The sequence below is a fragment of the Taudactylus pleione genome, unplaced genomic scaffold, assembly GCF_031769625.1.
Source record: "Taudactylus pleione unplaced genomic scaffold, aTauple2 ptg000064l, whole genome shotgun sequence".
Classification (NCBI taxonomy): Eukaryota; Metazoa; Chordata; class Amphibia; order Anura; family Myobatrachidae; genus Taudactylus; species Taudactylus pleione.
The window spans coordinates 532,969-821,326 of record NW_028284466.1 but is presented as its reverse complement, the minus strand read 5'-3'; the positions used below and the strand labels follow the sequence as shown (position 1 = coordinate 821,326).

General features: G+C 44.4%; 1 protein-coding gene across 6 annotated transcripts; it reads left to right on the top strand.

The window, feature by feature from the left end:
- Window positions 1-118,376: 118,376 nt before the first annotated feature.
- MBNL3 (muscleblind like splicing regulator 3) lies at window positions 118,377-281,865 on the top strand. 6 transcript variants are annotated; one of them, XM_088465741.1, is made up of 11 exons: window positions 118,377-118,508; window positions 185,748-186,673; window positions 234,769-234,933; window positions 241,578-241,697; window positions 251,360-251,578; window positions 257,257-257,493; window positions 263,626-263,679; window positions 270,643-270,793; window positions 276,707-276,801; window positions 277,714-277,781; window positions 281,773-281,865. In XM_088465741.1, exons 2-11 carry the CDS (start codon window positions 186,500-186,502, stop codon window positions 281,783-281,785), a joined length of 1,296 nt encoding a protein of 431 aa, XP_088321867.1. In that variant the 5' UTR covers window positions 118,377-118,508; window positions 185,748-186,499; the 3' UTR covers window positions 281,786-281,865. The 6 variants fall into 6 exon arrangements, with proteins under 6 accessions (XP_088321867.1, XP_088321868.1, XP_088321865.1 ...); XM_088465742.1 differs by lacking the exon at window positions 118,377-118,508 and adding an exon at window positions 146,027-146,075 and having other exon boundaries at window positions 251,378-251,578; XM_088465739.1 differs by lacking the exon at window positions 118,377-118,508 and adding an exon at window positions 146,027-146,075.
- The last annotated feature ends 6,493 nt before the right edge of the window (window positions 281,866-288,358 follow it).

The window sequence follows — 288,358 nt, the reverse complement described above, 5'->3', positions numbered from 1 at the left end:
AGCTTGGCAGCTGATATCTGTCATGCGACAAGCGCTAGGTACTGTACGTGTGTGATGCTGTGTTTGTGAATAAGAAAATACAGCCAAACCGGAAGATGATCATGCAGAGAGAATTGTATCAGTAGAATCCAAAGTAAATGGCAGATAGCAATCTGCTCTATCTAATCTGCTTATTCAAACCACCAAGGCCCGTATTCAATTTGGAGCGAAAAGCCGGGAATCGGCGAAAAAGTTTCGACAATGACGTCATTTCGCCAGGTGGAAAAGTATCGCCGTATTCAATTTGAAAGACTTTCCACCTAGGCGGAAAGTCAATGCAATGTAATAGGCGTAAAAGTTTCGCCTATGAATACCAGGTGGAAAAAAGTGTAGAATTAGAGTTTTGGGGTGCAATGTTGTGGGAACCTCCGTGCAGCCTTCAGATAGTCCCCCAAAGGTAAACTGTGTCAACATTTAAAAAAAAAAAAAAAGACTTAAGAACACCCCAAAAAAATCAATTTAATTTTGGGGGCAAAAAAAAATGTTGGGGGAAAATGTTAAAAACTAGCAAACTAGACTTCAGTATGCCCCAGGTGTTTTTTTCATTGCAGGTGCTTGCGGCAGGTGGATTTTTCACGATTTTTGAAACTTAACTTTAGCAACTTTAAAATATGATGGCCCCATTTTCAAGTACCCCCCTGAATAGAATTCTTCACCTCTTGTACAAAAATGCTATTTAGCAGCTATTGGGCCCGTTTCAAAAACACCAAATACCTTCAGCAAGCCAAATCGGAGGTAACAATAGCTAACCCCCATGTCAGAGCATCTTTTGGGGGGTGTCAGGCTGATTTCCCCAAATCTGACAGGACTTTCTGCTTGTTTCAGTTTCGCCGGGTCCCGTTTTCGCGTACTTTCAAACTGAATACAGGGATACGCGGGCACGCTCGTGATACTTTTCCGCATGCAAAACATATCGCGGGTGCGAATCAAATTGAATATGGGTCTTAGTGTGCTTTAGTCTTGTCTTTAAATGGCTTTATGTATTTATACTACTAACATCAATCCTAAATATCCTAAGACATACTTGCCAATTCTACCTGATTGTCTGGGAGACTCCCAGAAATAGTAGCAATCTCCCTGACTCCCTGATTGCACCTTACCCCCATTATGTAGCTGTTATATGTAAAAAAACAAAGAGATGTATACATTCAAATGGGATCATTGGTATCATTTCCCTGCATTGGTTGTAAGGCACAATGATCCCTATGGCTAAATTCATTTTCTGAAAGGTATCAGTGTGCTTTCATCAACAAGTAGATCTCACTAACTGCTTTTGGGCTCGTTTATATTTGGATGTAAATCAAGTTTATGGCACACCTCTCAGACGTAGCAGTACAGTCCACTTTACCTCCGCGCTCATAGGTGCTGCTTTCACAGTCTCCCTGAAATGCTTTTCCAAAAGTAGGTAGGGAGGGGTGTGCAAGCGGTGCCATCGCCCAGGGCCCTGGGGGAGTCACCATTGCTGACCTACAGCCACTGCATCTATCTAGCAGAGGGCATGGAATGGCATCCTCCGACCAGCAGCGCACGTGCAGTGCTGCTCAGAGTACAAAGGATGCTCCAGGCACACACCCCGCAGAATGTAGAGCCATCTGTCGGTGGTCCCACCACCTTGTGTGATGTCATGTGTCGGGGGTGGCAAAGGGCGCAAGTGAGCCCTACTCTGGCTTATTGTTGGCAGATTACTATAAAAACGTTGCATACTGGGATTTTATTATACCACTAGTGACTGTTCCTGCCTTGCTTTGTTTGGATATATACATGTGTCCCCTATTAAACTGAACATTCACTTTTATTGGCCTGGAACCACTTTATTGAGGAATACAATACAACATATGATAGTCCTTTTTTGCTATTACATAACATAAAGCATTCTAAAGAATGTATTATACTGTATTATGCATTAATGCTTTGGCTTTTTAATTATTATTAGATTTGTTTTTAATGTCTATAATACTTAAACATTTATTATTGTTTTCGTGCAACGTTCTCATTCCAGGAGCTGTGTCTTTTCATTTATATGTTTTTGGGATAATAATTTAAGAATATTATATATACTGGTCACTAATACTTATGTTATTACTATAAACATCTAGCACCACATATCCGGCAATTTTCGGCCTTTGGGGACTTGTACACCCCATCCTTGTTGGCTGCTTTAGAAGTCATAGCCCCATTTGTCTAAGCACATGAATACCAAGTTTTTTGTTTGACATAAATGTATGGTGCCTGTTTATTGTTTTGCCCATTATCTTCATTATCAAAATCATCAAAGTTTATTTGTAAGGCACCACCAGTTCTGCAGTGATGGACAGGCAAGGACACAGTTAAACTGATTAAAACACATTTTCAAAAAAGTGACAAGAAGGGACAGGTCATGTCCATCAGTATAGCATGTGTGTAAATTCTCATGGCAGGTATTAATATACGAATCATGTAATGATCAGAGAATGGGTAGACTCTGGAGGTACAGGCGTGAGACATAAGAATGAGAGGATCCTGCTCATTAGTCTGGAGGGAGCATGCAGAGGGAAACCTAGAGGAGCTGGTGGGACAAGGGGAGCTAGGATGAGTAGTAGTAGAAGCATATGGTGTAGAGGGGGGGACACTGATAAAGAGGTGGGTATTGAGAGACAATTTGAAGAAATGGAGATTGGAGGAGCCTGGTCATCTGGGGTAGGGAGTTCAATAGGGAGGAGTATTCAATGCGGGAGTGTAAGGTGGTTACAAGGGGCGAGAGGTGTAGGTGTGGTTCGAGGAAGATCGGAGACAACAAGAGGGGGTGTATATCAAGGGCCGATCTGCATTGGCGAAGAGGGCGGGTAGACGCTGGTGAGCAGGGGTGTATCTACTCGTGGGCCAGGATAGCATTCGCCAGGGGCGCTGGCCAACGAAGGTCACCACCCGGCTGTGCCACCTGCGGCAGAGGGTAATGAACCCACCAGCGCCCCGTCCAGTAAGGGGAGCGACATCAACAAGCTGCTGCTGCCGAATCCTCGCCTGCCCTGTTATAGACAGAGCAGTGTGCTATGCTCTCTGACAGCGCTCCTGTCCAGCAGTGACTGGATGTGCAGGGGTTGTGCGGTCACAGCGTAATGGGCATGGAGGAGCCTGTGCACAAGGAAAGGAAAGCCACCCCCCTGCAGTCTGCCAACTTCTGCTCCAAACTCTGGTAAGGAATGGGGTGTCCTGTGTTACTGCTCTGTCTGCGCTGACTGGTACACAGGGGAAACCTATCAGCGCTGTTTGTAACACACCTCATACTGGTATTAAACTTAGCCTTAGCGTGAATGCTATGTTACCTGTGCCCTCTGACTGTCACACACTTTCCCCAAGTGACAGGGCTGCAGTTTAATAATCACTCTGTTCTCTCCTATCCCTGGGTATTGATGTGTGATGTATGCCCAGATCCTTCTCATCACACACTGCCTGTCTTATCAGTGCCAGTCTGTACTACTTCACCAAATCGTCTTCATTATCCCTATTTAGGGGGTCACCAGACCATTATTTTGCCAGGGGAGCTCAGACCCCTGTTGGTGAGATCGTTGAAGGTGAGGGTGAGGAGCTTCAATTGGATCTTGGCAGAGATTGGAAATCAGTGGAGGGATATTGCACAGATTCATCTTGGCACACACTTTGTATAACACACCCATAGCTAGGAAACGTTCTCAGACACCCCCATATTGGTTAGATCCCAATGCCAGCCAGGCAGCATAGAGCCCTATATACAGTCAGGTGCATAAATATTGGGACATTGACAGAATTTTCATATTTTGGCCTCTATTCACCACCACAATAGCTTTGAAATGAAACAAACAAGATGTGCTTTAACTGCAGACTTTCAGATTTAATTTGAGGGTAATTACATCCAAATCAGGTGAACGGTGTAGGAATTACATCGGTTTCTATATGTGCCTCCTACTTTTTAAGGGGCCAAAAGTAATGGGACAAACTAAACAATCCTAAATCTAACTTTCACATTTTAATACTTTGTTGCAAATCCTTTGCAGGCAATTACAGCCTGAAGTCTGGAATGCATAGACATCACCAGATGCTGGGTTTCATCCCTGGTGATGCTCTGCCAGGCCTCTACTGCAAATGTCTTCAGTTCCTGCTTGTTCTTGGGGCATTTTCCCTTCAGTTTTGTCTTCATCAAGTGAAATGCATACTCAACAGGATTCAGGTCAGGGGATTGACTTGGCCATTGCATAACATTCCACTTTTTAGCCTTAAAAAACTCTTTGGTTGCTTTTGCAGTATGCTTCGGGTCATTGTCCATCTGCACTGTGAAGCACCGTCCAATGAGTTCTGAAGCATTTGACTGAATATGAGTATATAATATTGCCCGAAACACTTCAGAATTCATTCTGCTGCTTTTGTCAGCAGTCACATCATCAATAAATACAAGGGAACCAGTTCCATTGGCAGCCATATATGCCCACGCCATGACACTACCACCACCATGCTTCACTGATGAGGTAGTATGTTTTGGATCATGAGCAGTCCCTTTCCTTCTCCATACTCTCCTCTTGCCATCAATCTGGTACAAGTTGATCTTTGTCTCATCTGTCCATAGGATGAGGTTCCAGAACTGTAATGGCTTTTATAGATGTTGTTTGGCAAACTCTAATCTGGTCTTCCTGTTTTTGTGGCTCACCAATGGTTTATAGCTTGTGGTGAATCCTCTGTATTCACTCTTGTGAAGTCTTCTCTTGATTGTTGACTTTGACACATATACACCTACCTTCTGGAGAGTGTTCTTGATTTGGCCAACTGTTGTGAAGGGGTTTTTACTTCACCAGGGAAATAATTCCTCTGTCATCCACCAGAGTTGTTTCCGTGGTCTTCCGGGTCTTTTGGTGTTGCTGAGCTCTCCGGTGCGTTCTTTCTTTTTAAGAATGTTCTAAACAGTTGATTTGGCCACACCTAATGTTTTTGCTATCTCTCTGATGGGTTTGTTTTGATTTTTCAGCCTAATGATGGCTTGCTTCACTGATAGTGACAGCTCTTTGGATCTCATATTGAGAGTCGACAGCAACTGATTCCAAATGCAAATGTCACACCTAGTATCAACTCCAGACCTTTTACCTGCTTAATTGATAATGAAATAATGAGGGAATAGCCCACACCTGTCCATGAAATAGCTTTTGAGTTGATAGTCCCATTACTTTTGGCCCCTTAAAAAGTGGGAGGCACATATAGAAACTGTTGTAATTCCGATACCGTTTACCTGATTTGGATGTAATTACCCTCAAATTAAATCTGAAAGTCTGCAGTTAAATCACATCTTGTTTGTTTCATTTCAAAGCCATTGTGGTGGTGAATAGAGGCCAAAATATGAACATTCTGTCAATGTCCCAATATTTATGCACCTGACTGTAGCTGACCTAGCATCGTCTAACTGGACTGAACATCTTGATTTGATTTCCACATAATGTACAGAGATACACATAATACTGGATGACTCCTGTAGTGTTATACACTGTTTTACGTCAATATTAGGACACTTACTGTACCTTGGTGATAATATGGGTCAGGCCTGATATCACTGCTCTGTGTTCTACTGTGATAAATGGTGCTAATTACTGGTATGTGACCTGGGAATATGTAATGGATATTAAAGTGCATGTACTTTATAATTTAGATGTCAGATAGCATTTTCTTTAGTAATAGCAAATTTATCTTTGACATTTTACATTTTGTGAGGCACAACAAAATATATTGTATGTCCCAGGTAGCACACTGTTTCTCTAGCTCCCCGTTGTGCGCGTTATTACTGTTACTGTTCAAATGATTTATTTGTACAGTATATTCCTCCTGTACTTATGGCACTGATCCATAGGTGGCGCTGTTGTCTTTGTTGTGAGCTGATGCAGCATCCTGAATCACTAGCAGTAATGTCGTAAAATGTCATTTGATTTCCAAGGTTTTTTCCTTTTGTAATCAAAGTTCAAGGTTATGAGTGGGCTAAAGTGTAAGCTTGAGTTTTGAAGCCTTATATAAGGCTTTTATACTTGACAGTCTTTGTGGCTAAATGATTTCAATACAGTGCTTACGAGTGCAATTGTATATTATAATATTAATTTCTTATATATCCCTTTTGGTTATATGTTACAATGTTATGTTTCGAGGTGCTGTGACTAATACTTCCACTGTCACACATAATTACTGTGTTTAATTCAATACAGGCATATCCAGGGCTAAATTTGTGTCAGAATGCAGTGCATAAAGGGTGCTCACTCTGAATCAGGGACCTCCTCCATGAAAATGGAGTGTCCTCCTGGACGCTCGCATAGCTGTGGGTGACCACCCACAGCTTATGCGAGCGTCCATGATGATGGTCGCGATGGTCAAGACCATCGCGACCATCGGGCTTGCGACGGAGACCCTGCAGTAGGGTCTCGCTGCCGCAAGCCCTGGAGTGATTTTGGCTCTATCAAAGTCAAAATTACTCCCACTGACATCACTAGTGATGTCAGTGGGGCCGGCTTCAGACGGTAGGCGTTCCCATGGGAACACCTCCGTCTGGCAGCCAGGCCCCCGGCACGCCCACCAAAGGGGGCGTGCTGTCAATCAACATCGACAGCACGCCCCCTTTGGTGCGAGACCCGGAGCGACGGAGAGCCCGTCGCTATCCGGGTCTCGCGCATGCACACGACGGAGCTCCCTCCGTCGTGCACATGCGCAGTGGGGCAACATCGACCCGCTTGCGAGCGTCCTGCGCTCGCGAGCGGGTCTGAATGACCCCCAAAGTTCCTATAGCCCTAATTCTGTCAGCACCAATATTAGGGGGTAGCTGGGGGCTGGGGCCTACTTTCCTGCACTAGACAGGTCCTGGCTCCCCCTTGGAGTAAATGGATAAGGTAGTACAGGTTTTCATATTTCTGGCCCACTTGGCCTGATTCAGACCCAGACGCTAAGCTGCGGACGCATGATATGGGCGATTTTCGCCGGTCTGCACATGCATCGCAGTGCACGTGCGCAAACCAGTCACTGCGATCGGGAATCGTGCGCTCTTAGCACAAAGACTGAGCGACAGATAGTGCCGTTTGTGGGTGGTAACAGGGGAAGGTGCTTGTGAACGGGGGACTGGTGCTGCGAACGCAGGCGTGTGAAAGCAGAGTTTTATGGGTGTGCATAATTAGCATGGAAGAGTCTTTGTACACGTCACTTGGTTGTATTTCAGCCTGCAGTGATCGCAGTGCTTGCGGTGGAGTAGGGTCTATCTCAAGCGCTGCATGCAGCTCCGATGGCTCTCGATGGTTCCGATTATACACTTCCTGGAGATGACATGTGCTAAGAAAGAAAAGTGGGTGACTTTATACCGGCGTGCGCTCACTCTGCCGTCACTCTCTAAAACATAGAGGGTGTCCTTACACCAGACAGTGCGATCGCAGAATTTGCATACCTGGACCCTTTTGGCAGTGAGAGAGCGCAGCTTAGCGTCCGGGTCTGAATCGACCCCACTGTGCGTGAGAGTGTCACAAGACAATTATAACTACAATATGCTTTCTTAAACAAATTCAAACCGTTATGATGGGATCAATTAATGAAATAGGGACACTAACAGAAAAACACTCATCTTAATATAAGATGGGACAGCTACAATTGCTCCTACTTAGAGAAGCTTGGCTACTAACATTAATTGTGTATCTGAACTATTTAACCTTTATATATAGACTGCTGAATTGTGAAAAAAATCGGAGCTTGATAGTCATTCTAGTTGTTATTTATTGAAGCTGTGGTTCATGTAATCACTTTTATGTAGGTGTGTATCTCACCGGCCGAGTGAAAATGTATTGATGTAATGTGTACTTATTTATATAATATTGTCTGACAGGCAGGACTTTTGCATTTTGGTTTTCAATAGGATTGCTGTTTATTATTTAAACACAAAAATAGTTTGGTTAATCCACAAGCTGCACCTCTGCTCTGTGCCACCTATATACTCTTACTCAGAGGGGGAGAGAGTACAGGACAGTTTTGTGGTATCTGTCTCCCATGCTCTGCGCTTGGGGCCTGATTCAGCAAGGATCGCAATTGCGCAATTGTGATCCTTGCAATAATGCAAATGCAGCAGGAGGTGTATGACACCATTTGCGATCCCAGCACTGCGACGGAGGTCACAGGCTGGGATCATAATCGTGACCATCGATGGTCGATGGTCGCAATGGTGGACAGCGCCGGGCCTATGGCCGGCTGAGTAAGCCTCTGCTTACTCAGGCTGGCTGGCTTGTGAGCCCAGGACACTGCTTTGATCAACGCAGATCCTGGGCTAGCCACTCCCAGAAAATGGGGCATACACCCCCCCATTTTCTGGGAACGCCGGCCGACCCCGCCCCACACCGCCCCTTAAATGCCTCTGCCTGTCAATCAGGCAGAGGCTTTCAAGTTTTTGCGTGCATCTACGCAGGATCCATTCTGCACACACGCAGAATGGGTCGATAATTGGGAATCTGCGATTAGAAGTGAACTTGTGTTCACTGCTTAATCAGGCCCTTGGTCTCTACATGCTATTTTACTATGACTCTACTGTGGCAGTGATAGTAGATGGACAGTAGATAGACACAATGGTGAATGGTGAAGTCTCTGTGATATCATTATTCTATGGCAAAGCGTTTTCAGCTTCTGAGCTAAACTTTTTTCCATTAATTCACACTCTGGTCCTCCTGAATTTGCAGAACTTGTACATACTGGATTTATTTTTTTATTCTCCTTTATATGGTGCCATAAGGGCTCCTCAGCGTCTTGCAAAGTACAGAAACAGTATGAACAACACAAGTGGGCCACATCTCACAAGGGGTGTGCCCACGAAAAATGGGGGCGGGTTGACATGACACCACCGTTTATTGTCACTCTGGGAACTTTCATTTCCATTCGATATGCACCTTAATGCCCCCAGTAGTAGTGCCCCTCATGCAGTGCCCACTGTAGCTGTGCCCCTTATGCAATGCTCCCTGCAGTAGTGCACCTTGCTCTTATGCAGTGCCCCCAGTAGTGCCCATTATACAGTTCCTCCAGTAGTGCCCCTTATACAGTGCCCCCAGTAGTAGAGCCTCTTACATATAGAACACACAGACAAAATGACACTTACCAGAATCCCTGTTCCTGCTGCGCCTGTTTCTCTAGTCCCGCACGGCACTATGGGAGAGCCGTCATGACGTCTCTCCCTTCACCCACTGCGGGATCCGGAAGGCGGAGCTCATGAGTGAGCTCTAGCCCGGCTCCGGCCTTGGGTGCAGCAGCCAATAAGAGTCTGTCTATTATTGGCTGCAGTGTTAAAACAAACACACCGCCGGCAGTGTTGTGTTTGTTTTAGTGTGTAGTGCCACGAATCGCACTGCCCTGGACTGTCCGACGGCACCCAGAGCACATGCCCCGCTAGAGCCTTCCACATTACGCCACTGCTGTTCCTAATTACTTCTGAATCATCTGCCTGGCCCACGTGCAGGGCCGTAACTAGGGTGGTTTTGTTATCATTCACTTGTAGCTTTTTCTTCTTTTATTCCTGGTATCTCCTGGCTTCCCCTATCTCTTCCCTGGCCCTTCCCAATGAGGCCATGGCCCTTTTTCAGGTGCACTATCCTTTGTCCCTATTTAGAAAATGAGGGGTAGGTGGGTGCCAATGCTCTCTCTGGCACAGGGCACCAAAAAGTCTAGTTACAGATCTGTCCATATGTTCTCTTTACGACCTTCCCGGGCCCCTCTCCTTGTATGTCTTGTCATAGCGTGACAACATCAATTGGGACGGATCACGCATGTGTCACTTACTACTCTTCAATGATGATGCTATTTTAATCTTCAGACAACCCAAAGATCAGTGTAACAAAGTGGTCTCCAACCTGTAGCTTGCGAGCTATGATGTAAAATAATGGCTGCCTTTCACATTGCAATATTCAAATACATCTCTAAACTTTATCAAATGTCAGGTGTTGGGACAGAGCTCAATTCTGGCCGCATCCTGCTTTCACATTTTCAAGGTCTGCACACACACCGGCAGTAGGTCAATATCAGTGTCCAGCCCCAGCATCAGCATGCACTCGCAGACTGAGGAGAGCAACGATAGCGGCGTGACAGGCTCCATCAAAGAAAAGTAATATTTATTTTTTATATCTAGTAAACAAACTGTTAAATATAAGGCACATGCAGCAACATGCTCCATGGTAAACATAAAAATCAAAGTTTAAAAATGAAAATAAATTATTACCTCTACAACATAAATATCCCAGGATGTGTTCTGTGAGGGATGGGTGAGCTGCTGCCTGGATCGCTCAGTGCGGGTTACTCATCACGGACGTCAGCTCGGTTGTATTGTGACCTAGGGATGGCCATTAATCATTGATGGTTAACGAACATCAATGGTTAACTACCGATGGCCAATGGTTTTGCCATTGAGATCCAATGGTTCACCACCATTGATGGCACAGAGCCAAGCAATGTATTATTTTATCTTCATGTGCCGGACATGGAACTTAGGGCCTGATTCAGACCCGGACGCTATTTGCGGCCGCTCGCTTGCTAAAAGGGGCCGGCTATTTAAATCATGTGCTCGCACTGCGTCACGTAAAGCTGCCCACTAAGTTATAGCGAGCGGCCGCACTATGCGCTCGCGCCTGTATAAAGATGCCACTTGCAACACACATCATCTCCGGCAGTTGTAGAATTAATCGGGAGCATCGAGAGCCATCGGAGCTGCTCGCAGCGCTTGTGATAACCTTTTCCCACCACAACATTGCGAGCGAGCAGTTCTGGCTAAAATACAACCCAGTCACGTGTGTAATGACGCTACTTTGCTAATTATGCACACCCATTAAACGCCATTCTGACAGTCTGGCACGCCTGCGTTCGCACATCTACACCCCCATTCACAAGCACCTTCCCCTGTTACCACCCACAAATGGCACGGTCACTCAAAATAGTGGCCCAACTGCAGACTACGGGCGAGCAGTTTCCCATCGCAATGACTGGTTCGCGCACGCGCATTGCGACTCATACGCATGCGCAGATTGTGAAAAATCGCTCAATGCGAGCGAGCGCAGCATAGCATCCAGGTCTGAATCAGGCCCTTAGCTCCGCCCTCGACGCAGCCTGCAAAGCCGTGCCCCCACTCCCTAATTAGTATTAAAACAGGGATGACCATCCGGGGACTAAACCATCAATGGTTCACAGCCGATGATTTCATACCATCGATGTCAACCACCTATGGAACAAACAATGGCAACCATCTATGGTTAACCCACCGATGGCCATCCCTATTGTGACCTGGGAGGCAGAGGAGCAAAAAGGGGTAGGGATCTACAAAGAACCTGCTCCTCAGGTAAAAAAACGGAGGAAATCCGCTGCCAACGCCATTTGAGCTTTGTAAATCCGGACTGATGGAATCAGAAATATGGGAAATTAGATCAGTAATCGGGACGGATGCGATTTTTAGGCATGGACATTTTTGCAAAAGACTTTTGAGAAATTCTAGAGATACTACATTTTTATAAAAACTGCAAAACATCTGTTTTCACACATTAACAGTAATGACATGATTGCTAAATATACTCCTAACAATTTAAAGGTCTCTGCCTACCCTCCAACATGACTCATTCCACTAGGTACAAAATGCTCTGCTCCTGGAATTTCCACCTAATGTATGATTGCAGTCACCTGTGTTGCACTAGGACAGGTGTATCACCACAGGAGCAGAGCATTTTGTACCTAATGGAACGGGTCATGTTGGAGGGTCTGCACCCTTTACATAAAATCAACTTAATGTTCATCTACTAAAGTATTACTCATCTTAGTCTCCTTTATGGCTTCAGTCAGTATTTTGCATGGGTCAGACACTATAGCAAGCAATCTGCAATACAGGCTCCTCCTGAGTATGTTTGAAAGTGAGCTCCTCTTACAATTGTTTTTACAAGGGTATGCATATACAATATATATTGTGTATGAGGGCGGCGACAGTACTGTGATTTCAAGCTTAGCTGACCAATGATCCAGTTTGCTCAGTGCTGTGTCTTGGTGAACTAAAAAGCGCAGTCTTTTAAACTGTACATGTCAAGGGGAGATAAAGGATATACACTATGGGGCATATCTAATTGGCCGCGAGGTGTTGACTGCAAAAAAATCACGCGGACCTCGCAACCAATTTTGGATTACCGCAGGTATGGACGCTCCCGATACTGACTGTAGCTAATAAAAAAATAATGCAGCTTTGAAAACCCAGCGGTGCGTGAAAAAAATAAGAAAAAAAGAACTCACCTGCTCCGGACATCTGCTACCATCTGAGCCCAGCTGCTGCATCCTCCGAAGGCTGGACCGGCTCATGTGCTCCTCTGCAGAAGAATGAAGCCGGCAAGGGAAAGTAGGTGTAGTGTAGTGTGTGCAGGGAGGGGGTGCAGGGTAGCCGGGGGTAGTTTAGTGTGTTTGGGGAGGTAGGTGCAGGAAAGTGGGAGTAATGCAGTGTGTACTGGGAAGGGTGCAGACTAGTGGGGTTAGTGTAGTGTGTGTGAGGGGGTGCAGGGTAGCGGGGATAGTGTAGTGTGTGTGAGGGGGGGCAGGGTAGCAGGGATAGTGTAGTGCGTGGGGGGGGTGCCGGGTAGCGGGGGTAGTGTTATGTGTGTGGTAGGGGATGCAGGATAGCGGGGATAGTGAAGGGTGTGCGAGGAGGGGGTGCAGTGTAGTGGGGGTAGTGTACTGTGGACCTCATTCAGAGCCATTTGCAAAATGCGAGCGCTCTCTCTGAATGAGGGCGGCCACTTCTATGTTCAGATCCGGCCTCCTGGCCGCTCGCTAGGCTGTGGGTGACCACCCGCAACTTTAGCGAGCGGCCAGGCTGATGGTCGCGATGGGGCTTGCGACGAGACCCTTGTGGTAGGGTTTCATTCCCGCAAGCCCCAGTGAGCTTCCTGCTCTAATAGAGCAGGAAGCTCACTACTGACATCACTGGTGATGTCAGTAGGGCCGCCCACAAAGGGAAGCAATCGGGAAGCCGACTGCCTAAATACCAGCAGCTGGCTTGACTGTCTTATCCCGGCATGGGTGAAATGCCGGGCGTCTAGATGTAGACACCCGCATTTCCCCGACGCCGGGAGACCAGCGCCCGGCATCATGATCGTAGTGATGCCGGGCGCCGCCAGCGGGCCACGCGGGGGGGTAGGTTTAGAGCTCCCGGGTGGACTTAGGGTTAGGCACCCCCCCGGGGGACTTAGGTTTAGGCAGCGGGGAAGGGGGTGGTTAGGGTTAGGTACTTATAGGGGGGATTAGGGTTAGGCACTTGGGGGGGGAAGTTAGGGTTAGGCACCCCTAAGGAGGGTTAGGTTAGCAGATACTTACCTAGCCACGATCGGGATTTCCAGCGCTGTCGGGCTTCCGCTGCTTCGCACTCTGCTCCTGTCGGGCTGCCGCTGACGGGAACCGTACCCATTCGCCCACAAATGGCAGCCGTTCCTTCAGGAACGCCTCCGTTTGTCCGGCCACCCACCCACCCCGCCTACAAAACGGGGCGAGCTGTCGATCACCATTGACAGCCACCCCTTTTGTAGTGAGCCCCGGAGCAAGAGAATTTCTCTCTCGCTCCGGGGCTTACACACATGCAGTGTGGCCACTGTGCGTGCGCAGGGCCATAACATCAACCCGCTTGCGAGCGCATAGGCGCTTGTGAGTGGGTCTGAATGAGACCCTGTATGCGGGGAGGGGGGTGCAGGGTAGAGGGGGTAGTATAATGTGTGGTGAGGGTGGTGAAGGGGTAGTACATACCTGTCCTGTGCTTGGTCAGTCCCTGGAAGCTGTCTGCATCTAATAAAATAGCAAAAATCCCGCACCTGCAGGAAAAACCCTGCAGGTGCAGAATTTTTCCTATTCTAGTACTTAATTGAATATGCCCTTATAGCTAGCAATCTGTACAGGCTCCTGTTTGTGTATGAGTCTGAACTGCACTTACTGTGTACACATTTGAAGGGTATATACTTAAGAAAAAAAAAATGTAGTGTTCCCTATACAGGGAGTCCTAAATTGTTATATGATTGGTGATGCTTCCTAGAGATGTATAACTGTATAGACGTGGAGAGAGGAAAGAAGACTCTTTTTTTTTTCTGGGGCACAGCTGACCAAAAAATACTGTGCTGCACCCTAAAGAAGACTACGTATCTCCCATCCAGGTACTAGTGCGGACTACTCCACCAGACCATCAGTAGCTGGTACTCTCACACTGGCCAACTCCCATCCAGATTGACTACTCCACAAGACCATCAGTAGCTGGTACTCTCACACTGGCCTGCTCCCATCCAGATACTAGTGCGGACTATGTCACCGGACTATCAGTAGCTGGAACTTTCACACTGGCCTCCTACCATCCAGATACTAGTGTGGACTACTCCACCGGACCATCAGTAGCTGGTACTCTCACACTGGCCTCCGACCATCCAGATACTAGTGCGGACTACTCCACCAGACCAACAGTGGCTGTAACTCTCACACTGGCCTGCTTCCATCCAGATACTAGTGCAGACTACTCCACCAGACTATCAGTGGCTGTAACTCTCTCACTGGCCTGCTTCCATCCAGATACTAGTGTGGACTACTCCACCGGACCATCAGTAGCTGGTACTCTCACACTGAAAAGGAAAGTATAAAGGTAGTGCTTGTATCTCACGGTCACATGGGATGCTGCCTGCGAGGAAAAAATTAGGGGCTCACCTTCCCTAAAACAATAGATCTATACACAACAATACCTCTGGCGCTTCCCATAGTCACTCTATGATGTATAGGTATATATAGACACAATGCAATATTTGAAAAGATGAAAAAAGATTTTATATATATAACCATGGCATTCCATGTAACAATAATAAAACTGGTTAGTATCGGTACACAACATACATATACACTAACATTTAACAAAAGACAGTGCAAATCCTATATATATCGAGTGTAACAGATACGCCACTCAGCGTTTTACTCTGTACTCCTCTTGTTGTCACTTAAAAACAATAAATGATAGTCCAGAAAAATAGCTGGGTATTAAATAATGTGACTCAGCTGAAGAGTAATCCACAACTGATGCCGCTGAATAATCAAATATAAACAGAACAGTGTCAATAGATCTCACCGTTCTGAGCTGAATCCTGTGACTCTGTCGATGGAGGTAGTTTGCCGGCAAACTCGGGGAAACTGACGTACTGCAAGCGTATATGGATCCCCTCTCACTAAACATCTACGCGTTTCATCTATATGAATAGGCTTCCTCAGGATGGTATGCAGTACCGCCATCTCTTATATACCTCTGGGTCCACTGTCTTAGCTGCCATCTGGCCGGACACGTGTTGCTTCCGCTTCCGGTAGCGGGCGCATAGGTGCACGTCACATCCGTCCATCTTCGTAATGACCATTTCCGCCCCACTTCTGGTATGGGCAAACTGTTAGTTCTGCTTCCGGTAGCGGGCACGTGAATGCGTGTCATCACCACTCGTCTTCATAGTAACCATATCCGCCCTTCCTTATGCCCGTTTCCAATGTCACTTCTGGTATGGGCGGGCGGTGTTTATTACAAAGGTGCAGCACTTTTGTTCTAATAGGTGTGCAGACACATTTTCATCAAAATACAATTTTTACAGAATATAAATAGTATCAAAATCTGTTATTATTATAATAAATAGAAAAAAATTAAAAAATGATAAATAATGGACCTTCACTTGTTTGAATAAAAATAATAAATATAATCTAAGTGGTGCCAACACACAAATGACATGAACATATAACAGAATAAAATAACTAATATTAAAATTAAAATAAAGGTATATGAATATATGATCATACTCTAAGGAAAGGTGCCAATTCGAAATCGATGTTAAGTCCTCTTGGTTGTAATGTTCTTAATTCGAATATCATTTTGGTTTCTTCCTTTAATAGATTATCCTCAAGGCTCCCTCCTCTCCAAGACACCTTTACTTGTTTCAATCCTACAAAGGATAGTTTAGATGGATCACTTTTGTGTTTCTCCTGAAAGTGTTTGGGTACACTGTGATTTTGTTTATTATTCTTGATGTTATTCAGATGTTCATTAATACGTGTGGATAGTTTCCGTATGGTTTTTCCTACGTATTGGTATCCACAAGGACAGGAAAGCATATAAACAATTCCTTTAGAATTGCATATTATTTTTTGTCTTATTTTGAAAATTTTCTTGGTAGTAAATGACGTGATACTAAGGGTAGGCTTAGTCGTATGGCTATTGGTCTTCTTGCAGGCAGTACATCCACCACAATTATAAAAACCTGGATTGCCATCCTATAGCCATGTATTCATTCCTTTTTCTTTCCCAGAGAAATGGCTCCGCACCAAAGTGCTGGCCCGCTCCCATCCAGATACTAGTGCGGACTATGCCACCGGACCATCAGTAGCTGGTACTCTCACACTGGCCTGCTCCCATCCAGATACTAGTGTGGACTATGCCACCGGACCATCAGTAGCTGGTACTCTCACACTGGCCTGCTCCCATCCAGATACTAGTGTGGACTATGCCACCGGACCATCAGTAGCTGGTACTCTCACACTGGCCTGCTCCCATCCAGATACTAGTGTGGACTATGCCACCGGACCATCAGTAGCTGGTACTCTCACACTGGCCTGCTCCCATCCAGATACTAGTGTGGACTATGCCACCGGACCATCAGTAGCTGGTACTCTCACACTGGCCTGCTCTCATCCAGATACTAGTGTGGACTATGCCACCGGACCATCAGTAACTGGAACTCTCACACTGGCCCTCTCCTATTGAAATACCAGTGCATATTACGCCATTGGACCAGCCTCACGGGGCTTTTCCTTTTCCAGGATATCAACCCAGTGTGCCTGACTGTACAATTGTGTGGTTAGCCACCATGGCTGCCTGTACCTGGTAATTATAACAGCTTCTATTTATCCCAATATAATTTATTTTTGTTCACAGCATCCTTTATATACACTGGAGCGACAGTGCTTATGCTAATATGCCATCAGACTTTTATTGTGTTTTTATTGAAGTTGGTTTTCAAGTGAAAGTTAGATAAAACCTGTATGATATTAGAATTTTATAAATATGTTTAGATGGCTTCATATGCTTGCATTTGTATTGCACCAAAGCAATGAGTATGAATATGAGTCTAACATATTCTGAGTACAGTATCACATGATTAATATAACTTTTTTGTATTTATGTTTTTTGCTTATTTTTTCAGTCAGATACTTTTTGTACATTATTGCATGTGACTGGCCCCTCTTGATTTTTTTCTCCTCAGTTCACTTAAAACATTTTGTAAAGGAAAATAATGGATGAAAGCATTTATAGAGTAAGACCATATTCCTCATTCTGTAAGCTGCAGAACTGTTTATGCAGTGAGTATCCTGTTAGTCGCTTTTCATTTTACCCTTGTATGTCTTATTTTCAAGTATTGCTAATCACACATTGTAACCTATGAATTATGGAGTGCACCCAAGATGGCTGCCTTGCCTGGTGCTCTCTTGGTGTAGAATAAACAATGCATGGTTCTGGTGATTTAGCAAGGATCTCTCCTAGTATTTTCCCCAAATATGTGTCATCTCTTGACTTGCATTAATCTCTTACCTACAATTATTGATCACTTATTACTCAGAGGCATTGATCCAATCTCATCATGTCTCCGTAAACTCCTGTCATTTGCATTATCACCTCAGTGTTTAGGCTCTAAGCCTGCAGATCTCACACCTTTACCTATACTTTATCTAAGCTGAGCTTTCATCCTATCAGCCTCCCCACCACATTATTACTTCCATTACCAACTCTGCTCTCATTTACCTCGCCAGGCCTCACTTCAGCCTTTTCAGAGCATTTATTCATAAAAATAAAGACAACTTCAAACAGAAATATATATTTTTAAAAAATATTTAAGCTTTTATTTCAAGTAATATATAAACTTTTGTTTTATTTACTCTGCATTACAAAATAGAGAAATCTGGACCAAGATTGATTCAGAATTCTTACACTCTTGTTCTATAAGAGGAACAAGATGGCGGAAACCTCATGACTCATCACAAAGAAACATCCTTCAGCACTCAGGAGAGGAAAACCCCCTGTGGAGGAAACCTCTGGGGACCCATGGCTGAAGGACTGCCCATCCCTCTAGGCATTAAGAGGCTATCTTCAAGCAAAATATATTTAAAAAATAAATGTAAGCTTTTATTTCAAGTAAATGTAACTTTTTTATTTACTCTGCATTAAAAAATAGGTAATTCTGGACCAAGATTGGTCCTCAATTCTTACACTCTTGTCCTATAAGAGGAACAAGAAGGTGCAGAGTGACAGATAGAGAGTACTAAGTTAGACAGTCAATAGATAAGACACCAGAAGGTAGACAGTAAATAGGTCGACAGGTAAATGGTCAACAGTGCTTTGGGTCGATAGTGTTAAAAGGTCGACATGGTCAAAAGGGTGACATGCAAATGGTGTTTATCTATTGACTATTTAGTTACTGTCTATCTACCATCCAGATACTGAACAAGATGGAGGAAACCTCATGACTCACGAAGAATCATCCTTCAGCACTCAGGAGAGGAAAAACCCCCTGTGGAGGAAACCTCTGGGGACCCATGGCTGAAGGACTGCCCGTCCCTCTAGGCATTAAGAGGCTATGCAGAGTTTTCCCAAATCACCCACCCACCACTAACCGTGCATAACCAGTCATCCCTTCTGTCACCTCAATCTGCTATTTTGACCTATTACCCGGCCGGTGATAAATGCATATGCACGTCGATGGCGAGCGCATGTCCACGGTGAGAGATAGAAAAGAGTGTGACAGAGAGGGGAGTGGGCATGGGAGGGGGAGAGACAAAACAGAGAGGGGAAGCAGGGGGTTGGAATAAAAAACCCTAGCACCCCCTTAGTATTTATAGATCCATGTAAGAAAGAGTTACGACCCCTTCAGTACTCATTTCTGGTGCTAAAAGGGGTGATGACTGCAATGTGATATTCAGGAAACAGCTCTAACGCTGTTTCTAAAGTCCCCACAGGGTTTGAGCTCTATGCGCTTACACAGAAGGTCATCACATATGTACATTAGTCAGGGACTCATTGCCGGCAGCATTAGGCTGCCAGCAACACACTAGGGGATGTAGCGGAGGAGGAGGACACCGCTGGACCTCCCTGCGGTGGTAAATACTAGCAGCATATTCGTATGTATCACAGTGACACAAAACAAAATATGTCACCGGCATTTAGTATCACTCTTACATGGAGCACAAACTGTGATCCAGATGTAACATTTACTAATGACAGTATTGGATAAAAACAAATGACTAAAGCACAATATGCAGGAATTTGCTCACACCTCTGCACATTAATAACTATGGAACAGGCAGGAATACTGGCATACCAGGCTTAGGAGACAGAGGGCCTGATTCAGACCCGGTCGCAAGCGCTGAGCGCTCGCAACCGGGTCGATGGTGGCCCAGAGCGCATGCGCACGACGGAGCCGGTGCTCCGGGTCTCGAACCAAAGGGGGCGTGCTGTCGATGTTGAGCGACAGCACGCCCCCTTTGGTGGGCGGGCCGGGGGGGTGGCTGCCCAGACGGAGGCGTTCCCATCAGAACGCCTACCGTCTGGGGGCGGCCCCACTGACATCACAAGTGATGTCAGTGGGAGAGCTTTCGGCTCTCTTTGAGCCAAAAGCTCTCTGGGGCTTGCGGCAACGAGACCCTACCACAAGGGTCTTGTCGCAAGCCCGATGTTGTTGACCATCGCGACCATCTTCCTGGCCACTCGCTATAGCTGTGGCCAGGAGGACGTTCTAAAAAAAAAAAAAAGACCGGCCCTGATTCAGAGCAAGCACTCTGTCAGACCGGCTCTGAATCAGGGCCAGAGTGTAAAGGAAGTAAATAGGAACAGTAACACCTATAAGAGATGTCCCAGATGCAGCAGCTTTGGGCTGTAATGACACTGTCCCACTAGGTGTGAGATTCTGTTTTTAACCAATACTGCCCTGTCCCCGTGGTCTTAAGTCATATTACAGTAGTCACGCTGTCTGCCGACGCATGGAACTAAGCTGCCATTATCTTTGTCCAGTCACTAACCTTATGCGAGTATCTCCTGCTGGTGTGTGCTGCAGTGTCAGTGACCTGGTAGTGTATGAGGGAGGCAGCAACAGCAAAGCCCTGATACAGGCAGTTACCCTTATGACATCACAGCATGACCTCACAGACTCCAACAGACAGGCCAAGACTGGCTATTTCTGGTTTGAGGCCCCTGGTGTCTTTTGTATGACTGACCTAAGGGAAATGTGATGTCACTTCTTATTTACAACTATTACATTCACATCAGATTATTATTATTTTTATGGCAGGGTTTCCCTTTTAATGTTTGGCTATGTGCTGCTTTGTATGAACCCAATTTCACTGGTTATGGTTTTAAAAAAATAAATTTCAGCATAAACAACATTATCAATACAGGTATGTAAAATATCAGTGTATCATTTACATTCCTTTGGGGAGCATTACATTTGTAAATCAAATCACATTCATATATAAACCCATGCTTATATAAACCCCAAAAATTATATAAACAAACTGAAATCAATAGCACCTAAAGAAGTAAAACTTTGTTGTTTTTTAATGTTAAACTGGCCACACATCTAAAGATTATCTGTCCAACCAGCCAACTAGTTGGCTGGTTGGAATGAAAATCTGGTAACGTAAAGTCTTTTAACGTAGGTTCGAAAAGTCTTTGAAAAAAACGGGGATAACTTTTCACCACTGAATAGTTGGCGAAAAAAAGTGCAGAATTGGGGTTTAGGGGTGCAGGCTTAAAAAAATAGCCTGCATCCCTGGGAATGACATTTTAAAAATAAACTGTGTCAAAAAAAGTTGAAAAAAAATAGGGACACCCCAAAAAATTAATTAAAAAATTGGGGTGAAAAAAAAAAGAAAAGAAAAAAAGTGTTTAACAATAGGGAGATAGGTTCAGGGCTATTCTTCAAGTGTGCGGCAGGTGTTTTCTAGAATAGGCTATTAGCGGCAGGTGCATAGTTGCAGAATTTAAAAAAAATTACTTTAGGGACATAAAAATATGCTAGTACCCATTTTCATGTACCCCAAATTTGATGGGACCACTTAAAAAAACAAAAAAAATAACCTAAGTGCTCTTCTGCATCACTTCTTCAATGTCGGGAAAAAACACCTGCAGCCGCTATTTAAATTCCAGAGTTTCATTTGCAGGCTAAAACGGGGGTTTTATATTGAATCTGTGGATAAAGCTGGCGCGCACCCGATACTTTATCCCAGGAAAATCTCTGATGTGGAGCGAAAAGTCCAGCACGGACTTTTGGCTCCCATATTGAATACCCCTGTAAGTGCACCAATCACACCAGGGTATATCTGTGGGATGTATTATTCATATATACATACGGTACATAGATGCTAAGTACCACATTCTATTAGGAGAATGTTGCTGAGAAAGGGTCCCAGGCTGACAACCAACTTTATTTAATCACAACATTAACACAACAGGCTACAGCCCTGGGGTCCAGGCAGCTCACCTCCATTTGCTATTGCCATGTTATGACTATGACTGATTGCCTCTCCAGCTTCTTTCCAGGTGAGAAGATTTAGGTCCCCTTCTGGATGAGCATTGGGAAACTATTCTTTGCATCCTGCGATGTGCTACTATGTCGGCGCTGTCTCTACAGATTAGCTTTATATATTACATTTATTACTCCCTGCAGGGTGGCTACATTCGGAGGTGCCTTGTGCAGTAGTGTCAAACCCTCCAACATGGCCCCTTCCACCAGGTACAAAATGCTCTGCTCCTGGACTTCCCACGTAATTTATTATTCCGTTCACCTGTGTTGAACTGGTTGATTGATGAGAAGGTTTCAACACAGGTGACTGCAATCATAAATGAGGTAGGAAGTACAGAAGCAGAGCACTTTGTACCTGGTGGAAGGAGTCATGCTGGAGGGTCTGTATTGTATCTATAATGGGTGCACATGGACCCCTGGGTCCAGGGGGGCCCACACCCCACTCTCATTAACAACTTACCCTGAGTGGAGCCTGAGGCCAGCTGAGAGGAATCCTCCAGGAAAATAGTGCCGACACCATTCTCTGTGTGATATGTACCTGGGGGGGTAGACTCTAGCACAGTGCGCATGCGCCAGCGCAAAGGGGGGTACTCGGATATTGCAGACCAGACCCACAACTGATATAAGATGTAAAAGTAGAAACATCTAAATGCATTTATACACCACCCTTCCTACCCTCCAACATGACCCGTTCCATTAGGTATAAAATGCTCTGCTCCTGGACTTCTCACCTAATGTATGATTGCAGTCACCTGTGTTGAACTAGGTTATTGATGAGACAGGTGTTTCATCACAGGTGGCTGCAATCATCAATTAAGAGGGAAGTCCAGGAGTAGAGAATATTGTATCTAATGGGTCATGTTGGAGGGTCTGCAATTCACCTCCTTCGCACCTTACCTCAGACTCCTTACCTATTCCAGCTCAATTAAGTTACTGCTTTGAATTCCCATGTAGTGACAGCAGCAGCTGGGAAGAGCTCTATAGAAGACTTCCCAGTGTGCACAGTTGTTTCTGCATGTGCGGTGGAGGTGAGAATATGCCTTTCTCAGTCTCCCATGCACAGCAACACTGTAAACCTCCTAAACATCCCAATGTTAGCGGGACAGTCCCGCTTTTCAGACCTTGTCCCTCTGTTCTACCCACTGGCCACAGTATTCCGCGGGCGGGGCAAAAGTTGGGAGAAAATTTGAACACTGAGTAGGTGCCGTGCACTGTGGGGAGCAGATCCTGTGGGCAGTCTAGCCACTCGGGGAACGAGGGCACACCCCCCAGAGTGACAAAAATGGGAGACGTGCCGTGGGGCTGCACCGCTTCTTCCGAGACCATACCCCCTTTTCGGGCGAGGCACACGCATAGTCCCAAATTGAGAATTCCAATTGTGGGGAGGTAAGAAACAGTACTGCCCAGTAACCCCTGCAATGCCGGGTTACTAGCAGATTAATTACAGACCCTCCAACATAACCCGTTCCACCAGGTACAAAATGCTCTGCTCCTGGACTTCCCACCTAATATATGATTGCAGTCACCTGTGTTGATACATCTGTATCATCAATTAACTAGTTAACACAGGTGACTGTAATCATAAATTAGGTGGAAGTCCAGGAGCAGAGCATTTTGTACTTAGTGGAACGAGTCATGTTGGAGGGTAGGGAATTAGGACTAACCTTGATAGATATTTTTGCCTGCTTGGGGTTACACAGCCGCTTGCCTCAGGCTCTTCTTCATTCAGATTCTCCTTCTGACTGCCCCCACCCTACTCCATCTGATTACTGCGACAGCAGTCCCTCTCAGAGTCATTCCGACCCCTGATGTCAGTCACTGAAGTCAGACTCCTGCTCCATTCATTTCCTTGACGGCACAGACCAGTGCCAGTTTTCTTGGTCACTGGCACTTCAATCATTTATGGACAGTTGGACACTGCACTGGTAGAAAGCAAAGTTCTAAAGCACAGGACTTGTCTCCTTCGAGCAGTTTGCCCAGTTAGGACGGGATTACTCCAGTTTCTCCTGTTACTAGGCGATCGACATGCCCCAGGAAGTCACGTGTCATCCACAGTGCAGCGTGATTGGTGCTCCCTTCTATTTGTACACAGTGGTGGACGCAGTGTCGATATTGGTCACAAGCGGGCACTGTTTTCAGTCTGCGCATGTGTTCGAGCTTCACTACGCATGTGCCCCTAAGGCGAGCTCAGGGAGGACAGAAACTTCCCGTGAAGCAGAAGGGCGCCTCCGCCCCCTCCTTGCTGCACTAGGACGGTTACCGGAAGTGGGCACAGAAAGAATTTGAATGCAGAGGGAAACAATGTCAGTGAGTGTTCTTTGGTGGTAACAGGGGAGAGGCTAGCTAGATTCAGACGTGTCACGGCCAGCAACTGCGTCTTTTACCATAGTCAGATGGACATTCTGAGCAGCCATAGGGCTGTTCTAATGTCTGATGATGCAACTGATGTGCGTCCAGTGGTGCCACTTATTACACAAAGCGTCATATACGAGCCACAGCCGGTTGGCGTCTCTGTACAAATCCTAACAGTTGCGATATTAGCATAAAAATAGTCGCGCTGCGTACAGAGATGCAGCCACAGCTGCATTACTATACACCTCGGAGATCAGCGTGCTTTACCTCTCCCCTCCCCTGTACATTGAGCAGCAGCTGGGACAATCCAGTTACAAACACTGAGGGCTCCATCCAAATAGATGGGAGTTCCTCTCACCCGCTAGTAAGTGTGACTGTATGCCGCACCTATGGTACCTCCAGACTCACACATCTCTGTTCCCAGTCCCATAACACTGGGACTGGGAACTAGGACTGGGAATAGCAAGTAAAATGTACAGATCGGGTGACAGCAATTCCCTACCCTCCATGACCCGTTCCATTAGGAACAAAATGCTCTGCTCCTGGACTTCCCAACTAATGTATGATTGCAGTCACCTGTGTTGAACTAGGTAATTAATCAGACAGGTGTTTTACCACAGTTGCAATCATACATTTAGAGGGAAGTCCAGGAGTAGAGCATTTTGTACCTCATGGAACGGGTCATGTTGGAGGGTGGGTCACTGATGCACAGGGACAGCGCCCCTCTTCTTGCTGCACATGGACAGTGACCAGAAAGCTCCGCCCCTCTTCTTGCTGCACAGAAACGGTGATCAGAAGGTTCCGCTCCCTCCTTGCTGCACATGACGAAAGTGACCCGAAGGCTCCGCCCGCTCCTTTCTGCATTGGAACGGTGGCCTTAGGCTCCGCCCCCTCATTTCTGCGCACGAAGTGACCCAATAGTTCCGCCCCCCTCTTGCAGCCAAGGAAAGTGACCGGAGGCTCCGCCCCCTCCTTGCTGCACACGAAGTGACCCGAAAGTCCAGCCCCCTCTTTTTGCTACCAGGGACTGTGACCGAAGGCTCCGCCCCCTCCTTGCTGCACTAGGACAGTGACCGGAGGCTCCGCCCCCTCCTTGCTGCACTAGGACAGTGACCGGAGGCTCCGCCCCCTCCTTGCTGCACTAGGACAGTGACCGGAGGCTCCGCCCCCTCCTTGCTGCACTAGGACAGTGACCGGAGGCTCCGCCCCCTCCTTGCTGCACTAGGACAGTGACCGGAGGCTCCGCCCCCTCCTTGCTGCACTAGCACGGTGACCGGAGGCTCCGACCGTCTCATCATTGATATCGTTCAACTTCAGCTGCATCAGCCTAGAATGAGTAACAACATGGGTGACTGGTACAATCTCCCTCCAAGCCCTCACAGGCCTTCCTACTGCTGTCTTCATGGGAGGAACCAATTCGGAAACTATGGATGACGATAATCCCCGGCAGGAACTGGGAAATTGGTTCTGCCAGACAGGTAAGTACCACAGGGACAGGTACTAATTTACAACAACTAAAGAAATAAAATACTTATCACAATACTAATGTTGTAACCCTAATACTAGATGCTGAGAGACACCAAACCTAAATCATGTAGTGATGTCTTCTGCTAGGGCAGGGTCAGGGCTATGCTGTTTGTTTATGGGTTTACAAAACCTACTGGACTGTCCAGCAGGTAAAGAACCACATGTCCCAGCATGTAAGTAGCAGTTATGGCATGCTGGGACATGAGCTGGGAAGGGACTGGACTGCAGTTAGCACATATTGTAGGGTCCAAATGACAGTGTTGGTCTCATATGGTAGAAATTCAATCGTTTTTTTGGGCACTGCCCTGAGGTGGTTGAGCAGAAATTTGCGTAAAGTCTGCCGTTTGCGTAAACTGCTGTTTGGGCATCCTACATATTACTTTCAAGGTTGAAGATATATTATCTTCTATTAACAATTGGATATTAGGGGCTAATAAAGTAATGGATTAAAGTGGCTCCAGTCTCACGAACCGGTTGTAGCCCCTCTTACATACAGATAAGCCAGTTACATCTTTGCCGCTTGCGCAGCAAATCACGCCGCGTGCCCACGAACAGTTACCCGTGCTGCGTTTGCACCCGCAACCCCATAGGATTGAATGGTGCGATCGCAGTGCGCGCCATAGCGTACCGAAGCATATGCAGCCACAGGTAACCACATGGCACAATGCGTGCGCACGTTTGTAGTGCCATCAGCAACAATGTAACAGGACGCGTCTGTATATCATTATAAAGTGCTGCTTTATTTACTGGTGACTGATATTTTCATGGCACTAAAAGACTTTCATAGCAGCAGACATTGGGGTTCATTTATCAACGAGTTTTATCATTCACAACGTGTGATAAAACTCTTTGCGTATGATAATGGTGCTCCAGCCAATCAGCTTCCAACTGTTAAGCTGCGTACACACTTGCCATCGTTATCGTTCACTCGTTCACAATATTGGCCAGTGTGTATGGGGTAAACGACCAATGATGCGCACTCCCGCTGGTCGTTTATCCCCAGTCGGCTGTACATGCAGCCCAATCTGGTGATATCGTGAGCGATGCCACCCCGCCGTTATCCATTGCTGGTTGGCATCGGCAAGTTGGTATACACTTGCCGGTGCTGGCAACCCCGCTGGGCCCGCCGATGATGATATCGCCGCATACACACATCGTCTAGTGTGTTTCCGGCTTTATCTGTTATAAAAATGACGGTTGGGAGCTGATTGGCTTAATCACCATTTATCATACACAAGGAGTTTTATCACTTGTTGAATGATAAAACTTGTTGATAAATGAGGCCCATTGACTGAGCCACCTTTATATATTTTATTCTATTTTAAACTACACTATATGGACAAAAGTATTCGGACGCTGACCATTACAGCAACAGGGACTGTAATAACATTGTATTTAAATATAATATGGAGTTTGTTCCCCTTTTGCAGCTATAGCAGCTTCCACTCTTCTTTGAATACTTTAGACAAGATTTTGGAGTGTTTCTGGGGGAATTTGTGCCCATTCATTCTGTAGAGCAGTAGTTCTCACAGTCTGGGGTCGATTCAGACCCTGACGCAACGCAGCGCACTTTTGCAGCCGTCAGGGGACAGATATGCAAATTCCAGGATCGCACGGCCAGGCTTAAGGACGCCCTCTATGTCTTAAGGTGCCTACACACTTAGTGATTTTTTTACACGATCTGCCCGATTCTGAAGCATCGGAACAACAGATCGTGAAAAATATGTCCTAGTCGTGATGGTGCCTACAAACTTGGCGATGTGCTCACGATCCGACATTGTGTACGATTCCCTTGAACTTCTCCCCGGCAGTCCTGCACACGATTTGGTGTAAAAATGTTTCCAATGTGACAAACGATCTATCGTACATCCTTCTTTTTCCAGTGCATCGTGTCCCAGATTGGCAGATCTTCCCTACAGCACGGCAGATCTGAAGATGCAATGTACGACCAGCGGGGACGCGCATTGGCATCGTGATCGTGAGTGGAGACTCACGATTAGGACATATTTTACACGATCTGTTGTTCCGATGCGTCGGATTCAGGCAGATCGTGTAAAAAATCGCTAAGTGTGTAGGCACTTTGAGTCTCCACTCACGATGCCGATGCGCGTCCCTGCTGGTCATACATTGCATCTTCAGATCTGCCGTGCTATAGGGCAGGTCTGCCAATCTGGGACACGATTCACTGGAAAAAGAAGGATGCACGATAGATCGTTTGTCACATTGGACACATTTTTACACCAAATCGTGTGCAGGACTGCCGGGGAGCTGCCGGAGAGAACTTCAAGGGAACTCGTACACAATGTCGGATCATGAGCACATCTCCAAGTGTGTAGGCACCATTAGAGAGAGACGGCAGAGTGATCGCACGCTAGACGCATGCTCAGATGGGCGACTATCAGCCATAGCGTGCGATCGCGGCTTAGCGACCGGGTCTGAATCAGGCCCTCTGTCCTCAGGACCCCTCACAGATCACATTTTGCAGGTCACCCAGGAGGTACACTGGTGTATTCGTTGCTCACTGACACATTTTAACAGATCCACAGGTGGAGATAATTATTTAATTTGTGATCCTGTGAGGAGACCTGTAAAACTTGCACTGTTTGGGGTCCTGAGGACCGAGTTTGAGAACCTGTGCTGTAGAGCATTTATGAGGTCAGGCACTGATGTTGGACGAGAAAGCCTGGCTACAATCTCCGTTCCAGTTCATCCCAAGAAAGCTCTGTGGAAGTTTGGAACTCTTCAGCTATGGAATCAGCAGAGCGTTGGTGACTTTTACGCACCTGCGCCTTAGCAGTCGTTGAACCTGCTCTGTGATTTTACGCGGTCTTCCACTTTGTGGTTGAGTAGCTGTTGTTCCTAAACGCTTCCACTTTCTAATAATGAACAGGTTGACCGTGGAATATCCAGCAGGGATTAAATATCACAAACCGTCTTATTGCAAAGGTGGCATCCTATCACAATACCACGCTTGAAGTCGCTGAGCTCTTCAGAACAACCCATATCACAAATGTTTGTAAATGGTGACTGCATGGCTAGGTGTTTGATTTTATACACCTATTTGTAACGGGTCTGATTGAAACACCTCAATTAAATAATTAACAGGTGTGGCCAAATACATTTGTCCATATAGTGTATGTATACTGTGTATTTTAAGTGGTTTGTATGGTTATTAAATTGTATAAAATATTATAAAAAAAAAATCTTGAGTGCACTACAGTTTTAATATTTATTGGTATGAACACTGTTCATTTTAGTATTTAATTGGGAATTTGCGCTGTCTACTGTATTTAGTGAATGTATCTTTATATGTTTAAACTGGTTTCATTTTAATATGTTAATATCATCTTTTAATCCCAATTAAATATATGACTTATTACATATAAGTGAGTCTGTTATATTTATTCACATTCATATTTCATGTTTGACCTATGATTATGAATATTATATATTATGATATACTTTTTGTTGTTTTGTTTGGTATGTTTGTATCAGTTCTATAATTATAATATTTTAAGATACACTATTGGAATATATGCTCTACATTTAAGTGATGATTTATTTTGTTGGTTTTCTATGAGAAATTAAACACCTGTCACATCTGTATAGTGACAGCTGACTACACCACTCAGACACGTCACCCGCAGCTGTAAACAGCAGGCATGTTAAAAATACTCTTGATGTTCAACAAACATATAGTTGGTGGCAATTTGTATGCGAAGAGGAATGGGCGAAACTGCCCAAAGATAGGTGTGCCAAGCTTGTGGCATCATATTCAAAAAGACTTGAGGCTGTAATTGCTGCCAAAGGTGCATCAACAAAGTATTGAGCAAAGGCTGTGAATACTTATGTACATGTGATTTCTTAGTTTTTTATTTTAATTAAATTTGCAAAAATCTAAAAAAAACTTTTTACACGTTGTCATTATGGGATATTGGGCCTGATTCAGAGCCGTTCGCTATTTGTGGTCGTTCGTTCAAAAACAAGGGGTGGCTATTCAAATGATCCGTTCGCAAATTGCAGTCTGTTCACACCTCTAAGTCTGAACGAGCGAGCAAAACATACGCTCGTTTATTTGATAAAAACGCCCCCTGACCGCACGCACCATACGTCATGTCCACTATTTATTAGATTAATCGAGTACATCGTACAGCGTATGAACTGCTCGCTATTCTTGTGGTTGGTGTTTTCAACCGCTATTTTGCGAGCAGTTCTGAGTTAAAAAAAACCAAGTGACGTGGTCAATGACGCTGCTGTATTAATTATGCACTCCCTTAAAACGCCCGTTTTGACCTTTAAGCACGCCTGCGTTCGGATCTCCACTCCCCGTTTTCAAGCACCTTCCCCTGTTACCACCCACATACGCCTCATTCTGTCACTCAAAATAGCAGGCCCTCGCTATATTGCGTACCAACGATTTTCGGCCGCACTGACTGGTTCGCGCATGCGTACTAAAAACCGTACGCATGCGCAGATGTGCGAACATCGCTCGGAACGAGCGTACTGCCGCTAGCGAGTGGCTCTGAATGAGGGCCATTGTGTGTAGAATTTTGAGGACAAAAATGAATTTATCCATTTTGGAATAAGGCTGTAACATAACAAAATGTGGAGAAAGTGAAGTGCTCTGAATACTTTACTGATGCACTGTATGAGAAATGCGGTCAAATCCCCCGTAAACGGCATTTTCAGGGATTTGACCGCATTTCTGACATCTCTTCATCCTGCCGAGTATATCATATCATTGAGATACATGATCCACTAGTGTAAAGTACTGTTTTGTATGTGCAACAGAAAATTGTATGTGTTGTAAATAACTTTTATCCACTAAAATAACGTGTTAGACCTGGAGCCACTTATTCAGATGATGTACCTTGTTACAACTAGCGACTTTATAGAAAATCTTTTGGTGGTGTATAATGTTTTTTTCCACAGTGGCAACAATAAAAATATGACGCCAGAGTTTAAATTACTACTACTGTAGAGTCAGCCCGTATTATTCATTTCGGCTTTTTGCTTAAACCTAATATAAGCAACGCTCCACTGCAACGGACAGATAAATGTAATTACTGACATGTTACTCATCATTTCCATATTATGTACTATGGGCCATTACCACAGGCATCATACAGACCATTATTATTTGCACATTACTCTAGTGGGCAGCATTTTGAGAGATTCAAATAGACTGGGTATTCTTACAGGCATAGTACATTCTACTAGACATTATGGAAACTATTACTGGCATATTACATCCTATTGGGGATTATTACTGACATTTTACATCCTACTGGACATTATTACTGGCATATTATACCCTACTAGGAATTATTTCTTCCTAATTAACAGGGCCAGATTAAGTGCCACATAGGGGCTGAGAATGATGAAGGTCCTATTGTGAGAAGCCAAGGAGGTGTGGCCAGCATCATGTGGGTGTGGTCAGTACCATGTGGGCGTGTACATTCCCAACACTATCAGCCCCAGCGTCTCCCTAAATACATAAAAGTAGAAAAATGTCATCATTTGGTGAGGAAAATAGGAAGGCAATTTTAATATTTATAGCCAACCATGTGGTCACCTGGAGGCTGGTCATCATCATACTGTCATAATGAAGGAAGAATGGAGCTGCAGTCCTATCCATCCCATTGTTAATTTGGCCCTGCTAATTGACGTTATTAATGGCACTCTAGATCTTACTGAGAATTTTCACTTTCATATTTCACCTTGCCGGTCATTATATCTTCCATATTACAACTTGATAGTCATTAAACTGTATTTTTCATATTACACTTTGTTACTTATTACTAGCTGGAAATTAAGGGCTTGATTATGAGTTGGGAGTAAAGCAAAGAAGAGCAGTAATTGTGCACCTTGGGCATGACTGAGAGATGTTATTCCGATTATCGGTCAGTTGCGCATGCGGTTGCACTGCGCATGCGCCAAGGTATCTTAGCAATGCGGCTTGCTGTGAGAATTACTACACAGAATGATTGACAGTCAGGTACCGTTTGTGGAGATAACGGGGAGTGTCGGCAAAAACGCTCTTATATCCTGGGCGCTTTCATGGCGTGGCGTAGCCTGCAGTAGCGATTCCATTCGCAGATAAAGTGGTTTCCGACGTCTCAGTTAAGGTGGGCATTCTATGTGACCACAGGGCTGCTCAGATGGCCCATTATCGAATGATCTGCGACGGTGGCTGCGTATTTGTTCGCACTTGCTTGGCAAGTTGCGTGTGGGATCGCAGCTGCGAATGCATTAGCGTAAATCTCTGGATTAGGCCCCTTGGCAAAACCATGTTGCACTGCAGGCAGCAGCCAGAATTTACCCTGCATGCCAAAAAAAAAGCACCCTTGGATTGCAACATGGTTTGTCCAGATGCATAATTATATCCCTTTTCTACCAAAAACTTGTCTCCAACGCGGGATGCTACACACAGAGTGAGCAAAGGTTGGAGCCGGGTCTTACCCCTTTTACACCGGCAACTTTACCCGGGTTATTTCCCAGGTCCAGACGTTCACACCGGACCCAGGTCGTCTGGAGTTACAGTGGACACTTCTGGATAACGTCATCATTCCAAGCGCTACTGAAGCCAGCCAATCCACTGGTTTAAGTCATCGTGACCCAGGTCATGCCGTATACACCGGACCATTACCCAGGTCCCTCCCGGGTCCAAATCTTGTCGTGATCATGGTTGGATTCCGGGTCACTTGTTTTGTCAGGGACCCTTTTCCACTGAGCCGCAATCCAGGTAGCCCCGGCAATAACCACGGTTATTGCGGCAGTGGAAAAGCGGCATTACTTGCTCTTTCTTGCTTTACTCCCATCTCAGAATCGGGCCCAAAGTTACATGTCACTCTTTGCTGGGCATTATTAAATGACAGTGTGGCATCTGACTAGGCATTACTTCTAATCATGTGACTTCTGGCTAGGCAATATTAATGGCCATGTTATATCTTGGTGGGCATATTGTCACACTTAGATGCACCTATCCAACTGAATAGTGTCTCTGGAAATTGCATTAAAATGCTGGCAGTTGGAGAGTTGATAATTATATAAGGAGATGATAATTGGGTTGATTCAATTAGCCTCAGCATGGAACACAGACAATGGCACCTCATCACTCCTCCCCTTGTGGCCCGATTCTGCGTGGTATCGCAAATTGTTGTACCCTATGAGGCTATAAACAAATATCAGTGAGTCCAGAGTTACCATATGTGCAGCATATAGAGGGTGATTCAGACCCGGTCGTTAGCGCCGATGCGCTCGTACCGGGTCGATGGCCCCCCACAGAGCATGCGCACGATGGCGCCGTCGCCGTCGTGCGCATGTGTGAGACCCGCTACGACTGACAGAAGCTCTCCGGGGCTTATGACAAGGGAGACACTACCCTCGGGTCTTGTCGTAAGCCCCGATGGTCGCGATGGTCTCTGACCATCGCGACCATCATCGGAGCGGTCGTTAGAGCTGTGGGTGTTAACCCACAGCCTAACGACCGCAACAGAGGCGGGCGGTCACGATGCAAGTGGCCGCCCAGTTTCTGAGCGACTGCTTGCATCCTCCGACCGCCTCTGAATGAGGCCCACAGCCCCAATGAGTAGCCATTCCAGCTATTTCTTTGCTTATAATGCACATCACAGTACAGTAGTTCATAGATAAATGTGATTATGATAATAATAATTGTACTACTAGCATCATGTAGTAGTGCTCCTTCAAGAATTGCAGGATAAATTGGTGTATAATCTCTAATTCAATATAAGCAACCACCCAGCACTCAAATCGCTATATTCCATTATATAAAGGAGGCTAGCAGGTTTGAAGGAAAGGATACTGAATAAACTTAGTTTAAAATAGTATGTATGGATGTAATAATAGTGGCATCTGATGCTCAGGGCGGTATTCAACTCGCCCCGCACATTGTTCAGGCGCTAATTGATCCCTGCGATCGGTGAAAAACTGGGATTTTCACCGATTATCCCCATTTTTTGCCGATGTTTTTTTCACCCTATCCTATTATTTCTAACAAAATAATAGGATATATCTCACGAAAACACATAGGTTCCGCGATAAGCTTGCAGACCTATTTGTTTTAGCTTTTTTTGCGATGAAAAAAAAGCACTTATCGTGGATTATTTTTTGGGACACATCAGGTCCCGAAAAATATCCACAATAAGTGGCGGCATCGGGCGGCACTGAGGGGCTAATAGGATAGTCCTGCAGCGATCAATTACCAGCGCTACTTGGATACCCACCTCAGACTGCTGTCACGGGGGTCTGATGAAGAGTTGGTTGGAAATCAGGCGTATGTGCTCCCACATTGCATGCATGGAAAAGATGCACATATGCAACCGTATGCAGAGTTGTACCCATCTTGGCGTGCATTTGTCCACTATCTGTATGCTTGGTTGTATAATATTCTTCATCCTCAGTGTGTAATTGCATGGGCCCTATACTAGGTGCAGAAGATACAACAGGAAACAGGTATTTATCCTTAAGTTTACCTCTGCACAACCCACAGTTCCATGAACATGCCCTCAGTGAACTTTACCTTTGCAAGAATGCCCTGTTACAACTTAAGGTGCCCATACACCTGCACGATTTCAGGCCGATTGCCCGATTTTCAATGAGTCATAAGATGGATCTTGTGAAAATCGTGTATTATTTTAGTAAGATAAGATACGATGCGCGCTCTCACAGCTCCTATAATCGGATGGTATGATTAGATGTGCAGCACATCTTGTCCATCGTATCGTGTGGAGATCGTGCCATTTATTTTGTTCATGCGATTCATCGTGCAGCAATTCAAGTCATTTCAATGACTGCTTCCCTATTGAGCCTGTGAGACACAGGATCGATCTTACGACAGATCCTGTGCTAAAGAAAAACAACAAACATGCTGCCGGGACTGCCAGGGGGCTCCGGGGAATCGTAGGGAAATCGTATATGAATCGGATCTTATGCTGGTCGTGTAGGTGTATGGGCAGCATTAGCTGTGTTGTATCCAAGCATTTCACGTGGTTATGGCTTTCCCAGAATGTATGTACCTACTGAGGAAGCCATATACACGGTGAAATGTGCTAAGGTTTCTTTCTACGAGTTGACACATTCGTAGTTCATTGGAACCTGCAGCACCCAAATACGGATTTTCTCCTTGTTCAGCAATCACCCGGTTAGCGTATGTCCAACATCTCAGCCTGTTCAGCTTACATTGAGCGTCTCTATATGCTACAGCAATGATATAAAACCTTTTTTCACCTCGCGGCCCCCTGAACAAGATTTTAAAATTGCTAAGGCACACCATCAGTCCCTCATGGGAGAAAATCACACATATTGGCCCCCATGGGAAAAAATACTTACAAATTGTCCCCCACAGGAAAAAGGACAGGCAATGGCCCCCACAGAAAAAAATAATACACAATGGCCCCACAGAACACAAACACATTGGGCCCCACAGAAAAGAATAAATAAAACAAAATGGTCCCCACAAAAAGAAAACAAACACACACATTTCTCCTCACAGAACAAAAAATCACATTGTCTCCCAAAGAAAAAATAAAATAACCAGCGGATAAGGCTCACTGTTGTCCCTGTGCTGTCCCTCATCGGCTGGGGTAGCTCAGTCACACTCAGTGACTGAGCACACAGGGTCTCATTCAGACCCACTCGCGAGCGCAGGATGCTCGCAAGCGGGTCGATGGTACCAAAATATGCATGCGCACGATGGAGGGAGCTCCTTCGTGCGCATGCGCGAGACCCGCTTAGCGACAGCCAAGCTGTCGCTCCGGGTCTTGCACCAAAGGGGGCGCGCTGTCGATGATGGGTGACAGCACGCCCCCTTTGGTGGGCGTGGCTGCCAGACGGAGGCGTTTCCATGGGAACGCCTACCGTCTGGGTCCGGCCCCACTGACATCACTAGTGCCAAAATCACTCCAGGGCTTGCAGCAGCGAGACCCTACCGCAGGCTCTTGTCGCAAGCCCGATGGTCGTGATGGTCTTAACCCACAGCTATGCGAGCGTCCAGGAGGACGCTCCAAATTTAACTAGGACGGCCCTGATTTAGAGCGAGCGCTCTGGTCACAGCGTCCGGCTCTGAATCAGGGCCACAGTGCAGAGCTGGGAGCAGTGTGCAGACAGGTGTGGAACACGGCATGCGTGACCTATGTCACGCTGTTGCGTCTCCAAAGGACAGGACCTGGGTACTGCCTGAGCCTCCCTGAAGAGCCCAACACTGCCTGGGCCAGCAGTACAAGTAAAGTCAGCTCTGACTGCACTGACCTCGCGGCGGCCACGGCACAGTGGTTGAAAAACGCTGTGCTACAGCATCACTGCTCATTACCATTTGTGAGTTCCAGGCTGCCCAATGTTTGGTAGAAAGGTACAGAGAACATTCCCTTGTTAATCGGCGAGATTTCTTGCTTTTAGCTATCATTGGGTACCATCTCTTTCAATACTGACTATTACTCATATGCTAGTTACATATTCTGCCATATCTTTTCGGAGCACTGGGCAAGCCCCCAGCTTGACGAGAACAGGCGTGTGATACTCAGTCACTCCCTTGAAATGGCACAAATCAGAGGGCTTCACCCCGCAGGAACGAGGCCATGCCCCCTTTTGGTATGCACGCCTTTGGCATGCGTGAGGGGTCTGTGGGGTACCACGCTGGGTGTCACCACCTGTTATAACACCTCTGCACCTATACTAAAAATCTATGTGTCTGCACGTGGCTGTCCTGTCACAAACCGTCATCATTTATATCGGGACCTGCATCACAACCCGGGCTGGCTGCAAAATATCCATCTGAAACAGGTGTACAATTTCCATCCACACGTTACGACCGAGTGCAGAAGCCGGCACACACCCAAGGCACTCCCACAAGAATGAACAGTTCTGTGTGTTCACATAGTTGTCTCCCAGTTACCACCCAGAAAAGCCCATTTTACGGATAGTGTGCTCCGCCAATGGCGGCGCACTAGCAAACAACGCGTGTTACCTGATCCGTGGAATGTGAAGATTTCTTTGGTGCATTTGCAGTATGCTGAAATCTGCAAGATCCGTGCGCATTTCCAGTTGTGTCCGACTCAGAATAAGGCTGGTAGTGTCCTGTGGAATGTATTATGGGTTATTAATTGTGTACGTAAGTCTTGAAGTATAGTCTGATATGAACACATTATGTGCATATAGAGCCACAATCTCATTGCTAACAAATTATCTGTATTGACTTGTTACAAGCGTCAGTAATAAAGGCTGAAATAATTGCACTGTTTAACTTATCTAACTTGGGACGGAAGCAGAAAATTGTAATTACTTCCAATAGAGATTTTGAACGACACTGATTCAAAATATAATTGTGTCAGAAAAAAAAACCATAACAAGTTTGCTTAATAAATTATGGGCTGACATTGAAGCTTAGATGTGAAAGTCATTGCCAAACAACTCACTACAATATTAGGCAGACGAATTCAGATTCTCAGGGGTATATTTACTAAAGTGAGAGTTTTTAGAAGTGGAGATGTTGCCCAATCAGATTCTACTTATTTATCTAGCACCTTCTAGAAGATAATAGCTAGACTCTGATTGGTTTCTATGGGAAACATCTCCACTTCTAAAAACCCACACTTTAGTAAATATACCCCTCAGTCTACTGAGAACAGGCAACAGGCTTTTCCAGTCCCCTCAAAGTGACCTGTATAATATGACAGGGACTGGACAGGGTTTTGTAGGGGAGTTTACAGATATGATCTCTCCTAGCACAGGGAGAATGGAAGTAGCACAGGGAGATTTTTATGGGCACCATTCTTCTCTAATAATTGTCAAATAATTTTTACATACTGTATATGCATAGCATACAACCAAGGGCTATCAATTGTTGCCCGCCATAGCATCATTGGGAATTTGTATTCAGCAGTGCACGCAGCAGTGCACACTAGTGCACTGCTGAACGCAGATTCCCGATGTTTGGGAATCTGCGCAGGCACAGGACAGGGCTGGCTCCAGGGGTCAGAGCACCCTGTGCCGGCACATCATATGGCGCCTTCTCATCGCGTGCGGCTTCGAATTTGGGGGCGTGGCCTAATTACCATAGGCCACACCCCCTATGTGACGTTATTTGGAGGCGTGCCCGCATGGCATGCCTCCAAATAACGTCAGGCTGGGGGTAAAGCCCAGCAATCCGTCACTGGCTGGGCTTCCCCCAGCCCTCTTCCGTCAGTGAATGGATGCTGCGCGCATGCGCGGCATCCATTCACACTCCGGGGGTCCGGCACCGCCGCACAGCTGCGACGGTGGGGGTCCCCAACCTCCCAATTAGACCACCCACGGGCCACTTCGGCCCGCGGATGGAGCAGCGGGACAGTACTGTCCCGCTGAAATCGGGATGCTGGGGAAGGGTGCCGCCCTCTAGGGGTGGCGCCCTTGTGCGACCGCACTGGTCGAACACCCCTAAAGCCGGCCCTGACAGGACTCATCCTGCGAGTGTGCAGAATGGGTCCTGCTAACTCGCTCACAGACTGGCAGCAGACTGTCAGTGTCACCGCAGCCGGCCGATGGTACGCAGATTAACCGATGCTACGTTGAACAATGCAGCTCGGTTAAGTAATGCACAGGAGGCATGATGCCTCCTGCTGCATTACCATATCTGCAAGGGTCGCAATTGCAAAGCTGCCTGCATGCATACATCTTACATCTACAGCCTGTGTGCAGCTTTGCAATTACGATGCTTGCAGAATCAGGCCCTGAGTTCGCACATGTGCACAAGCCAAGCAGTGATGTCATCCCTCCGGCGTGTCACAATAGGGGAGGAGACAACTCAGGAACGCACTCCCCTCTAACACGCCATCCTCGCTCAGAGCTGTCTCCGGTTACATAAAACATTACACTTTACTTGAGCATGTCAGAAAAGTCTACCTGGAGTTATACAATAAACAATGAATAGTGAAACATATCAGCACTTCAGAGCATAATAGCCAACTTTTGAAAACTAGTTTCAGGGAGATTATATTTGTTAGTAGAATGTGCTACTCGCTGCGCGGTGCGCCATTGAGGGGGCGTGTCATGCTCCACCTATGGGCATATCTATTGCTACTCGGGTGTGTCCTGCAGTGGCAGGTGAAAACTGTAGTACTAAGAGCAGCATGGGCAATGTAGAGGGGTATGGAGGAGCAGTAGAATGCTGGTAGCTGACCACAGTAGTATTGTGGTGTATTGTAACATTGGCACCAGTAGGGCGATAATCACAGTGCCAGCAATGCCTCTTGCTGGGTAAAGTGACCCCTGCCATTGGTGGGGGGGGCTATAGCGGGTGTTGGAGGGAGCTGGCAGCTGACCTCAGTATATTAGGCTGTAATAGTGTAACATTGGCACAAGCAGGATAATAATCACAACTGCCAGCACTGCCTACTGCTGGGTGAGGTGGCCCCGGCATGTGTGTGTTTGTGGGGGGGTAGAGGGGGGGTTGTACGTAGGTTTCTGGCTCTCAGTGGTATTAGGGTGTAATAGTGTGACATGGGCACCAGCAGGGCAATAATTTCAGCTGCCAGCAGTGCCTCCTGCAGTGTGGTGTGGTGAGGTGAATCCTGTTTTTCTTTTTAAGGGGGGGGGAGAGACATACGTATACATAAAGTCACACACTTCTGCACACACATACACACTGTCAAACACAGATAAACATACTTATGTACTGTACAGGCACACACAGCATATATAAAAAAATTATATATATATATATATATATATATATACTGTCACAAATATATGTACACATGCATAGATATAGTCACACGCTTATGCACAGTGTCCCCCCTCCCTGTTACTACCTTACACTGTGTATACTGGGCCTCATTCAGCAAGGATTGTTATTGCTAAATCGTACGCAGACGGCCGATCATACTGCATAAATTAGCCTTTGCGATTGCATACGCAGTTGGAGAAACTCAATGCGTGAAACGAGGTTAACAATTTAGAGGTAGGGTCAGGGCTACTGTAATTCTGCATGAGGGGTCGATGTTTCCGATGTTTGAGGAGGTTTGCAAGGTATTAGATGTGAGAGAGGGGAAGTGGGAGTCTGCATGTTGTCCGTGCGAGCGATTTGCGATTGCATGCATTAGCATACTTTCACAGCACACCTGCGTGCGTGATTGCAGCTGTGATCGCATCAGTGATCCTTGCTGAATGAGACCCACTGTCTGCAGTGCTCTTCCCCCTCATGCTGCTCGTATCCTGCTGCCCCCCCCCTTCTCAGACACTTCTGCACTGCAGCTTTATAATCAAAGGCTGGTGACCCCCGATAGAGGGGGGCCCAGGGCACTTACCTCCTGTCCCCCCCTTAATCCGGCTCTGTTATTGCTGCAATACTGCTCTCCTGCCCTCCTCCCCATCCCTCCCCTCCCGGTTATGTCTGCCGACTCTGCAGCTCCCTCCACAGGGCACACCCCCCCTGTGAGCACTACTACGATGAACTGTTAATTACTTGTTTGTATAGGGGGGAGAAGGAGAAGATGCCGCTGCTGTAGCTGCTGCCCCTGCTGATGCAGGAGAGAACTGTAGGCTCTGCCTGCACAGACAACTTACATAGGCTCTGCTTGCTGGGCGAGGCGACGCTACCCACTACCCCACTGTGCATGTCCAGCCTATTTTGCATACTGCTGTCAGGTCCCCTGTCAGCATCACAAAAAGATGTCAACATAGAATTTTCAGACTTTGAAGGCTTTCATTTCTTGGAAGTTGTACCATTCAAGTACTTTAAGATTCTTTTAACTGCAGTCCAGTGTTGTTTCCCAGGGTTAATAGCAAATTGGCTTTCCCGGCTCACTGAATGTGTGATTTTCTGGATGAGTCCCAATGCTTGCATACATTAAACTTTCAACAGCACTCTGATAAGGAACTTTCCTAATTTCTTCTATCTCTGCCTCACTTGTTGGTGACATGGCTATTGTTATGAATGTAGGTCCGATGGGTGATGTCACTGGGTGATGTCACTGACGATGTGCAGGAGCGCGCATCGTCAGTGACATTGAGGGCACACACTACTCCGGATTGGACAACATATCGTCTAGTGCACAGGTTCTCAAATTCGGTCCTCAGGATCCCAAACAGTGCATGTTTTCCAGGTCTCCTTACAGAATCACAAATTACATAATTAGCTCCACCTGTGGATCTTTTAAAATGTGTCAGTGAGTAATGAGTACACCTGCACTCCTGCTGGGTGACCTGGAAAATGTGACCTGTGTGGGGTCCTGAGGACTGAGTTTGAGAACCACTGGTGTAGTGTGTACCCGACATAACACTAGGTGGAGGTGTTTCATGGAACACCATGTCTCTGGATTTTGTAAGATTTTTGTTTGTAATCTCCCATAGTCTGTATCCTTTACTTTCCTGGGAGTATCCAAGCATGATTTGACGTACTTCGAATTCAGTTTACGTGTCTTCTCTTTAGAGATGTGTGCTTATGCTATGCACCCTTAAGACTCTGAGATGATTGATGTTTGGGTTTCTTCCAAACCACGCCTCTAGTGGTATTTTGCCTTTTGCAGCTACTGTGGGCACACAGTTTTCAGATACACTGCGAGAGACACTGCTTCTGCCCAAAAACTTTTATAGGCTAGTTATCTATGCTATATATCTTCAAGATGGCTACACTTGTATTCTCATATTCCTCGCCATTGTTAGATCTCAATATCTTCAATTTCTTATGTGTTTATGTCTCCACAAAAATTTTGTTTTCATGAAGTAAACCTGTGTCATTTTTGTGAAGTCATTGATGAATGTCAGGAAATATTAGTATCCACTTATCAAACTCCATCCGACCACACATCTGTGTGCACCAATGCTAGCAGTGCCTCAGGTCTGGTTGCTGGCTTCAGGTAGTGACACCGGGTTTGCTTAGCCTTTATACAAAAAAAAAACAATAAAACCTCTGTGCTAATGAAATATGTGAGATGGCAGACAACAAAAAATAGGAATTGTCAGGACTCGATCAAGAATGCATAAATAAGAATTTTTCATTGAATAATAATATATAAAACATTTGACCTTAAAAATAGCACACTATATATATTAATGATGTCATAATACCTCTAATTATCATTCATCAATCAGCTGGGATGAGTGAGAAAATATAAGACACAATGTCAATGTATAAATTGAGTTATAGATCTCTCAACTCCTTAATACTGATGTCAAATCCAGGTTAGCTTGATCTAGTCCACAGATATTAATGTATATGTCCCGCATGTAGTATATACTGCATATACTGGAATTAATCATGCAAATAGCCAGACGGTTACCCTCTTCAAAAGAATACAGTTAAAGTCCCATGAGGGTAAAAGATTATAAATGGCCTGGGATGTGACAGAGTCTAGAGTAATGCTCACCCCGCAGGTTTGATCTGTATCCTGGAGGCACCTTGCCGTGACTCGGCTGCGGGTGCCTTAAGTGTGTAGATTAGCACCAGCCGTCAGTCCGCTGAGGCTAGGTCTCACAGCAGTATATCAGCAGTGGTCGCCACGTGAACGGCACATCAGCATCCTGGAGGTTCAGTAAGTGGACGTCTTAACCATAAAGGTAACAGCTGGGGGATCCCTCAGCTGTTACCTTTATGGTTAAGACGTCCACTTACTGAACCTCGATTATCCAGGACGCTGATGTGCCTTCCCCAAATGCTCCCTGACTGTGAATCACACTGCAAATAAATAGTCACTGCGAGCAACTATGGTAATGTACCTTGCACACGGTGCACAGAGGAGCAGTGGCAGCTGTGACACAAGGTTTTAGAAATGTCTTGGATGTGTGCTGGGCGTTCCTGGGTGGTGACTGGGAGGTGACTAAACAGACGCACAGAGATGGTCCGTTTTATGGGCGTGTTATGGGACTGTGACGGGGGTGTCGCTGAAGTATGGTCTCCAAAGTGACCGCTCAATCATTCACTTTGGAGGCCACAATCAGCCGGAATATCTGCTCCTGCCATAGGGCTGGTGCAAGTTTCGATGGTGCGACCGATGGTGGTGTCTAAAGCCGCACAGATTGGTATTTCATCGTCTGCGGATCCTGACAGTGAGTGTCTCAGTCCTTGCACATTCATAGGCATGGATGTACACCAAGGAAGGACTTTGTAGCAGCATTTGCATAAAGTCGGAGGCAGGTGGCCGCCAGAAGACATGGCCGTGCCTGCGTCCACCTCTAAATCGGTCCCTACATGAGGTTGTTGTGGAGCCACACTCTTAATTAAATCTACCCCCCATGAATTGAATGGTAGAGTGGAAAAGCAGCAAGGCTTTTATTTTATTTTTCATCTTTCTCAGCTTTGAAGGCATTCCAGACACATGTAACTAGGCTTGCCAGATCATTCCTTTAATAAGGGACACTTGTGAATTACACCGATTCTGTGGCTGATTAAAACCAGGTGAAATAGAGATTAGAAGTCAGCCAGCCCAGAGTGCGTGTAATTCATGTCTGTCCCTTATTAGGGGACGATCTGGGATCTGATGAAACCCTCCTCAGTATTTTGGTCAAAAGCAGTGTTTCTCAAATCCAGTCCTCAGGAACCGCTGACAGTGCATGTTTTCCAGGTTTCCTTGGAGACCACAATGAAAATAATTAGTATCAGTAGTACCTTTTTGTTAAACTTTTTTTATTTGCGGACGCAGAAAACCTATAACAATTGTAAAAGATTCAACCATGTAGAAGGCTAAGTAGAAAAATAGTCGAAATAGGTGAAAAAGGTGATAACTGGTTCAGGGTTAGACGTATTGTACAACATGGGAATCAAAAAGGACTGCTTGGTTTTTGCATTTTCTAGTGTGGTAGGTGAGGTGGCTGCTCCCATGCATTTCACCATGAATACTAACAAACAAGAATTAAAAAAGGGTAGGGGGGCAATGAACAATTACAAAAGAGCCAGGTGGGTGCCTGTTATTGTGAAAATACAGTTGTGGATATTTACAATTGTGTTTAGTAATTACTACTGTATCCCGTGCTCCAGTTATTAGGTAAAGAAATCACACAGTTAGTGGCCCCTAGCGTCCTATCTCCTTCACAGACACATGATATGTGTTTCTTTTTGCAACGAGGACAGAGTAGATAAGACTTTCCATTTAAAACACATTTAGTGCAGTACTATTTTTTGCATTAAAGTAAATTGTGCCCCAGTATTCTGCTACTGTCTTTCAAAGCGTGATTAAAAATGTTAGTGGTCTGGGCAGAATTTGTTTTTGAAGGTGTATTTTTAACTTTATTTAAATCTTATTTGATTGTATTGCAAAGTCAGTGAGAATAACAGGAGCAGGACATTGTGTCCTAGGGAAATGCTGTAAGGATTGCACCAGCTCATTTCTGCAGTATCTTGTTTGCTTCAAGGTTTCCAAGTCTTTTCCTCAAGTAACCCTAGCAGGCTATGCTTTCAACATATATTTAATCAAGCACATGTGATTTATAGAAATCAACTTGGCTGATTAATATCCCATATGCTGTAAAACATAAGTTGCATATTATACAGTACTTATATAATGGACTCGTCAGTTGCCGAGTCGCTATCTCCCTCCTTTTTATATCTATCTCTCTCCCTCTTTCCCTGTCTCTCACTTCGTCTTACCTTTGGGCATCCGGCCCACCCCTGACAGGATGTCAGTCTGCAGCTGCAGTGACCAATGAGAGAGGGAGGTTAGCGAGGGTGGGTAACTGTGTGCGGTATTGGTGGCAGCTGTGGCCATGCACACGTCAGGGACAGATGTTTTAGAAGATTTTATAATAGACTATAAAAGGGACCGACCAGGCTTATGCTGGGTCACCTCGGTCTGCCTCCTGCTCCTCCCTCTGCTCCACTTAGCTCGTTCACATCGACCGGAAATTGGTCCTCCATCCTCTAAGGTCTGTCCCGTCGCTGTTGGCTCCTGGGGAACACTCCCCAGCTCCCAATGCGCATGTCAAGGTTGGAAAAGACCTTAGCGGATGAGTATATAGATATATAGGTCAGGAAGCCGTGTGTTCTTTCTATGTCTGCATACACATACGGCTGTACATTATCTGTGGAACATTTATCTTGAGCTCTGTTCAGATGCTAGTTGAACCACTCTTTTAAGATTAGATCAGTGCCATCGTCCCTGCGATGTCTCCGGAGAGCTGCTGGCCAGTGCAAGGGGTGGCGTGCATGCGCAGTCCCGTGGACTACACATGCACATCTGTCAATGCCGGGGAGGGTTTGGCGGATCCCTCCGCCGGTTAATAGTTTGTGGTGTAGCCCACATAGGGCTAGAGCGGCTAACGCCATCTTTATATGGCGTTAGCTGCGGGGGCCGATATCTGGAATGCATCGCATTCCGGATATTGGTAAATTTGGCAACATCGCAGCGGTAATGGAGGGATCACAGCAGGTATCGGATCCTCCTTAATACATACGGGGGATTCTTAATATTTGAGGTAAACCCCCGAAAATGGGCGTTTTCGGGGATTATACCTCAGATACACTTTGATAAATGGGCCCCCCAGAATCAGACCCAGTATAAGTGAGTATGAATTGGGAGGATGATAAAACGTGACAAATGCCCTTATAGTCCATGCATTTATATATAAGTGTTTCTTGGTAAGTAGCAGCCCTGTAACAGGGTCCAGCTACACCCTTTGCTGCACCCGCCCCCTAAGTGTTGCCCAGGCCATCATAATTAAGCGCCCAAGGGGTGGGGGGTTGAGAGCGCCTTCTCCAGCGCATTAGCATGCTGCTTATGGACCGAGCGGCAGAACAGATCCCACAACACTGTGGAAGAAGACATAGGGCCTGATTCAGACCCGGACGCTATGCTGCGCTCGCTCGCATTGAGCGATTTTTCGCAATCTGCGCATGCGTATGAGTCGCAATGCATGTGTGCGAACCAGTCATTGCGATGGGAAAGTGGTCACCCGTAGCCCACAGTCGGGACGCTATTTTGAGTGACAGATAGTGCCATTTGTGGGTGGTAACGGGGGAAGGTGCTTGAAAATGCGGGTGTGGATGTGCGAACGCAGGCGTGCCCGACCGTCAGAACGCTGTTTAATGGGCGTGCATAATTAGCAAAGTAGCGTCATTACACACGTGACTAGGTTGTATTTTAGCCTGAACTGCTGGCAATGTTGTGGTGGGAAAAGGTTATCACAAGCACTGCGAGCAGCTCCGATGGCTCTCGATGTTCCCGATGAATCCTACAAATGCCGGAGATGACGTGTGTTGCGAGTGGCAAAGGGGCGTCTTATCCAGGTGCGAGCGCATAGTGCGGCCTCTCACTATTACTTAGTGGGCGGCTTTATGCGACGCAGTGCGAGCACATGATTTAAATAGCAGGCCCCTTTTAGCCAGCGAGTGGACGCAAATAGCGTCTGGGTCTGAATCAGGCCCACAGTGCGGGAGCCATGAGCCAGAGCAGGGCGCTGGTTGCAGCATAGTGTGAGTGCGGCTGGTACCGCCTCCGGCACATCCTGCCCCTTTCGACACCACTGGCTGCACCGCCTTCCTTATGGCCCTGGTAAGTACTGCAAGATATTACCAAATTTCAATAGCAGACCACCTATAAAGATGGCACATTTATATATATATATATTTTTTTATAGCTGAAGATCTGTATATCGAGTCCTAAAATAAAATAGTCTGTACATTCCTAAACTGACTTGGCCCTGACTATAAAGCAGAACAGGATATGCACAAAGTCTGACATCTGTTGTGAGACAAATAATTTTTTTTAAAAAAGCAATGGCTCATAGGATAGAATAGAATAAGTCTGGACAGGAAGCCAGAGTATGATCTTAACTCTTTTATTACAAAAAAATAAAACAAGAAGAATTAAAGCATCTGTACATGGAAACTACTCTCTATAAAAGTCTGTGGCACTGGCTCACCAATACTGAATATTTGTTACTGAGCAATGTCTATAAAGTTACTGACACACTGCAAAGTTGTATCAATGTCTGTGCGCAACTGAACATCATGAGACAAAGAAGACTCCGGGATTGCCAGTGGTTCACATGCTATAAAATCTCTAATCGGGATTCGTTCAGTATCCTGGCACGAGGGATGTGCGTGCTTAAAATGCCGGTGCATGAATCCCAACACCTGTCAGAATCCCAGCACCGGCATCCCGAAGGTAAGTAGCGGGGTTGTGGGGAGGGTTAGGGGTTAGCGTTAGGCACTAGGAGGTGGGTTAGGTTTTGGGTGCGGGGAGGGGGAGGTTAGGTTTAGGCACTAGGGAGGAGGTTGGGTTCAGGCATCGGAGAGGAGGAGGGTTAGGATACCTACCAACAGGTGTCGGTATCCTAACCCTGTTGGGATGCTGGCGTCGGGATTTTGACTGCCGGAATCCCGAGCGCCGGATTCCCGAACCCAACTCCTCTAATCATTTGCATCATCTTTCTGTATTTCATTGCAGTGTCAGAATAGAGTCTAATTTTTACTGACTGGTGATATGGGATGTAGTTACGAGACCGGTCTAAATCCCGACGGGGGAAGCCCGATAAGGGACTTAAGATAGGTGTCGAAATACCGATGCCTATCTTAATCCCGATGCCGGAATCCAGAAGGAGGGCTGCCCGAATGAGGTAAGTCCGGGGTGCTCTTAGTGTTAGCCGCGCGGGGGAAGGGTTGGGTTTAGGTAGCATAGCAAAGTTAGTGTTAGGTTTTGGGGGGGTAGTTAGGGATAGGCACCCCTAGGGGGGAGGGTTAAGATAAGGCACCACTGGGGGAGGTAGGCACTAAGGGGGGAGGGTTAGTTTTAGGCACGAAGGGGGGATAATTAGGTTTGGGCACTAACGGGGAGGGTTAGGGTGCGGGGTGGGGAGGGTTACGGTTAGGCTACAAGAAGGGATTGTTAGGGAGAGAAGGGGGAGGGTAAGTATACTTACCCGACCCCTGTCGGGATACCTACCATCGGGATGCCCCTGTTGGTATTTTGACAGCAGGCATCTCGACAGCCAGCATTACATACCGATTCCTTCATATATATGGACTGTCATTACATTTACTGAACATGGGCAAATCTGTGTTAGGATTTTAAATACCCTTAGACTTCTACTGTAGCTATTATTCATAAGGTTTTGGATTGCCATATCCAGTGCCAAACCAGCTCACCAAGATACTGGGGAAATCATTGGTGGATCCCAGGGCTGGACTGGAAAGCTCGCCACTGAACCGATGGGATGGCTGGGCCCTCGTTCCATTTCAAAGTGTGTGTTGCTTCATGAGCCCATTATAATTCTAGAGTGCATAGAGGTAATATGGCTGTCATGCTCTGCATTACAATACTATAGTAGGCTGTAAGGGATTCCTGGAGAAATGTGAATGTCAGTGGTGACGGAGCCTAGCCTGGCATCAGGATCATGTGATGGCGTTGCCACTGAAGCCTACGAGGAGAAGCAGCAGGATAATCTAGATGCATGGTATGAGATACTGACTTTATTTGTATTGGTTTGTTAGTGAGCTGTGTATTTCTACAACGGGGCTGGGCATTGTGGGGGAGGAGGACTGTGTAAAACAGAGACAATATTGCTGGACATTAGTCAGAGCTAGTGTTTCTCAACTCCAGTCCTTCTGGAACCCTAATAGGGCATGTATTCCATACTCTGTGCTGGAGGTGTATTCATTACTGACTAATTTTTAAAAAAACCCACAGGTTCAGCTAATTATTTCACTTGTGATTCTGTTGCTGATTGAGGAGACCTGTAAAACATGCATTGCAAGGGTTCACTGATGGCTGTTGGAAACCCTGGTTTATACTATATAAAATGGGGAATATATGGATGAACATGGGAGGTAGTTTGATAAAATGGATGAACACGGCAGCACAATTATGATGGTGGGTAAGCAAATGTATTTGAATGGTCTTTAGTGAATGTAAAGTCCTATATGAAATACAATATAAAGAATGATACTTGCCCAACCATTTGGTGCACCATGGCTTATGCTGGGCATACACTCTACAATTATCTGTCAGATATTGGTCAAATCTGTCTGGTGGAAAGGAAAATCTGGTCCGTTTTATAGTGTTTGGGAGCAAATTTCTATTGTCATTTGCTCCCATACATTACCAGGTTTTCATTCCAACCAGCCAGATTGGACAGATATCTGGCAGCTAATTGTAGAGTGTATGCCCAGCATTACATGTACAGATTGAGTCTCCCATATACAAAATGCTTGGGACCAGGGGTATTTTGGATAACGGAATATTCCGTATTTTAGAATAATTGCATACAATAATGAGATATCTTGGGAATGGGACCCAAATATACACACATAGGGGGTCATTCAGACCCGGTCGTTAGAGCCGATGCGCTCGGACCGGGTCGATGGCCCCCCACAGAGCATGCGCACGACGGCGCCGGCGCCATCGTGCGCATGCGTGAGACCCGCTACGACCGACAGTGCCGGTCGTAGCGGGTCTCGATCCAAAGGGGGCGAGCTGTCGATGTTGATTGACAGCTCGCCCCGTTTGGAAGGCGGGCCGGGAGTGGCAGCCCAAACGGAGGCGTTCCCATGGGAACGCCTACCGTTTGGGGGAGGCCCCACTGACATCACTAGTGATGTTAGTGGAGAGCTTCCGGCTCAGACAGAGCCAGAAGCTCTACGGGGCTTACGACAAGGGAGACCCTACCCTAGGGTCTCGTCGTAAGCCCCGATGGTCGCGATGGTCTGTGACCATCGCGACCATCACCGGAGCGGTCGTTAGAGCTGTGGGTGTTAACCCACAGCCTAACGACCGCAACAGAGGCGGTCGGTCAGGATGCAAGCGGCCGCCCAGTTTCTGAGCGACCTCTTGCATCTTCCGACCGCCTCTGAATGAGGGCCATAATGTATTTATGTGTTATATACACCTTATACACACAGCCTGCAGGTCATTTTATACTATATTTTCAATAATTTTGTGGCTCAAGCAAAGTTTGTGCACACAAATGAAATTAATTTATGCTTCATATATACCTTATACACACAGCCTGAAGGTAATTTTATACATTTTTAATAAATTGTGCCTTAGACAAAGTTTGTGTACAGTGAATCATCAAAAATTAAAGGTTTCATTATCTCAGTCATGCCAAAATTATTCCGTATTTCTGAATATTTGGATATGGGAGACTCAACCTGTATGTATCATTACGTCCTGGTGTAATTTGGGCGGCATGCTGCTGGTTCCTGTGTAACAAGAGTTTCCCAGCTATTATTAGACATCTCTACTTCCTGCACAGTGTTTAGTATAGAACATCCCGGAAGATCGATCGATCGATCGATCGATCGATCGATCTATCTATCTATCTATCTATCTATCTATCTATCTATCTATCTATCTATCTATCTATCTATCTATCTATCTATCGCTGCATCTATCTATGTGCTGCACCCCAGTGGTTTGAAGATCATTTACATATATATATATCAGGAAGGGCTTTAGCCTTTGTGAAGCTCAGGGCGAAAGTTTCCTTTGGTGTCCTGAGCTCAGGGGGCATGGCCTGATCGGGGGTGGCCAAGGCCGCAAATATAAATAAAAGAAAAGGCTACTTGTGAGGCCGCAAGGCGGCTCTGCACGGGGAGGGGGGGGCGCTCTTTTCCATGGGGGAGGCCATTTGCCATGGGGGGAGGCCATTTACCAAGGGAGGGAGCACCGTTTGCCTAATTCTGGTGGGTCCCTCCTCCTTGCTGCTGCTGTCTCATCCTCTCTTCTGCAGCTGCTCCTAGAATCCCATGAGTGATGACGTCACACGCCGGGACGTCACGCCTGGTACCGGCATCCTGGGAGACTGGGACTCCCAGTGGGAGAGAACAAATGGCACAGCCGCAGCTTGTAAATATGGACTAAAAATAGGCCCTGGAATGTAAAGCACACGGGCCCACTTTGGCTTCAGCATCTAGCTCCTGACATAGACCTCTCCCCTTACTATTGCTTACTCCTCCTACTTTTTAGTCTATGCTCTTACAAATACAATTAATATTAGAACAACATACAAGTGTACATCATTCTCTGTATTAATATACACACAACAGAGCTCATCCTGCAATGGATCCAAACATGAGCCATAGTAAGACATTTTGTATTTGGTTGGTTCTGTTCATACTTTAAGTAGGGAGAACGTGTGCCGAAGGGTGTGGTCTCTCTGGGAAGGGGTGTGACTACACAAAAGAACCCCCAATTCAAATTAGTAGTGCCCCTTATTCCTGTTATGCCACCCAGTAGAGCCCTTTTATGTTATGTCACGCAATAGTAGTGCTCCTTACACCACGTTATGCAATGCAGTAGTAGTGCTCCTTACACCACGTTGTCACACAGTAGTAGTGACCATTACACCACGTTATGCCACATACAGTAATACCCATTGCATCACGTTATGCCACACACACAGTGATGCCCACTGCACCACATTGTGCCCCACACAGTAATGTCCACTGCACCACATTAAGCCCCACATAGTAATGCCCACTGCACCACATTATGCCCCACACAGTTATGCCCACTGCACCACATTATGCCCCACACAGCAATGCTCACACAACACCAACCTTCAAACTAGTTGCCACAGATGCTGTCCATGTCTAGGGAGTCCGGTGCCTGCATCTAAAGCTGGCATCCATCCAGGGTCCCGATTCCTCATCACCAGCCACTTAAGCGCCCCCTGCATGCTCTCATTTTATAGAAAATGCGGCTGCGTTGTGACGTCACCCCGCACATTTCTGAAACTCCACCTGCACTGTGCTCTATGCGTATGTATTGCAGTGCGCGTGCGCAAACTAGCCACTGCGATCGGGACAGCGATCGCAGAGGATACGCAGACCCATGGCAGAATGATTGACAGGAAGTGAAGTTTGTGGGTGGTGAAGGGGGTGGTTGGGCTAACGCAGACGTGCCAGTGCGTTTCAATGCCGTTGCATGGGCGTGCATAAATTGGCCACTGTGATACCAGAGGCCACCTGAGGACTCATAGCGTGCACTGAAGTATATTAGTACTGAGTATGGTCTGAGCTTCATAAACTGTGCCTATGGGTCTGATGTCACTCGATGTTACCGATTGTTTCTCTATGTTGGCCAAGTATATGGATGTGAGTATGGGGAAGTGAGCGTCCTTATGTCAGGCTGCGATCGCAATGTGAATGCAAGCATTTAAATATCACCGCTGATATTAGCAGCTGTGTTGCGTGCGCATAAGCAGAAAAGGGATCCATAGTGAATCATGCCCAGAGACAGTAACAACAATGGAAAGATGGGAGCCAATCAGAGAACCAGGTCAAATCAGAGTGTCAACTAGCATCACGACGTCAATACGGTACTCCGTCCATGATGCAGTTTTTACGCTGTGTTCTATCTATAGTGTCACAGTGTACACATCTATAGGCTCTCCAGAATGGTCACATGTTGCAGTCCACACTGGAGCGCAAACAAAGAGGTAACGATTGTCTGGTGTGACAGTGAGTAACTGCCTGATTGGCGTGCGTTCCTGTACAGTTTCACATGCTACATATTTAATTGATAAATTGAACCTGATGGATTGATTGCACGTGCTATAATATTATAATCCAACACTGACTGGTCACTTTTATGCTGACTCCTCCACGCTCTCGGGCTACTGTGGTGCTGTTAACCTTGGGACCGACACGTCACGCTACTCTTTTTAACACTGGCGGTATGTGAATAAAACACCGTATATTTAGATTAAATCGGTGAGTGCTTATTTTTTCAATTTTATATATATACAAAACCTGGGGAGAAGTGTAAATACCCCTTAACACGTTCTTCTAGATTTGTGGTATATCTTCTATCTTGCCCATGTGGGTTAAACTACGTGGGCAAGACAGATAGACAATTTAAGTAGAGGATGGCACAACACAGGGCAGCCATACGGGCGGCGTTATTGTCTGGCACGAGTGAACAAGTAGCCAGACATTTCGCAGAGGCCAGACATAGTATGGCTATGCTACGACATCGGATCATTGATCAGGTGCCATCCACATTACTTAGGGGGGATAGGTCGCATAAACTTCTACAGCTAGACTGTAAGTGGATTTTTTTGTTGGATACGGTGAGTCAGAAGGGCCTAAATGAAGGTTTGAGTCTTAGCTGCTTTCTAGAAGGGGGAACAGTGGTGCACAAGGAATTGAGCTTGTGAGGGGGTTTACCCTGTTTCCGGGGGTCCCGTTTAATATTGGTCATACATTCTGGTGTGATCATATGGTATAAGTGTTTGTCTAGTGCATTAGTAACATATGGATGTTCGGGTAGGCTTCAGTGATGTACGGACCCTTTAACTAGTGTTACATGGTTTAAAATAGATACAGAGGAAATACGCAGAGTTCAATCTCTTTTTGTACAGAGAGTTTTGAAATGGAAATTTGTAGAGATACTTTGCAACAGAGGTCATTAAGTCTGTGGTGGTATAGATAAAAAATATATATATTTCTACTTCAGGGTCCATAGGGTATCCACAGGATACCTTGGGGTATAGGTGTGACGTCAGTCGCAGGGCACCAAAGAGTTAAGCTTTCAGCCTCCCAGGATGCACTAGGTCCCCCTCCTATACCCCGCCCCCGGGCCAAGGCACCCCAGTTTAGTTTGGTGCCCGGCCGGAGTCGGGTGCACCTGTTGGAGTGGGGGCTAGAAGAGCCCCTGAAGCTTATTCTTCATGCAGCTGTGGCTGCACATCTGGATGAACAGCATGGACAGTCAGTCCTGACGTCCATGCTGTCTTCCCTACACCCCGCCGGTACCAGAACGCCGGTACTGATCCGGGGATGCTGGTGGGCGTCTGGGGTCACAGCTAGCGGTGACCCCAGATGCTCCGGACCATGGCCGGATTCAAGGGGGACAGAGGTAAGCAGCGGGGTCCCGCGGTGGGTCCCCGCTGATCACATGGTCCTTAGTCCCCAGGCAGGGGGCTCCCTGGGGACTGGCTGCAGCGTGGAGCCAGGCGTCCAACCTGCGCTTCCACTACCCCCTGGGACAGCGGACCGCAGCAGAGCGGTAGCGCTGCGGCGTCCCAGGGGTTAAATGCATGCCAGGGGAGCGCGCCTTCCCTGTCTCACAGCCGGCGCCTCCCCCGCTGCACACAGCCCTCTCTGCATGCTGCCGACTGGTCCTGTGGCAGCGCTCCTCCCCCAGGCCAGCCTCCTCTCTGTTCCTCGGCGGCCATCTTCTCCAGAACACATGGTGAACGCTGCTGGAAGCGCTGGACGGAAGCATCGTGGTCTGGGTCCCCCCGCATACCTCTCCTCCGCTGTGGTCAGGTCTGTGTATGCAGCGCTGTGTCCTACCAGGCCCTGTGTCTGTGTAGTTGAGTGATCAGCGCTGTTAGTGCAGGAATTGTTATTTCTCTGCATTGTATGTGACTGTGCTAGCGCTGCTGCCTGTAACTTTTCTTCTCTAAACTGTCAGCTTTATTACTGTCCCTGTTCTTCTGCTAAAGCCCTTGCGGTGCGGTGCTGCAGGGTGGTCTCTCGCCTATTTAAATACTTAATTGGTGAGAGAGGTCACATACGTGGTGCCATCATGTCTGAAAGTGATTTTCCCCTCCGGCTACAGTGTACCACGTGCAAAGTACCGTTAGCGGACGGGGAGGGTAGCGCGGAGGGCCTTTGCCGGCAGTGTTTGTCCATGGCGCGGCCTATTATGGTTACAGCACCGGTACAGGAGCCGCCCTGGGCTTGTTTCGCTCAGGCGTTAACAGCTTTAGTGGGCCAGTTAGCTCCGCAGCCCGCGTTTACTCCGAGGGGTTTGTCCCAGCAGTCTGTGGTGTCGTCACCCATGCAGGGGTTCCCACGACAATTGGTGGTACCCCACAGTCTCCCTATTTCCCCGCTCCCGGGTTCTCAGGAGCCAGCGTGGGTTAACTCCCTGACGAGTTCTGTACAGCACTTGTCGGATGTGTTGCAAGGGGAGTCTGTGATGCGGCCTCATAAAAGGCCGGTGGCGTCTCTGTCCGCTCCTTATGAGGATGACGAAGGGACGTCTGATGATGGGGAGATTCTTGATCCTTACGATCAGGAACCTCTCCATACTAAGGACGCTGATGCTAAGTCCAAAGTATATATTCCTGGACTTATTCGGGCGGTCCGCACAGCCTTGGTGATTGAGGACGAAGTTCCCCCAGCGGCTAAATCTAAGTATGCCTTTTTCAAAGATGTGAAGGGCGATGCCACAGTCTTTCCTCTTTCGGGTCAGTTGGTGGACCATTTAGAGGAGGCGTGGAAACAACCTGGCAAAAGATACCAGCCGCAGAGACGCCTGGCGGTGGCTTATCCGTTCGCGGATAATTATTTTGCTAAGTGGGAATCCCCTCCACAGGTGGATTCTCACGTGACCCGTCTTGTCCGTAGTGCCACATTGCCGATGCCATCCATGTCCTCCCTTAAGGATGCTACGGACCGCAAGGTAGAAATCTGCCTGAAGTCCGCTTATTCCCTTGCAGGGGGGGCAGCACGGCCGGCTATGGCCATTTGCTGGGTTGCCAGAGCGATGGAGCGCTGGGCGGATTCATTAGAGGCTTCTTTTGAATCCGACTGTCCGGCCGAACAGGCGGAGTTGATTGGCAATCTCCGTGATTCGGCCACCTACATCAACGAGGCGGCTCTAGACATTAGTACTCTGGTGTCTAGAATTTCTTCAGCAGCGGTGGCTGCTCGTCGCACCTTGTGGCTGCGATCCTGGAAGGCGGACGCAGATTCCAAGAAAGGTCTGGAAGCGTTGCCGTTTACCGGAGAAGTTCTCTTCGGTCCGGATCTGGATAAGATTGTGGCCACGCTGGCGGCAGCCAAATCTGCTTGTCTCCCGTCGGCCGCTGCTCCTTCTGGTTCGGGACCATCGTCCTTTCGGTCATCTAGGGCCCAGGGCAGGCCCAAACCACAGTCGTTTCCTCGACAGGCTGGCCCTAAGAAATCGGTCAAGCCCCGGAAGCAGGCATGGAGTACCAGACGTCCGGCCCCCAAGCCAGATGACAAGCCTGCGGCCTGACGGTCCGGGCCTCCCTTTGGGGGATCCCAGGGTGGGAGGCCGCCTGCTACAGTTCGCCCAGTGTTGGTCGACCACTACGACAGACACTTGGGTTCTGGAGGTGGTTTCCCACGGATACGCCCTCTCCTTCTGGCACAGACCCCCGGCTCGCTTCTTCACCACGGGTCTCCCATCAGACCGGAACAAGGCTACGGAGCTGCGGAAGGTATTGCACACTATGCTCCAGGCTGGAGTTATAGTGGCGGTTCCATTCTCCCAGAGGGGCCAGGGTTTCTATTCAAATCTATTTTTGGTACAGAAACCCAATGGGTCATATCGTCCGATTCTCAACCTCAAAGCACTCAACAAGTCTTTGCGGGTCCCGAAGTTTCGGATGGAGACCCTACGGTCCATCATTCTGGCGCTGGAACCTGGGGACTACATGGTGTCATTGGACATACAGGACGCTTACCTGCATGTCCCTATTCTTTTGCGCCATCAAGAGTTCCTCAGGTTTGCAATCCGCAGCGACCACTTCCAGTTTCGGGCGTTACCTTTTTGCCTGGCGACAGCACCACGTGTTTTCACCAAGGTGATGGCGGTCATGGCGGCTTCTCTGCGGCTGCAAGGAGTCCGCATGTTGCCGTACTTGGACGACCTGTTATTGGTGGCAGGATCTCCAGAGCTCCTGTTACGCCACTTGGACCTGACCATTGCACTGCTGCAACGGCACGGCTGGCTAATCAACTGGCAGAAGTCCACTCTAATCCCGTCTCGGAGGATTCTGCATCTTGGAGCCTTATTGGACTCGGGACAGCAAAGGATCTTCGTGACGGAGGACAAGATCTCTGCTTTACAGTCAAGGGTGCGCAGTTGTCTGCACAGCCGCCGGGTGTCCTTACACTCGGCGATGAGGTTACTGGGCTCCATGGTGTCGGTGTTCGACATGGTGGAATACGCCCAGTTTCACTCCAGACCTCTGCAGCACCTGATCCTGTTCAAGTGGAACGGGCTGACTCAGTCTCTGAAGTCCCAGACGATTGTGCTCACCCAGGAGGTTCGCCTGTCCCTTACGTGGTGGTTACAGACGACCCACCTCAACAAGGGACGTCCGTTCTGGGTTCCAAATTGGGTCCTGTTGACAACGGACGCCAGTCTTCGGGGCTGGGGAGCAGTTTCGGGTCCACACTTGTTCCAGGGCAGGTGGACGCCGACAGAAGCGGAGCTTCCAATAAATATCTTGGAACTCCGTGCGGTCTTCAATGCTCTCCAGCAGGCACAGCGGTTTCTCCAGGGTCGCCCGGTGCAGGTCCAGTCGGACAACGCTACCACCGTGGCCTACATAAACAGGCAAGGAGGAACTCGCAGTCGGGCGGCTCTCGTAGAGGTCTCTCGGATCCTGGTTTGGGCGGAGCGCAATCTTCCGGCCATATCAGCGGTCTTCATCCCGGGAGTGCTCAATTGGGAGGCGGACTTTCTAAGTCGCCAGGACGTTCATCCGGGGGAATGGTCCCTGCACCCGGACGTTTTTCAACTACTGGTGGACAGGTGGGGTCTTCCAGAAATCGACCTCATGGCGTCCCGGCACAACAACAAGTTGCCGGTGTACGGGTCTCGCACAAGAGACGAAGGGGCGTCTCTGGTGGATGCTCTGTCCGTCCGGTGGACGTTCCGGTTCGCATACCTGTTCCCTCCGGTCTCCCTTCTTCCACGGGTAATCCGGAAATTCAAACAGGAAGGAGGGACGCTCCTGTTGATAGCTCCCGCGTGGCCCAGACGGCACTGGTTCTCAGACCTTCAGGGTCTGTCCGTGGACATTCCTCTGCGGTTGCCGCTACGACCGGACCTTCTGTCTCAGGGTCCTTGCCTTCACCCGGACCTGACTCGGCTGTCTTTGACGGCGTGGCTGTTGAGACGGCCATGCTGAGGTCCCGGGGGTTTTCCAGCTCTGTGGTGCGTACCATGTTACGAGCTCGGAAACCGTCTTCCGCGAGGATATACCATCGCGTGTGGCATACGTTCTTCCAGTGGTGTCGACCGAGAGGTTATGCACCGCGGGAGTTTCGTCTGTCTCGGATTCTCGCCTTCCTGCAAGCGGGACTAGATCATGGGCTTCGCCTTGCTTCTTTGAAGGTACAGGTTTCGGCCCTATCTGTCTGGTTTCACCGTAGGATTGCTACAATCCCGGATGTGCGCACCTTTATGCAGGGTGTTCTCCGCATTCAGCCGCCCTTTGTTCCACCTGTGGCGCCTTGGGATTTGGCTGTGGTCCTGAGGGCTCTCCAAGGACCGCCGTTTGAACCACTGGGCTCAGTGGATCTTAAATGGCTAACAGCTAAGACTGTTTTCCTTCTGACCATTGCTTCGGCCAGACGTGTTTCTGAGTTAGGGGCTCTTTCTTGTAGACCCCCTTTCTTGGTTTTTTATGGGAACAGGGCAGTGCTCCGCACTCGGCCCGAGTTTCTTCCCAAAGTTGTTTCCCAGTTTCATATTAACGAGGAAATAGTTGTTCCGGCCTTTAACTCACCGGGTCTTTCCGTGGGTGAGGCCTCTTTGGATGTTGTGCGGGCCTTAAGGACTTATGTTGACCGCACTTCTTCGTTTAGGAAGTCGGACGCTTTGTTTGTCCTCTATGGCTTCCGTAAAAAGGGTTGGCCTGCTTCAAAGCAAACTTTGGCAGCCTGGATCCGTATGGCTATTTCTGAAGCTTATCTTCATGAAGGCCTACCGGTCCCTCCTTCTCTGAAGGCTCATTCCACTAGGTCTGTGGGTCCTTCGTGGGCAGCTCGACGTGGTGCCTCGGCAGTTCAGATCTGCAAGGCTGCTACGTGGTCTTCTGTCCATACCTTCGTGAGGTATTACAGGTTTGACACCTTCGCCTCTCAGGATGCTTCCTTCGGGCGGCGGATTCTCCTTTCTGCACAGGAGCGTCCCCACCCTTAAAGGATACTGCTTTGGGACATCCCCAAGGTATCCTGTGGATACCCTATGGACCCTGAAGTAGAAAATATGAGATATGGTAAGAACTTACCCTTGTTATCTCTATTTCTACGAAGTCCATAGGGTTCCACAGGACTCCCGCCCTGTCGCACCTGTGTCCAGATCTTTGTTCTCTCTCTTCCTTCTCGTCCTCCGGCCTATGGCTTGGTAACTAACTGAGGTGCCTTGGCCCGGGGGCGGGGTATAGGAGGGGGACCTAGTGCATCCTGGGAGGCTGAAAGCTTAACTCTTTGGTGCCCTGCGACTGACGTCACACCTATACCCCAAGGTATCCTGTGGAACCCTATGGACTTCGTAGAAATAGAGATAACAAGGGTAAGTTCTTACCATATCTCATATTATTTTCTATTTACAAGTTTTGCACTATTTTTTCACCAAAGATACCCGACTTGGAGCGCCGCCTTTTGTTTGTTGGTTTTACATATACATCCTAATGTAATATATGAAGTCTGTACTGTAGATGAGTCATTCAACACTTTCTCAATGTTTCTTGGAACTCTCAATTGGTTTTAGTTAAGACTGTTGACACTAGATAAGTGGCTTACTGTTATTATTGATGTACGCACATTCTATACTACTTAGTATAATAACATACATTTGTAAAAACATGCTATGTACATGTATTTTCACCTTCATGGTCTCAACTGAAAACTTTAATTTGAAGTTCTGACCTATTTTATACTCCTTGTACACTGACTTAAAAATCCTGGGTTGATTTTTGTTAGTGTAAATGGATCGACCCGGGGATCCGACCCGGCTAGCTTGCAGGGTTGAGCACGGGCCGTTCCCGTCTCAACCTGCAGTGTAAACGGCGCGACCCGGGTCACGATGCATGCTACCTGATTGGCCGGCTTCAGCAGCTCGTCATCTCCAAGCATCAACTGCAACCAGCACCGGCCAAACAGCACTGAGCAACGCACACCACCCGCCCTCCCTGCCCCCGGATCGTGCGGAGTAAAGTAAGAGGGCCGCAGAGGGGAAAGGAGGGGAAGAAGCGCTGCTCACCTGCAGCGGAGAGACGGGTCAGTGCTGACCTGGCTCCAGTGTGAACGGTGCCAACCCAGGCTATGCCCGGGTCGGCACCAAATTGTAAAAGGGGGGCTGTCCCGGGTCTGATCCGGGTTGGAAACGTGTTCCAAATGCCGGGTCAGACCCGGGACTTTGGTATAAAAGGGATATCTAAGGGAGGTTGTAAAAATCACAGTTGTTGATGAGTGTAAATCTCTGTTGTTTATAGTTGAGGTCGCTGTTTACACCTGTTGGTATTTTTATATTAGTTGATTTGCCATGTTTTGAACATACTCTACTATATTTTGTGGATTAATATTCATTGTTATTTTCCCTAAAGTGTGGTTGATTGATTGATAAATAAAGAAAATAATAATTATAATAATAAAAAAGCGTGTAACAATATGGACGATAATGATATTGTTCAACGGTATATTGTTCAGTATGTATGCAGTGAACGACCAACAATGCATGCTCTCGCGAGTCGTTAATGATGTCTTTTGGCATCCGTACATGCAGGCCAATCTGACAATATCGTCAAAAATTGCCTGTTCAATGGCAGGATGATTTCACTGAAAGATATCTTTCATTGTGTACACCCAATATCGTTTATCCTGCACTACAGAAAGTTCAAGGGAAATCTTTCACCAATATCGTTCATACAGCACATCGTCTAGTGCAAGGGTGGCCAACCAGTCGGCGGCAAAAAGCCAAAACATATATGTAGTCAATCAAAAGAGCCGATAGCATGCAAAAAAAGGGCGTGGCTTATCTGTCACAAGGCCACGCCCCATTTTTGTGCGCATGCCTTTGGTATGACATTTGCAGGAGCATGACCTTGTGTCACACCCCCGTTTTTAGTCATGCTGGGGGCGAGCCCAGGACATTAAAAATAAACATTTTACATAATCTTCCCAATATACATATTTCACTGTTGAAATGAAAGAAAAAGGCAGAGCAACATAGAAAACATTGAAATAGCCACTTTCACATAAAATACATATTGAAATCCAGAACCACATAAAATACATTGAGAATGCCAGTGCCCATTATGCTGTGCCCCCTGTAGTTGTGCCCCATATGCAATGCCCCCAGTAGTTGTGGCCCTTATGCAATGACCCCTGTAGATGTGCCCATTATGCAATGCCCTCTGTAGTTGTGCCCCTTCTGCAATGCCTCCTGTAGTTGTGCCCATTAATCCATGCCCCCAGTAGTTGTGTCCCTTATGCAATGCCCCCTGTAGCTGTGCCCATTATGCAATGCCCCAATAGTTGTGCCCCTTCTGCAATGCCCCCTGTAACTGTGCCCCTTCTGCAATGCCCATTGTAACTGTGCCCATTAAGCAATGCTCCCAGTAGTTGTGGCCCTTATGCAATGCCCCTGTAGCTGTGCCAATTATGCAGTGCCCTCTGCAGTTGTGCCTCTTCTGCAATCCCCCCTGTAGCTGTGCACATTAAGCAATGCCCCATTAGTTGTGGCCCTTATGCAATGCCCCCTATACTGTGCCCATTAAGCAATGCCCCACAGTAGTTGCCCCTTCTGCAATGCCCCCTGTAGCTGTGCCATTAAGCATTGCCCCCCAATAGTTGTGCCCCTTCTGCACCGTCCCCTGTAGCTGTGCCCATTAAGCAATGCCCCCTGTAGCAGTTCCCCTCCTGCAATGCTCCCTGTAGTCATGCCCCCAGCACTAGCCCCCCCCATGAAGAAATGTACCTTTGTGCTGGCACAACTCCACGACATCAGGGCTCCCGAGTCCCGCTGCACCATCGCTGCTGCTGCTTCTGCTTCTGCTGTCGCTTCTGCTTCTTCTTTTGCTGCCTGATGAATCTAACTGGATCCAGCGGACGCGCGGGCTCCTCACATCGCGGATAACGTCATGACGTCACCCGCGCACTGCATTACTGGGAACGCTGGCCCCTGAAGCGATCAGAGGCTTCTTTAGCTCGCAGGACCCAACTTGCACTTAACAGAATTGATGCTGATGGTCGCGATGGTGATCCCAGCCTGTGACCTCGGTCGCAGTGCTGGGATCGCAAACCAGCAGGCGGTGTCATACACCTCCTGCTGCATTTGCACGTTAGCAAGGACGGAATTGCAAAGCTGCCTGTCGGGTGTATCTAGGGATCTGAGCGTCCCTGGCAATGTAATGGACTGGCGCCCCCCCCTATGCAGTGCCCCCAGTAGGAACCCTCCAGTAGCAATCCCCCTATGCTGCATTGCCCCCATTAGTAGCCCCCCTATACAGTGCCCCCAGTAGTAGTCCCCCCTATAAAGTGTCACCAGTAGTGGCCACCCCCCTAAATTACCCCCAGTAGTGGCCACCCCCTAAATTACCCCCAGTAGTGCCCACCCCTATACAGTGCCCCCAGTAGTGACCACCCCCCTAATTTGTCCCCAGCAGTGGCCACCCATATACAGAGCCCCCAGTAGCAGGCACCCCCCCAAAAAAGTGCCCCCTGTGCGGCCACCCCCGATTTCAGTGCCCCCAGTAGTGGCCAACCCTAAAGAGTGGCCCCAGTAGTGGCCACCCCCCTAAATTGTCCCCAGTAGTGGCCACCCATATACAGAGCCCCCAGTAGCAGGCACCCCCCATAAAGTGCCCCAGTAGCGGCCACCCCCTATTTCAGTGCCCCCAGTAGTGGCCAACCCTATAGAGTGGCCCCAGTAGTGGCCACCCCGCTAAATTGTCCCCAGTAGTGGCCACCCATATACAGAGCCCCCAGTAGCAGGCACCCCCCCATAAAGTGCCCCCAGTAGCGGCCACCCCTTATTTCAGTGCCCCCAGTAGTGGCCTCCCCTATATAGTGCCCCCAGTTGTGGCCACCCCTATACAGAGCCCCCTGTAGTGGGCACCACCCCATAAATTGCCCCCAGTAGCGGCCAACCCTATAGAGTGCCCACAGTAGTGGCCACCCCCCTAAATTGTCCCCAGTAGTGGCCACCCATATACAGAGCCCCCAGTAGCAGGCACCCCCCCATAAAGTGCCCCCAGTAGCGGCCACCCCTTATTTCAGTGCCCCCAGTAGTGGCCTCCCCTATATAGTGCCCCCAGTAGTGGCCACCCCTATACAGAGCCCCCTGTAATGGGCACCCCACCATAAATTGCCCCCAGTAGCGGCCACTCCCTATTTCAGTGCCCCCCCCTACACACACACACACACAAAGAAAAAAAACAACAACTTACCTGATCCTCGCTCCTGACGCAACCGCCGCTGGCTGCATGTTTGTAAACTGTGTAGGGCAGACCGCTATCACTGCAGTCTGCCTTACACTTGTGGGGCCGAGGGACTTGTCCACCCCTTGGCTACTGGTGGCACTGCCGGGTGGCGCCCCCCCTTTGGTCGGCGCCCCTGGCGAGTGCCATCCTGGCCAATGGGTAGATATGCCCCTGCTGCCTGTGTGCATACATCCTATCTTCGAACGAGCGAGAAAATATAAATTCAAGCGCTCGCTCGTAAGTTCGCTCGTAGCTAATCTTCCGCCCCAAAGTTTCCCAACCCCTCCTCTAGCTAACGAGCGAGCAAAATTGCGACCGTTCATCTCCAAATTTGGTTGCAGGGAACGCTCGCACAAGTCCAAACTGGAAGTGGGCCTGTCAGATTTCGATTACCTGCTCGTTCATTCTGCATGCATACTTTAATCGTATCATGCCAATCAATATATTAATTATCTTAATTGCTCTTCACATGTTTGCCATCCGTTTTTTTTTTCATTTTCAATAAACTTTATTGTTGTCCGTGTGTGTCATTTTTCCCGCAGAATACGTACGGTTTCAACAATGGTTTACTTTATCAAAAAAACATGTTGTAACCAATTATCCTATTGTTTTCCTGTGTTTAGGATATTCCTATTTTCAGGTTTAAATTTCTTTATTTAAATTAGCTTACGCATGTCACTGCATGAAGCCTATCATAACTCACATTATATTTTGGAGCTTGTAGGACACATGACTCATACAATAACCAATACAATGGTTCCTGTTAATTACCAAAGTACATTAGCCAATCAAATTTTTTCTATGACCTTTATTAAAACTGTTTGTTCTTAAAAAAATCATTGCCATCATGAGAACCTCCGCATTTACCACACGGGAGATGTTGGTCCTCACCGAGGTCATGGACCGGAGGATCACCAGCCAGCCTCCCCCCATCACCAACCGGGCCAAGCGATCGCCCTATGCGGAGGTTCGCCACCACCTGCGCTCCTTCGGCTCACGCCGTAATATCAGCCAATTAGAGCGCAGGTGGTCGGATCTGCGGTGCCGCCCCCCCAGCTTGCTGGCATGTTTTCGGCAGCGGATCGCTGCAAGTAAGTGTTTTTTTTTTATTGTAGGATTTGTTTTCGGCCCTATCTGCGTGTGCTTGTTTCCAGTATAGCCCTGTTTGTTTGTTGCGGCCCTATCTGCGTGTGCATGTTTGTTTCCAGTATAGCCCTGTTTGTTTGTTGCGGCCCTATCTGCGTGTGCATATTTGTTTCCAGTATAGCCCTGTTTGTTTGTTGCGGCCCTATCTGCGTGTGCATGTTTGTTTCCAGTATAGACCTGTTTGTTTGTTGCGGCCCTATCTGCGTGTGCATGTTTGTTTCCAGTATAGCCCTGTTTGTTTGTTTGTGGCCCTATCTGTGTGTGCATGTTTGTTTCCAGTATAGCCCTGTTTTTTGTTTTTTGACATGTCTGTATGTGCATGTTTGTTTGCAGTATAGCCCTGTTTTTTATTCTTTGAGATGTCTGTGTGTGCATGTTTATTTCCAGTATAGCCCTGTTTTTTGTTTTTTGACATGTCTGTGTGTGCATGTTTTCCTTTTTTAGAATGTTTGGGTTTTTTTTGTGTTGTAAATTTGGGTTCCACCCCCCCTCCCAAAAAAATTAAAAACATTTTTCCTTAATCATTTAGGGGCTGAACGCAGAATCCGGATTCGCCGCAGAGTTTGTCGCCGGGCTCGGCCCCTGACGCCGACGCCCAGTCCAAGCCCATCTCTCCAACCTTCCCCCAATTCCCCCTCCTCTCCACCCCCCCTCTCTTTTCTTCCCCCTCCCCTCCACCCCCCCCCTCTCTTTTCTTCACCCTCCCCTCCACCACCCCCTCGATTTTCCGGCCCGTCAACCATTTCCGCCCTCTCCCCTCCCTCAACCCACCAGCACTGGCCCACCTCCGAGGAGGAGGAGGATGGAGGGCCTCCAAGACCATCCAGGGCAATGACTGGTATGTTTAACTTTCTTTTGTTGTAAAAATACATTTTGAATTGGATATACAATGTCTGGGTTATTTTCCACTAATACATATCACACATGTGAAAACACTCATTCTTGGGTTTTTTTGATTTACCCTAACAAGGGTACTTCGTCCTTTTTGTGTCGCCTTTTTGTGTGTTCATTTATAATTTAGTATTGATACCATCTTAGCATTTGCCAGTACTTGTTTTTTACCATCAAAACTGGATCTTGTTTTCAACTAGATTTATTTGTTTAGTTTGTTTTTTCAACTTATAATGTAAGGTGTCATTTCATTAAGGATCCCTTTTTTTTTATACCAACAGAGGACCAGAGGCGGATGCATGGTATGCAGGAGGGCTTGGCCGCCTTTGCGTGGCCACGTCATTGCCATGCTAGTGGTCCTGGACCACATGGCGGCGCTCTTTCGGAGCTGATTTTTTTTTTTTTTGTAATTTGGTTTTGTATATTTTTTACAATAAAATAGCGTTGTATGTTAACGAGTCTCATTTCTTGACTGAAAATAATACATTGTCCCCAGTAGTGGCCACCCATATACAGAGCCCCCAGTAGCAGGCACCCCCCCATAAAGTGCCCCCAGTAGCGGCCACCCCTTATTTCAGTGCCCCCAGTAGTGGCCACCCCTATACAGAGCCCCCTGTAGTGGGCACCCCCCCATAAATTGCCCCCAGTAGCGGCCACTCCCTATTTCAGTGCCCCCCCCTACACACACACACAAAGAAAAAAAAAAACAACTTACCTGATCCTCGCTCCTGACGCAACCGCCGCTGACATGCAGCCGCTGGCTGCATGTTTGTAAACTGTGTAGGGCAGACCGCTATCACTGCAGTCTGCCTTACACTTGTGGGGCCAAGGGACTTGTCCACCCCTTGGCTACTGGTGGCACTGCCGGGTGGCGCCCCCCCTTTGGTCGGCGCCCCTGGTGAGTGCCATCCTGGCCAATGGGTAGATATGCCCCTGCTGCCTGTGTGCATACATCCTATCTATAGCCTGCGTGCAGACATCCACCCCCCCTCTCTTTTCTTCCCCCTCCCCTCCACCCCCCCCTCTTTTCTTCACCCTCCCCTCCACCACCCCCTCGATTTTCCGGCCCGTCAACCATTTCCGCCCTTTCCCCTCCCTGAACCCACAAGCACTGGCCCACCTCGGAGGAGGATGGAGGGCCTCCAAGACCATCCAGGCCAATGACTGGTATGTTTACCTTTCTTTTGTTGTAAAAATACATTTTGAATTGGATATACAATGTCTGGGTTATTTTCCACTAATACATATCACACATGTGAAAACACTCATTCTTGGGGTTTTTTGATTTACCCTAACAAGGGTACTTCGTCCTTTTTGTGTCGCCTTTTTGTGTGTTCATTTATAATTTAGTATTGATACCATCTTAGCATTTGCCAGTACTTGTTTTTTACCATCAAAACTGGATCTTGTTTTCAACTAGATTTATTTGTTTACATTGTTTAACCTTCCATAAGTCCACGATTTGGTCATGTTCTTTAAAGTAAGGTAAATTAGATTGTACAAAGCGGTAGAAAGTATGTAAGCTGACACATTAAACACCTCTCCATACCAATAGGTTTGTGGAAAAACCAACAGTTTGTCGTTTTTCTTGTGGTGGGTAATGTAATTAGAAACTGAAACCTGCTTAGGCCTATTTTGAACAAACTACTGATTCATCCTAATACCTTTGTTGTTTTTTCTAAGCCACAAAGCATGTTCAAAGACTTAACAATTTCACACATTACAGGATTCGGCATTATGAAAGGTGGCATTTTTTGAGCCAGGTTACACGTGATTGTAATGTGTAAATAAACAGTCTTTTTAACAGAAAAGAAAACTTTAATACACACCAAACACAAACAGAAAGTGAATTGTGACAAGTAATTCACAGAGTGAAAACACACTACAAAAAACAACCTACACCAAACGCAAAAAAACCAAACAACACTCAAGAACTGTTGAAATAAGTAGCAGGCCAACATGAATCCACAAATGAGGCAATGAAATAATTTATCCACAAGTTAGTTCCAATGTGGCCACATGTAGACAATTTAGTGGGTCAGGTAGTAGGCATCGTTTTTACATGGTTTGAAAAGGAAGACAAGAATAAAAAATGAAAAACAAGATTAAAAAGGCACATTACAATCGTACATGTAGACATTGGGACAATTAAGTAAATGTTTGTCAATAATTACCTGAAAAAACGGGCCACCACATCATCGCGTATGGCCCCCCCACATACTGACCTCTGACCAACCTCGGGGGGCCATCCTCAGGTAAGGCATCCTCTGGCTGCATTGGGACACCACTCCTTATGGCGATGTTGTGAAATATCCCACACAGGACCACAATTTTCGAAACCATAGCCAGCAAATACATGAGTTCGCCACCAGAGTGGTGGAGGCATCTGAATCGGCCTTTTAAAAGGCCGATACAGCGCTCCACCACCTGCCTGGTGGCTGTAAGTGCGGAATTATACTCACTTTGTGGCCCTGGTGTGGGAGCCAAATGAGTGAGCAGCCAGGGCGTGCAAGGGTAGCCACTGTCTCCTGTGAAAAAACAAAAACAACAATCAGGATCACTATGTATCAAACTTTGCATTGGTTTCAACTAAAGGGCTCCACTTACCCAGAAGCCACGCATCACCAGCTTGTAGGTTATTTAATTTATGCCAAATCCCTGATTGCCGGATGACGAATGAGTCATGTGCACTCCCTGGTAATTTTGCATTCAGGGACAGGATCTGGAGGGAGGCATCACATACCACCATTACATTCTGTGAGTGATAGTGCTTGCGGTTCCTAAAAATGGCCTCCGGCCGTGCTGGAGGCTGAAGTGGTATGTGAGTTCCATCCACAACCCCTATGAAGTGTGGGAAGCCAGCTATTTGGTAAAAATTGGCCTTCGCCACACTAAGGGAACCCATATCCAATGGCATGTTAATAAAATGATGGAGGTGCTTGAAAAGGGCCTCCATCACTGCCCTCAGGATCCTTGAAAATGAGGATTGGGAGATTCTGGCCACTATTCCCACCGTGGTTTGAAAGGATCCTGAGGCACAGAAATGTAACACCGCCATTAATTGCGGAAGTGGTGGTATTGCTGTAGGACTGTCAATTTGCCTCTCCAGATCACTCTCTATTAATGAGAGAGTGTCTATGATGATTTGTGGAGGAAGACGGTATCGTCTTAAAACCTCATCATCGGGCATTCCAAAAGGGTGACACGTGTTCTATATATCTTGGGCCTTGCACGCCTATGATGCCTACGCCTGGGATGAGGTTGAGGTTGGTCGGGTTCCGGAAGCATGGCCAAAACAATACGACCAACATCAACCTGAAATGGTAAGCCAGGTAGTTAATGTTTGTTGAAAATGTAAATTCAAAAATATACTTATCTTTTGCGAAAAATCCAAAGATGCTTACATGCCGGGGTATTGTCATGAGTGCACCAACCTACATTTCCAAATTTGAAATTCAGGTTAGATTTTTTGGGGGCCATATTTGATTCTTAAAAATTATAAAAAATGCGTTAAAAGATAGGGGGGAGCACACATTATTTAGAAAATGCACCCTACATTGAGTGGACAAACAAGAATGGCCAAATTTATACCAAAAAAAACAGTGCGCTAAATAGTTCGCATTTTTACATGGAGAATAAGAAAACATTAGTGCGCTAAATAGTTTGCATCTTTACATGGAGAATTAGAAAACATTAGTGCGCTAAATAGTTCGCATTTTTACATGGAGAATAAGAAAACATTAGTGCGCTAAATAGTTTGCATTTTTACATGGAGAATAAGGAAACATTAGTGCGCTAAATAGTTCGCATTTTTACATGGCGAATAAGGAAACATTAGTGTGCTAAATAGTTCGCATTTTTACATGGAGAATAAGGAAACATTAGTGCGCTAAATAGTTCGCATTTTTACATGGAAAAACCAAGGAAATATATTTGCCGAAACCTTACGCTATATTTAGTGTTAATACATGATAGATAAAAATATAAATAAGACATTAATGGTCAAAATATATGCGAAGACCAACACATCAAATTCTGAAAATAATGAAAAAATACAAACTTACCAAAAGTCGATCAATAAGTCACAGTCCAAAAACTTCAATGGGGCCCAGCCAAAATAACTGTAAAAAAAAAAAAAAAAATTAGGTTTGTAGATCCCTTTTTTTTTTAAAGGACTTGTAAAAAATACTTACTCAAAGAAAACCCAACAAACACAATAACCGCAAGAAAAAAAAGCGAACGGAAAATACCCCAAAAAATCCAATCACCAACTCATCCTCCAACAATCCGCCTCAAACCACTAATCCCGCCAACAATACACTACTACACACGATACCTCCAACAATCAACACCCGCCACCTAGACTCGAGTCGCCCATAGCCATAAATAGTCTTTATTTTCCCGCTCAAATTAAGGACGGATCATAGGAGCGCACAATCAATGATGCGTACCAAAAATAAGGACGCATGTATAAATACGTCACGGAAAATCTAAAACGGCCTGGTGTAGTTCAAGTTGTTTTGCTCAAAATAGCTACAGACAAGCAAAACGATGGCCAAGAGGCGCCCGGTAAGTACTTGTCTCTTTAGGATTAAAGGATTATTTAGAACCCGAATTTAGAGAAAGTTGGACATCTAAATGTAAGCCAACAAAAGAAACCAAAAAAAAAAGGCAGCCACAATTCACAAGAAAGGAGATGGAGGTTTTGGTACAAATGTGTGTTGACACCCTGCCACAGACAGTTCGGAATATGGGTGCAAGCCAGAAGTGGAAAATGTGGTCGGAGATAGCCAGTGCTGTCAATAGGGTGGGTGAGTTTGAACGTCTACCCCGGGATGTCAAACGCTGGTACGTAAAAACTACATTTTTAATAAAAGTGGTTACAGGCCCAAATACTGCAGGAATAATGCAAATTTTTTTGCCCACAGATGGACCGATTATAAATATCGGCTGAAACAAAAACTGGCAGAGAGGGCTAGGCATGCAAGGGGGACAGGTGGGGGTCCCACCCCTGTGTCATTGGAGCTAAATGACTTGGAAGAGTTGGCACAGGGGTGTGTGCAGTACGAGGAGGTGTTTGGCGTGTCCAACATGGATACGGACATGCCAGACTTTGCGGCTCCTCATGTTGTCCCAGGTAAATGTTGTTATGTTAACAACTCAGAAATGTGTTTGTGACAATATGTAGATTGTAATGTTCCTCTTTTCTCATTTTTCTCACAGAGACACAGGCGGATGAGTCTGCTCCAGAGGGGAGCCTTGGCCGCAGAATTTCTGCTGGCTCTGCAGGGGAGGAAGCAGTAGATCCGGCTGGGGACCCTGCAGAAGCCAGTCCAGGGCAATCCCCCTCACAGGCAGTGGCCCTCCTCACGGATCTCAATTTTAAATCGGATCACCACACGGAGATTCTGCAGAGGATGGACGCCAGTCTGCTACGGGTGGCGGAGGCCATGGAGCAAAATGCTGCGGCCAACATGACCATTGGTCAGGCCCTGGCGGAAAATACCAGGGCCAACATCCGAATTGCCAATGCCCTGGAGCAGTTCGTGCGCCAGCACATGGTGGAGCCGACCTCCCTTCCTGCCGGAACATCAGTATCCTCCACCTCTGGCACAACAACAGCCATCCCTCCAAATGTGCCTAGCCCTCTGCCTAGTCCAGAGGCCACAACATCTGCCTCTGGGGAGGCCAGCCAAAGGACATCCCGGACCCGGTTAGGCTCCCACCCTACCCCAGCCAAACGGGGCAAAAAGCGATGACAGCACTTGCTAATTTTCCAACAATCCTTCTGTGCTTGCCCCATATTCCTTAAGGGCCAAAACTTCTTTCTCCTTTCTTGTGAATTGTTTTTAATGTGTGTTATTTTATTTGGGCCAAATGTCACTATTGTTTTTCTTTTTAATTTTGACAAATTTTTTGATGTTAGCCAGAACTGCAAACTGGCAAATGCACATGAAAATATAAAAATGTGTGTAAAAAATAAAAACAATTCAAAATCTTCTTCATTGTATTGTGACATTATTCTAAAAATGGTTTTTAGGTAATCCCATCCCCAAAAAACACAATAAAAAAAAAATAATTTTAATTCAGATTCCAAAGGGTTAAAAACCATTTAGGAGTTTAAAGGAACACTTTCCCTAACAAAATGGATGAGAAATTTCCGGTACCATTAAAAATGTGGCAAAAACACAAACATGATGACAATATTGTTGCAATAACAGAAAACCAAAATTAAAATTCCCAAAAAAAACACAAATGGTACGCTAATTGATTGTCTAATCCAGAAATTAGCAGCTGAGTATTTCACCTGCGTACGGTTTTGTGCTACAAAAAAAAACTAGTTGCTAAACACATTACAAGCAAGTTTTCTAATCAAATTTGATTGCTTTTCAGGCAAAAATTGATAAATCGAAACATCGAAGAGGCACGGGGAGGAGGACGAGACCATCGACATTGTGGTAGAGTATACCAGACCACAAGCTGTGCGAGCAGTTTGAACGGAAAGTGGATCAGACAGTGACGTGTGACTCGTTCTGATCACATTTGCCGTTCGCATGAGATAATTTAGGGACGCCCACAAAATGCCTCGACACGCCTGCGTTTTCCCATCTCCACCCCCATCACCGAGCAAAAACGGCCTGTTCTGTCAATCACATTTTACATGTCACTTCCTGTTCGCTATTCGACGAACGACTTAAAAAAAGATCGCAATCAGCCGTACGCACATGCACAGTGTAACACCGGCGCATGCGTGGTTTCACAACATCGGAACGCTACGAGCGTACTGCTGCTTACGAGCGGCTCTGAATGAGGGCCTTAATGCCGATTTCTAATTAAATAACAAAAAGTAGCAACCACGAGTTTAACTTGCATTAAATAAATGTATTTGGCCCTAAATGATGTGACATCTGCTCAGTAGTTACACAAGTTAGAGTTGTAATTTGTGGGGGTGAGCAAAATAGTCTCAAGGATGTGTAATTGTGTTTGTTGGCCACAGCAAACAACTCATACGGTACCTTATTTCTCCATACCGAGTCATATTCACTTAATTATTAACCTCCTAAAAAAAATTTTTTTAAGGCTTGCCATACTCTTGCCGGATTTATAAGGGCAATAGTAATACACATAAATAGTAATACACATAAATAGTAATACACATAAGATCAGGCTTCTTTTTCATGTATTACTACTGCCCTTTTAAAGGATTTGAAAAAAAGTTTTTTGGTAAATATACCCCTTATGTTTTATGTTCAGTCACGGAAGTCAACTTATCAGACATACTGCATGAATAACTTGAATTGCTTTTATTTGGTCTATAGGGAGTTAGTGCTTGTACAGTATTATAACTTTGTATTCCCTCACCAGAGGTCTGTAAACAAACATGCCTCCAAGGCTTTCTCAGTACATAAACTACAGAGCTACAGTCTTATTACACCAGCCACATCCTGCTGCTCAGGCAACAGGACCAGAGTACAGTTTGCTACAGACGCAAGTGGGCAAATTACAGGGCCTGATTCAGAGCCGCTTGTAAGCGGCCGCTCGTTCGCTCCGAGCGATGTTCACACAACTGCGCATGCGTATGGGTCGTAATGCGCATGCGCCAACCAGTCATTGCAGTCGGAAATCGAGCGCTCGCAAAATAGCGAGTGCCTGCTAATTTGAGTGACAGGATGAGGCGTTTGTGGGTGGTAACAGGGGAAGGTGCTTGAAAACGGGGAGTGGAGATACGAACGCAGGCGTGCCAAACGGTCAAAACGGGCGTTTTAAGGGTGTGCATAATTAACAAAGCAGTGTCATCGACCACGTCACTTGGTTGTTTCTTAGCCTGAACTGTTCGCATGATTGCGGTAGGAAAATCCAACCACAAGCACTGCGAGCAGTTCAGATGCCTTTCGATGTACTCGATTAATCTAATAAATAGCGGCGATGACGTAGGATGCGAGCAGCCAGGGGGCGTCTTTACAAAATAGCGAGCGCATGTTTTGTTCGCTCACTCAGACATAGAGGCGTCAACAGACCGCAAAGAGCGAGCGCTCAATTTAAATAGCCGGCCCCTTTTTCTGAACGAGCGAGCGCAAATAGCGTCCGGCTCTGGATCAGGCCCACAGTACATAAGATCTGTCCGATTTGCAGTCAGATCCTTTCCAGCTCCCCCAAAGCCTGTTAGTGTGCATTTTTCATTATGTCCGATAATAATCTGATTGAGGGGCCGATTCAGACCCGGACGCTAAGCCGCGGACGCACGCTATGGATGATTGTCGCCCGTCTGCGCATGTGTATGCAGTGCGCATGCGCGAACCAGTCATTGCGATCGGGAATCGTGCGCTCTTAACACAAAGACTGAGCGCTACTTTGAGTGACAGATAGTGCCATTTGTGGGTGGTAACAGGGGAAGGTGTTTGTGAATGGGGGAGTGGTGCGAACGCAGGCGTGTCTGGGCGTCAAAATGGAGTTTTATGGGTGTGCATAATTAGCATGGAGGCGTCATTGTACAAGTCACTTGATTGTATCTCAGCCTGCAGTGATCGCAGTGCTTGCAGTGGGGTAGAGTCTGCCTCAAGCGCTGCGTGCAGCTCCGATGGCTCTCGATGGTTCCGATTATACACTTCCTGGAGATAACGTGTGTTAAGAAAGAAAAGTGGGCTTCTTTATACTGGCTTTCGCTCACTCTGCCGTCGCTCTCTAAAACATAGAGGGTGTCCTTACACCAGACAGTGCGATCGCGGAATTCGCATACCCGGCCCCTTTTGACAGCGAGAGAGAGCGCAGCTTAGCGTCCATGTCTGAATCGACCCCTGAGTCTGATAGGATTATTTTCAGGTGTCGGGGAGTTTTAAAATTACACATGCTGCGTTATTGGGTTGGGTACGGGATCCTGGTGGTTAGCATCCCGACAGGGTTAGGATACCGACACCTGTCGGTCAGTATCCTAAGCCTCTCCCTAACCGTAACCCTTCCTCCCCGCTGCCTAAATCTAACCCTCCCCCCTAGTGCCTAAACCTAACCTTCCCCCCACTCCTAAACCTAACCCGCCCCCCTTAGTGCCTATCCCTAACCCTCTCCCTAGTGCCTAACCCTCCCCATAACCCCAGTACTTACTGTCGGGATGCCAGCGCCGGAATTCTAACAGGTGTCAGGATTCCCGTACCGGCATTCTAATGGTGCCTATACACGGTACGATTTTTTATCTGATATGGACAGTTTCGTCAGGTTGTACAGACCAATCGTATGAAAATAGGTGATTTTTGTGTGTTCTGCGACCCCCATGCACGTCCCCGCCGTCCTCTAGTTGGATCGCAGATCAGATGGTTTTTCAGAGAGATCTACGATCTTTTGAGTACAATGTGATACACTTCTATGCATTTTATCCTGTGATCGTAACGATAAATCATACACCATGTGACCACATTGTAGGGAAGAATTTCAAGGGCAATTGTACAACACATCTTACCAACTTTGAATTGCACCGTGTGTGGGGCCTTAAGTCACACCATCCCGACTGTCGGTATTATGACCGCGTCTAGTGTTCACTCTAGCTCCGGCGGTAGGCAGGGCGCCGGAGCTAGAGAGGGCACTTCCGCGTGCACCCGAAAAGGGGGCGTGGTAATTGAAAAGGGGGCGTGTCTATTAGACACGCCCGCTTTTAGTTACTGCTGGGGGCGTGCCCGGCACTTACGGACACCCCGGGCAGCCCCCAAGCGCTGCTGACAGGTAGAATAGATGCCGGGCGCATGCACCCAGCGTCTATTCACTGGGGGTGACCGGGTCACCGCACATTTCCCCACCCGCGGGACACTGCGACCCGTGGGTGAAGACGGCACCCGCAGGCTGTCTTAGCTGGGCGCTGCGCGGTGAGGACAGGGCGCTTTTTGGCGCTCCAGAAGTAGGGCAGGGCGCAGCGCCTCTCTAAAACAGCCTAGCGGAACATTGTTATCTGGCCAGTAGCCTGATATTGCAGTGTGATCAAATGTTATCTTTGATGCAAAGCTTGTTAGCTAACCATAGATGAAAAACAAGACTGATCATAATATTCTTATATTAGTGTATTCATAAATTATTGCCAGTACAACCTGACTTTTAATTGTCTTTTGAGTGTTTATTTGTAACTTGGTGCCAGATTGTCTGCTGAAGGAGCCCTCGTCCTTGAGAATCACCTCTGCATGTAAATAGAAACAAATGCAGACATATGAAGTTATGCAGCGGGGAGAGTAGGTAAAGAACAAAGAATGAGAGAAATCACAGTTGTAATTGCAATAACAAACAAAAATCGGCATAGGGAAATATGTATCATAATATGTAATATTGTTAATAAGAAAATTATAGACTAGCCATGATTTGCTATTATCTGATTAGACCTGCCAACATTACAGATTGACTATTCAGGACACAATATACCAAGCTCCTTTTCTGTAAGATACTTCCATTTCATGTCATGAACCTATTGCCATCATAGTGGTAAGATCCTTATAGGGGTGTGGTAAGATGCTTTAGGGGTATGATAAGATGCTTATAGGGGAGTGGTAAGATGCATATAGGGTAGTGGTAAGATGCATATAGGGGAGTGGTAAGATGCATATAGGGGAGTGGTAAGATGCTTATAGGGGTGTGGTAAGATGCATATAGGAGTATGGTAAGATGCTTATAGGGGTGTGGTAAGATGCTTATAGGGGAGTGGTAAGATGCTTGTAGGGGAGTGGTAAGATGCTTATAGGGGAGTGGTAAGATGCATATAGGGGTATGGTAAGATGCTTATAGGGGTGTGGTAAGATGCTTATAGGGGAGTGGTAAGATGCTTGTAGGGGAGTGGTAAGATGCATATAGGGTAGTGGTAAGATGCATATAGGGGAGTGGTAAGATGCATATGGGGGATTGGTAAGATACTTATAGGGGAGTGGTAAGATGCATATAGGGGAGTGGTAAGATGCTGTTAGGGGAGTGGTAAGATGCATATAGGAGAGTGGTAAGATGCTTATAGGGGAGTGGTAAGATGCATATAGGGGAGTGGTAAGATGCTGTTAGGGGAGTGGTAAGATGCATATTAGTGGTAAGATGCATATAGGGGAGTGGTAAGATGCATATAGGGTAGTGGTAAGATGCATATAGGGGTGTGGTAAAATACTTATAGGGGTGTGGTAAGATGCATATAGGGTAGTGGTAAGATGCTTATAGGGGAGTGGTAAGATGCTGTTAGGGGAGTGGTAAGATGCATATTGGGGAGTGGTAAGATGCTTATAGGGGAGTGGTAAGATGCATATTGGGGAGTGGTAAGATGCTTATAGGGGAGTGGTAAGATGCTGTTAGGGGAGTGGTAAGATGCTGTTAGGGGAGTGGTAAGATGCATATAGGGGAGTGGTAAGATGCTTATAGGGGAGTGGTAAGATGCATATTGGGGAGTGGTAAGATGCTGATAGGGGAGTGGTAAGATGCATATAGGGAAGTGGTAAGATGCTGATAGGGGAGTGGTAAGATGCATATAGGGGAGTGGTAAGATGCATATAGGGGTGTGGTAAAATGCTTATAGGGGAGTGGTAAGATGCTTATAGGGGAGTGGTTAGATACTTATAGGAGAGTGGTAAGATGCATATAGGGTAGTGGTAAGATGCTTTTAGGGGAGTGGTAAAATACTTATAGGGGAGTGGTAAGATGCATATAGGGGAGTGGTTAGATACTTATAGGAGAGTGGTAAGATGCATATAGGGTAGTGGTAAGATGCATATAGGAGAGTGGTAAGATGCATATAGGGTAATGGTAAAATGCATATAGGGTAGTGGTAAGATGCATATAGGAGAGTGGTAAGATACTTATAGGGGAGTGGTAAGATGCATATAGGGGAGTGGTAAGATGTTTATAGGGGAGTGGTAAGATGCTATAGGGGTGTGGTAAGATTCATATAGGGGAGTGGTAAGATGCATATAGGGGAGTGGTAAGATGCTTATAGGGATGTGGTTAGATGCTTATAGGGGAGTGGTAAGATACTTATAGGGGAGTGGTAAGATGCATATAGGGGAGTGGTAAGATGCTTATAAGGGTGTGGTTAGATGCTTATAGGGGTGTGGTTAGATGCTTATAGGGGAGTGGTAAGATGCTATAGGGGTGTGGTAAGATTCATATAGGGGAGTGGTAAGATTCATATAGGGGAGTGGTAAGATGCATATAGGGGAGTGGTAAGATGCTTATAGGGGTGTGGTTAGATGCTTATAGGGGAGTGGTAAGATGTTTATAGGGGAGTGGTAAGATGCTATAGGGGTGTGGTAAGATTCATATAGGGGAGTGGTAAGATTCATATAGGGGAGTGGTAAGATGCATATAGGGGAGTGGTAAGATCCTTATAGGGGTGTGGTAAGATGCTGTTAGGGGAGTGGTAAGATGCATATATTGGCGGTGTGGTAAGATGCTTATAGGGGTGTGGTAAGATTCATATAGGGGAGTGGTAAGATGCTTATAGGGGTGTGGTAAGATGCATATAGAGGAGTGGTAAGATGCTGTTAGGGGAGTGGTAAGATGCTTATAGGGGAGTGGTAAGATGCTTATAGGGTAGTGGTAAGATGGGTAAGATGCTTATAGGGGTATGGTAAGATGCTTATGGGAGTGTTAAGATCCTTATAGGGGTATGGTAAGATGCTTATAGGGGAGTGTAGTGTTCACTCTAGGTCCGGCAGCAGGCAGGGCGCCGGACTTAGAGCTAGGGCACTTCTGCACGTGTCCGAATAGGGGGCATGGCCCAAAAAAAGGAGCGTGTCTTTATGACGCGTCCCCTTTTTGTCACTCCTGGGAGAGTGCCCGGCATTTACCGACATGCCAGGCATCCCCAAGTGCTGCGGTCTCAGTGAAGATGCTTATAGGGGGGTGGTAAGATGCTTATAGGGGGGTGGTAAGATGCTTATGGGGGTGGTAAGATGCTTATAAGGGAGTGGAGATAGCATTCACAACACCAAAAGTGGGTGCAGGGGGAAGGCGGGCCCCGGAAGCGCTGCAGGCCGCATAGCAATCCACGGTAGCTACTCCCCTGCCAAACAAATATTATACATATGCAATACAGATAGGGCCCTGGTCAGAATCTAACCCATGACCCCAGAGTTCTACTAACCACCGTGCTGCCCTATCAATGTCCATACATAAATCTCATTCAGAATCCATAATTTGACAATTGCTGGTTACAAAGGTCCCAAAAACAAACTTCAGCAATATTGCAAATATGGATGGGTGAAAACAGCAGTTTCGAGATGTGCGATGCTGGTAGCGTCTTACACAAATACACTCAGAGCTGTAATTGCAAATCAAAGTGCTGCTGCCAAGTACTAAAACAAGGGTTGTGGTTAATACTTATCTAATCAGTTGTTGTTGTTGTTGTTTTTTGTAATTTGGAAAAAGCTTTAATAATTTTAGATTCATAATAAAGACTATTTTGTGTTGATCAGTGATAAGGATTCCAGAATAAATCAGTGTTCGCGCTGAGCGAAAAAAAATGGAACCCCTCACTTTCTGTCCTACTCCACAGTTTCTGGGTCCCCATCCCTCACATCCCCTACACATACTGTACACTATGGAAAGTCAGTCACCAAACAACCCATAATCTTCCCCATCCCTATTAGTGTCATCATTGGGATATCCCCCCCAGCCCCCATGGCCATAACAGCACCCAAATCAATAAAACATATGAAATGAGCACAGACTATGGGGCCTATGTATCAAGCTGGTTTTTTTTACATAAAATTATACAGAAACTGCAGTTCTGCATAGTTTCATGTATTGATCCTATGTACTAATAGCACAATGCAGGAGATTTCAGAGATCTCCAGCAAAGTGCTAATTGGCACTGTAGATCGCAGTCCCCATTATTATCAATGGGGACTATGATCTGACCCCTATGTACTAAACTCCAAAATTATAAGCTTTTCGGAGTTTAACCCTGGCAGTTTACACCATCTCCAGATCTTCTCCCCACTCTGCTCTTCTGAGTATGCGCAGTGCTGCCATATTTGGACCATATTCAATCACTGTTTCAACAATGATAGATGAAAAGAGAACAGTGGGGGGGGGGGGTGTCCAAAGTGGATGGAGTGTATCACCGGATCCCACACCATAGTAGTCGCTGTGGTTATTACACCCACCTGTATGTGCTCAATAACCCAGGATCATATGATTTACTGATCAATTATATTCCGCCAGCTAATCCTAGGATGCTGTTGTCTTAAGGGGCACATCCACTAGACGATCTACTCCCTGTCCAATCTTTAAACGATTTTCCCTTGATTTTTTCCCTTGAAATTTTATCTTTCAGTCTGAACGATTTGCAAACTATCTTTAATAGATCGAGTGAAATTGTCCTGCATGTTCAGTCGACTGATGAGACGATCAACCGACCAGCGGGAGCGCGCATCGTTGATCGTTAACTACCAAATACTGCACGATTTATAAACTATTTTTGAACGATAACGACGTCGTTATCGTTCAATCGCCTGCTAAAATCGTGTAGTGGATGCCCCCCTTTAGTGCAATGACCAGTCTGGAGATTCTGCGTTTGTTCCTTGTGACCTTGAACACGTCATCTTTTTGCTATGTGTATTGCGTTCTATAAATAGAGGATAATGGATTCAGTGTACCTGCATTATTCTAGACTGCAGAGTGCAGTATGCCCTGGCAGACACAATGTTAAACAAATAGAAAGTAAAACCATAGCGAGACACAGAATTATGCTGGTAAGTTTGGTTTTAATACTGAGAGTGACAGGATTTGTTACTGCACTGTAAAAAATCTGCTGGTCTAGCAACTGTTTATTGCACATGTGTCTAAAGCAAGGTGACTGCAGTGCACATTAGATCCCATATTCAGATTAATCCAATTACTGCAATGCTTTCTCTTCAAATAGTGGGCCTGATGCACACGCAATGCGATTACGCTCATACAGAGGAACCACGTGCAAAGTGAATGGCAGGTAGTCAGCGATTAAGAGGTGGTAAAGGGTTAGAAGAACGCAGGTACGTCTAACCATTTTAACTCCATTTCGTGGGTGCGCATAAATTAGACTTTGCGTGAGAGCTCTCTGTGCCAGGAGAGCCGCAGTGTTTGAGGCAGGTCAGACTTGATTTATATACTGCGTGACTGCCCGATGTGCTTTGATGGTACCGATATTTACGTCATCAAACTGATATGAGAAGGCAGCAGTGGGCGTCCCTATGCTTGGGCTGTGCTTTGTAAGGCATTAGCATATTTTAGCAACTGCGATCCGTGAGAGAATGCAGCTGCGATTACATTACTGTCTGTCTCTGAATCAGGCCCAGTGTACATATGTAGTATATGCATATACTGTTAAAAAAGGATCTTTTAATAGAGTAGAATATTAATGGAGAACTCCACCCATAACTTATTTTTTAAAGCTTAATGTGTGATTTATGACAAAAACCATACAACTGTATTGAGTCTTTCCTGCAACCTCTCACTGTCTGGAGAGTAGTGGGCCTGATTCTGAGATTTACGCAATGCTGATATTTATGCAGATCGAGTAATTATTAGCCATTGTGCATGCGCCAACGCCACACTGCACACGTGTATTGCAATTACGCTCACCCAGAGGATCCACTCGCAAAGTGAGTGACAGGTAGTCGGTGTTTGGGGGAGGTAACGTGGGGTGGTTAGGAAAGCGCAGGCGTGTCAGGACCATTAAAACGCTCTTTCATGGGTGTACATAAATTAGCCATTGCAATCTCCTTCGCAGCATGAGGGCTCTCTGCATGTCAGGAGAGCCGCAGTGTTTGAGGCAGGTCAGACTTGACTTACAAGCTGCGTGGCTGCCCGATCTGCGTCGATGGTACAGATGTTTACGTTGTTGCACATCGGTGGATGGATATTTTAGCAACTACGATCCGTAAAAGAACCCAGTTGCGATTACATTAGCGTAAATCTCGGAATTAGGTCCAGTTTTCACTGTCGTCACACTCAGCTTGAATGATATCCAGTAACTAGCTAAGTCCTAAAACATCAAACACATTATCAAAGCATAATGGGACAAATAGTTCTTTGGGTGAAAACAGCCTCCAGAGCCAATGAATGAAAGCAGCTGTATATAAACATCACCCTCCCAGTCTAAGGGGGGTATTTGCTAAAGTGCGGGTTTTTAGAAGTGGAGATGTTGCCCATAGCAACCAATCAGAATCTAGCTATTATCTTCTAGAAGGTGCTAGATAAGTGATAAGTACAGTCTGATTGGTTGCTATGGGCAACACCTCCACTTCTAAAATCTTGCACTTTCTTCTTCAGGGTCCATAAGGATCCACAAGGCTACCATATACCTCCCTACATGTCTCTCTCCGGGAGGGACACAATGCTCTGGTTCTGGACTTCCCTGGTAAGAGGTGGGGCTGCAGCGGAGTTCAAAATTCAAATAGGGGAGTCACACCAACTGTCATTTCACACGCTGACAAACATCACTGGCTGGGACTCACTGGCAGTTGGTGTGACTCCCCTATTTGAATTTTGGACTGTGCTGCAGCCCCACCTATGGAGCCTCCACCAATCATAAATTACCAGGGAAGTCCAGGCCCAGAGCATTGTGTCCCTCCTGGAGAGGGTGATGTTGGGAGGTATGCTACCATAGGGTGTAGGTGGTGGATAAGGGCCGGACACCAAACAATTAAGCTTTCAACTGCCAGGATGCAATGGTCCCTCCCCCCTAAACCCCGCCCCTGTGCCTGAGGCAAATCAGTTTGCTTGGTGTCCTGCAGGAGCTTGATCACCTTTATAACAGTGGCTGCCTTATGCAGCCCAAAGCTTTATTTTTATGATTTCCCTTTCCTCTCACTATAACACTATCATACCGGTGTATTCAAGGTCTACTATACTTCACTTTTACTTTTAAATGTGAAGGCTGTCACATACTGCACCTACATTGCTCTCATGCAAATCCTGTGCAGCAAGCTTGAATGAGGAGGATGTTGTCCAGGATGGACTATGTACAACATTTTATATTACACCAGGTATGTCTTCTGCCCTTGCCCAGGAAGCTCCTTGGGCGTCCCTGACTCAGGTGCTAGCTACTATTGCAGACCGTCTGACAGTCCCAGCAGTAATTCTTCCTATGGGGTTGCCTCAAAAGGTACAGGCAGTACCGGAACCTCTATGGGTAGATGGGGATCGGTATGATTTACCGCCGGCCACAGTTCAAATCCCGACAGTGGAAGCCCGGCAGTGAAGATCCCGACAGGCAAGTATATTTTCTATTTACTAACCTAACCCCTCTAACCCTCCCTTAGGAGTGCCTAACCCTAACCTCCCCCCAAGTGCCTAACCCTAACCCCCCTCTAAGTGCCTAAACTTAACCCCCCCTTCACCAGTGCCTTAACCTAAGTCTCCCAGGGGGGTGCCTAACCCCCCTTTCCCCTTGCCTAACCCTAAGTCCCCCCCCCCCGTGAGCACCTAACCCTCCCTCCCCCCCGCGGCTGTCCGCGCCCGGCCTAACTTCGATCGGTAAGCCGGGTGTCGGGCTCCCGGCGTAGGTCTAATGACAGGCGTTGGGATTGCGGCGCTGTCATCAGACACTTGCCGGGATTAGACAGTCGGGAAGCTTGCGGTCGGGATTTCGTCTGTCGGTACAGAGTCTAACAGCTTCCTCTACAGCCTTTCAAAATATGTTGCAAGGTGAGAAGCCCCTAACCAGTAAACAAACCAAGCGTACTGTGTTGTCTTCACAGTCTATGCAACTTTCAGAATCTGAGATATCATCTGAGGCAGAAGACACTGACAATCTCTCTGATACTGAGGACCTCATTCAGAGCCGGTCGCACAGAGCGTGCGGTCGGTCTGAATGAGGGGAGGACGTCTTGAATTTTGCAAGACGTCCTCCTTTGCGGTGGTAAGGCTGTGGGTTAACACCCACAGCCTTACGACCGCCTAAGGTGATGGTCCATCGGGGCTTACGACGAGACCCTAGGGTAGGGTCTCCCTTGTCGTAAGCCCCGGAGAGCTTTCGGATCTGTCTGAGCCGGAAGCTCTCCACTGACATCACTAGTGCTGTCAGTGGGGCCGCCCCCAAACGGTAGGCGTTCCCATGGGAACGCCCCCGTTTGGGCTGCCACCCCCCCGGCCCGCCTTCCAAACGGGGCGAGTTGTCAATCAACATCGACAGCTCGCCCCCTTTGGATCGAGACCCGCTACAACCGGCGCTGTTGGTCGTAGCGGGTCTTACGCATGCGCGCGCCGGCGCCGTCGTGCGCATGCTCTGTGGGGGGCCATCGAGTGCATCGGCGCTAACGACCGGGTCTGAATGACCCCCTGAATCTCCCACAGGGGAAGGAGAGCATCAATCTAAAATGAATATACCTGCTTTGGTGCGAGCTGTCAGATCTATCCTCCAAATAGAAGACGATGAGCCGGCCCCCAAATCAAAGCACCCACTATTTAAACAAGAAAAAGTGGCTTCAGCAGAGTTTCCTCTGTGATCAGCTAGCCGAACACATGGCAGCAGCTTGGCTGATGCCCGGTAAGAGGTTTCAGCTCCAAAAACGCCTGACCTATTGTTATTCTTTTCCTGCAGCTCATTGCACAAAACGGGAAGCTCCCCCAGCAGTAGATTCCCATGTTACGCGATTGATTGAAAGCTCCACATCACCTATCCCTACAGCTTCCTCATAAAGGACACTATGGATAGAAAGATTGAAACTGGCCTTAAATCTGTGTATTCCCTTTCAGGAGCCATTGCTCGTCCAACCATGGCTATTGCCTGGGTGGCGAAAACAACTGAGAGCTTGGCATATGCCCTAGAATAGTCTTTCTCCCTAGAGGCCTCTAGGGATCAGATGTCATTTATACAGTAGCTCACATAAGAGATGCAGCTTCCTATATCAGAGAAGCAGCCTTGGATGCAAGTCTCCTGGCCTCTAGAGCATCGGCTACGTCAGTGCCTGCCCCCCGCACTCTTTTGGTGCGCCCTCTCATTCCTAAGATGGCCAATCCACCATTGTTTCTACACAGGCCCTCCATCAAACCCGAGCAGGACCTTGTTTATCCGAAAGCCATTCAGTCCTTGCTGCAAGCGGGAGTAATAGTTCCAGTACCGCTATCGCAGTGAGGGGACATTTATTATTCTACTGTTTCTGGTGCAGAAACCAAATGGGTGTTAATGGCCTAACCTCAACCTCAAATCCCTGAACGAATTCATCAGGGTGCCCATATTGCAGATGGAAACCCTACGCTCTATTGTACTAGCTATGGAGCCAGAGGACTTTATGGTATTTCTGGATATTCAGAACGCTTACCTACATGTACCTATAATGTCCTCTCATCAGCATTATCTCCGGTTTGATGTACTACAGCAACATTTCTAATTTCAGGCTCTACCCTTTGGACTTTATACAGCACCACGGGTCTTAACCAAAAGTATGGCAGTAATGGCAGCCCACATGCGTTGTCAGGGAGTCAGGCTGCTACCATACCTGGATGATCTCTTGTTCTTAGCGTGCTCCCCAGAGGTTCTTCAATGCCATCTTCAGAAAACCATTGCCTTCCTACAGAGACACAGCCGGTTAATCAAATGGAAAAATTATTCCCTGAACCCAAAAGATGGTCCATCTGGGGACTCTTTTGGATTCTCAAGCTCAGACAATCTTCCTGACAACGGAAAAGATCTCCACACTTCAACAATGAGTGCGCAGATTACTCCGCAGTCGCCGAGTCTCAGTTCACTCAGCGAAGCAGATTCTGAGATCCATGGTATCCACCTTCGACATGGTTGAGTACGTTCAGGTCCATTCCAGGCCTCTGCAACACCTAATGCTCTCCAGATGGAACGGGTTACCCCATCGGATCAGATCCCAAACAAAGATTCTCTCTCCAGAGGTTCGTCTGTCCCTCTCCTGGTGGTTACAGATATCCAACCTAGCCAAGGGTCGCCCCTTTTGGATCCCATAGTGGGTACTACTTACAATGGGTGCAATGACCGGTCAACACTACTTCAAGGGCCGTTGGACATCGGTCGAGTTGACCCTGACAATCAATATATTGGAACTCCGACCCATCTACAGACCCCTCACTCTGGCTTAGGACATTCTTCAGGACAAGCCTGTACAAGGGCAATCCGACAATGCCCCAGCACTGGCCTACATCAATCACCAAGTAGGCACTCGAAGTCCGTCAGCAATGTCAGAAGTGTCACGCATTCTCGCATGGGCCGAAGGTCACCTCCCGGCCATCTTCGCGGTGTTCATTCTGGGAGTTCTCAACTGGGAAGCGGACTTCCTCAGCCGTCATGACGTGCATGCCAAAGAATGGTCTCTCCACTCAGAGATCTTTTAACTCCTAGTGGACAAGTGGGGCCTGCCAGAGGTGGACCTCATGGCCTCCCGACACAATCGCAAGCTGCCAGTGTACAGGTCCAGAACAAGGGACGCCAGAGCAGCCTTCTTAGACGCCTTGTCGGTGAAGTGGACCTTACATCTGGCGTACCTATTCCCTCCAGTCTCCCTTATTCCTCGAGTCAAGCAAGACGGAGGCACTGTCCTGCTGGTGGCTCAGACGACATTGGTATGCAGATCTTCACAGCCTCTCCATAGGCGCTCCTCTCACTTCCTCAACATCCGGACCTGTTGTCTCAAGGCCCATGTCCACATCTGGAGCTGGCCCGTCTGTCTTTTACGGCGTGGATCTTGAGACATCCCTCTTAAGGTCCAAAGGATTTTCTAGCTCGGTGGACCAGACTATGGCCCTCATTCAGAGCCGCTCGCTATTTGCGGTCGTTCGTTCTAAAACAAGGGGTGGCTATTCAAATGAACCGTTCGCTAATTGCGGTCTGTTCACGCCTCTAAGTCTGAACGAGCGAGCAAAACTTGCAGTTGTAATTTTGAAAAATACGCCCCCTTGCCGCTCGCACCATACGTCATGTCCGCTATTTATTAGATTAATCGAGTACATCGAACAGCATATGAACTGCTCGGTATTCTTGTGGTTGGTTTTTTCAACCGCTATTTTGCGAGCAGTTCTGAGTAAAAAAAAAACAAGTGACGTGGTCAATGACGCTGCTGTATTAATTATGCACTCCCTTAAAACGCCCGTTTTGACCTTTAAGCACGCCTGCGATCTAATTCCACACCCCCGTTTTCAAGCACCTTCCCCTTTTACCACCCACATACGCCTCCTTCTGTCACTCAAAATAGCACGCATTCGCTATATAGAAAACAAACGATTTTCGGCCGCACTGACTGGTTCGCGCATGTGTATTAAAATCCGTACGCATGCGCAGATGTGCGAACATCGGTCATAACGAACGAGCAGCCGCTTACGATCGGCTCTGAATCAGGGCCTATGTTCAGAGTGTTTAAGCCGACCTCTGTCCTGATCTATCACAGAGTGTGGCAAATATACTTCCAGTGGTGTGCTACCAGAAGTTTTGACCCTCAAGTTTTTAGGGTCTCTAGAGTCCTGGCCCTCCTTCAAGCAGGATTGGACCTTGGACTCCGCCTGGCCTCGCTGAAAGTGCATGTCTCTGCTCTGTCCATTTGGTTCCAGAGCAGAATTGCTCCAATGCCGGATGCTTACATCTTCCTCCAGGATATCCTCCGTATTTAACCTCCCTTCGTCCCTCCAGTGGCGCCGTGGGATGTGTCAGTGATTCTCCGAGCTCTTCAGGAATCAATCGTTCTCAGTCGTTGTCAGTCGCTGTATGTTAATTTTCTTCTGATGGTTGCGGCTGCTTGTGTTGTGTTGATGCCCACAAAAAAAAAAAAGAACACATAGAAAAAGCCATCCCCATGAAATGTATTTATTCTTATTATTCGCTAATGCAAACGCAGCTGAATCAATTACAAGCCAATTAGCAGTGTTATTAGCTTCAACAAACGATTATTGGCTGCTTGCATTGTGTGGCTCAAAATAGAAACATGAATCCTAACATCAATAACATTCGATAGTATCGATTGTACTCTCGGGCTTGCGAGAGCCCGTACCCAACCTCAAGCTGGACGATCAACCAGGCCTTGAACCTGCTCGCAGAGTGACGTTTTGCTACTTCCGGCCTTCTATGTCGGTCGTAGCAGGTAATTTAGGTACGCCCCTAAAACGCCCTCAAAACGCAGAGGCGCGCCTACGTTTTCAGACCACCACCCTCGTCACCACCCACAAACGGCCTTTCATGTCAATCAACTCCTGGAAGCCACTTCCTGCTCATAAGCCGTACGATCTTCAGCATTTTGGATCGGAAATCCTCGTACGCACATGCGCACAACTAACCGGGCGCATGCGTGGTTTGGAAACATCGGATGCGTATATCCGAGCGGCCGCTTACGACCGACTCTGAATGAGGTCCATAATCCCTAGTCGACTGCCTCTCTCGCACAGCCCTAGTTACAGCTCTGCTGCTATAGGCATCTGACAAGCTTTGTTGTGTTCTTCCTGTGTTCCTTACTGGCTGCCCGGTATCCAGTAGGGCTACAATGCTTCCGGGGTGGGTACTGTGAAATAAAGTGCATCTGATGCAACTGTGGTATAGTGGCTTAGAGACATTTTCCTGGTGCACTCACATGACTGTCTAGAATCTTTTTTATTGGTACTCTGCCTCTATTTTACTGAGATTGTCTCATTCATTACTTACTTAATATACTTTCAGTGACTTAGATGTGTTCTTGCTGACTTTCTTGCATGTAGTGACCCGGGTTGCTAATGACCTTGTCCTGTAGTCGGCATATGAGTACCCTGACATTTTGCATGGACAAGGCTTTGATCCTAGCATTTCTGACTACAGTTGTCTGTCACCTTCTCTGACCTCTTGTCTCCATATGTTTCTGTCCTTGCTAATGGCCATGACTTTCCTCACCGAGCTTACACTTTACTTTGTGTATGATTCTTTTTTCATTGTGTCCTTCCTTTATCTTTTGCTTTATATTGGTATCCACTATATTATTATCCTACCCTGGACCTGTGCTGTTTCCTGTCTCCATCTTGTTTCCATCTCCTTATTAGTGCCTATAACAGGCCTGCTGATAAACACCTTAAAACGATGTAGGGAAGTCCTGGGGCAACAGAGTACTGGTGAGTGTTACCAGCTCTTATGGGAAAAGAGCTGGTAACCAGTACCTGGGCTTTAGGGGTTTGTCCTAGAGTTCCTGCAGGTCAGATACCTTTATTTTCTGTGCTCTATAATTGATTTCACAGAATGTAGCTGTGAATTCATTGTGAATAGGATTCATGCTCTTATTGAACTAGAGAGGAATATATAAATGTGGAAACTTGTATAGTAGATATATCTGATAAACAAAATAGCTCTAACCACTAAGACGGGTATTCAATATGAAACGTTAACTTCACTGTCGATAAGCTCCCGCTTATCCCCGTATTCAATATAAAATTAACGAAAACGGGAAACTCCGAAGTTGGATTTGCGTAAAGTTACGAATTTTTCCTTAAAAACATTGTAAGACACCCCTAAAGTTGTAAGAACATGGGGGATCACTATGGGTACCCCCATTTTAGCCTTTAATTGAAAGTCGGGGATTTAAATAGCCGCAGCAGGTGTTTTTTTCCCGACAGTGATGCAGAAGAGCACTTAGGTGATTTTTTTCATTTTTTTAAGTGGTCCCATCAAATTTGGGGTACATGAAAATGGGTACTAGAATATTTTTATGTCCCTAAAGTAAGTTTTTAAAAAATTCTGCATTTGTGCACCTGCCGCTATAATTCTACTCTTCAAAACACCTGCCGCATACTTGCAGAATAGCCCTGAACCTATTTCCCTATTATTTAACAATTAACAATTTTTTCCCAATTTTTTTTTTTCACCCCAATTTTTACATAATTTTTTGGAGTGTCCCTATTTTTTTTTTTTTTTGACACAGTTCTTTTTTAAATGTCATTCCCAGGGGTGCAGGCTATTTTTTTTAAACCTGCACCCCTAAACCCCAATTCTGCACTTTTTTTCAACACCTATTCAATGGTGAAAAGTTATCCCCGTTTTTTATCAAAGACTTTTCAAAACTGCGATAAGTCTTTGATATTGAATACAGTGTAAATCTAAAGCCTGCGATAATGACGTCATAGTTCCGATATTAACGCAAAAACGATGTTATCGCACCCATATTGAATACCCCTGTAAGCATCAAGGTTAATCTTACCCTGAATTTGGTGAAAGGGTGACACCATTATCGATGTACAGTGACAGTTTTAGAGTTGGAGATGTTGAATCATTATGAACGTTGAGTAATGAAACTAGCAAAAAGCATTGTTACAATTATTGCAACTATAACTCCGCTTTTAGAAAACATTTTTTCTACTATCATCCTTTATCTGAGAATAGCCATTTGTAACGTGTTGCAAGTTAAGGTCTGAACGACTAGCGTTCAGACCTTCAAGTCGCCGGGTGCTGAGCGACACTGAAAGACGTTCACTGAACGTCTTTTCAGTGCTGCCGCTGCTGCACGTCCGGCTTCCTATCTCCTAACATGCCGAACCTGATGACTGTCGTCAGGTTGTCCGGCATGTTGGAGAGATAGTCGAGGTCGGCAAGGACCCAGCATGCACGCGCATCGCTGGTCCTTGCCGGCTATCCACTAGCAGACTTTCTGCACGTTCCGATAAAAAACCTCCTGGTTTTGGTCGCATCGTGCAGAAAGTCGGCAAATGGATAGGCCCCTTTATCCTAATGTAATGTACCCTCAGAGAACGCACTATGCTAGGTTGCAGAGTATAGGTCTCATCCATGATTATAATACATCCCAGCTTGACTACTGTTCTGAAATGAATTACTGTACCCCTTGCTTATCTAGCCAATTGTCTGTGTTACCATTCTGATAACGTGACCTTGTGGAGCTTAAATATTCATGAAACCCAGCATGAGGCTCAGAGCACCAGCCTCTGACTATATTACAGCAAGCAGCACAAGCTTCCTCACAGCTCTCAGTTTGTGATCTCGGTACGGCAATGGGTGACACGGGGCCTGGTGCTGAGGTGGAAAATACACCGCTGCAAAAACATGTTCACACAAACACAAGCCATTACCAGTAAATGCTGAGTAAGTACATACAATGAGTTGCCTGTGAGTGCTTAAAACATGATGAGCTGCTCATGATGTTGAGACATCAATCGTCATCATCATCTTGATGATCATGGCTGGTGTTTGAATAAATAAACATAAGTAACCCCCCGCTCCTCCAAAACAAAAGTGTTGTGAGCACCAGTGCTCATAGCCTAGGCTGGTAGCAGCAGACACGGCTATGACAAGCTGAACTAGTGAGACTGTACTGGAAAATTCCACAGTGTGGAGTCCTCTGTGTCAATACCACTCAGACATTTCAGCACAGACAATTTGAAATAAAGATGTTATTTAAAAAAATATACAAACAAAAAATCCCCCTACACGACGCCTTTAAGGTGCGTGCACACTAGACAATATTTTGCACGATTTGCCCGCATCGGAACGACAAATCGTGTAAAATATGTCCAAATTGTGAGTGTTCACTCACTATCATGCTGTCGATGTGCGTACCCGAGGGTCGTACATTGCGTCTACAAATATTGACTACAGCAGGCAAAATATTCCAATCTCGTACACAATCCAGCAGCATATAGTTCAGTGTTTATGCCTGAACGATATGTCGTTCAGATCCGTAAATGATGCTCTGTTAAAAAAAATTAATACAAACTGAACAAAAAACAAAAACCCCCCTCTAGCAAGCACAACCAGCCCCGGTCTTTTGTATGTTTTAATAAAGTTTTACTTTGTACGGTGTGTGCATTCTGTGTTTTTTTAAATATTGCTTTTGCTGTGGAACTACAGGTACCAGCAGGCCCATAATGCCCAGCATGCTGGTACTTGTGGTTCTCTAAGTACCAGCATGCGGGGGAGGCTTGCTGGGACCTGTAGTTCCACAGCAAAATACAATATTTTTTACTATTTCAAATGCATTATCCCCCCCCGCGCTAGAAAAGTTTGGTGCTGGTTCTGAAATTTACAGGGGAGATACGCATTTTTTCCCCTGTATTTCCAGAACAAGGTCCGGTTCAGAGTGCTGGTTGTGCTAAATACAGGTGACCGCTACTTCTTTTGTCCCCTGTGTTTTGGCAACCAACATCGACAGCTCGCCCCCTTTGGTGCGAGACCCGAAGCGACGGAGTCGGCTGCATCGTGCGCATGCGCTCTGGTCCACCATCGAAGTACACTATCAGAAGTAACACTCCAGCTCTGTAAGCCAATGACCAAGACTTTTATAATAATTTGGTATAACAGGGACAGAATCATTGGGGCCAAAGAAATCAAGGGTGCGGGTCTAAGAAGTACATACTGTATATTATACATTTAAAATGATTAGCTTAATTGTTGTCTTTATTTAGTTTATTCCTGAAATCCTAGGCGAAACGTGCCAGTCTCTGTCTTCATTTTAACAATTTGATGAGAATTTACACAGTTGTAAACATACAGGATGAATATCTAACCTCTGCTCTGATAGTATAATGCCAAGCTGTACACACTGGTCCTGCTAACTGAATAATATTCATATAATGTAATGAAAATAGTAGTATGGAGAGAGTTAAAACTAATGTGGCTCCTGCTGTTTCATACATAGTTGGCTAAATACATCAGCATGAGTTTTTCATCAAAACAGCTCTTGTAAATTTTTAAATAATATAAATGTTATTGTACAGAATTACGAAACACTGCATGCAGCAGATGGCAGTTAGAATTGATTACTTTGAAGGTTTTTTGTTATAGTTAATGGTTAGACGTAAAGGATTTTGGATATGATGCATAATGTGAAACTTAGAATAACTAACTGTAAAAGTGGAGCAATCCTACAGTAAATGTGATTATATAATAATCCAGCTATTGCCCCCAGCTTCGCCCACAATGAAGTCGCTTCTGTTAACATTCTTTTTATTTGAGGTGTTCTAGTTGTATTGCTTTGCATAGGGACCCTGTCACGGGAGTGACCCACGTGACCAGCAGTGCTATACAGACTGGTGGCATCAGCATCTTCACCCAGCACTCACACCAATGTCACTGTGTGCCCTGTGCACAGACTGCTATGTAGCCGATCCTATTCACCCACCACTCACACCAATGTCACTGTGTGCCCTGTGCACAGACTGCTATGTAGCCTATCCTATTCATCCACTACTCACGCCAATGTCACTGTGTGCCCTGTGCACAGAATGCTATGTAGCCTCTCCTATTCACCCACCTCTCACACCAATGTCACTGTGTGCCCTGTGCACAGAATGCTATGTAGCCTATCCTATTCACCCACCTCTCACACCAATGTCACTGTGTGCCCTGTGCACAGACTGCTATGTAGCCTATCCTATTCACCCACCTCTCACACCAATGTCACTGTGTGCCCTGTGCACAGACTGCTATGTAGCCTCTCCTATTCACCCACCTCTCACACCAATGTCACTGTGTGCCCTGTGCACAGACTATGTAGCCTATCCTATTCACCCACCTCTCACACCAATGTCACTGTGTGCCCTGTGCACACTCTGCAATGTAGCCTATCCTATTCACCCACCACTCACACCAATGTCACTGTGTGCTCTGTGCACAGACTGCTATGTAGCCTATCCTATTCACCCACCTCTCACACCAATGTCACTGTGTGCCCTGTGCACAGACTATGTAGCCTATCCTATTCACCCACCACTCACACCAATGTCACTGTGTGCCCTGTGCACAGACTGCTATGTAGCCTATTCCATTTAAGTAAACGCGGGCCCAAAGCACCTCTCCCCCCATCCCTTACGCCTATCTTTTGCATTGATGATGTCAATAAATTTTGTTTATTTTATTGCTTTGCTTTAACTTGACGGATCGAGATGAAACAAAGTGCAGGTTATTTCTATGAGCTTTCACTATAAAATGATGCAGTTTTCATGAAAATCAGTTCTGTAGTTTTTGCACCAACTTGGAACAGACAGACACAACGTTCTTATTATATTAGTACACTGAGAAAGGGAAATACAGGCCTCATGGCTAGGAGAGAGAGTTTACAAACAAGAGTTTTTAGCAGTGTCTGCCTGAGAGGTGATCACAGATGGCAGAGGTGTGTTAATGAATAAGCAGCGCAATGAATTGTTGGTGGGTAAATGTTGCTGGTTGAGATCACTGAGCTATACAGAGAGGTTGTATGGAGCCTTGGTATGTACAACGCAATTTGAAATAGTTAATTCCAGTTTGTGATTGCCATGACTGGGGATCATGAATAAACCAGAAGGTTTTACTGCAAGGATCCATTGGGTGACCAATAATTTGAGTACCTCTTGCCGTGTGGTGTGCTTCAGGAAGCCTGTTTACGCTTTTCCGCCCAGGCGTCTAGAAAGCAGGGTGGTGCACAAAGCTGCTGACTGCTATTTGTTTTAAAAGAGACAAGATAAGGACCAGTTTGTTTTTCTTTTTCTGTGGATGTAAAATCCCTGATGAAAATTTGAGGATTTGAATTGTGTAAAGCTGCTGAACAAAAGTGTTCAAAAAAATGTTTTGCTTGAAGGCGAAAAAGGTGTTAAGTACTGGTGAGGTGTTAGTGCAAAGCTGCATTTCACTAATGTGAGTGTTATACGGAAACATGAGCAAGAAAGAAAACGAAAAACTGTCAAAAAAGCAAATGTGTTGCATGTAAGTGATTTTTTAATTTTTGGAGCACCTCTGCACAATATAATCCTGTGCACTGTGCAGAGATGCAGAATGAAGGATACAACAGTGTTAATCATAAGGAATCAACATATATATTATACAATTGTTTCAAGAGGTCAGAGGGTATGAAGATGAAGTTTCTGCAGTCCCCTCCATATTTGTTCGCCCCCGTAGACTTCTAAATTATGAAATGTACCAAAATCGAAAAAGCTATGCTTTCTGGAGCTTGGCCCCAATAGCTTACGCCATCTTTAGATGGCTATAGCAATTGTAGCCAATGAGCTACATAACCGAGCATGGAACAAGCACCTATTCCTCCTCTGTGATTGTAGCAATGCAAAAGCAAGGAACTGATGTTTTGAATGAAAACATAATAGTAATTCAGCATCAACAAGAGTCACTGGGACCGATGCACAATGAACCCCTTTGCAGAGCATATCTTCTTATGTTCACACTATTCATTCTCCGGAACTAAGCATATGCAAGTATGGGTGATGCAGAGTCGTGCACGTTTCGGTTGCAACATCATGTGCGACTGCAGAGGTGTAACGGGGCATTCTCACATTGGCAAAGTTCTGAGAGGCGTCAGGCTGTACTTTAACATTGACTCGTTGGACTGAATACATCAGATGGTTTTCAGTAAATTAAACCTTCCAGCCAATGTGTTGGTGTCCATCAGACTTCCTGGTTAGTTCCTTAACTGGGGAGGCAAGAATATTTGTATTCCCGATGTGGTGCTAAAAGTACTCCCATTCCTAGGAAGCTGGTAATAATTTTCATCTAATGTGATTCAGGTGCCTATTTCTGAATAGGTACTGTACATCATTTAGGAAACTAAAGTATTTAAGGGAATTTGCGCTCTTTGTGATTGCTCTACATGGCGGGAGCTGCTGGCCCTTGAAATTGCCAATCTGCAGAATAGTATGTAATGAGCGGGGTTGTGTGGGGAAAAATGAATTTATTATACGGCTAACAAACATGATCGTTTCACCGCGATTCGGCTCAGTGGAACTTTTGACAAGCAATTCCTTGACAAAGGCTCTATTGAGTCGAAAAGCATTGAGCAACGAGAAGATGCTACAACTCACACTGCAACCAGCGATCTGCAGAACATAAGAAACTATCAAACTCCTATTACATCAGATCTCTGACTCGTAAGCTTTGTCTGGGTGAGAGACAGCTGGGGCAGTGATCCCCTGTACGCTATGGGGTCATAGGCTGCCCTAGCAACAGATTGCTCTCACCTCCTAGTAAGATGATTGATCACCACCGTGGGAGAACTGTCATACTAACTAGTAAGATCTTGTGGATGCTGCTACTATCACTGCAACACCTTTTGTGCTTAAACATACCTGATGCGTACAGCTGGACAACAGAGAGTTTGACTGTACACGAGCAACCACCAAATTAGAAGTATAGCATATTACCATATGCAGTGGCGTAAATTCATCCCAGAAGCAAGTCATAATTTGGTGCCCCTCGTCACAGCCGCTGATACTGCAATTTAGCAATTCTCGTGCAGACAGGCTATAGATAGACTGAGGCAGCAGTTGATGGTCTGACATTGAGCTCTCCACTAGTGTATGGTGGCTTCTCAGGTGCCGGGAAGGGGTGCCATGTACAGGGGCGCCGAGAGGGGGGGGGGGGCGGGTACAGTTTACCCGGGCCCGGGCTTCCAGAGGGGCCCGGCGGGGGCCCGGGTCTGGCGCCGCCCCCCCCCCTCACTTCCTCCCTCCCTCCCTCTGCAGCAGCCCAGCACACAGCGTGTGCTGGACTGCAGCGGGAGATTGCTTGCGGCTGCTAAGTAGCAGCTACAGCAATCTCCTATGCCTGAAGGGGGGAGCGATCACACTGATCGCGCCCCCCACTGGCTCTGCGCCGGGCTGAGGGGCTCACAGCGCCCCCTCCCCGGCGCGCAGCGCCGCTTAGCGGCGCTGCCGAAATCTTTTTTTTTCAAGGGGACGTGGCCACACCTCCTGAAATTAGGCCACGCCCCCTTTACCGGGGCCCCCCCGTGGCTCTCTACGCCCCTGGCCATGTATTGGGCGACTCTGACGGTACACTCCGAGTACATAGTTACAGCCCTAAGTGGGGTGAATATGTTGTGGACAATGGAGGAAGTGCCCCTTCAGAGCTGGAGCCCGGCGGCAGGCGCCTCCATTGTCTCCCATAGTTCTGCCCCTGACCATATGTCATAAAGTGCTTCCTGTAGTAGTTGCCTGAATATTCACAAGCCATCATACTGCAGCAGAGTAAGGAGTATAGCAGTCTCCTACTGCTATACTGCTATACCAATAAAGCATGCTCCCTGAAAGAATACATTCAATATTTTAGGATAGAAAGTAGCATTAAATACTGCTTTGTTAGCCATATAATTAATGGGTGTAGCGTGTTAGGTCGACAGTTCTCATGTTGATATGCTCCAGATCAACAGTAGAATGTGGACATGGTCAAAATTACGACATGCTTAGCATTTCGATGGTGACCATGTTGACAGTAATCATGTCATAATGTCTACACGGATGACATGTCAGCAGTCACTTACTTGGTCCTGGTGGTAGCGACATCTCCAGCGGCGAATTCCGGGTCGCAGCAGTCATGTGACCAGCATTTTTGACTGTCGAACATGAATTTGTGTGTCATAGATGGGGAATATTTTGTATGATCAGATAGGCTGATCTGGATTCCAGTTTATGCGAAGACACCACCATTCCTTCAGTATGATTGAATACAAACTCAGAATGCGATCCAACGCTCTGTGACTTTGGTCAGTTGTTATTGATCTGTTCTGTATTGATATATAGTGACATTCAACAAGTGTTTGGGTACGGGATGCCGACGACAGAATCCCGGTGGTCTAAGTCCCGATGCCAGCATCCCGATAGGGTTAAGATACCGACGCCTGTCGGGTAAGTATCCTAACCCTCCCTCCCCGCACCCTATACCTACCCCCCCCCCAGTGCCTAGACCTAACCCTCCTCCTAGTGCCTAACCACTATCCCTAACCCTCTGCCTATCCCTGCTACTTACCATCGGGATGCCGGCGCTGGGATTGTGACTGTTGTCTGGATTCCAGCACCGGCAACCCACACGCTGGTATTTCAACTGAATCCTTTCCACGAGTACTATGTTTTTTTAATGTGTCTTCTAATGGTGTTTTTAGTAAAAGTGGATAGTTTTTTTAATGATATATTAAAAATAAAAATTTTTGGTCTATTCTGTTTGTCTAAGACCCCGGGAAGTGCAAGCTGAAATACTGACTTCGGCAGCTAATAGGTCCCAACAGGAGCATCATTTGAATAGCTCCGTCAGGGGCGAAGAGGGGTTGAGACTATTGAATTCTGCCCCTTGTCTCAATGTCAAATTGACAACAGGCCATAGTGTAAAACTTTTTAAAAAACATATTTTTTTTGTTCGCCTGGCTATGTCGGCTGAACCCCAAAGATCTAGTTACACTCCTGGCTAGAACATTGATAAAAATGTTCCATACTATATAGTTAAGAATTTGTGTAGTGAGCGGTACATTTTCAGGGGTGTGGAGGCCATATAGGGAGGATAAACTGCATGAGTGTATATTTTGGAGGGGTATTTTTGCCAGGTGTGTGATTGAGCATTACTGCAGTGCATGTCTGCTTTACAAAAGATTGCATCCTAAGCCATTGTTTGGAACACCACTTATGTGCCTGCTTATCAGTGTCCTCTTAAGGAAAAAATAATTGTTCCTAAGGAGACACAAGTTTAAAGATAAGGCAGAATAGTAAAGTATCAATGAAGATTACCGCGGCATACCAATATACAGTGAGATTACACACAGCTGTGCCATGATGGATGGACACTGGTACCCAGATTACCACTAGTTAAGTGAGTTATTCCGCAGCCAGGACCGCATTGTCTACTCACAGTTCTCCCACCAAAATATAGCCACCTATAACATAGACATCTGTGTAGAGAAGAGGAAGGGGTCAGCACATGAGGTAGAAGAGTGCAGATCTAACAGCAAAATCAGAGGGTTGCCACACACATAATTTGCGGAGAACCGAGAACATCTGAGAGGTGAGTAGCAGTGGAGTGGTCTAAACATGGATAAACCGGCACTGTAGGGGATGTGAGGACCAAGTTTAGGAAACTTTGATTTAGCGAAATTGTAAAATTAAAAGCAGTAGTTGTTATTGGCAGATGCCAACAAGATGCACCACACAACTGATGGTCTCAAACACATTAAGAAGGCAAGTAATTCCACAGATTGACTCTTGACAAGGCACACCTGTTAATTCAAAACCATTCCAGGAGACTACCTCATCAAGCTGACTGAGAAAATGCCAGAAGTGTGCAAAGCTGTCATCCAAGCAAAAGGGGGCTACTTTGAGGAATCTAAAATATAAAACATATTTTTTGTTTACAACATAATTCCATATGTGTTCTTTCGTAGTTTTGATGTCTTCAGTATTAATCTACTATGTTCAAAATAATTTAAACCATTGAATGAGAAGGTGTGTCCAAACTTTTGACTGGTACTGTATAAAAAAATAAAATAATATATATATATATATATATATATATATATATATATACATACGTATCCACAACAGGGAAGACCAACACACCAATTAAATGCCAAAAAATGTTTATATAGAAAGCATGTCAAACAATGCTATAGCATTGTTTGACATGCTTTCTATATAAACATTTTTTGGCATTTAATTGGTGTGCTGGTCTTCCCTGTTGTGGATACGTATGTGCTAATATTTTATGATCAAGCACCCAGCTCTACACTGTTTTGCAAAGAGTGTGCAATGCTCCCTTTTTTACTTTATATATATATATATATATATATATATATAAATATATATATATATACGGATGCACATCCAGAGACCAAAGCTGACCCCTTTACACAAGCGCAGCACTCCATGGACTTCAAGGAGATAACCACACCACAATACATATTACCAACATTAAGCCTTGTGCTGTGGTTAGTTCCTTGAAGTCCACAGACTGCTGCCACTCTTCTGCATTTGAGATTATAGATATGTATACATGACACAGCTGCTCAGACCCCCTCTCTGCTCACAGTGCCTACCTGCCTGAGCAGGTTCACCTACTTTTCGATGCAGCAAATGCTGCTGCTTTTGACGCCTGGTCCAAGGGCTGGGCGCTGGGCACTGCAGTGGCGGGCAGTGGCCTGGCGGCTTATCTGGAAGCAGAGCCATGAGGTCATTCACGGCTCTGCTCCGCAAAGGCCCATGGGAGGAGTGGCCGCGGCTGGGCATGCGCAGCATGCCCTCCCGCGGCCATCTTGTTTCCTACTGTAGCCAATAGTCAGAATGAGCTTCTGTGCAGAAGCTCATTCTGACCTGGCTCACAGGTAGTCAGTGCGTCACCTGACCGGCTGACTGCTGTACTGCCCGATTGGAGCTGAGCTCCGATCGCGGCAGCATCGGGAGGGGAGGAGGGGACAGCGGCGTGAAGGGGAGCAGTGTCGCAGAGGGGGCGGGGGCGGTGTCAGAGCCCTGGAATGCCCCAAGGCATTCCAGTCGCCTCTAGGCATTTGCTTAGAATGCCTATGCCTATTGCCAGCTATGTGTGTCTTGGAACGCTTTCTTTTGCTTTTAAGAAGCCACAAAAAAGAGAATACAATAGTTTAGTGAAATGAAACACAGCACAGAACGATTTATAAATATATGTCACCATTTATAAATCCACATTGCTATAAAGTGCATGGTACACTGGGCATGTGATTTTAAAAACAGGAGGGAGGTAGTATACTTTGTTTTGGACTTGCACAGCCTCTATCAAAGGGCCTGATTCAGCATGGATCACTATTGCGTTCGCAGCTGCGATTGCGCACGGAGGTCTGCTGTGAAAATATGCTAAAGAATGGAATCACAAAGCCGTCGCACAGCCAGCATAGAGACGCCCATTACCGCTATCTCACATCCGTAACAGCTTGCAGTCTTGGGAATACATCGGGAACATCAAGTAACATCAGCCCCTCGCACGATTACAGCAGGTCTGACCTGCCGCAGAAACTGCAAGTCTTGTTGCACGCAGTGAATACTCAGGCTGCGTTTGCCGTCTCAGTGGCTAATTTATGCACGCGCAGGCAATGCACGCCCATGCAATGCACGCCTGTGTTTCACTGACCACTCTCTCCCATGTCACCACCCTCAAACGCTTGAGTGATCGCAAAGCCATCGTAATGCTAACTCACGCACGCGCGCATGCACCATCGATCGATCTGCGTACGCTGTTGCAATAGCAATCCATGCTGAATCAGGCTCATAGTTTCCTTCTCTTGTGGATGCTTGTGTGGCCAGGGAGGATATGATGTAGGGAAAAAGCCACCTGAGATGACATGACTCAGTCCTGATGGATGATGCCAGAAGATTTTGTTGTTTGAACACCAGCGTACAGTAGTACATGATTAACTTTGTAGAAAGGGATTTTTACAAAGGGTACACATGCTGCCTGCAGTCAGTGGAGGCAACTATCAGCTATTTTGACGATTGAATTAATATTTATGAAAATGCAGCCTATCAGTCCGTTATAGTGTGAAGTTGTCTGTTGAGCCATTTTACCCTTTTCTGGGTTGCCTGGAGATTTTCATTAAGTTCCAATAAATATATGTTTCATTGAATAAACACTTGATTTTATTTATCTGTCTGGAGGCCTGTCTGGTATTTTGATGTTAACCGAAAATTGTCACGTTTAGCTATTGAAATTCATTCAGATCAGAGGTCACGTGACAGAGAATCGTGCATCCAATCTTTCCCTTGTGGCCTGTTCAGCCTTTTCCATGTGGCCAAACTGATAGCAGGTGCAGTTGTTGAATTGGATCGTCCCATTTGTGGTCAGCTTTAGAGCCCTGAAACACCTGCAAAACACCTCAAACCAGACCTCCCAACCATCTGGATTTTGCGGGGACACTCATGGTTTTTGGACCCTGTCCCACCGTAACACCCATGGGCTGCAGTGTACCGCAGGAGGCAAGTTTGGGAAGTCTCCTTCTCAACTGCTGCTCTGCATAAAAGAGCAGCTGTGATCCATACACTAGAGAGAGGGTCTGCCCATTGGCTCGGGAAACGTGACAAAAACAGGGGGCATGATGCACAGCCATAACTTGTACCGCGAGAATACGCCATGTGCCGTTAGGGTCTGTCCCTTTTTTCTGCACGCACTGAAGGCAGGCGCGCACAATTTCCCGCTCCCCTCCTCCATCAGTGTTGGGAGGTATGCCTCAGGCTGTGGCCTTTTGACGGTATGTGCTTATTAGGCTTTGGAACAATTGGTTGGTGGTACCAAAGTTTAGGGTGCTTAACTTGCCTAAATAGGTTACTATACTATATATACTGCATGTTAAAAATCCTTTATCATTATATTATTTCCATATACAGTATATGAATAAATGTGTTTAGCAGTATCTTTGCTTAAGGATTCATTAAAAATTCTTACATAAATAAAAGAAATAGCATATTCACAATATTAGATAAACTCCTCTGTGACTAGTTTCCATTTATAACTGTATAAGGTACATTGTCTATTGCAGAATAGTTGCATATTGAAGAATTAATGTCTATAGAGACTTTACTATTGATGTACTTTTATTTCCATGCTGTACTGCAGAGCTTCCTAACCTGTGGCGCAGGTTATAACCAGTAATATGGTTTTGTGATCAGGATTTCCTCACCCATATGTGGAGCCTCTTTTGGAACTTTTTGGTCTGGTTATATTGCAACTTGTAAATTAGTAACTTGTTTATGCAGTACAATGCTAAAGAAGACTCTGAATAATCACAAATACCCTTTGTCTGCTTTAACCTCTTGACAATGTATTTGTATTGATTTATTAAATTTGCAAAAAAAAAAGTGTACAAAAAGCAGAAGTGTGTATAGTTGTTTTATGCTGCATACACACGTAAAGATTTTCTGTCCAACCATCCAACTAGTTGATTGGTTGGAATGAAAATCTGGTAACGTAAGGGAGTAAATGATGATCAGCAATTTGCTCCTAAATGCCAGAAAACAGATGAAAATGGTCGTCAGACAAGTTTGTTAAATGTTTGATCTAAACAATTTGTTCAAACAACAGTTTTTGTCCATTTCCGGCATTTGGGAGCAAATTGCTCATTGTCATTTGCTTTATACCTTACCAGATTTTCATTCCAACCAATCAACTAGTTGGATGGTTGGACAGAAAATCTTTATGTGTGTACCCAGCTTTACTTATGATTATGATTTTGTGGGGAGCGGTCTATGGATTGTGACCGAAACGTTGACCAATATGATCATTGTTAAAAGCCATTTGTTGGAACTACACTGAGGTGCTGTGGATACCGCTACTGGTCTCAATGGACACGCTGTTTTGGATGGTAAAATAAATGTATCTATTTTTCGTATTTTGCATGGTGAGTGCAAATTTTTGAATTTTTATTATTGAAGTCACAATCCTGGATCAGGGCCAATACAATTTTAGACAGTGCTGATTAGGCTTACATGGTTCCACATTTGAACATGGACAATTCACCCTTAGGTTTAAAGCATATATTCATAGTGGTGTAGTACATGCTTTAAACCTAAGGGTGAATCGTCCATGTTCAAATGTGGAACCCTGTAGACCTAATCAGCACTGTCTAAAATTGTATTGGTACTGTATAAAATGTTTTTTTATTGTAATAAATTGTATTAAGCTTTTATAAGCTTCTTATAGACAAACTCTACTAGGTTTTTATATGTGAATGTTTTTATACTCCATTAGTTGTATTTTGACATTTTAATTCGGAACAGCCTTTTTTATTAATTCCCGGCTGTAAACTGTAAAGTTACTGAAGTGCTCTCTCACAGACCTTTTTCCATTTCTATTATCCAGTCCCACTAACATGGGACTTTGTATGAGTAGCTGCTAGGTTTAGTTCTCTGTATATGCGCAGGATAAGAGTGGTGATTGGACACCCCCTGCGCAGGCGAAATGGTGTGCTCCTGCAGCAGACACGTGTTCGGAAATGTATAGCAACCAATCAACATCAAAGGTAGCATTTATCAAGTACATTCAAGAAAATGATAGGTAGAAGCTAATTGGTTGCTATGGGCAACTTCCTAACTTGTCCATTTCTCCACCCTATATAAGCTTTGATATATTTCCCCGAAAATGAGGGTACCAGTGAGCTTGTAGATGCCAGGATGTGGGAGCTCTGGGCATTAAAACCCACCTTCTCTGAACAGGATGTAGTTAGATTACCGGTGCCCGGGATGCCGACTGTCGGAATCCTGATGTCATGGGTCGCTCTAGATAATCGCCAGGGTCCGGGACTTACCTGTCTGGGTGCTCTGGCATGGTCCATCTGGCGGGGGTGCAGGCTGCTGGTGATTAGCGTGGTGTGCGGGGGGCAGGTCCATGAGGAGCAGCACTGGGTCTATGGCATGTTGTAGCTGCTGTGGCTGGGAGTCTGTGGAAACACTGCCGGGTGCTGGGCGTCACCATCTTGGAATTGGTTACATGTTAGGAAGAGGCCAATCCAGTCTGAATTAATCACATGAGCTCTGACAGCCAATCCAGTTTCAGCCTTGGGTACTTAAGGGCTTCCTGGGAGTGCTCAGGTTGCCAGTGCAACATCTTTCACAGCTTGTGCTAGTTCTCTGTACTCCTTGTTTCGTTTACCTCCAGTGTCCCAGTTGCAGTGCTCAGTTGGTGCATTCATTTGCTGCCAGCTTCACTTCATAGTGCCACTGCCAGTGCCTGCTCTTCTTTGTTCTGGTAATCTGCCGCTACCTGTGTTACGTTACAGGGCCTCCTCCACCAGCATTCCCAGTCAGCACCGGTACCAGGTTCCCATACCTCAGCATCTCCGGATCCGCGCTCTGCATACCCGGTGGGGTTTAGTTCCCTTTTCCCTGTGATCTCCATCCTCTGCATCATCCAGCAAAGCAGAAACATTCATGAACAAGTACCCCTTGTGTCCAGCCTCGTTCCAATATCAGGAAACTGCTCACAAGGACTTACCTGAACCCAGTCCGGAACCACTTCCCACTTGGGATTTGACAATCGACAGTGAAAGCCCGACCCGGGACTAAAGATAGGTCGTCGAAATCCCGACTCCTATCTTTAGCCCCACGCTGAAATTCTGACATTCAGCATCCCGAACGGTAAGCAGGGCTTCTTAGGTCTTAGCCTCGGGGGGAGGGAGAGTTAGGTTTAGGCACCCCCAGGAGGGACTTAGATTTAGGCACCCCCCTGGGTGGGTTAGGGTAGGCTACAATGTAAATAGACCTTTTTTTGATGCCTCTTCTAAAGCAGTAGGGGCAGTTCTGTCGCAAAAATTTGAGGATAATAAATTTCACCTGTGCGGATACTTCTCGAAAAAGTTTTTGCCCGCAGAAAAGAATTATGCAATAGGGGACCAAGATTTTCTTGCAGTCAAACTAGCATTGGAGGAGTGGCATGATCTCCTTGAAGGAGCAAATTTTCCAGTTACCATCTACACAGACCACCGGAATCTATTATTTCTACGGCAGGGTCCATAGAGCTCCACAGGAAACCTTGGGCCCCACAGGAGACCTTCAGTATAGGTTGATGACGTCAGTCGTCGGGCACCTCGACAGTTGATTTTGTGCTCCCAGGATGCACCAGGCCCCTCTCCTATACCCCACCCCCTGGCCAAGGCACCTCAGTTTTGTAGGTGCTCGGCCGGAGTTGGGTCACTTCAAGAGGGGCTGCGTTGACAGCCCCAGAAAATAGATTTCCTGCAGAGTGGTAAGCATGGGCAGTCCAGGGGACACCCATGCTGCCATTCCAACACCCCGCAGGCACCGAGACGCTGGCACTGCGCTGGGGATCGTGGCGGGTGTCTGGGGGTTTTGGCTAGCAAAAACCCCCAGACGCCCAGGACTGTGGCCGGACTTCACGGGGGACATTCAGGCAAGCAGCGGGCGTCCGCAGCAGGCGCCCACTGACAGCACAGTCCATTTACTTCCCAGGGCTGGGGGGGTCCCTGGGAAGAGGCTGCATGTGACATCAGGCACTGCGCTGGGGTTAGTTTACTTCACAGTTCAGTTGTTATTGAGCTGAGGAGTGTGACACATACATCCATTATGTCTCGAAGTGATTCTGGACAGGCTGATATCCCCCTCACACACTCCTGCACTAGGTGTTTTGCAGGACCAAAGGAGGGGGAGATTATTGTGGGAGGAGTGTGTACCCTGTGTGCCAGGAATGCAGGGTTACCTGCTGGGCCCAGCTCTTCTCAAGAGCCGCCCTGGGCTTGTTTTGCACAACATTAACTACCCTGATGGGTCAACTTGCTGCACCTCCGGTGGCCCCACAATACGGGTACGCTCCGCAGGTTGCTATGCCATCTACTTCACAGGGAACTCCCCGACAGCTGGTTTTGGCTCATAATATGCCTTTACAACCTACCCCCTACCAGGCGTCACATGAATCTGTTTGGGTTAATACTCTCTCCAACACGGTGCAAAATCTGACGGAGATTTTACAGGGTCCAGCTAGAAAGGAGGTGCTGTCTTCTCAGTCCGCTTACTATCAAGATGATATGGGGAAATTCAGGACTTATCTGAATCAGAGCTCCCTCAAAAAGAGGCGGAGCCTAAATCCAAACTTTATGTACACTGCCTCATTCAGGTAGTCCGTGTGGCCATGGATATTGGGGATGAGGATACCCCGGCCGCCAAATCCAAACATGCTTTCTTTAAGGAAGTTTAAAGTTCAGCGATGGCTTTTCCTCTGTCGGATCAGCTAGTTGAACATTTGGAAGAAGCCTGGAAAACTCCCAAGCAGGAGATTTCAACCACAGAGATGGTTGGAGGCCACTTATCCGTTCGAGGAGAAGTATTTCGCTACATGGGAAACTCCTCCTCAGGTGGATTCTCATATTACACGCCTTGTCAAAAGTGCTACCCTCCCTATGCTGTCCATGTCATCATTAAAGGATGTTATGGACAGAAAAGTGGAGATGTGCTTAAAGTCCATTTATTCCCTCTCTGGGGGGTCGCTAGACGAGCTATTGCTATATGCTGGGTGGCCAGCGCCATGGAACATTGGGCTAATGCCTTCGAAGCGTCCTTGCCTTTGGAAGCTACCAGTGAACAAATTGAACTGGTAGGTTACCTGAGACTCAGCTACATATGTGAATGAGGCTGCTTTGGATGTAAGTCTCTTAACATCTCGCATTTCATTGGCTGTGGTGTCAGCCAGACGCTCTCTTTGGTTGCAATCTTGGAGACCAGAGTCCAAGAAAGGGTTAGAGAGTTTACCCTTTAATGGCCTGGTCTTGTTCGTGCCAGATTTGGACAAATTGTGGACACTTTGGCGGCTGCCAAATCGTCCTGTTTACCCTCGGCCCCAATGCTGTCGGGATCTGGAACTCCGTCCTTTCGGACCTTCCGTCCTCAGGGTAAGTCCAAGGTTCAGTTCTTTCCCAGACTGTCTGGAACTAAGATGGTCGCAAAGCCCAAGAAGCAGAGCGGGTTTCTCCTTGGGGGACCCCAAGGTGGGAAGCTGACTTCTTCAGCTCACCCAGTGTTGGTGTCATACCACAACAGACGCTTGGGTAAGGGAAGTGGTCTCTCAAGGGTACGCCCTCTCCTTCCGCTACAGATCTCCTCATCAGTTCTTCCCTAGGGGACTTCAGATGGATCAGGAAAAGGCATTGGAACTTCAGAAAGTGATACGTTCTATGGTCCTGCATGGAGTTATAGTTCCGGTACCTACTTCCCAGAGGGGAATGGGGTATTATTCCACCCTCTTTTTGGTTCCAAAACCGAAAGGTGCATACAATCCTATCCTAAACCTCAAGTCCCTGAACAAGTTTCTCTGAGTGCCTCGGTTCAAAATGGAAACCCTGCGGTCAATTATACTGGCTTTGGAACCTGGGGATTTTATGGTGTCTCTGGACATTCAGGATGCATACCTGCATGTCCCGATAGCTGCGGCTCACCAGAAGTACCTCAGGTTCGCAGTGTTAAAACACCATTTCCAGTTTCAGGCCCTGCCGTTTGGACTGTCCACGGCACCCAGGGTGTTCACCAAACTTATGGAAGTGATGGCGGCCCAACTGCGGCTGCAGGGGGTCCTTCTGTTGCCTTACCTGGACGACCTGCTATTGCTAGCCAGGTCTCCGGAATTGCTTATTCTCATCTACAGCTGACAATCACAGTGCTACAAAGCCACGGCTGGTTGATCAACTGGAAGAAATCCTCTCTGACGCCCTCACAGAGGATGCTGCATCTTGGGGCATTGTTGGATTCTCAACAACAGAGGATTTTCTTGACCAGAAACAAAATATCCACACTGCATCAGCGGGTTCGCAGCTGCCTGGGGTGTCGATTCACTTGGCAATGCAGTTACTGGGCTCCATGGTATTGACATTCGACATGGTGGAGTATGGCCAGTTTCATTCCCGGCCTCTACAGACTCTGATCCTTTCCAGATGGGACGGATCTCTATGCCAGATACGAACCCAGACATTGGTACTGTCTCCGGAGGTACGTCTGTCTCTGACTTGGTGGCTTCACACAAGTCACCTTACCAAGGGCCGCCCCTTTTGGATCCCGGAGTGGGTTCTTCTGACAACAAACGCCTGTCCTCGGGGTTGGGGTGCAGTGACGGACTCACACCTCTTCCAGGGAAGGTGGACAATAGAGGAATCCATTCTTCCAATAAACAAATTGGAACTCATGGCAGTTCTAAGGTCTCTTTAGCAAGCAAAACTCATGCTTCACGGAAAACCCGTGCAAGTCCAGTCAGACAACACCACCACAGTGGCCTACAGAAACTGCCAAGGAGGCACTCGAAGTCAGGCGGCACTAGTTGAAGTGTCCCGCATCCTAACTTGGGTGGAGGGCAATCTCCCAGCCATCTCGGCAGTGTTCATTCCGGGAATGCTCAACTGGGAAGCGGACTTCCTAAGCCGTCACGACATAGACCCAGGGGAATGGTCCCTTCACCAGGAAGTATTTCAGCTCCTAGTGGACAAGTGGGGCCTTCCAGAAATAGATCTAATGGCATCTCGGCACAACCACAAGTTGCCAGTGTACGGCTCAAGGGCAAGAGATGTGGGGGCTCTTCTGGTATACACTTTGTTGGTCAGATGGACCTTCCAGTTCGCGTACCTGTTCCCTTCATTCTCCCTTCTTCCTCGGGTGACTCAAAAGTTCAAGCAAGAAGGCGGCATGCTGCTGCTAGTGGCTCCAGCATGGCCCAGACGTCACTGGTATGCAGATCTTCGGAGTCTCTCCATATACACTCCGATGCTGTTGCCTCTACATCCGGACCTATTGTCCCAAGGTCCTTGCCTCTACCTGGACCTGAGTCGTCTGTCTTTGACGGCGTGGCTCTTGAGGCTGCCCTCTTGAGGTCCATGGGTTATTCCAGCTCGGTAGTTAACACCATGCTCAGAGCTCGAAAGCCTGCTTCTGCGAGGATTTATTACAGAGTGTGGCACACCTTTTTTGAATGGTGTCGCCCCAGAGGTTAAAATCCTCAGATATTTGGAATATCCAGGGTTTTGGCTTTCCTACAGGCAGGCTTAGATCGCGGTCTTCGCCTTGCTTCTCTGAAGGTGCAGGTTTCTGCCCTGTCAGTACTGTTTCACCGTAGGATTGCTACTCTTCCTGATGTAAACAACATTATGCAGGGTGTGCTTTGCATCCAGCCTCCCTTTGTCCCACCTGTGGCTCCTTGGGATGTGGCTGTTGTCCTTAGGGCTCTACAAGGGCCGCCATTTGAACCACTGGGCTCAGTGGATTTAAAATGGCTTACAGCTAAGACTGTTTTCTTCAGGCCATTGCTTCGGTCAGAAGGGTGTCAGATTTTGGGGCTCTTTCTTGTCGCCCTCCCTTTCTCATTTTTCATACGGACAGGGCGGTACTTCGGACTTGCCCTGATTTTCTACCTATGGTGGTATCTAGTTTCCACATTAATGAGGAAATTATAGTGCCGACCTTTAATTCCCCAGACCTCTCAGCTGGTGAGGCCTCCTTGGATGTGGTACGTGCTCTAAGGACTTATGTTGACCGTACCAATTTATTTGGAAGTTGGACTCGTTTGTCCTTTATGGTTTCCGTAAGAAGGGATGGCCTGCCACTAAGCAGACTTTGGCAGGCTGGATTCGCTTGGCAATTTCAGAGGCTTACATTCATGAGGGCCTTCCTGTACTGTCCTCTGTTAAGGCTCATTCTACTCTGTCTGTGAGTCCTTCGTAGGCAGCTCACCGTGGTCCCTCGGCTGTTCAGCTGTGTAAAGCGGCTTCTTGGTCTTCTGTCCATACCTTTTTAAGGTATTATGCATTTGATACCTTTGTCTCTCAGGATGCTTCCTTCGGGCGACGGATTCTCCTTTCTGCACAGGAGCGTCCCCACCCTTAAGGAGACTGCTTTGGGATATCCCCAAGGTCTCCTGTGGAGCCCTATGGACCCTGCAGTAGAAAATAAGAGATATGGTAAGACCTTACCTTTGTTATCTCTATTTCTACGAAGTCCATAGGGATCCACAGGACTGTCGCACCTGTGCTGCAGATGGGCTGTGTTCTGGTCACCGTTTTTTCCGTCTCCTTCTAAATGTGAGAATGTGATACTTGTGTGTTCCAGAATTTCTTTCTTCTCTCTTCTCCTCCGGCCATTGGCTTGTTACGTAACGGAGGTGCCTTGGCCTGGGGGCCAGGTATAGGAGAGGGACCCGGTGCATCCTGGGAGCACAAAATTAACTGTTGAGGTGCCCGAAGACTTACGTTATCAACCTATACCCAAGGTCTCCTGTGGATCCCTATGGACTTCGTAGAAATAGAGAAAACAAAGGCAAGGTCTTACCATAGCTCTTATTTTCTGAAGAATATCCAATGTCTAAATACCAGATTGGCTCGATGAGCTATGTTTTTTTGCACGATTTAATTTCACCTTGACCTTTCATCCAGGATCCCAGAATCAGAAGGCTGATGCTCTGTCTCACTCGATCATCCCAGAAAATCCTACTGAAACCCAAAGAGAACTTCCTGTCCTAGAACCCAGAGTTTTTACTGACACAAAAATTACTCCGCATCTTGATAAAACCTTTGTTGCTCCAGAACTATGTAAGCAATTATTGGTATGGGCGCATGCATCCCTCTTCATCGGACACACTGGTATCCATAAAACTGCAGAATTCTTACAACGTTCTTATTGGTGACCACCTATGAAGTGTGACATAGCGGAATTCATATCATCTTGCACTAAATGTGCAAAGCATAAAACCTCCAGGCAAACTCCAGCTGGGAACCTTGTACCTTTATCAATTCCTACCCGTCCATTTAGCGATGGACTTCGTAACAGACCTTCCGGCTTCCAGAGGAAGAAATTGCCCTCCGCTCCTTAATTGGCTCAGCATTTTATTTCTGAAATCTTTCGTTTACATGGACTACCCTCTGAAATAATCTCCGATCGTGGAGTTCAATTTGTAGCGAAATTTTGGAGAGCTCTGTGTTCAGCATTACAAATTAAGTTGAACTTCTCAACCGCTTATCATCCTCAGACGAACAGAGTTTCGGAACGTGTTAACCAGGATCTGGACACGTTTCTTCGTATTCGTCTATCCTCCTCGCAAGATAACTGGTTGGATCTTCTGCCTTGGGCAGAATTCGCACACAATAGTTCTTACTTCTTTTTATTGGCACGTTTCTAGTTGGAAGGAGTTATCAACCCGGTTGCTTATAAGCTCAAACTTCCTTCTTACCTAAAGATTCCCTAAAGATTCCCAATTCTTTCACATCTCATTACTAAAGTTCTGAATCGGTTTCTCAAAACTCTTCCTCATTCTCCTAAGGTACTCACCGAAAGAGGAATTGAATTTGAAATTAAAAAGATCCTTGATTCCCGTCTTCGTTATGGTCACCTTCAGTATGTTGTAGACTAGAAGGGTTACGGTCCAGGGGAACGTTGCTGGGTGAACTCTTCTGATGTCCATGCTCCCTTATTGTTCCGCAGGTTTCACTCTAAGAACCCAAAGAAACCAAAGAGGGTCCAGAGGCCACCCCAAATGGAGGGGTAATGTCATGGGCTAATCTAGAGGACCTTGGGGGGTCCAGGACTTACCTGTCTGGGCGATCTGGCACGGTCCATCTAGTGGGGGTGCAGGCTGCTGGCGGTTGGCACGGTGTGCAGGCAGGTCCCTAAGAAGCAGCACTAGGTCTCTGGCATGTTGTAGCTGCTGTGGCTGGCAGTCTGTGCAAACACTGCCGGGTGCTGGGCGTCACCATCTTGGATTTGGTCACATGACACGTGCGACCCGCTCCGGGGACAGTGGTAGGTGGGAAGTTTGACTGGGGCGGTACACCTGTCAAACCGTAACGCAGGTGTCCTAAGGCGAGCTCAGCGAGGACAGAAACCTCCCGTGGAGCAGAAGGGGAGCATGCATGGGTCGCACAATCCAATCTGAATGATTAACATGGGCTCTGACAGCCAATCCAGCTCCAGCCTTGGGTACTTAAGGGCTTTCTGGGAGTTGTCAGTGTCACAGTGCACCGAACATGGCTATTACTTACCGGGTCCGGCAGCACTGGAACCACCGTCGGCGGCGGGCAGCGGGCAGAGAGTCTAAGGCGCCCGCTGCTGTAATGTCAGCTCCGGGTCCCTCTCACAAGTACAGGCGGCCCTGGCTCTCCTAGAAGCGCTCATGCCGACCTGCAAGAAATTTCAAGGGACAGGACTTCTCCCTATAAGAGGGAGTCTCTGGCACCAGACAGGTGCCAGAGTATAGGCTCATTACTATACTCCAGCGTTCCGTGCATATCCTGATTATTTGATCCTGACCTTGGCTTCGTTCGTGACACTGATTCTGTCTGACCCCTGGTTCTGCGTTGATATCTGGTTCTGACCGTGGCTATTTCCTGTGACCCGTTTACGCCTGCTCCTTGGTACCGTCTCGTCTGTGTGATTTTGACCCGGCTTGCTGACTACGCTAAAGCCTTCTGTACTCCATCCAAGTCACCAGCACCTGTATAGGGAAACCTAACCTGAGGGCCGCGACCTGTGTGTCGGATGTAGCCAAGTCCATACCTTCTTGCGAGGGTCCCTGGTGAATACCGCTGGCACATTAGACTCCGTGTCTCAGGAATAGGTCTAGCCAATTCCCTGCATACGGGTTGCATCCATAATCCATCTGAGAGTTGTGACACTCAGGTTCCCAGTGCAACGTCTTACACAGTTAATCTGTGTGCTAGTTCTCTGTGTTCCGTGTCTCGTTTACCTCCAGTGTCCCAGTTGCAGTGCTCAGTTGGTGAATTCGTTTGCTGCCAGCTCCAGTTCATAGTGCCACTGCCATTGCTCTGCTCTTCTCAGTTCCTGTAATCTGCCACTACCTGCCCTACGTTACCGAGCCTCCTCCACCAGCATTCCCAGTGAGTACCAGTGCCAGGTTCCCATACCTCAGCGTCTCCAGATCCGTGCTCTACATACCCGGTGGGGTTTAGTTCCCTTTGCCCTGTGATCTCCATACTCCGCCTCATCCAGCAAAGGCAGAGACATTCATGAACAAGTACCCCCTGTGTCCAGCCTCGTACCCCCTGTGTCCAGCCTCGTTCCAATATCAGAAAACTGCTCACAAGGACTTACCTGAACCCAGTCCGGATCCACTTCCCACTTCGGATTTGACCACCGACAGTGGAAGCCCGATCCGGGACTAAAGATAGGCGTTGAAATCCTCCACGCTGAAATCCCGACAGTCGGCATCCCGAACGGTAAGCGGGGCTTCTTAGGTCTTAGCCGCAAGGGGAGGGAGGGTTAGGTTTAGGCACCCCTGGGGGGGACTTTGGTTTAGGCACTCCCCTGGGTGGGTTAGGCTATGGGGGGGGGGTCAGGGTTAGGCACCACTGGGGGGTGGAGGGTTAGGGTTAGACACCACCCCCTCCCCCCCGGGAGGGTTAGGTATAGGGTGCAGGAAGGGGGGGTTAGGGTTAGACACCACCGGGGGAGGTTAGGGTTAGGCACTAGGGAGGGAGGTTAGGGGTAGGCACAACTAAGGGAGAGATAGGGCTGTTGGGATCTTCAGATATCGGGATTTGAACCAGCGGCTATTGAGATGCTGGTATTTCATACCAATTCCCTCTGAACTGCTCCTAATGCTTTCTGTAGAATAGGGTGTTATTACCTGGTGTTCACCAGGCAAGAGCTACTAAGGGAGCACATTTAAAAGAAGGGACTGTCCAATTACAAATTAAGGGTCCCTATTGTTTCTTAGCGCTAGGATTGGGGAGTTGTGGGCACTTTTACACCCATCTCCCATTTGTAAATGTTCTATCGTACAATTGGTTATTGTCTGATAGTCAGCGGGACTCCCTTCTTTCAAAAATAGGTGCCCCTGCGTTTATTAAATTTATGATTTGGAAGAACTCTGCCTCCTCCAGCATCCCTGCACTCCTTATTTTTTTCTGTAGTGTAGGGGGTTTAATGTTTTTTTTTAAATCACACATGATCACCAGACACTTATTTCTATGGGGCCATATCCCTTGAAAGAGAGAAGACTTTTCAAATCATAGTGCTCGTAGGTGTCTCGGTGCCAGAATGGCGTGTGGGTGGTGGATGGGAGTGAGTGCCTTCGCAGCCCTCCCCATCCACAAGCAGAATAAATTATTGGAGAGCGATGGAGCTTTATGAATTCATTGTGTACCACTGCAATGATGTAATCAAGCTCTGTCTCTCTCTTTCGTACAAATGTGTCCACATACATCTATCCTCCGTGCGCTACAAGTCGAGAACTGTGTGACTCGGTAACAGCGAGAGTCTTTTCATGCTACTTTTTACTGAATAGGTTGCACAAGCAGCTTCTGCGTATTCAAATTAAGTGCAGCATGCCTATATTCGCCAGCAGCTACACCCGCGACTGCGGGTGTAGCTGCATGTGGAGCGATACGTTAGTTTCTTAGCTGCTGACACTGTAACATAGCATTTTCATATGCAGATACACCCGCAGTCACACACAGAATAATTGACATTCTGCGGGTGTGCGGGAGCGGTGTTGGGGACCGTTTTACAAAAGGGTTATTTATGACCATTAAAGTATATATTATAGTGATTTATGCTTTAAAGTGTTCAAAGATTTAAAAATGTAAGGGTTCTGGGGAGAATAGAAATGTACTATGGATGATACCAGAGTTGGAAAAAAATTATATTAAAGCTCTTCAGAGTATATGTTTTACTTCATATGTTATAATTTGCATAATGGACAATTAATTATATTATATAAATAGCATACAACATACTGTATATGTATGTGACAAAGTATACAATGAAAGGAAAGTTTATGTGGCATGTGTTGGAGTGTGGAACATATCTCTGGGTAGCAAGGTAGGAATTAAAATATGAAAAGTACGAGACAAAAATAACACAATATGTAATAACAGCTCTAGATTAACAAATAAATTAGTTATTAATAACCAATTTTACATTTAAATAAAATAAAAAAATAGTCTCAGAAAATTAATGAATACCATAAATGTATAATGACATATGCATATAAAATGACCACCACAGACTCCCAACCCCTAAATTGGATTTTCTCTAAGTGAGCCAAATATTGTGGATACTTAAATAAAAATGTCCACTTTAGGATAGTCTCCTCGCTTAATTAGGCATCCGCCATGGTTAGTAAGAGAAATAGTGCAGCTAATTTATTTGTACAATTACCAGTCAATGCGGGTTAATCCGGGGCACAAATGGAATGATCCCGTCCGGTAGAAAGTGCTGGTGTTTCAAAGTACTGGATTGTTCATTTTTGTTGAACTGTAGAAAGTTCTGGTGCTCCCAAGTGCTAACCAAAGGTGAGTATAAGGCCACAATAGGTCCACAGACTCTCTGGAATTGGGATGGAAGTGTCAGGATGCCTACATAACGCGTTTCGCTGTATAACCTGCAGCTCTATCAAAGGTATGTTGGGCTCTGTGAGGGCACACTTTATATACCCTCACCAATGTGGCTGCTGTTCATAATTAACATTGTATATATACAAATTCATATAAAAATAATATATATACATATAGATGGCAAACCTCCGTATACTTAAATATATAAGAGGGACATTCTTATTTGAATTCAATAATAATAATAGAAACATAAGTTTAGAATGAGACTCTCACTGCCGATTCCACTGGTCATGTGACTGCAGCTAACAACATGCATATTGTGACGATCGGTGGGAATGACTGCATGGGAGCAGAATACAACTACTCCCAGTGTTTTGCATGCCTGAAAAGTATGAGTGAATGAATGATGTGCAAATGTATCTGAGTGTGGTACAAAAGATCGACAATGTAAAGGTCAACAGTCAATGGGCATGGACGACATGGACAAAGGGTCGACGGGTTCAAATGGCCGACACTAAAAATGGTTGCCTTTTATTTTTTGAATTTATCCCTAATCCTTTCCCTTACCACCCCCCTGATGCCTGACCCGAAATTTTCCCCAAGTGCCTAACCCTAGCCTAACCCTAACTCTACCCCTAGTGCCTAACCCTAACTGTCCCTTCCGGCAACCTAATCCTCCCCCAAGTGCCTCATCCTAATCCCTAACCTTAAAAGTGTTGAAATACCATAAAAAGTGTTGACAATTTTTGTGCCTACCATATGTGTATTGACCATTTGAACCTGACGACCTTCTGCAGTGTCTACCTTTTGTCAGTCAACCTTTTGTACGTGTCGACCTATTGCATGTCGACTATCTGATATCGACCCATTGACTGTCAACTTTTACATTTTCGATCTTCTATCCGGATACCATGTATCTATAAAGCATCATATTGAAATTATATAATGAAATAAAATAGAAGAAAAGCATTCAAATATATACATTGCGTATTATAAACGAGTACATAAATATAGCAGTAAGGTATAGTGAGCAAAAATAAAAAAGGAGGATGCATTGAAAATTTTACATCATAAAAGAATGCATGTATTAAAATTGTCTGATAACATTTTTTAGGAAAAAACCTTTTTGGTCAGGTATTCAAAGATAGGCTGCTAAGTCGATGTTTATATTTAGTCCAAGGGAGAATAGGGTCTTCAATTGGTATATCAAATGTTTCTCTTTGTGATAACTTTTTGTATCTATCTCAACTTTTTGCATCTATCTCCTCCTCTTGGACCTGTGAATACGCTTTATATGCCAATGACTTTTAGTCCATCTGGATTGCACATGTGTTTATCCTAAAAAAGGTTTGGAAACATTGTGTTGTGAGGCATTTTTATAACCTACTCTCAAGTCCTTCTTACCCATCAGTACAAAACTTTTATACAATTGCTTAGCACTATGTTTGTTTGTCTCCCCCGCATATGTGATAGACAAACATCTAAAAAAAACCCCTGAAGGACGACATGATACCCTTACAGATGTCTTGGGACACAGGATTCCTTATAGATTCCTTGGGACACAGGATTTCCACCTCTAATCCAGACCTCCTCGTTGCTTATGCAACCACCATTTAGTGTAAATATTGTCCTACGTCTACTATCATTTTACACAGATTGAGTTCACAACTATATTTTATCACCCTACTATGTATTTTTTATTTATTTTTTATTTCAGAAAAGAACTTTGGAAAATGACACAAAAAATGTTATACTTTCTCAACAGTATCACAATTAACATTGTATAATCGAAACATAAAATAAAACAAATAATATATATGTGTACATACATACAGTATATAATTAAGACCAACAGCATTTCTCAAAGCAGAAAAAGAGTGAGAGAGACATAATAAAACGGGGGCTGATTCAGACCCGTTCGCTATGATGCGGACGCTCGTAGCTGGCCGATAGTCGCTACCTGCGCATGTGTACGCATCGCAATGCGCGTGTGCGAACCAGTCACTGCGATTGGGAATCATACGCTCGTAGCACACAGACTAGCCGCTACTTTGAGTGACATAGTGCCGTTTGTGGGTGGTAATGGGAAGGTGCTTGTGAATGGGGGGTGGTGCTGTGAACGCAGGCGTGTCTAGCCGTCAAAATGGCTTCTTATGGGTGTGCATAATTAGCAAAGTAGCGTCATTGTACACGTCACTTGGTTGTATTTCAGCCTGCAGTGTTCGCAGTGCTTGCAGCAGGGTAAGGTCTACCTCAAGCACTATGTGCAGCTCCGATGGCTCTCAATGGTTCCGACGAATCATACACTTCCTGCAGATGACGTGTGTTAAGTGAGAAAAGTGGGCGTCTTTATACCGGCGTGCGTTCGCTCTGCCGTCGCTCTGTAAGACATAGAGGGCGTCTTTACACCAGACAGTGCGATCGCATAATTTGCATACCCGACCCCTTTTAGCTGCGAGAGAGTGCAGCTTAGCGACTGGGTCTGAATGAGCTCCAGAGATCGTAGTCAAAATCAATAGGCGCGGCCGGCACATCACCCAAGTTCTAAGGAACCGTTGTTTGCATATTAATTGGTGCACCGCCCAGTGACAATCTGGTTTCATACCAACTTGTGGAGTAAAACCATTTATGTAATTGATTTTTAAGGTCCCCTGATAAAGAATCAATGAACCCCTCCCAGATGTGAAAAAAAATGTCAGTACGCTCTTCCTTGTGTAGTGAGGCCTCTAACCAGTCCATGTGGAATACGTGGAACATTTTCACCTTGAACAATTGTATGGATGGGGGTTCCCTGTGAATCCACTGGTGCAATATACTCTTACGGGCTACTGCAGATATTATAAGCATCAATACTATGTTTTTTATTACCAGTGCACACTATTTTTTCCTTTCTTTCATTGTTTTACATTGGGACAATCCTATTGGACACCTTTCATTGATGGTTAAGAAGCGTGAGAACCACCTGTTCAGTATTTGTTTAAGCATCCATATTACTTCCTGATTCCTGAAAGACATGGGGTTATGACGAAAGGCCAGCAAAGCGCTAATGACTGAAAGGGTGTTGCGGCTTTTCACCAAAGAGCCCGATTATCATCTCTAGCGCTGTATTGGCTCTTCAAGCGCTCAGCAGTTATTACAGAGGCTGACCAGCAGAGGTCTCCAGTAGTTGTAAGAAACAGGACCCTGCGGAATTGAACAGAAGGCATTGGTTTTGTGGGGAAGTTTTAAAGTAAGTTATTGTGGAATACTCCATTTGCAGAAAATAATACATTTATCTTGTGTGTAATAAAGTGGAGCAATTGAAATGAAATTGAGCGTTAGCTTAAAACTAACCTTTTTTTCTTGCGTTAACCAGTGCACTTAGCTTGGATTCAGGGCCGTTAAAAGTTAAGATCCATTGCTTTAGTGTTCGCTGTTTTCTCCTCTTACAGTGTTGCTCTGTATTCTGGTTCTGCGGGAGTCAATGTTCTCTCCGTGTCGGACATTAGAAACTATACTCTATTAAAGGTCATACAGCTTGTCCTATGTATTTATTCAGTTTGCTCACTCTTGGCGGGTAATGTGAGGACAATGTGACACAGCATGATTGCGTACCCCTTCCTGCATGGCAAGGATATTTGCCAATAATGTGACTTTTTTTTTTCAGCTGTGTTGCATCTTGCAGATAGTATGATATCTGCTGTTAGTGTGCACTAAGGAAAGGAAGTGTTTGTGTCCTTTTTTTTCCCAGTCATTTTTCATACAGCAGTGTAGCACGTGCAGTTTCACATTAACTAGTGAGTTTTCTTGCACTAATTGGTTTCAGCCACCTTTTATTGTACTGCTGGATTTATTGTGCAGATCTAGTGTAGGTTTTAGCTATGTTGCTATGGCAGCAGCCAGCCTGAGCTACAGAATACGACACAGCTCCCAAAGGCCATTAGGTGCTCTGTTTTGCGGAATGTACCAAGTCAGCAAAGAAGAGGGAGACAGGAAATAGCTTATAATAGCAGTGTGCAGATTTCGCTGCAGCAAAGCGTTTTAGAAAAACACAGCACAGCGCGCCTTTAAATATTCAGAAGTTAAGATGATCCACCGACTCTCTATAATCCGAAATGTACCTTGTCTTCCGTTTGCTGCTTATGAATGAGATTTTCTCCCTGCCTGGTTGACATTTCACACCCCACAGCTGCATAGTTTCATCCCAGATGCACGTCCCAGCAATGAAGTTATGTACGTGGGGCGTGCTTTAATTTCGTTATGCCTAGTGATTTCAAGAGCCAGGCTTTAAAATGGCGGCATTCATTATACACCCATGCTAAAGCCTCACCCAGCACTCTGCCTGTCTTGCTTAATGCTGCTTCTGCTTTTTCCATATGGCATTCTGCAGCTGAGGATTGGGTATTCTGGGGTCGCTGGATCAGCATATAAGAGTAAGGTAAGCGGGTCCCCAATTTCGTACAACAAGCACGACTCCAGCATCTGAAGGAAAAGCATAATTGCAGTGCGGACGTACCTCGGATTTTCCAGAGGTTCCCTTAGATGTACAGGGTGTGTGAGCAGCGTGTGGCATGTGCTGGGAGACAGAGCCTGCTTTACTGTAACATGCTGACTGAGACGAGGAATGGATCGCTCTCTGCAGCATTTGGAAAGTGGCTGATCTGCCTTTTAGTCCTAAAATACAGTTTCACTAGATTTCTGTTGATCTGTTAACTGATTTATTGCCACTGTTTCTGCATGAAAGCTAAACAGGCTCCATATTATTTCAAGCTAAATATTTACGTGTCAATAAATAAAATGGGAGTATAGTGTTTGCTTTCAGGGAATATTTTCGAGTGCAGTTTCACATATTTGCTGCCATAATGTGTTTTTCTGCACGCAAATCTTATTTTTGTTTATTATGACCCTTGATGCATTGCGGTATTTGCTAAGTCAGACCTATACGTTCTATCTCGTTAATAATAGCAGTGTTACTCTACTTAATTCTACCAATAGAATAAGGATATAATATATATATATATATATTATTATTATTATTATATTAGCATGTATAAATTTATATGTGTGTACGATATGGAATATAGTCCATATGGTATTTGTCCGTTCTGACACTGTTTTAAACTTATTAACTCTTTCAATAGTTTACCTGCCAGATATTACAAAAGAAAGCATTGTGGAATATTGAGTAATATTAGCGCTCACATGACTTTAAAATGATTTGGGGAAAGTACATAACTGATTACTTTTGGGAGGTATTTTTTTTTTCCCCCCCTGAATTTTATGCATAGTTTCAGTGTGCATGCGCAGTGTGGCAGGACTCACATCTGCACTGTAGTCTGCCTGGAAACAAAGAATGGGATCATGGCTAAGGTGAAGCTTGAATTGATTTAACCCTTGTAGCTGATTAGTCCTGTGCTGTGTATTGCAGAGCCTGGCTGGTGCAGACCTCTGCAGGTGTGGAGGAATCATGTCACTCACTGCCAATCACATTTGTTTTTTTAGAAGTCATTAGCTCGTCTTCAGATCATTAGAGAACTACCGAAAGCATCACCATTTACCATGTGCTTTACTATAGCATAGTATATAAAGCTGATTTAGCTTGTTAGATGTGTCAGAGATTAATCATGGCTAAAAAGTGTTTTTTTTTTTTCTCTCGTTTCAAGAACACATAATATTTCAATAGATCTCTGTAGAAACAAACTACAAGTAACTTCATTTGTAGATTATATAGTATAGAGACCTTCAATGCTCTGACTTTCATATTTGCAGTTTCAGCTAGATCGGAATAGATGAATGATATCCTTAATAAATGTGGATAAGTGTGGATTTATTTCGCTAAATGTGCAGGCGTGGACAGAGTTCAGCCAGCACTTTTATTTCTACAGAAAAGAGTTTGAGGTGCCATTAACCCGTTGTGTGACATCCATATGGTAAATACATTCGCGGATGACTCTATTAACGATTTATTATATATTATTCAAATTTTGAATGGAAACGCCCAAAACGCTAATTCTTGAAACCGTAATGGTGTCTTCCTCCTTGCTGAATCATTCTGGGCTTGTGGTTTTCTGCCCATTTTAACAAGTAACCCATATTATTTGCAATATCTGGAGTGATTTTTTTATTATTGCATTATAGCATTTTATGTTGGTGTTTTATATAATTCTTTTTGTTTTATCAATATTTCTTCAGTGTATATGACATGCATGCTGTAGTGACTGCATTCACAAATCTAGCACGATTATTATTTATTTATTATTTATTAACAGTTTCTTATATAGCGCAGCATATTCCGTTGCGCTTTACAATTGGAACATTAACAGAAGAAAACTGGGTAATAACAAACAGATATATAGGTAGGAAGGCCCTGCTTGCAAGCTTACAATCTATAGGGAATCTATACATGTTCCTTTTTTATATTAAATACTTTGAATGTTCATATATGATATACCAGCTAAAGAACTGCATAAGTCCTGAGTAAAAGCAAATGTTATTGCATTTATAGTCTATACTTTACACACGTGAAATTCTAGGTAACCTGCCGCACCTCTTTTCCACGATGCTGTATAATATGAGGGCACTGTCTATAATATATCTAATTGTCTCTGTCTATAGTTGGCAACAGTCAGTACAATACAGTTGGTAATATTTTGCACTTTATACCACATTTAATGCCTAATGCAGGGGCCCTTTAAATATAATGGTTAGCGGATATTATAATATTGCTAGAAATACCACATGATCAGAAGCGTCGCCTTTCTTTGTCAGTCACTGTGCTTGTCAGTATCACATTTGGCATGACATGCTCAAGGTAAGACCTTACCCCTTCTTTTGATCCCAGCTCTGGATATCACATACTGTATACCCTGCATTGACAATTCACAGTAAATGAGCCGGTAACCATTTGGCAAAACCTTGTTGTCTTGGATCCAGATATCCAAATTTCTCACGCTCCAAAGATAAATCTCCCTACCTGGAAACATCAAGTCTCAGCTTGAAAGTTAACATGTTTGAGACTCCTCCTAAGATGCTACTGTAGTGTTCTGCAAGTAGTGCAGAGATAAAAGACACTCTCTGTTTACCCGAGTAAGTCTATCCCTTATGGAAATACGAAACATTGTTAGTCTGCAATATGTGGGACTTTGCAAGCCGCAGTATTCTCACATGTAAGTGTGATGCGGGACTGTTGAACAGTTCTTTTCTCTATGTAAAGTCACTTCCTGATTGCACGCTCACATTGTGTAAAATGTGAAGGTATTGGATGCTTTTCTGCTTTGTAAAGTAATGGGACGCTTGCTGGTTTTTAGAGCCTATAAAATGTAGCAATTGGCATAAGTACATTTTGCAGAATTTGCGATCGCCTTTCTGTAAATTTCATAGATAACAGAATTTGTATATAATTTTCGGGGGAAATTGCTGCTAGTGGTTACATTTACATATGTCCTTTGCAGACGTAACACCATCCTCAACATAACCACGTACCGAAAACATGATGTTATTGATTTATGTGAATTCTATATTTATTAGATTATACTCATACAATGTAGAAGGCCATGTACTGAGGATTGACAATGAGTGGTGATTGTGCAGTGTGAAACAGGCAAATTGTCAAGGTCTAAAAAAAAAAAAACTTCCAAGGACAACTGTTTACAATCCAATATTGTCCCTGGCAATTCTGTTACCACTATCTACTGTATATACAGCTGGGCCGAATAGCCAGTAGTAGGAATTTTCTGTAGACTGGTTGTTCCTTAAGTATTTCTGTACTAGACTGAGTCAGGTTTTCTGCATAGTCAGACAGTGGTTTCTATGAGCACAATACCAGGAATCTGTTGTTGTAAGTGGTCAGAAATGTCTCTTAAATGTGAAATCCTTATAGTTGGTATTTTCTTCTTCTGGGTACACACTAGACTATTTTGTGCATGATTTGGCCGATTCTGACGCATTGGAACCACAAATTGTGCAGTGTCCACAGACGATAATGATGTCGTATCCTCAGATCTTCCCTACATGCAGTAAGATCTGGCAATCTCGTTAATTGATTTGATGCAGATCGTTAGGTCGTTGGTCAGATTGCACAATTTTATGCACGATATCGTTTGTCCGGGATTGCCGGGGGGTTCAAGGGATATCGTTGACGAAATTGCATTGTTTGCGAGTCGTCTAGTGTATAGACATCTAAAGCTGGGCATCCACTATACAATTTTCTGTCAGATATCTGTCCAATCTGGCTGGTTGGAATGAAAACCTGGTAATGTATGGGAGCAAATGACAATCATCCATTTGATCACAAACATTGGAAAATAGCCAAAAATGGTGGTTCAGACAAATTGGTTACACACAAATTTAACCAATATCAACAATTTTTTTGTGCTTTTTTCAGTGTTTAAAACCAGATGATCGACTGTCATTTGCTCCCATACATTACCAGGATTTCATTCCAACCAGCCAGATTGGACAGATATCTGACAGAAAATTGTATAGTGGATGCCCGGCTTGTCCCATTAAACTGGACGTAGTTTATCTTTTGCCTGCAGCACTAAGGGGTAACGGTTTTACAGACTGCATCAACATTGTTTCAATAAAGCATAAAAGCAAGCAGTCTCCTGATTGGGGAATGGTATGATTTGTCGACTATGATGGTAAAGCATTAGGTTTAAAGCTATAACATTGACATGGCTAAAATGCTTGAATTAGGATTAGAACCGCGTGCAGTTTACATTATGCAGTTTACATTGTAACCATCGACATGTAACCACTTCCTCCTGCAATAAACTTAATAAAACAGGAGGTAAGTCTTATTTCACCATATCTACACCAAACAGACACCTGCTCGTAACTAAACAGTACACCTAAAGAGTAAAGCTGTGTACACACCATGCAATGGTGCAACCAAGCAACTGTCCGATATGATGTAATTATACATTGTGCACGCTGTACACACTGCACGATCTGTTGTACAACAGTGCGATGTGTCATTACATGCCGCATGTAACAAGACAGTGTTCATTGCATCGTCCCATCTGATGTGTAACGATGAAAGACCGTTAATGACGGATTAGACATACACACTATACGATGTGTATGATATATCGTTCCTATCCATGTCGGAACGATTTATCGTACTTTATATTGTATAGTGGGCCTAATTCAGACCCGCTCGTGAGCGCTGAGTGCTCACAAGCGGGTCGATGTTGGCCCAGTGCGCATGCGCACGACGGACCCGGCTCCGTCATGCGCATGCGCGAGACCCGGATAGCGACAGGCAAGCCGTCGCTATGGGTCTCGCTACAAAGGGGGCGTGCTGTCGATGGTGAGTGACAGCACACACCCTTTGCTGGGCGTGCCGGGGGCGTGGCTGGCCAGATGGAGGCGTTCCCATGGGAACGCCTACCGTCTGGGGCCGGCCCCACTGACATCACAAGTGATGTCAGTGGGAGTGCTTTTGGCTCTGACAGAGCCAAAAGCACTCCAGGGCTTGCGGCAACGAGACCCTACCTCAAGGGTCTTGTCGCAAGCCCGATGGTCGCGATGGTCTTGACCATCGTGAACATCTTCCTGGCCACTCGCTATAGCTGTGGGTGGTCACCCACAGCTATACGAGCGGCCAGGAGGCAGCTCTAAAAATTCAGAAGGATGGCCTTGAGTCAGAGCGAGCGCTCTGTCAGAGCGTCCGGCTCTGAATCAGGGCCAGTGTGCACCCAGCTTAACAAATAGTTTATTTTATTATTGTTATTTGACATTGAAAATAAATAGACATATATTTTGTTTAAGGAGGAATTCATTTTAATGCAGTTGTGCTGCCAGTGATGCTAATTATCATATTATGCTAAAGTATAAAAAAACATCTGTAGTACCAAGGCCATCATCTTTCTAACCCTGATAACACAAAAAAACTCTTTATGTTGTGCTTCGTTCCTCCTCCCCGTCTTCCTATACTACAATCACTGTACTTTGGGCCTGATTCACCAAGGATCGCTGATGCGATCGCAGCTGCAATCGCGCATGCAGTTCTGCTGCGAAAGTGTGCTAACCCCCCCCAAACGGTACTTCCTGTCAATCACTCTTCGATGGGTCTGCGTACTCACTGCGATCGCAGTCCCGATCTCAGGGAGGCATTCGCGCACTGCGATGCATGCGCAGTATGCCACAATCGACCGACTGCGTGCGCTTTAGCAGTTGCGATCCTTGCTGAATCAGGCCCTTTGTTTTGAGTTTTATTACAAACTTATAATTTGTTTTAAAGCTAATTCTGTTTGTGGGTTTACTTACTGCTGCATTTTTTTTAATAGCAATCATAAAGGCTCTGTTATGATGACTGAATTTAAAAGAAAGTGGTAATTAAGAGCAAAAAAAAAGTTTTGCGCATCGACCACACTTGCCATCAATTCCCCTGACAGCGGCTTCCATAAATATGGACAAACTTCATCTGGCCACACAGCTGCTGCAGAAATGTTCTCTACCTGAGTGACAGGGCAGGATTGCAGAGGATGCTCTGACACAGCTCTAGAACTGTAACAGTCAGCAGCTACGCCCTGTCTGGTGGGAAGAGCTGACGGGACTCCTAGGCCATTATGTCCTGCAGTGGCAGGACAGATTACAACTCTCCATGGGGAAAGAGATTAGACTGGGCAGATTGTAAAGATAACAATTCAGATCTCCCATTTTGTTCAGGTAACATGTTGATAACATGTACATAGCTTTAGGAAGATTTAGTTGATTGACAAATAATGGGCAAGGTGAGATGTGTTGGCCACAGAACATGTTTATCCCATGGTTGTTCAATCGATTATAGTCCCGAAGGTGGGTGTAATGTAATAAGGAGGTTTATGTGAAGAGCACAGGAGCAGGACACCTCTCCCAGAAAGAGAGGACTGACTGCTGAGTGATTATCTTATTGTCCTATACCCTGGAGGAATAACAATGCAATCAACAAGCACTTCAATAGGTGACATGTTTGACGCACGCAGCACTTGACTTTTGACATTGGCTGATTGTTCTCTTTAAGCTTCTTTGATACAGATTGTATTCTCCAATATTCTACCAGTCTCCATGTGCTTTGTAACGTGGTCACAGTTTATTAAGTATTGCACATCATATAATGCTGTGATTCCAAGTGATGTAGTGAGCCCCTACGTAGATGTGTTTTTGTTTTTAAAACAGAAGCAACAAATAAATGCTATACCAAGAAGATTAGCATGATGCTGCTTGCAATTATAATGTGTCCACATAAAACAGAAATTAGAAGGGGGATGAGGTGTGGAGGGGGATAAGAAACATAAACATTGAGGATTAAATACTGTGTGTGTGAGCGTGCAATGTCGCCAAGATGGGGGGGGGGGTGGCTACTAATTACCTGAGGCCCGGGCTTGTTGGAGGGGCCCAGACCCACATCCCCTCCCCCCTTGGTCCCTAGCCGAGTACAAACTATTATTAATGTTTTTTGTTTTCTTTTAATAAGGGGGCGTGGCCACCCCTTCATGATTATGTCATGACCCCCCTGAATTACCAGGGCCCGGACAAGCCTTTACGGCCCTGTATGTGTGTCCTAAACAACATATGTCCCAAATGAACTTTTGTTTTAAAGTCTCCTAGTGAATTGGTAGACCACATCCTCATTACACGACACACTTCAAAAGGGGCACATCTAACCGTCCATCCTGTGAGATACCTGTTTAATCTAGAAGTATGGTTAGCTGTTTGGTGGAAATAGTTGTGTGCCCATCTGCATATCAAGAAACAAAATGCCTCGTCCATCCCTTTATCTCCTTTCACCAATCTCTCACAGCAAAGAAAATCTAGTTTTGCACTAAAACTGCAGTAGGCATGCATTTCTGAAGAATGCGCCCCACCAGGCTCCTTCCCCAAGCCAGCGTAAACTCCTGCTCCCACGCAAATAAACCCATGCGCTTTACCAGAAATTACTACTTGCTCAAATCAAAGTGTATGGTGGGTCCAATGCTGTGTAGCAGATATTTAGCATTTCGTACATGGCATCCATCCACTGTGTCATACCAGCTAATTAATTCCTAATCATGTTTTAATATTATTTTTCAGCCCCAAATGTCTATTTTTTAAATCCTATTTGTTTTAAACAAAATGCATGATTCATAGGAACACTTAATGGAAAATTGGCCAAGACAATGAATCTCGAAGCTGATTCAGACATACTGTAGGCAAAAATTAAATTAGGGGAGAGTTAGCCCGCATATGTGGCATTTACAGTAGCCCCGGACTTGCTGAGTTTTGTTTGTAGCCCCACAGGGTTGCATTCAAAGATCTGCAAGAATGAGTCGTGCAATCCTCTATGCCAGGGCTTCCCAACCACGGTTCTCAAGGCACACGAACAGTCCAAGTTTTAAGGATAGCCATACTTGAGCACAGGTGTCTTAATTAGTACCTCAGTTATTTTGATCTAACAATCTGTGCTCAATCATGGATATCACTAAAACCTGGACTGTAGTGTGCCTTGAGGACCGAGGGTGGGAAACACTGCTCGTTATAGTAGCATACAAGGTTTTGTGGGAAACTCACGGCTAACTGATTCTCCCCCATAATCTGGATCCAAACTGAAAACAGCTAGTAACTCTCCTCTAATACCAACAGATGAATCATTCTGGGGACAGATACCAGCAGTGCCCACCAATTGCATTTCAAAGTGCATGCCCAATTCAATGCCATGAAACCTCCATAAAAGCATTCCAACCTCAGTTTTGCTGTTTGGTGGATAAACCTGAAAAAGTGCAGTTGTGCGTCACCTTGCCAGCTTACTACCACCTGCTATATTCACCATTTTATTCATTTCATCTCCTCAGAATGTCTTCAAAATACTGTTTACTTTTTGGCCTAAATAAGTCCTGAGCAGGATTATTGTTACACCTCATGTTAGTGTGTTTTAAAGAATTTTTCTTATTAATATTACATTCCAGCACATCTGGAAATGTGCTTCCCGGCAGCTGTGCAAGTGGAAAGTACAAAGTGTATCCCATTCTACATATAGGGTAGACCCCATCTCTAGACCGTTCAGGAGCTTTTGTAGACCATGTACGTCTGCCTTTTACAACCTTATTTGGAGCCTAGAAAGGAAGACCTTATATCACCTAACCCCTCCCAGTGCAAACGACTTTGCATGCTTCAGATATATGCATTTCCCTCCTAAATGGGTACAGTTGCACAGAAGTAGAGTGTGATGTCACAAAGGGGTATTGGCTCTGCACTTTTGTGCTTCCTAAATGACTTTTATGGGATAAAGAAAAGTGAAGGCTTGATACTAGTACTGTGCACATTGCAGTTGGTTACGAGAGGAAAACCTTGCTCGCATCTCTATGGTTTGTGAGCATAAACAGGCAAGGTTATCTTATACGGATAACCCGCATAGTATTAGCATGCCAGGTTCTGATGGAACCCTGGCAGCTGATTGATTCCTCCCCTAAGTAGTGACTTTATGACTGTGAACATAAAATCTTCCTTTCAGTTGTTCTAATCTTTGCTGCTACTAAGGGAAGCAAGAAGTCATTACACAAAAAGTCATATTAGCATCACTCATCTTCTACCTGGTGACAAGGGAGGAGTGTTCCAGATTTTCTGTAGTGTTAAATTGTAATTTAGTAATGGTTACGTATCAGTTTACATATCAAGCAAGAGTCAATTACACTGCATGTTGAACCTGCAATTTGATCCTGTAATTAGAGTGAATCAGTCAGTCTTATTCACACTATTGAATGTCTTGTAGTTCTTGGCAGGGTTTGCCTAAACCTGTCTGAAATGCACATAGCAGGAACATGACCTTGATACCAAATTTGGTAATTATATATGTGTATGTATGAAGCATCCTATATTATTGTGTACGTGTGTGTGTATATACATATATATATATATATATATACATATTTTTATATATATATATATATATCACACACACACACAGAGACACACACACACACACACACACACACACACACACACACACACACACACACACACACACACACACACACACACACACTCCAGCAGATAATACAAACACCTGAGTGTCCAAGACAAATATACAGCGACGTTTCGGTCAACCAAGTGCCCTTCCTCCTCATTCCTATATTTCTCTATCTTGGCACCCTAAGTTGCTGCTATTGTTTTGGAGTGCCCATTTCCTCGATTACTATATATATATATATATATATATATATACACACTTACCTTGACCGAGGGGCACGGTGCCCCGAGACGTTGGTGATATGTGTTTGGGTACACATTAAACAACTTTCTTAAATCTCCAAGTGCCGCTGATTTTTTCCGGTATATTTATTTATATTCTTGTGAAACTAATTCATCATCCACTTTTTAGTTCTTTTCAGAAGACCTAATTTTTAAACACATTACATAATGGTTTAGTACATACTGTAATCCTTTTCAGGTCAGTGATATCCATCTGTTCTTCTTCTTGAACTGTTCATGTACTGAGAATCATACTTTTGAATTCTAGGGCAGTAAGTCAGGTCCTATAACATGCTTATATGTTAAACAAGGTTCATAAATCCAACTTGTTTTACTTTTCTTCTAGCACCTCCAGATATGTGCTCTGATCTAACACCTTCCTGTCAGACATCTGCACATTTATTCTCCATAGCATTGCACTTAAAAAACAGGATTGCTCCACACCTTAACTCATTTTACTCATACTTTTACCCCTGAATATCTGCAAATCCTCACCCTACCCCATTCCTGCTTACAGGCTTCTTTTGCATTACTACCGCACTGCAAGATCTTTCAGGAACTGGTACTATGGGCCTGATTCAGCATGGATCGCAAGTCTGCAATCGCACACACCCGCTCACTGCGAAAATATGCAAATGAATGCGATTGCAGTGCAATCGCAACACTATACCAAGACGCCATCAGCTTATAAAGCTGCCCACTTCCCATTAAATACATCCGCAAGTCAGCGAAATCATCGGTAACATAGAGAAACACCGGACCCTTACGCAGCATTGTGGTTGAGCATGACATGCCTCACAACCTGCGAAGCATCCTGTCGCCATGTAGTGCTCTGGCTGCGTATGCCGTCGCTGGGGCTTAATTATGCACGCCCCTGTAACATCGTTCAAATGCACAGGAGCGCCTGCGTTCCTTCGACCACCCTCTCTCTACCCCCAAACGGTGCTTCCTGTTATTCATTTCTCTGTGCCCGCATACCCGATTGCAGTGGCCAGCATACGCACGCGCACTGCGATGCATATGCTTGCGCAGAACTCAAACATCGAACGGTTGCGTGCGTCCGCAGCCTTGCGATCCAACCTGAATCAGGCCCTAGGCTCCATACACATGGCAACACCCCAGTATGAACATTGCTGAAAGGGGGAATGGATGCAATTCCCTAGCATGGGTGTGCATAAATTAGCCACTGCGATTGCCTACGCAGCCTGAGTACGCACTGTGTGCAATGAGACTTGCAATTTCTGAGACCGGTTAGACCTGCTGTAATTGTGCTTGATGTGCCGATGTTTTCCCATGTTACCGATGTATACTCAGGACTGCGAGGTGTTACGGATGTGAGAAGGCAGTAGTGGGTGTCTCTATGCTGGCTGAGTAGTGGCAGACATTTCACAACTTCTTTGCGTGCAATTACACAGCTGCGATCGCAATTGCGATCCGTGCTGAATCAGGCCCTCAGTCCGCAAGGTGCAGAGCAATACTGGTAGAAAAGTAGTGAGCCTCAAAGTAGAGGTTAAAGCAGGTGACATTAAATCTGAATCAAAGTAAAAGTACTTTCCAGGTACAGGACTAACAACATGATATAGTTTATGGAGAAGCAAAAAATTACCTGTGACTGTATAACTTCAGTGACAGTATATTAAACATTTGTTGGGCTGGATATTTTAGTTTATATGGTCATATACTGTAATTCCCATTAGCTACAGAGTATAAAGCACCCTCCTGAAAAGTTGTGTTTCTGGACCATGGTGTTACAGTAACATATATAGGTCTTAAATCATTTTCTAAAGCCAGTTCTACAGAGGTCGCTTATTGATTGGGAACTGCTGTGACTGACTGCACCCACCTAAAGCTACCCATACACGTTGCGATATGCACCGTGGGACGCGACGGCCGATCCGATGGCCAACATATCGGGCGGTCCCCACACATGGAGCCTGACATGCCGGCACCCCCCACATGCATAGTGCTGCATGGGATCGTACATCGCATCCCCAGATCAAGTGAACAGGCAGTAAGATCTAGAGGTGCGATGTATGACCCCACGGAAGCGCGCACTGGCCGATATCATGCCCACACACTGCACGATAGAGCAGCAATATCGTACCAATCCGTTGGATCGGCTGCTATATCGGACCATGTATGGGCGCCTAAAAAAGGCAGTACTATACTTTGAATATCGGGTGGCATTTGTGGCATCAGAAACTAACTTCTATAGGCTTACAAATAAAATAAGCTTCCACTATTTATTGATATATGTATGTGTGCAGCAGAGAAAGCAGGTTCTGTGTGATGAATAATGTATATGTTTTACTGAACACAGAGATAACTATGATGATACACATTTGTCAGCTGGGTAAGAATACACACATGTACGAGACTGCAGAGTAATAGAAGGCTTAACTCTCGATTTGCATGAATCCTGTTATATCCCCATGAATATCCCATGCTGTAGCCAGATAAAACTAATATGATGGAAGAAGGTTTTAAGACATTCTTATTTAAAATGTAATTTCTGTCTATATAATGACAAATAAACTCAGTAATTGAAATCTTTATACATGAAACACAGATAAAATCATTGTTAATTCTAAACCTGGTGTTATAGCTAGAGACATTACCAGAACTCTTGGAAGTGGCTAAAGAAAAATCTTATATAGGACAAAAAGCTCAACTGGTAAAGCTTACCATTATGTTTGCCATGACATAACATAACTTGCAATAGCTTTGTATTTGACTTGAAGTCTCCGCCTCCCCCTGAGCTCCCAGAGATAAAGGACCTCATTCAGAGTCGGTCGTTGCGGCCACACGGTCGTACGCCACCGATGTTTGCTATACTGCGCATGCGTAAAGTTCGCAATGCGTGTGCGCAAACTAACCGCTACGATCAGAAATTTCTCTCTCCTTGAACACAGCCAGGTCGGTAGTTTGATTGACAGATTGAGGCGTTTGTGGGTGGTAACAGGGGAAGGTGCTTGGAAACGGGGGAGTGGAGATCCGAACGCAGGCGTGCCTAATTATGCGAACGGCGTTTTATGGGAGTGCATACGGTTTATGGGAGTGCATAATTAACAAAGTAGCGTCATGGCACATGTGACATGGGAGGTTTTTACACTGACATGATCGTAGAGCTTAAGAGAGGGTATGGTCAACCTTAAGCTCTACGACCAGTTTCGATGGTTCCCGATGGTCTCGATTAATCCTTATATGCCCGGAGATGACGTGCAATGCGTACGAGAAGGGGGCGTATTTTTTATAATTCCGACCGCTTCCTCCCCTTGGTCGGCCAGCTACCGATCCGAACTTAGGGACGCAACTTGCGAGGGAATCATTTGAATATCCGGCCCCTTTTCCCGTACGACCGACTCTGAATGAGGTCCCAAGACTCATCCCTGTCTTAATACTGGTACACAATTTGTTCTTTCTAATGGCACTTCTTGGTAAAGCTAATTTCTGAGCATACAACTACTGCTGCATACACGGGATGATTTTCCTGAACGATAACGATATCTTTGAACGATATATCGTTCATATCGTTCATTTTTAGGCAGTAAACAATCGAACAACGATGCACGTTCCCGCATGGACGATAAAGATATCTTTCATCGTCCATGCATGCCGGCCAACTTGGACGATATCGTAAATTTTCCCTGTTCAGAGATGTGGAAGGATGACTCACTGACAGATATCTTTGAAAGATATTTGAACGATCTATGAACGATATCTATGATCGATATCTTTCAAGTCGTTGGTGGTACAGATTGTACCGTGTGTATGCACCTTAAAGCTGCATACAAACGTAAAGATTTTCTGTCCAACCATTCAACTAGTTGATTGGTTGGAATGAAAATCTGGTAACATATGGAGTAAATGATGATCAGCAATTTGCTCCTAAATGCCAGAAAACATGAAAATGGTAGTCAGACAAGAAGTTTGTTAAATGTTTGATCTAAATAATTTGTTCAAACAGTTTTTGTCCATTTTCCAGCATTTGGGAGCAAATTGCTGATTGTCATTGGCTTTCATACCTTACCAGATTTTCATTCCAACCAATCAACTAGTTGGATGGTTGGACAGAAAATCTTTACGTGTGTATGCACCATAAGTTTTGTAAAAAGTTGCAAATTACACATGTTATAACCAATCCAGGTCCCTCACTCACATGTTTAATGACTGGGGTGGTCCTAAACTTGCGATAGGTTGGAGTTTGACTTTTTTACTATTTTGATCATGTAAATTATCCACTGTATTTACTGTATTCAGGTGCAGATTGATTTTACTTGGGTATAAAGACCTTGCCGCAGGCGTGCAACTTAAAATCTACTTGACAGACAAGAAGACACATATATTCATAAATATGAGCATTATTGAGCATTGTTATTATTACTGTCTGGCAGAATTATGGGTTCAGAATTTTTACACAAAGTTAAGTACACGTTACTGCTTTCAAAACAATAGTGGCTGCAGGCTCTGCTTACAGGTGTCCACATCACAACAGCCTCATGCCATGCTTAGTACTTTATTTTCTGCTGGGGAAAATTGTCAAATCATTGGCTGCATTGCCCAGAGGCAATGAAATGTATTTGCTGGGGCAACCATTCTGCACAACACTAATAACAGCAACAGAGACTACTCAGTTTTTTTTTTTTTTCTGTTCCATACACTGGTTATATTGACATAAATTATTGTAAATGTTACGTACAATACAACACAGATTCTCAATTGCTGTCCTCAGGACCCCCTTACAATGCATGTTTTCCAGGTCTCCTCACAGAATCACAAGTGAAATAATTAGTTCCACCTATGGATCTTTTAAAATGTGTCAATGAGTAATGAATACACCATTGCACCTGCTGGGTGACCTGGAAAACATGAACTGTGTAGGGCCTTGAGGACCAAGTTTGAGAACCACTGCAATAGAACAAACTAACTGGTATTATCTTACTGTAGAACTTAGTGCATTTTTCACCTATACACCGTGCAGGTAGCTACTGTGCCACTAATCTAACATAATGAAGTCAGAATTCTATAGCATTCACTGCTGCTCTGCCACTAGTACGCATGGCGATGATTGGGTATTGGGAGGGAGGTAAGGGGCAATCTATCACCGTAGAAACACTAAGGAGTATATTTACGAAAGTGCAGGTTTTTAGAAGGAGTTGTTGCACACAGCAACCAATCAGATTGTATTTATCATTTATCTAGCACATTCTAGGAGATAATAGCTAGACTTTGATTGGTTGCTATGAGCAACAACTCCACTTCTAAAAACCTGCACTTTAGTAAATATACACCTAGGGGTTGTCCCTAATAGTGTGACTATGCCCCTAACATGAAGTGGCAATGACAGGCTTCCACCAACTGTCTTGATTCAAGGACTGTCAAACTTGGGAACTTGGCGTAGTCAGGAGATAAACTTTAAGTTGTCATCCGCAGTGAAGTGCCCCAATTAAAAAAACAATCACATACCTCCTCCACACCATTACAAATCACCAGTGGGGAATTGCGAGAAGCCATTGGCACACCAACGGTTTAAATAAAATAAAGTAATACCAGGAAATGGGGGCAGAACCGTAAGTCCCTATATGTTCCCCACCTGGTACCTATAGAGATCGGGCTACCCTCATTTAAAAGAAGGGAGTCTTCTTTTTCAAACACGGTGCTGCAACAAAAGTTGCAAAAATATCTGGTAATCAGTATAATCACCAGACAGTAGCCCCTACGTTGCAGAAAAAAAATATGGAATCCAGGAACTGGGAAAGACCTCCCACGACCTGACATAAAAAAACAACTTACTTTCAAAATAATGGGATCCCCTCTTCCAAATGATGGGGCAACTTAGTATTTTTGTATGGTGATCACCTATGATAAGTGATTACCTGTGTTAAGCTTTCCACAGATGGGGTAGGGTACCAAATGTGCCCCATCAATACCATACAGGCAAAACAAATTGTGGGTTTAGCCTTGTTTGAAAGAGAGGAGTCTTTCAACGATATACCCACTTAGCCGTTCTTGTTTGTGATCACCAGACAATATTACCCTGGACTATGGAAACTACAACATTTTTGCATAGATGAGCTAGGGCACTATAATGCCCTCACCCCATCAGCCCCATAATGGCATCTTCACACGTGGGAGCCGCCACATTTGAAAGAGGGGAGTCAACTATTTCAAACAATGTGCCCCCATTAGTAGTTATTGTCTGATGATCACCAGACAATCATTTAAAAGTGTACACAAAATTAAAATAGATGTAGGTGGATCTAAAGCACAGATCTCCATTTTGTGTCAAATAAACAAGAGGTGCACTTATTCAATGTAGTAGGTTTTCTAAAAATGGTCTTGTTAGGCTACCATAGTATTCCTATGCATATCAAGCAGGAGAGGTTAGGTAGGTTAGGGAGGGTTAGGGTAGAGGTTAGGGTTAGTGGTAGTATACTTACTAACCACTGTCGGGATTTCCATTGTCGGGATGCTTTTGTTGGTATTCTGACCAGCAGCATCCCGACCGCTGGGAACTCATACCCAACCCATGAGCACATATGTTAATAAATGGGCTCAACATAGGACTGAGAAAACCCTCAGCAGTGAAGGGGTTAAGCTTGAGGGCCGCTTTCTGTTAATGAAAAAGGTACAAGCACTTGTTACACAGTGGAGATGTATTTACCATGTGCTGAGTCTTTGAGTTATGACAAGGTTTAATGTTTACCACTGAAGAATTCACACATCTGCCCCTTTTCTATCCTTCTAAAGGAAACTGTTTGACAGGCTCTCAAGCCTAGCAAATTATCCTTAGATCTACACTTTTTTATGCCAACTTATACTTGCATAGTAGATGAGGATACATTTTGTAGTCATTTAGTAACAAGAAATGCATGTGTCAAGCAGCATCAGGGTGTTTGAGCTATTGCTTTGATCAGGGCACATACATATTTTATTGAATTTATTTTGACGAGTGAGCCTATAAAACAGGCTTAGCAAATCTGTAGCTCTCCAGCTGTTACTGAACCAGAACTCCCAGCTTGCTCGGCAATCCGTGGCTGCTGTAAAGCTGTATATCTGTGTCACAAAGAGTTAAAATATAAAGACTATATCAAATACTTAACAAGGTTTCCATGACGACGATTTTCACTCATCAAAGCAGATACCTCTGTAGACCTTGTGTAATAAAGAATTTCTCTGTTTGTTGTCAAGCAAGTCATTTGATCAGTGATGTAATGTGTGCTAGAAAGACGTATTGTTTTTATGTTTGTTTTAGGAAGGAAAATTACACTTGAGGCTGATGAATGCCAGGTCTTCACTTATAACATTACATAATTTTATCATGCTCACTAAATATCTCATAACTGCAAGATGCCATCAGATTTGTATTGATTTCATAATCTAGTGTACATATTGAATGGAGACTGCAAACAGATATTCTGTAGATCAGTAGATGAAAGCTTTAGAATAATATATGGTTTGGTGGAATTGTTCTGGCCAAATGCAACAACAGTACCTGCCTGTGTGAAGGATTTTTTGTTCTAAAGCTGTTACTTGGCAAAGCCAAGGACATAACCGGTTTACCTGTAAAAGGAGTTGCCCAGTTTTGTAGAACTCTCCTTCCCCTCCTTCTTTATAGTCCTTTGGGAAGGTCAAACCATTAGATGTCCACTACTGAATGTGTCTTTGTAGTGAGTGAGGCATCTGGTTGGACAGGACCCAAGGTCAGTTCAATCGTGTCACACATAATGCACACACTCCTGTCCTAGGCCAATACAGTCTGCCACTGCTTGTAGCTCCTTTCTTCCCATCAGTCTAAACTACACAATATTTGACTAAACTAGTCAGTGAATGGTAAAATAGCCACATATTGTTATTTAAAGATGTCAACACAAGATTAATGGTGATCTCATAGACGACTGTTCAACCATACTTATCAGCTGTCATGGTCACCATCTGAATCATCCCACTTACAGTAGTTGCTGTTGTGATTGGGAATCTTTTTGGTACTAATTCACACTACAGCTTTTGGCCATTTAGGTCTAAACTACCTAATTGACTGGCATAATTTCTGAGCATATACACTTAAAAGTGAAGTAATTGACACAAATTAATTTTAAGGGATGGTGGATAGCTTTTAAAATGAATGCACCATCTTTCACATACATATTGGATTGTCAATGGTTTTAAAAATGCCATGGTTTGTAAAATGTACTGTATATAGTGAGTTTCCCTTCACTCTAAGGGCCGTATTCAATTAACGGCGAAAAGCCGTAATCTGCGAAAAAGTATCGAGGATGACGCCATTTCGCCAGGCGGAAACTTTTCACCGTATTCATTCGCAAAGACTTTTCGCATATGCGGAAAGTAAATGCAATGTAATAGATGAAAAAGTTTCGTCTATGAATAGGAGGCGCGAAAAAGTGCAGAATTGCAGTTTTGGGGTGCAAAGGTGCGGAAACCACTCTGCAAAAAAAATAAGAACACCCCAAAAAATGACTTTGAAAATGGGGGTGAAATAGTACAAAGTGGGGGTACACACATAAAAAGTAGCAAAATAGACTTTTGGAGGGCCTGCAAGTATGGGTGAGGTGTTTGTTGGATTGCAGGTGTTTGCTGTTGGTGCGTTTTTGATGTCACTTAAAACTTAATTTTAGTGATTTTAAACCATGCTTGCACCCATTTTCAATTACCCCAAATTTGACAGGACTACTTATTTGCTCGAAAAAATACTGTTTAATGCTATTCCTCACCACTTGTTCAAAGACGCTATATAGAGGCAATTTAAAGCACTTAAGTACCCCAAATAGCTTCAGGAGGGCTATTCGGGGACATCTATACAGATCCCCTAAGGTTAGTGCATCCTTTGGGGAGGTGTTAGGCTGATTTCCCTATCTCTGACAGCACTTTTCACCTGTTTGAGTTTCGCCGGGATGCGTTTTAGCGTCCTTTGGAATTGAATACGGCGAATTGCTGGGGCGCGCACAAGTTTTTGCATACAAAACACACAAAGTAGGCGAAAAGTGTGGCAGGTGGAAAAGTATCGCAGGTGCGAAACTAATTGAATAAAGCCCTAACTCACAGGGAGGGGGCAACATTTTGGGGTTAATGCTGTGAGAGATGCTTACAACCTCCATAATGTCTCTGTAACGCTTATAGTAGGAGCTTTGTCATATATGTGCTTATGTGTGTATTTCAGTCTATGAGGAATCACAAAGGGCCTGATTCAGAGCCGGACGCTATTTGCGCTCGCTCGTTCAGAAAAAGGGTTCGGCTATTTAAATTGAGCGCTCGCTCTTTGCGGTCTGTTGACGCCTCTATGTCTGAGCGAGCGAACAAAACATGCGCTCGCTATTTTGTAAAGACGCCCCCTGGCTGCTCGCATCCTACGTCATCTCCGCTATTTATTTGCTTAATCAAGTACATCGAAAGGCGTCTGAACTGCTCGCAGTGCTTGTGGTTGGATTTTCCTACCGCAATCATGCGAACAGTTCAGGCTAAGAAACAACCAAGTGACGTGGTCGATGACGCTGCTTTGTTAATTATGCACACCCTTAAAACGCCCTTTTTGACCGTTTGGCACGCCTGCGTTCGGATCTCCACTCACCGTTTTCAAGCACCTTCCCCTGTTACCACCCACAAACGCCTCATCCTGTCACTCAAATTAGCAGGCACTCGCTATTTTGCGAGCGCTCGATTTCCGACCGCACTGACTGGTTGGCGCATGCGCATTACGACCCATACGCATGCGCAGATGTGCGAACATCGCTCGGAGCGAACGTGCGGCTCTGAATCAAGCCCAAAGTTCCCTAGTTGGTACCCTTTTAAATGGTTTGGGGATGCATAATTTTGGAACCAGAGGAATATTGCAGGGATAACACGGGAGGAGAGTGCTAAAAATCATAGTAAAGTATCAAGTGGTAAATTAGGAAAATTATACATCCATGTCATAATCCCATTAGAAGTTCTAGAGTACTCTAGTGGGATGTGTAGCAAATTATAGTCCGTAGAAATTGCCTTCTGCATTGGGAGCAGTAGTAGTAATATCTTGTCTAGAAGCTTGGACAGATCCACTGGCATTAACCGACAAGCAGTTGAGCTACAGTAGCATAGTGTTGAGTTTAGAAAAAAGCTAATTTACAGTATGCTGATAAATTGTTTTATACAGAGAACTAGCTTGTGTAAAAGAGTGGTCTGCCAGTGGACCTGTCCAAAAGACAGCCAACAGTTCGTATGTCTTACATTTACCAACGAGTAAAGGGGTGAGCTGCTACCACCGCTCTGAAAGTCTGCATTCCCCAGCAAAGCCAAAAATTGTGAGATGTGAGGGATCAAATGAAACTTTTTGTGTAATAAGAACCATAACTTCCTGGTGGACATGAGCAAAGATTGTTAAGAATAATAGAGGTAAGTTCTGAAATCATGCAGATGTACAAACACTAAGAGATAAGAATCTGTCAAAAAAGCCCTGTTCCAGGGTCGTGTCCATATAAACATGACAATTTGAATCCAGTCACTAAAATGTCTAAGGAGAGCTAAATGATTATACCACACCACATTTGGAAAGTAAGTGGCGCCATGGGCCTTACGCTGCTGAAGTTTGATCAGACCGATGCAGGGTTTTTATTTTTGCCAGATAAAAGTGCAGAAAAGCATAGTCATTTCTAGGGCATATATAGAGGATAATACCAGGGGAATAGTTTGTAGTGGGTAAAGTAGTCTAGGAAAAGACAACACTTTGATTAAGTTCGCTCTGCCCAGATATGATAAACGAAGGTGTTTCCAGCTTGCCAGTTCACTACTAAGACGATGAATGGCCAATAATATATTAAGTGCATATAGGTGAGAAATATCTTGGGGAGTTAGATGCCTAAGTAGGGTATGGAATGCCTAACCCATCATAGATCAACAGTTTGTGCCCATTAGGGTTGAGTACAGACCCTTTTAAGTAATTGCACAGAGGACTTTTTAAAGTTAACCCCAAATTCAGAGGCTAGACCAAATTGTTTAATTTTATCCATAATGGGGCAGAGGGATAATTTGGTGTTGGAGAGATACAACAAAGGGTCATCAGCCTATGCCGAGATTTTAATGGATCGGTTTCCAATCCAAATTCCCTCAACAGCAACCCAAGAGTCTCAGCATAGGGTCCAGGACCAAATTAAAGAGAAGTGGAAATAGTATTTGAAATCCACATTGGGGAGTGTGATAGGGCGAGAAGATGATGGTAAAAGAGGGTCCATCCCCGGCTTTGGAATGAGGGTAGTATCAGCTGTTTTTAAAAGTGCATAAAGATGGGGAATGAAGCTGGGAGACACAGGGGCTGGGGAATGAAATTGGGAGACACGGGCTGGGGAATGAATCTGGGAGACACAGGCTTGGGAATGAAGCTGAGAGACACACAGGGGCTGGGGAATGAAGCTGAGAGACACACAGGGGCTGGGGAATGAAGCAGGGAGTCACAGGGGCTGGGGAATGAAGCTGGGAGACAGGCTGGGGAATTAAGCTGAAAGACACGGGCTGGGGAATGAAGATGAAAGACACAGGGGCTGGGAAATGAACACGGGTTGGGAATGGGGATGAGAGACACAGGCTAGGTGTCACGCTCGGAGGTTTTTCTGAATTTGGCCTGGGTTCAGAGAGAAGGACAAATGTGCAAGGCTTGAAGACTCTGGCTACTTCAGGCGACTTGGGATGAAATCGGCCGGATCTGTACTTGAGCTGAACTGGACTGGATCCGGACTTGGACTTAAGAATAGTACAGGGGATTTTCTGAACTGCAACAGCACAGGAACTGGGAGCAGCATCCACTGTAAGGGACTCAGGAACACGTCTCTGAGGAGCACAGGTAGTCTGGACACACGCAGGGCTGTAGAAGACGTTGCACTGGCAACCAGACTGAAGCAGGAAGTCTCTTTATAGTACTGCCCAAGCACTGATTGGCTAACAGGGTCAGGTGTCCTCTGTAGTGAATGGAGAAAGGGAACCAGACTCTGAGTGGTGCATGGAATCATGCGACGACTACAGAGACTGTAGGATCAGCGGTCAGCTGACTAAAAGTGTCATGGCAGGGCCCAGAGCACATGAAGACCCTGCTTCTTCTGGCAATGCTGCACATTGGAGACATGCAGGGAGAATGATCAGCACTAAAGGACTGGAACAGTACATCCACATGATCTCTTCAGCTCAGGTCTAACTCATCAGCTCTCATAGACAGAAAGACTCACAGGTGTGCAATCAGTCCAGAAAGGAATCCAGTAGCTACAACACAGACATGCTGTAGCCTGCAGGCAATCTGGATATCCTGATCTGCAGAGCAGGTTGGAGAGGTAAGTCACAGGACTATTAGTAAAACATAAATCAGGATTATGACAGTACCCCCCTCTTTATGGGTGGACTCCGGACACCCACATGAATCTCAGAAATACTTTGAAGAATAGTTTCCATTCAAGTAATTTGAGAAGTCAAAACTAAAGGATCTTGAAACACCCTCTCAAACTGAAGTCTTCAGCAATCTTCCCAACTTTCATATCCAGAAAAAAGACCTTTGTCTTCAGAACAAGTGGACCATTCTCCATCAGAATAAACAGAATTTTCTTAGTTTTGACAGTCCATTGCGTCAACAGCATAAAGATACAGTACTTTTCTGGGACTGAGGTACAAAGAGGTTGAAATGAGAAACTCTAGATCCACGAATATTCAGTTGATATTTGAGATGGTCATTTCTTCTGGAAACCCGTAGATATCACAGGCAATTCTTGGGAAATACATGGCTAGGTAAAACAATGTCAAGAAACATGAGACCATCAGGAGAGGGAGTATTATCACGAACAGGATCAAAATTAGAATCAGAGTCCATATCCAAAGCAAGCATTGGATACTTTTCCCTCAAACAGCAGAGGCTAAGTTGGATGAAGGGTCCATATGACTAGAATACCCAAAGGAATCAGAAGATGAGCTGAGGGAAAGATAGCCAACACTTAAGTCTACAGGCTGTTGTCTTTGAACTGTTTTTGGAGTATTCTTATTACAGATGTATTGATCTTGCTTGGAACTGCTGTAAGAATGAGACAAGGAAGTGTACCCAAGTTTCATGTCCATGGATGCAGATTCTGTAGTGCTGCTTTTTTTGAAGGCTTGGAAGTCAGCACGCTGGCCCTTTAAAGCTTGATTTTGCTCAGACTTCAGAGCAGTGAAGGACTGGGCAATAGATGGATTCTTGGTAGAACTTATAGAATGCTTGGATGAAAGCACAGAACTGGAAACTTTCTTAGAGAAGGTGTTTTTAGAAGAATTTGATTTCAAAGTCTTTGAACTAAATTTTTTTTATTACGGCATCACTGAAAGTAACTAGATTCTGGAGGATAGGATCATTAGACTCTATGGGGTAAATTTACTAAAAAGAGAATTTTTAGAAGTGAGTTTTAGAAGAGATGTTACCCATAGCAACCAATCAGATTCTAGCTATTATCTTCTAAAAGGTGCTAATTAAATGTTAAGCAGAATCTGATTGGTTGCTATGGGCAACATCTCTTCTAAAACTCACTTCTAAAAACTCTCACTTTAGTAAATTGACCCTTATGAGAGGATTAGCGCATTCTAAAGCTTCACCTGTGAAGGATAAGAAAGGGTATTTAACAATGTTGGTAGGAGACTCCATGATGGTAAGGTATTGATTAACTAATGAATGATATTGTGTCAAATCTCCATCAAAGTAAACGGGCCCTGGAGCTACAGATGAGTTCTGGAAGATTGAAGCTTGTGCTGCACGCTCAAGAGTAGGAGTGGAATTGACTTGTGGAACCTCAGATTGGTGAGAAGATGTAATGACTGGAACTGACTGGTGTCCTTTACACAAACCACCTGTATAGGGTCCAGAGGAACTGGAGTCGGCAGCAACTGAAGAATCCCCTGAACAGATTGGTGGAGCTGAATTGAGTCTAAGAATACTTAAACCAGTGGGAACTGAAGGAGGCGGAATCTGGCTGAAACCAGAATGGGTGGGAATCCAAAGACAGTTGAAGAATTGGTATTCAGACTGTCATCCAATAGGATTATATTCTCAGGAGGTGATTGACAGGAGCCTATATCTAAATCTGTGGTACAGAAAGCCCCTCCTGAGGCTGGGGAGACCCCGTCTGGGGTTAGCAGGTTAGAATTTTCTCCGGAAGTTGAAGACTAAGGCCCTTTCTGAGCTATTCTGACCACTGGCTGGAAACGAATTGGGCAACAAGATGCTTGAATTGGTAGGAACCGAATGGGATTGCACAAACTTGAAATCAGAGTTTCTTGGATCGGTTAGAACCAGAGATGACCTCGGATTGATGGATGGAACCGGATGGAGTCCAGATGAACTTGAATCAGTAGTAACTGAAGGAGGATGAACTGGACATACGAATAGAACCGGATTGGGTCCGGAGGAACTTGAATCGGCTGAAACCGAAGGAAACAGAATCTGGCTAGAACTGGAACAGGCAGAATCCAAATGTTTAGATGGCACTTCTTGGACCTGAACAATGCTGGTATTCAACATGGTGGCACTCTCAGGAAGTGGATGACAGTAGTCCATGACTGCCTCCATGGCACTATGTATCCCACCTGGAGTCTTGGTACTGCGTATCCCTGCTGGGGACGAGAACTCACCCCTCCTGGGGTTGGCAGATCAAATTTTCCTCCTGGAGCTAGAGGCTCGGATGCCTCTTCTAGAGTTAGAACATCGGATAACCCACATGGGGTCAAAGCATCAGATTTCTTTTCCAAAGCTAGTGAAACAGACGCCCCTCCTGGGGCTACAGACTGGAGTCCTTTACTGGGACAAGCAGGCAGAAGTCTTTTACTAGGACAGGAACAGGCAGAAGTCTTTTACTAAGACAGGAACAGGCAAAAGTCTTTTACTGGGACCGGACAGGCAGAATCCTTTACTGGGACCAGAACAGGCAGAATTCCTTTACTGGGACCGGAACAAGCAGAAGTACTTTACTGGGACCGGAACAGGCAGATTCCGGGCTGGGACCAGAACAGGCAGAGGAGACCCCTCCTGGGGTAGGCAAATTAGATGCCTCTTCTGAGACGGGCAAGTAAGTGTCTCTCTGCCTATGAGAAGTTTGGACATTCTTCCTTAATTCCCAAATCTAGAGTAGGAACATCTTGTTATGGGGCCCCAATCATAAACTTGAAGCTTCTTTTGCATGGCAGACATTACCCCCTTGCCCAGGGCTGAGGAAACTGGAACTGCAGATGGCTGATGGGAAGAAATGAAGGCACGGACACTGTGACACTGACACTTGTTATCACTGCTTGATTTGCGAAGGGAACAGTCTTTATTGCAGTGGTCTGAATTCCCACAGTAGAGACAGTGATATAATTCCTTGCACTGCTGGCGTTCAGCCTCAGAGAGCTTGGGGCGCGGGTAACTCTGGTGTCTATCTTTTCTCAGCAAGGGAGATGAAATCTTGGTTCTGAAGAAGCCTAACCCAGAAAATGTTTTGGTCACTGGGTATGACGAAGCAAGTCTAACTGAATCTGTAGCATTCCTGAGGATTTCAGTTATCACAAAGTATACTGGTCAAAAGTCCTTGTAACTGTATCAACTTTTGATGAAGAATATTTCATTGGTCAGGATTCTGTATACTGTCAGTTCTAGAATTCCCAGAGGAGGTAGTGATCTTAGTGTTGTTACTAAGAAATTCCTCCATGGAAAGCCCTTGTAGATAGGGATTAACATGCTTTGAAGAGGTATATGGAGATGGAGAAGGCAGAGTCCCTTTAGATGAATATTCAGAGTGGGGAGGAATCCCAATTAGAAGATTGCCATCAAATTTATTCGGTATAGACCTGTGGATTTGAGCTGCGGTCATAGCCAAAGGTGGGGACACAGGCCGAGACGCAGATGGTCCAGAAGGAGGTTGGATTGCATAGTATCTTGACGTGTAAATAGCTCTAGCAACTGAACTAACTGTCTTTGGGACACCTCCAATCCTTCCAACTGATTAGCGATGCCCTGAAGGAGATCCGGTCCTAACCTCTGTCCACTAGCCGAATCCTTGAGGCCAGTGCAGACTGTCACGCTCGGAGGTATTTGTGAATTCGGCCTGGGTTCAGAGAGAAGGACAAATGTGCGATGCTTGAAGACCCTGGCTACTTCAGGTGACTTGGGCTGAAATCGGCCAGATCTGTACATGAGCTGAACCGGACTGGATCCAGACTTGGACTTAATAAGCATAGTAAAGGGGATTTGCTAAACTGCGACAGCGCAGAAACTGGGAGCAGCATCCACTGTAATGGACTCAGGAACACGTCCCAGGGATCCCTGGCCTGGGCTGACTAGCGGTCAGGGCTGATTCTGCGGCTGGGGGGCCCGGGGGTGGTAGGACTCCCCTGGCTGTGGCATCAGCCCCCCCGCTAGAAAGAGTGCTGGTTCTGGAGATTACAGGGGGACCACACGCAAGTTTTTCCCCTGTAATTCCAGGACAGGATCAGAGCCCAGTGCTGGTTGAGTTAAGTACAGGGGGAACCCTACGCAATTTTTCCCCTGTACTTAGACAAACTGGACTGGCTATGAAAGGTACAGGGCTAGTTCTGTTTTAGGGGGGAAACCCCACATCATTTATTTTTTTGTAAATGTTTCTAAGCTTGTTACAGTATGATACATGCATGCATCTCACTGATGTATGCATGTATCTGTGTGAAAACTAACTGCTCATGCTGAAAGAGAAAGCGTGAAAGTTCTATTCAGTCGGGGATTTGCAGTTCGTTTTGAAGTGGGATTTGCAGTTCGATTTGTACATGAACATGCCAAATCGAACTGCAAATCACTGTTCCAAACCAAATCGAATTCGATTTAGAAAATGCTTCTAAAATCGAATTTTAGTAAATGAGGGATTTGAAGAGGGATTTCTACTTTCGATTTGATTCGGTTTGAGCTAAATTGAACTTCAAAACTAAAGTAAAATCAAACTTTGATAAATATACCCCTTAGTGTCCAATTGGCAGTTTAACACCAGCCTTGCAATATATAGGCACTCTCACTATTTGAATGTGAAATAATTGTTCTTTGTATTACCATAGCCATAGACATTATCACTTGTGTGGCGTTCCACTTTTCAGCATTAAAAAAAAATGCCAGTGGGTATGTGGCCTTTAGAGTGAATGACATTTATTTTTTCTGTGTTGCAGTTGCATGGTGCACCTCTGCTGTGTTTGGTTATAAATAATATAGCAAATAATGCTTAGAATTCTGCTACTCTTTGCTTTACAGTGAAGACCTATGTGCATATCAGTCATGTGTGCACTGTATAAACACAGGTCACTTGTGGAGATTTATTTCATGACAGCATAAAAATGTATTCTGGGAAACATTGTATTTTATGGCTGTCCCTAAATGCAGAAAGAGAGAGTCTGTGTAATTTGATATGTTCTTGAAAGCTTTGCTGAGGATAGTATGCTGCAGATATAAGCTGTGTCAATAGGAACTCTATTCAGTCTGTGCAAACAGCCTCGTGACCCATGCTTGATTGGCAGATCGTACAAGGGAGGGCCTTTCTTTAGAAAGAGCTCTCATTTTGGCGGCACTTCTGACTGACTGATTTCCTGACTGCTTACTTATTTTCTTTTCCCCGTACTGCGAGACCTTGTGCACAGTAATATTTCTCGCTTTGGTGGCTTATCGCTGGAATACAACACATTGGAGTTTGCAGAAGATGGTCGGTGGTTTTTGTGCATGCTAATCTCTGGAAAATGCAGCTTTGGCTAATGAGAAGCTTCCAGACGCAGAAGAGACTGATGTACAGGATCACCTTACAAGACCAGTTGCCAGGTGTGTTTTGTGTGGGAGTTTAGAGCAGAAATATATAGCGTGTATATGACATGTTTAGGCGTCAGGATATTTGCACATTAAGGGGAGAATGTGTGCGTATATGTGTGGGTGTGCACCCATGTTCTGTAGACTGGCCAGACCTCACCTTTCATACATTCAACTAGATCAGTGATAGGCAACCTGATACACTTCACGTGCCGCGGCTCACTAACCTTCCAAAGGGCCGCACACTACCCTTAATCTCAGTAATAAGTTAAATCAATACATTTCAGCGACAACTATTTGTAATAACATATCAGCAAGAGTTTGACACAAGTGTTACAAGATATAACAAATATGACATCGTAGCAGCTGGAGTTGCACGTGAAAGGTAAAGGACCATACTTGGCTCTAGGGCCACCTGTTGCCCATCACTGACTTAAAGGCGAGCACTGGGCCAGGTTAACAATATATTACATGCTGAAAATGATCCAGAGATGCAAACATTGAATACTTTATTAGAATTGTATTGTTCTGTCTCTAAAAGCACACGGATGCAGATACACTGACACATCCATTTTGAGGAGTTAATATTTAACCATATAGATCTGTACACATGCCCATATGGAAAACGGACAAACAATTTGCATAGATTGGTTTCAAAGATGTAATATAAATAAGCACGGGTGGACCGTATTGTCAGACCATGTGCTCAGCATGCCTCCCCATAATCCATATGGGAAAGTGTGTGTGTGTGTATAGATGTTAGCCCAGTGTAACCTGCTTGTGCCACAAGAGTAACTTTTTATTTGACACTGCAGGGAATACCTGCTCCAATTATGTGTGTGTGTGGGTGTGTGTGTATTGCATTGCATATCTTGTTTAGCAAGCCCTTTCAGTGCAGAGAGCATAATGCTAAAGCGACACGAGCTAGGAAGGGGTTAATGAGCAGGTCTGGTACCGTGTAGGAAAGGAGCTAAGGAAAGATTTTATTTATTATTTTTGTTGTGCAGGAGGAAGTGCAGCTATGAGATCCAGGGTGAGCGGAAACACTGCTGTGTGTGTGTGTGTGTGTGTGTGTGTGTGTATGTGTGGTGCTCACAGCTGGGTGGCTGTTCCTCCTTTCCTCTTTTCGCAGTATATGAGCAGTGTAAATGTGATCTCTTTCAGGTGCACGTTAAGGGCTCGTTCGCAGCCATATGCTTGGTGTTTTCAGGTGAAGACACATAAAACCTTGGGAAAATAAGATTAAAAGCACATTTTGTTTTGGTAATCAGGAAGACATAAAGAAATGAATGAAAACAAAGTACACAACAATGGATGAACAATGAAACGGGTTGCAGGGCTGATTCCGAGATGGACGCTAAAGGCACAGCCGTTGCGTCTTTGTATGCAGTGGCGGTGCGAAATTACGCAAAAACCACAGCGGGCATCTTTAGTAAAAAGGCGCCCACTGCATACTTCTGTGACCGTTTTGCTACGTCTGAACGCACTTATGTGGGGAACAATTCCTAACATATAAGGTCATTAAACACTATCATAAATAGATTTAAGAAGTGCCTATTAGGTGACAAGCTATCAAGGATTTATTTTATCGATATTTCTCAGTGAAAATAGTATCATGTATTAGGTGGAGTATTATACTTTTAAAGGAAACCGTACTTTTGATATTCACTCTGATAATTAGGCACTGCCTTTCTATAGTTACAGTAGCTATATCATTGTGCATTTAGTTTTTTGCTTGGTCTTATTACATACCTCCCATTTGTCCCGCATTCATTGGGACAGTCCAGTTTTTCTGGGACTGTCCCACCCGCGGTCCGCAGTATCCCGCGGTGAGGGGGGGGAGTTGGGGGGAGCACACACAGCAGCTCTGCATAGCAAAGCAGGAAGTAAGTAGAGGGAATCAATGTTGTGCGCATAAATACACATTTTATATATATATATATATATATTGTGATAGAAGCACTGGAGAAGTGTGGAATGGCTTATATATATGTCCTAGGTTCCTGTCATATGTGTTCTGAAACCCCCAGGAGAAGTCTGTTTGGGAAAAACAGACTAGAAATGTCGGCTTTAGAGAAAAGCCAGTTTGGGTCCTGGGGTGTGGATGTGAGGAGAGGGAGGGCTCCATCCACAGGCCACTCCAGGTTTTGGGCCTTTCAGCCTTGTAACAGGCTCATTAGGGCTTGCAGCTGGAAATGGCTAATATAAGCTTGGTTTGTTTGTGGCTGAAGGTCTCACACCTGGGAGAGCAGGCAGACTAGCCTGTTCAGAGACACTTGGTTACTTTCCTTGTAAGTACTGTGCACGTGTTTTGTTTATGGTGAGGGCAATAGGCCCTACCATTATTATAGTGAGGGAATCTGCTGTGTAGCTAGTGCCCAGCCGGGCTAGGACTTATGTTTATGTTTTGTTTATGTTTTCATTTGGCACGATAAAGACTGGCGCCGACCATTTTGTCCGAGAACCCCAGACTTGTATCCTGTTTCTACGGCTGCTGTGTGTGTAAAGAGGGAGTCCATCTACCCCAGGAGAGGGACCCCTACCCTGACTGTGTCACATTATATATACTGTATATTATTTTTTTTTGTATCCAAAGAAAGCCTTGTAAAAATACAGCACCAATGAGCACTACATACTATGTAATTGACACTGGGTACCCTGCCAACTAAGGGGAGGAGAGTGGGAGGAGTTGGAGCCACCTAGAGGGACTGATGGGAAAATATCCATCTGTCCCTGCAGTTTACACCAGTGAGAGGGATTTTCTACAGATATCACCACATTTAGATGGCTCAATGCTTTTGTGTTTGCTACATAGCAGAAAACATTAAGGGGTAAATTTTACTAAAGTGAGAGATTTTAGAAATGGAGATGTTGCCCATAGCAACCAATCAGATTCTACTTAACATTAACTAGCACCTTCTAGAAGATAACTAGTATCTGATTGGTTGCTATGGGCAACATCTCCACTTCTAAAAACTCTCACTTTAGTAAATTTACCCCTAAGTGTTGTAGAGAGCAATGGTTTGCTTTCTACAAAACAATGATGTAGAGTCAGGCATTACCGGAGAAGATTATTGCATTATCTTCTCCGTTAAGCCTTTCCTACATAACTGTTTTACCTAACACATGTAGAAACTATAGTTTCCTCATGATTTAAGTAACACTTTTGCTTGCTAAATAGGCTCCTTTAGGTGAAATGATTTGTATAAAACTGAAGTGAAAATTAAGTTGTCTTAAAAGTATAACATTTTGCTACTTAACAGCTGCCTGTAGTAATAAATGCGGAGAATGTGTGTCTGTTATTGGCTGAACTAATGTTCATCAGAATGCAGCCAGCAGTTTGCCAGCAATTCCCCTGGTTTATTGTAAATGACCTGATACTACTTCCACGCCTTTGCAGCAAACGGTTAATTTTGCAAGCAAGTCTTTTTTTTTTTTTTTTTTTAAGTCATTTAAATGTTATATCAACAACTTCGGTAGCCGTTTTAAATGTTTGTTTAAATGAAAGGACTATTGTGGAAGTTTTCAGGAAGTGAGTGGAGTTTACTTGCAATTCAAAGAACTAGTGTCAAAGAGACATATTGCCTAGTAAGTATGTATGATGAGTTTGATAATTTTTACTGACTGTTTTTAATCAGTAAATATAATTATAGTGTATCTAATTAAAAGGTAAGCATTATTAGCTACTATTAAATCATTTACATATATAATGTTATGAAACTCATGCACAAGATATATTAACAGAACATATTAAGGAAACCCCTTTATCATAGAACACTATGGGGTCAACCCTATTAGGGCAATGCATTGGATTGGAAACACCGGCAACGGCACTGCAACTTGCCCTCCTCACGGCCTGATTTGTGTACGTAGCCCTAAGAGGCTGCAAACTGAAATCGAGAGCCCAGAAGTACAGTGAGGGTGGTATATAGTCGCGCTTACTCACACCGCGAGCCAAGTCTCGGCAAGTAGGATTGACGCCTATAGGTTTACCCTGTACTTGGTTGTCCCCCGGACTCGAAGATGTGATTTATGTAGGGCAGTTTCACAGGAGATAGATCCAAGTTAGTACTGGTAAGCTTCAGGATGTTGCACCAATGGATTCAGCATTCACTGTGCAATACTGGATTGCAGGGAATGCCAGGCCACAGCTTAGACTATCCAACAGTATGAGTTGCATGCATGATGTGGTACCCAAATGTAACCAGTAACATTGTTTTCAGCATAGCGCAAAGTCACTAATGAAGCAAGTAAAATAGGTGGAAATTATAATATAGGTAGAATGGTAGTATGCAGCAAGCAATAGGAAAAGCAGACTAGTGACCACATGCAAATTGGGCTTAGAAGCAGGAGGTAGTCTGGGAGACAGAGAAGGTAGAATAGTGGTGACAAGCTAGTAGTCGGTCCAGGTAGCAGACAAAGCACAGAAAGGCTATTAAGCTGAGGTTAGGATACAGACTGAGCAGGAACACTGAAGCATAGGTAAATGCTATAACCAGTTCTGTACTAGTGCTAAGAATTGCTATTTAATGCAGCTATTACCAATGAGGATCCAGTACAGGGCCAGCCCCCAGACATATACTGTATATCAGTGACCACAAGAATAAAAAAGATAATACAGGTAGAGAAAAAGCAAGTGCAACAAAATGCAGTTACGGGCTTTTCCGAACATATATACTTGCAAACTTTGCTCTTATATATGTCTAGTAGTAGACCGTCCTTAGCTTGCTCTTTATTTATAAACAGTAATTTATATAGTGCACATATATCGTGCAGCACTTTAAAGAGAATATTTAGCAATTCACATCAGTCCCTGTCCCAGTAGAGCTTTCAATCTATAGTCCCTACCACATGTACATGCACACACATACACACTAGGGTAATTTTTGTGTCAGAAACCAATTAGTCTACCAGAATATATTTGAATTGTGGGTGGAAACTCACACAAGCACAGGGATTGAACCCAAGGCTTCAGTGCTATGAGGCAGTAATGCTAACCATTACACCAACTGTGCTGCCCGGTTGGTTGCAGTCTGTTTCAGACATTGGAGAGATATCTTATTGTGTGTTGGGTGGAAACAACTGCGATACCTGGTTTTGAACTACTTGAACTTTGAGTCATGTTACTAGGCACGAACAGGCTGCGATGGAGTGATTCAGATGATGAGTTGAAAGGGCTGATAGCATCTGATTTGAACACTTGTATGTGACCTAATGTAATTATGACGCTCAACTCCTGGACTGAGTAGCATGACTCGACCATGTGTAGCCAGCTGAAGGGTCTGAGTCTAAGTCGCCTGCTAAACTGCACGCAGTAGCGTCTATTGGCAGTTGCCTGACTGCAAGTTTATGCAAATGCCCCTACAAATGCCTTCACTGGTGTTATTCTGATCTGCTGATTGTGCAAGGACTGAGAAGCCCAGTCCTTAGCGTCCGTGCATGTTGTAATACCAATTGTTGCATTGTGCCAATTTCAGAGGCAACATTGAAACTTGCACCAGCCCCCTCCGTCTGACCATGGCCTCCTATGCCTGCACTGTGCATCTGTAAAGGTAGCCACTTGCATTGACACGCTCGCCAGTGCCTCCCATAGCATTTTCCACTGAGTGGACCATTTTTACATGCACTACTAGCCGCCTCCCAGTCACCGCCCAAGAAAGCCCATCACTTTATCTGACACATTTCTGATACAGTCTGACCCAATCGCAGTATCACTTTTTTTACATGCACTCTGTGTAATGCATGCGCTGCTGGAGTTTTCCGAAATCTTCAAGCATGCGCAATTGCAAAAAAATCGCTCAACTACATGAATATCGCCATTGCGTACAGATTAGAATCAGAGCTTTAAATGTGCAAGCAAACTATTTCATTGTAGTGTTGGAGCAACTCAGAGCTTCTGTGAGCATCCCAGTTTGTGAGTTCAAATCAAGGAGTAATGCCCCTGTAGTGCCCATGCTCTCATAGTAATGCCCCTGTAGACCCCATACCCCATAGTAATATCCATGTAGTGCCCTTACAGTAATGCCCCTGTAGTGCTCATGCCCCCACAGTAATGCCCCTGTGGTAATGCCTCTGTAGTGCCCATGCCCCAATAGTAATGCCCCTGTAGTGCTCATGCCCCATTAGTAATGCCCATTATTGCCCATTCCCCCATGGTAATGCCCATGCCCCATAATAATGCCCCTGTAGTGCAGCTTATTAAAAAAAAATACTTACCTTGAACCCTGCTCCTGCATCCAGCGGCGCGTCCGGTCCGCCGGCTACTCCTCGGAACTATGGGGGAAACGTCATGACGTCTCTCCCATAGTGCCCGTGGGGAGAGCCGGAAGCTGGAGTTCGGGAAAGAACTCCAGCCTCCGGCTCCGGTTACACCGCGTCGCTGCAGAGAAGGAGCCGGGCGCCCGCTGGTAATAAATATTACCAGCGGACATCCGGCTTGGAGGTCACTGGCACCGGATGCCGGGCTGGAGGTCACTGGCACCGGGTACAGCGGCGCACCTGGTGCACGTGCACCTCCAGCCCCCCCCCCTAGTTGCTGCCTACTAGAGCAGAGACCATACACAGGGACATTTGGTTAAAGTGACAGGAAACAGTGCTGATTGGGATTAGTTCCATGGCCCAGAGTATATTATAGTGCACAGAAAGTTGGTTATTAATATAATAGAAAAGGTAGTAACAATAAGTAACATTAATGTAACAATAAGGTTATTTTTACTGCCCAGATATTAATTGGGATACTAAATTCAGTAGTAAAGGGGGATGGACTGATTGTATGTGAATCCCAATTAATATTCTACAATGTGATTGCAGGCTTTACATGGAGTCTCGAGATAGCTACTTTTATCTATATTAGAGCAAGTTATGGCTGCTTGTATACACAGTGCTCAGTGTGATTGTGTATATCGTAGATAAATTAAGTTATCTTCTAGGCTGGGTATTATTTTGCTTTATATTGTCCCATCTGTTAGGGATTTATTTTATCTACGGAAATATGTGTTTTTTTTAAAGTTGTCTTGCTTTTGATTTGTGTGCAGACAATGTAACATACATGTAACATACATCTACTGCAGTGTAGTAATAATCTCCTGTGTATACATTATATGGCTAAGTAGACCTTATCTGTCATTGTACTCTGCCTTGCACTTTGACCATTGGGATAAATATGGTTTGTAATCTGTGTGTAGCAGGAAGTCCTTGTCAATATATTTATAGTAATTTGTACATGTTGAGTTGTGGTATTGACAGATACCGGTCTAGACAGCGTCTCTATTACAGTATTGCCCTTAAGGTAGAGACTTGGAGAGGTCACATCTAGATCAAGGTTTTAACAGCTGATTCCACTAACAAATGTGGCATCTCTAGTCTCCACTATAATGAGCCTGATATGAATGGGTCAAATGTGAATAACCTTCCCCATCCTTTTTCCCTGTTGCAGACTTAAGGTTATTATATGTCAACAGTAATTGCAAAATGCTATCTTGGTAAAATTGCAGACTTGGCTATATTTATGAGGATTTTCATTCTGGTGCTGAGAAATATTCTCTTTTTGCAGTCATTTTATAGGCTGAACCGATATTCTTAAAATTGTTATCAGTGAGAGATGTACTGGACTGGAACCAAACACCCTCATTTGGCAGTCACCTGTTTCACAGAGATCCATTCCATCCTCAATTGCCAGACGCCTGTTTTGCAAAGGGTCCAAGTGTTAGCCCTTCCCCAGCAACAGTTCTAAAACACCCATAAGGGACACTATTTAAGCCTGGGGGCACTGCATAAGGGACCAGCCTGGGGGCACTGCATAAGGGACACTATTTAAGCCTGGGGGCACTGCATAAGGGACCAGCCTGGGGGCACTGCATAAGAGACACTGGGCCTGATTCAGAGACGCTCACAAAAAGCGAGCGCTCACTCTGAATCAGGGCGGACGCTTTTTTTTAAAAAACCCGGCCTCCTGGCCGCTCGCTAAGCTGTGAGTGACCACCCACAGCTCTTGCGAGCGGCCAGGTGATGGTCGCGACCATCGGGCTTGCTACGAGACCCTTGTGGTAGGGTCTCGTCTGCCACAAGCCCCAGTGAGCTTCCGGCTCTAATGGAGCCAGAAGCTCACTACTGACTCCGTTTGTCTAGCCACCCCCCCACGTCGACTACAAAACGGGGCGAGCTGTTGATCAACATAGATAGCCGCCCTGTTTGTAGCGAGCCCCGGAGCGACTGAATTTCTCACTCGCTACGGGGCTTGCGCATGCGCGTGCGCAATGTACAACCATTGACCCGCTTGCGAGCGCATAGCGCTTGCGAGCGGGTCAGAATCAGGCCCACTATTTAAGCCTGGGGCACTGCATAAGGGGCCAGTCTATGGGCACTATTTAAGACTGGGGCACTACATAAGGGACCAGTCTGGGGACATTACTTCAGCCTGGGGGCAAAGCATAAGGACAAAGCAAAACTACAGGGGGTAATGCATAAAGGGGAAAACTACAGGGGTCATTGTATAAAGGGGAAAACTATAGGGGGCAATGTATAAAGGGGAAAACTACAGGGGGCTCTGTATAAAGGGCACAAATACAGGGGGCACTGCATAATGGGCACTTTTGACTGAGAGCCTGTGAGGGAGTAGCCTGAGACCTGTTGGGCTGGAATGGTAAAGGAGATACCCCTTTTCCCGGCGCAAGCATAATAGTGAAGGCCCCCACCCGGCTACTTCTTGATGCCGCCTGGCTGGAAAAAAATTCTGGGGAGAACACTGCTGTCCATTGGGCAGTGTGCACGGGCGGTCTACACTTGCAGCAGAGGCCGCGGGGAGGGTGGCGGAACACGCCCCCCTGGCCAGTGGGATCCGCGGCCAGAGACACATGATGGTCGTTCAGTGTGAGTGAACGACCATCATCTGCAGATATATATCTGTTCAGTGTGTACCCAGCTTTACCCCATTATGTAGCTGTTTTATAAAAAACAAAAACAGATATATACATTCAAATGTATATATCAATAGTTACATTAATGCAATGCGAACATAAAAGTGGATCCTTTGGCTCAGTAGATTATTCTAATATCTCACTATAATATGGTTTTATGCTATCTTGCATGGATATCAGATGCAGGAATAATCATAGAACGGATAATATGCTAGTTTTTGAATGCCTGTATCTGTCTCATCAGTCTCCTCATTATAGACTGCAAATGCTTTGGCATAGCTGGCAACATTATGGAAGTCTGAATTGGGATACGGATGGCATTCATTCCTACTCAGGTAGTCAAGCTGTTTGCATAATCACTTGATAGGCATAACCTTCTCAGTATCTAGATCCAGTAATACTAGTATCAGGTGGCCCATCCTTTAAACCTGCTTGATCTTGTCATAGGTTCCTTTCAGGGCTTACCTTAGACCAGTGTTTCTCAAACTCGGTCCTCAGGACCCCACAGAGGTCATGTTTTGCAGGTCACCTAGCAGGTCCACAGGTGTATTCATTACTAACTGACATGTTTTAAAAGATCAACAGATGGAGGTAATTATTTCACTTGTGTTTCTGTGAGGAGACCTGGAAAACATGTACTGTTTGGGGTCCTGAGGGTCCTTGAGAACCTGTGCCTTAGACCATACCTCCTTTGTCCTGATTTTGGCAGACAGTCTGGAATTAAATTCAGAGTTTTGACCCAAAGTGGGCATTTCTGATTGGATTGTTCGGATTTGGGCAGATCAGGCGGATCTTAGGCGTTCTTAGGATCTTAGGAGTTTAGGCGGATCAGGGGTGGGGCATATTTTGGCTAGATTTTGTATGTGTAAATGTTGGGAGATGTGATGGACAACCTAATATTTCACCAAACATTGAGTTCAACCACTGGGAGATATTTTCCTTGATTACTCATGATCCCATAACCAGACCTAAATTAAATCCTGAGGCTAATCAGCGAGTTAATGCCAATTGTTATAATGTTCCAGTGGCCTCACTAGGGTTGGTGTCACCCATTGCGGCACTGCGGACTCCTCGCGCGTGCCTGATGCACGGGCACGCTTGTGGACTTGGTGGTTGACATATTGGGGACATGACCCCGTGTTATGTCCCCATTGTTAACATGCTGGGGCATATCCGGCGCTCCTGGAGCTGATGGGAAGCCCCTAGCCTCTTCCTGGACACTATGGATGAGTGCGCACCGTTGCTCATTGATACCACCCGAGGGGGTGACATCAAAACAGCAGAGCAGCTCCCCACTAGTGACACAGCTGTTGCTGTTATGTTCCACTGATATCCTCTCTCAAAAAATGTTCCATATCTGTTTTCTATTGAATTTTTACATTTATCACCTCACTCATACAGAGCTACACATATACTCGCACCTCCCACCTCAGAACCAGGCCCACAATGTCTATTATAATGGTAGTACCTATCAACGCATGAGAAATAGGTTGTGTTCTGTCATTTTAAACCAGTCCTTTGTGGTGCTGCCATTTAAACCGCACATCAAATGGTGGGTCTGGCACTATTTGTTCTTATTTTACTTTATTTGAATGCACTTTTCATGTATTTATGTATAGGGGAAAAGCAAATGATTGTGAATGGACTCTGACTGGAAAGCGTTTCTAAATGAGCACTTGCACAGTATATACAAATATGTAAAGGCACAGTATATACAAATATGTAAAGTGTAGAGTGAGGACTTCCCTTTTTATGAGCTGAAACAATAATCACGAGTGAAGCCTGTCACTAATTGTAGTGAATTCACAGGCTCCCTATCTGGCTGTTGTGTAGCAGTACCGGTATGCAAGTAGATGGTCGACAGTAACCATCAGATTGTCTACATGTCGAATACTTACCGACTTTTCACGAATTCTGTCCAGGGGCAGCCCGGAGAGGAGATGCTGCTATCAGCTTCAGGGTCGGGACCAGACTATAGCCGTTATTAGGCTCCTCCCCTTTGCAGGAAAAGCCCAGTGATTTGTGGGTCCGTGAGGAGGGGACGGGGCTAAATGATGTGAATCAGGTCATTTAGCCCCGCCCCTTCCCTACGGACCCGCAAATTTCTCGTAAAATCTCCCCATCCTGCCCACTTAACTAGGAAGTGGGCGGGATGCAGGAGAGCTGCCTACTCTTTGGGGTGCAGAGCCTCCCGCAACTCCCATGAGAGTAGGCAAGTATGACATGTCGACAGGCACCATGTTGATATGCTCAAAATGTCACCAAGTGAAAAGTCGACATTCTGAGGATGCCGAGGGTAAGGGTTAGGCGGCGTGGCCGGAAGGTTTGAGGATTAGGCGCTAGGGAGAGGTTAGGGCTATGCTGTGGAGGAGGGGACGTAAGGGTTAGGCAATTAGGGGAGGGTTAGGGTTAGAGATTAGGGTAAGGGATAAGGGAATAATACTTACTGGAACGTTGCTCCTCAGATGCCTGCACCGGAACTACTGCACACGTGACTGCCGAGACCCTGAAGAAGATGCTGGAGCCGCTGGGGGTAGGTAAAACACCACTAGATCACCAGGGATGATGGTCGACATATTATCCGCGTAGAAATTATGAATGTCGACATGGTGTATGTCACCAGATTGGACATGTCGACATAACTGTCGACCATTCAAACCACACTGCAGTACTACTTTACTGGCGACTGTTACTGGCAGCTCCTGACCCCTTACTTTGTGTATCAGCAGTGCAGGGTAGCATGCAGAGCATTGACTCAAAACCCTGAGTTCAACATAGGACAGCCAATAAAGGGATTAGAGTTAGAATTTTGCAGGATCTGGATCTTGTAAGTGTAATAATGTTTATTGTTCATAAGTAGTCTTCACAAGGTCTGTTACACATCCTGCAGCCTACACATTTCCACAGACCTGCACCTACTCAGACCTTTGGCTTGGTCACTGACCTGCAGCTTTGACCCTTCCATAAGCTGATTTATGGCAGTAGCCCCTATTGCAAGCCATGTATTTCCACACTGCCCCATTAACTGTTTTATACCCCTAAATAAAATGTCCCGCTTCTTCCTACTGTCTCTATTCTCCCACTCATCTGCAGTGTAATCTTGCATGGGCATGATCCTATCTCATGTCTGTCCATGATCTGTCTACTCATATGTCTTTTTCATGTCGGACGCTGATTTTATTTTTGTATGCCTTGCGATTTGTTCTGTTAATTGCATCCATACATTTATTATTCTGCTCAGTTTAACCCACCTCGCTGGTATTATTCTTACTATTTTCATGTATTTCATATGGAATGGGATTGAAATGCCGGCGGCTGTGTAGCAGCCGGTCCAAATCCTGACAGCGCTAGCCCGACGCGGAGGAGATCCCGACAGCGGAGGCAAGTAATCTAACCCTCCCCCCCCAACCCCCCTTTAGGGGTGCCTAACCCTAACCTCCCCCCGTTGGTGCCTATACCTAACCCCCCCTTCCCCGCATCCTAAACCTAACCCTCCCAAGTGGGTCCCTAACCTCTCCACCTAGTGCCTAAACCCCCCTTCCCCTAGCCTAACCCTCCCCGGGGGGGGGGCTAACCTCAAGTGCCCACGGGGGGCATTAAACCTAACCCCCCCCCCATCCCCGGCTACATCGCTACTTACCTCCGGCGCTGGATGATCGGTCCGGCGTCCCGTCGGGGTCCCGGCGTCGGGATTAACATAGGTGTCAGTATTTCAACGCCTATGTTAAATCCCCTGCCGGGATTGTAGTGTCAGGATTGAGAAGCTGCCGGTCTCATAACTACATCCCATTTCATATATGTCATGAGCTATGGAATTTGTGGTGCTTTACAAATAAACGATGATGGTGCTGATATCGTAATGCCTTAAGGATGATACACTCAGAAGTACAACATTGTACACCCAGAATACAGCAACATGGGCTCTTTATATAGAGCCCAAATCAATCCCATACATTAAAATAACCACTTGAAATACTGCACTATCCTAGTGGATTTGAGGTGGCCTATCTGGGAGAAGGGGTAGACTGCACCGAGCCAATCCCTCATTACTACATTGTCTGGTCCAATGGGGTAGAACTTTGCCCAATTCACACCAGGTTCCATTGTGCATTATTTGCGACTTTGTACATATGTAAAGTAAATTCTTGTGCTCTTATAATCGCAGCCTGGTTTGTTTAGTACACGTGAGCGTCTTTTTGTTGAGTCTGTGATGCGAATAAGATGCAAAATTTAAAGAAAGATACTCTACACTACACATCTCAGTCGCGCCGGGTGTCTTGACCTTTACAGCATATGGATGCTCAGTAAGTGAGGACACATTTCTCCTTCATCCACTAGGGGACACTGGAGTCTCAGTACAGTGGGGTATAGATGTGGGATAACCGGGAGCTGGCACTTTAATAAATTTGAATAGTAGCTAGCTCCTCCCCCTCTATACCCCCCTACAGGTCAGTCTAAATTTTGTGCCAAGGGAGCTGGTCACATACAAGAGCTCTCTGCTAAAAATCAATGGATCCTCGATCAGCATGAGGATCAGACAGGCAGCTCACTGCCCCTGCCTGTCTTCTTTGTTGGAGCTGCCGAGGAGACCTCATCGCCGCTGCTTGCAGCGCGCGCTGGGGGTCTTCAGCTACAGAGACCACTGTCTCTGGGGGGTAGCCAGACGCGCTGCGTGCTGCGCTTGTCGCGCTCCCCCATTAGCTAGCCCGCCGCCGGAAGCATTTGGCAGCAGAAGGTTAGTGACTCCTGGCACTCTGATTAGCAGGTTGACCAGGAGGAAATGACAGGCAGGCATTAAAAACACTAAGCAGCAAGAATGGAGGGGGTGGAGCCTAACACACAGTTCAGCTTCTGCATTCCAGCAGCCCCAGCACTTCCAGAAGGAGGCTGGTGGCCATTTTACAAACACAGGCTGCTGACACATGCAGAGAATAAGATCTGTCTACCCAGATTGTGCCTGCACAGTGGGAATAGACTTGTGAAGATCAGGTTGGACTGTGTTTACACAGTGATTACAGCATTATATTGTGTTAATAGCACTGGTCTCTGAAGCAGAGCTGGTTAGGCGGGGTTGATAGCATAATCTCCCTCTTTGCCCCTATCTCCCTATCTCTTCTTGAAATAGTCTGTGTGCCTGATTCAGACCCGCTCGCGAGCGTTGAGCACTCACAAGCGGGTCGATGGTGCCCAAGTGCGCATGCGCACGACGGAGGCGACTCCGTCATGCGCGAGACCCGAATAACGATGGCCAAGCTGTCGTTAAGGGTCTCGCACCAAAGGGGGCGTGCTGTCGATGGTGATTGACAGCACTCCCCCTTTGGTGGGCGTGCCGGGGGCGTGGCTGCCCAGATGGAGGCGTTCCCATGGGAACACCTACCGTCTGGGTCCGGCCCCACTGACATCACTAGTGATGTCAGTGGGAGTGCTTTTGGCTCTGATAGAGCCAAAAGCACTCCTGGGCTTGCGGCAGCGAGATCCTACCGCAGGGTCTCGTCGCAAGCCCGAGGGTCGTGATGGTCTTGACCATCGCGACCATCATTTTGGCTGCTCGCTATAGCTGTGGGTGGTCATTCAGAGCAAGCGCTCTGTCAGAGTGTCCGGCTCTGAATCAGGGCCTGTGTGTGTGTGTGTGTGTGTGTTTGTCTGTATCACTTTTCTCTGTGTGCTGTGTACAGTGAAGTGGTAGAATGTCATCTAAGGGGTCTAAGGCTGCACAAAAAACTTTCTCCTGTAAGAATTGTGCAGAGAAGTTTACACAGGGACTATCATCCAGTTCCCTGTTGTGTGAGAAGTGTGTTTCAGAAACACAGACTGCAGCATCATCACAAAATTCATGGACTGATCAAATTACTTCAGTCATGTCTCAAATGTCTGCAGATCTGGAAGCTTCTCGCAGGGAGAGAGAGGCTGAAAGATCTCAGAGGTCTGTCTTCTCTGAGCCAGACTGGGCGCGGTCTTTTGCCAGGTCTGTAGAAGGGCTCACAAGGGTTATGCCAGCCCAGGTTCCTCCCATGGCATCGTCCTCTAGTGTCCCTATCAGGAGACTTATACTGAATCCTCTTATGTGGAATGATCCGGACGAGGACAACATGCCTGATACGGTGGAAGGGGAGGTACAGGACCCTATAGAGGAACAGGTGCCAGAGGAGGCAGAGCCTGTATATCAGGGAGTAGAGGCGCTGATTGCAGCGATACGCCAGGTGTTACATGTTGAGGACCGGGATCCTGTAGAGGTTAGGCTGTCTATCTTTAATAAAAAGCAGAGACTGGCAGCCTCCTTTCCAGTGTCTGAGGAATTGGACGAGAACCTTACCTCAGCGTGGAAACACCCTGATAAAAGGTTTCAGATTTCAAGGAAGCTTTTATCATACTATCCCTTTCCTGCAGAAAGCAGGCATTTATGCAAAACATCTCCAGCAGTGGACCCTTCAGTGTCATGTCTGTCTAAAAAGACAGTGCTCCCTGTTCCAGGTACAGTGTCTTTAAATGAGTCTTCTGACAGGAAGTTAGAAACTACTTTGAAGTCAATGTACACTGTAGCAGGGGTGTCTCTTCCACCCGCATTAGTCACCTGTTGGGTGAACAAGGCGGTGGAAACATGGGCTACGCAGCACGCTGAGGGCCTTAAGACCGGGGCTCCGGCGGAATATCTGGTTCCTCTAGCGGAATCCCTAGATCACTACACCTAGGGATCCTCCAGATCCCTAGATGTTGTCCGGGCTCTTCGGATTTATGGTGATAGGACAGCATCCCTCCAGAAGTCAGATACGCTGTTTGTTCGATATGATATGGCGCGGCCAGGTTGGCCGGCTTCTAAGGCTACTATTTCTAGATGGATTCGTCTGACAAACAGACAAGCCTATCTGGCTGCATCAAAGCAACTTACTTCAATCACAGCGCATTCTACACGCTCGGTGGGTCCTTCGTGGGCGGCTGCCTGCGGGGTTTCCCTGACCCAGCTTTGTCGAGCGGCCACTTGGTCGGGCCGGCATACTGTACTTTTACTAAGTTTTACCGTTTTGACACGTTTGCGGCTTCTGCTTCACAGTATGGCCGTGCTGTTTTGCAGTGTTCTCAGTGCTCTCCCATGCGGGATGTGAGCTCTGGGACGTCCCCACCTTACTGAGACTCCAGTGTCCCCTAGTGGATGAAGGAGAAAACAGGATTTTGGTACTTACTGTTAAATCCCTTTCTCCGATTCCACAGGGGACACTGGACACCCACCTGGCGCTGTTCCACCTGCATTTGTTATTGTTCTGCCAGGTTTGGACAGTCATTTTTTTCTTCAAGGTCTGCTTGATTTGTTTGCATATTTTCTTGTTGTTTAGGTATGTTCTAGTTATTTTCTCCTCTGTTATTCTATTTCCAGCTTCCTCGGGCACAGTTTATTTAGACTGACCTGTAGGGGGGTATAGAGGGGGAGGAGCTAGCTACTATTCAAATTTATTAAAGTGCCAGCTCCCGGTTATCCCACATCTATACCTCACTGTAGTGAGACTCCAGTGTGCCCTGTGGAATCGGAGAAAGGGATTTAACAGTAAGTACCAAAATCCTGTTTTCTAGCCTTGGATGAAAGCATCATAGTAGGTGCTACACAAGTTGAGTCTTTAGTGAAAAATTAGAAAAATAAGGGCCTGATTCGGCAAGGAACGCAACTGTGAATGCAATAGCGATTACGCATGCAGTTCAACTGCGATAGTATGCTAATCCATTGTGATCGCTATGCCGCCGCAGAACTACATAAGGACGCCCGCTTTACCTTACACACATCTGTAATGTTCAGTAGGACTGCGAAAACATCGAGTACCATCGCAGCCTCACGCACACTTGCACTAGCCCTAAATTGCTAACTTCCACGCACGCTATCAGGCCTCAGGCTGCGTAGGGCATCGCAGTGGATAATTTATTCAAGGCCCTGCAACAGCGTTCAAATGCACTGGCACGCCTGCGTTCAGCCGTCCAACCCCCCGTTGCTACCAACAAACGGCACTTCCTGTCAATCACTCTGTGATGGGTCTGCATAGCTACTGCGATCTCAGTCCCCATCCCAATGGCTAGTTCGTGCACGCTCTCTGTGATGCATACGCATGCACAGTACGCAACAATCAGCCGATTGCGTGCCTATTAGCAACTGTGGGGGTCATTCAGACCCACTCGCGAGCGGCAGTACGCTCGCAAGTGGGTCGATGGTCCCCACTGCGCATGCGCACGATGGAGGGAGCTCCGTCGTGCGCATGCGCGAGACCCGGCGAGCGAAGGACTTTCCATCGCTCCGGGTCTCGCACCAAAGGGGGCGTGCTGTCGATGTTGATTTACAGCACGCCCCCTTTGGTGGGCGTGCCGGGGGCGTGCCTGCCAGACGGAGGCGTTCCCATGGGAACGCCTACCGTCTGAAGCCGGCCCCACTGACATCACTAGTGATGTCAGTGGGAGTGATTTTGGCTCTGATAGAGCCAAAATCACTCCAGGGCTTGTGGTTGAGAAACCCGACCACAGGGTTTCACTCGCAAGTCCGATGGTCGCGATGGTCAAGACCATCGCGACCATCTTGATGGACGCTCGTATATGCTGTGGGTGGTGACCCACAGCTATACGAGCATCCAGGAGGACGCTCCATTTTAATGGAGGAGGGCCCTGATTCAGAGCGAGCGCTCTGGTCAGAGCGTCTGGCTCTGAATCAGGGCCTGTGTTCCTTGCTTAATCAGGCCCTAAGTCAACACTTTTTAATTTTTTTATCAATTTGAACATTAACTTGTTGTATTACCTGGTGTCCATAATTTTGCTGAAGAAAAACAAAACTAAAATATTTTGGGAGACCACACCACCCACATGTGTTAGAAGATCATACAAATTAGTAAAGTAAAACCATATCTGTTTCGCATGGTTAATAATACGGGACTGTAAATGACGATCCTTGATGAAATCTGCCTTAGTGTGCCTAACACACATGTAACCTCCCCACTGAATAACATGATTATTGCACTAGCAAGGCTAAGGTTCATTTGATCACTTAGACAAGTGGACATGATAATTGAAAGTACCTTTTAAGCCTTTAATATCTCCACCCTGTGGGATAAGTAGCTCCTTTCCTTTATACGTATTATTCTTAGAGCATTGTTGGAACAAATTCCATTGCTACTTTGTGGAGCTATACAGTGCAGCAAGCAGTCGGGACAGTTATTGTATAGAATCTCTATAGAGTTCCCTATTAGTAATTGCAATGTATGTAAAAAAAATGTAAGGTATGCACAGAAAGAATGCATAGTCGGAACTATGACAATGACACTATGACTATAGATTCTGGCATTGCAAATATGGCTGTACAGTATCTGAGCAATTCTAATCCTTCCTATGCGTTTCTCTATAGTCATAAGAGACCCATGAGCCCCCACCATGTCTGGTCTGTTATTTCCCTGCAGTACTCACAAACCAAAATGACAGATCTGGCAGTTGTTAACAATGTATGTTGGGTCTGTTATGCTCCTAACCAAAAACGCCTTGACATGTACTGCCACATACTGTAGTTTTCTCCTGTTAATAGGGCAACTTGGCACTGAAGACTGGTTATAGCTTCAAGTTCTGGATTCGGTATGGAACAGAATGTAAAATTCCACAAACTTTGTGGGTTTATTAGCTTGAAGTTTTGCTTATGACATGGAACATTTTTTGATCTTTTTTTTTAAATATTTGTTAGGAAGGCATTCAGGTGAGAGAGAGAAAGAGAAATATTATCTTTCACCTCTTTGTTTCCAGACACGGCCGCTACACTATGGGGTATATTTACTAAAGTGAGAGTTTTTAGAAGTGGAGATGTTGCCCAGATTCTACGCAACATTTAACTAGCACCTTCTAGAATATAATAGCTAGATTATGATTGGTTGCTATGGGCAACATATCCACTTCTAAAAACTCTCACTTTAGTAAATTTACCCCTATGGTTCTTACACCTTTATATAAACTATCCAGCTTTTAAAGATATAAGATTAAGTTTTTTGTTTTTTTTCAAGTGTGTGATTTTATTTTTTGCTCCTGTATTAGATGATGAAGTGTCAGTAAATAGTGTTTGGCTGGTACATTTTATAAACCTGCCTATAAATAACCAACAGTTGGACACCAGTTCTTGGTTTTGACTACAATATAATTGTCAGGAAGGAAGCTAAGAAAAGCCAGTTCTAAGGTTCCAGCTACAGCTTCAAATGTACCCTCCAGTGGGGAGAGATACTATCCTGCTCATGAACAGAAATTCAACAGAATTTCATGATGGAACTTTTCTATTGGAGTATAAGGGGCAAATTTACTAAAGTGAGAGTTTTTAGTAGTGAGTTTTAAAAGAGATGTTACCCATAGCAATCAATCAGATTCTACTTAACATTTAACTAGCACCTTCTAGAAGATAATAGCTAGAATCTGATTGGTTGCTATGGGTAACATCTCTTCTAAAACTCACTTCTAAAAACTCTCACTTTAGTAAATTTACCCCTAAATATCATTTGGAACCAGTAACATCAATTAAGCCTTTCTTGGCTAATTTTCTTGAGAGAATATTTCATACTGAACTGCTAGGCCTCATTCTCATGGATATATGTGTAGTCACAATATGGCCGCCTTCACTAGGTGTAGGCAATGGACACATCTCTCATAAGCTATTGTGTTTCTGACATCCTGTCCGTGAAAATCCTGACCCAAATCCACGGTGGTGGCATTTTTATGAATCATCCATCACTGAGATCTTGTCATTCGCAGACCTGTGTCCATCATGACCACACTCTTTAGACTCGATCACTTGTGACTTGGACTGACTGATTTTTTTTCTTTATTTCCCTTTTTTTGTATGACTGATTCCAGACTGGTTTTGGGTGTCTGAACAATTTGGTTGACAACTGATACATTTTTATGTTTTATTCATTCATTGTGTAGTCAAAGTCTGAGATAAAATTGGGAAGCCAAAATTTGTGTGTAGGCCTAGCTCTGCCAGGTTCCAATGTGTAATGATGACTGTCCTTCATCACACAACTCAAGTCATCACATTGTTTTATGTTTGTTTTCAGGCTAGGCTAGTCTCCTGCCATTATCCTATCTTTTACAGGTCCACATTTTCCCACTTTGTGAATAAAAATATGCCGTCATGGTGGACATGTTAAATTGGCAGAGGGGAAGGCTATGGAGACACTGAGGCTGCAGCAGCTGTCACGGACTGCATTTACAATCTCACAGGGAAGAGTTCCAGGCGGCTGCACAGAACACAGCTGATGGATTGGGGCTATCATTTTATATTATTTTATGTATATAGCGACCGTGGGGGCCATATAAGACTGTCTCATGGGCATATTAGGTGTATGGGATTAAGGGCCTGATTCAGAGCCGGACGCTCTGACCAGAGCGCTCGCTCTGAATCAGGGCCCTCCTCCCTCAACTTGGAGCAGCCTCATGGACGCTCGCATAGCTGTGGGTTACCACCCACAGCTATAGCGAGTGTCCATGATGATGGTCGCGATGGTCAAGACCATCGTGACCATCGAGCTTGCGATGAGACCATACGGTAGGGTCTCGGTGACCGCAAGCCCTGGAGTGATTTTGGCTCTATCAGAGCCAAAATCACTCCCACTGACATCACTACTGATGTCAGTGGGGCCGGACTCAGACGGTAGGCGTTCCCATGGGTACGCCTCCGCCTGGCAGCCACGCCCACCAAAGGGGGCGTGCTGTCAATCAACATCGACAGCACGCCCCCTTTGGTGCAAGACCCATAACGACGGCTTGGCCGTCCTTATTCGGGTCTCGCGCATGCGTACGACGGAGCTCCCTCCGTCGTGAGCATGCGCAATTCGGCACCATCGACCCGCTTGCGAGCGTCCTGCACTCGCGAGCGGGTCTGAATGACCCCCTAAGTTGGCTATCTGGGACATACACGTTGTGGTAAAGAAAACTTCTGTCGGCGTACTTTGCTCCATACCATAGGAGACAATTTTTTCAAATGATTGTGGGTGCTAATGTTACCCCACCCCATGTGACTGAGAAATGCCATGCATTGGCAATGGCAGGGACAGCACTAATATTGGGAATGCCCAATCACCCACAAAGCTGTCTTCTGTGTTCCAAACTATATTAACTCTGGGGGGTCTATTCATCATCCCTTAATGGCCCCTTACACATGCAGAAATGCTAGTTTCCGCATATTTAAAGTAACAAGCCATTCATCATCAGGGGTTCGATAGGACCACCTGATATTCAGCAAACTACGAAAATGTTAAGTTTTTGGAGTTTTCCTGCGAGAACACATGCCATCTTCAGATGGCGCTTGTGGTCAGAGCCCCGCTCCTTCCTGAGTAGATCCCTCCGTCGCCTCCTCACTGACTGAGCAGCAGCCTTACGCATGTGTGACCTCAGGTAATGGAACAAGTAAGTAATGCTGCTACAGAAGAGTAGCAGTGTTACTGATTGCAGGGACAGCTGCTTTTTGGAGCAACTGTCCCCGCACCGGAGCAATGCTGAATTGCACTGGTGATAAGTATCCCCCGTGGTGAAGTGGATACTTAATCATCTGGGGCTATATATTAGATATGTTAGATAATGAAGCCATGCCATTGGGGCCAACATAAAGGTGTACTCAGAAACAGGTCACATTGGTATATGTTGCATTGGTATGCTTGTTTTACTACAATAAGTATAAGGGCTTTGGGGCAGCCAGGTAAATGAAAGAAAAGGATGTGGTTTGGATTGTGTAGACAATTCACCTTGGGCGAGATGTAATGTAAATACTGCCCTGCCCACATGTAACTAAGGAGTTGACATTTTCGTAGCAACTTTTTGTAAACTGCTGAAAGGAATGTACACTTGATAAATGTAACATTTACTACAAGTAAAATGCATAATTTACTCTTATTGAGACCAAATTAAATGTACCTCTGCACGCTGCACATTGGATGTCCGCTTGGAGCCATTTTAGCCCTAACTGGCAACAGTGTGTGTTTAAGCACAAAGATTGCTGCGCGTGATCTATATCTGATGGGGAGCAATTATATTGTGTATGTGTAATTGTGCAATTATATTTCACTGGCCTGTGATAAGCTACCCAGGCACATATAGGGGTCAATCCAATTAGGTGCGAGTTGCTGTTTAGTCTTCGAATTTGCATAGCGAATTAATTTTGCAATCCAGTGAGAAACTCGCACTGAACCAATCAGGGTAAATTTGCAGCTTTCCATTTGCACCTGCCTGAGGGTGAGTTGGAAAGGAAAATCTTTATTTTAAGGTTAAAACGTCGGGACACCGTGCTGAACCCCTTGGACAGCCACTCCCAATGACTGATTAGGCAATTGGAAGTTTCCAATGAGCTTAATTAGTCCAATAATTACATGTCATTCTTGAGGGGGTAAAAAAAATTGTCCTCAAATTACCCCAAAATCAATTTTTTAGACAGTTTAGCCACCCCAAATTTAATTACAATATTTTATTTAAAAAAAAAATTCAAATTGCCCTGAAAGTACCCCAATCACCTTTGTTACTACTTTTTTTTTTTTTTTTTGCATTTTTCATTTAATTCGTTTGATAATAAACATAAAAAGTTTGCTTTTTATCATTTGTTTGCACTTTAAAAAAAAAAAAGCACTTTTACCATTTAAAAGCCTTCAGTACTTTTCCTATGCCCACAAACAGCTTTCTATACAGTCCTGCTAATTAAATTATACATTTTGGGGGGTCTAGGATGGCCTCCCCACTTTTTCATGCACTTCACTCATCGCATTTGACAGTCAATTCGCAAAACTCTGCTTCAAGTACCGCAAATAGTCATTTTTAATTGGATTGGAGAATTCTGGGGTGCGCACATTCATGTGAAGTCGTTGAGTTTTATGAAACAAGCTCGTTACTCGCAATTCGCACCTAATTGGATTAACCAAGTCCAAATTTTATATCATTTTATCGTAATTAGTTGTACAGACATGCAACTAATACGTGTGTGTGTACATATACATGTGTGTATGTATATGTGTATATTTACATATATTTATGCTACAAATTCTGTCCTGAGTCAGAAATGTACAGGGGGAACATGTGCATCCCCCGGACCCCTCACAAATGGCTCCCACTTGCAAGGGGACGGAGGAAAGGGAAAGTGGGAAAGTGCGGCTGTGCAAGTATAGGCAGGGAAGGGGGAGGATGGAAAAGAGGGACATCTAGACCCGACAAAATATACTAGTGTACGTGTGTGTGTGTGTATATAATTGCTATATTAAAACACCAGTCATCATTAGGAAGGTGTTGATGACGTCAGGCGTCTCACTAGGATGATGATACACTTCACCATGTGACTCCGTTCGTGTTTTTGTGTGAATAGAAATTGCGACTGCATTTTTTGACGGAAATGCGTAACTCGACATCAGTCCCGCTGTAAGCTTCAGAGCTGATTCTCATGATGTAAGGATGGGGAAGCGTTCCCTAGAGGTATTTACATCATACTGTCATTACACTGGGGAAGCTTCTGTATGACAAGAAGAATTACTTGTGATTATTTTACTTTTAAAACAACCTCCCTTCCTCAGCTGTTATATCTGGGGATTCCATATTATGCGTCATTGTAGGGTCCTGGACATAGGAATCTGTGGATCTGGTACCTGGGGACAAAGGGCTTTTAATAATAATAATAATAATAATAATTATTAGTACATAACATTTTTTCATTATCTGTGACTGAATATTAGGAATAAATCATGATATGTTATATATAATTGCCTGCTGTTATTATTCCTGCACTTTTAATAAAATAAACATTTTTGAGATCGAATACAGGCTCTGAGTAGAGTCTTTAAAACACAGCTTTCATACAAGTGGTTCTAAATGAAAAATGAGCAAGAAAATCATTAGTTTGAACACTTGGCTTAGATGTGAGGGATGAGGATGGAACAGGAAGTTCTAGAAAACCTTTGAAAATATATTTAGCTGACAAAACTGACATCTCCCTGACAAATGCCCCAGGTGAGGGAGGAACAACATAAAGCATTAGCAGTAGCACTCTCTGAATATTGCTTGTATGACTAAATCGCATTCTATTTTGGTTTGAGTGCTCAGTACATGTAACTGCAGCTTATCAGTAACGTGTAGGTTTAGTACATGAGGTGGATATCGGGGAATTCTACAGAGTCAATTCTATGGGATATATTATTGGCTACTCAATGGTAAAATGTTGTATCTGTTGAATATTTAATTTCTGGCTGATTTATGTCTCTTAGAAGAAATGTATTTATTGTATTGGGCAGAATGGATCTTTAACCTAAAGGCGCCCATACACAGTGCGATAAAGCAGCCGTTCTGACGGATTGGTACGATATTGCTGCTATAGCGTACCGTGTATGGGCATGATATCGGACAGAGCGCGCTCCCGTGGGGTTGTACATCGCACCTCTGGATCTTACTGCAGGTTTATTTGGTCTGGGGATGCGAACAACGATCTCATGCAGCACTATGCGGGCGGGGGAGGAGGGTGCCGGTATATCGGGCGGTCGGCCACACCGTGTGTGGGGACCGCCCGATATGTCGGCTGTCAGATCACCCGTCGCGTCGCAAGGTGCATATCGCACCGTGTATGGGCACCTTAAGTATGTTCGTTTTAGAGGAGATTGTTCTAACAAACAGCTTTTATGACATAATTGAGAGTATATAATGATAACTTTATAATGGGGGAAAATTGTCATTGTAACCTTTTGTGTTTCGGTTTACCCTATGAGAAGGTAGTTAGCCAAATGATTTTTGTTGTCACTGTTCTGGCAAATGAGTTGTTACAGTTAAAGGTGGGAATTTGGGGCCCACATTGACCTGATCAGCACAGATTCCTTTTGGTAATGATAGGTAAGTTTGGTAAAAAAAATCACCAGATAGTAGAAGTGTTGTACCTTTCATGATGTCAGAGTTGCACAAGTCTGTTTTTTGTTGGTGCACATACAGATTGCTGTAGGAGAAGTGACGCTGGTGTGTTTTTATAAAGTGGATTCTCTCTGGGGTATATTTATTAACCAACAAGTTGCCAAAACCGCCAATCATCGGTGGCTTTCACCAAATGGATTTAAAACGGAAATATAAATAAATTCTAAATCTTGCTTGCTTAGCATTTATTTCTATTGCTGTTTTTAATCCATCTTTAAAGATGAACAGTGAATTTGAAAATATAGTTGTTAGTAAATATACTCACTTATGACTGAATGTAACTGGAAATTTAAACAGGAACGGGTTGACCAGAAAATGCATACACCTATGTTCATCTGCAGATTATAATGCAACTTACACTGGCGATTCCTTCTGGGTCAGTCCTGGATACCGTATACTTTTCAGGAGCTGTTTCAATTGCTTCTTGCATGATCCTTGCTGCTGTTGATGATCATTGGCTGGGACCTTGCTAGTGTAAATAAAGGTTATAATATTTTTTTTTAAGTGTTCCTAGCAACAGCACTTCTAGCCAAAGCTAGCAAATACAGAGGGATGAAAAGCATCAGGTCCCCCCAAAAGCTGATACTAGCGCTAAGACTAAGACTGGGTGGGCTGGTGACACGATTACTTGTAAACCCATAGTACATGGTTCCCCTGTTATAATGCCTCACAGCTCTAGTTTCTTCAGCCCTGGGATGAATTCACTAAGAAAATCGAGCACACAAATATGCAGCCCCCCCCCCCCCCCCCAAAAGTGAGAAAAGCATTAGTGCTTGCTGGTGTTGGCAATCTATGTTCCTGGGGTATAGTTAAGCATAGAGTGGAATGTAATAAGACTTACATGCACATACTACATATGCTGTAAATTTCTATTGTAGCTGTCACACATCTGTCATAGCGTAGTACATCTTGCGATGTGGTGTCTTTTAAACCTTTTCTATAGCACAGAGGACCTGATTCAGAGTGGACTCTACTTCATGTGCGGCTGCGATTTCTTTCGGATTCGCTGTTACGGTAATATGCAAATGCAAGCTTCAGTCTTACCGTGGTATACTTGCGAGCGCTGGTCATTCAGGCCCTGAGACACCCACTTTCAATGTCCATCCTCTGGTGGACTCAAACACTCCACTATCGGCACGCTATCATGATCTCCATCGACCTTTACGACGCTGGGGCAGTGTCTCCTTCTGAACTTTATCTAATCATGGCCTCTGTAGCTGCGGCTCTGCGTTTGAGAATGCAGCCATGTTCACTGACACGCCCATGAGATGGCCTTTATTTGCAGTCACTTCCAGGAGCGCCCATGGCTGTCTGCCACCAGCTCTATTACAAGCGACTCTGTTGGCAACAGCAGGATCTGCGTACACTCATGCGCCATATCGGTTTCTCTGACTTTTCACATATGCGCAATAGCAAATAATCGCTGAACTGAGCAATCAGGCCCTGAATGCTTAGGCCATATTTTAATATGAAACAGGCTCCTCTGGAAGGAATCATTAGTACAACATGGGTAATAAATAATTTCTGGACATATGCAAAATATACACATTCTGATAAACTATTCAGTGGTCATAACATACTATCAAACATATGACTATATATTATGCAACATAAAAGTTAAATCAGGGTAACTGCTTTTCTTACCTTACACATTAGCGTTCCATACCACAATATTTTAAGTGTATGCAGTAATGCTGTAATAATAAGTTATCGAAAGGCACAATGGGGTAGATGTATTATAGCGGCACTTACCGTGCCGCTATAACGCTTCCCGCTTCGCCTCTTTACCGAGGCGAAGCAGGAAGCACTACCGATGAGATGTATAAACATCTCATCATCGGCCGGAGAGGGGGAGCGTTAACTCCCCCCTCCGGCGCTACCCGCTAGAGACAGCAGCGCATCAGCCTAGTGCTGATGCGCTGTGTCTCTCTCCCGGCCGGCTCCACTGAGCATGCGCGGGATCTCGCAAGTATTGCGAGATCCCCGCGTGCAGTCATGGAGCCGGTAGCCGCCGCAGCAGGGACAGCGCTGTCCCTGCTGTGGGGATAGGCTAGCGCCAGGCTGTAGCTGTCGATAACGAGCGGTATCAGCACACATAACGTGCGCTGATACCGCTTCTGGGCTTCGTACATCTACCCCAATGTATTATACTGGGTCCCGGTGGCTTTCATGCTATAATTGTAGAAGGCAGATTCTTGTCGCAGCCTATGGAGCTGTGAGCGGTATCTGCCTACCGTAACTCTATAAATGTGCAGCGCCAGTTTCCAATGGCAGCTTGAGTTGAATTGAACCTGCCCCATAATGAAATGTAAATACATTAATAAGTTCAGTATGGACTGAGGGGTATCTTTTCATTTACATGTGAACACATATAAATACTTAGTTTGTTTTCCCTGACGAAGGTAGGAATTGCACGTATGCAAAGGAGATTGAGTGCAGTATAACTGAGTCATCTGAGCTATTGCAGCCATTAATTGGGTTTATTTACATTGCCTTGTAGATGGCGATAACCAGTACACACGTACTCATTCAATAGATTGCCTTTTACACAAATTTATATCCAGACAATATACAAAGATAAACCAATGCAATGAAAATATTAAAACTGTTATGATGCATACACACGGTCAGATTTCTTATCAGATATGAACGATAACGATTGAAAAAATCGTTCAATCGTTCATATCTTTGACATGTAGGCCATGCATCGACGAACGATGCGCGTTCCCGCATGTCAGATAACGATATCTGACATCTGATGTGTTTGCAGTAATTTTTTGACGATTTCATTCATTTTAATACTGTCAGAAATAGTTCAATCGTTCATCGTTCATCAAATCTGACCATGTGTATGCACTATAACCTTTGAAATAAAAGGGTACAAAACAAGACAAGTTCCAGGTGCTACCAAATTGTCAGCATAAGAAATACCTTATACAAGTCATCTAATCTTGCAATAGCATAAATATAAAAAAATATATTTTTATTTTTTATATAACTCTTGAAATAATCCACTTCATGTAAGGAATTATGGGCCTGATTCAGAGCCACTCGTAAGTGGCAGCTCGTTCGCTCCGAGCGATGTTTGCCCAACTGCGCATGCGTACGGATCGTCATACGCATGCGCAAACCAGTCAGTGCGGCCGAAATTCATGTGCTCGCAAAATAGCGAATGCCTGCTAATTTGAGTGACAGGATGAGGTGTATGTGGGTGGTAACAGGGGAAGGTGCTTGAAAACGGGGAGTGGAGATCCGATTGCAAGCGTGCTTAAAGGTCAAAACGGGCGTTTTATGGGTGTGCATATTTAATACAGCAGCGTCATTGACCACGTCACTGGGTTTTTTTTAAGCCAGAACTGCTCGCAAAATTGTGGTAGCAAAAACCAACCACAAGAATAGCGAGCAGTTCATACCCTGTTCGATGTACTCGATTAATCTAATAAATAGCGGACATGACGTAGGATGCGAGCGGCCAGGGGGCGTAGTTTCCCAAAAAACGACCGCAAGTTTTGTACGCTCGTTCAGACCTAGAGGCGTGAACAGACCGCAAACAGCGAACGGTTCATTTGAATAGCCACCCCTATTTTCAGGACGAGCGAGCGCTAATTGCGTCCGGCTCTGAATCAGGCCCTATGTCATAAATAAATGGGGGCCAAATGAACTTTATTTTAAGGGGGGGAAGGTGAAAGTTAAAATGAATTAGGGGTATAATGAATTGTATTATTAGCTATACTTAAGTGAGATTTGCAGTTTTTGCAGATAGACGTCGCAGCCTAAAATTCTGTAAATTTCATGCAGAGTCTGCTCATCTGTCTATCAATTACTGATTGGGAACATGTACATGCATTATGTATGGTACTGCAGCTTCCTGAATTACATCTAATAACTGAGACTGATGAAAGAGCTAAAATAGTGTTTCATTTCCATGACTTATTTGGAAGTGTAAAAACTGGATTTCCAGCAACAATTTGGTTCCGCCTGTAACTTTGATTTTTCAATTTATTTGTGCATAGAATGATCACATACTGTGTAGGAACTGGAAACTGACTAAAGTTTTTACATATGAAAATGTTATTTGGGGCATATATTCTATGTAAGTTGTAGGTGGCTGCACATCTGACTGATCATTTCAGAACCAAGAGTTATAATGGGTTGGTGTGCAGACACCTGCTCTAGGTATTTATTGGACAAAATACAGTGAGACGTGTGTGGATGGGATTCGCAGTGACAGAGCTTTATCGCAATCTCTGCCCCTGCAAGTGAATTTTGATACATACTTGTGATATTTCCTAAATCCGCAATGCGAGTTTAGGCGAAAATATCACACTGTAACTGCATTTCAAATGCAGATTGTAGTAAATAGGGGCCTATGTGTATAGGGCTATTGAGATAAGCATGATAAATCTCTTAAAACACAGAGGAATGATCTTCATTACCTTCCAACAAGATTCAGTTAAAATGTCAGCTGCTTAAGATCATTGCTTTTATCTGCTGCCAAATGTTTAGATTTGAAGATATCTTGGCCCTTGCATAAACATCAAGGACATCAATAGATGCACAGTGGTGAGTGCATATGGATTCACTCATTTTTTTCTCTTGTTTTTTTTTATATATATATATATATATATATATATATATATTATTATGACACATTCAAGGTGATAGTGTCTATGAGCTTGCTTCTTGCATTTGTGTTCTTTCAAGCTATATAACACGTATTTGCTCCTATGCAAATGTAACATGCTGTGCTTTCAGTCTGTGAACTGGCTTTAACAGGCTTGAACATGGTTGAGCTGCTTTAATGTTCTTTTTTTATTATTATTAGTTCTATTCTAATATGTAAGAAATTTCATTGAATTTTTAAAAATTTTAAAAAGGGTTCTTTGAAGCACTTAAAGAATCTAATCAAAATACAGTCAGTTCAACATCTGTAAGTGTAACAATGTTTTATTATTATTTTATTTTGTTTTTTAAATGTAGATTCAAATATATGAAGATATTGCTCATTTAACCACTGTATTATTGTTGTATAGATTGAACACTCCAGATATAGGAAAAAAACAGATTTCTAACAGTGCTGGCTTCACTGTGATAGATCACTGCAGATATCAGATGTGTTCTGTTTGCAGGCTCCCATGCTGATGCCACAATGTTCTCTGTGTTATCGCCTCTGATCTAATGTTACCATTCTGCAACTGCACTTGTTAGCTCCTAGTCCTTTCTCCTTGAGCTTTCATTAGAGCTTTTTATTGTCTTATTTTGTCTTCATGCCAGCACATTCGACATTGCCCATGTAAAAGCCTCCTGCCTGTGCTTCATTGTCATTTATATGCACTGTGCAAAGGGGTTGGGTATGATATGGGTATGATATGTCGACAGTCAAATAGCCAACATTCGTCATGTCAATATTGCTGAAATGTTGATATGTTAGAATGTCCCAGCAGTGACCTTCCTGCACCCAACGGCTGCAGCGACTCAAGCGATGTCTTCTGGTTCCCGGCGGTCATGTGACTGTGACTTCCGGGTCAGACCTCCAATCCTCCGGTGTTCGGGTGAGTATTTCTCCCCTATCTCTAACCCTAATCCCTAACTCTAACCCGCTTCCACAGCCTAGCTCAAACCTTCCGCCCGCAGCCTAACCCTAATGTCGACCTTTCACTTGTCAACATTCTGAGAATACTGACACATTGGCTGTCAACATTTTAACATTGTCGACATCATAACTGTTGACATTGAGATTTCGGCATTATGAATGTCATTGTCAACCTTTTGATTACATCCCCTTTGCAAATAGATTAATTTACCCAGAGCACAAAGCAGATATACTCAAGATTTCAGATGGATCTTTTGCACTATGACTAAGTCCTTGCAAGTGTGCAATGATGATGATGATAGGTAGCATGCCCGGACCGGAGAGGGGCATTCCAGTTGCCAAGATGTATACAACTCAATATACTATATGGGCGTTTACAGTGCTTAAATTGGTCCTAGAGAAGTGGTGAAACTCTGCCCCCCTTCGTGCTTTTTCAATAAAGGGACAGCTTTTGCCAAAAAAAGGGCATGGTCTCAAGAGAAAGGGGCGTAGTCACACAATAGTATTTCCAATTCAAATTACGCCACACTGTAGCACAATCTTGATTCACATTACTCCACATAGTAGTGTCCCTTATACACATTACGGCAAACTGTAGTGCCCCTTATACACAATGCCCACAGTAGTAGTGCTTCTTATACAATGCCCACAGCAGTAGTGCCCCTTACACATAATGCCCACTGTAGTGGTGCCCCTTATGCAATGCCCACTGTAGTGGTGCCCCTTATGCAGTGCCCCCAGAAGTGGGAGTGCCAGTTACGTAGTGCCTACAGTGGTATTGTCCCTTATGTAGAGCCCACAGTAGTGGTAGTGCCCCTTATGCAGTGTCCTCAGTAGTGGTGCCTCTTGTGCAGTGCCCCCAGTAGTGGTAGTGCCCCTTATGCAGTGCCCCCAGTAGTGGCAGTGCCCCTTATGCAGAGCTCACAGTAGTGGTGCCCCTTATACAGAGCCCCCCTAATGCAGTGCCTCCTATGCAATGCCCCCATTAGTAATCCTGTAATAGTGCCCCTAGTAGTAGTGGCCCCAATAGTAGTGCCACCTTAGTAATGCCCCCAGTGTTAGTGCCCCCAATAGTAATGCCACCAGTGGTAGTGGCCCTGAGTAATGCCCCCAGTAGTAGTGCCCCCTGAATAATGCCCCCACCAATAGTGCCCCCTGAGTAATACCCTCAGTAGTAGTGCCCCCTGAGTATTGCCCCCGAGTAGTAGTGCCCCCTGAGTAATACCCCCACTAGTAAAGTCCCCTGAGTAATGCCCCCAGTAGTAATGCCCTTTGAGTAATGCCCCCAGTAGTAATGCCCCCTATAGTGAAGCCGCTTAATTAAAAAAAAAAAACGAATACTTACCTTAAGCCCCGCTCACGCGTCTGCTGCCGCCTGGTCTGCGTGGCTGCTCCTCTAACTATGGGAGAGACGTCATGACATCTGTGCACTGTGGGAGCCGACGTCTCTCCCATAGTGCACTGCGGGAGCCGGAAGCAGGAGCTCAGAAGTGAGCTCCAGCTGCCGCTGTCACTGCGGGGAGGGAGCCGGGTGCCCGGCAAATGGAGCCTCCCTGCGGCGCCGGGCTAAGGTGGGTCGGTGGAGGCAGAACTGTTTCCGTCTCCAAATAGAAGTGACGGAACGCAGTTCCAGCCCACTTTGACCCCTGGGCGTATATGTGCATTCTTTTCCATGCACATAAATCGTTTCACATTCAATTCTGCATCAGGCCCCAAGAGTCTACACAAACTTACATATTTTATAATGTAGCATATTTCATTGTACACTGCTGTTATAAATAAAAAATACTTGTTAGGAAGCAGTAACTGTCATTTTCGTTTAAAGTAATATTCATGTTTTGCTACCTGAAAGCCAAGACTAGAGTGATCTGTGTTGTACCCCACCTACAGCAGCTTGCACTAACTTGCATAGAACCTTCATTCATTTGCAAGTGTACTGTAGATGGATAGATCATGGTATTTTATACTATGCTAGGTGGAATGGCTTGGAAGATTAGCACATACATACGCAAATAAATGGTATTGGTTTTATGATTTTTTATTTCAGCTCTTTACATTTTAGGTATTTTTGATATTTCCTTTCCAACTTTCACTGGTAGCAAATGTCTTGCTGAGTATTTGCAGATTTAGGTGCAAAAGGTACACTGGACCACATCAACCAACCAGAAATGACCTTTTATCTGTGTCAAGCAAATAAAACTTTGACAGTGTCTGATTGGCATCTATGGTTAAGGACCCTTTTTTGACCTAACTTCTACCCTAGTAGCAATTGCCTCCAAAATATAGAGTTGGCAATTTTGTCTTGCAAGTACCAATTGCTGTCCAATTGCCCCACTGGATCTATGGTATTGTTGCAGATTTCCAGTCTGAGACCTTGTATTGTGTGTTTATTAACTTGTGCAGTGTTGTTAAATATCACTAAAAAGTTGAATCATAACTGCCGTTTTATCTGCCTGGGTGGCGGGAGTCAGGTAGCACCATGTGCTCCATCTGTTTTAACAATGTACATGGCTTTTTCTTTTTTTTTTTTTAAAGATATGTTTATTTTAGATCCACACTAGACACAGCAAAATATTCATGCAAAAAAGAATATGTTATCACTGAAAATAGCAATAGAGATACACAGTAAAAATATACAATAATATAAGTGAAACTGCGGGATACAATTTCATGAAGAAAAAAGAAATAATCAAAATTTAGAGAATGGTATGTAATGGAAAAAATAAGGAGAGAGGGGACAGCGTGGCGTACGCTGGATCGTCCAGACCCTATTAATAATTGGAGGGAAGGGGGCGATAACTGCTTCCAGTCAGCTGCCAGTTGACAAGTGGCCGCTGAGAGAATATGCCTAATTAATTTATTTTGGTAAAAAGTGGCAACTGGGATTAATAAGGTTAAAAGAAAAAAATTAGGATCCAGGGGGATCAGGAGTTGAATAATCAAAGTAATCAAATTCTTAATATCTGACCAGAAACCAGTAGGTTTTGGACAACTCCACCAAATGTGGAAGAAAGTGCCTTCTAACAAACATCCACGCCATCATCTGTCGGAAGTATCAGGAAACATCTTTTTCAACCAGGAGGGGACCAGATACCATCTATAGAGGATTTTATAAACATTCTCTTTTATTCTGATGCAGATTGAGCTAGAGGCGGCTCTCTCTAATCTCCTTCCAGTCATTAGGGTCAAGGGATTCACCCAGGTCCCGTTCCCAGACCAACTCATGTGGGTCACGTGTAGACATTAATGCTGAAGAAAGCTCTGAATATAGAGTCGATATCAGACTAGCTGTAGAAGATTGACTCAGACACAATAAATCAACAGAGGTCAAAGGACGGAGAACCGGACGATGTTTAACTATACTATGAAAATTCTGAAGTTGTAGATATTGGTAAAAGTTTTTTGGGTGTTCATGGCTTTTTCAGAAGCACCTGGAATGGCTTGCTTCAGTGTGGTGTATGTGGCTCCTGCATCACCTTTTTACTGGTGACTGTGGAAGGGTGCTCCTGACCACTTACTTTGTTTCAGGGCCAGTAGGTTGCAGTCATGTATTGACTTAGGGAGCCAGATACAACAAAGGGCCGCCGGGAGATAGATTAATGTGTTAGCCCTTTATCAGTAGGTCACAGGAAATTAGCAAGTGTGGGCGTCTTGCACAGATAGAGCAGGAGCCTATAGAATTGTACTGTTACTCATTTACTTTATATGTTTTTTTTTTTCCTTTTATACAGTTACTATACATGTTGACAAGGGTAATGCAGTTCCCAGTCCCTTCAACCACTGCAGTCTGATTTACTTGTACATGACTCAATCTGGACTTTGTTCACACCTTTAACATCACACTCAGTGGCAGGGGTAAGGGGTATTTCTGCCCTGTCCACACACTACGTGTGTATGGAGAGGCGTCTCAGTCCCTTGTCTACCCTGGCATTACTAAGCTTTAGCTGGGAGATTTCTCTTTAAATCTTTCACACTAATTGTCCCTCAGGAAACCTGTTCTAGTGATTAGCACCCAACACACGTCCCCACGCCAAAATTTGATCCAGAGGGCTGCATAGGTGCTGTAGAGACGATCGGTGCTGCCTTTTGGAAGTGGGGAAGGCAGCCCAACTGGGCAGGGTACAATGGATCCACATTATACCACCAGGGATGGAGAACACTACTAATCTGCAGGCTTTGTATTTAATGAGTGTAAGTTCCTATACATCTAATGCCATGTAGAGCAGAGACTAACCCTATTTCAAATATCATTCAAATATTAGAGATAATTAGTATATAACTTTTTATTTTTAGGAGTGTACTATGGTATTGTCTGCCGGTGTTATATTTTGCTAATTCTGTGGAGCACTACAGTATAATAGTAATTAATTCAGTTCCTTCGTAAACAGAAATAGCAATGATAAAAACAGCCCACCTAAAAGGCCGAACAAGAAAAAGCAAACTATATTAAACATATATGCTGATGATCCTCCTCTGATAGCAGTCTGTAATGTGTGGGAGTTCCATTCCAAGCATTGCAGCAGTGTTAGGTTATGCTACCGCAGGTGTTCTGTAACTCCTGTGTTCTTTGATTAAAGTACAGTTGGCACATCCTGAAACCTGGTTTGCAGTGTCGGTAATTCTGAAGCTACTTTGTGCAGCACCAGTTAAGCAGAACACATTGTATTGTAATGTGGTGGTGTTGTTTTTTCTTTCTTTCTTGTATCTCCAGACTTGGCACATAGCAAATTTATCAACAATAGTAGGGACAGACAAAACTGTTGGTTGCCCATTCATTACCAAATTTGGACACAGGTTTGTAATTGCAATAACACTTATTTTATATGTGGATAGCCTTAAGTCAATTGCAGTAAAAAAAAAAAAAAAAAACTTTGGCTATAGTAGACTTCAAACCATGACATGAATCTTCTACTTTTAGAAGTAGCACTAAAAGTACTAGCATGTCCTGCCAGCTGCCTAGTGGCAATGCATGCTGGGAAATTTTGCACCACCCACAAAGACACTATTTGCATTTGCCTAAATTCAGCCTTGGATAAAACATGACTTCATGTTGCACTTCTGCAACATGACTGAGGATAATTGTGAGTGACACTGTATATGCAGGGTCATCGTACTGTTGGCGACACACCCTAAAATGGCGTTGTTTACCCTTATTTTGCTGAAAAGGTAGTGTAAGTGCCTGAAAATTCCTACATATTAGTGATTTAGCAGGCAGAACAAAAATTACACAAATGAGAGATACTTCTCATGAAAAACAAATGTCTAATATTCAAGTGGACCTACAGGATTTTTCCTGCAGTTTTAGTATCCAAGAGGTTAAACAGGAATAAAACTTGCCTCTGACACACTGGGGCAGTCTGTGCCAAGAGCCCATGAATCCTCTGAGCGGAATTGTGTAACTTTGCATAAAACACATCATTCTCAAACAGCAAGCAAAGTATGTGAAACCACGCTCACTGCCAGGGATCTCTGCAGTGTTTTGCCAGGCCGTTTGGCATGGAATCATCTTGGGGAAGAATTAGTTAATTGGTGACCAGCCTTGGCAACTTCTGCTTTTCCTTATAAGAATATTACTTTGATATGTACTGTAGCTCTGCTGAATGGAATGTATAAGCAGTCAAAGAGTTGCTTAAATGTACAATGCCACCAAAATGTATAACCTCTCAATGACATGTACAAATAATAGGGATATTTCATTTTGCTAAAACCTACTAATGATTGCAGGGCCCCATGTAACAAAGATACATAACCCCTTTAGCACTCGCTAAAGGGGTTATGACATCTTTTCAATATTTAACAAACAGCGGTAATCGAACATTACAGCTGTTTGTCACTGCATCACTCTCACCATCTTTAGATGGCGAGAGCAATGCAGTCCCTATTGCCGGCAATGGGGACCCAGCCGCTGCCTTTCCGGTTCAGCAAAGCTTTTAAGGCACTGCCGGGTCTCCGTCGGGGTAAACAGTTATGCACATGCGCAGACTGGCTTCCGCGTGCGCATGACATAGAAGCCCGTCGCTGGCAGCGTTAGGCTGCCAGAAGCTGAGGGGAGGACCCCGCCGACTAGGAGGGCTTTGCTGGCTCTCGTCGACGAGATAAACAATGATGAATACCAGTGTCATATTCGTTTGTATCACTTCGATACTAAACGCAATATGCCACTGGTATTAAGGTTTGTTAGTAAATGGGGTCCTCAGAATCTGCTTGCTTTGGGTTAATGCACAAACACCTTAGCACTATCCATCATAATGCCCCACTGGCATGTGTTGTCCTATGCATTTTCCAGCCTTCCAACCCGATTAAGTACATACCCAGCCTTTCATGGAGCCAATGAGGTCTGACAAATGGTGTTACCTCTATTACTATCAATTGTTACTGCCTTGCTCAGCCAACACTGTAAAATAACAATACTGTGGCTCTTTGATTTATTTGTATTATACATTTCTCATTTTTTATAGACGTAACACACATTCTACATAATCATTTCCCCCCTCTTCCTTACAGCTGGAGCATAAACTGCGCTTGCCTACTTGCTGGCAAACACTAACATAATGCTCACTATACATCACTCATTTGTAAAATATTAATCTATTAAGTGTCAGGTATTAACAAAATGTAATGCTGTTAGGCAATGCAAGAATATGCTATTGTATTATAGCAACAATTAGATGTGTGTTGATAAAACGGGTGCTATGCACAATTGTGCAGTATTTGCCCAAGAAACAGAACCTGTCCAATTTTATTATGTGATGTAGTTTTGTGCGTGTCCTGTCCTCTGTGTTGTGACTCCCCTCTGTGTCACCCTTCTCTGTCTGTGCCTCCCTTCTGCATTGTACTCTCTCACAAGCAGGGCCCTCTTTCCTCTTTTGCTTTTCCTTCTCTCACTTATACCATCATCTCCTTAGGATTGTCAACAACTGCACCGAACCTTTGGGTTCAGACTGCACTGCTTTTGTGGGTATTACGACAGCATATGCAACAATGGTTATATAGGTTGTATCAAATGTTCTGAAATGCTGTTGTGCTGTAAAGCTGGGTACACACAGCAATATTTTGAACAAATTGTCTGATTCAGACAGATCGGAATGTCTGATTCCGACAAATTGTTAGAATCGTGCAGTGTGTACCCACTATGTAGCGGGATGCGGCAGAGTCCTACATATTGGGTGGTCGGACACCACATCGTCTAATGTGCACCGGGCGCACGATATGTCTGCCCTTCGGCAGGGGATGAGGGACGTTCGTGGAATTGCTGGGTACACATATCGTTTAGTGTGTACAGATATTGTTTAGTGTGTACTAAAGTCTTTTGCAGTTTTTTACTTGTTTTGTTTGCCCTGTTTGTGTACTATGTGAGGCGCTGTGGACTCCCTTGTTGCACCATTATAAGGGTAATAATAATAATGGAATGCAGTGCAAAATGTCCAGTGTGCAGGGCAGACTTAGGTTCTACCATGTATCCAGGTTGTTCTAGATTTTATTTCAAGAGCATATGTTTGCAGAGCTAGGTGGCAGCAACATCTGCAAGGCAACAACACTTTGACCAGAAAGTACAAAGTACTTTTTTTGGAGTAAATTAGTCACACTCAGACAAATGAAATCAAGGGTGGAGCACATATTTATAGTTTTCCCTTACAGTGTGGAGTTGTCTGTTTGCACCAGCTCAGAGCTGGAAGTCTTCGAGTTCCTTCCTATATTTTTAAGGGAACGCATTTTTCAACTTCATGTTGAGCATCGGCAGAGAAGCACATTTATACCCTTACTAGTGGCAATTGCTGGGTACACATATCGTTTAGTGTGTACAGATATTGTTTAGTGTGTACTAAAGTCTTTAGCAGTTTTTTACTTGTTTTGTTTGCCCTGTTTGTGTACTATGTGAGGCGCTGTGGACTCCTTGTTGCACCATTATAAGGGTAAGAATAATAATGGAATGCAGTGCAAAATGTCCAGTGTGCAGGGCAGACTTAGGTTCTACCATGTATCCAGAGTGTTCTAGATTTTATTTCAAGAGCATATGTTTGCAGAGCTAGGTGGCAGCAACATCTTACCTACCCTTACTATCAGCTAATGTAATAAAAAGAACCACACAAAAAAAAGTAACATATGACTTGAATAAATCATGAGACTGTTTTCATTATAAGTGAGGCTAAGCTGAGCAGTATTTTAGGAGAAACCCAGAAAATCTATATTTAATGAATGAGGTTGCAACAAAGTTATGGGAGGGTGGACTTTGACATTTACACTTATGTGTAGTACGTCTCCTATTCCAGGCAAATTTCCCGCTGGTGGAGGCATCTCTGGTGGAGGGAAGGAGTACACCTGTCTGTGCACTGGGCGACCGTGCATTGGGTCACCGGTGTGTAACCAAAATGCAGCATGTGTGCTTTGTGGCAAAATACACTTAAATATGACATTACTAGTAAAATTTGTTTTATGATGATGATATTCATGTATTTGTTATTTGTACCGTGATATACTGGTTAAAAGAAACTGCTAGGTCATCAGTATGTTGCAGTAAAGTACTTCAGTGTCGTTACAAGCTCATATGTTTCTGCCCAGCACATACAATACTGAGTAATTCAGACAGATGTTATTGCCCACCCATGTGATAATAATTGTAACTTAGTTTGCTCCAAGGGCAGATTGCTGTATCTAAAAAGATTAATGTGCATAGCGCTCCATTGATTTTGTGCCACTGGATAAAAGGGTTAATGTGTGTCTAGCATTGCTCTGTGCTTATCTGGTTCCCCTATCCTGTGGCACTCAGCCACCAACTTGAGACTAGATTCTGCTCATACAGCACTGACATATTATTATATCCTTGGCCTGTCTTCTATATATAGCAAACTACAGTCCCTACCTGTATACAATCAGTTCTTAAAATTAATATTAATAAAAATATTAGCACATGTTAGATACTAGACATTACTGTGCAATGGTTGAAAAAAAAAAAAGGATTGCCTGCCAAAACAGATTACTATGAATCGAACACTCCTATTGGACAACAGCCCAGCTTTCTATTGCTACAGAGAATGTAATTGGCTCCTCTGTTTCACCATGCGCAGATACTGAACGTGTAGGAAATGCCCTTTTTCTATCTACAATGCCTGACTGCACTGTGCCGTAGTGTCAGTATCTAGAAGGTTTATCTCTTTTGAAAAGATGCTAGTTCTGTTTTGCTTTGCTTTTATAAGCTGGTGAAAAAAAAAAAAGTTGTTCCTTTTTCTGATTATATATATTTTATTTGCTCTTTTTTTGCAGGTTGCTGAAACGTGCCTTTTTTTCCGAAGCTAACGCTGCTTGGATTTCTGTCTAGTGCTGCCTCTGTTTTTCTTTCTTTTTTTTTTTTTTTCTTTGCCGTTGCTTGCAGACCAAACCCTGACGGCAACTTACCTTAATTCAGATTCAACACTTTAAACAAAAGTCAACACATTTTCATTAACAGTCACGCTTGTGCCCAATTGTAACAATATTTTATTCATCTGAACAAAAAGAAAAGATATATAACAAACGAAATGCCACAGTCTGTTTGAAGAACTGAATTTCTGCCAATTGCTGATGCGTTTTCACAACCATAATTGGAACCATTAAGTTGAGAGCACAGAATTATTTTAAAAGTCTGCATATTCTAACCCCCACCGATTTCACAAGTGGCACAAAAGCCAACACATTCAAACTTTGACATTTGCACTTTTTTAAGAGCTGGCCTCGAATTAGATTTATTTTTATTTTCAATTTATCTGATAAAACTTCTATTTTATGGTTGGATTTTTATGTTTTATTCTTGTCTCAACAACAGATACAAATTGACTTTAAAAAAAAAAAAAAGAGAAAACAAACAGAAAAAAAACCTTAAGTGCTGACAATTTTTTTTAACCAAAGTGACAAAATAGTTATTTTATTCATTTAAACTTGAATTCCACTTTTCCTTGTCCCGCTTGTGTTAAGAAGAAAAAGATTGTAGTAAGAAATAAAGGAGGTGTTCTCTTAGGCCTGGGCAACCTATCTTTAATATGGCTGTTAACGTCTCCTTGGTGCGTGACACAAAATGGCTGACATTGGAAGTATGTCGGGAATTCCAGAGAGGCACTTGTTCAAGGTCTGATGCCGAGTGCAAGTTTGCTCATCCTTCGCGGAGTTGTCACGTGGAAAATGGGAGAGTTATTGCCTGCTTTGACTCACTAAAGGTAAGATAAACCTTTGTGTGTTTTATACTATTTGGAGCTATACCATTTTATTGTTTTTTAAGACTTATTACAGTGTAGCCATTGCTTATTAACGGCAGCCATTTTGTGGGCTGAGCCAATACTCATGACAAGAGACATCTCTGAGGGTTAGCCCACAAAATGGCTACCACTCTTATGGTGCATACACACAGTCAGATTTTCTGCCAGATCTGAATGATAACGATTGTAAAAATCGTTCAATCCTTCATATCTGAAAGAAAATCTGACATGTGACTGCAACGATGAACGATGCGCGTTCCCGTTTGTCAAATAACGATATCTGACATCTCTTGTGTTTGCAGTCAGAGTTGGACGATTTCATTCACTTTAATACTGTCTGAAATCGTTCAAATCGTTGGTCAAATCGTTCAATCGTTCATCTGACATATCTGACCATGTGTATGCACCATTAAGTGAATAATATTTTGACTTGATTGAATTCCTTTGTTTTGAACCCAAACAGACAGATCTTTGCACTGTAAAGATGTTCATGGTTTTATAGAACTTGCTTTGTCATTTATATTTCCGTACTGTTTATTTACATGCTGTATATTTTCTTAAGTTAAACAGCATAAAAGGATCAGAGACAGATAACAATAAGTAAAACACAAATAATACTATAGGACCATTTTTTTCTACTAATGCAAACCAAAGTAGCAAAAAAAATATATATTTTTTGCATATTATGCAACATAAGTAATATTATTCAAATGTGCTCCACACTAACCTTGAGATCCAAAATTGTACAGAATGAATGTAAAATAATAATCACAAGCCATTGAGACTTTTTGACAGGATTTTTCCTGGAACTCTCTAGACAGAAGTGACACAAAGGATCCTTTATAAAACCACTAAAAAGTGGACCAGTACAGCTTCTTTTTTTTCCGCCTAGTGCAACATATTTCCCGATCAGGGCCTTGCGAGCAGCAGGCTGCGGAACTGTCATTGTGCGTGGTGTAAACGTCACAATGTGCTCCCACCAGTAGCTACACCTTCCTAGATATGCCCACTCAACCCCCACTATCTAATGTAATTAATCCCATCATGCAACAAAATAGCATTTTCCCACATATAGGGCTGTATTCTGAGGCGGCCATACGGTCTACGACCGCACGGCCGCCTCGATGTTTGTCTAGTGCGCATGCGCACGAGGGAGCCGGCTCCCTCGTGCGCATGCGTGAGATCCGCTACGACCGACAGCGCTGGTCGTAGCAGGTCTCTTTCCAAAGGGGGCGAGCTGTCGATGTTGATTGACAGCTCGCCCCGTTTGGAAGCCGGGCCGGGGGGGTGGCAGCCCAAACGGAGGCGTTCCCATGGGAACGCCTGCCGTTTGGGGGAGGCCCCACTGACATCACTAGTGATGTCAGTGGAGAGCTTCCGGCTCTGACAGAGTCAGAAGCTCTCCGGGGCTTACGACAAGGGAGACCCTACCCTAGGGTCTCGCCGATGGTCGCGATGGTCAATGACCATCGCGACCATCACCCTAGCGGTCGTTAGAGCTGCGGGTGTTAACCCACAGCCTAACGACCGCAACAGAGGCGGGCGGTCAGGATGCAAGTGGCCGCCCAGTTTCTGAGCGACCGCTTGCATCCTCCGACCGCCTCTGAATGAGGCCCATTGTGTGCATATCTAAGCTTAAGACAGCTGTACATGATGTGCTCAACTCCTCTTTTCATTAACATACCATTATTCTTCCCAACATTTAGACAATCAAACTTAGACACACTCCGATCTGCCCAAACACCATCTCGATCTGGCCACCCTAATCTGCCCAGATATGCCCATTTTCTAAGGTCTGCAAATTGGGACTGTCACTGTCACCTCCAAATCAGGAGCAAAGAAGTGGAGTGGAAGTGGCTGTTTTTCAGATGCACACAGCTAAATTTCCACTCTAGGCAGCCATATTTAATGCTGATATATATATATATATATATATATATACAAATTTTATAGAATGGCACTCACAGTTACCACGTGTCAGCTTCTGCCAGTGCCCTCACAAACAGGTAGATACAAAGCGGGGAAGGTGTGGCACTCAAGGCATATAAAAAAAGACTCCAAGTCCAGGCTTAATATGTCAACGTTTCAGTTTATGTCAACTGTCATCAGGTTACCTGATGACAGTTGACATAAACTGAAACATTGACATATTAAGCCTGGACTTGGAGTCTTTTTTTATGTGCCTTGAGTGCCGCACCTTCCCCGCTTTGTGTGTATATATATATATATATATATATATATATATATATATTGGGCCTGTTTATTAAGAACCCATTATTATGGGTGGCAGTTTGGTAGCGTGCAGTATGGTACATGGATACATTGCCACTGTTTGTACAGTGCGTAGTGTGCAATAAGGTACACGGAGGTACAGCACATTGCGTGCAACGAGGGGCACAAATGTGTTGGCACTTTGGGAACAGCGCGTAGCTTGCAATGAGATGCACTAATGCGTTGGCACTTTGGGAACAGTAAGTAGCGTGCAATGAGAGGCACAAATGCATTGGCACTGTGGGAACAGTGCGTAGCTTACAATGAGAAGCACAGATGTGTTGGCACTGTGGGAACAGCACGCTGCAGGCAGTGAGAGGTACGGATGTGTTGGCACTGTGAAAACAGTGTGCAGCGTGCAATGAGAGGCACCGATGTGTTGGCACAGTAGGAACAGCATGCAGCGTGCAAAGAGAGACACAGATGTGTTGGCAGTGTGGGAACAGTGCGTAGCGTGCAGTGAGAGGCACAGATGTGTTGGCACTGTGGGAACAGCACACAGCGTGCAGTAAGAGGCACAGATCTGTTGGCACTGTGGGAACAGTGCTTAGCGTGCAATGAGAGTCACAAATGCTTTGACACTGTGGGAACCGTAAGTAGAGTGCAATGAGAGGCACAAATGTGTTGGCTCTGTGGGAACAGTACATATCTTATCATGAGAGGTATGGATGTGTTGGCACTGTAGGAAAAGCACGCAGTGTGCAATGAGAGGTATGGATGTGTTGGCACTGTAGGAAAAGCACGCAGTGTGCAGTGAGAGGTATGGATGTGTTGGCACTGTGAGTACAGTGCGTAGCGGGCAATGAGAGGCACCGATGTGTTGGCACTGTGGGAACAGCACGCAGCGTGCAATTAAAGGCACGAGGCATCTGTTGGCACTGTGTGAACAGTGCGTAGCGTGCCGTGAGAGGCACCGATGTGTTGGCACTGTAGGAACAGCACACAGCATGCAATGAGAGGCATAGTTGTGTTGGCACTGTGGGAACAGTGCGTAGCGTGCCGTGAGAGGCACCGATGTGTTGGCACTGTAGGAACAGCACACAGCATGCAATGAGAGGCACAGTTGTGTTGGCACTGTGTGAACAGTGCGTAGCGTGCAGTGAGAGGCACAGATGTGTTGGCACTGTGAGAACAGCACGCAGCGTGCAATGAGAGGCACAGTTGTGTTGGCACTGTGGGAACAGTGCGTAGAGTGTAGTGAGAGGCACAGATGTGTTGGCACTGTGGGAACAGCACACAGCGTGCAGTAAGAGGCACAGATCTGTTGGCACTGTGGGAACAGTCCTTAGCGTGCAATGTGAGTCACAAATGCTTTGGCACTGTGGAAACCGTAAGTAGCGTGCAATGAGAGGCACAAATGCGTTGGCACTGTGGGAACAGTACGTATCTTATAATGAGAGGTATGGATGTGTTGGCACTGTAGGAAAAGCACACAGTGTGCAATGAGAGGTATGGATGTGTTGGCACTGTGAGAACTGTGCGTAGTGGGCAATGAGAGGCACCGATGTGTTGGCACTGTGGGAACAGCACGCAGCGTGCAATTAAATGCACAAGAGGCATCTGTTGGCACTGTGTGAACAGTGCGTAGCGTGCCATGAGAGGCACCGATGTGTTGGCACTGTAGGAACAGCACACAGCATGCAATGAGAGGCACAGTTGTGTTGGCACTGTGGGAACAGTGCGTAGCGTGCCGTGAGAGGCACCGATGTGTTGGCACTGTAGGAACAGCACACAGCATGCAATGAGAGGCACAGTTGTGTTGGCACTGTGTGAACAGTGCGTAGCGTGCAGTGAGAGGCACAGATGTGTTGGCACTGTGAGAACAGCACGCAGCGTGCAATGAGAGGCACAGTTGTGTTGGCGCTGTGGGAACAGTGCGTAGAGTGTAGTGAGAGGCACAGATGTGTTGGCACTGTGGGAACAGCACACAGCGTGCAGTAACAGGCACAGATCTGTTGGCACTGTGGGAACAGTCCTTAGCGTGCAATGAGAGTCACAAATGCTTTGGAACTGTGGAAACAGTACGTATCTTATAATGAGAGGTATGGATGTGTTGGCACTGTAGGAAAAGCACACAGTGTGCAATGAGAGGTATGGATGTGTTGGCACTGTAGGAAAAGCACGCAGTGTGCAATGAGAGGTATTGATGTTTTGGCACTGTGAGAACTGTGCACAGCGGGCAATGAGAGGCACCGATGTGTTGGCACTGTCGGAACTGCGCGCAGCGTGCAATTAGAGGCACAAGAGGCATCTGTTGGCACTGTGTGAACAGTGCGTAGCGTGCCGTGAGAGGCACCGATTTGTTGGCACTGTGGCAACAGCGCGCAGCATGCAATGAGAGGTACGGCTATGTTGGCACTGTGAGAACAATGTGTAACGTGCAGTGAGAGGCACAGATGTGTTGGGACTGTGGGAACAGCGCACAGTGTGCAGTGAGAGGCACAGATATGTTGGCACTGTGGGAACAGTGCGTAGCGTGCAGTGAGAGGCACAGATCTGTTGACACTGTGGGAACAGTGTGTAGCGTGGATTGAGATGCAATATCCCTGGAGCTCAAAACCAGACAAGTGTATCAGAGTACACATATGCACATAAATCATAAATGCAAACAGGTGAAATTGACACAACCAAATACACTGACGCAGAATTTAAGACCCCCACCAGACTTCACCAGGGTTCCCCGCAAGAGGATATGGCCTTTACTCAGTGAGGGCCCAGGTCGTGGCCCAGTGTATTTGGTTCTTACTGTGAAAGCAACAGAGTACAGTACTTAGCTGGTATGAGGCCTGGAAGCACCACCAATGGAAATCCGGGTAAGGATGTGCTGCTGTCGAGGAGACCGAACACAGGAGCTGGAACATCACTGGCTGCAAACTATACTGGAAAGTATCATTCTGAAGCAGGAGTAGCTTTGTAGACGCAATTGATACTCACTGAGCAGGTTTTTATACTGACTGGCTGATGGGAAATTCTCTGCATCAGTGCTGGAGGTTAGTGGTAACACCTGAGGGAGGTATTATGTCATCTCTAGCCTCAAGCTAACCCAGCTAGGATTCTAATTGGGAAGGCCAGCAATCAGTGACCTGCTGAGTGTTTGGCAGCAGGCTAGTCATGTCCATGACTACTGGTACTCACAATAGGTTTGTGTGTTGGTATGATAAGATTCTGTTCAGCTTGTTTCTGTATTTGAACGTGTTGGTGTGAGTGGGACTGTATATATCTTGTGCCCCATATTCTGTTTAATTATTATTATAAACACCAACCTATTACATTTCTATTATGCTTTATATTGTATTAAATACTGTTTAATGCTTTATATTTTCACTGTTCTGTACAAGACTGTACTTTCAGACTTTGCTCTGTAACTATAGTCTAGTTAGATTATATTTTAAGCAGCCATGTCTATATAAATGCTCTGTACCTGTTAGGTCATTTGCACTACACTCTCTAATTTTCTTACAAAACTTCTAGCTATTACACTATTGCCCTCACTGGCCACTATGTGGATAGTACAATACATTGCACTGTGGGTAGTACAATACATTCAGATGGCTTTGGGTACAGGATTCTGGGGTTTGGGATCCCAGCAGTCAGAATCCCGATGCCGGCTTCCTAACAGGGCTAGCATACCGACACTTGTTGGTCAGTATGCTAACCCTCTCCCTACCCTAACCCTCCCTCCCCTCCCTACCCTAACCCTCCCTCCCCGGTGCTTAAATATAACTTCCCCTCCCCTCACTCTAAAGCTAATCCTCACCCTAGTGCCTAATCCCTAATGCTAACCCTCCCCCTAACCCCACTACTTACCTTCGGGATGCCGGTGCCAGGATTGTGACAGGTGTCAGAAATCCGGCGCCGGCATTCTGATCGCCAGAATCCCAGCAGTCGGGATTATGACCGCATCCCCATTCAGATATAATGTCTGCTAAAGGGCATTCCTCCAGAGCTGTCCCAGAGAAAGGTGCGCCTCTTTTAAAGGCCCTTTCCTGCACAAAATGTCGAGACAAAATTGTTAGTGCTGTCTGGGCCATGGTGGGCTCTATGACTCCTGCTCCGTGGCTGTGCCATAGTCGAGTCCCTGTGGAGCGGAACCTCTGCCAGAGCCAGTGTGCAGTGTGTGCTTTCACTCTGTCCCGGGCAATGTTGGAGTTGGCCAAGCAATTGGCTCTATCAAGACCGTCTTCCAATCCGGCGGGGCCTCCCATTGCTCCTCCACAGCTTCTAGCTAAGCCTTCCTGGGTACAAGGATTGCATCAATCCGTTCAAGGTTTGGTTCAGGTTTCAAATTTGTTACAAAACCGATGCTGGAAACTGCAGCTCCTCAAAGTTCTCCTAAACTACACCCTTTCAGTAATGGTACGAGTCTGATTCTCCCTGGAGGAGGAAGATCATACCAGTCCAGTGAATGTGGCGACATTAATAGCTGCGGTTAAATCCATGTTGCTGTTTAAGGATTCAGAGGACACTCCTCCTCTGGATTAAACGCAAAAAGGAAGCAATAACCTTTCCTTCCTTTGAACAATTAGAGGTTCTCCTGACTGATTCTTGGGGCTTTACTTACAATGCAGCGGCTTTTGTGCGCCACTGCCTCCCAGCGGGTTGCCATTGAAAGTTCAAAACGGTACCCGCAGTCAGTGTAAAGCCCTGCATGCTATGGGTGCCGGTTTAAATTTTCACCTACATCCCGCCGGGAAGCAAGCTGCTGCTTTGTAAATAAAGCCCTTGGACTCTCCCAAATAAGTGGTTCTAGATTTCCAAGTATATTCTGTTTTTTTACCCTCTCCCCCTGTCTGACAGGTCTAAATGGGAGTCTCCCTTTCCAGTGGACACCCCCATTGTCAGGCTGGCGAAGGCTAAAATTATGCATGTCTACATTATAAACATATCAGCGTTAAGGCCCCTGCACGCTAGACGATATTGTGAGCAATTTGTCTGATTCCGATGCATCGGAGCGACAAATCGTTCATATCATCCACTGTGTACGCTCTATCACGATGCGCACTCCCGTCGGTCGTATCTTCAGATCTTTTGTACATGCAGGAAGATCTGTCAATCTCGTTAACATTCCCCTGTTATCGTGCAGTGTGTATGCACTACCGAACGACAAACGGTATGTCGTTCAGACCTGCACGGTGTGGCCGTCACTTGACAGCCATTCACACTCCCCTCCCATACCTGCTGACATAGATGCATGCACAGATCAGAGTGATTCGTGCATGAATCTGCGTAAAAACTTTTTAAAGTGTAAAATAAAAAATTACGTGGGGCCACCCTCTAAACACACAACCAGCCCCGGACTTTTAAGAGCCAGTCTTGGTTGAGAAAATACGGGGGACAAAAGATGTAGAGGTCCCCTGTGTTTAGCACAGCCAGTACTGGGCTCATCGAGCCAGTCCTGGTTTTGGAGATACAGAGGACAAAATGAGTACGGGTCCCCTATATTTTCCATGATCAGCACCGGACTCTTTCTAATACCACAGTCAGGGAAAACCTTTCACCGGGTCACCCGGCCAAATTACACATGACCGCTAGTCAGCCCAGGCTGGAGATCCTTGGGGAGGTGAGGACACCCCCCAATAAAAAGGTGTTCCCCTCTCTACGGCACCCCAGGCATGGGCTGATAGCCCGGGCCTATCCCTGGCACCCCTGGCCATTGGGTGCCGGGTTGATGGTGTATAGTGTGGTGTAAAAAATAGATGAACTAATATTGTATTTTGCTGGAGAACTACAGGTCCCAGTAAGCCTCCCCTGTATGCTGGTAGTTGGAGAACCACAAGTACTAGCATCTGGGACATTAAAGGCCCGCTGGTACCTGTAGTTCACCTGCAAAATATATATGACAATAAACAGAAGACACACACGCAGAGCGGGTGCGGCGACCGCGACCATTCTTCAAAACGGGGGAGTGTTGCCCCTGTTTTGTAGGCGTGCATTTACGGACGCTCGTATTGCAAATGCATGAATGTGTCTATTTCCTACAGACGGGATGTAGTTATACACCTGGCTGTCGAGATTCTTCGCTCAGTATTCTGGCGCCGGAATCCCGACACTAGTCAGATTCCCGGCGCTAGCTTCCCAACCACCGGCATCCCAACGGTAAGTAGTAGGGCTATAGGGAGGGTTAGGCACTAAAGGGAGGGTTAGGACAAGGCACTTGGGGAGGGGTAGGGTTAGGCACTGATTCAGACCCGATCGCTAGATGCGGCCGCTCTCTCCCAGCGTATGGAAATTCAGCTAAGTGACGTCAAGACAGCTGCTCGCTCGGCAAGTCATAAGAACGCCCACTGTGTCTTGGTGAGCAATCACTTTGTGCTTACAGACACCCACCAGCCTGTCTTTAGCCTCCCATTTGCGAACGTCATCTTGAGGAAGTATATACAACCATCGGTACATCGGGTTCCATCAGATCTGACCACAGCGCTTGCGGTTGACTGTACCCTACCGCAAGCACTGCGATCACTTCAGTGTATTATTCAACCAGGTGACAGGTACTATGACGCTGCCTGTTAATTATGCATGCCCCGGAAACGACGTTGAAACACTCAGGCACGCTTGCGCACCAGGTAAGAGATAGGAGAGGCCAGGAGATGCTGGGGATGAAGAGGAAGCTACAAGTGAGAATGACAATAAACAGAAAATTGACAGGCCCCAACAGCGCCCCTTATCATGAGGTGCCCTGTGCCATGGGACATGTCGCACCAACCTAGTTATGGCCCTGCCCATACCATAGGATACATTTACATTATTATCAGCTGGGTTACAGAATTTTTTTTTGCCCTTCTCTTAACTACTCCGATAATATTTGTACTGTTAATTGACAATGAACTCTGGTGGGCAAAGTCCACTGGAAGGCGTGTACTTATACAGGAATATATCCCCAACAGTCAGACAGACAGAAGCCATAAATCTCAGGCACTGTGTTTACTGGGCTCTTTGGATTTGTTGAACCTGGCAGAAACAATGGGAACTGTGCCTGGTTGCTATCTGAACTTATTTCCCCTGTGGTAGAAGCTGCTCTGGGAGGGCACGTCTCCTTCACGTGTGGAGCAGATGGAAGATAAGGGGAAAGATGAAGCTTTGTATGAGCACGGTTCACATGAGAGAGTGCGATATTGTGTCAGTAGGGACTGGCTGTAATTTGTCCTCTTGCATTATACCACCTCTTTCCCTGGTTGGTCACAAGTATAATGAGAGTGGTCTCTTTTAAAACTCGCTGTATTAAATATGTGTGTTTATCTACTGATATAAGGTCTGATTCAGAGTTGTACGTTGTTGCATTCTATGTTCGCGCTTGTATTGTATTTGCGAAAATATGCTAATGCCCGCTAACAGACTTCCTGTCTGAAATAGTGTGCGACGGACTGTGCAAATGTTGCTACTACCACTTCCCCCATCTGCTTTGTGCGCATTTCCTCGGGGGTTGAGAACACAGCACCATCGACTCAACATCGGATGCAAATCGACTCTTCGATTTAAGTCCTGGGCTGCGATTAGGAACTCCCATAACAAGCCCACGGAACTGGCCCATTTTGTAAACCACCTCCCTGAATTCTCCCAGGAACACCCATGGATCGCCGTGGTCTGCTTTGGACCTTGTGATCACAGAGACATTGCAAATGTTGTCTGAAACTTTATTTGTGCGTGCGCATTGAGAATTTCCAATTGGTCTGGTAGAGTAAGGAGTAGGATTTGGTAGTGGAAACTCCAAGGTATTTAATGACTGAGGTGCGCCACAGAAAATGAAATTTAGAGGATTGGACCAGACACACAAAGCCAGGGCCTTTAACTTTGTAGCCTGATAAGATGCTGTGGTTCCTTTTGGAGATTGACGAGCGACACAAATGAACTAGAGATCATTGGCAAATAGAGAGAGATAGTATTGTCTCTGCCCCATGTTGACGCCCCCAATGTCCGAATTAGCTCTATATGGGCCACCAATGGTTCAATGCATAAGGCAAAGATCAATGGTGATAGTGTACAAGTCAGCAGAGTCCGGCGATAGGGATAGATTGTGTTGGAAATCATAGGGACCATACACTATGATTTCAAAAACAATCACCAGCTCGCAAAACTACTGTGTTGTTCTGCGGGCTGGTGAATATTCCATAGACTCAACATAATTGATTTTAGCTAAAAGTGTGGCCGTTGGAGGGGGTGTCTCACTTTACCAGTGTTTTTGCTATTATAAATTTAGCTGCATTACAAATATGGATAAGCAGCTTGTCCTGTGGTTTGCTAAAGTTTTGACATTTAACAGGGCTACCAGAGGGTATAAGGGACACATTCATCCAAGAGCATGGCTAATCAGAGAGCGGACATGGTTCCAGAAAGGTTGGAGAAAGGGGCACGTTCACCACGTATAGGGAAACATGCCCTTCTCCCCACAGAGCCTCCAACAGGGACTGGGTACCGCAGGATACCTTGTAACATGTTTCTCTGACTGCTTCACTAATGGAGGCTTTGGCTATATGTATTGTAATAGTATCCCATTGTTCATCATCCAAAGACAACAGAAGATTGGCTTCCCATGTGATGTTGTGGTGTTCGCGAGGGGGAGAGGCAGGAGAGAAGAATGTGTTATATATAACTGAGATATTGCCCTTCCTTCCAACTGAATACATACAGAGCCGTTCAAACAGGGTTGGTAAATGAAAAGTATGGGATTTAGGGCCTGAGTCAGAGCTGAACGCTCTGACCAGAGCGCTCGCTCTGAATCAGGGCCCTCCTACCTGTTTTAGGAGCGTCCTCATGGACGCTCGCATAGCTGTGGGTTACCACCCACAACCTATGCGAGCGTCCATGATGATGGTCGCGATGGTCAAGACCATCGGGCTTGCGACGGAGACCCTGCGGTAGGGTCTCGCTGCCGCAAGCCCTGGAGTGATTTTGGCTCTATCAGAGCCAAAATCACTCCCACTGACATCACTAGTGATGTCAGTGGGGCCGGCTTCAGACGGTAGGCGTTCCCGTGGGAACGCCTCCGTCTGGCTGGCACACCCACCAAAGGGGGCGTGCTGTCAATCAACATCGACAGCACGCCCCCTTTGGTGCGAGACCCAGAGCGACAGCTTGGCTGTCGCAGTCCGGTTCTCGCACATGTGCATACGGAGCTCCCTCCGTCGTGCCATTGCACAGTGGGGCAACATCGACCCGTTTGCGAGCGTCCTTTGCTCGCGAATGGGTCTGAATGACCCCCTTAGTCTGCAATTGAAGGAAGCTGACAATCTGAAGATTTTGATAACAACATGAGGAAAGGAGGCCAACACGGTCTTGAAAGTCAACAAACGAAGGAGGGGCAAATTTGCCCTTTTCATGATAGAAGCGCTCAATACCACGATTCTGCCAAAAAGAAGCCACACCTCTATTACAGCCTGAAGGGTACAAAGGATGGTCCCGCAATGGATTGACGGGGAAAGGGTAGGAGGATTGGTCATGGGTGACTTGAAGCCTATCTCCCAACTGTAGAGTCAAGTGGATTGTCGGTACTGAATATGCCAAGGCTGGTCTGCAGGACTCGGGACGCCAAATGATTGTATCAACTCTCCCTCCCTGAAAGGAGGAATTTTCAATGTCCACCCACCGTTTGCTTCCCGACGCAAATGGCCGGATACAATGTGATTTAAGCTTTGAAGCCAGTTAATATGACTGGAGGTTAGGGAGTCCTAAATGCCAAAATAGATTTACGAAGGTGGGGTTATGTCCAGCCCATATTAACTTATTATACATTTTGTGCATAGAGGTGAGAGCTGACACAGGTTCCTTAAGTAGAAGGGTCTGAAACAGAAATAATAGGTGTGGGAGGAGATCTTGGATATATACATATAGTATGTGTCACGGCTGCCGACATTTGAGACTCCTGGAGGGAGGCAGGCCTACTAGGCACAATAAACTGGGGTGGTCTTTAGGAGTGACCTTTCCATGAAACTCAGTAGCACAGGATAAAAGTAAAATATAATTTATTCACAAAAGAATTATTATCAGCAAGGTCTCATATAATGTCTCAAACAGCACAGAGATTCATATATGCAACAATAAGTATAGGAGAGAATCCCCAAATATATATGCAGTCTTTAACGTATAAGAACTAACATGATAGGGAAGCCCGAGTCCAGTGTGAGGCTAACACCTCAGGATGGCATTGAGGACCTTAGACAGGGTAGAACCCTGTAGTATTGGAAATCCAGAGCAGAGCGAACCCTGCAAAATAATATAGTTCCGGGACAGGGCCGAGCCCTATAGTGCAGTGAGAGATGAAGCAAACTTGAGGCTTGTGGTATAGTGAAGACGGAGCAGGGTTAAACCCTGTAAAGATATGAGATTCCAGAACAGGGTTGAGCCCTGCGGCGTGGCTAGAGTTCGTAGCGGGGTTGAGCTCCGTAATGCAGAGAAAATTGAAGCAGGGTTGAACCCTGTGATGCGATGGAATTCCGGAACAGGGTTGAGCCCTGCAACGTGGCTAGAGTACGTGATGCGGAGAAGATTGTAGCAGGGTTGAGCCCTGTGATGTGGCTAGGGTTCGGAGCGGGGTTGAGTCCCGTGATGCGGAAAAGATTGTAGCAGGGTTGAGCCCTGTGGTGTGGCTAGAGTTCAGAGCGGGGTTGAGCCCCGTGATGTGGAGACGACACTGTAACGGTGCAGTTGACAACTGTAATAAGGATGAGTTCAATATCCACAGGAACGAAAAGACAACAGGTAAAGTGCAGCAAAATGCTGAAAGCACAATGATGGAACAAAAGGCAAAACTTAGACAATAGGAATGCTGGGCTCTGTAGTGCAGCGGATAACTGGCATCAGAAGTTCATCTGAAATATAACAAACTCCACAGCAATCCACAGGCACAGCGGGGATCTGGCAGGAGTCCAAGAAAAGACCTGAAAACAATGTTGCACAGACACTGAGACACAGTTAGTAACAGGCTTTATACTAGAGGTTTGTGATCCATAGGAAGTTTCAGAACATGTGACCCAAATGGAATCAGGTTTGAAATAATGAGCAATCTAGGAATCCCACAACCTGACGACACCTGGGAAACAGATGATCACTTAACACTCTATCCCCTGAATGAGAAGCATGCCAGCTAGCAGGATAGCTCCTCCAACGACCACAATGGAACTTTGGCAAAAGTAGTCTATCTTTATGTACTGAAATAATCACAGTCCTGACAGTATGATTTCATCTTTCAGGATCTAATTGGTCTGGTAGAGCAAGGAGTGGGATTTGGTAGTTTAAACTCCAAGGTATTTAATGGCTGAGGGTCTCCACAGAAAATTGAATTTAGAACATAGTACCAATTGTGGTGAGACACACAAAGCCAGGGCCTCAGATTTAATATGGTTAACCTTGTAGACTGATAAGATACCTTAAGAAGATGGTTCCTTTTGGAGATTGAGGAGCAACACAAAGGAACTAGAGAGCATCAGCAAATAAAGAGAGTTTGTTTTGTCTCTGCCCCACTGTGAAGCCCCCCAATGTCCGGATTAGTACTGATATGGGCCTCCAATGGTTCAATGCATAAGGCAAAAATCAGTGGTGATAGCGGACAACCTTGCCTTGTGCCAGTACCCAAGCTGAATCATTGGCAGTGCAGGCAGTTCATCATAATCAAGGATGAGGGATGAGAGTAAATGGCCAAAATAGCTCTTAAAAAGTTGCCCTGAAAACCAAAGGATGATAATGAAGAGAACTTTTTCAGCATCCGAGGCTAGGATAACTGAAATTGTCTTAGTATAATTAATGTGGTGGATTCAATCAATGGTGCGTCTTTTGTTGTCGAAGGCCTGTCGAAAGGTGGATAAACCCCACCTGATCAGTCAATCAGAGAGGCCAGCACTCCATTTAGTCTGTTTGCCAAAATGTTAGCGAAGAGCTCAACATCAGTATTCAGCAAGCATATGGGCCTGTAATTGGCATAAAGATAAGGGATCTTGCCAGGTTTTGGTAGTACTATTATCCGGGAAGTGGCAGAATCAGGATGAAACTGTTCCCCTTACATAATTTTACTAAACAGAAGGACCATATGGGGAAATAACTGTTGAGTAAAGGTTTTATAATATGCCATCGTAAATCCTTCCAGGGCCATAGAAGGTTTCTGAGTTTTAAGTGCTACTTCCAACTTCTCCGACGAAATGTTGATATTCAAGAAGCAGAGAGAAGCTATGTCAACCATTGGCAGGGCACAGGATTCCAAATATTATTGAATCCTAACCTAACATGGGTGTAAGGGTTAGAAAAGGATTCCAAATTGTATAACATAGTATTGGGTAAATATATTATTAATTTGTTTAGGGTCATAGGTCAGATACCCTTTGGTGTCTCTAATGGAATATATGGCTTGGGAGGATCGTTTGGCTCGGAGTTTGTTAGCCAAAAGGGTATGAGTTTTATTACTATTATCAAAGAATTTTTGATTTTTTAATCCAGTCTAGGTCTCATTCAATTCATTCAGCCATTAGAGATTGCAAATCAGTCCATACTGGGCAAGTACTTTTTTTTGAATGCGTGTGATTTGAGCTCACTGTCTAACTGGGCAATACTAGTAGTCAGGGAAGAAATGTGCAGTTCCTGTTCCTTCTTACAGTGGGAAGCATATTGGTATAATTCCCCCTTGATGACCACCTTATGAGCCTCCCAAACCATGGGCATGCTACATTCCCCATGGGTGTTATCCTGTAATCCTGAATCCTGTAATCCTGTAATCCTGATTTATATTCAATCAGATTTTAGAATTGGGGAATTTTTAGTAAGTTTTCATTCAGCCTTCAGGAAGGTCGACTCAATCACCTTCAGAAGCCCAAAAGAGGCATCCATAATGGAATGGTCTGACGTGTTCAGGAGGATTTCAAGAGGCAATAACTGGAATTGTCCTGGGAAACTCCTCCCACATTACGTGTGTCAGTAGGCTTAAGACTTAAGGTGTAGCAATGGAATGGATGTCTGTAGTACATAGAAATAGCTGCAGATATAAGGTAACATCTTTTTGGCTCTTCAGAATGGAGTTGTGTAGTGGAGTATAATATCTGTTTGGTACTGGTTCCACCTGGATGTTTTAGAGGCACAGAATGCTGGATGTTGTAGAGGCACGGAATGCTGGATGTTGTAGAAGCATGGAATGCTGGATGTTGTAGAGACATAGAATGCTGGATGTTGTAGAGGCAATTAATGCTGAATGTTGTAGAGGCACAGAATGCTGCTGTCAGGTTGCGGCCTAGGGTCGGCCGTTACTCACCCCAGCGCCGGCTTCCCCTGAGCTCTCCAGCGGTCAGACGTCAGGTGCAGCGGCGAATGATGCGCTGAGGATTATGCCTAGGGACCACGTAGACATCCATGAGCAGCTCCGTGTCTTGGTTGCTGCAGTTGCCGTCATGGACACAGCCATGACAGTCTTCATCACCTGATTACCCTTTACCCAATGGTAGCGTGGTGGTTGTCAGCTGATGCTGTCCTCCAATGAACTGCTACCTTCGGGTATATCACTAGGCTCCAGACAGCAGGAAGTTGCCTGTACAGCGTCGTTACTACTAGTGTTTGCTTGCCGTCACTTCATTCCAGGTTCCCTTGTTGTTTACTCTCGAGTCATCTTTAGTTACTCTCCTGTGCCAGCGATACGACTGGCTACCTTACCCGCGTACTCTGTACATCCTCTGAGTACAACCACAGTGTCACTCTCCTGTGCCAGCAGTGCGTCTGGATACCTTGCCTGCATACTCTGTACATCCTCCCAGTACACCCATAGTGTCACTCTCCTGTGCCATCGGTGCATCTGATACCTTGCCCGCACACTCAGTACAATATCCAAATACAAAATCCTTGCTAGTGCTTCTTTCAGAAGTACCCTCTCCTGGGCCTTATCGGTGTTATCTCCCTCCATTTCCCACCTGTATCGGATACCTGACCAAAGGGCTGCGACCTGCTTGCTGGGTGCAGCTTAAACCCATATCCCGCTTGAAGGGGTCACTGGCGAACACCTCCCAGCAGGTTAGACTCCGCGTCTTTGGTCAGGTCTCGCCAACATCCAATACTTGTGGATGAGGGGGACACACATCCAGGCCCCTCGCCTCTGGTACCTTCCACAACCCGGGACCTCAGCTTTCAGCTCCTCAGTAGGAGATCCTCCTGAGCCAGCCGTAACAGCTGTATGTTGTACAGGCACAAAATGCTGGATGATGTAGAGGCATGGAATGCTGGATGATGTAGGGGCATGGAATGCTGGATGTTGTAGAGGCATAGAATGCTGGATGTTGTAGAGGCTCAGAATGCTGGATGTTTTAGAGGCACGGAATGCTGGATGATGTAGAGGCACAGAATGCTGGATGTTGTAGAGGCACAGAATGCTGGATGATGTAGAGGCATGGAATGATGGGTGATGTAGAAGCATGGAATGCTGGATGTTGTAGAGAAACGGAATGCTGGATGTTGTAGAGGCAAAACTAGGCACATTTTGGGAGAGCAGGCAACTATGCCAATGGCAGGATCATAATCAGGTGCTAGTGAGTGATTATTTGGTTTTGTTTGGCCCTGATTGCAATTAACCCATCAACCTAGTTTTGCCTCTGGATGTTGTACAGGCACGGAATGCTGGATGTTGTACAGGCACGGAATGCTGGATGTTGTACAGGCACGGAATGCTGGATGTTGTACAGGCACGGAATGCTGGATGTTGTACAGGCACGGAATTCTGGGTGATGTAGAGGCACGGAATTCTGGGTGATGTAGAGGCACGGAATTCTGGGTGATGTAGAGGCACGGAATTCTGGGTGATATAGAGGCACAGAATTCTGGGTGATGTAGAGGTACGGAATTCTGGGTGATGTAGAGTCACTGAATGCTGGATGTTGTAGAGGCACGGAATGATGTAGAGGCACGGAATGCTGGATGTTGTACAGGAACGGAATGCTGGATGATGTAGAGGCACGGAAAGCTGAGTGATATAGAGGCACTGAATGCTGGATGAGGCACGGAATGCTGGATGTTGTAGAAGCACGGTATGCTGTGCTGGATAATGATGAATTTGTCAGGGCTGTACACATGTCTGTTGCTCTAGTCCCCAAAGCCCATCAGAATAAATAAAACACTGGGTTGACAAGCTGTTTAAATGAGCCACTAGGGGAGGAGGAAGGGTAGACCTAAAGCCTTTAATAATATTTTCACCATGTAAATTCTGATATACCTTTAGCCAACTTTTAAATGCTTTAAAACTATTTTTTTAGGAGGTTGCCATTTACACATACTAAGTATTCCTGACTAAAAATACAACACAAATAAACTAATAGGTTAAGTACTGTATTGCACACTACAAATAGGAAATCGCTGTTGACCCTTTACAATCCTGAGTTAATGAATATATATCTGATGTCTCCCACTAGAAAATTATTGTTGGAGATCAGGTAGTGTTCTATTTATAGAGTGAGTGGGGGAGTCATATTCGAAAGTGAGCGCCGTGCTATGAGCAGACTTTGCACCACTGGGCACAGCCTGGGCAAATGAGCCGATTTATAATGTTTTGCGTAATTAACCCAATTGCAAATTGTTGGCAAAGCTGCTGACACTAAAGGTGACTTGCCAATTTGCTTTATGACCATTTTTTTATAGATGTAGTTTTTGAACATCTTATAATAATGCAGTAACAACACTCTGGCACCAAATTACACAATGTAGCTACAGCTTCTAAATATTTTGTAATAGCAACTCCCATGAGGATTTCAATATCCCAATCCTTAAGATTTCAAGTAACTGGAAAGCACCAGCTGGGCCATACATTTGTCTTATCAGCTTCCACATCCTACCATAGGTCGTAGGACAGAACTTTAGAATATACATTAATGCAAACATTCTCTCATCCTGGACATGCCTCTATTTTCATATGTTTATTATTCATTTGCCATACAAGTTCCAGTTTGCTAGCAGATGTATCTCCAGGGAAACCAAGGCAAATGGCCATAGTCGCCGACTTTGTGGGCCTCCGGGGGTCACACACACACACTCATGCACACACACTCATACACACTTACAAACACTCACATACTCACCCTGCTACAGAAGAGCCGGCTCTGTACACTGGATGCAGAAGACACCGCTTCGGAATGTGAGTAATTAAGGACTAATCAAGCTAACTGGAAACTTCCAAAAGCCTAATTAGTCCTCAGGAGGTGTGCCAGAGCAATCCCCACAAATCCCCACAAATTTTTCCTAAAATTAACGATATTAGGAAAAATCACACTTACTCTGGAGGTGCGAGAAAAAAGCAGCAGTAATTTCTATAGAAATCACTGCGTTCCATTTTCAGTCACTCCTGCAGGGTTTTTTAATTTTCGTACATGCAATTGGATATGCTCCATAATTATAGTCAGACTATAAATCCTTGCTGTGCCTGTTATTTATTAAATATAATATTATTATATTATATTATTAGAAGTGCTGTTGAGACCCTGAGAGTGCCATCCTTACACTATATACTACATGTATCTGCTGGAGAGGCACCTGGGCATGCTGGAGTGGGTGCCGGAATATCTCTAAAATATATATACATACAGTCAGGTGCATAAATATTGGGACATTGACAGAATTTTCATATTTTGGCCTCTATTCACCACCACAGTGGCTTTGAAATGAAACATACAAGATGTGCTTTAACTGCAGACTTTCAGATTTCAATTGAGGGTAATTACATTCAAATCAGGTGAACGGTGTAGGAATTACAACGGTTTACCCCGCGGCTAATTTACGCGCTGCACGGGATTCATTTAGCGGGGATTCCACGTGCGGGTGTCCCTGAGACCCCGTGCGCGAGTTCCCTGCTGTTTGATTTTACCTCGCACCTCATGTAGGTGCGAGGTAAAATCAGCGTGAGGCCGCCCTATTCGGCCTCGCGCGACCATGAATAACACACTGATTCCGCAGTTCTCGCGGAATCAGTGTGTTCTCGCGTGGAAGTCCTGTTTTTTGACGCAGGGAAAAAGCTATTCTATTGAATAGCTTAACCCCGCGCCGCGGGACTTTCACCCCTCAATTACTCGCGGGAGAAGTCCCGCGGGTAATTGAATATGCCCTAATGAATCCCTGTAACTACTCACTTTCAAAGACTCCTAACTCTTACTGAAGAGAGAATTACATGATGCATAAGAGATGTGCCACTGTTCAGTAGATAATAATTAATAACAATTGCAGGGTGCACAACAGGCCTATTTTGTGAAATGTATTGTTCTGGAGTAAACGTCTTTATCAAGACACCTATAAGGAACAAATAAAAATCAAGTAAAACAAGGAGTATGTATGAAAATTGGTTCACCTTTTAAACCCCTATACTATCAGCGGGATCGGTATTAATGACCGTCGGACCTATGCCCGGCGGTTCAAATCCGATGTTGGAACCCCGGCAGTGACAATCCCGATCGGTAAGTAGAGGACTATCCCTAAACCTTTCCCACCCCCTAACCATAACCCCCCCTGTAAGTGCCTAAACCTAACCCCCCGTCCCCGCAGCCTAAACCTAACCCTCCCGGGGGGTGCCTAACACTAATCTCCCCCTGGGGGTGCCTAACCCCCCCTTCCCCTAGCCTAACCCCCTGGGGGTGCCTAACCCTAAGTCCCCCCGGGAGCCCTGAAACCTAACCCCCCCCGTGCAGCTGTCCGCGCCCGCCGCCCGGCTTACTTTCGTTCGGTATGCCAGGCGTCGTGCTCCCGGCGTAGGGATAATGGTAGGCGTCGAGATTTCAATGCCTATCATTAGTCCCCTGTCGGGATTACACAGTTGGAAGCAGGCGGTCGGCATTTCGACTGTCGGCTTCCTGACTGCATCCCACTATCAGCATGGTACAACAGCTTTCCTATTGAGTTGCATCTACTTGCTGCTTGCTTCTAGTGGCTCCTACTTCTGGAGGGGGTCACACTGCAGCTGGGGGAAAATTCCTCCCTGGCCCATATTTTAAGTACTTTTCTTCTAAACTTTATTGAATAAACAATGAGACAGCAAAGTATCCATACAAGGAACAGAAATTATTTATCCCTCGCCGAGTTTTTTTTAATCTGATCAGTATCAGTGCTGAAATTGGAATTTGGGAAGTGGAAAGCTCTAGGGATTTTGATAATGAGTTTAATTTTAGATGCTTTGAGCACAATGGGGCATATGTATCACAATCAGCATCTCATATGCAGATTGGCTGTGATAAATTTGCCCAATCTCGCAATTCGATAATTAATACATCCTCGTGGATGGCGAGAGTTCACGATAATGCACCGTCCCTGCGAATCCTCTTTTATTTTTGCAAACAATACAGTGAGAAGGTGTCTGTGATTGCCTCACACCCGCGAACGCCCTTTCCCCCTCACTATTCCACCCACAATGTCCCCCCCAAGCTTACATTCAAATCTGGTAAGGTCCTCTCTCTGGGGTTCCTATCAGCTGGAGCTCTATGCAGCAGCTGACCTGAGTCACAGTGCAGGAGCCCTGAGACCAGCTGCCTGGAGCCACAAAGGACCTCACCTTTGCTCTGATCACCGGTCCCGGCAGACACATCTCCACACAATGCCGCCGCTGTTGTTACAGCTCTGGGATCTTATTCTCAATCCCAGCACCAAGACACTTCTCTGTGGCAAAAATTAAGTGGCAGTATGTCATACCGCCCCCTTCGAGCACTGATCTGTATGATATTTTGTCTGGTATATTTGCAGCTATACAGTTAGCATTTTGCAGTGCATACAATGTGTGTTTGGTGCTCTTTGGCTATTTCAGGAAATGTTGTACAGCGTTGACCACCGTACTTTTTTATGGCAAATGGGGTGAGGATAGGGTAAATAGTACTAATACTGACCACATTGACTAGTATTTTTATGTAGTACACATTTGTCTGTACAAAAACTCAAGTGTCAAGCACTTGGTTATTGCTCTATATGAGTGTCTTGATGTGTATGGCAAAAGCTTAAGAAGTTTACCTGTGGAGGCAGCCATTTTATTGTATGGACCAATATTCATGGACATACAGAGAATAAGGTGCATCTGTGACATCACTGGTTCCCAGTGAATTGATAGGATAATTATTGGTCCCACACGCAAAATGGCTGCATCCAATGCAAGTAGGGGTGCACTTAAATATCATAGTCTGATTAATATTAAGGCTGCTTGATGCCTTTATTTTGCTTCTATAAAGTTTGCAGTTCAATATTTTATTGTTTGCACCATTGTCACAAAAGGTTAATTCCTTGCTAAACATTAGAATCTAATTTCTCTAATTGATTTATTTTACAAGTTTAAAACATGTGTCATTCCTTTACATAGTTTCATGTACTATTCACATCCTGTGGTGAGATTTCCCGATAAATTCATCTTGATTACATTATGACAAAATGTGAAAAATGGCTGCACAAAATTCTCTGATGTCAAATAACAAAAAAACAACTCAAAGCTTTTCCCTACCTAATTGTAAATAAAAAATGGACAATTAAGTACCCTTTTGTATTAATACTTGGTAGAAGCACCTTTAGCTGTAATTTCATCTATGAAATTATAATTAGTATAATTTGGTAATTCTCTACTAGCTTTGCACATCTATAAACCCCAATATTTCCCCATTTTTGTTTGCAGCACTGTCTGTGTGCCAACGGATTGGATGGGAGCAATCATCGAATCATTACACAAATTATCCTGCTGACATTACTTGCAGACTGTAGTAGGTTTTCCTCCCAACATATTTCTAGGTCTTATTTTTTTTTTGTTTTGTTTTTTCTCTTTTTTTGGACATGTGTTTCAGACCCTGAAGCAGAGAACATCCAAATTGTGTTTTTGGAATATGTACAGTACTATTACTGAGGCCAAAAAGTTCAGGCTTGGGGGTAGATTTTCTAAAGCTTCTAAAACAGTCAAGTGGTGGAGTATCCGTTTCTAAAATTCAATAGAGAAATGATAGCTAGGATCTGATCGGTAGCTTTGGGAAACACCTCCACCTGTCATCTTTAGAAACTTTAGTAAATCTACCGCTTGGTCTCAGTAGAGTGAGTGTTTCTATACCCCCCACCTCTTCAACAGGGGAGTTTTTTAGCCAACCTTCTGTAGAACTGAACTATACGAAATAACAAGGTTATTTTCCCATGGACATTTTCTCTAATCGCTGTAATGGAAGATTGTACCTCTGCCACAGATAGTAAAACATCCTCAACCAAACAAGTGCTCTCTTTGCACAGATAATTTGTTCATGGCCTGTTCTACACATTTACAATTGTGGCATATTCTCTCCACTTCTTTGTAATGGACTCGACAGGACTCTACAATCTTCTTATAATGCCCCTGATTGATGCTTTTCTATAACCTTTTCTTAGATTTAATTTGAATGTTCATTAATATTCAACTTTAATTGGATTATGACCTTCGAAGACAACTTACTGATTTTTATTTACTAACAGTGCAGCTTTTTAGAAGTAACGTTGTTGCCCATAGCAACCAATCAGATTGTAGCTATTATCTTCTAGAAGGTGCTGGATAAATGATAAGTAGAATCTGATTGGATGCTATAGGCAATAACTCCACTTCTAAAAACCCGCACTTTAGTAAATATATACCTTAAGAGTACTTTCAGTTGATCAGCTATAAGAATTCTCAATGCAGTTTATCTAAGAAATTAAAAGGAAAAAATGGCAAATATTTTGAATACTTTCGGTAGCCATTGTATATATAATTTGATTTTAAAAAAATGTGTATTATTAAATCAGGAAATATTAGCACAAAATAATAAACATTGACATTCCATTCCACACTTAATGTTATTTCATTAAAACCTAAACTAACCACTCTTAAACTATTTAACATTTCTCAAATAATTTCCTAATTCCGGATTTCTATGCACCTGTAAAAATTGACCGCTGTGGGCCCAACTTAGATTTAGGAGAAAATCCAGCTAGAATGTTGAATTTTGCTAAAACTATGTTGCACTGCAGGTGGGCAGATTTAAAATCTGTGGCCTGATTTAGGTTTTGAAGGTGGTCATGCCCTACACAGGGATAGCCAACCCTAGTCCTCAAGAGCTACTAACAGTTAATGTTTTCCAGACCACCTAGCTGGTGCACAGGTGTAGTCATTACTTATTAGCACATTTTAAAATATCCACAGATGGAACTAATTATTTCACTTGAGATTCTGTGAGGAGACCTGGAAAACATGCACTGTTTGTAGCTCGCGAGAACAAGGGAGGCTACCCCTGTCCTAGCTCAACTCTAACTTGAAAATTATTTAAACTAAACTTGACAAGTATTTGTGTAATAAAATTGCATTTGCACCACTTTGTATCGCAACATGGTTTGTCCAAGTTCAAATTTGCACCCTTTAGCTGTATTATTTCCTAACTCTAAATCAGGCCCTATGTATCTTATTAACTGCCTGAATGCACAGCTCCTTTGCTCTTCCCGAGAAATCTACCCGCTGTCTGTCTTTCACGTAGAACAAAAAATAGTTTTCAGTGACCACCACAATTAATTGCCATTTTAAGATTCAATTTATTAAAATATGTTTTTCTACCTTAACTGCCATCTAGTAGATACAGTCACGTATATAGAGCAGTAACTAGGATGTGCATGCTGTCCCCTCTTCCAGAATGAAAGGCCCGAGGGGTCAGCACTGTTTCTGCCTGTGGCATCTGTGTTTGGCATGCAGGGTCCTGTGCATCCATAGCGCATACCAGGAGCTCAACTTCTTGATCCTGGCGGCAGCTCTGCCTTCTTTTTGTAATGACATGATGTCACATGTGCGGGGGCGTGGCTGACACAGGGCACCTTATTGCCATGCTACAGCTCTGCGAATAAGGGTCCTGCTACGTCTCTGCTGGCTTTGATGGGAGTTGACTTTTGCTTTGAAGCATAGCCATATATTATATACATACAGAAATAGTGAATGGCATTTCCGATTTATTGCACAACATTTTACAAAAATATATTAAGCATTGTGAAACCGTTAAACATCGATTACTTTAAAAATACATATATATATATATATTTCTTTAAATTTTAACTGGGATATTAGTTTACTTCACATTACATCAGTGCTTCCAGGGCATGCTTTTTTTTACATTTATCATGCAGAAATATTCTTTGCCTTTATCCCTTACAGACAGTGAGCATATATATTAAACTCCATATGACCTTATTAGCACTAATAGTCTATCTAATTATAACTTGCAGTGTAAGCAGGCCATCTGCTCCAACATCATGTACAAACCTTGAAATATGCAGCTGTTTAGTTCATTTTACTTTTAGACAAGGTGCAGGCTGAAAACCCTAGTTCAGGTCAAACAGAAATATAAGAAGGGCAGCCTGATATTTCAGGTGCCAGGAAAGTCAATGAGCCCTATGTACCAAACAGAGGAAAGTCACTTTTTACCCAGAGTTTTGATGGTTTCTCATATTCATTAAAGCTGTGAACAGGGCCGGATTAAGGGGGGGGGGAGACAGGGGCGGTCGTCCCTGGGCCCCCACACACAGAGGGGCCCCCACTAGCAGCGGTGCAGCCGGTGGCTTCACTACGCCAGTGTCCCCGATGCTAGTGTAGTGTGGACCGCCCAGTGAGCGCGACCACACTACACAGTGACATACACAGCCGCCGGCGGCAGCTGTGTGTATGTTACAGCAGCCGATGAGAGTCACACAGACTCTCATTGGCTGCTGCTTCAACGGAGGGAGCCGGCTGGAGCTCACTTATGAGCTCAGTCTTCCGGCTCCCCCTTGGGTGATGATGGGAGTGACGTCATGACGCTGACGTCTCTCCCATAGTGCAGGAGAAGAGGAGCCGGAGCGGACAGCGACGGTCGTGTCAGGAGCGGGGTTTCAGGTAAGTTGTGGGGTTTTTTTTGTGTGTGTGTAATGGGCACTGCATAGGGGAGGGCCGCTTCATGGGGGCAATGCATAGGACAACTACTGGAGGCACTGAATAGGAATGGGCTACTACTGGGGGCAGTGTATAGGGGGGACTACTTCTGAGGGCAATGCATAAGGGGGGACTACTGGGGGCACTATATAAGGGGCACTGCATGGGGGGGACCACTACTGGGTCTGGGGGCACTATATAAGGGGCACTACTGAGGGCACTGTATAGGGGGACCACTACTGGGGAGTTATATAAGGGGCACTGCATAGGGGGACCACCATTGGGTCTGGGGGCACTACTGAAGCATTATATAAGGGGCACTGCATAGGGTGGGGACACTACTGGGTCTGGGGGCACTATATAAGATGCATTAATGGGGGCACTGTATAGGGGGACCACTACTGGGGAATTATATAAGGGGCACTGCATAGGGGGGACCACTACTGGGTCTGGGGGCACTATATAAGGGGCACTACTGGGGGGCACTGCATAGGGGGACCACTACTGGGGGCACTGCATAAGGGGCATTACTACAGGGGACGGTGGTATATAGGGGCCCCCACAAGTTTGTTGCCCAGGGGCCCCCACAGACCTTAATCCGGCCCTGGCTGTGAATATATAAAACTGTTTTTACCCGGAGATCTAATAAGTCAGTGCAGCAATGAGTTATTTTTGAATTGGAAAAGTGAAGAGTTTCATGTAAAAAGCCGTGTCTGTTACTTTCCACTGGTGACAAAGCATTACTCCATTTTATCAGACACATAAGGCTGGATTCAATTAGCTGCGATAATGAACCTCGAGCTAATTGGTCGGCTGGGGCTAATCAATTACAGGCCACGATAAGCCCGCAGGCTGCACTTAACGCAGCTAAGTGTCCTTATCGCGGGTGCCGCAAAAGTGTCGACCCATAGTTAAGTATACTTATTCCAAAACTTTTTGCTTAACGTGTGTTAGCTGATATTTTACCATGTAAGGAAAAGGGGTTGTAATTGAATAGAATCGCTACCTTCCATCAGCAGTGTCCGGTGGTAGAAGCAAGTGGAAGCCAGCTGTGATGGTGGTCTCATCGCAGGGAAGCGAGCATGCAGCAAAAAGGCGACCATGCCCCGGCCCCAGGTGTTCTCCCTCCTCGGCTCGCTCACCTCGAGGGTTAAGTCAACAGGTTCCTGTGTCGTCCTTTGGAGACACCATGTCCCCCGTCAGGTGCAAGGGGGCAGTGGAGGCCCCGACGCCAGCGGGCACGAGGAGGTGGGAGGGGCCCTGACCCAGTTGCGGTGATGAACAGTTTTCTGCATAGTGCTAGTCCAGTCGGTGGGGATTCCGCGGGTGTTGGGTGGTACTAGCATAGCATCATCAACTGTGTGAAAGTCCCCACCCACAATCAAACCCGTGGTAACCCTTTGAGACAAAAAATGGGAGAGTTCAACTATCAGAGGGGCTACTAGGGGTGTAAAGATTCAATAAAGTGTATTTTGTATGGTAACTAATAATATCAAGGTGTATAAAGAACAAGGGTTAGAAATGCAATCACTGATCCAGGTGACCCTCAAAGCAGAGTCAACCCTAGCTCTCCAGTTTGTCTCCTGCAAAAATATTATTTGAACTCTAGATTTTTTTAAGAAATAAAGTGCTTCTTTTCCTCTTTATGGGAGAATTGAGGCCCCCACATTCCAGGAAACTAGTTTATATGCAATAACATGAAAAAGGTGTGTTTCTCCATCCCAGCTTACAGGCAGGGTACAGGGGAAATCCTGGGTGGGCCCCACTGTCTGAGGACCCCACCCTCTCCTCTAGGGGTCAGTAACTTGGTGGAGCGGGATCATGAGTGAACTTGGGTGCATTGTTTTGTTTGTATGGAAACTACACCAAGATTAGCCCTCCTGCCAATCGATGTGGATGTCCTGACATACTCCTGTCCCCTTCTTTACAAAGGGGCCCTGTTCTTTGCATGCATTTTTAAATGGTTGTCCAAGTCCCTCAAACCACATCCCCTCTAGGCTGGCGTTTGGGACCCTACCACTGCATTCCCTGGTGGGCCCTTCATGCACCAGCCCTACATTGCTTACAGGGAAACCTAGTTGAGTGGTGAAGTCCACAGAGCCTGCATCATAATGTAACAGTAAGCACAAAACAAAAAGAAGAGTCATACAATGAGAATTGACATAAAATAAATGGAAATTTGAGTTTTACGCTTCAGAATACAACATATTTAAAATTTTACTACCAAGCAAAAAAGTGGCATCTCACAGATAACTGGGAGCATCACACTGAAATATAATATCAACTGTTATTGTAAGGGATAATAAACATGGCGAACTTTGTAAGCTCCTACTAATTGCCAGTAGAAAATATTGAAGTTGGGGTCATTCACAGGTTTCTATTTGCTAAATTGCATATGACATACCTACATAAAAAATAGCATTAGTAGAGTTGTGTAGGATATCAGATGATCAGGGATCAATAGGACGGCTAGGTGACCGTGGTGGGGAGTGACCATGCAAAAAGTGAGTCTTTGCCTTGTCGGGATCAGTGAAAATAAAGAGTACTACATCAGTGCCCATTCAAAGTCTGACATGAAAGAGCAGTGTGAATTGGAACTTAGGACCTCATTCAGAGTCGGTCGAAGCGGCCGCTCGGACGTACGGGAAAAGCGGCCGGATATGCAAATGATTCCCTCGCAAGTTGCGTCCCTAAGTTCGGATCGGTAGCTGGCCGACAAAGGGGAGGAAGCGGCCGGAAGACAAAAAAATACGCCCCCTTCTCATACGCATTACACGTCATCTCCAGGCATATAAGGATTAATCGAGACCATCGGGAACCATCGGAACTGGTCGTAGAGCTTATGGTTGACCATACCCTCTCTTAAGCTCTACGATCATGTCAGTGTAAAAACCTCCCATGTCACATGTGCCATGACGCTACTTTGTTAATTATGCACTCCCATAAACCGTATGCACTCCCATAAAACGCCGTTCGCATAATTAGGCACGCCTGCTTTCGGATCTCCACTCCCCCGTTTTCAAGCACCTTCCCCTGTTACCACCCACAAACGCCTCAATATGTCACTCAAACTACCGACCTGGCTGTGTTCAAGGAGAGAGAAATTTCTGATCGCAGCGGCTAGTTTGCGCACGCGCATTGCGAACTTTACGCATTCGCAGTATAGCGAACATCGGTGGCATAAGACCGTGCGGCCGCTTCAACCGACTCTGAATGAGGTCCTTAATTTCTACCAGATGGAGGCAGATTGGAGAAAACACCTTTAATTTTTATGCCAGAGGCGGACAAAATCTTGGAAAGTTAAGATGCATCTATCCTCCACAATCAACTGAGGACACTTTCTATAAGCCACAAGCATCCTCTCTTTCACTCTTAAATCTGGCTTTGACCACTGGGGAGATTTCCATCTCTCTCTCTCTCTCTCTGGACCCAGTCTATGTGCCCGTTCAATTTGTGGTGAAGATGCTTTGAAAGCAATTTTCAGGGCTTGAGGTAAATTAACACCAAGATAGTCCATCATAAGTTGTCCCTTGCCGGATTCTAAAATTCCAAGAATTTCTCCTGGTTTTTTGGACATCTAGTTGTCTTTGCTCCAGACCAGAGTGAAGTGTTAGAGACTATCTTGGCCAAGGCTGCTCTGGACATTGCCGCTACTACCATATCTGCAATAGAGGTTGTGGCCACTACTATCCCTTGTTCAACCAGCATGGCCTCTCAGAAGACGCTTCGGTGGAAGATGTGGCATTGCTGCCAGCCGTCTTGATCCTGAATATATTTGACAGCTTGAGAGGAATCAAGGGAATGCGAAGGGCTGTCTAGAAATTTGTCAGTCACCAACCACCTGACTGAGAAAATATAATGCAGTCACCTAAGCGTTAAGTAACTGGTTGCAAATTACATGAGGATGTTTCTCCAACAATATTTAAAGGTTCATCTATTTCACCAAATTTAACGTCAACATTTTTAGAAATAGAATCTTTTTTGTGTCTGTATATCAATAAAAAATTTCCGGGGCAGCTGTGTGATGTCATCTAACCAGCAATACTGGCTGTCAGCCATAAGCAGAGGCATAACACATCAATGGCCACTCTGAGCCCTGGCACTAAATGGTCACATGTGCACTGCAACGGAAACTTGATTTTCCAGTAGCAGATTCATTTAAATAAAAAAACCTAAATTGAAAATAGATTAATTATAGAGTAAAAATTTAACAAAAAAATATACAAAATGTAAATAAATTCTTAATTTTACTATACATTTCTCCAGTATCGCCATCCTGACATGGTAACGGTGGTCACTGGTCAGCAACCGTACATGTTAAATTGGAGACATATGGCAATACATATCGCAGTACATGGTAGTGCCTACAATACTCAACATCGTCAGCAGTAACCTTTGATATATAACAATAAACCCTGACTCTGGCGAAATTAAAAAGAGTTTTTCTGCTTGATAAATAGATCCCACAGCATTAACATTTTAGATTGCAACAGTAGAAACAAGTCCATAAGTAACTACGCATCCAATTTTTACTATTACTTTACTTTAAAATTGTGCTAATTTACGTGCATTATTGATCATACCGTGTTTCCCCGATAATAAGACACTGTCTCATTTTTTTTTTTGTTCAAAAAAACACCATAGGGCTTATTTTCGGGGTAGGTCTTATTTTAATTAACATTGACAGCAGTGCCCCTTATGCAGGCCCCCCCCTGTAGCAGTGTCCCTTATGCAGCCTCCCTTATTGCAGTGCAAGCCCCCCTGTAATTGATCCCCCACCCACCAGTACAGTACGGTACTTACCTGACTCGCCGCCGTCCGGGATGTCCCTGTCACTTGCGCGCTGGCTGGATCTAACATGATCCAGCAGGCGCGGCCACACAGGATCCTCACCCGCGCACTGCATGACTGGGAACGCTGGCCTCTGAAGCGTTCCCAGCTCAAAATGGAATTTTGGTAGGTCTTATTTTCGGGGTAGGGCTTATTTTGGACTGGGTTACAAAAGTAAGGGTAGGGCTTATTTTCGGGGTCGTATTATTATCGGGGAAACACGGTATTAAAAAGTGCTATCTGTTTTATTCAAACAACAAAAACTTTGTTTGAAGAGAGGAGACTCTACTGGACTTGACGGAAAACTGTGACCTTGATATCACACGATGCTATGCTCTTCCCTGTTGTGCTCTCGCAGTCGTGTTCTGTTCTTGATTTGAGAATACTTTGTTTTGTTGTCCTGATCACACACCTGACTTGCAATGTGCATTGAGATGTTTATGTTCAGCAGTTGTCTGTTGCTGATATTCTCAGAGCTTGTCAGGTATTTTATAGACAATTTGTGTTGAAAAGGAAGATACCAAGCAAATAGCTTCCAATGCCAGTTTTCCACAGGGATATCTGCTTTCACAGGTGATTTATCATTTTTGTTATTGTTTGTTGTATAGCACCACTATGTTATCCGACACTCATAAGAAACTCACACAGCATTTTGAAACAGCAATGCTAGCCACTGTGCCATTGTTAGCTCCTAACTTAAAAAAACATGGCTTATTTCATATTTCTACTCTGTATATTAAACTATCTTTATATTAACAGCAGAAGGACGACTTTTATGAGTGACATATTTATATGATGCCGTTGTCTGAGCAAGGCACATTGTATACCAAATTAATAATTGGTTGCTTCATTTCGGAGTTAGGTGACAAAATGTCCACCTGCCATTTACATTGTATCACTATCGTGCTTTGGAAAATGTGACGATTGGTGAAATCTCCCTGTTTACCTGCTGGATGACCTGGAATATGTGACCTGAGTGCTCTGGAAACTGTTTCAGTTACTGAACTCTCCATGTGCACCTGCTGGGTGACCTGTAATGTGACCTGCTGGGTAGTCTGGAAACTGACAGTTATTTGCAGCCACATATATCATTGCGTCTTGTGGGGACCTCAATCACCAATTGCTGTGTTATTTCATGATTCACTTCACCTCTCATTGTTTACACCAAACATGCCTAGAGGCTGGCCTCAAGGACGTTAACGTGATGGAACCCTTACAGAGCGCGCAGTTCAAAGATCTTAAACAACGTATAACAAGATTAACTGATACCGCTTGCATTGGGCATGACATATTTGCCACAATAATGCTCTTTGGGTCCTATGGACGTGCAATGTGTGAACTGTGGTTCCCTACACTTCTTGGTAGAGGTGATTAACAGCCATTTTTCAGACTGCTGTCACAATAGAAGGGGTTTGTTACCCAATGTGGTTGTTCCACCATATTTATCAGAACTCTTTATGACAAATACCCTCAAATTACGGACTCATTATCTTCATAATATCCTCAGTAACTAATATCCATAATATCTTCAATTGATTGGCTAATAAATCTTGTGTGCGTTGGCCAGTATGTACCAGTGATATGTCTGTGTGAACAATGTTTATCACAGTAGGGATGTCCATCGACCATCAATGTTTTCAAAACATCAATGGTTCCTGACCGATGTCAACTATTTTTGCTATCAATGGCAGAGAACTAATGGATGTTTTTTTTTCTCTGTACAAGATGGAGCTTAGCCCCACCCCCATTTTTGCTTGGCCATCGAGCGGATGCAAACCATTGATGGTTCACCATAGATGGTTTGTGTGCCATTGATGGTAACCATCAACGGACACCCCACCAATGGCCATCCCTAGTTCACAGACATATTGCGTTGGCTGAGCTGCACAGCTGATGCCCAATATATATGCAGATGTATTGGGGCAACGTGTTGTGTGTATGGGCGGTCGGCTATAAGTAAAAACTTACTAAAATGTAGTGCAATGGAGTGCAAAAATGGTATCAGTTATCAAAATCATAATGCATTATTGGTTGGATAATTTGCATATATGTCAATTATTTTACCCACAACACATTTTGTTTGTTATTGAAGCATTGTTTGCATTCTTTTCCTGTATTGGTGATATACTGCACAGACATGGATAAATAGTAATTTGCATATAGTAAGTGTTATAAATGAAAAATATATTAGAGGTAAAAATTTTAAAAGTTAGTATCCCTGTTTCTACAGGCGTGTGATTGATTTAAACTACCACCAGTGTAATGTTAATGTTTTTAAATTCTCCCAGTGTGGGGGTTAGGGTAACAACCTTATGGACTATCCTCTGGTTCTCTCATTCTGGGGAGAGTTTTGTGACATATGGAAGTTAGAATATTTATCCCCATCCTTGTTTTTTACTGCCCTGAGTCAGGGTTGTCTTAGCAGTGTGGGCCCTGGGAAAAGCAATGCACTGGGGCCCCTAACCACCCATTCACGGGAAAAAATGTAAATGGTCAATAAATTTAAACCCCCTGCATGCCCATCAGATCTCCCACACAAACAGAGAGACTGGTCTGAAGTTGGCAGATGAAGTGAAACTGGGACTGAGGTGAGTACTCATCACCAAGGGGGGGGATGGTGTGGGGGAGGTTAGATCAGAATGCAGTGCACCGGCAGTCGACTTATAACAATATCACAAATTTACCAACTGTCCGCAGCTGCAGGGGGGCGGGTTCACGGGCCCCTAACAGCTTCAGGCCCTTGGGCAACTACCCAACAAGCCCAATGGAAGAGATGGCCCTGCCCAGTGCAACAAAAACCCTAATTATGCCTCTGATGTTGGCATGCTGCATGACAGCATTACGATCATGCCAACATTCTCATATCAACATTATTTTTGTCTACATGATGAATGTCAACAAAATATACCACACCCGGGAATCCTCATTCTTTTATTTAACTGTAATGGTAAATTGTTTCTTACAGTATTTGTTTCAATTTTTCATTTAAGCTGGTTGTTTAGTAGTTATGACATCACTACCAGTAGTAAAAGTAGGGTGGAACGTGCCGGTATTTTATAACGTTAAGAAATTGGTAGCCCGTACGCCGTACCTGCCCGTACCCCTTACCACCGCCATTAGCTGCTCCGCTGAACGAGTCACAGCACTCACCGGTGAGAGGTGAGACGGACTTGGGCCGGCTTGTGAGTGACCGAGGGCAGCCTAGCAGCTCCCGAAGCGCTGGACATGCCCCCAGAGTGCAGAGAAACCAGGGGTGTTGAGTGGACACACCCCTTGTGGCATGTGGTCACGCCCATTTTTGTGTGCATGCGCCTAAAGAAATATCTACTTGCACCACTAATCACTACTCATAAAGAATATGTATTTTAAATATATCAATCTCACTTGCGAATTATAAATTGATATGATTTTAAATTGATATGTTTTAAAATACTGTTTAGAGATGCGGTTTCCTTTTTGGCTTTAATCTAGAATAGGGAAGGAGAAAATATTCAGTGTACAGAAGCCTGAAGCCCAACTTGTATCTAGATTGCCTGCTTTCCTTATCCAGTAGTATTCATCAAATGATTGTTGAACCTTTTTTGGTCATTTTACTCTCCTATTAATGGATGATGATGAGTTTACATTGTATTGCTGAAGTAGTATAAAGTAGAAGAATTTGGACGTCTGAGGGTTACACAATTGTTCCTCTCATTGCTTTTTCAGGACACTGACATATAACACAGACGTGCCATTGTGTGCCCAAGTGCTGAATTCTCCATCCAGGCCAACATCAGATGCCAGCCAATTATTGCATTGAACTTAGCAGCTTAGGCTGCAAGACAAGAGACAGCCAGAACCTGGTGCTAGGGAGGGGCAGACAAGTTGAAAGCTGTATTTTGTGGCATTCATGGAGAAACCTTTCATTTCTGGAACATAAAACTAGCACAGCCTATAATTAAGTAGCATATATTGACTGTAGAAAGCCTGTCATTTCATGTTTCCCCTGTGTTAGTGTCACAGTGTAAAAGATTGATGATAACATACATTTAATGCCGGTCCAGATCCTGCTTTTTAATAACTTATTTATTTTTGGAGACTTAGCAATAGCAAAATGCTTTTTGTAGACCTGCTCCCTCGTCTGCGTATTATTATGCAGCAGTTTTTGGATTCAGGAGAAGTGTACAGTACTGCACAAAAGTTGTAGGCAGGAATGGAAAAAATGCTGCACAGTAAGAATGCTTTCAAAAATAGAAGTGTTAATAGTTTATTTTTTATCAATTAACAAAATGCATTGTGAATGAACAGAAGAGAAATCTAAATCAAAATAATATTTGGTGTGATCACTCTTTGCCTTCCAAATAGAATGTAATACTCCTTTTACACCAGAGCTAAAACTTGGGTTATTGCAGGGTTAACCTGGGTAGCTCCTAGGTGTAAAAGGGGACAGGGTTGGATTCTTGGGTCGAGTGACCTGGCAATCCATCTCAGGTAACTTGCAGGGTTTAACACAGGAATAACCGTGAAACCCTGCAGTGTAAATGGCGCGATCTGGGTCATGATGACATGGCGCGCCGCATCCCTTCAGTGGCGCTTGGAGATGACGTCATCTCCAAACGTGCACTTCCAATCCAGAAGAGACGGGTCACTGCAGACCCGGCTGCGGTGGGAACGGCGCTGACCCTGGAATTTCCTGGGTCGGCGCCGGCTAAATTCCAGGTCTAATACGGTTTGGAACCCTGTTCCAACCTCCGGGATCAGGCTCAGAATTTAGATATACAGTAAAAGCAATATTATTCTCACATTAGGTATCCCCAGCATCCCATCAGCAAACTCCATTTCTCTACCACTAGCAAAAAAGGGTCCTATTGCCAATTTATATAATAGACACATTTCCTCTTCACTTGCTTCACCAGTTACCAAACTGGAGACTGACACAATAATAAGGGAGGTTTTTATCAATTATAAAGCGGGCAAGTGAAGACGTTCCCCAAAGCAATCAACCAACTTCTAGATATAATTTTATAGAATGTAATCCAGGCTGAGTTTCCCATATTTAATATGCTTGGGACCAGGGGTATTTTGGATATCTGAATGGAATAACTTGGGAATGGGAATCTAAACACAGAATGATTTTATGTTTCATATTCACTTTATACACCTACATGCAGGTAATTTTATACAATATTTTTAATCATTTTGTGCATCAAACAAAGTTTTTGTACATACGTGAAATTCATTTATGTTTCATATACACCTTATACACACAGCCTGAAGGTAATGTTATACAATATTTGTCATCATTTGTGCCTTAAACAAAGTTTATGTACATTAAACCATCAGAAATCAATGGTTTCACTATCTCAGTCATGCTAAAAAAAATCTGTATTTCTGAATATTCCGTATTTTATATAATCTGCTCAATCAATGTAACCAAGAGTGGTCTATAAAGATACAATTCTAAACAATGAATGCTATAAACATCACATGTTACACATAACTGTCAGTCCTGGTTTCATGAGGGAATCAGTTTAATATGCAGATAGTTCAGATAAAGAAATTGAAGGGGATGGGTACGGGATGCCGGTGCTCAAGATCCCGACGGTCAGAATCCCGACACCGGCATCCCGACAGAGTTAGCATACCGACACTTGTTGGCCAGAATGCTAACCCTCTCCCTACCCTAACCCTCCCTCCCTGGTGCCAGACCCTAACCTCACCCCTAGTGCCTAAGCCTAACCTTCTCCTCCCCGCACCCTAAACCTAACCCTCCTCCCTTAGTGCCTAACCCTATCCCTAGTGCCTAACACTAAACCTAACCCTTCCCCCAACTCCGCTATTTACCTTCGGCGTCCCGGCGGTCGTGATGCCAGTGCGGGGATTCTGACCAGCATCTAGATTTTGGTGCTGGAAATGTAAGTCAGCATCTCGACCTCCGGGATGCCGAACGTATCCCAATTGAAGCCATGTCCTGCTATTCATTGGCCTTAAATGCAATTCTGACTTATAACACCAATAACTACAGAGGTGCGTTTCTCTATGCCTTCTGTCATATGACATCAACATACAATATGAGAAAATGCCGTCATTATATCAGTCCCACTTTCAAATCCAATCTAAACAGTTTGTACTCAGGGCCTCATTCAGCTTCAGACGGAATAGCTAAGCTGCTCGCAATCAACTTCGCTATAGTGCCTGTGCTGATATGGTAATGCAGCAGGAGGCATCACACCTCCCGCTGCATTATGTATCCGAGCTGCGTTGTCCAACACAGCATCAAATACTTTGTGGGACATCGGCCGGCTAAGGTGAGCCATGGTGTCAAGCAGCCGGCCGTCGCAGTTGAGATGAAGAAGCCAGGTAATCTCCATCAGCCGACGGAGATCCTGGCTTCTTCCCTCCCCCCCCCAACAGCGGCGACAAACCTCCGTTTCGGGGAACGGAGGGCATCGCCACCCCCTCCCCACCCACAAGTGGCAGCAGACTGTCAATCACTGTCAATCTGCGAGCGGGATCGCAGACCCATTCTGCACATGCGCAGATTCCCGAACATCGGGAATCTGCATTCAGCAGTGCACTGTCAGTTTGTTGACCAGTGATCTCTCTGTTATGATTAAGATAGCTTTCAAAGTAGTGGAGTTAGGGTACAAGTCAGATCCACTCGTACTGTACAGATGAAACCAGCAGAATAAATATATTGGCCTCTTAATTACAGTAAAGGTGCCCATCCAATAGACGATTAAATTGAGCGATTGAACTCTAACATTATCGTTCAATCGTTCATAAATCGTTTGCAAATCGTTAAGAAAAATGTCTAAAACGACCAGCGATGTGTGCTCCTGCTGGCCGTTTAGACATCTATCATCGGGCAAACATGCTGGGCAACCTGACGATAACGTCAGGTTCAGCATGTTTGCAGATGATTGATGTGCCTACACTGAACGACTGCTCGTTCAGTGCAGGCTCATCACAGACTGACAAACGACTGCACGATTACAATGTCGTAATCGTGAAGTCTTTTGCCTGTCTTCTAGTGGATGGGCACCTTAAAGCTGCATACACACGCAACGATTTTGTTACCAACGATTTTATGAATGATTATCTGTATCTGTGAGATTTTTTTTTTTTTTAAGTGCAATTTGCACTTCAAAATTCCTCCTGTGATAAGCATCTGACCTGATCCTAGGATAAGGCTGTAGGATCAGGTCAGATGCTTATCACAGGAGGGATTTTGAAGTGCAAATTGATATAAGGATCATTTCTGTCTGCTTATCAGGATCGGCCATAAATTATTGGACCGAATCATTTACCCCTGATGAAGTCCTAACGGACGAAACGCGTAGGGTTTTATCTGTGGAATTTATTGCCGTGAAGGATAAAGCAGATACCTGCTTCAAAAAAATCTTACCAGTTGTGGGTAACAGCAGGATTTGTTCATAATATGCTTATCCTTCACCCTATGGCAAATGGATCATTTTTGATGTAAGCAATTGAAGCTTCATTTGTGTATTTTAATTATATTTTTATAATAAATTATATATTGGATATCTAATGTTAGGCCTATTGGCCATCTTTCTGGGTGTTTTTTGATGAGAGGGTCTTGTTTTAGAACTGTCCGGAATACCTATAAGAAGATTGCTAAAAGGAAAAGAACAGACTTAACCTTTATCCAGCATTGAATTTATTTGTCGGGACTTTCCGTAATAGTTCCAGCATCCAATTGAAAGCTCCCGTTCTTCAGTTGAGGACTATGGCCCTGATTCAGAGCCGGACGCTCTGACAGAGCGCTCGCTCTGAATCAGGGCCGTCCCTCTGAATTTAAGAGCGGCCTCCTGGCTGCTCGCATAGCTGTGGGTTACCACCCACAGCTATAGCGAGCGGCCAAAATGATGGTCGCGATGGTCAAGACCATCGCGACCATCGGGCTTGCGACGAGACCCTTGTGGTAGGGTCTTGTTGCCGCAAGCCCTGGAGTGCTTTTGGCTCTATCAGAGTGCTTTTGGCTCTCAGTGGGGCCGGCCCCAGACGGTAGGCGTTCCCATGGGAACGCCTCCGTCTGGGCAGGCACGCCCACCAAAGGGGGGTGCTGTCACTCAACATCGACAGCACGCCCCCTTTGGTGCGAGACCCATAGCGACGGCTTGGACGTCGCTATTCGGGTCTCACGCATGCGCACGACGGAGCTCCCTCCGTTGTGCGCATGCGCACTAGGGCACCATCGACCCGCTTGCGAGCGCTCAGCCCTTTTGTGACCTGGGTCTAATGCCCAGTCTTTACCCATTTTGCCACACAGCCATGCCCAGCCTTTACACATTATGCCGCACATTAATACCCTTTACACATTATTTCCCGCACATTAATGTACTTTAGTCCCCCTATGCGTTGCCCCCCAGTAGTAATCCCCCTATGCATTACCCCTAGTAGTAATCCCCTATGCATTACCCCTAGTAGTAATCCCCCTATGCATTACCCCTAGTAATAATCCCCCTATGCATTGCCCCAGTATTAATCCCCCTATGCATTACACCTAGTAGTAATCCCCCTATGCATTACCCCTAGTAGTAATCCCCCTTTGCATTACCCCTAGTAATAATCCCCCTATGCATTGCCTCCAGTAGTAATCCTCCTATGCATTACCCCTAGTAGTCCCCCTATGCATTGCCCCAGTAGTAATCCCCCTATGCATTGCCCCCAGTAGTAATCCTCCTATGCATTACCCCTAGTAGTCCCCCTATGCAGTGCCCCCAGTAGTAATCCCCCCTATGCAGTGCCCCCAGTAGTAATCCCCCCTATGCAGTGCCCCCGGTAGTTGACCCCCTATGCATTGCCCCCAGTCGCTGATCCCCTATGCATTTCCCCCAGTATTGGCCCACCTATTTGCACTTTTGTGACCTGGGCCTAATGCCCAGGTCACTCACACCTATTTGTGGGACAGATAACTTCAATTGGGCCTGATGCCCCCTATGTAGCCCGGGCCTTGTGCCCACCTATATACCCACAGGCCTGTTGCCTGAATTTATCCCATGTACCTAGTGCCCGACAACCCTGGTGGTCTAAGGAGGGGTTAAATAACGTTGGCCCAAGGCTGCCTCCGGTACGGTGGAAGAGACTGCGGGGGGGAGCTTCATTAGCTCTTTTTCTTTCCACCCCCGTAGTCCTCTTCGGTCCTCAGCTTCATTCTTCTGCCGCTGGCCCGTCCTGGCCAGCAGCGCCGCCTCTTCCTTTCTTCCTCCTTGATCACGCCATCTTCTGGCCTCTTGCGCGGCCACCAGAACTGTTGCAGCGATGCTCTGCTCTTCGGGAGGTCTCTCCTCCCCTCCGCTGCTGTACTGAAGTTTCCCGCTCAGCAGCGTCTAATTCAAGACGCCGCGAATGGGCGGAGCTATGACGCGACGAAGCCGTGATTGGCTCGTAGCGTCTGCCTCCTATTGGCTGCTGGACCGCGATCCGTGTTTGGCTTGCGGCCAGTGCCAAACAACCGCTGCCGCTTCTTGGCTTCCGGGCAGCGAGCTCATCTTAGCTTGCGTGCTGCAGCCAGCTATCAATGATTGGCCACAGCCCAGCGCGTCCCCGGGGACCCTGCTACTTTTTAAAAGTGAGTCCCCATTGCTCTATGTCGGGTAAAATACGCAAACACTGTGTATGTATATATATAAAATGTAATAACATCCACAAGTTATGTGTACATTCTTAATTTAGTCCCGTTGTTTTCCTCTGTATTTTTATAACCCATTTATTTGCGATTCCCTAATTTAAAAAACAAAAAATCTTATTGATAGTTTTCTTTTTACCTATTTAGAAGTACCGTAACACTGAGACAGCTGCATAACCCTTGGTAGCACTATTTTTTCCGTCAGTGCATGGCTATGTATTGTTTTTTTAATTGATCTTTTCCCATTTCCAAACTCCCTCCTGAGCCTCTTGATATACCCTCATCATACCTACCATGTCATTATCATCATTGTCCATCCACTTTCCCAAAACTGAAAATCACCCCCACTTTTTCCTATAAACACCGCTCTCCACTGACATCACTTATAAATTTTCTCCAGCTTGTTCCAACCCCACTTCCTACAAGATAACATTTAAATGTCTCCTCCACCCCTTTTTACAAAATATTTTGTTTTGCAGCCCTTCTGATAGCTGGTCATTTTTTACATTTTAATGAACCATTTGTGAACGATTAATGAGCGATTGAACGTTAACGATGTCGTTATCGTTCAAACGCCCATTTTAATCGCCTAGTGGATACGAACCATGAGTCTTTTGTCTGCTGTTCCACTCTGTATACACTTTTCCAACTGCCGCTCTGAACAATTCACCAGTTCATTATTCTCTGCATACCTTCGCTTTCCATTCTTATACTGAGTCAGACATCCTAAATCAGCATTATCTGCGGAATAACTACTTTGCATAAGATCACCTTTTGGTCATAATAATTTGGCTACTAAGTGTATATGAGTATTACTCCTGAGGAAGCATGTTGATCTTCTCAAAAGTCCAGTATTTATTTTTTATAGTCTACTATCATTCCTGACATTGACCAACTTTTTTTTTGTAACTCTCCCCCTCTTATCCCTGTCTCTTTATCTCTCCTACTCACTTATCCACCTCCCCCTTTCTTCCTCACCTATTTCACTCCCCCACTTTCTCTGTCTCGCGCTTTCTGTGTTTCTCTCACCCTCTTCACACATACCCGGAAGACACATGGCTGGTGCCCTGGTCATTCCACTGTTGGGCTTCTTTCAGAGTGTAAATCTTCACCTGTCGCCTGTTGTCAGTCATACTGGCACCTCTCTCTTAGTGTTCTGGATGCTTGCCGTTGACCTCAGGAAAGGGAGAATTGGATATATAGAGTAGAAAACATTTAATAGTGAAAAAACCTGCACATGCATAAAGTTTATCTGGAAACACAAACAAGTCCCACTTTATTGGATACAATATAAGCCTAGTGATCCTTCTGTCCAGATAAGTCTCTTTGATGACCCCTATGTTTTGCATACTTTAAAGACTGGGCACATTCCAGTGGCCAAGAACAGACTTAGGGGGTGATTTAATAAAGCTTGGAGAGAAATAAAATTGGAGGTAAATAGCACCAACCAATCAGCTCCTGTCATTTTTCAAACACAGCCTGTAGAGTGACAGTTAGGAGCTGATTGGTTGGTGCTATTTACCTCCAATTTTATCTCCCTCTTAGGGCCATATCCTATTAGCCATGACAAGCCGCTTTTCAGCAAAAAACAGCTTATCGTGCAAAAAAATACTTATCGAGCAATCCTATTAGCCGCGATTTTCACATGTGCGAGTTCTACATAGCATAAAAGTCACGTAAAGTTGTCACCACCTCTGAGCAGGTGAAAAGTTTTGCTATTTTAAGGTAAAAATGTGAGGACTTGGGGCAGAGCCGGCCCTAGGCATAGGCATTCTAAGCAAATGCCTAGGAGCGACTGGAATGCCTTGGGGCATTCCAGGGCTCTGACACTGCCCCCGCCCCCTCTGCGACGCTGCCCCCCTTCGTGCCATGTCCCTGCTCCCGTGTATGTTAAGTAATGCTGCTCAGCCTCCCAGCTCCTTCACTGTTGCCCCGCCTGTCTGTCACTCACGGCTCCGCCTCCCCCAGCTCCCGCACTATCTGTAGGGATGGGAGAGCCGTCCGATACCCCAGCCTGTCATTACACCAGAGCCCACCTGGCCTGGCTGGTAAGCTGGAATTAATCTTTCCCTGGAAATACTGTAGTTCCTCTGTCATTTTTTTTTCATGGGAACTTTAAACTGTTTATTTTCTAATTGTTGGCTGTCTCACACAACCTGCAGTGAGCCTATTCTATTGGAGGATATCTATTCGGCTGGCGGGGACTTAGCCAGTAAATCGAGGCGGAGCCATAATATCCCATTTAAAGTAATGAAATGGGGACAGTAGAAAGGCCGTTACTGTGCAGGGCTTGAGATTACCACTGGAGATCTCTATATGCTGCCTGTAACTGCCAGTGATTGGGAGCCTGATGATTTATTTTCATTCTAGTCTCCGTCAGGACAGCAGCCTCTTCCAAGGCTCGGGACCTGCTGCCCTCTGTTTGTGAGAGATTACAGAGTGTAGCAGCAACTGGAGCAGGAATGAGTCCTGTCCAACGAAGAGGAAGATACTTCCTAGGGCAAAACAAATTCAGGTATCACCATTTAGCGCAGGCTCTGCTATTTTACTAATGACTGAGTTGCATAGAATAGCCCCTAGGTAATGTTGTAAATATACAGCTGCCCACTAAAACAGTGCTGTGTTTGTCTGTAACTATTAGACCAGACCACACAGAGTACAAAAAAGCCTCAGCATTTTACAAGGTTTCTCAAAAAAAATTATTTACCTCTATAACTTTTGTTTTAAATTGGGTATTAGAAAGGGGAAATGGATGGGGAGGGCAACATGACATGATAATTTTAATATTAAAATTATCCTTATTGTGCCAAAGATAATAGGCTATTAATGTAGCGGGTTACCAATGAACAAAAAATAATGTCTTTTTGTTTGCCATCATCTTATTTATTTTCATTTTAATAAGACGACAAACATGAAGACATTATTATTTATTACTGGTAACCTTCTACATTAGTACCTTATTATAATTGGGTACAATAAGGTCCATTTTAATTTATTAGGTGAGTGCTGCATCTGGGAGAGAGAGGCAGTGGGGGGGGGGGCACCAATGCTATTTCTCGCACAGGGCACCAAAATGCCTAGTTACGGCTCTGCTCCCCCTCCCCTCCCGTTGCTGCCGCGATCGGAGCTCAGCTCAGCTCCGATCGGGCAGTACAGCAGTCAGCTAGTCAGGTGACGCGCCGACTGCCTGTGAGCCAGGTCAGAATGAGCTTCTGCACAGAAGCTCATTCTGGCTATTGGCTACAGTAGGAAACAAGATGGCCGTGGGAGGGCATTCTGCTCATGCCCAGCCACGGCCACTCCACCCATGGCCCTTTGCGGCCCTCACGGCTCTGCTGCCAGATAAGAAGCCTGCCCGCCACTGCAGTGCCAAGCACCTAGCCCTTGGACCAGGCATCAGAGCAGCAGCATTAGCTGCATCAAAAGGGGGGCTGAGCAACTGTGTCGTGTATATATATCTATATACATTTTATAGGTATATATACATAATATCTATAATATATACAGTATATGTCAAATGCAGAAGAGTGGCAGCAGTACGTGGACTTCAAGGAACTAACCACAGCACAAGGCTTAATGTTGGTAATAGTATGCATTGTGGTGTGGTCAACTCCTTGAAGTCCATGGAGTGCTGCACTTGTAGAAAAGGGGTCATATTTGGTCTCTGGATGTGTGTGTGTGTGTATATATATATTCCAATTGTAAAGCGCAACGGAATATGCTGCGCTATATAAGAAACTGTTAATAAATAAATAAAATATATATATAAAATATGTGTGTGTGTATATATTTATATATATGTGTGTGTGTGTGTGTATATATGTATATATATACACACACACATATACAGTCAGGTGCATAAATATTGGGACATTGACAGAATTTTCAGATTTTGGCCTCTATTCACCACCACAGTGGCTTTGAAATGAAACAAACAAGATGTGCTTTAACTGCAGACTTTCAGATTTAATTTGAGGGTAATTACATCCAAATCAGGTGAACGGTGTAGGAATTACAACGGTTTCTATATGTGCCTCCCACTTTTTAAGGGGCCAAAAGTAATGGGACTATCAACTCAAAAGCTATTTCATGGACAGGTGTGGGCTATTCCCTCGTTATTTCATTATCAATTAAGCAGGTAACAGATCTGGAGTTGATTCTAGGTGTGACATTTGCATTTGGAATCAGTTGCTGTCGACTCTCAATATGAGATCCAAAGAGCTGTCACTATTAGTGAACCAAGCCATCATTAGGCTGAAAAATCAAAACAAACCCATCAGAGAGATAGCAAAAACATTAGGTGGGGCCAAATCAACTGTTTGGAACATTCTTAAAAAGAGAGAACGCATCGGAGAGCTGTATATGTGAGTGTGTGTCAGGTACCACAGGTGTTTAGAACCAATGACTCCCTAAAAAATAAAAAAAAATAAATATATATATATATATATATATATATATATATATATTTACATATACGACATGGGAGGCACGCCTCAGATTTCACGTAAATAAAAGCTTATATCAATTTCAGATGCTTTTTATTGCACCTTTTGTATCTATCTAATATCTATCTATCTATAGTATCTATCTATCTATCTACAGTATCTATCATCTACAGTATCTATCTATCTATCTATCTCATATCTATCTATCTTTCCCACATATAAACACTTAGGCCCCCATTTATCAACAATGGTAAACACCAGCACAATTTTTCGTTTAGTATCACTGTGATACAAACTAAAAATGTACTGGTGTTTACCAATACTTAACCCTCCAGCGAGGTCCCGTGAAGTCCTCCTCCTGTGGGCCACTGGCTAATGCTGCCAGCGTCAGGGCTCTGGTGTTATGCACATGTGCGATGCTCCGTCTGTGCATGTGCATAACACGGGGACCCGGCAGTGCCCGAAAGGCTTCGCCGAAACTGTAAAGGCACCACTGGGTCTCATTGCAGGCAAGGTGGACCGCATTACTCTCGCCATCTAAAAGATTACCGCTGTTTGTTAAATCCAGTAAAGAAGGCATAATTCCTTTAATGATCGCTAAAGGGGTTATGCTTTGTTGATAAATGGGGGCCTTAGATTGGTGGTGGGATTATCTGCTAGGGGGCACCACTCAAAATTTTGCCTAGGACACCAAATTGGTTAGGGCCGGCTCTGACTTGGGGCCTGATTCAGAGTTGGGAATAGAGAGAGAGATAGCACTAAACTGTGTACCGGGGCAAACCATGTTGCAATGCAAGGGGTGTAAATACATTAAAAAAATAACTGCATGTAGGGTAAATACTGGCTGCTTTTGCATGTAGCCCACAAATACTGCACAGCTTTATTATTACTCTACAATTTAGATGTCAGTTTGGACACCTCCCTCCCAAATCTAAATCTCTCTGCACATTTTAAATCTGCCCCACCTGCAGTGCAGCATGGTTTCACCAAGATGATAGTTGAGAGAGATATCTCTCTCTATTCCCAACTCTGAATCAGGCCTTTGATCCATAACCCCTTGGACACCCTCCTTAAAGACTAATTAGGGAAAAATATTTTCTTAGCTTAATTGGGCCAATATTGATATGTAATTATTGGGGTGAAAAAGTAAAAAGTGCTAGAAAATGGGTTTATAAAGTAGATGGACAGGTATTTTGGGGGGCTGTATGGATGGGACATGTGTTTAAAACATTGCAAGTGACAGGTGTATTTTGAACATTTTTTAAAAGTGCCTTAAAAGGATTTAAACATATACATACAGTACATCCATGTACCCCTAATTTAAATACAGCATTTATTTTAGACAAAAAATATTGCTTTCTATCATTTTTTTCACTGTTAGATGAAAAATTCGTATAACAGCCAATTAGCACAATTTAAGACCCCCAAACGCTTTGATTACTGCCACTAACAGAAATTTATAATGTTAGCCTATACTACTCTAGTTTACCTTTTTTGGGGGGGTAAAGGCTGACTTCTTCATTTTCACCTGTACTTTTCGCCTGTCCTCCCTGCAAAAAATGTAGTACAAATGCGTCTTTGCAATAGGATAGCCCGATAAACGGCAGCACATACATGTGAAAAGTGACACATTCGGGTGAATGGTGTGATAAGGTTTCGCGGCTAGTTAGATTTTCTTTTTTGGGCTCTCGCCTTGAAGCCTGTATTGATGCAGATCTCTGTGGACCCAGCGCATTGATGGATCATTGTTCTATTGATTATGGGCCTGATTCATTACGGATCGCAGCTCTGTAACCGCATACTGGCCTGCTGCAAAACAATTCTCTAATGAACGCTATCACAGTGCTTCGCACTTTCAGCATGGAGACACCCACTGCCCCCCACTACCGCTATCTCACATCCGTAAAACCTTGCACACCTCCATAAGCATCGGTAGCATCGAGTACCATCGGTCCCTCATGCAGGATTACAGCAGCCCTAACCTTACTCGCACTGGCTAATTTATGCATGCCATGTAATAACTATATTTAATAATAAAACTATTTATGACCTCATTTTCTCATAATCTGCCCCTGTGTATATGCAACTGTGTAAAACGAACATGTGCAACCACTAATTAAAGTGATCAATGACTTTGCCACAAATCTGGACCTTTCCAGGATGCTGCTGCTGTAATAAATCTCTTTTGTTTTTAATTTGGTACTATAAAGATCATTAAATGTATTTGCTTCAGTAAGCTAGTCAATAAACCAGTGGTTTATTGGCTTTTGCCTATTACCATGAGTGCAGAACAAGAATATTACAATAAGCAGTTTGAGTATTTATGCTGCTACAGTTTCTGTAGGTGTACAGTTATACGTCATCTCTTGTGCATATATACTGTATGGTCAGTTTATTGTGAACATATATACAGTATGGTCCAATATATTTGGAGACTTACTCAATTTTTGTTATTTTAGTTGTTTACCAATACATATTCATGTTACATTTATACGCTATGTAGACACAAGTAATTGGACACCCCCGCACAAGTGAAATGCATACCCTTGTACACAAGTTCCAATTGGCCACTAATGTGGCGGTTTCGACAAGAACACTTGTTTACCTTCTTCAGTGTCATAGTTGGTCACTGTACTTAAGGCGGAGTGGCAAAACATACCATCTGCTGTTGTCCAGGAACTTGTGGACAGTTTGCCAAGATGGTGTCTGCAGTAATCACTGCACGTCATGGATCTACAAAGTACTGATGTCAATAAAATCTCGTTGATCTATTTTCTGTCAGTGTCCAATCATTTTTGTCTACATAGTGTATAATGAATGTGTTTTTAAAGTGCAGACCATCATCTTTGAGGGTATTACATCCAAATTGGAGGAAGGGTTTAGGAAATACATCTGGTTAATATGTAGGCCCCTCCTTTTCAATGGATCAAAAGTAATTGGACAATTGACTCCAAAGCTGTCTCATGGACAGGTGTGGGATATTCCTTTGTTATTTCTTTATCAATTAAACAGAGAAAAGGTCTTTAGTTGACTCCAAGTGTGGCATTTGCATTTGGAAGGTGTTGCACAACATGCGGTTTATAATGCGACAGATACAGCCAGATGTACTGTCTGCTCAGATTCTGCCAAATTCGGCGTGCAGAGACAAAATTATAAAAATAGTGTCAGCGTCCAAATATATATAAACGTAACTGTATAACATAATTGAACTACTGTACAGCCAGGATTTTTACTGAATAACAAGAGATCCTTCCCTTTTAAGTAAGAACTTGTACATGTATTGTGTAATTGCTTTATGCTGCTGGTACACTCTTCAAGTGCATCATGACAGCTAGATGTTGTTGTCAAACTCATGTGCTTATTCCCTTGGCATATCTGTATATTTGAAGGATAGTGTATTTCAGTGACATGCAGTGAGGTCAATGGCTGCGGAGGCACACATGGAGATAGGTGAGAGCTGGGAGCTCTCACCCCCTACTCATTGTAACTCTCCCTACACTAAGCTTCAGTGTCCATTGATACTCCTACCTGGATCACTGTGTCTTCTCTTGCTGCTGCTGACTGAGCTGAGCTCTGATCTCTAAACACTGCAGTGCACTTCCCGGGCACAAGACACATCCAAGGTGCTCATCAGTGCTCAAGACACGCCCCCCCAAACTCAGAGGCATGCCTCTATTAGCTCTTTTTCTCTCTGCAAGCAGTGTCTGACTATACAGAAGTGAGGCTGAGCTGTTGCTGCCTCATCTCTTGTCTCCCTGCAGTCCCAGGGAGCTCCACAAAGCTGGTGAGTGTTAACTATAAAAATTGTTACAATAAACAAAAGATGTTTATACGTTATAAATATCTTCTTTGTATTATTCTAATCATTTTTATATAAAATCTCAATGAGTATGACAGGGTAGGCTCTGCCTTCCTTGACTGCACGTCCATGGCATATTTGTCTTATAGCTTGTTTATTACTCCTATAGTTTCATGACCTTCTTAAGCTTATCACATACATATTGTGAGCTCACGGCACTGTCTCCTTGTCATTCCTTAGGGTCGGTGTACAAGAGAAAACTGTAAATACCTGCATCCTCCTCCGCACTTAAAAACCCAGCTAGAAATCAATGGACGGAATAACCTTATCCAGCAGAAGACAGCGGCTGCTATGCTCGCACAGCAGATGCAGTTCATGCTCCCCAGTACTCAGCTACAGCCAATTGTAAGTAACTTGTCTATCCAGCAGATTTACTTTTTTATGGGACGGTTGGGGTTAATCGTGTAAAATTACTGAAATAACCGTACACATCTGGATCAACCACTATTCATTTATGATCATTCTATTAGGTTTTATTATGGTTATTTTTTCAGTGCTGCTTTTCTGTTATTGTTATTGCCGATCTATTTAGTGTGTTTAATTGTTCAATAACATTTCACAAATACATACATATTCTTCATATTATTCCATATAGCCAACATAAATAACATATTAGCCAATATGAATAACATAATTGCCAATATGAATAAAATAATAACCAATCTAAATAACTTCAATACTGGATTTATTTTGGTTCCTTATTTCTGAGACCTCTGTATTTTTCCAGTTAATGTCCCAGTTAATATTATTATATTATATATATTATTTTGCATTCTCATTTCTTCACCTCTACATGGGTGTAACTACCATAGGTGTATGGGGTGCAGCTGCTATGGGGCTCAGAGCTGAGGGCCCATATTCCTTGTCAAAGTTACATGTTACATTTTTCACCATTGGGTGGTACATTGGGGTTTTTACAAACTTTTGCTATGGGGCCGTGAAATACCTAGTTATGCCCCTGCCTCTATCAGTTCCTCTAGGTAACCCTTATGTCTTTGCTGCATGCTAATATTTTCTCCTTAGTGCAGTGGTTGCTGCAGTGTGTCTTGTTTTTGGGTCACTTGTGCAATGATAAATGTCCACTTTGTCACAAATATTCCTCATAATATGGAAACAGGGCAGATATAAAGGGGTTTTACAGTTTCTAGTCTGTTTGGGCACTTTGTATGATCTCCCTGTATTTCCACAAGCATGCATTGGAAAAATCCAAAGGTTATGCTTCAGTCTTATCTGCACCTCAGTTTAGTGTTTACTAAAGGGAATGTACTGACTGGGGAAAATGCTGAATACATTTCTGTTTTTTGTGTTACTTTCTTCGATTGGTGAACACTGCAGACATAAAAACCAACCCTCCCATGTTCTTTGGTTACCTTTATTAAGCTTTTTTTCCTATAGTCATTGTTTCCATGTTTAACTGCTCATTGTGCCCTGTCGCCAGGCACGGTAGCTCAGAACATCACGGGCAAGACTCATGAGCCAGTTAGGTATAAGTGCTGTGATGAAGCACCCGTGTCCTTAGCTAATTATTTAAGTTCTGAGCCATAATTAATAAGCTATAAAATTATTTGGGTGATTTACTGTATATAATATATTTTATATATAACCCTCACAGCTCCATTGTTATACGAGACAGGCGCAAATATATTAACATATATAAATGTGGATGGCTGTATAATCCTCTCTACATTGTGCAGCTCTTAAAATGGAGAACTATGAACAGCTGGGAGGGAATACAGGCCATGCCCACCTTTCAGCACCTGTCAGCACAGGATTACTTTGTAAATAATTCTAGCTGGTAAAACACTTACACAGCGTTATCAGACTCACACATGTAGAACATCTATTACTACTACTAATGATTTCATACGCCCGATATGGGAACTGAGGCACCAATGACCTGTTCCAGCAAACAGTATTTTGCCTAAGAAAAGGTCACATCCATGTTTCATATTGTACATGTCTAGTTCACAATGTGGCCCTGCTGTTAAAGTAATACTTTCCTGTTAATGGGTTAATGCTAGAGTGATGCACAATAAATAATAACTTCCCATTTCATAAGTATTTTGTGGAAGGAAAAGCTAGAAATTCTCTATGTAACCCACACAACGAGTTGGTGAATGAGCAGGAACTAGACTACATAGAAATATACTTGGGGACAGATTCAGTTGTGCACAGGAACAGCCGGGACAGCTCCTGGCGGCTTCCGCCCACTCTCGTTACATGGCAGATTCTGCTCGCAGCCTATGGCAGATAAAAGCCCACAGCAGCTTGCATTGAATTGAATCTGCCCCTTTGATGAGATTATTTATTGTAAAATGGATAAACCATAAGCACAGTGATGAACTCATGCATATACATAAACACTGATCATAAAGCTACAGGTAGTGAACAAACAAAATGGAAACACCTTGGTCAATTATACTATATTAAAATCAAGTGCTTCCACACAGGTGTGGTTCATGCACTGGTTAGCTACATCCCTGCTTTGTCAGGCTCCTCTATAAAAAAACTTTGCACTGCCCAGATTGCCTATAATAATGTCTGGCATGACTGCAAGACAAGACCTTAGTACAGGGATGGGCAATAAGCATCCCTTCAGCTGCTGGGCGACTACACATCCCAGTAAGCTCTGCCACAGTTTTGCTATCAGGGCACCTAACACTGTGGCAAGGCATGCTGGGATGTGTAGTTCAACAGCAGCTGGAAGGTTGCTTATTGCCCTCCCCTGCCTAAGTACGTTTAAAAGAGTTATTGTTGGGTGCTTTGGACACTAGTTTGATGACCAAGATAGCTCAACTTGATAATGTTTCAAGGACAACGGTGTCTAAGAAGATGTCAGCATGGAACTCTGAATGATAAATGTTATCAAAGGACAGCAGTGGGTAGAAGTGCAGAGCACACTCCAGGTTCTTGATATCCATGCATTAATTCTAGTGCAAAACATGTGAGCCTTGCAGTTCAATTGACTGCTGTGTTTCAGCCCCTTGCAGGAGCAGCCAGCTTCACCAATATTGGCCCAATGAGAATGTCACAGAGCAGAATATCATAGCCTGGTTGCATTGTATAAACTGCTGGTCACACTTAGCGATGTATGTATAATGCGAGCTTAGTGGTGTAAAGAGCACAGTCAATGGGCAATCAGACAGTGGAGGAAATTAATGAATAATCCTTTTACTGTGTCCTTGACAAATAGATGAATGCACGTTGTGGCACCAGTTCAAACAACTCTAATAGCCATGATTGTTTTGTTTTCAACAGAGAAGGGTTAAGGTGTTTTATGGTGTTGTGTTTGCATTCTCCTGGCACAGTTTGGGTGCAGTCATTCCTTTAACAGCTGCTATAATATTGAGTGATTCTCAAAAACCCATGTTGCGGCATGTCTTTCCTAACCGGTGGTGTCTCCAAAGATGACAATGAACAATCCATGGAGCATGGGTGGTATTCCAATGGTTTGATTAGGTGGTATTCCAATGGTTTGATTAGCATGACATTGATGTTATCTATATGTAACAGCACTGGGGTTTTGTAGATTCGGATCGGGACCTTTGGAGTTAGCTCTGTTGATTAGGAGAGTATAAGAAGCTTGAGGCTTGATTAAGTCTTTACGCATAGAGACCAAAGCTACAATGTTATGAATTGAATATAGCAAATGAACAGATATGGATACAGTGATACCCAGGGTAGAGGCCAAGAACAGGTATAGTCTGTAGATGTACTGAATGGAGTGCTGGGAGCACGATGAATGCAGACTTTGATTAATGCAGATCTCAGAGTGGTAATATAGCAGAGGCAGGTTGGAGAGTGCCTGTAGTACTTGTGGCGTCCTGTAGATGGTATAGGCACATAGACTACTGCATACCACCAGGAACAGATACTAGACACAGGTGCCGGTAGGATGCCAGCTGATATCGGTGCATATACAGGACAGACCTGTTGGTGGACTGAAGCAGGTGTAGAGAATACTGACAATGCATGCAGGTGGAGACCGGTACGATGCAGCACACACAGTGTATACAGGATACCGATTTAATTAATTATGGAGTGCACTTGTGAATGCTGGATGCTGAAGGTGGTTAGCTGCAGAGTTCACCAGAATGCAGGGCTGTGCAGACTAAAGCACTAGCAGAGTGCACTTGATTACTGCAGATAACAGAAACAGATTACACTTGGTAATCGCAGGCAACAGGAACAGATTACACTTGGTAATTGCAGGCAACAGGAACAGAATACACTCTGTAATCACAGGTAGCAGGAACTGGACAGGAGTTGGAGGCCACTGCAGCCAGGAGCCAGGATACTGAGTGTTGTTCTGGCAATGAACATGCCAGCAGAGGAGGTGTAAATATGGTGCTCCCAGCACCTGTTGGTCAGACAGATCACGTGAGCTGATCGTGGCTGCTGGATTCTGGTAGGCCAATGTTATTACAAGAACAAAGCCAAGATGGCGGCGCCCAAGCTTGGCTGCTACGGGTACTACCAGGAGGTGCGGCTCCAGGGGGAAGGGACAGTCCAGGTGCCCACCTGTAACAATTCTCCTCTCTAGCCACTACTGCTGTGGCCCCGTCTGTATAGCAGTGCAGCCGCAGCGGCACATCGGGCAGTGAAAGATAGGAGACTGCTTCTACTCAGCAGCCCAGGCCCCTCCAACCTGTCCGGGCCCCTGTAAGTTGTACCAACTTAATAACCTCTTGTCGCCTAGTCAGTCACCTGACATAAACCCAATCAACCATTTGAGGGATATTCTGGAATAATGCCTGATGTGAGTGACTTTCTTGTGGAAGATTACTCCTGCACCCCTCCTGCACATGTTCTGACTTTGGTAGACACAGTGCCTGAGCACATACTGACAGCACCCTATTAAGTGACTTTTACATCAATGTTTCTATTTTTTTTGTCCACTGCCTGTATAAGACTCTGAATTTCAGGGTAAGACCATAAAACATCCAGCTGAAATAGTTGGTGATCATGAAATCCATCAGAAAAATGTATGATTTGTTGGCATCCGTGTGTTAATTAAGGGCACAAGCCTATTAAACGTAAACTCTTAAAACAAAATAAAATACATCGAAATTGGAAAAAATTAAAGAGGCCCAGAAAAAGATGATAATATAGGCCTAGGCCAGTTACAAAGTATCCTAACAACATATGAAAGTGTAGAATTATTTACTGCGCTTTGCACTGTTGGATTCTCAAATTGAAAACTCTACATAAGGTTTGCTGTCTGTTAAATTGAACAGGAGGCTTTAATTAAAATAAATCTGATGCTTTAATACAATGTAATCCACAGATAAACACTAATACTTGCAATCAATTGTGCATAAATAAAATAAAATCAAACATATAAAAATGTCAATCATATAAATGCAAAGATCATATAACTCTCTAACTTTGGTGCATTGCTAAGAGAGTGTGACTTGATATTGTATCACTGAGGTTTCTACAGCACAGCGTTCTAATGTTCCACTCCTACACCAATGTGGCTACAAATGTAGCAATTTGTTTCCAATGGTGAGGCAGCTCAATTGCACTGCTTGGATTGCAATCACTACTGGCGTCCCAGTGTGGAATGCAGTCACGCTGGAGAATATGTAGGTGGGTAAAGACAACTGGAGTATCTCACCCCTGGAAATCTGTGATCACACTGATGTCCGTCCCAGCTCAGCCCGTCTGGACACTGTGATTCCGCGGCTGGATGGAGCCGACTGCCGTGCAGCTGGAGACTGATGCTACTAATGGAGCGGTAGCTGTGTGACGGCAGTCGGCTCCATCCAGCCGCGGAATCACAGCGTCCAGACGGGCTGAGCTGGGACTGACATCAGTGTGATCACAGATTTCCAGGGGTGAGATACTCCAGTTGTCTTTACCCACCTACATATTCTCCAGCGTGACTGCATTCCACACTGGGACGCCAGTAGTGATTGCAATCCAAGCAGTGCAATTGAGCTGCCTCACCATTGGAAACAAATTGCTACATTTGTAGCCACATTGGTGTAGGAGTGGAACATTAGAACGCTGTGCTGTAGAAACCTCAGTGATACAATATCAAGTCACACTCTCTTAGCAATGCACCAAAGTTAGAGAGTTATATGATCTTTGCATTTATATGATTGACATTTTTATATGTTTGATTTTATTTTATTTATGCACAATTGATTGCAAGTATTAGTGTTTATCTGTGGATTACATTGTATTAAAGCATCAGATTTATTTTAATTAAAGCCTCCTGTTCAATTTAACAGACAGCAAACCTTATGTAGAGTTTTCAATTTGAGAATCCAACAGTGCAAAGCGCAGTAAATAATTCTACACTTTATTCTGTTTTTGTGGAGACTTTTGTCTCTAGGTTTCTGACCAAACCTGTATTACTTACAGCTGGCACTGATTACAACCAAATAATTTTTGTATTGAGCGCCGGGATATTTGCAGCTTTGACTGCAAATAGTTATTTTATCCTAACAACATATGGCAGGGGTATTCAAAATGTGGCCCTCCAGCTGCTGTGGAACTACACATCCCAGCATGCCCTAATAGCAAAACTGTTGCAGGACATGCTGGGATGTGTAGTTCCACAGCAACTGGCAAAAAAAAAGTGAAATCTCCTAGTGGGAGAAGAGAAGTAGTCTTAGATGATCTTGTACTTCTCATCTGTCTTAAATATGGTCTCCAAAAGTTTCTGCAGTTTGCAAATCACCTTTTGATAATAAGAAATATATTGTCTTACCTTATCTGGCTAAAGGAAGGGTCTCTGACAATGGGCATACCATGCTATTGCCCCACATAAAACCAGATCATGCTTTTGTGAGTTCTGCTCACACTTCGACAACGTCAGAGACAAATCTATGAAGTCTCTATTGGTTAGACAAGCTGTGCTAGTGAAGACATGATTATGCCCTAGCAGTATTTCTGGTGGTAAATAGTTTAATATGTTGAGTGAGTTGACATGTGTACAATTTGGCTTTTATCTAACTTGTATTCTTCTATTTTGTAAGTATCTGGCCTGGCACGGCCGAGACATGGTCCTAGGGAATAGGAGGGACGCATCTCCTGCTTGCTGGGACGGGGGATCCCCTATACCTTTTGAAGTTCAGCATCCCTTTGCACATCAGAAAGTAGGTATTGGATAAGCATGCAATCACCACCCCATGACACAACCACTCAGTACATTACATCTTCATTTCGCATTGTTTCATGGATGAAACTGCACAAACCAGTCACAAAGAAAAAAGTGATAATCTCCCTATAGCCCCACACCCAGGTATAGTCTGGCAATGATATTAAACTGCTCAAGATTTGCAAAACTAAAGTCTGATAATAAATGTAGTTAAATTGGAGCAATCAAAACCAAATGGAGTCACCAATTTTTGAAATGTCCTTAATTTGTAATGATGTGGCCCTATTATGCTATGTAAATGACTGATTGCATATTGAGTTGTATATGTCTATTACCATACTGTACCTCTGCCTCTTCTTAGTTTTTTTAATATAACTTTAACATTTAAAAGGCTTTCCACCTAATTAATACTCGGCCGTGCCAGCCGATTTTGTCCATTATTTTACCACAGATGCTGATTATTCAGGTTTTTTATACTATCAGTGGTCACTACTATGGCTATTATCATTATGTTATGTTCAGGGATGTACCTAACATATTTGGCACCCGGGATGGGTTCTTCATTTTGCACCCCCCAACATTTGACCGTATGAAACAGGGACTTTGCGTACAATGGATGGGGTCTCACTTAAAAGGGGTGTGGCCTTGCAGAATGGTTGGGAGGTATGGCCCCACCTGTATGTTACACAGTGCACCAGAGTACTCACCTCCTATGGCCGGTTCTGAGTCTTGAATCCATCCAGCTCTGTGTTCTGTATGCACAGTACACAGTCCCCTCATAAGCACCACGGACTCGGAAGCCACTCTTCACTGTATGCATTGTGCATGCTGAACACAGAGCCCTGGCAGGTTCCTATAGCAAGCACTCACTTCCCACAGTGCTGAGCGGCCGCGGCGTTTATGTCATAACGCTACTCAGCACTGTGGGAGTGACTACCAGTCTCCCACCACTTCCACTGTGTCCTAGGGATAGCCATCGGAGGAGTGTCCATCAATGGTTACCATCGATGTGTCCATCGGTGGTTGCCATCGATGGCACACAAACCATCTATGGTGAACTATCGATGGTTTGCACCCAATCGATGACCAACTCCTGCTGGCACCCCCTCGGAAGTGGTACCCCCCCCCTTCTCTTTAATACACCACTGGTATTGTCCATGTGATATAGTATTGTTTTTTTTCTTGTATTGTGTACTTGTTAATGCAAATAAAAAAAAAACTGTTATAAAGAGGGGTTTCCGTTCCATAACTTTTAAAAAGGAGCATCAAAATCAAAGGCAAACATTTAAAAAGTAACAGGACAACCGTTGCTACTTATGTACTAAGACTAACCAACCTCCACTACATTTGGGACCTTTGGATTACACATGGGGTTATAAAGAATAGTCCTCATGGATGTAGAACGCAGAATCGTGTCTTGCAAACACATATAGATTATGTCCACTCCACTCACACAGGCAAGAGTATAAATATGATAAATGTCATTATTGCAGTGTAGCTAGATGCAGCACAGTCATCGGCTACTGCTTAATAAATGAGTTGTAAAGGGGATATTATGGCTGCTGCGGCTGTACTTATCATGAATAATCATGTGCATGGATCCCACTTTAACCTCAATCCCGCCTGCAAATTGTCTATTATTTTTAAAAACTTGCACTCAGAGCTGATCAGAGCCTGAGCGAGGGCTCCAGGAAAGGAGCGTCAATTTAAGATAATGTCACTAAGTGATAAGTTACATGTACGGAGTTGCTGTAATTAACAGCTGTTGAATTCATTTAACATGCAGCAATAAAGCTGCACTTTGCATTTGTGAGATCTGCCTGCCTTAAGTAATGTGCATATGTGATGTACGTACTCTGTTTATTTAATTGGGCAAACCCCCCCTGGCTGGAAATGTATTCCTTTTCTTTATACCCGATGAGTGCAGACACTTGTATCATGTAAATGCATCAGATGAACCCATTTAGGACTCAACTTATCTGCTCCAATATCAAAAAGCATCTTGTGTTGTAATTATTTGTAATAATGTATAGAGCTAAAAATGAGACAGGGCTATACCGCACATCATCTGCTCTGTCCTCCATACTAGAAGGACGCGCCCCTTAGAGATTTCTTACATATGAGACATGGCATTATACAGGACAGTGACCAGGGGTGTATTAATGCCCGAGTGGGCCCGTGTGCAGGCGACCCGCTCATCTGAGCAGCGTGCGCCTCCCTCAGATAGTCATCTTACCTTGTTCCGACAAACGGGTCACTCCTCAGCGACGCCATTTTCTCAGTGATATTCCTTTACGTTTCTGGCTGGATCTGGAACATACATTATACCGTATGTGTACCTGTTCTACATGCCCGCTGCTTTACCCCGTGTCATCCTGGAAAACTAATAAACCAAAGACCTAGGGGTAAATTTACTAAGAATTTAAACGTAATTGCTGGACATCACCAGGAAGTTTTATGATCAAAAACCCAAACTTACTAATCAATGTATTTGACTGCCTATTTGCATTCAATGGTGATACTCAGCGATTTCTGTCGTGTGCAAGATCAGTTGATTTGACCCAGTTATAATAGACTATGCGCACAAATCAAAGCATGAATCTACAGACAGTCAGCAGCGGATTCAAAGTACTACACATTCAATATGATCTGTGCAGACTTTGGTGCTTAAAAGAGAAAATAAAGGGTTTATTTATTTATTTATTTTAAGTGCATGAGGGTCTCTCTCCCCATCCTTACCTTGTCCAGGTAGAAGTCCAGAGTACTGGAAAAAAATAAAAACTTAAACACCCACAGACTGACATCTGACAGTTCCCACAAGGGTCATTGCACTAGTAAAGCACTGATTGGCTGAGTGTGTCCAACTCTTAGCCAATCAGTGGATGCTGCCATAGAAACCATCCTCTGATTGGCTGAGAGTGTCCGATACTATATGAGGAGTACAAAACATCATTCCGATCAACGTCGGAACGATATATCGGACAACATATAGGGTGTACCCGGCGTTAGAAAGGACACATCAGTAGCATCTGTCCTCAACTATTCATTTTCATAAGCTTTAGTAATTCTTCCCCTTTGCGTTATTCATTCTGCCATTTCACAATATATGTTAGATAAAAACTGAAATATACTGTTTGTGTGTGTGTATGTGTATATATGTGTGTATATATATATATATATATATATATATACACACTACCGTTCAAAAGTTTGGGGTCACTTAGAAATTTCCTTATTTTTGAAAGAAAAGCACTGTTTTTTTCAAAGAAGTTAACATTAAATTAATCAGAAATATACTCTATACATTGTTAATGTGGTAAATGACTATACTAGCTGCAAACGTCTGTTTTTTAAAGGAATATCTACATAGGTGTATAGAGGCCCTTTCCAGCAACCATCGCTCCAGTGTTCGAATGGTACATTGTGTTTGCTAAGCGCGTTAGAAGACTAATGGATGATTAGAAAACCCTTGTGCAATTATGTTAGCACAGATGAAAACGGGTTTGCTCATTAGAGAAGCTATAACACTGGCCTTCCTTTGAGCTAGTTGAGTATCTGGAGCATCACATTTGTGGGTTCGATTATACTCTCCAAATGGCCAGGAAAAGAGAACTTTCATGTAAAACTCGACAGTCTATTTGTGTTCTTAGAAATGAAGGCTATTCCATGCAAGAACTTGCCAAGAAACTGAACATTTCCTACTACGGTGTGTGCTACTCCCTACAGAGAACAGCGCAAACAGGGTCTAACCAGAGTAGAAAGAGAAGTGGGAGGCCCCGGTGCACAACTGTGCAAGAAGACAAGTACATTATAGTCTCTAGTTTGAGAAATTGACACCTCACAAGTCCTCAACAGGCAGCTTCATTAAATGGTACCCGAAAAAAGCCAGTGTCAACATCTACAGTGAAAAGGCGACTCCGGGATGCTGGCCTTCTGGCAGAGTGGCCAAGAAAAAGCCATATCTGAGACTGGCCAATAAAAGGAAAAGATTAATATGGGCAAAAGAGCACAGACGAAGATTGGAAAAAAGGGTTATGGACAGACAAATCGAAGTTTGAGGTGTTTGGATCACACAGAAGAACATTTGTCAGACGCAGAACAAGTGAAAAGATGCTGAAGAAGCCGCCGATGACTGACAGGAGGAGAAACGCGTAGAGCCTCCTGACTGCTTGCCGATTACATGGACTCTCCTCTGCACCGGTACTTTTTTGGACACCTAGATATTTGATACCTAATGGGGCAACGGCCTCGGACTGCACATAACACAGAGTGTACATTGCGGCAGCGAGGTTTCCAATAAAGTCCCAGCAGAAGGAGAGGATCCGGGCAGGGCCGTGAGTGTTTAATACAAGCATGCATGCATTAATTACCTGAAACTCCCCCCTGCTCTCCATGTACCAAAACGGTCTGAGAATAGTGGCTCGCAGTATATATGGATAATTGTGACTTGTATTGCTACTAAATGTCCTGTGGATAACAAGGAATTTAATGTAGGCTGCCTAAAAAAACACCGGCTATTCTAAACAGGATTGGATTGTTGGAAATACAAGTAATTTTTCACTTTGAGTACTGGGCTACATCTACCCAGTGGAAGGATCAATTGATTGATATATTAACATTGTTTCTCTTTTCAATTCAACCTGACTATATTGCTACAATTTGGAACATTATTACATTGTAGCCTGTGAGCTACAGATATTGGTTTACTGCAGTTTACCTTGACAGGGCCTAATGACATAGGTGCCCAGCCCCACCCCCTGAAGCGGCCATATGCGTCTCCTCTTTGGTATCTGGTCTTGAAGGATCTCCGGCGGATGCAAGGCTGCCCCGGAGTGATCATCGGGATTCCCCGTGAGACCACGGCCCTTTATGTTAGGCCACGTCTCTTTTCAAATATATATATTTTTTAATATCTCAGAAAGAAACATATTAATCGGACTTTGCGATGAACTCCTACAGTCACAACAAAACTGGCTTTAGATGTATAACTAGGTAGAATGTTATAACAGCAAGCTTTCCAATAACTATTCAGACATGCTGTGAGTATAGGAGTTTATAGCAAACTGTAAGCTTTCCTTTTGAGATATTAAACTACGCAGGGAAAAAATAACACCAAATCAGGCTCGCGCTCGGGGAAAAAAAACATTGATTCGCAGTTTACGCAGAATCAGTGTGTATTCGCACGGGTAAACGCGCGGCTAATTGAATATCAATGCATCAGTTACAGCCATCATGAAATTTTAAAAATCTTTATTTAAAAGAGAAAAGTGCGCTAATCTTTTGTGTGTGTGTGTGATTCTTCAATAAAACAATTGGTAATTGAAGAAATGAATAAGGAAATAACAAGGAAACCGGCCTGTGTTCCAGTTCTCATCTGACAGGCATTGTGAAATGGCTAAATGAAAGACATTCATTATATGAAGATAGAGATATAAAGATGGGAGAAATAACCATGGTTTTAGGAAGCTTTTTTCTGTCTGGTTTAAATAAAAAAAATTACAAATATAAGACCATATTTATTACCTTAAAGAAAACAAAAGCTAAATGATTGCACATGAACCCCTCTTATTGACGGTGCTGCTTACCAGCTTCATGATATACTGCCTCAGGTCAGGGCCGGTTCTAGACCTTGTGGAGCTTGGGGCGAAAGTGCCCTTTGGCGCCCCCTCAAAAATCAAAAGTTTGTTCTTCTGCCTTAGCCGTATGCTCTCGACAAAGGGGTGTGGCTTTGTGACACGTCTCCTGTTCATCACTCTAGGGGGCATGCCCAGCAGAAAGTGGATGTGCTGCTGCTCCATCCTCTCCTGCGGCCGCTCCCAGAATGCCGAGCGCGAAGACGCCACACCCCGGCACTACCAGCATTCTGGGAGAGTAGGAGGGATTGGGAACAGCAGCACAGTTTGTGAATATGGTGCTGCCAAAGTTGGTATGTTATGCCACACAGAGCCCATTCAGTTTTTGTCACACTGTAGCAGTGCCCCTTATAACATATTATGCCAACAGTAATGCCCCTTACACATAATGCCACACTGTAATACCCCCCTCCCAGCGACTTCACCTATATCCCTCCAGGCTCAGGCTGCTCCTCTGTGTCCCGGTCTTCTCTCCCATGTGGCCGCTCACAGTCCCAAAATGTCAGGCGCGGCTGCAACGGCATCACGCGGTGTGCTGTACAGGCATTCTGGGAGACAGTGGGAGGGAACAAGTGGCCATAATGGCGCTGCCGAAGTAATGTCTCAAACTGCGGCGCCGCAGTGGGCAAGAGCGGGCAGGGGTCGTCTTATTAGACGGAGCCAGTGACCGCACCCTCAGCCCTGCTTGCCTGCCCCTAGAACCGCCACTGCTTGAGGTATACCACATCCAATGAGGGCCCAAATGTAGTCTGCAAAAGTCAGGAGACTTTTGAAATGAGAAAGTGGTGGAGAGTGGCCTCCACAAAAGGACTTTGTTGCATTTGGAATGCATTTCTGAACAGATTCTGGGCAATGTAATAAAAGGTTAAACACACACACACACACTACTTGCCTACTTTTAAAGAAGGTGATGTGGTTTGTGGCATCCCCCCCACATCATTGTGACCCTTTCCCTTCACTTTGCAATGACGTAATATGCATCAACTAGGACCCGTACCACCCGTTTTTCTGGGGACATGGGTGGAATTTGAGAGGCTAATCTGCTGAAAGGAGTAGTAGCAGGATGGACTTATGTGACACACTGCCTCTACACAGCCTAGGCACAATTCTAATTTACAGCTCACGAGAACAGAGATGACTTGTGGGTGTATCTATAATGCGTGCAGGGTGTTTTTTAGCTCCAAGGGGCAGCTACTTGTAGCCATTTTTTCCTGGAGTGCTACAGAACTGTCATAAATCTCCCTCTGAATTGTGGGCTGGGCTGTAGGCAGAACTCCTGAAAAAGTGGCAGCATGGATTAGATCTCGGGTCTCCAGATAGGATTTAGGGGTCTGTACTTTCACCTTTTACTAGATGCAGCTTTAAACAGTGGGTCCTAAACTCACTCATTTTATGCTTGGCAGGATCCCCATTATAGCAAAACTTTTATAAAACCAAGTAACAGATCACTCGCTATCTCTTAATCTGGAAAGCAAAAACATACATCAAAGCAGCATGGTACTGTACATTTAGATAAATAAAGCATGCCTTATGTAAGCATCTAATTTTTTATCAAAACGAAAATATGCCTATTTATATCTGAGAAATATGGTCATATGTTTTTGCCTTCTAAAGCCATGTCATGTGGAACTGTTTATTTAAAGCCTTGAATGAGATTTTACCTATGCAGAGAAGTGTGGTTTGTCATTGGCCACTCACATTAATATACTCACCTAATATGGGAATTAGGGTGCTCTCTTGTGAGAGAGAGAGAGAGAGAGAGAGAGAGAGAGAGAAAGAGAGAGAGAGAGATTACCTCCTCCTTCCAGAGAAGATTCCAGGACTCGCACTTTACCACAAAAGATGGGTTTAATCCAAAATAAAGGTTACATATTACAGACAGATAGAGAGGCCCAACAGTCTGTTTCAACTGCTTACAGGCAATTTTCGTCAGGAGAGACATAATAAATATATATATATATATATATATATATATATATATATATATATACACATGGGTGGCTTATTTCTACTTGGTACTTTTCACCAAATTAGTACAGGTGACGATTTGTCATATTGGCTATACAAAACACAAGTCAATAAGATGTCGTTTTCCAGATCCAAACTTAACCTAGTAGAACCAAACAACTCATCATATACACACACACACAATTTTTTGGGGGGATGTGTGCGGATCCCCATGTTTTGGCAAAACCCCCCTTAAATGTTTTGGATTTGGTTTTAGATTTCTTTAAAATTGATTAAAACAGCTAAAATCAGTCATTTGTACCTGTTTACATGCAATCCAAAACCCGAGATTTGATTTTTAAATCCAAGTTCCGAATGTTATGAATGCACTTAGGAGATACGACCATTAATTGACCAGGGGACTTGCTTGGTAATTATTATAGGTTTATTTTCCAACAATATAGCATACTCAGATGCACAGATAAAATAGCATTAGGAACAGACTTGCAGAAATTCAGCAGGCAAAACAACAATAGATTAGTAAACCAGAAATGCAAATAGTCCAGGAACAAATAGATTGCACTCTCAATGATGAAAAAGCCAAGGAATGCAATGACACTGTAGTACAGGAATTGAATGTTGTGAGGGCACAGCCAATGCAGGATCAGGGAGTACAAGGACAGGAACTAGATGCTGTAGCAATACTGAGCAGGACATACTTATCAGACAATGCAGAATAGTGCTAAGTAGGTTTACAAGATAGCTCAGGCAATTCACAGAGACTAGGGGATAAATTTACTAAAGTGAGAGTTTTTAGAAGTGAGTTTTAAAAGTGATGTTGCCCATAGCAACCAATCAGATTCTACTTAACATTTAACTAGCACATTGTAGAAGATAATAGCTAGAATCTGATTGGTTGTTATGGGCAACATCACTTTAAAAACTCACTTCTAAAAACTCTCACTTTAGTAAATTTACCCCTCGGAGTCCAAGGATAAGAACCAGAAAGGTGAGAAGGAACTAGGCATCCAAAGGATCCTAGCACATGGCAGGCAAGAGACAAACACATGCTATCTGAAGCGGCACAAGACCATCAACAGTCCAGCACAGCAAACATTAATGACCCAGCCATGACTGCTGGGATCTGACCGACTAAATAGGCAGGTGTCAGGTGTTGTCTGTGCTCATAACGAATAAACAATTAATCACCTGACACCTGGCCACAGAACAAAGTAAGAAGAGCAGCCCATCTGGCAGGATCCAGAACTGCAGCTCACAAATTAGGAAGCCTGGTGACCCCTAGTGGCGAAACATACTGCTGGGTATATATATATAACATATCTTTTCAGTAAAGTGAGAGTGAGTACTGTACACACACACACACAGTTTGGACTCCAGATAAAACAATGCTTCCTCCAGATAAAACACTTCCTGTCACATAACCAAACCTTCAGCCCAGAGCCAATAAGTTTAGTCATTTGAAATCATTGTGAGAGCTGTGGCAGGAGGTGACCCCGCTCCAATGCAGACCACTTTTGTAATTTAGATTTTTTTTTTCATCACGGGAGTAGGTAAATTATCAGTGTCTTTATAGTTACAAAACTAGTACTTCTTAATGTTTTAAGCTGATATGAATAAAATGCTGTCATCCCAAAGGCACTTGCGGTTCAGTAGGTTTCACATTAACATGGCCAGTAGATATTTCTGTGACCGGGCCCGGACTGGCAATTTTGGCACTAGTTCTGGTGTCTCTAGGAGTATCAGTGAGCTGGACTGGGCACTTAGCCTCTGTCAGACCTGATTTTAATAAAACAGTCATAGCCTGCAGCCACTTCTGGCCTGAACTCGGTGAATGCTGGAGTCCCTCCCTGCGCCCCGGGGACCACAGTGTTTTACCACATTATGCCTTACAAAACCATTGCATAATTATTTTTATATACAGGTATACAATTTTCATTTTTTATCTTGAACTTAGTGTGTGGAATATTCTGGTAAATGAAAAATGAAAACTTAGTTATTTACATTAATTGTAATGAGATTGCCATGGTATAACGAGCAGTGTGATTATGGAATAATGCAGTCTTGTTTCTTTCCTCAGACCACATTCCCTGTGACCCCATCCCTTGCAACAAGCCCGACAATGGCTTTTAGCCCATATCTGAGTCATGTCTCTCCAGGAATGGGCCTGGTTCCTGCAGAGCTTTTACCAAATACCCCTGTCCTGGTTTCTGGAAATCCGTCTGTTACAGTACCTGGCGGCTCTGCTGGTCAGAAACTGGTGCGCACAGACAAACTGGAGGTATGTGTCACAAATGGTCTCATGCATGGAAATATTGGCTTGAAGGGCTTCTTGCTCCAGACTAGATGTAATAATTGAAAAGATTAATTACAGAACTATTTGTTCTCCGGGTGACTGTAGGCCATAAAATACATTTGTCACACTCACTCTGACGTGTTATTATGAGTTTATGAGTATGTAGAACCTGTCATTTTTGTTGTGCCTCATATTTTCCGATCAAGTCTCCTCTAGCCAGGAGTGAGGGCATATAATAATTGGTTATAAAGTGAGACTATGGGCCAAATGTAATAGGATCTGAGTTTTTATGTGGGACAAACTCGTACTTTCTCGCACATTTAAAAGTACGAGTTTGTCCTACAACTTGGCAAATTTAATAGCATGCAAAACTTTTGAGTTTGAGGCTATTACATTGTCCGAGTCCGTGTGAGTTTTCTCAGATGAAAAATCGCACCTTGTAATGCGTGTTTCATTACAAGGTGCGAGTTATACAGAAACCTGCACAGATCAGCGAGATACGTGAAAGCTTCTATGTATAAAAAAAAATAGTAAAATGTGAAAAATAAAAAAAATAAAAATTACATGGGGTCCCTCCCTAAAAGCATAACCAGCTCCGGGCTTTTCTGAGCCGGTCCTGGTTGTGGATATACAGGGGACAAAATGAATAGGGGGCCTCCTGTATTTTCCACAATGAGCACAGGAGGTGTAATTCCACAGCCAGGGGACCCTTTTACTGGGTCCCCCGGCCAAAGCATTCATCACCTGACCGCTAGTCAGCCCAGGCCGGGGATCCCTGGGGATATGGGGACCCCCCAATAAAGGAGTTCCCCCTCTCCTGGGCTGATATACCTCGGGGCTATCCCCAGCACCCCTGGGTGATGTGTGCCGGGTTGATTGTGTAAAAAAATAGAAGAAATTATATTGTCTTTTACAGTCGAACTAGAGGTCCCAGCAAGCCCTCACTGCATGCTGGTACTTGGAGGACCACAAGTACCAGCATGCGGGGCATTAAGGGCCCGCTGGTACTTCTAGTTCACCTGCAAAAATATATTGAAATAAACACAAGACACACACACTGTGAAAGTAGAAGTTTATTACACACACATTCACACTCACATATACTCGCCTACAATCCCTGTAGGCATTCACGTCCTCTTCATGAAGCATCCACAACACCTAATTACCAATAAATCTGTGCACATGTGCAAATAGACAAGATAAATGAGTGCAGCAAAACACGTGTAAAAAAAATGCAAACTCACCTACCCCTTGTTCCGGTCCTCTTCGGTCCATGTAGGCATCCACTGTCTTCAGAAAACAACAAACCGCCAATACGCGAGTCATGGACATGTACCGTCTTCTACAGGATGGTACTATGCGAATGAGGGCTCAGCCGCTGCATTTCCCATAGAAATGCAATGGCTGAGAGTTCATTGGCTGAGAGAGGCAGGCCCCTGCCTCTCTCAGCCAATGAGCGGTTCCCACCATTAACTTCAATGGTGGGAACCGCTAGGTTATTAAAGGTTAGGGGGGGACCACACGTCACTTTTTCTTTCGTATTGTACTATTTTTTTAACGTAAAAGCATTCACGCATCTCTAAAACCTGCTCAGGCTATACTCGCTAGAAGGTCTGTTATTCTGCGAGTTTTAGGTCAGTAATAGTGTGCGAGTTAAAAACTTGCACTCTATTACATTGGCCAAGTTGTATCCTCACAATGGCAAAACATCTGGGTGCGAGTGTTGCCATTGCGAGTTGCAGGGGTGTGAGAAGCGTGCAGGTTTGCATGTTCTCGCAAAAAAAGTGCAAGTATAGCTCTATACTCGCACATTTTCAAAACTCTGACCCTATCACATTTGGCCCCATGACACTTTTAATAAGCTGTGTGCTCCACATACTGGAAGTACACCCCACCAAGTGGAACTAAGCTTCACTTTTAACGTTTATTTGTCACTCACCTACAGAGGAGGATATTTATGGAGCATAAAGCAAAATGGCTTGTTTCTGCTCCGACGTAGCTAAGTCACCCACCAGCATCATCTAGGTGCATGCAGGATCGGTTTGTAAAAGGAGGGGGTCCGCGTGCAGTCTCCTTGTGCCAACCCCTCTCTCGCCAGCACATTCCAGAGTAGACTCTGGCACAGTGCTAAAGTCTACTGCACATGTGCAGATCTACGGTACCTTGGTGTCCGTGCCATTTTCCCAGTGATTTCTTGCTGTGCATGCACAGATTTTCAGGAAAGCGGCACCTGCACCATTTTGGTAATAGTTTCTGCAGTGACGATGGAGAGGTAAGTATTGTGAATGGGTGCAAGGTGGAACCGCACACCCTTCACCCATTATAGGATATGCCCGTGCATGGCAACTCTGTACTCGTGAGCCATAAATTAGAATTGTATAATAAAGTGCAAAGTGCAGATCGGCCTAGCGCAACCAAAGATGCCGCCGGGGTACAGGTACCGGGGGAAACCCTGATTCCCCAAAATAATGGTAAAAGTAGAAGGTGTTGGTATCTGTCTAGTGGCGCATCCTTAATGTTTTATAAGAAAGGTGGGAATATAGATATAAATACAAACAATAATTGAAGACGAGATACTTCCCTTCAGTTGGACGTGATGTGAAGGGATTTTCCACATGTATAGAGATAACACATGGGACAAATATAGTGTAACTCAGATTACAAAATGAACAAATTATTACTTAAAAAGATTGTAAACTATATAATTGGCCCTATAATGGTAATCACATGAACAGCTTAGCAAAATAAATGACTATGACTCAGTAAGAGCAAATAATAAAATTACATGACATGCATATGCAGTGGTAATAGTGAAAAGTCCAAGGTGGCACTCGTACTGGAGGTATAGTGGTGTACAAACAGAGCAGTTCCAGATGCTGCTCTGCGTCTAACAATACCTCTGGCCCCTTTGGGTACTGGATGCAGGTAAAATAGCTTGCAGCAGGTGGCTGACGCGTTTCGATCTTCTGGGCTCTTCCTCAAAGGAAGCCCGAACCTAACCTTCCCCCTGATGCCTAAACCTAACCTCCCCGCACTCTAAACCGAACCCTCCCCCCTTAGTGCCAAGCCCTAAACCTCCCTCAGGATGACGGCCCCAGGATTCTGACAGGTGTCGGGATTCCTGCGCCAAAATTCTGATCGCCGGAATCCCATCTGCCGGTATATTGAACGTATACCCAGTAGATTAGCTTCCCAAATTCCATCCACGTCCCCAGAGAAATGTGTGCCACGGGTTTTAGTTGATGTATATTGCGTTATTGTAAAGTGGAGGGAAAGGGCCACAATGATGTGGTCTGTGGCATCACACTCCCCACGCCACCTTCTTTAAAAGTAGGCAAGTGGTGTGTGTATGTTTGTGTATGTGTGTTTAGCCTTTTATTACATTGCTCAGAATCAGTCCAGAAATGCATTCCAATGCAAAATAAAGTCCTTTTGTGGATGCCACTCTCTACCACTTTCTCATTTCAAAAGTCTCCCTCTGAAATAAAATCTAATCTTAGCACTGCCCCAGAATACTCTGCATTGGTTTAGGTAACACACTCACTCAGCCCAACTCCTTCTATCGACCTCAGTGTACATGTTCTCCATAGCAAAGTCAGCCATCTTGCTTAGCAAACTTAACTGGATTTGGCATAAGTCGAAGGACACGGTAGTTCTGTACCTTGGCTGTTTGGTGAGTCCAAAATGATGCTTTTCTTAAACATAATAGCCTGTACTGCCCTAGTGAATTGATAAGCTCTGTTCTTGTGACCATTGGTGTAGCCACAAGATGGCTGCCTACATTGTGTGGAGGTGGATGATGCACTGTAATACACTGACATGTCCCTGATTGTGAGCGGAACATGCAGTAGCACTTTATTTAGATGAAACCTTTTTTATTTATTTGTCCTATGATTAACATCTCTATAAATATATATATATATATATACAGTCAGGTGCATAAATATTGGGACATTGACAGAATTTTCATATTTTGGCCTCTATTCACCATCACAATGGCTTTGAAATGAAACAAACAAGATGTGCTTTAACTGCAGACTTTCAGATTTAATTTGAGGGTAATTACATCCAAATCAGGTGAACGGTGTAGGAATTACAACGGTTTCTATATGTGCCCCCCACTTTTTAAGGGGCCAAAAGTAATGGGACAAACTAAACAATCCTAAATCTAACTTTCACTTTTTAATACTTTGTTGCAAATCCTTTGCAGGCAATTACAGCCTGAAGTCTGGAACGCATAGACATCACCAGATGCTGGGTTTCATCCCTGGTGATGTTCTGCCAGGCCTCTACTGCAAATGTCTTCAGTTCCTGCTTGTTCATGGGGCATTTTCCTTTCAGTTTTGTCTTCATCAAGTGAAATGCATGCTCACTCGGATTCAGGTCAGGGGATTGACTTGGCCATTGCATAACATTCCACTTTTTAGCCTTAAAAAACTCTTTGGTTGCTTTTGCAGTATGCTTCGGGTCATTGTCCATCTGCACTGTGAAGTGCCGTCCAATGAGTTCTGAAGCATTTGACTGAATATGAGCATATACTATTGCCCGAAACACTTCAGAATTCATTCAGCTGCTTTGTCAGCAGTCACATCATCAATAAATACAAGGGAACCAGTTCCATTGGCAGCCATACATGCCCAAACCATGACACTACCAACACCATGCTTCACTGATGAGGTGGTATGTTTTGGATCATGAGCAGTTCCTTTCCTTCTCCATACTCTTCTCTTCCCATCACTCTGGTACAAGTTGATCTTTGTCTCATCTGTCCATAGGATGTTGTTCCAGAACTGTAATGGCTTTTTTAGATGTTGTTTGGCAAACTCTAATCTGGTCTTCCTGTTTTTGTGGCTCACCAATGGTTTACATCTTGTGGTGAACCCTCTATATTCACTCTTGTGAAGTCTTCTCTTGATTGTTGACTTTGACACATATACACCTACCTCCTAGAAAGTGTTCTTGATTTGGCCAACTGTTGTGAAGGGGTTTTTCTTCACCAGGGAAATAATTCTTCTGTCATTCACCACAGTTGTTTTCCTTGGTCTTCTGGGTCTTTTGGTGTTGCTGAGCTCCCCGATGCATTCTTTCTTATTAAGAATGTTACAAACAGTTGATTTGGCCACTCCTAATGTTTTTGCTATCTCTCTGATGGGTTTGTTTTGATTTTTCAGCCTAATGATGGCTTGCTTCACTGATAGTGACAGCTCTTTGGATCTCATATTGATAGTGGACAGCAACTGATTCCAAATGCAAATGTCACACCTAGAATCAACTCCAGACCTTTTACCTGTTTAATTGATAATGAAATAACAAGGGAATAGCCCACGTGGACCTGTCCATGAAATAACTTTTGAGTTGATAGACCCATTACTTTTGGTCCCTTAAAAAGTGGGAGGTACATATAGAAACCATTGTTACTCGTACACCGTTCACCTGATTTGGATGTAATTACCCTCAAATTAAATCTGAAAGTCTGCAGTTAAAGCACATCTTGTTTGTTTCATTTCAAAGCCATTGTGGTGGCGAATAGAGGCCAAAATATGAAAATTCTGTCAATGTCCCAATATTTATGCATCTGACTGTGTATATGTGTATATATATATGTATATATATATATATATATATATATATATATATATACTCATTTGTTTATTTCTGTTCAGGTTTGCAGAGAATTTCAGCGTGGGAACTGCACCCGCGGAGAAAATGACTGCCGCTATGCGCACCCGATAGATATCGCCATGATCGACACCAACGAAAACACTGTAACAGTTTGCATGGATTACATCAAAGGCCGATGCTCTAGGGAGAAATGCAAGTACTTTCACCCCCCTGCACACCTGCAAGCCAAAATAAAGGCAGCTCAGCACCAGGTGAACCAAACAGCAGCAGCTGCTATGGTAAGGGCTTGCCCAGCTCCCTCTCTCTCTCTCTCTGGAGCCTCAGTGTCTGGGGGCTAATTAAAATGCACTTAACCCTGGCAGGATTTACAGCTGTTAGGTTGCATTCCACTGATTAAACCATGCTATAGGACAAACAATTCATAATTTTCTATGTATGCATAATTATGTATTATACTATATGCATGTGTCTGGGAAATCCCTGTGTTACCTTGAAATATATTTATTTCATAGTTTTAAATGTAATTGATAGTTTGCAAGATGCCCCTCTTGAATAGTAGCTGTTTCATACAGTCTGCATGTGTCAAGTTGGCTACTCTCTGGTCAAGCAACACGATTATCGTTCAATTAAGCCACAGACGTAAGTGGACAAATCAAATAAGATCTGGTCATATTTCCATTTGGGCAGAGACACCACATTATGTACACTTATGGGAAGGGACTGCACTCATTGGCTGAGAGGGGTTATTGGCTGTGCTCTACCAACTGCACTTTCACCCATGCTCAGTGACAGGGGCTCTCAACCATTTGGATACTCCTTGGAAACCCATTTGTGTTATTTGTACCCCCAACATTTGCAATGTAAAACATCTGTAATGAAAATAATTGCCATCACATAAAATGTTTATGCACCACTATATGTAAAAGCAATAAATATGCTAAAAACAAGATTAAAAAAAAAAAAGATGACCTAAGAATAGAATGAATTGAACATATATATTTCTCACATACTACATTTTAAGGAATATTTTACATTTAGACTAACACTATAGTCCACATATGCCTTGTTAGTATTCTCTAACCACTTGCCTGGCATGGTCGCATCTTGCCGGCCACACTAGGTTGTGCGTTATCTGATCTGGTTGCAATAATGCGACCAGTCAGATAAACAGTGTGGGATTCAAAAGAGAATCTTCCCCCAGCTGCTGCTCTCAGAGGGGACCTTACAGTCCCTGTGCTTGCCTGCACCCTCTCCCAGTGTCTGCCGTGCTGCTGATCACTACTGATCGGTCAGCACAGCAGGACCTCCCACCCAGCGTCTGCAGAGATTAGCAGTCCGTGGGAAAAAGTCAATGACCCCCTTCCCCTCCCGCCCTCTCTCACCCCCTAAAGTGCACCTAGTACTTGAAGCCGCGATGTTCTGATGGTGCTAATACAATGTTCTGATGTTTGAAAATTTGTAAAAAAAATAAAAACATTTTATCAAATCATTTTGGATAGTTGAAATAGATGTTCTTCACCTAATTCACTCATAAACAAAAACTATTTCTGAGCAGTTTTTGGAAAACAAATTTGTCAGTTAAGTGGTTAAAGCTATATAATGTTCCAACAATTACAGAAATAGCCTTTTTTAGCCTTAATGATTAAATTAATGATTCAATTTTTTATGTTTACAACTTTATTATTTAAAGCAACTGAAAACTGGTAAAACATATAATAACAGGCAATTTAATAGAGTGATGTCATAGTCACAAGTCCTGACATTATGGGTGCTGTGTCAGAAATTCTGTGGCCTTCACTAAATCCAGATACTCTCTTTTATGCAGGAAACACCAGTGATCATGTCACTGTATTTTCCTGGCTGTCCAGGGTCTTTCTGTGATGCATGGGGTGTAGAGATCCCTAGGACACTGCTTTCCCTATATGTCTTTTTATCACCTAGCTGTTTAGCCCCACGCCCTCACACCCCGCTGCACCTGTGTGCAACGAACCCATGATAGATAGGCTACTGCAACCCATGTAGCAAGTCAGCTAAGTGTAATGAGGTTGTTGCAGGCTATACAGAGTTGTTTTCAGATGGAAGCACCGGGTCTAGGGCTGCTGAAATTGAGTACTGATAATGATGATGACTATCCGATCAAGCATATGAATAGGGTGGTGCGGTTGCACAAATGCGTACAACTTAACATACAGGTGAATATATACATATTTCTCCTTACATGCAGTGGAGGTGTAAGTACAGCAGACTTGTGTTCAACCCTGAATCAGCCCCATGGTGTCACAAAATAGCATTTGCATTGCCATACTGTTTGCAGCTTTTTACTGTCGGAAAAGACCCGTGATACTAGTGTAGACAAGAGTGGCACCTACAGGCTAGAATTTTCCCTCATGGACTACTAGATTATTTACACTATACGTTTGCTTTCAAAAATATGAACAATGCTATTTTGAGTATTAATTGTAGCCAGTTTAAGCAATGGGATGATCCTTACAGTATGTATGAAATAAAACAATAGAATACTGTTTTTGGAATTGATCAAATACGATGTGCATTCACAAACGTATGGGCCTTGACAGAGCTGGCTATGTGAAATTGTGCTAAGGATGCCATGGTTATGCTCTAAATCAACTAAAATGCTTGCGGAACTGTTAGACCCCAGTATCATAGGTTCATGCCCCAAAATAGTCACTTTTTCTGTGGAGTGGAAACTACCACTGCCTTTAAAAATGTGTTTAGGGGTAGGTGTGGCTAGACATTTACCTGCCCGCTACGCCATCTATTCCCTTCATATGTTAGTCGTCTTATACCTCTACTACATCCTTTTGAAACTGTAGATCTATTAATCTCTCTAGTGGCCATCCCATGGGGGAAAAGGTGGAAGACGAGGGAATATACATAAAGGAGGAGATATTATTCCTGCTGATTTATATATAGTATATCTGTTGCCACAATATTAAAATTTGCTGGTGGCCACAGAAAAAAATGTCCTGAAAGCCAGAAGCGGGCAAAGTAGTGGTGCCATAGAACCACTGCTCTGGAGAACTGAGGGAATATCAGATGTGCAGGTGACAATGGCCAGATGCTATACACTGGTTTTTTCATATACCTTACGTTCTGACAAGGCACGTAGTTGTGTTACAGTATCTGGAATGTAATATATCTTTGCTGCATGAACACATCTTTTGTTCTAGGTAATCATTGGAAACATCTTTATATCACCCTAATCATTAGATTTATCTTTGAAATGTTATTTAAATATGTGTCTTTTCCTACTATTATACCAAGACTTTAACTTTTAAAATTGAACTAAACACTAAAAATGAACATCCTAACTTAAACCTACATGTAATAAAATCTGTCTGACTATCTTTTATTATCGTCTATAGAGCACCATCAATTTATGCAGCGCAGTACAAAGTATTTTTGACATTCATAACAGTCCCTTCACCACAGGTGCACACACATACACATTAGGCTTCTCTCTATATGTATAATATATATAATTTTATTTTTTAACTTGAGATAGGGATTGTCACATTCACCCTTTGCTTAGTTAACCACTTACCCCTGCTGGGCAAAAAACCCAAACAAACCAGTACAGTACTTGCAGATTTGTCATACCTCACACTGAAAGATGCAGATAGGGTAAGTGTAACCTGTTTAAGAATTTGCATCATCTAGAAGGTGGTAGAAATATGAAGACGCCGACCGCTGCCTACTCTGTGTGCACTCATGTGGGCAGGGGTTGCCGGTTGATGATGGAATTTGCTGCATGAGTGGTATAAGCTATGATTAAACAAGTTCCATCATCCATGCTGGCAAGTGGGCCCTCTTGCTGGAGATTTGCCTGCAGTCACATTTGAAGACCCACCAATTTCCCCAAATGCAAGACCTCTCTAGCCAGCTATTTAATGAAATTACATACACCTTCACTGACATCTTATCAACCATTTAGTAGAAGGATGTACATATACAGCAAGTTTGTGTGTTTAGTTCTTTTTTAAGAGTAAAAATTGTTGATGAAAATATTTAGCTATTTAAAATACAATAAATATTTAAAAGGTACTTAGTTACTTTACGGACTCATCGCAGAGATTATCCATCATGGTAATGTCTAAATCCCCTTCACGGAGAGGACCCTGACGTCATCAGCCAGTGTCCAGCGTCATTCCCTGTGTCCAGCGTTATTCCCTACCATCCAAGTGGGCATAAAGGGGGAATATAACCATGTGGCAAGCGTAGGGAGCCATCGAGCCCTAAGCATGGCGAGCGCAGCGAGCCCGCGAGGGGACAACTTTCTTCTTTAGGTGGGGACAACTTTCGGTACTTGTGTACGTTAAGTACACAAGTACCATTTAAAACATTCATTGGGTTCTCTCTGCAATGAGTCCGTAAAGTACACAAGTACCATTTAAAATTATTGTTATAAGAAACTTATGTTAAAATGTATTCTTTTTTTCTTTGTGGGGAGGTGGGTAAATGAGATATTCGGTGAAATAACATACATTATGTGTATATCATCATTCCACATTGAATTTAACTCTTTGAATGTAAATGCATATTAGTTGTTATTTGTCAGTATAAAATGTGTTTTGCATATCTTAAAGCAGCAACCTCTTTTTCATCCATATCTCTATAGGGGCTAGACTTGCTTTGCAAGCTGTTGAATCTCATGTTCAATCCTGCTCGCCACCCGAGTCGAAATGCACGACCCGGGTTATTTCAACTGGCCCCTTTCACACTGCGCAGTAACCCGGGTTGCTGCACGTTCATGTGCAGTAACCCAGGTTATTTGATGGCAGTGTGAAAGGGGTATTATTGATTTCCTCTAGATTAGACACATGCATTTTTGAAATTCAGCATTAAAGTGGGGGCAGTTGATTGCCAGTGAAGTATGAGAAGAGGCAATTGGTTGACAGTGAGATGCCGGGGAGTATGCAATTTGATGGCAGTGAGGCAAGAGAGAAGGCAATTGGATGACAGTGAATCGTGAGAGGCGGAAACGGGATGTTAGTGAATCGTGAGAGGAGGCAGATAGATGGCAGTGAGATATGAGAAGAGGCAAATGGATGATGGTGAAGCATGAGAGGAGTCAGTTGGATGGCAGTAAAGTACGAGAGGAGGCAATTGGATTGATTGTGAGGTATGAGAGGAGGCAATTAGCTTCCAGTGAAGTATGAGAGAAGGCAATTGTCTGCCAGTGAGCGTGAGAGGAGGCAATTGGATTGCCTATGAGGTATGAGAGGAGGCAATTGTCTACCAGTGAAGTATGAGAGAAGGCAATTGGAGTACAGTGAAGCGTGAGAGGAGGCAATTGTCTGCCAGTGAGCGTGAGAGGAGGCAATTGGATTGCCTATGAGGTATGAGAGGAGACAATTGGCTACCAGTGAAGTATGAGAGAAGGCAATTGGAGTACAGTGAAGCGTGAGAGGAGGCAATTGGATTGGCTGTGAGGCATGAAATGAGGCAGTTGGCTGCCAGTGAAGCATGAGAGGAGGCAATTGGCTGCCAGTGAGTGTGAGAAGAGGCAATTGAATTGGCTGTGAGACATGAGAGAAGGCAATTGGATGACAGTGAAGAATGACAGGAGGAAAATGGACAACAATAAGGCACGAGAGGAGGCAATTGGAGAGCAGTGAAGCATGGGAGGAGGCAACTAGATAGCAGTGGAGCATGACAGGAGGCAACTGGATAGCTATAAAGCATGACAGGAGGTAGTTGGATAGCAGTGAAGCTTGAGAGGAGGCAATTAGAGAACAGTGAAGCATGAGAGTGGGGAACTGGATGACAATGGGTTGTAAGGGAGCAACGATGAGGGGAAAGGGGGCATAAGGGGACATAAAGAGACATGAGATAGGGTAATAGGAGGGAGTATAATGTCAAAAATGGTCAGTGATAGCAATATATAAAAATATTAAGAACTTGCATGTATAGTTGTAAAGATTGTGTTTTCTGCATAACCAGATACAGTATATAGAATAACCCTCTAGAAATCCTCTTTTTACCCCTTGTCAGCTATTCTAGTTGGCCTGAATGAGGCCTATGTAGCAGCCACATCAATTTAATCATATTAAAACATTAAGGCTGGTTTTGTTATCTTCAAGTACATCACCTTTATGGATTCTGTGCGCTAAAGAGTAAAACAAAAACAGATGGAATATTGTGGGTTGCTGCTCTCTAAGAGAACGCAAATCAAGCTTGTTTAGTTGTATTATATTGCATTAACAATAGTCACCATTCCGTGCATGTCTGGCTTTAAATATATTATATAATGCATTCTTTTTTTTTTTCCTTTTCACCTCTTCACAATGTTACTACTCTTATGACATGCCTCTGCTTGCTGGTTTTTGTTGTTGTGCTTGACCCCTTTCGGCCCATTGCCATCATGTGCTCCCTGCCTGCTAATTAAGACTCAGCCAGCTGTCACATCACTGAAGCGACCCCTCAACACCACCCTTGACCTGGTACTTGAACCTATGACCTTCTTGCTTTGCATGTAACCATCTTCAAGTGCATGAATTCCTGTTTGTGTTATCTACTTGAAAAGCTTTTAACATACATTTAATGTTGTCTGTTGGTTTGAAGCCAGTGTCTGTGATGTATTAATCTTACACTCATTCAAATCCCCTATGTACTTCATGTAAAGTTAATCTGTCTTGTACACATATAGGAAGCGGTCATTTTGTTGGCTGACCAAATATTATTCCTGTCAATTCACAGAGAGCTAGCGACATCTGAGAATTTATACTGTATGTGATGTCCATAGTTCTTACAGAATTGATTGGCTGTATACTCTGTTTCTCAATGTGGTTTCAGACAACAAAATGGCTGCCTCCAGGGTTTATTGTTAGCCACATTTTATTAGTTACGGGAGAATGTTTGCTTTATCATAAACTGGTTGAGACTGGAAGCAAAGCCTTCTATTTTAAGTATGACAAAGAACATACATTGCAACCATTACTTTATAGGTTTTCACAAGCTGTTCCCTACACCGTAGAATCTAGGGTAGGCAATGTGTAGCACTCTAGCTGCTGTGGATCCAAATGTCCCAGCATGACCTGCCACCATTTTGCTCTTACATAGGGCATGCTAAAACTATGGTAGGACATGTTGGGATGTGTAGTGAGTGCCGGATTGACAGTAGGGCGGCAAGATCTCTCACGGGCCCCCACAATGAGCTACATCTCCATCATGGAAAGCACTGTGCCATATATAAACTAGGATTTCTGTGTGGGGTAATGTAAACTGGATGTGGGGTAATGTAAATATACTAGCCTACTCTCCCATAATGCCCAGAAGGCTCCCGAAAATCGTGTGACACTCCCAGATTCTCGGAAAAGTGGGCAAGTCTCCCAGCCCGCCACCACCCGCACGCATACCCCCGGACCCCCTGCACCCCTACACACACGCCCCTGCATTTGTGGTGAATTGCGTCATCGTGGTCCCGCACCCTGCTTCACAACGTCGGTAATCCCGGAATTGTGTAGCAGAGGCGGGACCATGATGATGCAATCCCATGTCACGCCTCCAGCTCCGCTCCCAATGCGCATTGTCCATACCACGCCCCCCTCTATGCCGCTCTTGGAGGTAAGTATGGTTTAACACATTTGGACAAGTAGGTGTATTTGTACATTACATTTTTTTATAACATCGCCAGCATGTCATATCATATATTGACAAGTTAGTTGCCTTGGGGTCCAGCCTTGGTGTAGTTCCCCAGCAACTGGAGTGCCACATGTTGCCTGCCGCTGCTGTAGACCGTAACTATGAGGATGAAGGAAAACAAAATGATACTTGCAATGCATCACATCTATAGGATACACCCGAGTCCCTGATAGCAAGAGTTGCACACTGCACTCCTCTCCTCTTTCCTCTTATCGCTAAAACATTAGAGATGTGTGGGTCCAGATTTCTGAAATCCGAACACACCCGAATTTAGGGGTTCCGAGTAGAACTGAGTCAAAGTTCGTATCTGTTGCCTGTTCCGAACTTGGATTTAAAAATCTAACTTGAGTTTGCGATTTGAAGATTTTAGCTGATTTTATCGATTTTTATCCAAAAGCAAAACATTTGAGTGTGGTTTTGCAAATTCAAAACACGAAGATAAATCCAGATCCAAAACCAAAACACAGGGGTCTGCGCACATCTCTAAAATAGCTATAACAAATAACAATATATAATTTTACTATGAGTCAAGTGACTTATATTTGGATAGTAGTTATGAATTACATATATTCATGTCACTTGTGTCACACATATATATGCACCTGTTTTATATGCTAGTTATAGAGGGCTTGCTCTAATCTGATACAGATAGTCTACATGTATATAAATAATAAATATTCAGCGTACAGCATTGAGCTACAAACCAGGTTTCTCACCTTTGCAAGCAATGGGGTTAGGTTTGCATTGCTTTAGCTCTTTCCAATACTGTACATTCCTTCTTCCTCCACTATGAAGTTCAGCATTTACCTTTTGTATTTAAAATGTTTCTGTGTGCTTTGTCCTGGTCATGCACCAAGTGGCCACAAGTGCTTTTATCAACTGCTGCTAGGCAAGCAGGATGCATTTGGGCTGGTTCATAAATTGTCTGACTGCCACTAATGACTATAGTTCTTTTAGACAGCACTTACTTGGCATAATTGGTTATATATTAAAAAATAACAATTTTGCAATATGTGCAATTTAGTGCATGGCCAATTTAATTTATGTATAACTGGTTAACAAGCATAATTGTGGGCCACAGGATGTATGCAAAATGATTAATTGTTATGTTCTAAGATTTGATGAATACTTTATTAATATTATTCAGTTGCACACCTAGAGATACAGTAGTTGTTGGGGAAAAAAGTGTAAACAAATATTTTTTGAATTTTTTAATTTTTTTTAAATAGTGTAAAATTTGATATGAGTTTTTTTTTGAGTTTGAGTATTTTTTTTCTCATGTTATACTAAATTTGCTTCTTGCAAACGTGTGCTTTCAATGGAGGCGATTCAATTCAGCGCAAGGCTGAAAAGCCCCGGGAGGGAGCTGCCAGAGCTATTCAATTCAGCACGCTGTTTGGTCCGACTAAAGCACTTCTTCACGTACCTTCCTGAGGGTGCGAGGAGAAATCAGACTAAAGTGCCGGCCGCCACTTTAGTTGGAGAAATCCAGTTCTCGCCATTAAACAACCAGGTTAAGTCGCGAGAAACGGCATTCTCCGACTTAACTTCTTCCCGACAAAATAAACAGCACGCTGAATTGAATAGCTCCGGAAGCTCCCCAATGTGTTAAATATACATCTCCTGGCTTAAAGAACCAGTTTAATGTTTCCCAACAACAGTCCTCAGGGAACCCTAACGGTATATATTTTCCTTACGCTGTACTAGGGCACAGGTGTATTTATTCCTGATTGACACATTTTAAAAGTCCACAGGTAGCATTAATTACTTCACTGTTGGGGTTCCCTGAGTACAGGAGTTGAGAATCATTGACCCACTTCTATGAGCTATACCAGAGGTTCCTAAACTTTGCAATTACAGTCAAAGGTTTAAGGATATCCGTGCTTGAGTACAGGTGACTTAATTAGTACCTCAGTCAATTTGATTTAACCATCTGGACTCATGCATGGATATCCTTAAAACCTGGACTGTAATGGCGGAGTTTGGGAACCTCTGAGCTATACCTTGACAGCATTACATGGTGCAGTTCAGTTGTCATCCCGGCAGTCTACCGCAATGTTCTATGATTGGTTGTCTCAGTTGTCAACTAGTGTAGTTAATTGCATTTCAGAAGGAAGGGTGTGAAACTGGGAACGCCACTACTGAGACAGTTGCTGAGGGACATTATAGCTAAAAGTAAAAAAGTGAACACTATCCTTCAGTTACTCCTGCCCTGGTACTACTCTGCAGTATGTGCATAGATTTGACCTGGTTGTGCCCAGTAGGAAAGCATGAGTCTTCCAGCACTTCACACTCACCCCCATTGGTACCACATTTAATGCTGCCTGGACCCTTGCTTCACCTCTGTGGTGTAGAACAAAGTGTTAAGTGCCCCCCTCTCCTGGATTTCAGTATTACCGTCCTCCTGTCCAAAAATAAAAAAATTTAATAATAACCCGAGGGATGGACATGGACATGTCACAGAGGGCAACCATGTTAACCAATTGCTGGTGGGGCTTCCTGGGGCATGTGCTTATGCAAAGGTAGAAGACCCACAAGATGCCAGCTGCTGTATTTAGTCAGTGGTAATATGTTTCTAGTCACTTCTTCAAATGCTTCCTCTTTGTTTATTTAAATAATCCCATAAAATGTAAAACCATTTGCTTCTAGCCTTTTTCAAGGTCAGAATATTTTTTTTTTTATTGAAAGAGTCCTATTGTTTCCACTCCTATAATTATGTTTGTTTCCACTAAATCTGTTTACGTGGGAAAGCACAGAAGAGGTACAGTAGGCGATAGATGATAGAAAGCACTATGACGCAAGATGTCATCCCTTCAGCGTTAGAATGTATCCCTGATCAAGGGCAAGTTTTGTTATGCCAGATCACTTTCATTTCATCAGAAGTGTTTCTCTGTAAGCCTCGGCCCTGTACTCTAATTGACATTCACTTATATCATTCTATGCAGAATGCCACTTCCTCCTTGCCCCGCAACCTTCCATCTACTGTAGGTACAGTGTTTTCTTTAAAGGTGCTTAGGTTTATTTTCACTCCTTAAAAATCCAGAGCACATTTCTGAAGTGATTTATCAATCTACAAATAACACTATGGGGGAGATGTATCGCGCCTTGGAGAGAGATAAAGTAGAGAAGGTGCCCAAAGCCACCAATCAGCTTCTAACTGTCATGTCATCGCCTGTGCTAGATAAATGACAGATAGACGCTGATTGGTTGCTTTTGGGCACCTCTCTCTGAAGGCTTGACACATCTTCCCTTGTGCAACTTATGTTTTATCCTACTTAAATGATATGTTTGTGTCAATATAAACACCAGATTTAAGTGGTTTGTCCATCTAATTTGAGTTGTGTTGCTGAGGCTAAGCCCAGGTGGCCATTAGCGTTGGTTATGTAGCATTTGTTGCTTGCCTTCAGGAGGTCATTGTAGGTCAATCAATTCACCTTAATGCGTTTCACTTCTGTTAAATGCACCGAATGGCATGAAAAGCTTTCAGAAAACCTCAACACCAACGCAGTGTCCCTGAATGTAAATAAATATGTGAGTGGATATGCCAGCAATGGATTTAGTGGTTTCCACTGTCAGACCCATTTATGGGCATTGTACTAGCTTAAAATAAACGCTACCTACTGCGTGCAGTTTAACATCAATAGGAATGAGGTCTAAAGAGGTACTTACCTAACAAATTACCATTATTATCCCTTACTTGTAAAGTGTTCAAATATTATTCAGAGCTGTACATTTAAGGGATCATAATTAAAAAAAATTTGTAGATTAAATTATATAATAATAATGAAATGAAAAGGAAGCTAAATCTGGCGCTGACTGAAGGTGCTTACAGTGTAGAAGGTGCAAGGAACACTTGATACTGTTGGGTATGGGATGCCAGCGCTCGGGATCCCGGCAGTCAAAATCCCGAATTCGACATCCCGACAGGGTCAGGATACCAACACCTGTCAGCAGGTATCCTAACTCATCTCCTACCCCTAACCCTCCCTCCCCGCTGCCTAAACCTTACAATCCCCCTAGTGCCTAAACCTAACCCCCCCCCCAGTGCCTAACCCTCCCACTAACCTCGCTACTTACCTGCAGGATGCCAACGGTCAGTATGCCGGCGTCAGGATTCTGACAGGTGTTGGGATGCCGGCACCAGTATTCTAAGCCCTGGCATCTCACTTGCCGGGATATTGACCGTAACCCCTTGATACATAAGGTGACTGGATAACAAATGTAGCTGCTGGTGGGGAGAGTATTTGGCTACTGTAAAGCAGCAGGATAATCAGCAGCCAATAGTAAAGCAGCTTATTATTAGTGGCATTCTATGCAGCTACCATCAATGGAATACAGATGTAACGATGGGAAACAGTGGAAGGCGGAGACATGAAAGAAGAACTAATCATTGTAGGAGTCTTAAAAGTTTCAGCTGCTGTCAGCCATAGGGTTCCTTCACCGTTTTCATTAACCAATCATTGCGGTTATCTGCCAGCTCATAGTAACTGTGTGACCGGTAGGCTTGATTGGCATCATGCTCACTCACTACTGGACACAGCCAGGACACTTGTTCCCCATGTTCACATAGGTTGTGGATGCTACTACCAAGGAGGCTGTGGAGGAACAGAGACAAGGGCAATGATGCTCAGTGGCTCCTGCATCTGACCTGAGATGGTATTGCAGTAGATCTTTGGAATAGCCCTATCTTTGGTGTGATGACATTCCTCAATACCACTTTCTAAAGTACAGCCATCTCTTATTGCCATCCATATGTCACCAAATGCACAACCCACAGCAGCTCAATCAGCAATAAGCTTTAATCTATAATGAGTTATGTGATGAAAGCAAATATCTATTAAGATGCTGCAAGTTACCGCACATTTGAGATTTTGCACTTTGTTAGTAAATATCTTCGACTAGACTAGATCTGCAAAGACAAGTTTGTGGCAATAAGCATACATAATTACTGCAATTAAAATGTCACTTGTTTTGTTCAGATCAGTACATCTGTGAGCAGATTCAAGTAGGCGGGAGAATTGCACGATGTGTTTAATTTCCCCGACTTCCAGTTATTACGGTACAGAAAACATCTGAGCAAAATCAATGTTTTCTACCAGCGATATCTCAAACGGCTCCTACAGAACCTCGCCCTTAGAGGAAATGATCCTAAGTGTACCACATACCGACATACAATACAGACATACTGTAGGGATGCAGCCTATCACTTCATTAGATGCTAGTGGCAGACAGCAATGTTCTTGGCTCTCAGATGAATCCTCACAATTCCTGTCAGTACTGTGTGTAGGTAATGGGTACTTTTTAAGGAGTATAAGTATGTATAATTCTTTCCATTTGCTTTCCATTGCTTTTGTGAATCTATTATTGGGGGGGGGGAATGATTGTGTGTAACATACATTGATGATTCAAGGGAATAAATCCATTTAGAGAAGACACTTGGATAATATTGAAATACTTACAATATCCTGTTGCCCACAAATGCTTGTTGTGTTTAAACAATCTACAGTCTTCTCTAATGACTAATCTGCTTTCCAAAACCCATGATGTTTTCCACGTTCGTCCTTCTATTGCTCTGTTCCTCAGACATTTTGTGATTTGTGTGTCCATTCTCCTAGTTTTATCCATGACCTCATTTTAATTCCTGTCTACTATGAAAAATGATAGTGTCAGGTGATTTTTGTGAATCAGACTTTGTATAACTAATGCAGGATGTGTCTCTCTGATCTATAGTGTATTGCAACTAATTCCTTCCTCATTCACAGGCGCTGCAGCCTGGAGCACTTCAACCTTTACCAAAGAGGCCAGCACTTGAAAAAAGCAATGGGGCCACCACGGTGTTTAACCCCAGTGTTTTCCACTACCAACAGGCTCTAGCAAATATGCAGTTACAGCAACCTGCATTTATCCCAACAAGTAAGAGACATTTCATTAGTAAACCTATGCGCCTTGCTTTAGCAACCTGTGGCTACCCAGCTGTTTTGTAACTCCCAGCATGCCTGAGTTGGGCGGGGCATACTAGGAGTCAGCGATTAAGGGGTAAATGTGCTGAGCCTTGGAGAGAGGTACGTTATCTCTCTCCATGCTGATAAATTTCCCCCTGGAACCATTCCCTAACAGCTGGAGAACCACGGGCTGCCAACCACACCATTATTTCTGTCACATTATTGGCATAAGTCTAGCCTGATAGGTTAGAGTCTAATAGGATTTATACACTGCAGTATTTATCATCTACATTAGCGCCCCCGCTAGGCTGTTTTAGAACACCATGGCGGGTGCCAACCCCGCCCGCGGGTGAGAAAAACAACGGTGCAGTGATCACCGCCGGTGAATAGATGCCGTGTGCATGAAAAGGGGATGCGTCTTAAAGACATGCCCCCTTTTCTTGTGGCTATGCCCCTTTTTTGGATGCGCGCGCCAAAGTGCCCTTTCTAGGGCACCCTGCCCAGCACTGGACCTAGAGTGAACACTATGCATAATGCCTGGTCTTCTGCTCCTAGCATTGAGTTTGGAAACTGGTGACATTTTATACCTGGGCGATGTGATGCAAAAGTAATAGGATTACAGGGACTTTTGTCAGTTTTTTGAATGTACTTAATTCATAAACATACATAAATGGCTTATTTAAGGGGTTTCACCACTTTCCTCAGCTAACACGCTTTCCAGTGTATTATTTTTTTGTTTGTTTGTTTTACATAACAAGGGGCCCGATTCAGAGCTGCTCGCAAGCAGCTCGATGTTAATGCCCTGTGCATGCGCCACGTCCGGCGTGGCATGCGCGAGCCCCGCTGAGCGACTGAAGTTCAGTCGCTACAGGGCTCACAACAAGACGGGGCAGTTCTCGATGTTGATTGACAGCTCGCCCCGTTTTGTGGGCGGGTAGTGGGGGTGGCCGGACAAATGCAGGCGTTCCCTTAGGAACGCCTGGCGTTTGTTGGGAGGGGTTACTGACATCACTAGTGATGTCATCACTAGTGATGTCCGTAGTGGACTTCCTGCTCTATTAGAGCAGGAAGTCCACTCGGGCTTGCGGCAGCTAGACCCTACCCCAGGGTCTCATCATAAGCCCGATGGTCGAAATTATCTCGACGGTCTCCTAGCCGCTCGCACAAGCTGTGGGTGGTCTCCCACAGCTTTGCGAGCAACCAGAGAAAAAAAAAAACAACAAAAAACGCCCACATTCAGAGCGAGCGCCCGCCAGCAGCGAGCAGGTCTGAATGAGGCCCAATATCCATAAATTATTGTCATTGATAGTTCTGCACTGCAGGATGTAGTCAAAAGGCCGACAATCACAATGTCGACATTCATGTCGACAAGACAATGATGACAGTTATGACGTCGACATTGTTAAAATGTTGACAGGCAACATGCCATTAAGGCTGTGGACATATGATACTGCACCCCTGCACTGCTCCTCAGGACTGGCTCTTAGATGTTATAATTGCAGCTTATTCTGGAATTCCTGGCTTCAGCTTCTCACGTGCCCCTCTGATATGTGTAGCTGATCATGATATAATGTAGTGGTGGTGAAGCTGCACCCCAGGAGTTTCATTGTAATCTAAGTATAACATTTTGTAGCCATGATTCAGAACAGCGCAGAGAGACCGTTGGTAGTGGCCAGCGCCAGACTGCTAATACAAATTAGGTATTTTTAGTGTCTTGTAAAATAAGCTACTTTAGAATGGGTGTTGTATACCACCTCTCTATCTAAAAAAAAAGCCTAAAATAAAAGGGGAAAATAATAAATGGGGTACATTTTTAATATAATTGGACAAACAGCCCAGCTTTTGTATAGCTATAACACTACGCTAAATAAAAATCATATATAAATGTCTAATAGTTGTTGCAGTATCTGTGTGCTATTTGCATACTTTCAAATATCCATCAACCATTTCTTGTAGATGGTTTTGGCCTTTATACTCTAAGTATAAGCAACTGAGGCTGGTGTGTATGGGACAAATGAAGTTAGGCTCCCTAATAACAAACCTTAGAGGCTCTTTGCCTTCTAGGGAAATATGGTCACAGAATAGGAGCATAGGCTGTTGCCTGAACAGTTGAAGCAGCCATTTATCATTAGAATGCAGCTTATTATTTCACTCGGAACCAGTGACCTATTGAGGCACTAGTTCCTTGTGCCTTAGCGGTTTCACTAGTTTTTTTGTGATTTCGTGGATCCTCTACTCATAAATACTCGTATAGGTTAAGTCCGCAAAATGGCTGCCTCAACTGTGTAGGAAACAGGTATACTATATATAGCTCTGTTTCAATGTTTCATTGAGAGATTTTTTTTTTACTTTACGTGAATGCTTTATGCATCATCCTGTTTGTTGTGGTGAGATTAGTGGTTTAAAATTGTTGACCAGGAATTAGATGCCCAAAGCCAAGTAGAATTTGTCTGTCTATACATAACCACTTACCATATTCTCGTATGTACAGTAATATGGCTGACACCAATTGCAGTATTTATACGTATTTATTTAATTCCTACACCGTTCACCTGATTTGGATGTAATTACCCTCAAATTAAATCTGAAAGTCTGCAGTTAAAGCACATCTTGTTTGTTTCATTTCAAAGCCATTGTGTTGGTGAATAGAGGCCAAAATATGAAAATTCTGTCAATGTCCCAATATTTATGGACCTGACTGTATAATAATTTCACACTTGTATCTGGTTTTATACACCCATCCCAACATTTTAGATGTGTGATTGAGTAGTATTCATTATAACTGTATAATTGTGGTAAGTCACTCTACAATATGTAGAATATATATATATTATATATATATAAACTGTGTGTGTATATATATATATATAATATACGAGTTGAGTCTCCCACATCCAAAATGCTTGGGACCAGGGGTATTTTGGATATCGGAATATTCCGTATTTTGGAATAATTGCATACCATAATGAAATATATTGGGAATAGGACCCAAATATACACACAGAATGCATTTATGTATTATATACACCTTATACACACAGCCTGCAGGTCATTTTATACAATATATTCAATAATTTTGTGTTGCAAAATAAATTCCATATTTCAGAATATTCCATATTTCGGAATATTTGGATATGGGAGACTCAACCTGTATGTATATATATATATATATATATATATATATATATATATTATATGCGCATGACTGAGGTACTGAAACCTTTGATTTTTGATGATTCAATGTACACAAACTTTGTTTAAGGCACAAATTATTGCAAATATTGTATAAAATTACCTTCAGGCTGTGTGTATAAGGTGTATATTACACATAAATGCATTCTGTATGTATATTTGGGTCCTATTCCCAAGATAATTCATTATGATATGCAGTTATTCCAAAATACAGAATATTCCGTTATCCAGAAAACCCCTGGTCCCAAGCATTTTGAATATACACCCATACACCATGTAGGGCTTGTTCTGGCAGTTGTGAGTATGCTGGTACTTGTAGTTCTACAAGCATCAACCTACCCTGCCAGGATGTAAGCTGGGATTTGTAACGCTACACAGTAAAACAAATGACTATTAACATTTATTACCACTGTCACCAGTGCAGCAGTGGGGCTTCCATTTTCTTTTTGTGGGCACAAGTCACCTAGAAAATGAATCATCATGTTGAACAGGCTGGTGCTTCATCCTCACTATTACAGGGAACTGGTTATAGCTTTCGCTGGTGGTGATGGGGACCAAGTAGTTTGTGTTTCTGCAATGCTTTTCACCAGGCCAGGCTACAAGCCCTGTTGTTCAATTAACCCCATCACCAATAACATAAACAGGCATAACTGATGATACTCAGAATAGGCTGCATCTCCAGGTGGCATTCCAAGCTTACATGTGTACATACTGTACTTCAATTGCACTCCCCAACCCCGCCACCACCACCTTTCCATGGGTAGGGTGCTGCAAGTGCAACTCACATGGATCACTAAATTGCACATTGATTTACTATGAACACACAGAGCAAAATATTATAACACAGAGGCTTTAACTAAGCCCCAGTAAGGTCCTGGGTGTTTTTAAATCCATCCCCGCAGAATAAATGTCAGAAAACAAAAACTGCAGCAAGAACAACTACTCTGATCCTAAGATAACTTTCCGGCCTTTTTATCTTGAAAAATGAGAACAAAGGGCAACAATGCAGAGGGCGTAAGCCCCTTCAGACTCAATTTGTTTTTACTGATCACCCATTTATGCAAGATTATATTCTTACAAACCTGTAATCAGGGCCGGCTGGAGGCATGTTCGAACAGTGCGGTCGAACAGGGGAGACACCCCTTGGAGGGCGTACCCCAGTGGGACAGTTCCGTTTTTCTTTCACTGCCCCACTGTTCCACCCGGGGGGCTCCTCCACCGCTGCAGTTCAGTGCAGGAAGAGGGCTGGGGGCAGCCCAGCTACTTACATAGTGCTGGGCTTGCACCCAGCGTGACGTTTACGGGAGGCGTGCCATACGGGAACTCCCCCAATTAACGTCAGTTGGGGGCATGGCCTATGACAATTAGGCCACGCCCCCCAGGTAACGGGCGCATAAGTCCCATCCTGCACAGGACGCGGCTCCCCCTGCCTGTAATAGTTATAAAGACCGAACTTTTATTAACACTTGTTCTTTCTGTGAGTAGACTCAATTAACAAACACCATTACAATGCATGTATAAGGTCTAATATTTATCATTTCTAGTGTCCGGTATAAAGTTACCACCATCTGTCAATAATTGGAACATAGAGAGCAAAACAATGATTTTGGATTATTTTAATCTAAATGTTCAAAAACACTAAATAAATATGAGGTATGATACTGTCTATTCATGGAGATCAGCTGGCATATTTATTTCCTTCATACTAAATGTAGATCTTCAGCAGGAGTAATTAACACAAAAGTAGCACCAAAAAGGATGGCAAGTAGAAACCTCAGCAGTATATAGTTTATTGTTTTGCTATAGTATATGGCAGTGACATGCGGTGAGGTAAATGGCTAGGGAAGCACTGGCTCGTATCAGAGACAGATTTACAGATACATATATTAACCCGAGTGTTCATGTGGGCATTATACAGAGGTGCAGCAGTATATAGTGCTGGAAAGTTGGTGTTTTGATCAGGGATGTGCAAAATAGGTAGACAGAGGAGGCAGTGCCTCACCTGCCGTATACTTTTTTGCTATAGAGTTTTGAGTATAAAAATTATTAGAATAATACAAAGAAGATATTTATAATATTTCCTTTCAATTTTTCTTTTCAATTTTTATAGTCCAAACTCTGGAGTATATCTATGTATGACAGGAGAGGCTTTGCCTCACCTCACCGCACATCACTGTTATATTTCCACTCTGCTGTTGTTAATATACATTGCATCCAGAAGTTTGCTGGGTAGTCACATGCTGCTCATGGGATATACGAGTAATGTTATATCCCATAAACATAGGCCCTGAGATGTAAATAGACTGTAGCTGCAATAAAGGCTGTTCAATCCGTATATGAAGCTGTCACCTTAGGGTAGTTGTATTGTTGTCTTGATTAAGCGTCAGGTAGGAACAACACACATCATATATATGTGCTTATAATTGTATTTGTTTGAAATGTTTCCGTTTCCTTAATTATAATTAGCTTTTCCCTTTTTCTCTTTTTTTTTTTTGTTTGTTTCTTTTCTTATGATAACGCTGTCTTGCTTTGCACTGTGATTGCATGCTGCTCCCGGTATAACCTTCATGGTGATGTCACATGGCTTGCTGCTGTGATGCCTACCACGCTCCTCCAATCCAACATGTGTTGCTCTGGTTACCATTAACCCGCCACCCTCCTGTATGTCGCTTCCATGGTTCCCTCCTGAAAGTACCCATGATGCACGGTACTACGCCCACCACTGTGTCCGCAGCAACAACACCTGCCACCAGCGTGCCCTTCGCTGCGACAGCTACAGCCAATCAGGTTTGGCCCTTTAAATAGCTTTATTTCACATTTACAATCCTGGCAAATTGTTCTAATAGAGCATTTTCTATACGTTTTTTGGATGGGTAATGAGTGAAATTTGTTTTTCTTTGTTTTCCATATTGTTTAAATATGAACTGGACTTATTCAGCGTAGTTATACTAGAATATAAAGCATACACTACATTATCCAGCTCATTTTTAAAAAAGACAATATTTGAAGTCTCACTTGTCCTAAGGTGGCTATAGCTAATGCAATAATTCTGCTGAGTAATAGTAACAATATTAAAATAGTTACAATATATTAGTGTTAAATCAATTTACTATGTTACATTTTAATGTTTACTTGCTTAAAATCATGATATAGTTTTAACTTACCAATATAGGTTGTACATTGGCCATTACATGCAACATTATAATGTAATTCATAAAAGATTTGCATATAATCAGTAGGTTTCTAGTTGCTAATATTGTGGTCTATTTGCTAATATTGTGATTTTTATGTATATTGTACGGTTTTGCGTTGCTGTTGAAATTGTGCATTGAACCTGAAATATATTTTCACATGTAGAGTATCAATACTGAAGTAATAGGCTAGGGGTTAAACAGGGTATCTACAGAGTTTTATTGAAGAAAAGTACAGGTGATACAGACTGTAGCAAAGTGCTACATTAGCAAATAGACCCAACTGAGCCTGTAATAACAGATAAATAATTAAGAAGGTAGAATGTAACACATGCTCTAGCCAATCAAAGCGCTAGCCTGTTTGCATTACCCCCTCCCCTCCCCCCAATCCCCTCGCGGGATGCAGATGGCCGTCATAGACCTGGCTGCCATTCACCACCATTTAAGGCAATCATAAATAGTACTCTCTCCAGAAAAACATTTTAATTTGAAATCTTTTCCACTGTAGATGTCCCAATTTTCACTAGATGAACTGAATAACAGCATGTATGTATCACAGATGTTACCAATAGAACAGTAAGTTTGTTTTCATCTTACAGTAACATTAACTTCTAAACTGATTTCATACTTTTTATAAAAAAAAATATTTCATGTCACTATTTGTGCAACTAACGATACATTTTAGCAGACTTTAAAATCAGTTAAGATTTACATTTGATTTGCATTTATTATTTTAGGATTTAGGTAGTAACAATTTTAATTAACGAAGGCCTTATTTTTTTTTTATCACTAAGTAGGATAAATTTGCACTACAAAAAAGTTGCACATGATTACAATTACATTTCTATTTTAAAACTTTTTAAACCACTAAAAGCTTAAGGTTTATGATTGGCTTAAAGGTTGCAACATACTGTATGCTTTTTATATTGCAGTGTTGCTTCTATAATACAGATGTGTCCTTCTACACCTAGCCTCAATATGCCATACGTCGCGAGCCACCCATCGCGACTGAACCCCTGAGAGAAGTCTAGTGTACCATCTGTTTATTTTAACTTTGCATCTTAGCCACATCATCACAGACGCAGCCAAAATCCGCTCACAGTGTACCAGAGACCCTGGGCTGCAACTTTGACTGCATCAGGAATTAGTTTTGAACACGTACTAAGTCTCAGATGAAGCACAACGGAGCTTGGCGTAGGTAAAAGCCATGGCCGCTGCATTGTAGGATTTTGTTTATGGATTGACTCATTCGCACACAGTGTCGCACATCAAATTGATCAGTGTAATCACGCAGACCAGTTTTGTCCCTTCCAGTTGTTTTATTTGTGCAAATAAAATTTAATTTTGACGCTATAACGCGGCTAAAGCCAGTGTATGAGGACACATCTGTATGTTGCTTTGTGTTGCTTTTCATGTAAAAAAAAAAAGAAAAGAGACCTCTGCACTAGATTCTAGATATTCTTCTTCTGAACATAGTTTGTCATATGTGGAAATAGATTTTTTTATCTGTAGCATTCAATATCCGGAATTCAAAGTATTTCAATGTGTACATGTGTTTGTCAGAAATTCTATCCCATGTTTGGTCTGAAAAGTCTTTTTTGTATATTTTATACAGAAAGTGTATTATTACTAAATTAAGATCTAGAGAGACGTATTCCAGGAAAGCAATCCCACCAATTCTATTAAATGTAACTGTATGTAATGTATTATATCCATAGTGTTCTATTTGGAATATGGTTTTAAAACACAAGCCTCTTAAAGGGATAGTAAAAATACTCCATTTGCTAGCTAAAGCCAATATCATTACAACAGTGTCCTGCAGTCATTTAAGCTGCTGTGAGTTCACTAGTGCTACCCCTCTGTGTGTGAATCGACCAATCCACTTAATGAGTTTCTGCAGAGCTAATCTGCAAGCCTGGCACTTATATTTTGCAGGCACAGAGAGAAAAGCGCCACTCTCCATTTTAGTTGTACTTCACATCTGCACCCTCACATAGCCCCTTATTTTACTGTGGCCATGTCTGCTTGCCCACAGCCCAGTCCCTGCCCCCCTACAGTAGTTGCACTCTTGAAGAAAGAAGCACATTGCGGAAATTCACACATTCAAAGAAAATGCCATCTTTGGGTTAAAACAAGGCACAAATTGAGTTTACGTCCCACTGTGTTGGCAATCAAACCCTAACAAACCTGATTACAAAATTAAAACCTACCCACATAAAAAGTAGGTTCCACTGCTGCTTGCTAGAGTAAAACTATGTTTATATTTTTTTTATTTAAAAAATAATATTGAGGCTTTCTTCCACACGTGCAAAATTTCTTGCTTCTGGCACCACTAAGATTGTGTTCATACAGATGGCAAGCATTTGTATTGCCAATGGAACCAAGAAATTGTATTCTGCAAAAGGGCACAAACATGTTATTAACTAAATAAATATATCACATCCAGAACAAACCTTACCCAAAATCTTTGATAAATTGTCAGATTATGCTAAATCTTCTGGCTTTAGTATGAATTCAGATAAGTCAGAGGCGCTGTATTTGGGATCCATGGTGAAGCCACATTGGGGTGACTTATCCGGTGGTGTGGGCTACTACTTCTCTTAGATATTTAGGAATTGAATGACCACGTTATATTGGGGACTTATATGATTTTAATATGAAATCACTAATTCGAGAGGTAGTGGATGAACTGTCCCGGTGGCGTCACCTTATGTTGTCTTTTTTAGGTAGGATTCATTTATTAAAAATGATCTCCTTCCTTAAACTCCTCAACTCCTTACCGATGTTGCCAATTCTGCTGTCACAGGCAGATGGAAAGTTTCTGTATAAAACATTTAGAGACTGTATCTGGAAGGATAAACATCCTCGAATTGGTTTGCTGAAGCTCCAACAAACCTGGGCGAATGGAGGGGCTAACCTACCTAATTTAAAATTATATAGTCAAGCTGGAGTTTTGAAATACATACGGGACTAGCTGCATGAGACGAACCTATATACTGATTCAAAGCTGGATCAGTCTTCTCTACCTGATCAGCACCTTCTGGTGTTCCTCCACTCCCATAAACAAGAATGATCTGAAGATATTGTTAGTAACCCCCTGCTGATGGTTGCGTGGCGAGTTTGGCACTTTACAAGAAAGCAAAGAAATTTAAATTGTCACCATTCTCTCTCCTATTACTTCTAAATCCTGAGATTCAAAATGGTGAGGGCTCTGTGCCTTTCTCATCATGGCCTGACAAGGCCATTCCTTATATCCGAGCATTGGTTGACACTGAAAATGGTCGGCCCTATCAAGTGGCAGAGTTAGTGGATTTATATGGATCCCACTCTGTGGCGCTATATCAGGCGCAACACTATGTGAGTTCCATGATACAGACTTTTTCCTCAGAAGATTAGTCCAATTCTTTGGATCTATTATTAGCTAGACCTGTTTTGGGATGGGGGACAATTTCTGTCCATTATAAAATTCTTCATATTCCCTTAGACCATTCTAAAATATCTACAGGGTTATCTGCTTGGTGTACTGTATTCCCTCATTTTACCATGGCAAGCCTGTTACTCTCATTCTTAAATTCTCAATCAGTGCTCTCATCCAGCATGTATAGAGAAATGTTCTATAACATTTGTCAAAATGGGTATCTTTCCCCCCACCGCAGGTTCCTGATGGGATCGTCTGATACTAGTGTTTGTGCTGAGTGTGGGGCTTCTGTTGCAACCTTTATACATTTACTGTATATGTGGGATTGCCCCCTTTATTCATAGATTTTGGTAATCAGTCAATAGATTTGCATCTAGATATCTAGTTAATTATCTTCCGCTATCAACGGAATGGGCGATTTTGGGTATTCTGTCACCGGCTGTTTCGGGTAGGGGAGATAGTAAACAATTATTATTAGTTATATCAACGGTGGCCCGTAAATGTATATTACAGATGTGGACCCATGCAGATCCCCCATCGGTTTATTTATTCCGGGCTAAACAATTTTTTGCCTTCCAAATTGACTAGAGACCACACTCTGGATAAGGAGACTAAGACGGCTTCTTTTTTCCAGCTGTGGGAGGGTTTTATAGACTCCTTTACATTGGCCCTAAAACACCATATATATTTGTGTCCATAGTATTTCCTGGTATGAAACCCGGATTTTACTAGATGATCCGCCCATTTCTTTGTCTGTTAAAGGCTGAGGTTGGATCTGTTTCATTTTGGGTCTCCTTTCCTCTATTTTATTGGTAATTTTTTTTGTTTAGGGGGTGTTCCTGCCATGTTTAGACTGTTCTGGATACTCTGTGCCATTTTTTGTTTTTGCTTTTTGATGGAAATATTTTCCTGTTAATACACTGTATTATATATATATATATATATATCCTTATTGGGTTCTTGCTCTATTTGTTATTTATTTTGTTCTATGACATATGATGTATAATGTATTATTGCTTTGATGAATAATAGAAATGTTTAAAAAAAAAACCTAAATAAATATATGTAATGTTTCTGTTTTTCTTAAACAAATAGCTACGTTCTCACTGTTTCAACTCCCTGTTTTTGTTCTTTTCCCCTTCCCTCTAGTAGACCATGTTGAAATTTTGAACAGCAGAACTGTGGAGTACCAGAATTTACCCATGGCAAGTTACACATGGCCTTTCTGTAAATACCCATTCATGGCGTCCTCTACCACCTCGACAGTAAGCCTGCTGCAGTCTACATATTAACCAAAAATGAGAAAATTATGGGAATGTCTGAAAACAGCACTATGAAAATAATAAAAAAAAATTATAGAAAACCATTAAAAAGCAACATCGCTCTCTCAAAGCAGTTATACATGTAGGATACTATACTAGACTTTTCTAACACATTTACTTTGAACACATGTAATCATTCTGCGTGTACCATGTTAGATGCGTGCACATTGCAGATGCTTGTTTTACTGCATATTATTGCTGGATTCACAATTTTAAAGTGTTATCTTAACTGTTTTGTTTACATTGTAGTCAATTTTATTTTTATGCGTGTACCATTATCATAAGTATATTCAAGACCATTTTTTCCATTGTGACTTATTACCTGGAATGTTGTTTTGTCATATTCTTAGTATTATGCCAAACAGGGACAAAGTGGTTCTCAAATTAGGTCTAATAAACCTTAGGGGCTTATCAGAAATATTATTTATGAAATGAGGTTTCAGAATGTTTTCGGAATTTTAAAACATCATATTTAATCTCTCTACATTAAAAAAAAATGTAATTTGTCAAAAAACTAAATTATTCAGTACAATGAACTGTAGCACTTTCCAAAATGAGGAACAGTATAAGCTCACTGTAGACAACAGTTTCAACAGCAGCTTCACTGAAAAGGTCATGGGAAATATTGCATTGTGTGTTATGGTAACTTTAGAATGAGATTCTCCAATCATTGCAATAAAGGAGTTTACCACATTGAGATGAATGTAGTGTTTTGGACATGTCCTCTTTCAACTTTTACAATATATATTGTTTTAGTTTTTAGCTTCCATCTATGATCAATGTTTTAGTCATATAATCAACCAATTGTTTGCTCTAGGTAAATGGTGAGCAACCTGATACACTTCAAGGGACATGTGTGGCCGTCCATACTTCAAACAGGCCACATATTACCCTTAATTTCACTAATCAGAAAACAGCCCCAAAAGTAACGCCATGTGCCACTCAGACCCCACCATGTGCCACTCCAACCTCCCCACATTACACTCAAATCCCACCATGTGCCACTCCAACCTCCCCACATTACACTCAGACCCCACCATGTGCCACTCAGACCTCCCCACATTACACTCAGACCCCACCATGTGCCACTCAGACCTCCCCACATTACAGTCAGACCCCACCATGTGCCACAGACCTCCCCACATTACACTCAGACCCCACCATGTGCCACTCAGACCTCCCCACATTACACTCAGACCCCACCATGTGCCACTCAGACCTCCTCACATTACACTCAGATCCCACATTGTGCCACTCAGACCTCCCCACATTACACTCAGACCCCACCATGTGCCACATAGACCTTCCCACATTACACTCAGACCCCACCATGTGCCACATAGACCTTGCCACATTACACTCAGACCCCACCATGTGCCACATAGACCTTCCCACATTACACTCAGACCCCACCATGTGCCACTCAGACATCCCCACATTACACTCAGACCCCACCATGTGCCACATAGACCTTCCCACATTACACTCAGACCCCACCATATGCCACTCAGACCTCCCCACATTACACTCAGACCCCACCATGTGCCACATAGACCTTCCCACATTACACTCAGACCCCACCATGTGCCACTCAGACATCCCCACATTACACTCAGACCCCACCATGTGCCACATAGACCTTCCCACATTACACTCAGACCCCACCATATGCCACTCAGACCTCCCCACATTACACTCAGACCCCACCATGTGCCACATAGACCATCCCACATTACACTCAGACCCCACCATGTGCCACTCAGACCTCCTCACATTACACTCAGATCCCACATTGTGCCACTCAGACCTCCCCACATTACACTCAGACCCCACCATGTGCCACATAGACCTTCCCACATTACACTCAGACCCCACCATGTGCCACATAGAGCTTCCCACATTACACTCAGACCCCACCATGTGCCACATAGACCTCCCCACATTACACTCAGACCCCTCCATATGCCACTCAGACCTCCCCACATTACACTCAGACCTCACCATGTGCCACATAGACCTTCCCACATTACACTCAGACCCCACCATGTGCCACATAGACCTTGCCACATTACACAGACCCCACCATGTGCCACATAGACTCCACCATGTGCCGCAGACCTCCCCACATTACACTCAGACCCCACCATCTGCCACTCAGACCTCCCCACATTACACTCAGACCCCACCATCTGCCACTCAGACCTCCTCACATTACACTCAGACCCCACCATGTGCCACAGACCTCCCCACATTACACTCAGATCCCACATTGTGCCATATAGACCTTCCCACATTACACTCAGACCCCACCATGTGCCACTCAGACCTCCCCACATTACACTCAGACCCCACCGTGTGCCACAGACCTCCTCACATTACACTCAGACCCCACCATGTGCCACAGACCTCCCCACATTACACTCAGATCCCACATTGTGCCACATAGACCTTCCCACATTACACTCAGACCCCACCATGTGCCACTCAGACCTCCCCACATTACACTCAGACCCCATCATATGCCACTCAGACCTCCCCACATTACACTCAGATCCCACAATCTGCCACTCAGACCTCCCCATATTACACTCAGACCCCACCATGTGCCACAGACCTCCCCACATTACACTCAGACCCCTCGATATGCCACTCAGACCTACTCACATTACACTCAGATCCCACATTGTGCCACTCAGACCTCCCCACATTACACTCAGACCCCTCCATATGCCACATAGACCTTCCCACATTACACTCAGATCCCACCATGTGCTACACAGACCTCCCCACATTACACTCAGACCCCTCCATATGCCACTCAGACCTCCCCACATTACACTCAGACCCCTCGATATGCCACTCAGACCTACTCACATTACACTCAGATCCCACATTGTGCCACTCAGACCTCCCCACATTACACTCAGACCCCTCCATATGCCACATAGACCTTCCCACATTACACTCAGATCCCACCATGTGCCACATAGACCTTCCCACATTACACTCAGATCCCACCATGTGCCACTCAGACGACCGATGTGCCCCCAATCTCTAGCTAATTTAATAACCTTTTATCTGTAGCCTTTAGAGGAAGGCGGGAGAGCACATGGTGCAGAATACACTGCCCACTCCCCTCCTCTTCTGCTGTGTTGTATGATCTCCCTGCAGAGAAGGATATGTGATAAAGTTGATGGCTCCCATTCTATCTTGTTCTCTGCTGTATGTCATAGAGCAGAAATAACTTTAAGTGGGGGTACAGAGCTGGGTGCCACAGCTGAAAGGTCACCTGTTACCCCTCACTGCTCTAGCTTATAAAACAGATGCACTGTGCTCTCATTTGATTTATATCTGTGTATGATAGGGCTACACCCATGATGAGCAACAGGCGGGCCATAGCGTTGCATGCAGGTATCCAAGACTTAGCCCTGCGTCTCCCATTTTCTTCCTGTTTTATTGCCAAATTTGTTTGTCAGAGTTGCAACGATAGTTGTAACACTAGCTTATAATACCTGCTGGTATGTTATCACTGATAGCTCTTTTATTCTTTAATAAATGAAGGGTTAAAGGGTCATCCATGCAATTTCCTGGAGAGTTCGAGGTTGCCCAACACAGGACTACATAGAATAAATGCTGCATTAGTATATCAATACATATCTTAAAAGCATAGAAGGAAGCAAAATTACAAGCAATGTATTACTAAAGGTAGCAGAAAGACATGTACCATACATTATATGAAGGTGGACAATTCACCAGCTATAGAATGAAGGCTTCCAATTTGTGCATAAACACGAGCCATGTACCGTCATTTTAAAAACCGCTGCCTGATATTATTGTTGGGACTTAGGGGTAGATTTAATAAAGCTTCTTAAAATGAAAAGTGGTGGTGTTACCCATAGCAACCAATTAGATGATAGCTCTCATTACTCTATTGCATTCTAGAAAATGATAGACAGAATCGGATTGGTTGCTATGGGAAACAACCCCACTTGTCGGTTTTAAAAGCCTTAGTAAATCTACCCCTTAGATTTATTTTTACTTTATTGTATTCTGTCAGTACCCATAGCACTTGGCATCATATAACACAGCATTGTGCCACAGTGTGAAGTTCCTGTAGAGTTTGGATTTGAATTCTTTTAATGTAGCAGAATGTAATTCTGATTTTCATATATGGCAGTTTTCACTGCCTTACCAGCATATTTCTCTAAGAATGTGAATGTAAAATCTCAGCTGAGCAGTGTTGAAAAGGCAACTCCAATCTGCAAGATTGTTCCTAACAAGCTCAATGTGTGACACTATCATTTCCAGATTGTTTACCGGGAACAGTGTTATATACATATCCTCAATGCTTACAAAGTAGAATCCTTGCATTTGATTGTGCTGTAGAGAATTTGGGCAAACCCATTAGCACTTATCATATTATATATACACCCCTGGTGAGCAAAATTAGTAGGTGGGTCATTTATCAAAATGGGTAGTCCTGCATGAACTTTTAAAAATAAAATGTTTTTGGTGTTAGTATAACAGACACCTCTAAAATTACGGATGTACCTTTTTTGTCTTTGTATATGAATATTATGGACATGGTCGAAATACTTATTTAAGTCCATATATCTATCTACAAACGTTCTGAGTTCTAGCTCGCAGAGAATTCTGGGAACTGTAGTTTTACACACCCAGGAGAACAATAGGCAGTCTACTTCTGCCAATAATCCGCAAGCAGCACATGCAGTGTCAATCAATGTAAACATAGAACAATCGCAAATGTTATAGCTTTAAGAAACTGGCGTTGCATAAACCTAGACAAGTTGCACTCGATATTAAACCGTGTAGCTCAAACCACTTTGGCTCCTGTTTTCCAAAATACTGCCACAACTAATGTAAAATGTGGACTAACAAGGGTTTGTCTATTTTTTTTTATTTCTGTTGAAAACTATTTGCATTATCTGAATGATATTTTGCACAGTGCGTGCCAGTGCCTCAACAGTAAGAGATGAGATGGAACCAGATCTGATGCATCCACATGGTATATGGCTTTATGAATTTTAAAGTATGTTGGAACGTTGAGTGCTAAATAGTTTATTTCTTTTTATTTTGTATATTCTGACACCTTATTGTAATCCTTTTTGTGTATAAATATATACATATATTTTAAACATCCAGAAGAGATGTATATAGAATGTAAACGTCAGGGTTTGATTGTTAAAGATGTGTGTTAATCTCTCATCTTAGTGAACAGACCCTCTTAGATTCCTATTTTAAATCTGCATTCACTGCATTCCTCCCAAACTGTACATCTAAACTAATTTCCAATTTTCAGATGTTACTTTTCAGCCATGAACTATTACTTAATCAATTATGTCAGGCATATAGGGGCTTATCAAATACAATAGGACATATGCTGTGGTTTACAGATCATTGCTCTTTGTACTGTGTCATGAAATAAGCCCCTTTTCTACAATTAAATGATATTTCTGTTCCTTGGTAAAATCAGTTGAACTTTGGGCCTGATTCAGAGCCGCTCGTAAGCGGCCGCTCGTTCGTTCCGAGCGATGTTTGCCCAACTGCGCATGCGTACGGATTTTAATACGCATGTGCGAACCAGTCAGTGCGGCCGAAAATCGTTTGTTCGCTAAATAGCGAATGCCTGCTATTTTGAGTGACAGGAGGAGGCGTATGTGGGTGGTAACAGGGGAAGGTGCTTGAAAACGGGGAGTGGAGATCCGAACGCAGGCGTGCTTAAAGGTCAAAACGGGCGTTTTATGGGTGTGCATAATTAATACAGCAGCGTCATTGACCACGTCACTGGGTTATTTTATAGTCAGAACTGCTCGCAAGATTGTGGTAGGAAAAACCAACCACAAGAATAGCGAGCAGTTCATACGCTGGTCGATGTACTCGATTAATCTAATAAATAGTGGACATGACGTAGGATGCGAGCGGCCAGGGGGCGTAGTTATCCAAAAAACGACCGCAAGTTTTGTTCGCTCGTTCGGACATGGAGGCGTCAACAGACCGCAAAGAGCGAACGGTTCATTTGAATAGCCACCCCCTTTTCCTGAACGACCGTCCGCAAATAGCGTCCGGCTCTGAATCAGGCCCTTTGTTCCATATAGAGAGGCATTGGTTCCATCTGTTGTGCACCTTCTTATGAAAAAAAGCTTTATTGTACATGGTTGATGCTCCTTGCATCAAAAGCATGTGTCTCTGTGTGTACTATTTATGTACAGTTCAAAACTGAGAACATAACTAACCCAAGGGCAACTTCATGGCATTGGTGTATTGCAGCAACAAAGGTTTAGGATCTTTTGAATTGTCCAACATATATATATATTTTTTTTTTTTAGCCATTGTACTTAAAGTAACATTGATATATGAACAGTAAAGATACTAACAAACGCTGGGATTTCATT

What these genes read in the sequence shown, in the direction of transcription:
- MBNL3 (XM_088465741.1), top strand. Translation starts at nt 186,500, where the DNA reads ATGGCTGTTAACGTCTCCTTGGTGCGTGACACAAAATGGCTGACATTG. An exon ending in CCTGCTTTGACTCACTAAAG is followed by an intron (nt 186,674 to 234,768) that starts GTAAGATAAACC and finishes GTCATTCCTTAG; the next exon opens with GGTCGGTGTACAAGAGAAAA. An exon ending in AAACAGCAGCAGCTGCTATG is followed by an intron (nt 257,494 to 263,625) that starts GTAAGGGCTTGC and finishes CTGCTAATTAAG; the next exon opens with ACTCAGCCAGCTGTCACATC.